Source organism: Pituophis catenifer, unplaced genomic scaffold (assembly GCF_029215685.1).
Source record: "Pituophis catenifer annectens isolate HBS135680 unplaced genomic scaffold, rPitCat1.0.hap2 SCAF_4, whole genome shotgun sequence".
Lineage (NCBI taxonomy): Eukaryota > Metazoa > Chordata > Lepidosauria > Squamata > Colubridae > Pituophis > Pituophis catenifer.
The window spans coordinates 24,335,168-24,579,577 of NW_027256884.1; the positions used below are offsets into that span (position 1 = coordinate 24,335,168).

General features: G+C 39.6%; 1 protein-coding gene across 1 annotated transcript; it reads right to left on the reverse strand.

Annotated features, from left to right (window-relative positions):
* Positions 1-29,916: 29,916 nt before the first annotated feature.
* ABCC4 (ATP binding cassette subfamily C member 4 (PEL blood group)) lies at positions 29,917-231,672 on the reverse strand. Its single transcript, XM_070942649.1, has 31 exons — positions 231,504-231,672; positions 204,110-204,220; positions 201,830-201,950; positions 200,557-200,787; positions 189,445-189,534; positions 187,987-188,150; positions 181,518-181,643; positions 179,822-180,071; positions 177,641-177,745; positions 174,259-174,348; positions 164,270-164,461; positions 162,571-162,665; positions 160,043-160,129; positions 155,043-155,139; positions 151,443-151,658; positions 150,594-150,734; positions 147,641-147,678; positions 144,851-144,951; positions 141,576-141,722; positions 108,500-108,579; positions 98,015-98,165; positions 95,853-95,972; positions 94,201-94,311; positions 91,875-91,975; positions 89,079-89,270; positions 83,963-84,118; positions 73,554-73,643; positions 72,648-72,820; positions 69,871-69,976; positions 32,868-33,002; positions 29,917-30,306 (listed from the first exon to the last, which is right to left on the reverse strand). Exons 1-31 carry the CDS (start codon positions 231,578-231,580, stop codon positions 30,199-30,201), a joined length of 4,002 nt encoding a protein of 1,333 aa, XP_070798750.1. The 5' UTR covers positions 231,581-231,672; the 3' UTR covers positions 29,917-30,198.
* Between the last annotated feature and the right edge of the window lie 12,738 nt (positions 231,673-244,410).

Genomic DNA, 244,410 nt, shown 5'->3' on the forward strand with positions numbered 1-244,410 from the left:
TTTGTTGTTATAGAAATGGATAGTCTGTATTATTATATAAAAGTAAAAAGTTAAGGTTTGATGCTATTATCTTATTCTACTGCACCAAAAGAAATCAGAAGTCAATGCTTCTGGATTTGAAGTTACTACCATTTCTTATGACAGTTGTTAAGCAAACCCAGGGGTCTTTAAGTGAATCCATTTTCCCCAATGGGTGTTTTTTTTTGCTAGAAACCAGAAGTAAAATGCCAAACTGTCAAAAAAAAAACCATTGCACTTCATGTTCACATGACCGCTACATGCTACAAATGGACAGCCATTTGCCAAAGTCCCAAAATGCAATCACATAACTTCAGGAGTTTCTCCTGAAGTGTCATAACTCTGGAAAGAGGTCTTAAATAGCTCTGGAGAGAACTGTCATAGTTTCAAATGGTTGTTAAACAAGCAGTCATAAGTAAAGGACTCCTTCATTTTGCAGATAAAAACATTTTTTTTGTGTGTGATATCAAGCTGTCATTACTAAAGTATCCCAGGGTTCTTTAGTAAAGATGGTGCACACACTTCTTTTCCAACTACCACATGATTCAGTAGGTTTGTACTTGAATGCAGATGATATCATCTGCAGTCAAATTAAGAAGCCGTCAGTCTTCCTTGGCAGACCAGACAGAAACCAGATGAGCTAATTCTACTTGATTGTAAGGCTACCTTAACAGTGTCTTGCAAGTCTACCAATCTCCTTTACAGTCTGAGAATTGGGGAAGGGTCCCTTCTGAGCCTCCTTCTCCATCCGTTATGCAGCTGCAACTATGTCCTCTCTTATCTGACGGTTCCCTAGGAAGCATCTTTCATCCCCATCTTCCAAAGTTATTCACACCTACCATTCCAGAAATCAAGCTATATTCCAACTATCCCACATGGACATGTTCTAGATCAGTGACGGAGACCTTTTCAGCACCGAATGCCCAAACTGGAATGTGTGTGCATGTGCGTGCACCAGAGCACTGGAAACCTGAAGACCAGCTGGCTGGCGCATGCATGCCTATTTTTTGGCTGTTTTCCAGGCTGTTTTTGGGGGGCATTTTTTTGGATCATTTTCAGGCCATTTTTTGGGCTGTTTTTTGGGTTGTTTTGGGGCCGTTGTCCAGCCCATTTCTAGGCTGTTTTGGGGGCCATTTTCCAGGCTGTTTCCAGGCCATTTTGGGGCCATTTTCCAGGCCATTTCCAGGCTGTTTTTTGGGCCATTTTCCAGGCCGCTTTTGGGGCCATTTTTGGGTCATTTTCCAGGCCATTTTTGGGCCATTTTCCAGGCTGTTTCCAGGCCAGTTTTTTGGGGGCATTTTTGGCCCAAAAAACAGTCCAAAAATGGCCCAAAACCAGCCCAAAACTGTCCTGAAAACAGCCCAAAAACCAGCCTGAAAACAGTCCAGAAAACAGCCTGAAAATGGCCCAAAAAACAGCCTGAAAACAGCCCAAAAACCAGCCTGAAAACAGTCCAGAAAACAGCCTGAAAATGGCCCAAAAAACAGCCTGAAAAGCGCCCCAAAATGGCCCCAAAATGGCCTGGGTTTTGGCCATTTTGGGGCCGTTTTCAGGCTGTTTTCCAGCACTCTGGGGCCCATGAAGACCAGCTGGCTAGCACACATGTGCGCACCGGAAACCAGAAGAGCAGCTGGCTACAGTGCGCGTTCCCACAGAGAGGGCTGCCATAGGTTCGCCATCATGGTCTTAGATTTTCCCCCACACACAAATACATACACACACATACAAACACATCAGCTGTTCTCCATGTACTTTTGTCCTTGTGGGGTGGTTTGATGAAATTCCTCCAAGCCACGTGGAACACACCTGCCATACAGAGAGATTCAAAGCAATATTGTACTGCAGTGCATCTGCTATGTCTTTCTTGGTAATGCTCCCTGTTTGATCAGATAACAGCTCATCAAATCTTGTAATACTCTGTGTAAAATCTGAAGTACATCAGACATCTTATCAGTGGTATCATTTTTTTTTTCAAAATCAACTGCACATTCAGATTTACATTAGGAAGTCCTTAGGAGACCAACATCAAAGCAAGGCTTATCAAGACTGAAGATAGGAACTATTTCTGCTGAAATCACTTCCTAGAAGAGATGTTGAGTCTGATTCGCCTTTGCTATCTGGGGAAACATATAGCCCTTTCCATCAATACATACATTTTTCTGAATGGGCAGTGTATAGATTGGCAAATCAAATCAAATCAAACCAGATCCCAGAGGGTTGAATGATGGTCCCAATTCATAAAACTTTCCCCACATTCCAGATATATATTATTTTTGTTTTGGGGAACGTGCAATTGTATATTTTCAAGAGACAGGTGGAAAGGAGATAAATATTTATTCCCTGTAAATGTTAGGATTGCTTGAGAATTGGTCTATATTGTTTTTAAAGAGTAACCCCACCAAGATACATTTCTGAGCGGGGGGGGGGGGGTTAAGCTAAAAGACATAGTCTTGCATATGTGTCTGTGCTTATGCTAAAATATTGCTTTTAATCTTTTGAAATTGTAATTCTACTGATATTTCATACCAATGATCTTTTTTTTTTCTTGTCGGATATTATTGTATTATTGAAGTCAAAAAGACTATGTGGAAAATAAAAGTTACTGAAATGTGATTGTATTTGCTCACCTTGAAAACATCGGCCTTATAGAAAGCCATTTATCATTGCAATAATCATTTGAATTTTATTTCCTTATTTTAAAAAGTATGTTAGTGTACAATATAAAACAATTTGTTGATATTCCAAGTATGTTCAAAATACACAAGCATCTAAATACAATTGTTGCTTTATATACAAGGTCTCAGAAATAATTTCCTTTGAATTAAGTACTTGCATGATGCAGATAAGTGAGTACATTATTGGAGCCTCAAAGAATTGATGTTAATGCCTCTTTATATTAACAATCATTACAACTTCAACTACAGTACACTTAGCTATTATAAAATCACTCAGTGTTTCAGTTCAGGTACTGTATAATATGGATTTATACTGTACTTGATTTATAACTGAAGAACAAAGTTACTTCACCTGGGATCTGAGTAAATTTGAGGGCTTATTTTCAACTACAGTACACTTAGCTATTATAAAATCACTCAGTGTTTCAGTTCAGGTACTGTATAATATGGATTTATACTGTACTTGATTTATAACTGAAGAACAAAGTTACTTCACCTGGGATCTGAGTAAATTTGAGGGCTTATTTTTATCTGAACTGACTAGAGAAATAATTCTCACATGGCTACAGGGTGTTATTTTGACAATTGACAATAATATTTGAATCAATTTAAATATAAATAAATACAATTTCAATAGGATGCACAATAGTTAAAATAATTTCCTCTTTTCTAAGCGACATAAATGCAAATGTGGGATATAAAATAATTACAGGAAAGATGTACATAATTACCATTAAAACTATATATATGGGCAGGGATATATACCCATATATATTCCCTACCCACCCACACAGACACATTCTAGATAAATAAACACGAATGCCTATAAATATTGTGCTGCCCAAATAGCTTCCTTTGTAGTAGTTTTATGGTTTGCATCTATCCATTCACAAAATATATATTTACCTATGTAAGCTACATGCATTATGAGTTGTGCTATCAGAAAAAAATAAATTATCTGAGCGGTAAATGAAACTCTTCCCTATTGTGCATTTAATGCTATCTAATAATACGGAAAGCAGCCTATTCTGTTTGAAGGAAGGTGAGCTTTTTAATCAGGTCTCCCAGCCTGCAAAGAACCTGCTTTGCTGGTGGAAGGAACAGGTTGCTGACCAATTTCTGCAAACTAATTGTCTTCTGAATTCAGAGTGCGTAGCAAATGCTGCTTAGAAAAATGGGATTTTCCTGCCAGCAATATTTGCTTCTTTGTCACTTTGATTTCATGCTTCTTTCATCAGCCTTCCTTCTTACCTATCTTCCTGCTACTTCAGTTTTGAACAGCCCCCAAATAATGTTTGATTTGTGCTTTCTGTACGCATTTGCCTATTCACCCCTTTGACTCTCCAAAGCTGAGTAGCAGAACCTCAGAGAAAAGCAAATTGGGCTGGATTCACTGGCGCATTCTCTGCCTGCCAAGCAGCGGCAAAGGCTGACCCAGAAGGTATTACGGGCCACCGTCTCCCTCAACGTGTTTTAGATGTGTAACATCTAACAAGTTGTGTTCAAATGGAATTTTCCATCCCACCATTTTCTCCACTTAAGATCTCTTTTAAAAAAAAAAAACGGTTACTTATACAGTACACAAAACGTTAAACTCAATAGAATTAAATGTTCCTAAACATAGAATTTGCACAGAGGATTTCACGGGCAGAAAAATGGCAGGATTAATGATTTCTGTATACTCGAAAAGGGTTCAAACCACTCTTGAAAATATAAACGGCACATAAAAATAAATAACAGAAATCTGCACAGAATCCCAGAAGCAATCCAGTTCAGAGACGACTTACTCACAACTAAAGTTCTTATTGTAAATTGTTAACCATTGCTTGAACCATCTGGGTGCATTTCAATGCACTAATTGGGGTAGGGCAGCGGGGGTCAAACTCGATTTCATTGAGGGTCACATCAGGGTTGCATTTGACCTTGGGGGGGCCAGGGGAGGCGTGGCCAGGGTGGATATGCCTAGCTCAACATCACTCGTGTTGGGGCATCTATGGTGGCCCGAGCACTTCGCCAGCAAAAACGGGCTCCTGAGCTCTGTTTTTGGCTACGACGAGCTTCCTGAAACATTCTCCAAGTGATGTAAACAATATTGACACAGTTATGTACTTGTAGACTTTTAGAACTGACAAACAGTCCCTACCCCAGGGGTGTCAAACTCAAAGCCCGAATCTGGCCCACAGGGTGCTTAGATCTGGCCTGTGGGACCACCCTGGAAACAGGAAAGGACTGGCCCGCAGTGCCTCTACCAGTGAAAACAGGCAGAGCCATTGCTGCAAAGCCATGTCTGCATTGTGATCTGGAAAACGGAGGTGTCTCTGCATGGCAAAACTACGCTATTGGATGTTAGTGTTTCCATCATGGAGCATCACAAAATGCAGAGCCATTGGATCTGGGCTGCAAAATTCCATATTTCTACTAGATGGAAGCAAAGAGATAAAGAAAATTCTGACATTTAGAAGCTATTAATGCTATCTGGCTGATTTCTGCAGGCTGGATCTGGTACCCCTCAAAATTAGAGATATTCTATATATGAACTATAGGCGAAGTATGACTGGAATGGGATTTGTTTAACCATAAAAAGGCAGCTGTTGGTACAGCATTTGAATGTTTAGACAACATTTACCGGTAATAAGATGACAATTAATAATAAGCTGTAGACCACCTTAGAGAATGATTTCGGCTTGAACCTTAGAGAGAATTGGCTACCTTATGACATCAACGAGGTTGCTATCTACCTGCTCAAACTCAAAGATGAATTAAAGTGCGTGCAAGTGTATCGCACCTTATATTCTTCCCATACCAAGGAGTAGCAGGGAAAGGGATTTTAACTATTCTACAGTAAACTGGAAGATAGGGAATTGAATCAGCAAAGGAAGGACCTTTGTGAGGCAGTTGTGCAAAACAGCAGAATAATTTTACTCAGTTTAGGTGCATAAAGGCCCAATTCACAGTTGTAAGGCTGGAGGTATAGTGTGATTGGGAGTGGGCTTCAAAAATTTTAGCAAGGGGTTCTCTTTCCGGTTGCTGGGTGGGCATGGCCATGGTGGGTGTGGCCTAGTCAGCCTCCTGCACCATGGTGGGGGCGGGGGCGTTTTTGCCCTCTCTGCACTTCGGAGGCTTTTGTTGAGCCTCCGGGAGGGCGAAAATGGCCTCCCCAGGCTCCAGAGGCCCTCTGGAGGCCTTCCCAAACTTCCAGTAGGCCTGTTTTTCAGCCTCCCCGAGCCTCCATGCATGCCTTGCACTTACCTGCATCCAAAACAGGCCACATGGGGACTCCTGGAAGGGGTGGGGTGGGGTAGGAGGGGTCAGCCAGGAGTGGGATTTGGAAGTTCTCCAAACTGCACAGAATCTTAGCTAGAGGTTCTCCCGAACCCCTGTGAACCCCCAGCAGCCCACCTCTGGGTGTGATGCTCCTTATGATTTTTGTTGTTGATGTGGGTTTGCGATCTTTCCTGCAGAGAAGAAGAAAATAAACATGGGCCTAATCCAGTTCCTTTGGCAACCAGCTGTAATGCTTCATTCTGCTAGTTTAACCATTGCAAAAATAGTGACTCTGGAGCAGGCATTGGGAGCCTGCTGTGCAGCAGTCAGAGTTTGGCATACATTGATATAGGTCAATATAAACATGACATTGCCATAGAGGCATGCTATAGGCCACCCAACCAAGCAGAAGAAATAGATGAACTTTTTGCTAACTGGTTAACAAATGTATGTAGGAAACACACCACAGTAGTAATGGGGGACTTTAACTACCCTGACATCAATTGGGAGATAAACTCTGCATCAAGTGGGAGATCGAACAGATTCCTGACCAATCTATCTGACAATATTACCATCCAAAAGATAAAGGAGGGAACTAGAAGGACAATTATACTGGATCTAATTTTAGTAACAGAGAAGTGATAGAGGGGGTTGAAGTTGCCAGAACTTTGGGGAAGAGTGACTGTGTCATACTGAAATTTAATATAATGCAAACACAAACAATAGAAGATAATCAAACCAGTATCTTAGGCTTTAAAAAAGCTGATTTTAACAAACTTAGAAAGAACGTGGGAAGGATTCCATGGATGAAAAACCTTAAAGGGGAAAACAATTCATGAAGCTTGGGAAACTCTGAAAAATGTGATTTGTCAGCCAGTTATAAATCCAACTGGCCACAAAGAAGAGGTGGTCAACCCATTTTCCAAAGCACCAGAAGGTAGGATAAGAAAAAATGGATGGAAACTAATCAAGGAGAGAAGCAACCTAGGAATAAAGAGTACATTCCTATTGGTGAAAACAATCAATCAGTGGAATGGCTTAGACAACCCACGATCCATTACAGTTGTGGTGGAGCAGTGGTTAGAATGCAGTACTGCAGGCTAATTCTGCTGGCTGCCGGCTGCCTGCATTTTGACAGTTTGAATTTCACCAGGCTCAAAGTTGACTCAGCCTTCCATCCTTCCAAGGTCAATAAAATGAGGACCCCGATTGTTGGGGGCAATATGCTGACTCTGTAAACCGCTTAGAGAAGGCTGTAAAGCACTGTTAAGCAGTATGTAAGTCTAAGTGCTATTGCTATTTCAGATATTTTCTTACATAACATTTACATACTTTCCCCGACCTTCACCATACTTTTCTCTCACCCTTGTGGACCTCCTCGCAACCTCCGCAATTTGCACAGTGCCTCTGTCGCATCTCTGTGCACCCCACAAACCCTCCTTAACCCAAAAGACACCTCTTATGTGCATCCTTGCAAGGCCTTGCAAACCCCAAAGCATACACCTCTTCGCACACTGCAACCCCTCTCTCATGCATCTCTGTGCAGACCCACATGTCATCCTTGATGGGGAGAGCACATTCCTGGAAAAGGCATGTGAGGAGCACCATGCAAGTCAGGGAGGGCATGCAGGGGAAGGGTGCAGGGGGGGCATGAGAAACCTGACATGAGCACAGATGTACTAGAGAGGTTGTACTAGGGATGTACTAAGATGTACCTATCTGTACACAGATGTACTAGGGATTGACTAAACTGGCAGGAAGCATGGACAATCATGAAGTTGTTAGAGAGCATTAGAAATTATGATCACATGAGCAAAAAAGTGGAGCTGCTGAAGTGGCCACTACTTCCCCAAATTTCATTCCCATGGGAGTAGTGGGTCACAGCATTTTGCAAGTTAGCACATTTGAGGTACCTCCGTTCAAAATTTATTGCCCTCTGATACAGTTTTAGTAATATATAAATCTGCACCATTATTACATAGGCTTGCCTAGTTTCAAAGCTCCATTCAGGTTTCCAGCAAAATGCAGAAATAACTCCTTACTTTGAAGAAACCTATATGGAATTTCCCAACTAAACAAACTGAATTATTCAGGAACTGGGCCATTGTGTATTTACTCTTGGGCATGCTGAAGATTAAGAACCGTGCATTTTAATTCTATTAATATATTCTTCCCCTAAAAAGCAGGCTCTCTGTTCAAAACATGGTGAAGAATTTGGAAGGCAGCCATGAATTGTGTTTCCCATTTCTTTTATTACTATAGTGTTTATTGTTGTTCTCTACCCTGTTCAAGACTAACAAGAACTTAGCTAGAGCTGATCTGCTCTGTAGGAATTTCTCAGCTGGTAGAGGTTATGCTTGGAACTTCTTGTGCCGGAGACTTAGCACCATCATTTACTAGCCCACAGTACTATTTCCTTGGAATTGAAGCATTTTGCATCAATAATCAATTTGATGCCATAATCACTGCAGAAACTGACAACTTTATGGGGACGCCATCTGGTTACAGAATCAGTGTCAGTTATTGCAGTCATAAACAGTGAACAAGATGTATATTTTAGATTGTTGCCCATTATTGGCTGCTGAAAACTAGGAGAGTGGTCTAAAATCCTAAAATAACTTAGCTTCAAATCCTTAAATATCTTCAATATTTTAGTTTGCCCATTAAGATCAGCTTGGCAGGCTCTGCTCAGAGTCCTACAGGTTTCTCTCTGATTAAGCCTCCATTTTGGAATTCTCTCTGGCCCAGTCCTGTCTTTCAGAAAACAACTATATAGGGATTCATTTTCATCCAGGTACTTACAGGATACCCTCAATCCCAGGAACTAATCAGTCTTTAAACTATTTATTAGATTAGATTTACTAGATTTATGTTTTTAAATGTGCCTTGTTTTCATGTTTTAATTTTTTACAAGGCTTTTCCAAGGCCTTTGTTTTATTATAAGACTGTAGAGATTCTCAGTCATCCAGGTTATGGTTGTCCCAAAGGTACTTTTTCAGGAAGCAACTGGACTTTCTTGTTTTTTCTTTGAAGATGTTTTGCTTCTCATCCAAGAAGCTTCTTCAGCTCTGACAGAACAGTGGGGAATGGAAGGAATTATATTCCTTTGTTTTGTTATGTTTTTCGTCAACTCTGTGAATTTTGTAAAGTACTCTATACACTGTTGTATTTATTATTCTATCCCTACTAAGGACCACCCAGATATTTTACAGAGATTTTAATCAGGTTTTAGACTCTCTGGTAGATTGCAACACTATTCTGATTAATTTTAATTCTCATGTATGGACAAGTGTTACAAACTTATATTTTGGAGTTTAAAATAGAATAGAATAGAATTCTTTATTGGCCAAGTGTGATTGGACACACAAGGAATTTGTCTCAGTGCATACTCTCTCAGTGTACATAAAAGAAAAGATACATTCATCAAGAATCATAAAGTACAACACTTAATGATAGTCATAGGGTACAAATAAGCAATCAAATCATATTAGGAAACAATCAATATAAATCGTAAGGATACAAGCAACAAGGTTACAGTCATACAGTCATAAGTGTAAGGAGATGGGTGATAGGAACCATGAGAAGATTAATAGTAGTGCAGACTTAGTAAATAGTTTGACAGTGTTGAGGGAATTATTTGTTTAGCAGAGTGATGGCGTTTGGGAAAAAACTGTTCTTGTGTCTAGTTATTCCGGTGTGCAGTGCTCTATAGCGTCGTTTTGAGGGTAGGAGTTGAAACAGTTTATGTCCAGGATGTGAGGGGTCTGTAAATATTTTCACAGTCCTCTTTTTGACAGGTCCTCAGTGGAAGGCAGGTTGGTAGTAATTGTTTTTTCTGCAGTTCTAATTATCTTCTGAAGTCTGTGTCTGTCTTTTTGGGTTGCAGAACCAAACCAGACAGTTATAGAGGTGCAGATGACAGACTCAATAATTCCTCTGTAGAACTGTATCAGCAGCTCCTTGGGCAGTTTGAGATTTCCGAGTTGGCACAGAAAGAACATTCTTTGCTGTGCTTTTTTGATGCCTTTTTTGATTTTAGGTGTCCATTTTAGATAGAACCTAGAAATATGAAGGTCTCTACTGTTGATACTGTGTTGTCTAGTATTGTAAGAGGTGATAGTATGGGAGGGTTTCTCCTAAAGTCTACCACCATTTCTACCATTTTGCGTGTGTTCAGAAACAGATTGTTCTGGTCACACCACGAGGCTAGTTGTTCAACCTCCCATCTGTATGCGGATTCATTGTTGTCTCGAATGAGACTTATCACAGTTGTGTCATCTGTGAACTTCAGTAGTTTAGCAGATGGATCATTTGAGATGCAATCATTGGTATATAGAGAGAAGTGGAGAGAGCACACAGCCTTGGGGGGCCTCTGTGCTAATTGTACAGATATCTGATGTGATTCTGCTTAGTTTCACCTGCTGCTTCCTATATAGTGTTATATATGGCAGCTTTTCGTTCCACTACAAGGCTATGTTCCATCTTCCCCCTAATTCTATATCAGACTTGATCCTGTGTTCATTATTTCTGAGTACTGTTTTTTAATACATTATTCTCATCTTGTGATAATATTTGATAAATCAGTGATTCTCAGCCATGACATGGCTGGCTGAGGAATTCTGCGAGCTGAAGTCTTAAAGTTCTTAAAGTTGTCAAGGGTGAGAAATACTGCACTAAATAAATCTGGAGTCTCATGAGTCAAAGAATGTATTAAATTATTCCTATCTTTTCATATAGTCCAAAATACGTGTAACGTTTTAAAGTGAGCAGTTTAAAGACAATGAACTCACAGGTGCAGTAGAAATACATGTGACGTTCTTGTCAATTCAGTGAAGATGATGGTTGTAGGGAAAAATGAGATGATGGGTGGATTTCAAGAAATGTAAAGGACAAGATAAGCAAATTTCTACTTTGGTTGCAGCAGAGAGCTGTTCATCCTTGCTGTTTACATCTTGATAATGTAAAGTTCCCAGGCTATCTTGTACAGTTAGAACATTGTGGAATCTCTATAGACAGGACTCAATCCATGCTTGGCTAAGAAGTAGATTTTAGGATTTTAGCAGCTGCCATGTGGTTTATTACAGCTATTATAGTACTTGGGAAAATTGTGCCAGATAGATAGATTAGAAGGTGGGAAGTGGCTAGCATTTGGGAAAAAAACATTTTAGTCAATTAGATAGATAAATGTATAGGCCCTGTTGTGGTATCCAATGATGCAACTGATGCAACTTGAACCCTGGGCCCTATCTAACAAAATGAAATTTAATGTAGAGAAAAGTAGAGTCCTACACTTAGGTAAGAAAAACCAAAAGTACACATATAAACTGGGTGAAACCAGGCTTAATAGCAGTGACTGTGAGAGGGATCTTGGAGTCGTAGTGGACAACCAGCTAAATATGAGCCAGCAGTGTACAGCACCAGCCAAAAAAGCCAATGCAATCCTTAGTTGCATTAACAGAGGGATACAATCAAGATCAAGTGAGGTACTAATACCACTCTATAAAGCCCTAGTAAGACCACACCTAGAGTACTGCACCCAGTTTTGGTCACCACGTTATAAAAAAGATGTTGAGACTCTAAAAAAAGTGCAGAGGAGAGCAACCAGGATGATGAGGGGACTGGAGGCTAAAACATATGAAGAATGGTTACAGGAACTGGGCATGGCTAGTCTAGTGAAGAGAAGGATCAGAGGAGACATGATAGCAGTGTTCCAATATTTGAAGGGCTGCCACAGAGAAGAGGGAGTCAAACTATTTTCCAGGGCACCTGAAGACCAGACAAGGAATAATGGATGGAAACTGACCAAGGAGAGATTCAACCTAGAAATGAGAAGGAACTTTCTGACAGTGAGAAAAACCAACCAATGGAACAGCTTGCCCTCGGAAGTTGTGGGAGCTTTATCACTTGAGACTTTCAAGAAAAGATTGGACTGCCATTTGTCAGAAATGGTGTAGGGTCTCCTGCTTGAGTTGGGGGGTTGGATTAGATGACCTATAGGTCCCTTCCAATTCTGTTAATCTGTTACATTTAAAGAAATTATTATAAGAATTACTCATTCTTTTTTCTCCAAGTTGGTACTTAAGTATTGTTTATTTTTAAATAATTTATTTTTGATTATAAAAAAAGAAATAAGAATTGGAAGTTGTTGTTTTTTTTTTTTGTAACAAATGTTCTATGGACTTACTGGTTATCTGGATTTTTAAAAAAACCTATGCATTGGTTGTATTCCTGTATGTGGCTTACGGAAGAACAATTCTAAGAAAGAAAATTTAGAAAATGTTAAACCGCAAAACCCTCTGGTTTTAACACATATAAGACGTCTCCCCAGCTATACGGGAATTAAGGCCGCGTAGGCAGGATTTCAAGGACACAGATCTTGAGGAGCTAGGCTAATTGCAAGAATTAGAAAATGGATTAAAGGAAAACTCAGCCAAAAGGAAAAGAGCCTTGGTGGCGCAGCAGACTAAAGCACTGTTAAGTAACACCAGCTGCCTGCAATTACTACAAGTTCAAATCTCACCAGGCTCAAGGTTGACTCAGCCTTCCATCCTTTTGAGGTAGGTAAAATGAGGACCTGGTTTGTGGGGGCAATAAGATGACTTTGTATAAAAAAGAAACCGTTGGGGGGGGGGCAAAAGCCCTACTAAGCAGGTATATACAAAAGTATGAAGGCTATTGCTTAACGTATTGTAAGCTGCCCTGAGTCTCTGGAAAAGGGCGGCATATAAATCAAACAAACAAGCAAACAAACAAACAAACAAACAAACAAATAAATAGTGAGCTAGCTGTCAGATCTGATCTTTTTTCCTGGGTACTGGGACTAGGACTTTCCCACTTTAGGATGTGTAGAAAGTTAACACCCACCCCTCTTAGAAGAATGAAATGTGTTAGGAAATATTAAAAAGGCAGAATATTATATTTTCCCTAAAGGAGAAACATGTTTCTAAAGACCGAAACTCAGAGCTTCAGCTCCCTGCCCCCAGCAGATATTTGGTGCCCATTGAGAAGGACTGGGCCAGCGTATCTACAAAACAAAAGACCTTCAGCTCCAGGATGATGGGCTTATCATTCAGGGCAAAGCCATTCAGCCACAATAGAAACAGAACAACAAAGCTCCTTCATTGCACCAGCCAAACTTCAATCAAGCTTGACACAGATAATCTACCAAATCAGCTATGACTCCTGCATAGCCCCGTGGGAGTCTGACAGCAACCAATAGAATACACGCCCTTGCCTCAGGAACAGGAAGCTCAAGGGCAAGGCCCAGCAGAAGGTATAAATAATCCTCACTCTCCCCTCCATGTGTTCAACTGCACCAAGACCATGTGGTTGATGGTTCTGCTCCATTGAACCATCTTTCCAATCAGCCTCCATGTTTCCGGTGTCTTTCTCCCCACTTGAAACTGACCAGATGGATATTTCTTCCAACAGATGGGAATGTTGTTTTCACCTGGGTCTTACTATTGTCATTAACCAGGGTTCCCAATCCCTGGACCATGGCCCAGTACCAGGCCATGGCTATTTGGAACTGTACCGCGTGAGCAGTGGGTTGGTGTGCACATGTGCATGTGTGAACACACAACTTGACTTGCACGAGAATTGGGTTCACCCAGCCTGGTTCCCCTCTCCCTCCCCCCAGTTGGGCCACCAAGCCACAAAGGTTGGGGGGCACTGTCATAGACCATCTAGTCCCACATTCTTTGCTTTCTGGCCTTACCCTAGCCACCCCACACGTACAGTAAAGCTTTTAACTTTGATAAATTGGAAAGTAACTTGTTTATATTCTTGCTACAGAATACAAGTGGTCCTTGATTTAGGACCGCATTGTAAAATCATCATTAAGCATCATGGTTATTAAGTGGAGCGTTGTCCCCTCATTTTATGACCTTTTTTGCCACAATTGTTAAGCAAATCACTGCAGCCATTAAGTAAGACCTCACATAATCACAATTTGCAGCTTTATTTGCCAGCTTCCATATTGACTTTACTTGTCAGAAGCTCGTCAATCAACATCAAGTAACCTCAGGATGCTGCAACCAACATAAATGGGAGCCGGTTGCCAAATGTCAAAATCACAATCATGTGACCATGTGATGGTTGTAACTCAGGGGTGTCAAACTGGCGGCTTGTGGACCGGATGCGTCACACGCAGGCCACGCCCATCCCAGTTCCGTGAATGGGAAAAACATCACGAAACATCGTATGACAGCAATGTGACGTGGCAAGTTTGACACCCATGTTGTAACTTTATGGATAGGTCGTAAATCATTTTTCCAGCCATCATAACTGTAAATAATCATACATCAAGGCCTACCTTTTGCATAAAGTAAAGATATTAGTGACAAGGGAAGAGATTATAAAATATTTGCTTTTCAATAGAAGTAGCAACTACAGAGTAAAGTTAATTGGACTAATTAAGTACATAATAATTTCAATTTAATAAATGAACCTTTTTAAAAATTTTAATATTCAGCCTTAAAATGCTGGGCAAAACGTTACAAGGAAAGAAACTTTTATTTTAAAACAATATAGCTCTTCCAGCAATTGCACATACCAGTAGCTAAGCTTTTTATTTACCTGTACCATTACCTGTTAGGAAACTAACAATATTAATTCCTGGTCCTAATAATGTAGCTATCTGATTGAAAGGGAGGGGGCGTTTGTTCTTATATTATTGGAGAATTATAATGATGTTTTCTGACACAAGTTTTACAACTTCTTTCAATGCAGCTTATATAATCGATCTTGAAGGATGATAAAGATTCAAGTAATTGCTCAATTCCTCATTAAATGTTGATGCTAATAATATTTTCATGCTGACTTGTATTACCTTTGTATTACTGCTGGCAGTATTATCTTTGATTGCAAATTCTGTACATTGTTGTTGCATAAAGAGACAAGAATATTGAATTCCCTATGGATACTTTAACTATACAGTCAGAAAAGGGGCAAAAGTGGCTTCACTGATTCAGAAAAAGGCCTTTGATATAGTAGAATTGACATGTTTGACACATTTTGCCAATTATAATTTCCCTTACATATTGGAATAATTATCCCAATAAAATATTCTGTATGTAGATTTAAACATTTCAAACAGTTTATTTCAGATTAATAACAATGTAAATTATTTAATATCTTCATGAGTTTATGGGAAATGAATACTAGTTCAAGATTCATATTTCTACTTAGGGGAATTCCATTTCAAGAGGATTTACCAATTATTAACAAACTTTATGAAAAGGACAAATCCCTAAATCCCTACTAAATCATGTAATTTGGTTATGTAATGACAGGGAATTTAATTTCCTGACTTTCAGTTTTATTACATTTGATTTTTATTTCTCTATGGAATCCAAGTGATCAAAACCGAACCTTGTTACAGATACAATTAAGAAATTAATATGTGACTCTTCTGACATCATGACATAGATTTATTTATTTGTCAAAATTCTACTGTATTTCCACTGTTACCTTCTACAAGAAAGATATTCAGATGACAGCATACTTTTGAACCATGATTAGACTTGATTTCAAGATACCTGGACTTACTTAGCGAATAATTATGGCTCATTACATACTATAGTTTATTGTAGGTTAAGGGTCCCCAACCTCCAGGTTGCAGCCATGGCCTATTCACAAGTGGGCCATGCGAGCAATGAGCTGGGGCATGCATGTGTGCGCGTGCAGTTTGACTTCCGCAAGCAGTGGGCTGGCATGTGTGCAGCTCAACTCGCACTGCGGGTTCCCCTCTCCCCCTCTCCGCCTGGCCACCAAGCCACAAAGGTTGGGGTCCGGTGTTGGAGATAATGTTCTAGCAGTCATTCTGCTGTATCACTATTTTGAATTCTGGGTTAATCTCACACCAAACACTCTGTACTATTAAGGCATTTTAGAACTATGTTAGTACGGGGGACCGCCTACTACCACCAATAGCCTCCCACATAGAGAGGTGCTCCTCCGGGTGCTGTCGGCCAAACAATGTCGACTGGCAGCCCCCAGGGGGAGAGCCTTCTCTGTGGGGGCACCTACTATCTGGAACGAGCTCCCCCCCGGAGATACGGAGGATCCCGGATCTACGCACCTTCCGCCGCACTCTAAAGACCTTTTTATTTCACCAGGCGGGCCTGGCCTAACTTTCTTCCTCTTTTTAAACATTTTTAATATTTTTTAGTATTTTTAATATTCAAAGTTTAAATTGTTTAAATTGATTGGGGTTTTAAATCTGTCTGGACCAAACTATTTAATTCGATTTTATCTCTGCTTTTTAAATTTTGTATGTATGTATTTTATTGTTGGCTGTTCACCGCCCTGAGTCCTTCAGGAGTAGGGCGGTATATAAATCAAATAATAGTAAAGTAAAAGTAAAGTACAATAACATAATTTACAAGAAAGTAAAGAGCATTTCTCCAGAAACTGTGCTCCTAGTGACCTCCGTGGTAGGGTTTTTATGGATTTATTTTGGCACTTTCATACATTGGGCATCTCAATATTGTTTCAGGATAATATTCCTTCCTTCCTTCATCTCTTGAATAAGAGATTCGGTTCATGGATATAGCTCTATAGGATGGGACGCGGTGGCTCAGTGGCTAAGATGCTGAGCTTGTCGATTAAAAAGTTGGCAGTTCAGTAGTTCGAATCCCTAGTACCGCATAACGGGGTGAGCTCCCGTTATTAGTCCCAGCTTCTGCCAAGCTAGCAGTTCGAAAGCACATAAAAAATGCAAGTAGAAAAATAGGGACCACCTTTGGTGGGAAGGTAACAGTGTTCCGTGCACCTTTAGCATTTAGTCATGCCAGCCACATGACCATGGAGATGTCTTACGACAGCGCTGGCTCTTCGGCTTTGAAAAGGAGATGAGCACCGCCCCCTAAAGTCAGGAACAACTAGCACATATGTGCAAGGGGAACCTTTACCTTTATAGCTCAACAATATTAATAAGCTATCTATGGTACTCTATTATTGTTTGTTTCTCCATTTTAAAATTGATATGTTCATTTGCCAATTTTGTACTTTACAAAAATAGAAAAGCCTTTTCTTTAGGGTTATGTAAATAGGTTTTCTTGGCGGGAAGTTTGAACTAACTGACCATGAGCTGATTGGCTGACCACCACAGCTGCAAGGTATATAAAGGGAGCTGTTTCCCTAGGTCAGTTGCTGAGTTCTCACCCTACAATAAAGAGCTGTTGTCACTCACTGCCTGGCTTGCTGCGTCCTCATTCACCCAACTTAACATTTAGCCAAAAGTTTTTTTAAAAAAATAATAATAATACCAGTTGCAGATTCCCATGCTGAATTACCTTTTTATATTACCCAAGTCCTTCTGCTGCTCCAGGGCTCTACTTCTAAGCCAGTTATGAAAACCTTCCCATTCTCTCCCCAAGTTATGTATTTGTGAATTGTAACTTCACTTTTAAATGCCCAGTTCTTTTGTAAATGACCCAAGCAATGGCTCCTTTGATCATTGTCAGCCTTCAACCAAGCTGATGGGTTTTCTTAGAATTGCAGCCCAACATTAATGAAAATAATGGATGAGAGGTGGAACATCTGAAAGCTTCATTCTGAAGAAGAAGAAAAAGGAACTGGTAATAGAATAGGTAAGGATTTCAGCTGTGTTTAATGCATTAGGTGATGTAATGCATAACTCCACCTAATACATTAAAGGTATTAGATAAAGCTCTTAATCAGTTACAACAAAGCATTTGCCGAATCCCACAGTTTCTTGGATGGGATGGGGATTTCCCACATCTCATATTGAACAGAGAACTTGGAGCAAGACTACATTTCTCCTTCTAGCTTTTCCAGGGTTTACTGGCCAAGTTTTCTTAAAGGAAAGGGGTTTCAAAAAGCAGTAATTGTTTTCTCCTCAACAGACTTCTATAAGTAGGCCAACCACAGTGTTACAGCTTTAGGCATAGGATGGAGGCTACTTCAGAACAGCTGGCAGTCCATTGTGAGCTTGGCACCTTTAGTGCTGGCTATGAAGAAATGAAAAGGTATACAATTTGGGGTGTTTTTCTAAACACTCAAGATGATTTGATGCCTAGTACTTTTTGAATAATAGCCCTGAAACACGTAATTCCCAACAAGAAATCCCTGGGAATTGTGCTGGCTTCACAAGTGAAATGGTCACACTTTTTTTTTAATGATTGTAGAATTCAAGTGAACAATGATCTCAAATACCCACATTAAAGATGTCTGTTGCTCTTTTCTACAGCAACTTTGGGAGAAAGACAGACCCTCCTTTAGTCCCATCTTAATGACAAGATACCACAGGCATTATTTTTTTTTTTCCTTTTATGGGAAGAACTGATCCTTTGGTGATTCTAATTGAGGTTAGCATTTTTTTAAAGTTGAATCGGGGCCCGAGGCCCCTTCATCGACTGAATGGTTTTCATAATCTAATAGCTGGAGGCTCATATATGAAATTCCTTTAGGCTTATGTCCATGTAGCCTTGTAACGCTCAACATCTTCGCTGACCTCTGAAGGTCACATCAAAAGAACTGAAGCTTGGATAACCAAGGGTTGGTTGAAAAATTACTTTGAATAATTAGGCTTATTACAGAAGCACTTCTGAGACCAACCTTCATATTTAGGATGACCATGAGCATATCTTTATACGTTGCTTATAGTGTTAAATTACCAGGAATCTCTGAACTTGGTTTGTGTCCCACTGTTGTGGCCCGTCAGTGGCCTGTGCGGATTGTAGCTGATTCTGACAGCGAGGAGGCTGGTGTTGCATTGCACAGCTGGCACCCGAATCAGAGAAGGTTGGAGAAGATGTGGTGCCAGAGGCAGGGATTCAGCCAGGGCCTTCAGAACCTCCAGAAGCTCCTTTAAGTGAAGAGGACGAAGAGGAGGAGCCTCTTCTCGATGCACAGGCGCGCAGAGTGGCCAAAAGGCAGGAGTGGCTCCTCAGGAGGAGGTCTCCTCGAGAGTAAGGCTTAGGGCTAATTGGCCACTCCCTTAGCCTATTTAAGGAGGAACACCGACTGAAGCAATTTGTAGGGAACAACTTTAGTTCACTTTACTTCGCGTCTGGATTCTCTGCAAATTGCTTCTGGGCTTTCTGCCAACCTTAGTAAGATTGTGATTACTTTATCTTCGGTTTCTTGTAGGCTGTTAAGAAAGTTTATTAACAGACTTTATTTTGAAAAAGACTGAGTTATTTTAATAAATTAAGTTTTGTACAAACTTTGTGTGTGCTGGGTTCTTTGGGATCCGTAGCTGGGACAGAATATCTACTGAACTTTTAACAATAGAGAATAACGTAGGCCAGTGATGGCTAACCTTTTCCGGACTGAGTGCCAAAGCACATGGGTGCGTACGCCAATGCGCATGTGCAAGCCCGAACCCCCAAAATGCAATGTGTGTATGGCACCTGTGCATGCGCCCCACCTCCACACATCTGCATGCATCCCCCCACACACGCCCCACTCCCGTGCATGCATGTGCACCCCTGCATGTGCCATGCCCCCGTGCATGCACCCCTGGCCCCCACACGCACCCCACCCCTCGCACATGTGCGGCAGAGACCCAAAGACCAGCTGACTGGGGGGAGGCACATGCGCATATGCAGCAGAGCTGAACTGGGGCAACGGTTCACGTGCCATCAGAGAGGGCGCTGTGTGCCACCTTTGGCAGATGTGCCATAGGTTCGCCATCATGGACATAAGCAGTCAGTTCATCTTGATAACAGGGTTTAGATATTACACAGGCCCCAAATCTTATTTATGATGCTGGTGTAACTTTTTTTACATACAACAACAATCTCTCTCAGCTTGGTCTGAATTGTGGCTAGTAAGAGTATGACTTGCTCAGTGGTCCTTCCCCACAAGGTGGAGAATTGTAACCCTAGAGAAAAACATCCCACACCATTTAGTCCAGGTGACAACTCAAATCATATGTATTTCCAGACATTTGCTAGATAAAGTAATTCTAGGAGTAAGTCATTAGGATTTCAAACTGGTTTTAAAGAAAAATAAATACTGAATTTTTAAACTTTTTTTCCCCCTGTGTATATTTTAATCTTTGTGTGTGTGTGTGTGTGTGTGTGTGTGTGCCACTGTGGACTCTAGAGAAAAAAGTATAAGGTGTATAAGGATATAACAATCGTATATGGCACACATACAGACACACATATATTCTTTTTTTATAAAATAAGGAAACATTAATGGAACCCACTCTCTATTTTAACAGAACATATTATGCCAACAAATGAGTTCACACACCTCTGACCTGAGAAGTAAAGGTAAAAAAAGACCTGTACAGCCTAAGGGCCCTTCAAATCAAAACAGATACATATCAATTTTGTCTTCCAAAATTACAGCATATTATGGTTAAACTAGTTTTCTAAACAGAGGTAAATCCCATAGTTTGAGCCACAATAAAGTAGTGAACAGTCTTCTCATTTCCAGGAGCTGATCAAGAGAAGAGGGCTTTTCCCAAATATTTCCTCATCCAAGACAGAGGGCCTACAGGAGTGAAGTCATTCTGGAATCTCCTGCTATTTTAGGAGATGTCCTTTCATAAAATGAGAAGAAATAAATCACTTAACAAAACATGTAAAAACCAAACAAGCTGCCTACAGTCATGCAAAACAGAGTTAATAACAATGACTCAAAAATTTAATATCCCCCCCCCCTCTCTCACATAAATATTTTCTCAACCATGGCTCTAGGGCAGTGATGTCTAACCTTTTTGCCATTGCCTCCCAAAAGCGGAGGTCACGCGGGGGGTCGCATGCATGCCCACACCCATAATTCAATGCCCCCTGAGCATGGGACCCCTCCCCCATTGCTCCCCCCGCTTTTGGCACATGACAGCAAAAAGATTACTGGTGGTCCCAGTAGGCCCATTTTTGCCCTCCCCAGGCTCCAGGGCGAAAACGGCCTCCCCCCCCCCGGAGGCCCTCCAGAGGCCAGAAATGGCTTGTTTCCCAACTTCTGGTGGGCCCGGAAGGCCCAAAAATCAGCTGGCTGGTGCACACATGCACGCTGGAGCTGAGGCAGGGCAACGCTCATGTGCCCACAGATATGGCTCCATGTGCCACCTGTGGTACGCGTGACATAGGTTCGCCATCACGGCTCTAGAATTACAGGGAATTACAGGTAGTCTCTACTCTTATAATAAATGGCAAGTTGCTTAAAAGATGGATCATAGAAAAATCCTAACTATGCAGTGGCAAGATTCAACTACTTCTTCCAGAGCAGGGGTGTCAAACAAGTCCTGTTGGTCGGATCTGGCCTGCAGGGTGCTTAGATCTAGCCTGCAGGGCTGCCCTGGAAACAGCAAAGGACCGGCCCGCAGTGCCTCTTCCAGCGAAAACAGAGCTTGGGAGACTGTGATGGCCTCCTGCAACCCTCTGCCAGTGTGCAGCAGTTTCAAGCTTCATTTTCACTGGCAGAAGGCTGCAGGAGGCTGTCGTGGCTGAAAACGAAGCCTTGACGAGTGACGTCGAGCTGGCCACATCCACCCTGGCCATGCCCACCCTGGCCATGCTCCCTGGTCATGCCTCCCCGGACCTCTGAGGTCAAACACAACCCTGATGTGGCCCTCAATGAAATCGAGTTTAACACCCCTGTTCTAGACTCATGATTCTTGCTCAAAGAGCAGGTGGCAGTGTACTAGGAGGGCCTTTGCAAAACTTTGAATGTACATAAATCATGCCCATTCCTAAAGCATGTGAACCTTCATTTGCGCATACGCGAAACCATCCATTCCCCCTCCCTCACTGCACCAACACTGCTGCTGCCAGACCATAGAGAGAAAGGTTGGGGATTGCTGCTTTAATGCACTCTATTACATAGGGCTGTCCTTGAAGAGTATTCCAAAGCTTCAATTGCTACTAACTATAGGGGTGTATACAGATATGTGAATACCTACCTATGTGTGCTTTACATTTCTGTTCTCAAGAACTGCCTTGGTTTCCAACTTGCTTCCAGATCCTATTCAAGGTGCTGGTGGTAATGTATGAAGACCCACATGAAATGAGCCCAGGTTATTTGAGGGACTGCCTCTCCCCAGTGACAGCTTCCTATCTCAGTAGATTCAGCAGGTTCTACCCACTAGATAGTATTACCTGATGAACCAGGAGCAAGGCCTTTTCTGCTGCTTCACCAACTCTATGGATCATGCTGGCCCCAACCTTGATGGCATTCTGGAAGGTCCTGAAGACATGCTTTACCATCTCATCTGAGGACCACAGAATGGTGTGAAGGACATAGAACAAGCTGTCAAACTGGTGGCCCGTGGGCCGGGTGCGTCACACGCAGGGCACGCCCACCCCAGTTCCGCAAAGGCAAAAAACTATTGCGATACATCACATGACTTGATTGAGTTTGACACCCGTGATGTAGAACGACTGTGCTCTCCTGGTGATTGAACTATATGGTTTTGGTTTTGGATTTTTTTGGATTTATATTATATGGTTGCTTTAATTTTGGTTGCTTTGTTTTTTGATGTTGTAAGCCATCCAAGATCACAAATGTGGGATGGGCGGCTATATAAATTGAATAAATTTCATAATGTTATGTATGGCTCTAATGATCAAAAGGCTGTTCATCTCAAACATAAACAATGCCTTTTATCCAAGTATGCAAAAAAGCAGGGTCTCATCTGGATTTTTTAAAAAGAAGCGCAGGGGATTACCGAGACAACTGCTGATAAAGTAATGCAGACATGTGACATTTCAATTATGTAATGACCAGTTCTTTGATTTTTAATTTCTGAGCAATTTGTTTAAATAAGTCTGTGGCAACAAAGGCTTCAAAATACATTCACAAAGTGCTGCTTAAAGACACATAGAGAAAATAATAGTTATTAGGTTGGTCAATATTATAGTGAGCCAACACTTTTTAAAACAATGATTGAGTGCAAAGAAGCAAGTTTAAGTGTGTGTGTGTGTGTGTGTGTGTGTGTGTGTGTGTGTCTGTGTGTAAGAGGCTTTGAAAGAAAACAACTAGGCACCATCACTATATATTTGAAAGGTAGAAACCTAAACCAAGTTTAGAAGCATAAATTTGCTACATTGGAGATAAATCAATAACTTCTCAACGTTGTAAATAATCCTTTTAAAGCAACCATATTTCATCTAATTATTGTTTAACAATGTGCCATTATTGGGTAATACAGAAAATTAATGGTGATTCTGATGTATAGTATCTTTAGTAAAACCCACTGGATTAGATTCAACCCTCTGCTTGGGACAAGCAAAATTCCACCCTTCAAGGAACTTAGGGTTACAGAATACATAATAAAGAATAGTAGAGTTGGAAGGGACCTTGGAGGTCTTCTAATCCAATCCCCTGCTCAAGCAGGAGATCCTATACCATTTCAGTCAAGCAGTTACTCTCTTCATAAAAGCCTCCAGTGATGAAGCACCCACAACTTCTGAAGGCAAGCTGTTCCACTGGTTAATTGTTCTTACTGATAGGAAGTTTCTCCTTAGTTCTAGGTTGCTTCTCTCCTTGATTAGTTTCCATCCATTGTTTCTTGACTTGCCTTCTGGTGCTTAGGAAAATAGGTTGACTCCCTCTTCTTTGTAGCAGCCCCTCAAATATTGGAACACTGCTATGATGTCACACCTAGTCCTTCTTTTCTCTAGACTAGCCATACCCAATTCCTCCAAGTGTTCTTCATATGTTTTAGTCTTTCCAAAGGCTCAAAGTCTTTTTTATAATATGGTGACCAAAACTAGATGCAGTATTCCAGGTCTTACTAAGGTTTTATCTACCATTAGTAATATTTCACATGATCTTGACTCTATCCCTCTATTTATGCAACCAAGGACTGCATTAGCTTTTTTTTTTTAGCTACTGGCTCATATTTAACTGAGTGTCAACTAGAACTCCAAGATCCCTCTCACAGTTACTGCTATTGAGCTAGGTTTCACCTAATCTGTATTTGTACATTTGGTTTTTCCTGCCTAAGTGTAAAACCTGATGTTTTTCTACATTAACTTTCATTTTGTTGGATGAAGCCCAGTGTTCAAGTCTGTCAAGCTCCATTTGGATCCTGAGCCTATCATTTGGGCTGTTGGATATTCCTGCCAGCTTAGTGCCATCTGGTAGTGATGCTGTCCATCTCTTTTTTTTTTTTTTTAGCTTACCAAGAAGTAGGTTGTGTTCTACTTTGTTGAATATCTTACTGAAATCCAAATATACTAGTGGTATGTCCACAGCATTTCGCTGGTCCATTAATTTAATAAGATTTGTTTGGCATGATCTGTTTTCAATAAACTCATATTGGCTTCTGGTTAAAACTTTGCTTGCTCCTAGATGTTCACAGATTTGTTGCTTGATATTTTTTCCAAGATCTTCCCAGATATTTTTGTCAGGCTGTTTCTGTAGTTTCCTGGATCTGTTTTCCTTTTTTGGAGATGGGAACCACATCAGCTCTTTTCCAGTCCTTAGATAGTTCCCCAACACTCCAGCATCTTTGAAAGATATGGTCCAATTCAGAGGTGAAATCCAATTTTTTTTTTACTACCAGTTCTGTGGGCGTGGCTTGGTGGACATAGCTTGGTGGGCATGGCAGGGAAGGATACTGCAAAATCTCCATTCCCACCCCACTCCAGAGGAAGGATAATGCAAAATCTCCATTCCCGCCCCACTCTAGAGGAAGGATAATGCAAAATCTCCATTCCCACCCCACTCTGGGGCCAGCCAGAGGTGGTATTTGCCAGTTCTCCGAACTACTCAAAATTTCCGCTACCGGTTCTCCAAAATGCTCAAAATTTCCGCTACCAGTTCTCCAGAACCTGTCAGAACCTGCTGGATTTCACACCTGATTCAATTGTTCTGAGATAACATCTGCCAGCTCCTTCAGAACTCTAGGATGTGATCCGTCGAGTCCTGGTGATTTGAACTCATCTAGATCAGACAAGTGTTCTCTTACCATTTTCTTGTTTACAATATTCTTATTGAAATGAGAGGTCCTTGGTGCTCTCTGAGCCTGGTTGTTTTCTTGGAGACGTTTCATTACCCAAAGGAAGCACATCAGTGCTAGATTGGGTAATGAAATGTGTGCAAGAAAACAACCAAGCTCAGGGACCATCAAGACCCCTAAAATCCACCCTGTTTGCCTGTGGACATTTGTGTTACTAATTATTTGTCTGCTCTAGATTCGCAACTGTCTTGTGAAGTTTCACAATGTCGTGAAGTTACTAGGAATATCAGCAACTTCAGTTATCAGCCAGGGGTTTGGATCTAAGCCATAGCTGTCACATTCCTTAAATAGAAAGAAGAAAAAGTAATAAAAATGGAAAATTTAAAGCACTGAGAAATGTTGTTAGCAAAAAATATCATTGTTGGTAGTCTCCATTTATCTCTCAATGTTTTTCATTTTGGTATATGTTACATTGGTATCAGTTGCATGAAGCCACAATTATCTTGTCAAAACATGTTGAAACAGCACATTCAGCATTTTCATAGATACTTTACATATTTGTTAGCATTCTATAGGCTATAATATCAAATTGAATTAAGTAAGCCAAAAACTCTAATTTTTATAACCTGATATAGCAAGTCTAGCTGCCCTGACAGAAAGGAAATCTATTGAAGATAATCACTCTGGTTTTTTTCCTTCCCAGAGTAGCAAATTTACCTTAGAATCAGTCTGAAGTACAACTGTTTATATTAAATATCAATAAACCACAACATGCACATGTCCTTATTGCTGAAAAATATTTAGGAACAACAGGGGTGAAATACACCTGGTTCGGACCGGATCGCCCGATCCGGTAGCGATGGAGGTGAGTGGTTCAGAGAACCACTATCAAAAATCCCTGGGCCCCCCCATGCCCAGCTGAGCTTTTTAAAAATGCTGATCAGGCAACTCAGCTTGGATCGTCAGAGGCATTTAAAAGAAAAAAAGTCTCTGATGATCAGGCAACTCAGCTTGGATTGTCAGAGGCATTTTATGCCTCTGACGATCCAAGCTGAGTTGCTTGATCGTCAAGCTGAGTTTGACGATCCAAGCTGATGATCCAAGCTGACGATCCAAGACGATGCCTGACTATCCAAGCTGAGTTGCCTGGTCGGCAGAGGCATTTAAAAGAAAAAAAGCCTCTGACGATCAGGCAACTCAGCTGGGATCGTCAGAGCCTTTTGAAAGCATTTTTTTACAACCTCTTCGCCGAAGAGGTTGTAGAAAAAATGGTTTTAAAAGTTTAAAAAAAAAATTGGCCATGCCCACCCAGTCACATTACCCCCCCCCCACCCCACAAGCCAGGCCCACAGAACCGGTAGTAACAAATTTTAGATTTCACTATTGGGGAACAGTCTCAAAGATAGTGCGTTATTATTTATCAATGATACACTTTTTATTAAACTATGCGGATGGAGTCATTTATAAATTCTTTAATAAATCTAATCTGAACTGAATACTTGGAAATCAAAACTTCAAAGTGTTCTGAATAAAGTAAGATAAAGACAATGCCCTTCAAAGAATCAACAATTTGCTTCCTATATTTTCTTCCAATTTTATACTAACATTTAAAATTAATAACTGTGAATATTCACATCGATATTTCAGTAAAATAAAATATTAGCCGTTATTGACTAAAATTAAGAACTCTATTGTCTCTGGCCAATTAAATTTTTATTGAAGCACACTGATGCTTAAATTTATAAGAGGAAGAGAATCAGGCAACCATTATTATTAGATATAGTTGTCATCTTCTCTAGACTATAATAATGTCTTATTATTTCTATTTGCAGCAAAATAGGTTACATGACTTAGTGCTCCTTGCTATGTTTAATTCATATCTCCACAATTTGTGATCCACTAACAATTTAAGCTGGGCTTTTGGAAGACTCACTAAATCATTTGAAAATTCATCTGAGCAAGTGAGAAAAAAAGAGCAAAAATAATAAGATGTATAGAAACATGGAGAAACAGAAGAACATTATAAAGAACATTAAGTAATAACTCTTTCATCAGAAGGGTCAGATCAAAATAAATAATTTTTCATTAACTGGAAGGTTAATTAATAGATGACATATTTCTTGGCAGGTCATAAACTCTACTGACCTGATATCTTACGCCAGTATCAATCACAGATTAAGCCACACATCCTCCAGGCAAGTAAATAAATTTGTTAATCTGATTACAGCTGCGCAATATATATCCTACCCATGGTATATTCCATTTTATTAAAGACAATATTTTATGGCTTTATAAATACACGGTACAAAATCTTATGACATCTTAAAGACTAATGTGTTTATTTTGGTGTTGGAATAAAATAGAATAGAATTGAATGAATGAGCTGGAAGAGACCTTAGAGGTCTTCTAGTCCAGCCCTCTGCTCAAGCAGGAGAACCTATACTATTTCAGATAAGTGACTGTCTAGAGCCTAGACTCTTCTTTAAAAAATCCAGTGATGGAGCACCCATGATTTCTGGAGGCAAGCTATTCCACTTGTTAATTGTTCTTACAGTTAGGAAGTTTCTCCTTAATTCCAGGTTGCTTCTCTCTTTGATTAGTTTCCATCCATTGTTTCTTGTCCTGCCCTCCAGTGCTTTGGACAATAATTCAACCTCCTCTTCTTTGTGGCAGCCCCTCAATTTGGGTTTCTATGGACTAGTTCAATTCACGAAATCCAGTCAGCCCACATATGTAGCATGATAGTTGTTCAGATACTACAATCTTTTTGATGATTAATTTTACTTGAAGCAAGATGGCCCATGCTGGTTTTCCAGCTCTTGCAAATAGCATGAAACTGTGGAGCTCTTGGGATTCTCTGCGTTTGGTTGAGATGCACCAAGAACTCCATACTTCAACCCCAAGCGACGTGTATTCTTTTCCATTGGAACTTCCATACAAAAATGCAAATCTCAGCAACAAAAAGTATTAAGAGTTAAAAAGTACACTCCAGCATCTTGTAATTTGAATAGTGACAACACAAACTATTTTGTGCTGCACTGCATTAAATTATTAGAAGTAGAATCTACAGCTGTAGCTCTATCACACAATAGGAGCATCAAAGGAGGTTTTTATAAACCCTGTAACGCCAGCCTACCTGTTCAACTGGCAGAAGTGATTAATTAAATGCTCATCTTTCTGAGTACCCAAATTGTCTTCTAATGAATGTGATCCAAAGAACAGTGTAGCAACACACCTATATTACTTCAGTACTCTTCTAGGGTACTAGATTATTAGTGTCCACTAGTCCAATTTGTAGTTCATTTGTGTACAGAATATAGAATTCACCGTAAAGAATTCTACATCTGCCCTATTCTCTATAGAATACAGAATTCATGTTACAAAAATACCACAAGGTGGTTTTTTTTGTTGAAAAACTAATTTTTGCTGTACATAGTCTCATTGTTTGCCTTCTGTGATGTGTCATCCTTCCATGATTCCAAATCAACATAGAAGGAAATGCTGGAATCTGCACCCCAACTCATTTAGAGTAGTGGTCCCCAACCTTTGCGGCTTAGTGGCCTGGCTGGGAGGGAGAGGGGAACTCTCCCTCCCAGCCATGTGAGTGGCATGTGAGTGCCATGTGAGTGGCAGGCCAGCATGCATGCGTGCAGCTCAACTCATGCGAGCGGTGAACTGGTGTGCGTATGCATGAGTGCCTACTGGCCCACCGCTCAACAAGTTGAGCTGTGCACGCACACACATACGCACACTCCAGCCAGACACTCGTGTAGCTCAATTCTAAATAGGCCTAGTAGTGGGCTGTAGCCCAGCGGTTGGGGACCCCTGATATAAAGGGTCTCAAAATGGGGAATACTGGTCTAAATAGTTCATTGGCAGTAGCTTGCAGCTGTATGTAATACACTCTAAATAAAGCAAACTCACAAAGCATCATTAAATTAATGTATTTTCAATACACTTGGTTTGAGATTCAGTAAGGCACAATAAATGCATACAGTGAACTGATGACAGTAGAATCAGAATTGAACTTTTTACCTGTATCGGTTGGCAAAATATACAAACAGAAATGCTACTGAAAGGAAATACTTGTGAAGCATTGCACAGAATAATAGCATCTTCTCTTACCCTGATTTACAGATAGATACCACTACATTTTTTCACATTTTTCTTCTACTGGGATTGATCCTCGGGAAGTATCCATGTAACCAGTAGCAGGGAACTACTGTTGACACCAGTGCTTTGTCTCTGGTAGCATTTTACTGCCTATATTAAAACTATTAAAATTTAGAAAATTTAAATCGCCAGATATAAAATAGTTTGTGGTACTGAGATTATTTCCCAATTAAAGGTAAAATATTATTTGCAAAACATTGCAGTGAAGGATGTAACTCTTTTCTTGTAACAGCCAAGTTTGAAAGTTCCAATTTAAGCATAACTGCCCATGGATTTAAGGATTTACATGTCTTAAGGTACCATGATCTTGCTCTTTCCAAACTTGTTTTTAATGTGCAAAACTAGAAAACCACAATTCCCCCACCTGAGAAAGGTGTCCTACAACTATAAGAGGTGTCCAGCACCAGGGGTTTCGATGTGTCAAGGGTAGCACAGCAGTGAATAAAAATATGTATGCCCTATTTGATCTCTAAATGAAATATGGCTCACTGGCTATTAATGCACAGTAGAGAGAGGGGATCAAAAACAGAGGATAGATATTATATGGGTCTGGGTAGTAGTGTTCGGTGTTAAAGCATCACCATTTATTCTGCTTCTCCTTTAAAGACTGAGCTTCTGGAATACAGCAGATTTGGCTTTAAGGATTCTCACACAGGAAGCTGATTCGGGTGAAAGTTTGTACTGATTGAAAAACAGAAATTAACAGCACAACTACACAAATACATTTCTCTACCTGTGAATAACAAAACTACACCATATAAAGGACATAAGTATAAATCAGACCATGGATGATGTAACAGCAGCACATTCAGGAATCTTACAGTGCAATGTCTCTCTGCTATGGCATTATTAGAGCAAATGAGGAAGTTCTGAATTCCTGAGCAAATTTATCCATCGTAGAACTGGGCTTCAGATTTTGTGGAGCAAGCTTCTTTTTTGCTAAATCCAGAAAATTAGGCACTTTCAGAAATACAATTCTTAAAAAAATTCTGAACAATATTGTATGTAAATTTAAGGAGCAAGGACTATTTAAAAATATTTTTTTCTTCTTGTGTGACAATTAACATTCCAGTGCAAAAACAGCTTGAATGAATTGTAAGATTCGTCTGTCTTTTGATAGGGTTACATTCTGTTAAAAGGACAAGAAAAGAGAACCTGCCCCCTCCCAATGATTGCATAAGATCATAGCGCAGTCTCAAAAATTATTAGTCCTTGAGATTCAGATATTGATGAACTGGTGACTGCTTGATCACTTGGAGTAAATTCAGGATAATTCTTCTTAAAATAAACCTAAGAAGGAAGATATTGTATGTTAGGTTTATATGGTAGCTTATTCTGAAGCCTGTCACTTAAGAATATATATCAAAGGTAAAAGAATACACATTTTAAATCCTTTTATTTCTTTTTTTTAAAAAGTAATAAACCTGCCTTCATTTTCAGCAAAGCATACATATTTCAACATATAGGGTCGTTATCCCACTAAAAGTGCTAATAATTCTGATCAACAGATAACTATCATTTGACATTAAACTGATAAATAAAATCCTTTTACTGGCTCAGAAATGGAGATAAAAACAGGGTGACAAAGCTGCTTCGAAATCTAGTGTCTGCGCAAGGGCTTTCCATTTTCACACATAAAAATAAGCACAATAGATTTGGATGTGAATATCAAGGTTGTAATCCCTGCATTTTACAAACTATGATTGACAAGCATTGAAAGTTCAGGATAGATGTATGAAATATCCCAGCATTTAATTTGCAATGTGGCAGAGTCACAGAGCTTTATAGAAATGTGATCTGGGGGAAAGGGTGCCACAATAATGAAAGGGAAAGGGAAAACAGGAACAATGGCTCGAGCAAGCAACTTCTCTAAAATGTAAGATGATACCAAATAATAGAATAGTTCTTGGCTGAGCTTTTGAGTTCTTGAATTCTACCAATTTCGAGCTGAACTGCCAGAGATACAGGTTTCCTGATAAATGTATAATCAGAACATAAAGGAAATGAAATCCTGTCAAGTTTCACTGTTCCACAATCATCAGTTTTCAGTAGTTGTATCATATCTCTGCTCCCTGACAGATGTGGGTAACAAAATGAAATAATGTCAAGACTTGCGTGCTCTTATCGGAAAATGTGTTTGGGTGAAAAGGGGCTTCAAAATGTATTTTTTTTCCCAGAAAGGAGAATGTCAAAAAGTTTTATTTAAAACACACAAAATGCACTATCTTCCACTGAGCCGACATATGTCATGAGTTAGGCCTAATATTTATGGTTTCTGGAAAACAGTGCAGGGAGTCTGTTTGTTTGTAATTTATATCACTGAGTGATGCTCCAGGCAAAGTTATAAATAAATTGTTCTTCTCATATAAAGAGATGAGCCACGGTCTAATAAAAATTTTACATGTATTTGACAGAGACATGTATGTTATGCGATTTCACTATTCTTAGAAGTCGCTTTTCCACATCTTTATGATAAAGGCTGCATTTAAATTCAAACCAGCTTGCCAACTTTTGTTTTGGTTTTTCCAGGATCTTATACTTGGTAGAATTATGAGAAAGGCAAAACTAGTCTTCTCATCACTAGATTTCTATGGTGCAATAATTTTCAGGAGTAAAGCTGATGATTGCCTATCCCTTGTATCTGATTTTTTTACCATGATGTCCATCATTCTCTTAAAACCAAGGCTCTTAAAAAGAGCCTTGGTAGTACAATGGTCTAAAGCACCCTGTTATTAAGACCAGCTGCCTGTAATTACTGCAGGTTCGAATCTCGCCAGGCTCAAGGTTGACTCAGCCTTCCATCCTTTCTAAGGTAGGTAAATTGAGGACCCAGTTCTGGGGGCAATAAGCTGACTTTGTATAAATATACAAAAGGATGAAGGCTATTGCTTAGCGCATTGTAAGCCGCCCTGAGTCTCCGGAGAAGGGCGGCATATAAATCAAATTTAAAAAAAATCATATGCCCCAATGACTGGAGAGTCATAAAGTTTATTTAGAGCCAGTTTCGTATAGAGGTTAAGGCATCAAGCTAGAAAGCAGGAGACTCTGAATTCTAGTACTGCCTTGGGCATGAAATCAACCAAGTGACCTTGGGCCAGTCACTTTCTCTGAGCCCTAGGAAGGAGACAATGGCAAACCATTTGTAAAGAACCTTGGCAAGAAAACTACAAGGCAGTTTTGTCCAGGCAGTCTCCAAGAATCAGGAACAACTGAACAGAAGAAAAAAATGTTACACCTAAATAGGTAGGCCTCATTCATGGCACAAATACAGTAGCATCAGAGTAGTAAGAAATTACTAAAACTAAAATTACACATATATATTATTGAATATTTACAACCAATAAGAATTTTTCCTCTAGTTTCCTCTGTCCATGCATCAAACTGCAAATTTATTCATCAAATTTGATTTCATTCATCAAATTGTCCTCCGCTCATGTACAAAACTGCAGCTTTATTTATCAAAAGCAAGGGAACTTGATGGAGCTTCACTATAATCCTGGATTTACCAAGAGGGAAAAGTAAATGAGTCCAGCACCACAACTGTGTATCATCTTCTACACAAGTACAAAAACAATCCCAATCATAGCTGTTTTCTGCGAATGGGAGCATATGATTTTCCACTCTGGGTACCTATTATTCCAAATCCCAGTAATAAAGAATGAGAAAAAAAAAAGGTGTTGTAATTGAAAAGCTACATGAGCTTTAACTATAGTGGAGAAGGTGGGATTTTCTGAAGCCCTGAATATGCTGCCTTGTGTGGAAAGTCAATCTTGAGACAAACTTAATTACAACATTTTGTAGAGGAAAAACGGGGGTGGGGAGGGGAAAATGAAGAAAGGGACGTGCCTTACCTGTTTGGCTGTTTCTAGGATGGAGAGAGCTTCAGCCTTACCCAGTTGTTGAACCATCTTGTAAAACAGGCTCTCCTTTTCTTGCAGCAAAATGTATGGCTCATCATATTCTTTCAGGCGTCCCAGATCTAAGACCTGATGAGTTGGCAAGAAACAAGTTGCTTAATAAAGGTGAATTTTGGCAACAGCCAATAGGCGTCTTCATCCCACTGGATTTGCTCCAACTCTAGCACATATTTACCTGGGCTCGGTGGATACTTAAGCTACAATTAATAGGGGAAGTTAAGGAAATAAAGATTCTCTATTTTTTAATTATATTTCTATGGCGGCCAGTATGCTTTGATTTTTGTATAAGAGTGAGGTTGCTGGAAACGAGAATGAAGGCCCAAATCTTCACAAAGTTTTGACTAGAAAACGGAGCTTAAGGAAATGAAACCAAGGTCTTTTTGGCAATACACAAATTCTCATACAACACAAAGAGACTGGACACCCAGCCAGTTGTTGAAGGGGACTCAAGTGGCAATCACATTCTAGCCTGCAATCAAATGTTCAAGCTTTCTTTTTTCAGATGTACCAAACAGTTCTAACTACCCATGTTTCCCCCAAAATAAAACTGGATCTTATATTAATTTTTGCCCCAAAAGACACATTAGGGCTTATTTTCCAGTTAAGTCTTATTTTTGGGGAAGTACGGTACTAAATGTGTCCATCTGGCTGACAATCTTAACTGGGGCCTATTTTTGGAGTAGGGCTTCTATTACGAGCATTGTGAAAAATCATGCTAGGGCTTATTTTCCAGTTGGGTCTTATTTTGGGGGAAACAGGGTATCAAGCATACAATCCAATGAACAAGGAAGTGTTGCATCTCAGATGTGTAGGATTAACTTCATCAGCCACAACTGATATGGTTAAATGCAAGAGTTGTTGAAATTATCCATAGATTCTGGGCATCTTCTCCGATAACCTTCCAGCTCTTAGGATGCCATCTAAAACTTTGGATACTTTGCAAGCGGCAAGCATCTACGTTCATTGCAGTATCCCATGGTCACATAATCACCATTTGTGTGTTTCACAACGGGCTTCCAACAAGCACAGTAAATGAAGATGCTGGCAGCCAAATCGCAACTTACGGTCACGTGATTCTCTCAAAGACCCATGATGACTTGCGTAATGACTGAATGGGAAATAACATAATAAGTCTGTGTGTTCAAGTGATGTTTCACTTACCGACCACGATGCTTAGTGATAGAGTTAGCAATTGTGGTTGCTAAGTAAAGACTTCAGTCTTATTTTCCCTGCAGCTCCTTCATGGAAAACCCTTTCACACTGAACAGAGCTTCACTGAGAAAGATTAATTTGCTGGGATAAATGTGTAGCTTTGCCCATGTGATTTAGAAAATATGCGGCACAATTTGCTTTTCCCCAAAGAAAATAAATTGCTTGCATTTTTTTTTTTTTTAAAAAAAAGGATGACTTTCTGAAGTCATATGGAGTTATGGTCATAAAAATTTAGTAGCACTTGACACTTCTTTTTCAACTGAGTTTTAAAGAGAGAAAAAACAGTCACTGAAAGACCGAAAAGTCCACTGGAAATAACACCCCCACACACACATCCTCACACACTTCACAACAATATTGTAAATTCCAAACAATCCTATGTATGCTGATCTGAAGTAACTCGCTTTGTTTCATCTGGCAAGTGTGCTTAGAATCACAGTCTAATTAAGGTTACTCATTTAGCTTTCCACTTTAATATTATATGACACTGCAAATATTCTTATAATCTCAAAGCTACTATTCTCGACACAGATTTAAATTCCTTCTCTTTATTGTTTTATTTACACATACAAGAACACATTACAAATCTTAAATTCATTGCACCCTCATTGACTATGTTTAATTATAATTAAAATCACCTTTCTGAAGGGTTTAAAGATAACTGACTTTCATCTACAGGGCATCAGCACAACAATCAAGATGTCCTATAATTTCGCAAGCCAATTTAGATGCCTTGAATGTGTAATTTAAAAAGCAAAGCCCTTTATTGAATAACCACTCCCTTAGAAATGAAAGGGGGGAAATCCAGCCTTTAAATATAGGCTTCATCCTTCCAAAGAGTGAAACGTTTTCACTTTGCATTAAATAGAGCATAACATGCTTTGTATGAAAATAAGCCTCTCTGTGGCTGCACTGGCCACCAGTTTCTATATACATCTTTCTTAAGCTGAGCTTTAAAAAAAAAAAATCCTGTCCAATTATTTTTTTGTGCGTGTTGTGCTTTCAGCAACAAAAGAGCAATGCTATTAATTTCTTAGTATCTGGCTGTACACAAGCCTTGAAAATTGCAATAAAACAGAAAGGAAAAATATTAAATACACAGTAATCATGGGATCTCCCAAAGCCTGAAGGTCATCCCAGAACATTTTAGTGACATGGCAAAGGCATGGAAGAAGAAGGTGATGTTAAACCACTCCTGTATTTTTACCAAGAAAATCACACGGATAGACAATATTAAATGATTGACAATACAGTGCCAGACAATGGGCACCTCCAGTCACATCATTCAATATGACACAGGTAATCCTCAGTTTGTCACCAATTGCTCAAAAACTGATCAAAATTATGATGGCGCAGAATGAGGGGGAGTTATGACCAGTCCTTGGAGTTCTGGCCATTAGAAGCATCTTTGTAGTTAATGACTGCAATCTGGGTGTTCAACTCATATATCTTAAAATTGCTACGGTTGAGAAGCACTGTTATAGATGCACAAGTTGAATTTTTAAAAAGCGGAATAGAAATAGTATTGATACTTTTGAGCTTTGGTGTTATAAAAAGAGAGAGTACCACAGATAGTGGGGGAAACATGGAAATGAATTATAAAATAAAAGCATCTATAACCATAAATAATAGAAAGAAAACCATGAAGAAATAATGTTTAAAAGAGATAAGATATGTATATGTTGTATGTTATGTGAATGTCATATATATGTTATAATAAAATTACAAATTAAAAAAAAATCATCAAAGTCCTCACACAAGATTCAAATGTCCAGACTCAAATAATCATATTTTGGACACTGTATACTATTATCCAGCTCCCTTGACAAGTACATAATACTAGAGAAAGTTGAAGGAGGTAGATGGAGTGATGGCAAGGTGGATGGACTGATTACATCAGCAATTAATGTACTGCTGAGAGACCTAAAAAACTATTCTGGAAAAAGTCTACCTTTGTGGTTGCTAAGAATCAATACTGACTTGATAGCATAGCATCTAATCAATCAATCAATTAATCATCCATTCGGTTTAAGTTTAGTTGTGGTTATGATGAATGTTGAGGGAATTAGGTATGTCTAGTCTAACAAAGAGAAGAACTGGGGGTGATAGTCTTCTAGTACTTAAAGGGATGTCACAGAAAAGAAGGGGCTGACCTGTTCTCCAAAGTACTTGAGGGCAGGACAAGAAGTAATGGGTGGAAGATCATTAAAGAGATATTCAATCTAGAATTAAGAAGAAATTTCCTGAGAGTGGGAACAGTTAATCAGTGGAATAGCTTGCCTTCAAAAATTGTGGATGGTCCATCCTTGGAGATTTTCAAAAAGATCCTGGACAGCCATTTGTCCAAAATGGTATAGAGTTTCCTGTTTGAGCAGGAGTAAATTCCCAATTCACCAAGTAGATATAGAGGAGAAGGTTATTCAGGAGCTGAATGTATTTGCAGAAGGAATTATGGAATGAGCCATTAAAAATGGTATTGTTTATTTGAAATTAATTAGAATATTTAACGAGCACAAAGGCACAATGTGCAGCAGACAAAATGTGCCTTTTTTTCTACATAGAGTTCTTTTTAAAATAAAAATGTGTATTTTCAGTAATATAATTTTGGCTAGCAGATTATTTTTAAGGATTAAAACATTCACAAAAACAGGTGACCACAGATAGAAAAATCAAAACAAGATGAATAGTATATTCTGCATATTTGTTCTGGCTGCCATCTTGTCAGTGAAGTAAGGCTGTCAACTCTTGAAAGTAAAATTGCTTCTATTTTATGAGCCCAGGGATTTTTAGGGTTTTGGGTAGGCAGCAATTGGTATAAAAGCTCCCCCCCACACTAAAATTCCTTTCCACACATTGCTAACTCTAAACTTCAAAATCTTATTTTAGGTATGATATATGCAAAACAACTACCATTATTAACATTTAATGTCATAATTCATGAAGGGTAAAGTAGATTTGACTTGGTGAATTACATTAGAATATTCCTTTTTACTCTTACTCTTTTTATGTATTCAAATTATGTTTATACTTTTACCTGTTAGCTTGACAACTAAAAATAAATAAATAAATAAATGTTTAGTTGGTGCAATTTGCACATAAACTGTTCAACTATAGGTATTTTTTCTTCTTATCAGCAGATGGAAATTTGAAGATTACAGACAGAACCTTAGAAAGGGCCCTCACAGCTGAAGTTAAGAGGATATCTGAACATACAAATGAAAATTTATTGATGCTTAGGTGGCCACACTGGGAGAAAGGGACCCCACCTTATGTGAGCTAAACTGATGAATATTTTTCAAGGATATACATATGCACAGAACTTAGAATAATAGGTTTGGAAAGGAGTTCTTGTTGGAGTTCTTCAAGGGAATGGAGTTCTTCAAGGGAGTTCTTGGAGGGAATTTTATATCATTTCGGACAAGTGGTTGTTCAATCTCATCTTGAAAACTTCCAGTGGTGGAGCACTCACAACTTTAGGAGGCAAGCTGTAGCACTGATTAATTGTTCCCGTTGTCAGAAAATTTCTTCTTAATTCTAGCTTGAATCTCTGTTAAGCTTCCACTTGTATCTTCTTGTCCTGCCCTCAGATGTTTTCAAGAAAAGGTTAATCCCCTCTTCTCTGTAACAACCCCTGAAATATTGGAAGACTGCTATCATGTCACTCCTAGCTCTTCTCTTCATTAGTCTTGACATACCTAGTTCCTACATCCATATATTGTACGGTTTAGCATCCAGTCCTCTAATTATCTTTGTTGTTCTTTTCTGCAAACTTTCTAGAGTCTCAACATCTTTTTTATATTGTGGTGACCAGAACTGGATGCAGTATTCCAAGAGTGGTCTGTGCAGTATAAAATACTAACATCACTTTACATGAGCTTGATATTATTTGTCTGTTGATATTATCTGTCTGTTGACTTTTTGGCAGCTGCAGCACACTGGCTCATACTTCAGTGGTTTCCCACTAGGACATCTAGATCCCTCTCACTGTTACTGCTGTTGAGCCAGGTATACCCTATTCTATATCTATGCATTTGATTTTTCTTGCCTAAGCGTAAGACCTTACTTTTTTCACCACTTAATTGTACTTTGTTAGATAAGACCGAGCATTAAAGTCTGTCAAGAGTCTTTTGAAACTTGAGTTTATCTTCTAATGCGTTGGCTATTCACCCCAACTTGGAGTCACCTGCAAATTTGATGAGTTTCCCATTTACAGCAATAAGGTCTGCCTTGTTTTGAAGATCACTATACAAATCTTAAACAAACAATAAAATAACTGTGCTACAGAGTAAGGAAATCTGTCTTGAACAATGTACAGTATTTAAATTCCCTATAGATTTGTTCATGGTGCATAGTTTATTTTGCTTCAAAAATTTAGATTCAACAATATACAGGAAATCTTGCTAAAATTTGAAATAGATAGCAGCAAACATACAAATCCATAGGTAAAGAATATGGATCCTAGAGAAAATTGCACTGTTCCTTCAAAGTGTTATCGACAAACACAATCCAAATCACTTTTGGAGCTCAGTTCTGAAGAACTGCACAGCCCGACTTAAGCAATTTGTGGTCCACCAAATGCAGCTCAGAACTACAACTCATGATTTTCCCAATGCTCATGAGACCTTCACTTCCCAACAAGAATAAAAAGCAGGATTTATCACATACAATTCCTGGCTTTTTTATTTTTTCATCATTTATAATTATGGATCAGGTTTTATTTTTTACAGCCATTCCACGTAAAGTATGAACAAAATAAAATTTGCCAATATGAACTTATACCGTGATGAGACAAGAGCCAAGGAGATCATGGGATTTTCTTCAATGTATCTACAGAAACATAAAGTTCAGCAGAAATTTCCATCCTCTGAGAATGTCTGAGACCTGTCTTTTGACAATAACTTGTTGGAATGAAACGGTTAAAGAGAAGAAGGTGGGAGCAGGCAGGCAGTATGAGCAACCTATGTGAGGTCACATCACAGATGTTGAAGAAGAGCCTTCGGCAAGGGATAGGTACTTCTATTCCAACAAATGCATATATAAATTATAATCAAAAGCTTAAACATCAGCCAAGTTTCTGACATTCTTGCTTAGTCTGAGAAAAAACTTAGTTTCAGGAACTGAAACCATGAGAATGAAGGGAACCTATACCTATAACAACTGTTGTAAAGTGAAAAAAATGGGGCAGAATCCAACCATTAACTATTTGTATTTAATTTTGTCATCAAATTACACCTAGATGGGAGGGCTCGTCATATCTTCTGCACAAGTTAATTTTTTGTTCTAGTAACTGCCACAGAATGCAAAATCTGCTACATTCATCAAACAAATGAGACAGTTCCTGAGATACAAGACGACACAAAAATAATCTGAAATGATAGGAAGGCAGTAGTATTCTAGCACAGAAGCTGAACCAGAGAACATGATTTGAGTACTGGATTTCAGATAAATAAATTGGTGTGACCTTTTCCTGAAATATCGATTAGGCTATTCACCAAATATGAACAAATGAGTCTCGAACATGAAAGTACCTCTCACATAGTTGCTACCTTGGCCCTTACTTTTGGCTTCTTGTTGCGTATACTAACAGAGCTTAATCAAAACTTAAAACAATATCATCAGAAGCTGATGATTTGGGAAGCAAGGCTGAGATATGCAGATAGTGATTCTCCTCCATATCCCTTATGTATGAAATGAAATTTCTCTTATAGTTATTATTGTACATTTGTTAAGAATTATGAACTCAATGAGAGTGAAAAAAAATCTACCACCTTGAATTTATATAAGTGCTTGTCCTGCCAAAAAGCTTAAATGGTCCAGTTGACCAAACATATCTATAATTTTACAGATAATTTTTATAGAGATAACGGCTCAGAGCAATGTTTCTCCTTCCCAATTCAGGATATGGCAATATTCAAGAAATTCTAAACTCCTTTGACGGTATAAATGGTTAAGCAGTTAAGATCAATTCTTATGACAGAAGTAGTTGGTATAATTTGATAGTCACAAGCTAAGCCAGTGATGGCTAACCTTTTTGCCATCGCGTGCCAGGAGCGGGGGGGGGGGCACATGCATGCCCACACCCATAATTCTATGCACCCTGCCCCCTCATATGCAAGCACCCCCCCACTACCCCCACTCCTGGCACACAATGGCCTGGTAGGCCCGTTTTTCTCTCTCACCAGGCTCCAGAGCCTTTCTAGGAGTCTGAGGAGGGCAAAAACGGCCTTCCCCACCCCTGGAAGTCCTCCGGAGGCCGGAAAAGGCCCATTTGCCAAATTCCAATCCCACCAAAAGTTGGCAAATGGGCCATTTCGGGCCTCCGGAGGACCTCCAGGGGTGGGGAAGGCCATTTTCGCCCTCCCCAGAGTCCTAGAAAGCCTCTGGAGCCTGGTGAGAGAGAAAAACGGGCCTTCCCCACCAACCCCCGAGGCCCTCCGGAGGCAGGAAACAGCCTGTTTTCCTACTTCTGGTGGGCCCAGAAGGCCCGAAAATCAGCTGGCAGCGTGCACATGTGCGCTGGAGCTGAGTTCGCGTGCCACCTGTGGCACGCGTGTCATAGGTTCGCCATCACGGAGGTAAGCTATACCCTGGGAGGGAGGTTTTTCTATAAATTATGGGCAATTTCTTGCTGCATTGACAAAAAAAGTAAATATTTCTTCTCAGAGGACTATTTTTTTACCACTGCAAAGTTTAATATACCTTTTTTAGAGCAATAAAATTCCCTATGTCTTTCTAGCCACATAAAAATTTTTGAAAGAATTTTTGAAAGGTGTAATTTTCTTAGGAAGTCAGTCATTCAATCTTTGTATGAAACTGGTGGGACCTCTGGTGTATTACTGTGTGAATATGATAAATTATGAAATGGAATGAAGAAAATTACATGTTTTTGTCTATTTTGTGCCAATAAGCTGTTACTCATCAGAAAACCATGAGGCTGGCTTTTTTTAAGAGGCCTGTTATTCATAAATACACAATTGATGAAAGTAATGTAGAGCCTTGATTTCAAACAATCTGAAGTTATCTATGCAAATAAATCTTTGGAATGCTCACATAAAACAGAGGAGTCTGGTTATTATACTAGAGTTTTGTGTGCATTATTTTATATTTATATTCTTCTATAAGTACATCTTTAATATCATTTTTCTACATACTTCCAAACTGTAGGTAATTTGAAATACATTTAAGAGTAGTATTTTTTTTTAAAATGCATTTCTTTGATTGGAATTGGATCTGCTACCCCTTGGGATGATCTATGATTATCAGAACAGCTTTTCGTCTTCAGTCTAAGTCATCTCCACGCTAGCCTCACAGGACACAAAAGAAACTGCTTGGAAGAATAACAACTGAACAAGATTATCAGCCTGTGGATTTTCGACCCAATTTCTAATATCTCTTCAGATATCAGAATATCTGTTTTGTTAGTATAGTTACTCCCACACAAAGGATGCTAAGGCCTTAGAGTTGGATTTTTTAAAAAAATGTATGTATATACTTTGCCTTCAATTTAAAACAAAATGCCTTTCCTATTTTAAAATTCCATTGAAATTTGTTTAATATTAGCAACTGCTATGCGGACTAAAACAAGATTGCAATTTACCTCAGTGATTGCTACAACTGCTGCAATCCTAGAGGTTTCTTTATGTTAGGTAAAATGTTTAGGAAGAAATTCTCCGCTGAGATAATCAACAAAACCCAACACAGATTTACCACACAAATTCTTTTCTTCTAGCCACAGCAACCTATCAGCCCAGCAAATAAATAATATTGATCCTTGATATGACCACCAAGCTAAAACTGTGAGGAAATCAAAGATCATCCAACCCACCAAGGCATTCCAAAAGCTTGATACCAAAAGACATGGTTCGACTTGGCATCTAAAACTATAATGAAATCTAGTTCGCTTCAGCAAAATACATTCCCAAGTGTGGCATTTCCCCACAAGGCACCTTGCTCAGAAATAGGAAGTCAAATTTGCCATGTATGCAAATGAGTCTAAACCTCTGGGCAAATGAAGGAAATTCAGATCAGAAGAGACACTCTCCAAGTATTTAACAGATATTTGAAAGAAACTGAAACTATGAGACTAGAAATCAGATTGCCAGTGCAACCGGACCAGAACTGGAACAAACCAGCTGCTAGGAATGTGTAATTGGACAGTTCAACTGGACAGCTGGTTTCCATCTATCCTAGTCTGTGAAAAGATAAATATCTTATTGGTCCCATTTGCACTACTGACTTTAATTCCATAATATTTGCTATCACTCAGATCAGCCATGTGACCAAAACCTAAACAAGTAACAAGTCTTGTCTGGAAGGTATCCCGTTCTTTTACCCAGCTGTCTATAAATCACAGTGGGTAATCAGATACTCCAATTGTTCTGCCCTCTGAAATAAGTTTCTTTTCCTCTTGCACAACTTGGCATTAGAAGGAAACCCTTATATGTATGTATGTATCTCTGGTTGTGGGCTTGGTAGATTGCAATACAGAGCAAGGGGAGGGAGCATTGCTAATAACATAAATGTACAACAACATAAAGATGATAAGAGGTCTGGAGGCTAAATCATATGATGAATGGTTGAGGGAGCTAGCTATGTCCAACTCATTGAAGAAAAGGATTAGGGGTGACATGATAACTGACTTCCAGTATTTGACAGGCTGTCACAGAGAAAAGGGGACTGATTTATTCTCCAAAACACCAGAGGGCAGGACCAGAAGTAATGTTGTTAAAGAGAGAAGTAATGGAGAAACTTCCTGACTGAGAGAACAATTAATCAATGGAATAGCTTGCTTCTTGGAGTTGGGGGTGTTCCATGGATGGAAATTTTCAAAAATAGACTGGACAATCATTTGACCAGGATAGTATAAGGTCTCCTGACTTGAACAGGGGGTTGGACTAGTAGACTTCCAAGGTTCCAGCCATACAATTCTATGTATTAGCATGGAAACAACAAATAGCGATGGCATCTTGTTGAACAGCCTTGAGCAAAAGTAAAATCACTGCTTATATAACATTGGCTTAGTATATTACAAAGGCATGGCATTGCAATGTTGTTGATAAGTGCATGTGGATGACCTTCTTATTTTTCCATTCCTTCTAGGTTGGCATGTTAGCCTGAGGCTGCACCCCTCTAGTTAATTTATAGATATTTTAATTGCAAATAGCATGCTAAAATCATGCTGGCATATTCTGGCAGGGAATGTGTAATGGAATTCTCTGGACCCTTTAAAAAAAAATTGAGGTCCTCCATGACCTGAAGAGCAAGCAATAGGATCAACAATGATATAGGAATGTCCTAAGAAAGGACACAGAAAATTAAGTTGGAGAGATCACCTTTTCTCTCAAAACATGTTAAGAACACTTTAAGATGATATAACTCAAAACAGCAATAAAGAAAAACCAATTCAATGAAAGAAAAAGATTCCAGTAATATTAAAAATGTGAATGTATTAGTTGTTTCAAATTAAATCAATAACAGAGCATGTACCGTACTTTGCAGGCATTTCTATGAAGGGGTGGAAAAGAATTGCACTGGAAACTTTTGGAAGGTGAGCTCCATGTGTCTAAATCCATATATAAAACCAAGGTTTGACTTTATATAATAGCAGCCTAAGCTGTTAAAAACATAATAGGCAAGAACAACTCCAAAAGTTTGATCATAAATATCTGGATCAAGAAATGACCCATAATAATGGGCTCTTCAAAACAATTGTCTCACTAGCAAAACAGAACACTTTTAACATCTTAATCTGACCACTTGCACATTCTAGCAGTTTGTAAACACTACTTTGAAGAGTGAACAACATGGTACCTTAATGAGGTAATGCATAATGTCAGAAAGATACATAATTTGTTCGAGGAACTTTTGGAAGATGCTGATTATATAAACCCACATCAGCAAGTGCTCAGATTAAATATCTGCGTCTGAAGTTTTTTAAAAAAAATACAAAATAACAAGAACTCTAGGCCTCTTATCAAATGTTGAAACAATCATCTACTAAATTCAGTGGAATCACGTCATGAAAGAGTGGTGGGTTATTGTTTTGCAGTTATGCCATTCTGAATAGTGGCTTGGCCTCCATGATCCTTGAGATCCAACTTTGCTCTCAATATCTTTAAATCAGATAACTGATCCGTACACTGACAATGTCTCACTAACTTGACAACTTCTTTTGCATCAAATTCAACTGAAGAGGTGGGTTAAATGAGTGCCTATGTATAGATTAAAAAGACTAATAAACAGAAGTTCATTCAGAAAAAGCAACTGTTGAAAGCGACTCTCCAGGTGCCAGAGTAGTGACATTTTCTTCTCAAAGAAAATATACTAACGGTTAGGAAATGCCGTTCAAGTTGGTATTAAGGTTCAGTGAGCATCAGCCATTAAAAAAGGTTGACATCTTTAGATAGTGAATTAACTGCCCTCCTAGAAATTTTGCATTTTTGTCTGGTCATCTTTGTAGTAGATTATAGTATGGATTCTGCAAGTCTGCTCCTGCTAATTGTTCAGACTTAAATGAAAAAAATTACATCCTCCACTATGTCAGATTCAAAATACATTTCATTAAATTGTTTTAAGCAGCCTCAAATAAAAACAAAACCCGAATATCATTGTTCTCTTCAATGCCCTGATTCTGATATGTATTAATACATTAATTCTGTGTTCCACAATCCAAGTTTTGTTGAAGTAAAATATATGAGAACTGGGAGTAGATCTTAGATGGAATCTACTTTCAAATGGAGATGTCCTTATTTCAAAAGTCCTTTGTCAAATAATTATATACTGTGGTACAGATTTTGTTTTGTTGAGATTACTATTTTGTTACTTAATAATAATAATAATAATTTAACATAAAGAAAAATGAAGGAAGAAAGGAAAAGAAAAGGAAAGGAAAAACACGTTATAGTTAGATAAATAGGAAATATGTAAGTGGCAGATAAAGTTTTTACGTATTTAATTGATTAGTTCTAAATGAGTATATATGTTATTGCTTTTAAAAACTAACAATTAGAATTAAGCGCAACAAAATATAAATATCAGAAACAAACTTATGGAAACATGGACAACTACAGTAAAATATTAACACTTTATGTAGAAAGAACCCCAAATGTTGAATGTGGTACAAATCCATATAGGAAACTGTAACTTTGAAATAGTTTCCATTCAAATTAAAATTCTTTGTCAAATTTACTTTTCATATAGAAAGTTTTCTGGATATCAAAGCATACCTACACAACTTAATCATTCTTCCAATGGCCATTCTTCTCTAGAGTGGACAAATGTCTTTTCCAATGAGAAACAGAAAATCTTTATAGCAATTCACATGTGCACATTTCATTCAGAAAACTTTGTGGGAATGTATGGCTTAGTAAATTTTAATTTAAAAAATGCTACATAATGAAAAGGAAATTCATCTTTTTACATTTGCTTCGTTCCAATATAAATCATGTTCCTGAATTGTTAAGCCTTAGAACATTGTCATCAAAATGGAAGAGTGATCTGACCCAATCATCACAGCTCCAATTATTTTTAGAAAATAGGGAATTGTAGTGAATTGTAGAACTTTTAACTGAGTAATATACAACAATAAAGCACTTATTATTTTTATGCTGCTGTTTTTCTTTCACAATGCAGTATATTCCATTCATTGTATACTGCATTTTATTATTATATTCAGTTTTTTTCCCTAGATAATTATAGAGTGTATTCCTACAATTTTACTCTTTTGAAAGGCTGATTTTAATATTTGGCAAATATTGTATTAATTAATAGATATTTTCTATCAGAAGTACTTTCAGACAGTCAACTAAAATCACCTAGATGAAATGGTTGGTGTAGAATTATGATGAATAAATAAAAGTAAAAACTAAAACAATGCAATCATTAATGTTTAGAAAGCAAGAGTTTGTTCCACAACATAAAACAATAAAAACTTAGTACACAATAAAAGCATTGTTCTTGAAGTTAACCAAAACAGCCCAAATTCTCTAGAAATTCTGCTGAGTTTGCACTTTTGCACATAGAAATTATTTTTATTTCCCAATAGAGAAAAGTAAACAAAACAAAACAAAAATTCTTAAGACAAAACCGAGGTAACTTGGTCAAAAAATCATTATGATATCTATTCATCTATATTCATCTATGGATCTATCTATCTATCAAATGGGTGTCAAATTCGCGGCATCACGTTGCTATCACGTGACGTATCGCAACATTTTTTTCCCCTTCACAGAGCTGAGGGGGCGTGGCCTGCATGTGATGCATCCGACCTGTGGGCCGCCATTTTGACACCCCTGATCTATCATAAAGTTATTAAGAGATTACTATAAAAGCATTCATAAAAGACACTAGACCTCTTAAAATTGTATTAATCTAAGTCTTTCTAGAAGTTACATCATCAAACTGCAGCCAGGCAGGTGTCAGTGGCCAATTTTGGCAGAAGCTGTGTGCAAAGTCAGACCTGAATATCCCAGGCTATAGATTAGACTGGGAAGAAGGCAGTGGTGAATTTACTTTAGAACTGCTGCCAAGAAAATTACAAGCTTGTCAAGTTCAACAGAAAAAAAAGTTTGTTTTCTATATTGCCATCTTTACTGGCATAGCCCATTTAATTACTCTGTATGAAACTTTTTCAAGAGATCGGAAAGATTACCCCCACAGCCTTCTTAACAATTAAGAGCCCTATAAGCTATCTTGTACATTTTCCTGAGAACATATGAAATAGACAACACAAAACAATTATTCAATTTTTGTGGTTAGCCACTAAATATATTCTAGCAAAACAACGGAATAATAAAATACATCTTTCTTAAGATTAAAACTGAAAAATTAACTGAACAGCAGTGCCTTGAAGAACCATTTAATCCCTAATGGTTGACTATCACAGATGATTAAAATGACATATTTATGAACCTTCTCTCACTCGTGAAGGAATACAACCACTGTTAGGAGGGGAAAATCTCTTTAGAAGATTTTTAGGCTTTTAAGCCTATCCATATTCATTTGGAAGTACTAATAGTGTGCTTATTTATGTTCAAATCCTGGAAAGTATTAGCCAACTTGTTGGCCCAAACAGTCTGTATAATAAAATATGAATATGGCTTAATTCCATTGTACAGATAGTCCTCAATTTACAACAGTTCATTTAGTGACCATTCAAAATTACAACAGCACTGAAAAAGTGACTTATGACCATTTTTCACACTTACAACCGTTGCAGCATCTCCATGGTCAAGTGATCAAAATTCAAGATGCTTGGCAACTGGTTCATATTTATGACAATTAGGAGTGTCCTGGGGTCACGCAATTCGCTTTTGCAACCTTCTGACAAGCAAAGTCAATGGGGAAGCCAGATAAGTGTGTCATTAACTTAATCAATGTAATGATTGACTTAACAACCATGGCAAGAAGAGTCGTAAAATGGGGCAAACTCACTTAACTAATGTTTCACTTAGCAACATAAATTTTGGGCTCAATTGTGATTGTAACTCAAGGACTACCTGTACTGTAAAATTTATTATTTACAATTATTTGTATGTCCCTTCTTCTCTTGCAGTATCCATAAAACATGATAAGCTGTTAAAATGACTAAATACTGATTAATAAAAACTAGTATAAATACATCACTCCCAAAGGGCTGATCTTCCCCACCCTTTTGAAAATGATTGTCTTCACCAAATGATGGGAAGACATCAAAATAGTAGCATACCTGACTACATAGTGGGGTGGGGGAGCTACCCTATTTCCCCTAAAATAAGACATCCCCTGATAATAAACCCAGTCGGGCTTTTGAGCACAGGCACTAAAATAAGCCTCCCCCCGAAAATAAGCTCTCCCTGAAAATATTTAAACGCAGAGCTGGAAATCAGGTAAGACGGCAAGAGGGGCCCCATCTTGCTTCACGCGCCCCAAAATAATAAGACCTCCCCGAAAATAAGACCAAGCGCTTATTTTGGGGTTCAAAAAATTATAAGACAGGGTCTTATTTTCGGGGAAACACAGTATTTTTATTTATTTATTAAACAAATATATATGGCCACCCAATTTACACATGGTGATTACAGAAAGTTGAGGCTGCTTCTGGGAATTTTATTTTCCAGGTCTCACCAATCAATCAATCAATCAATCAGGCTTTGATGCTGCTCAACTCCAATCAACTCTGAGTCATTTTTCTAGTGGAAACATGCATGGGGTAATGCTGGAAATTTTAGTCAATACATCTGGAAGATCTTAAAGTAGAAAAGGCAAGCCATAGCTATATGCAATTTATTTGACTGAAATTAGCATTACATTTATTGAACAGTATTTGTTAAATTGTATGCCAGACAACTGTATGTACCTCCAATTTCAACATAAATAATCTCAATGGAAATGTTTTTGTGCAAGTATATTCAGTATTAGAACTCTTTCAGTGATGTTTGCTGTCAAAGCAACTGAAGTCAACAAAAACTTCAGGTCTGCACTGTTTATATTAACCCTGATAATCAAGACTTCATCATTCATTATTGCCAAATTCTCTAGATCTACTAAAAGACTCAAAATATTTTTTCCCCCAAGTTTAGGAATGGTGATGACTTCTATAAACTGTGGAAACCCAATCTTCCATCAGAATTAGACTACTATTGACCAAATTATTTGCAGTTCATAAAGGCTAAAGTTTGGAGGGCACTTAAGTAATGGAGGCTGAAAAAAAAACAGCATTCAGGAATTACAGAAAATCCAGACCGATTTTGCTAATAACCATGGTCTAAAACAGGGGTTCCCATCTTGGGGTGTTCGCATCCCCTGGGGGTACGAAATGATATTCCAAGGGGTGTGAAAACTTGGGTTTAGAAGTTTCAAAATTATAGTGCATATGCATAATTATATGCAAATTATATGCATATGATTACTTATTTTTGTAAGGGGTGCGAGAATATATCAGAAGCGTTCTAGGGGTGCGTGGTATAGAAAAGGTTGGGAACCCTTGGTCTAAAACAATTAGAATTGCAACTTTTCATATGCAGGCTCCAATATTTTCTAGAGACACCCAGCCACCTATAGCATCTTAACTTAAGGAGTAGCCCTAATCCACCTAGAAAACAAGTTAAATCAATATTATTCCAACAGGTTTTAAGGCCCATACTCCCCTTTAGGTGCCTTCCATAGTTGGTTGAATGTCATTGTTTTAATTGTTTTGTATGTATTGTATTTTGCATGCTCCTCAGAGTCCGTGTGGACTCTGGCAGTTTAGAAATAGCTAAATACAGTAAAAAAATAATATATGATCCAGATTAATTATGTTTCTCTGTTGTAATATTCTTGCAAGAGGATTCCCTTTTCGGGGCAGCCAGTTTGGCCAGATTTCTTCTCCTAGATTTTTTTTCTTTAACTTGTTCCAATAACGTTTTTAAAAAAACAGCTGACACAAATAATCCTTTTTATATCTGCTTTCTTTTACAGTGAATTGCTAGTACCCTACATTAAGAACCTCTGAGATAAAAAAAAAAATGTAGGCTAAAATAAGTTTTTAAATAAGTATTGCTAACTTGGCATTTGCCTCTAGTTCTGCCTCAACTTGTATATCCTAAACTGTTCCCATGCTGATCCTATAACCATTTTTCTTAAATCAATTAATCCCTTTATATTACGTAACTCCAATTATTTGCAACTTTGATCGATATATTTTTTTTTAAGGTCTTTAAAATTTAAACTGCCACAGAGGAACTGTCTTCTTTTTTCTTCTCATTCCCTCCCATCCATCTTCTTTCCATTTTTGTCTTTTTCTTCAATGCTCATGTTTAAAATGAGAGGCCGCAATGGCAAGGCCCGCCTTAGGAATAACAGAGCCAATTGTGTATGAGCATGAACTATCCTTTGAATGTATTGCAAATCTTATTTTGTCTCTTTGAGTAAGTGCTATTTCAAAGACCGATTAGCCGTTTCACGCATAGCCTTTCAACATTACAAGGAGAAGGGTGTGGACCTGCCAATTAGGTGCTTTTTTCTGGTGAAGTCAGATTCATTTCAGGCGTCCCACTGAAACTCCGAGCCTGACGCTTTCTTTAGGGAAATCTTTTAGTGGTGCCAATTTGTCTACAGTACAAGGTGTGGCTTATACTTGGCAACACAAATAATCAATCCTAATCCATTTCCCAGCTGAGCTGCAATTTTAGTGCTTCCTTAGGGAATGGATGCTCTATTTCTCAGTAAGGTTGGACACTCCATGAGAGAGTTTGATGACCAGGAAAGTTTTCTGTACTTCATTTGGCTGACCTCTACCTCTCTCCGGAGCCTTGGCTGTGCCTTTTCATGGCGTTGTGTTGTAGCGGAGGAGAGCAGCTGCGCAATTGTAGGAAAAGACAAAGTTGCTTTATGGAGTCGCAGAAAGATGAACGCGCCAAAGAATTGTTGGCCTTTGAATTGTCATAGTGCTGCACCATGCAATATGGAAACATGGATAAGTCCTCCCAAAAAGCCACCCAATGTTGTTCCTCGTTTTTCCTTTTTCTCAACTACAATAGCGGCCAGAAGAGTTGGGAAGGCCAGTTCCCAGTTCATAAACTCCAATGGGTCTTGAGCATGCTTTTAAACAGCTCCATAGTTCTCCGTTAAGATGGCTTTGGAGGTGCACCTGCTTATAATAAAGCAGCTACAAATGCTATCTTTCCAGGGTTCCTCATAGTCTCAGATGTTTGCAGGAAAGGTGCAAGAGCAAGAGCAATAGAAATTAGACTTATATACCGCTTCAAGGTGTTTTACAGCACTCTCTAAGTGGTTTACAGAGTCAGCATATTGCCCCTGACAAAAGGAGGAGGCATCGAATGCAAACTCTTCCTTTTGTGTATTTGCATTTGATGTTGTGATGCAGCTAGCGGGTGGTTCGGAGAACAGGTAGCAAAAATCCCTGCCCTCCCCACATGCCCAGCTGAGCCGTGCGATCATCAGAGGCTTTTTTTTTTTTTAATGCCTCTGACGATCCAAGCTGAGTTGCCTGGTCGTCAAGCTGAGTTTGACGATCCAAGCTGACGATCCAAGCTGACGATCCAAAACGATGCCTGACGATCCAAGCTGAGTTGCCTGATCGGGAGAGGCTTTTTAAAAAAGCCTCTGCCAATCAGGCAACTCAGCTTGGATCGTCAGAGGCATTTAAAAGAAAAAAAACCTCTGATGATCAGGCAACTCAGCTTGGATCATCAGAGGCATTTAAAAGAAAAAAAGCCTCTGCCAATCAGGCAACTCAGCTTGGATCATCAAAGGCATTTATGCCTCTGACGATCCAAGCTGAGTTGCCTGGTCGTCAAGCTGAGTTTGACGATCCAAGCTGACGATCCAAGCTGACGATCCAAGACGATGCCTGACGATCCAAGCTGAGTTGCCTGATCATCAGAAGCATTTTTTAAAAAAGCCTCTGATGATCAGGCAACTCAGCTGGGATCGTCAGAGCCTTTTGAAAGCATTTTTTTACAACCTCTTCACCGAAGAGGTTGTAGAAAAAATGGTTTTAAAAGTTTTTTTTAAAAAAATTGGCCACGCCCACCCAGTCACATTACCCCCCCCACCAAACCACGCCCACAGAACCAGTAGTAACAAATTTTAGATTTCACCACTGACTTATGATTGTTTTTCACAGCTTCGCGACAGTTGCAGCACCCCCATGGTCACAAGATCAAAATTCAGATGTTCGGCAACTGGTTCATATTTATGACGGTTGCAATGTCCCAGGGTCATGTGATCCCATTTTGTGACCTTCTGACAAGTGAAGTCAGTGGGGAAACCAGATTCACTTAACAACCAAGTTACTAAATGAACGGCTGCAGTGGTTCATTTAACAACTGTGGCAAGAAAGGTCGTAAATTGGAGCAAAACTCACTTAACAAATGTTTCACTTAGCAACATAAAGTTGAGGCTCAATTGTGATCGTAAGTGGACGATTACCTGTATATAAGTCCCACTACGTCATCAACAGTTCTGTATTCTGGAAAAGCACTAGCAGCACCCGAGCATTATTAAAATAACTTTATCTTTTCTAATCCTGATTTTGATAGGTCTATCATTCTTTCCCTACCTGGCAGGGGTGTCATGGGCTTTTAATTAATTAATGTTTGTAACAAGATTTAAGATTCCCAGATGAAAGGCACAGCATGAGAGAAAAGTGTTATTAGTCATTGGTGTGATTGTCTTAGGACAGTATCACCTTACACAATACAGATCCTCTCAATGATTTCAAGTTGTTTGAAGTTTGATATGTGTATTTATAATTAAAAGAAGGATACTATGGAGATACTCTCTTCAAGGCGTGACTGGGATTGTGAAAGCTGAAGGAGGAGAGAATAAACTAGAATTAAACAGTTCCTTAGGCCAATTCTGTCTGCAGTTGTGTAAAGTGCATTCTTTTCTTTCTTTTGTTCTCAGGAGACTCCTCTCATTTAGGTAAAATAAAACCTAATTTTTTTTAAAAAAAAAAGACGGTGAATTGTCGCTCTGATTCATGTTCGCTCACCACACACTTGCAGACACATTCGCACCAGTGCTGATCCCTTTTTATACATTTGCTCATGGGTTTCTCATAAGGGAAAAAAAAAGAAGAAAGGTGAAAAGTTCCTCTCTCAGCCTAAAGAAAAGAAAAAGTAAAAGTCATTTCATCTATGTATTTACCTGGAGGTGTGCACTGATGCATTTTATTTATCAGTTTCAGTCATTTTAGCTTAATGCAAATTTGCTTTCTCTCCCTTTAACTTCTCGTTTTGACAATGTTTTAGGGAGCAAAGCTTCTTTTTCTCTGCTTATTTTTTGCAATTAAGAGTCTCTGGATTTCATAATATCACACGTTCACCATAAAGACACCTTTCTGTGATTATTAAGACAGTTAAATAGCGAATGCAATGCCTACCGTTCCTGTCCTAATATTCCTTTTTACTTACTCTTTTCTTGTATTCAAATTATGTTTATACTTCTACCTGTAATCTTATACACGCTTGACAAATAAATAAACTTAAACTTAAACATAGCCACACAATAACTGTGTCAGTCACTGACCCAAAGAAGGGTGATCAAATAAAAATGTAGCTCTTCTTGTTGCAGTTGGGACTAAGATTGCCATTGCTAAGTGATATGGTTGTAAACAGCAGTAGCACTCGTGCTTACATACCGCTTCACAGTGCTTTACAGCCGTCTCTAAGAGCTGTGGTTTACAGAATCAGCATACTACCCCCCAACAATCTGGGTTCTCATTTGACCGACCTCAGAAGAATGGAAGGCTAAGTCAACCTTGAGCCAGTCAGGATCGAACTCCTGGCTGTGGGCAGAGTTTGCCTGCAATGCTGCATTCTAACTGCTGCACCACCAGGGCTCTTGTAAAGCCATCATAACCTCAAGACCATGCAGATCTTTAAGGGGGAAGACATCCCAGCTAAGGAGTGCGAATGGATGAGAGAGAGTGCCATGGGCAGGGGCTGGGAGGCTGCTTGGGAGAAAAAGCAGAGGGAGCAACTTACAGGAGCAACTTACAAACATCTCTGCTAGCTTCCCCATTGATGTTGTTTATGAGAGGCTGGAAGATAAGGCCACAAATAGTAGCCACAGGGACACTGTGATGGCTATAATTTCACAGAAGGTCCATAAATCTGCCTTGTTCATTGTCATCAGAATTTTGAATGCTCTCTGAACAGGTGGCTATGAATCAAGTGCTAGACATATTCCAGCAGGATTGCATGTAAATTGTTTTAGCTTGCTGTATTCAGCACCATTATGACCTGGGGCTTAAAAGAAAAGCTCCAAATTGAATCCATCTCTGGGTGATGTCATTCACGCATTCATATTTTCCTTCACAAAACAATAGAAATGGTTTGTTTTTGATTTCTTCCAGAATGCTTTACAAATCCCTAGTGTAGATATCAGCTCTGGAATTCCTAAGTGGAATATCCAAAATCATATCCAAAATCAACTAAGGCTAACTGGTAGATGGTGCAACTTATCTGAGCCCTAAGAAGATTCATTTCACTGAATCAATTTCAGGAGTGGCAATTTCTTCTGTATCTGAAGGCATCTGATAAAGACCTCCTAAAATCATACCATTTCCACCCTTCTACATAAACAGTATCTACCCATAGTGAAGTTCCAGGGGGAAGGGTTCTATCATATTTTTTACGTTGCTATTCAAATTTACTTCGTAGGTTTTTCTTTTCCTCCTCTAAGAAGAGATTGCTTCTAAAGTAGCATATAGAAGGGAGAAGTTGCTATATCATGTGCCTTTCTGATAGACTTTGAATAATACAAGAGGAGATAAACTGCCTTTACTATTATTGTTCTATGGGTACACAACCACCACAAGACTCACTAGTTTGATGGTTTTCCAACTACATTTTCAGTGGACAGCATTTTGCCATACTCCCTGTACAGGTTTCTCCTCAGTGGTGTACGTCTCTCTGTACGTCTCTGCCATTTCACTTCTCCCTGTAAGGAAAGCAGCTGGATTGCCATGTGACTGGCATCGGCAAAGCTGCATTGACATTGCATTGTTCTGCATTGTTCTGCTCAAAATTCACACTGATGGAGACTTAAGTCCATCCTGTAACCCAGTGGTCCCCAACCCCCGGTCCGCGGACCGGTGCCGGGCCGTGGAGTACCTGGCACCGGGCCGCGCAGCGGCCGGGGGACATGAACGCTGCAGCGCAAAGGCTCCTGGGCCGTGCGCAATGGGCCGTGCGCAAAAGCTCCTGGGCCGTGCCCCCACCCCTGCGCGCGCTCAGCGATAAAAAGGTTGGGGACCACTGCTGTAACCGCAGGATTGTCACTTCTTAGCACTGGGCCACTTCCTCTTGCTACTCATCCCAGTTTCCTAAAATGATTTTGTTACCTTTGGTCGGCATATTTTACAATTTATGAGCAACCAATAATTAGCTACCCAATGAATGGATGGGGTTCCTATTACTGACTGGACCTCAGGAGTTGGGCCTGGCAAACTGCCAACATACCATTTTGATTTTCTGCAATTGTATTGACCAAGGGAGTTCATGCTGTAGACCAGCGGTTCTCAACCTGGGGGTCGCGACCCTTTTGGGGGTCGAACGGCCATTTCACAGGGGTCGCCAAAGCCCTCTCTCACCCCCCGCCACGCCTTCACTCACCCTCACCCTCTGCCTCTGTTGGATCGCCCGGTCGCCGTTCGCTTACCCCGCCCACTCCCAATCTATTGCTGCCTCCGGAGTCCCAGCTGGTGGCTAGAGGGAAAAAAAACTTTAAATTCTTGCCGCGGGGCTTCAAAGAGCTAGCTGCAAAGAGGTAAATTCCTGGAGCAATTTTTTTTTCCCCTACCTATGCTGAAAAGCGAAATTGAAACTAAAGAAGGGTCTTTTCTGCAACGTGACAAAATGAGGCAGAGAGATTTCTTTTTCTTTTTCCTCACCAAAAAAGGTAGGTGCAAAACTGCAAACAATGGGAAATTTAGGGCAAGATTTTAGGGCAAGATTTTAAAACACAAAAGAAAAAAAGCTCTATTTAGGGAATTGTAATAATCGAGATACTATTAATTGTATATTGTGTTGAAAGCAGAAATGGTTGTGGTTTGGAGGAATATATGGGGGAAATTATTTGGTTTATTAGTATTGGTAAATATAATTAATTGATTTGTAAGAAATTGGATTGCATGGAAATAATTGGAATATTCATGTTCATATTGATTAATATACAAAAAAGATAGTTATATAACTAATTGATTTATATTAAAATGTTGAATTTGTATTAAACAACTGTATTACATAATTAACCAATGTGAGGATGGATATAAAAATAGATGACAATGGGAAGGGGTATAATATAGAATAGAAGGGAAAAATTGAATTTGATTAAGATTAGAGATGAGGATGAAGGGTAATATTGGTTTTTTAAAAAAATAGATGAGGAATAAATATGGTAAAAAGGAAATATAGAAATTGTAAATTTAATTGAAATGACTAAATACTGTGTTGGAAGAAATATCCTCCTGGGTTCTGCTCCAAGTGGGGAAAAAGACACTGGAAACATGGAGACTGCTTGGAAAGATGGTTTAATGTTGGACAGGATCACATGGCTTGATGGGGCCCATTGTGTTAGTTTCTGTTGCTATTGTGTTGCAAATGTCCTTTGACAAAGGATTGACTTTCTGCCTCTGGCCCATTAACAAAGGGTGGGGGGCAGGAAGGTAGGAGCTGCTTTGTCTGTAAAATATGCTTCTCCATTTCTCATCCAGGGAAATATAATATTCTGCCTTTTTAATATTTCCCAAAATATTTCATTCTTCTAGGAAAGGGGTGGGTGCTAACCTCCTACGACTGTTTAAATTTGTGAACCGGCCAAATACTCTGTTCAAAGAAAATACGTTGTATGTTTGTATGTGTGCTTCTAATTATTGCTATTTATTCCTGTTTGTTCTCTTTTATTCTTTAAAGTTTAACAATTCATTCTTTATCTTAATATCTTTATATTTGTTTGGGGTTGGCTTTCTTCCCTTTCATCTTTTTTATTGTACAGCAATCTTTCTCCTCAAACCTACCACCTCTGTCTTTTCTTTCTTACTTACTTTCTCTTCCCCCCCTCTTCTTCTTCTCCCTACTTTCTCTTTCTTTCTCCTTCTCCTCCTCTCTTTCTCCCTCTCTTCACTCCTCCTCTAATTTCCCTTCCCTTCCTTCATACTTCTCTATTGCTGTATCCTTTTATGCATATGGACTACTCAGAGGGCTGAAAAAGTTATTTTTGACTGGTCCTCGCACTTTTGACCAGTCCTCGAACTTACGACTGTCCTCACAATTTATGTTTTTGCCCTATCTTGTCACCATGGTGAAGAGAAGCAGTTGTGAAATGAGTGACACAGTTGTTAAGAATGTACAATGGGCATAAATGATGACCAGTCATAACTGCGAAGACCGGTCAAAAGTGCGAGGACCTGTCAGAAATCACTTTTTTCAGCCCTCTGGGTAGTCCTTTTGTGCACAGGGACTACTCAGAGGGCTGAAAAAGTTATTTTTGACTGGTCCTCGCACTTTTGACCAGTCCTCGAATTTACGACTGTCCTCACATTTTACGTTTTTTGCCCTATCTTATACCATGTTGAAGAGAAGCAGTTGTGAAATAAGTGACATGGTTGTTAAGAATGCTGCACAGGCATAAATGTGAGGATGGTCATAAGTGTGAGGACCAGTCAAAAGTGTGAGGACCTGTCAGAAATGACTTTTTTCAGCCCTCTGAGTAGTCCCTATACACATAGCCATGGCCATCGGGTCACATGACCAGGTAGCCACGTCCACCCGGTCACATGACCTCCAAGCCACACCCATAAAATAAGCCACGCCCACAGAACCGGTAGTAAAAAAAATTTAGAACCCACCCCTGGTTGGGGGTCACCACAACATGAGGAACTGTATTAAAGGGTCGCGGCATTAGGAAGGTTGAGAACCACTGCTGTAGACCAAACCTGTGTCGTCACGTGATGTATGATGACTTTTTCCCCTTCGCTAAACTGGGGGTGGCCGTGGCCAGCATGTGACACATCTGACCTGCAGGCTGCAAGTTTAACACCCATGCTGTAGACTATCAGTATTCTCCATGTATACTAATTTATTTCCAATTCATTTACACTTTCCTACTGAGAGGAGGTGTACATGTTGCAGTGTACCAGGAGAATAACCTATGGAGGGAGAAGATCTGCAACTGTTTAATTAGCTTTAATGAGCTCTCATCCTGTTACATTCCATCCACCAATCTAAAGGTTAGCAAGGTGTAGGTCAAAACATGGATATAGTATGGTATGGATAGCGAACAGCAAACCCAACTACACGATAATTGCTATAAACACAAGGACAACTATTTGAAAGAACACAGAGAATGTAATACTTCATCTTGGTGGCAACGATAGAAAACTTGACAAATCAAGTTTATCTCTACCATATAGTTATTAAAAATCTTTCAATCTAAAAACAGACCTGCATTAACCTGAAGTGATAAAATGATTTGAGACATAGTCTTGCAAATAAGCCTATAAAACTGAGGCACTTTGCTTCTTCATGAAGCAATCAGCATAGAAATGCAGGTCTCTCTAATCAGTTGATACAAGAAATACATTTCATCAAACCAAGTGAGAGAGAAGAGAAAGAATAATTAGGACCAATTGGCTTGTCTCTCACCTCCCTTAATCTCTATTTGAAGTGCAGGGGCAACCATTTTAATCAGACTATGGCTGGAAAAGAAAGAGTAGAAACTTCTTTCCATTCCTGTGTATTAAAATCCAAAGGAACCTCCCACAGCATCTGGGATTAAATTTAAAAAACAAAACAAATTTATATGACAAAGATGCAAGCCACAAAATTAACCTCTTATGTTGTAATCCCTCAATGGCTGCTCCAAGAACGTTAAATCACGGTGCCAACATCTCAGAGAGAGTTCTCACTTGTTTTCACAGAGGAATCTTAAGATTAGATCTGCTCACACAGAGTATTCATTACATCTCAAAACAATGGCAGACATTCTGGCTTCTGTGCAACCTACTTTTCTGTTCTGATCATTAGGAAATGTATATAAATGTAATACAAGGCTGGAAGAAAAATTGGCCCGCCCATTGCTAAACATTGCTCAATTTTTGAAGACTGTCTTCTGAAAGTCAAGATGCTGGTACTTCAGGTTTTCAGACTCCATGTTTCTGGTTGATTTTAAGATAGAGCAGACTGACCAGAGGAGTGTCCTGTTGATTACAAATTCAGATTTTCCTACTATATCCCCCATTTCTCCCCCAAACCCCAATATACCTTACTTCTTTACAAAATCTTTACAAAAAGTAAATTGCAAGATCTAATCTGGGTTGGCCACCAGGACCAGAGTTTAGTCTTCTGAGCTTTTGGACTCATGCTGGAGCTCATCTTCAGGGAACTTCTCTCTACTGAAATATGTGCTTTGAGATATTCTATGCTTCGTATTTATGTGAAGAGCCTTGGTAGTACAGTGGTCTAATGCACCCTGTTATTAACACAGCTGCCTGGCAATTTCTGCAGGTTCGATTCTTACCAGGCTCAAGGTTGACTCAGCCTTCCATCCTTTCTAAGGTAGGTTAAATGAGGACCCAGTTTGTGGGGGCAATAAACTGACTTTGTATAAATATACAAAAGTATGAAGGCTATTGCTTAACGCATTGTAAGCCGCCCTGAGTCTCCGGACAAGGGCGGCATATAAATCAAATTAAAAAAAAATGTGGTGCCTTCCCATTGGCTGGTGTGTTGATGGCTGGCGATTGGCTGTTGTTTCGTTGTGCTGCCAAACCTTGGGCTCTTAAGTACCTGATAAGCTGGTGGTGAACCAGCACTCCTGTTGACTGACAAGAGGCCAACTTCCCAGGCTTCAATCATTTCCCTGTGCAGGCATCTTTGTGCCTGCACAGCCAACAATCTTAATAGCTGCAAAATTTAATGTATGTCCTTGTACATTGTAGTGTGAGGCTACCAATGAGTTTGGGTCTCCTCGTCTGACCACTCACTTGTTTTCTTTCAATCTGGTGGTTAGCCTCCTTCCTGTCTGTCCTACATAGTCACAGGGGTAATCCACTCAGGGGATCTGGTAGATTACATTAGAAGTATCTCCCACCTCCAGGTGACCTTTGCAATGCAGGATTTGTCCTCGTATGATAGTCTCTGGATGGTATGTGATACCCACTTGCATATATCAGAAGCTGTGTTCTACTGCTTCTGAAATGTTTTTGATGTATGGCAGGGTATGCCATACAGTTGGTCTCATACCTTCTTTCTTCCTTTCTCTCCTTTGCAAGCATCTTGTAATAAATGCTTGTGGGTACCAGTGGTGGGATTCAAATTTTTTTATTACCAGTTGTGTGGGCGTGGCTTGGTGGGCATGGCTTGGTTGGCATGGCAGGAGAAGGATACTGTAAAATCTCCATTCCCTCCCCACTCCAGGGGAAGGATACTGTAAAATCTCCATTCCCTCCTGATCAGCTGGGACCCGGGAGGCAGAGAATAGATGAGGGCGGGGCCAGTCAGAGGTGGTATTTACCTGTTCTCCGAACTACTCAAAATTTCCGCTACCAATTCTCCAGAACTGGTCAGAACCTGCTAAATACCACCTCTGGTGGGTATCCATTCTACCTTGTTCATGTAAGTACCTTCTGCCCAGTTGTTTAGCTTGCTAGGTACTACAGTGGATTCTCACCCTGCCAGATAGTGTTCTGATACAGCTCTTTTTCTGTGATTTTTATGCTAGGCAGGGGGTTGCAGTAGATGGTTCCCCAGGATTTCTTGCAACCCTTAAGTTACAGAGTTTGCCATGATGAAATGAAAGAAAAGCTCAGCATAAAAATTCAGTTTACATCTTACAAACAATGATGTGACTTCTTCCAAATCTCTTCTGGCTGTGTTTCACAGTTATTAAAGTATCGTGTTGGAAGGCAGTGGTAGAATTCAATTTTTTTTACTAGCGGTTCTGTGGGCATGGCTTGGTGGGCATGGTGTGGCTTGATGGGCATGGCTTGGTGGGTGTGTCTTGGTGGGCGTGGCAGGGGAAGGATATTACAAAATCCCCATTCCCTCCTCTTACAAAATCCCCATTCCCTCCTCACCCTGGGGCCAGCCAGAGGTGGTATTTGCCGGTTCTCCAAACTACTCAAAATTTCCGCTACCAGTTCTCCAGAACCTGTCAGAACCTGCTGAATAGCATCCCTGTTGGAAGGTCCAAGGAACTGGACTAAAGAATATGGATCACAAGATGAACATCAATTATGAGGGTAACATGAATTGTTCCCAGAAAAGATGAGATTAATGTTTAAAATATATTTGATGCGAAGAGTCAAATGATCTTATACATGAAGTACACTATGATTCAAAATATTTCACCAACAGAGCTATTATATAATTTATAAGGATGAAGAAGAAGAATGTTTTCAAGGATTAGGTTGTAAAACGCTTCATAAAACATTTACAGTAATCAGACAACAAATAATAAGAGATGAATGGAGAGGTCTAATTCGTCTCTATTCTGCAGTAACTGAATCAAACAAACCCAAATAATTATGTATCATTAAGACTATGCCATTTTAATGAAAATAAGAAAACACCCTTATTAGGAAAGCATTTTTGATCTTGCTTGTTTATTGCACATTGTTGCTCTTATTTTATTAATGAGTCAAAACTTGAGGGAATTCCTCTGGAACCAAAAGATTATTCATATTTCCTGACAAAGGTTCAAAAAAAATAAATTTTCTTTTGATTAGAAAACCTATTTAAATATATGATACAATTATGTCTCTTAAATAATCTCTGAAATTTGGGTGACCAAATCATATACTTGTTTCCTAATAACAAGGCACCTTTTGGGCATCTTGCCTCCCTCAGTTGCGTCCCTTTCTGGATCGGGACGCCCTGTGCACAGTCACCCACGCCCTCGTCACTTCCCATCTGGACTATTGTAATGCTCTCTACATGGGGCTCCCCTTGAGGAGCACCCGGAGGCTCCAGCTGGTCCAGAATGCAGCCGCGCGAGTAATAATGAGGGCGACTTGTCGCTCCCATGTAATACCCATCTTGCGCGAGCTGCACTGGCTCCTGATGGTCTTCCGGGTGCACTTCAAGGTGTTGGTTACCACCTTTAAAGCGCTCCATGGCTTAGGACCTGGTTACCTAAAGGACCGCATTCTGCCACCGATTGCCTCCCACCAACCAATATGCTCCCATAGAGAGGGCCTCCTCAGGGTGCCGTCAGCCAAACAGTGTAGGCTGGCGACCCCCAGGGGGAGAGCCTTCTCTGTGGGGGCCCCGGCCCTATGGAATGAACTGCCCCCGGACATACGAAGGATTCCCGACCTCCGTGCCTTCCGTCGCGCTCTGAAGACCCTATTATTCCAGCAAGCTGGTCTGACAGGATAAAGGTTTTTTAAATTGGGTTTTGATAGGGGTTTTAAAATGATTTTAGTTGGATATTTTAAATTTGGCCGAATGATTGAATTATTTTAATAAGCTTTTAACTTTTGTTGTATATTATTTTTACCATGGCTGTTCACTGCCCTGAGTCCCTCGGGAGAAGGGCGGTATATAAATATAATAAACTAATTAACTAACTAACTAACTCACATATCCTCAATTTCTGCACATTTTTTTTTAAATTAAGAACTGCACTGCAAAATTGGAAAATGTAGACATCACTTTAGAGCAGGGGTGTCAAACTTGATTTCATTAAGGGCCGCATCAGGGTTGTGTTTGACCTTGGAGGGGCTTGGGGGGGGCGTGGCCAGGGTGTGAATGGCCAGCTCGATCACTCATGTCTGGGGCTCCTGTGATGACCCGAGCGTTCTGCCAGCAAAAACGGGCTCCTGAGCTCTGTTTTTGGCTGCGACGGCCTCCTGAAATCCTCTGCCAGCATAAACAGAGCTCAGGAGGGCTGCCTATGGCCCTCGCGAGCTCCATTTTTGACTGCAGTGGCTTCCTGCAACCCTCTGCTAGTGAAAACGGACCTCGGGAAGGAAGCCTGCAGCCCTCGTAAGCTCCATTTTCGGCTGCGATGGCTTCCTGCAACCCTTTGCCAGTGAAAACAGAGCTCGGGAGGGCCGCACACAGCCCTTGCGAGCTCCATTTTCATTGGCAGAGGCCTTGAGTTTGACACCCCTGCTGTAGAGCCTCATTCTATTTCACAAATAATTGGAGGTATACTGTATATTTGGGTAAATTTGGTTTAAATTACAACCTGAACAATCTCAAATGTGATCAATAGTAACTGGTTACGTCTTCATACATTACAGAGAAAAGAAGAATCTTCAAGACACTAAGATAAAGAATCTTTAGGAAAGGCTGAAAGTCAATAGGATGCCAAAAGAGGAGCCCATATGGAACATTTGCCAGGTCCCTTGCAACAGGGATGTGGTGGCTGAGTGGCTAAGACGCTGAGCTTGTCGATCAAAAGGTCAGCAGTACAGCGGTTCGAATCTCTAGTGCCACGTAACGGGGTGAGCTCCCATTACTTGTCCCAGCTTCTGCCAACCTAGCAGTTTGAAAGCACGTAAAAAATGCAAGTAGAAAAATAAGAACCACCTTTGGTGGGAAGGTAACAGCATTCTGTGTGCCTTTGGCATTTAGTCATGCCGGCCACATGATCACGGAGACGTCTTCGGACAGCGCTGGCTCTTCGGCTTTGAAACGAAGATGAGCACCGCCCCCTAGAGTCGGGAACGACTAGCACATATGTGCCAGGGGAACCTTTACCTTTACTTTTTTAGGTCCCTTGCCCCATTTAATTTTTTTAAATAACCATTTTTTTAAAAAAATGTTTTTTTTAATATTAACAAATTGAAAGCATGAGCCTCCAAAATCATCTTCATTTCCAACACTTGGATGCCACACAAACTTCATGGTTCTTCTGAGAAGATAAAGATGGAGAACAGCTCAAGCAAAGGTTGGAGCTGACATTAATTCCAGGGGCTAGGTAACATGCATTTTGAGACTGCAGTAGCCATTTTGCAAATCATGAACAATTCCCCATAGAGATCATATCATGGATTTTCTAATTTCAAATTGACTCACTCGCCCAAAAGAGGTGAGGAATCTGTACTGCCAAATGGTGATAGAGACAAATAAGATAATTAAAGAGGGGAAAAACCCAAAACAATTTAGATTTAACAGGTCACCTGGATGAAGGAGGCTAATAAGGTATAATTGTGGCCCTCAAATTAGACATTCTGCAGTCAAGCCAACAAGGCTCCTTCAAATCAATTTACCACCAAATTACTATATGCTACATGGGATTGTGCTCCATTATAGCACAGTATCATTCACAGTGACTAGTTGTGGTTCCATGGGATGTCAGGCACAACATTCCCCCATCTTTTGTATCTTTTTAAATTAAAGGTGTCAAAATAGAACACAAAAGGTTAATTTATTAGCTATCCCAAAGCTTGTTAGAACACCTTCTCTATGAATAACCAAGTTGGACTGGACAGTTTGTATATGGATTCTCATAGAGAATAATCAGGGTCAAATTTGGGAGATAAAAAACAATATTTTGGATAAAGTTTGGGAATAAGCAACTACCAGCAGAGCAAGTTTTTGATTAGATGTGAGAAGCCTATTGAAACAGAACTCTTCTAGAGCAAGAAGTAGTAAGCCAAAAAAAAAAAAAAATAAGAATAAAAAACATATGTAGCTAAATTGGTGTGCACAAATACCCTTCCTGATTATAGTCCGTTTTTTTAATCTCTTGCCTAGGAGCCAATCTTCCTTCTCTTGCTTCCATGTATGGTTTGTATACCTCTTTCAGCTCTTCCTCTTCGTCATTCCACTAAGCATCCTTCTCCATATCTCCCATCAGTTTAACACTCTTCTATGGCATTCCATAACATCAATTCTTTTTCATGCTGTTGCAAGCAGCTGCCTTATCCTCTTTCCTTACATCTGCTTTCATTTCATTCTGTTGTGAGATTAGTCAACCTTCTAATACTTTTTCATACAGGACTCATTTTTCGCAGGCATTCTACTTTTCCTCTGGTTTCATTACATAATAATAATAATAATAATAATAATAATAATAATACGATACCTTAACAGTTCCTAGGTCCTTGGTTAGGACTCGAGCTGCTGAGCTATTAACCAGCCTCAAAGGCTGTGAATCTCACTAAAGATTAACCAATAAATAATAATAATAATAATAATAATAATAATAATAATAATAATAATAATAATAATAATAATAATTTTATTTATATACCGCCCTCCTCCCGAAGGACTCAGGGTGGTGTACAGCCAAAATTGAAAACATAAATATACAATATTTATTGTATATTTAAATTAATTAAAATCATTAAATAGTTTTGGCCGAATTTTAAAACCCAAAGTTAAAACCCAATTTAAAATCATTCAATTAGACAGCCCTGCCTGTTGGAACAGTAGGGTCTTGAGGGCACAGCGAAAGACCCGGAGATCAGAGATGTTACGAATATCTGGGGGCAATTCATTCCAAAGGGCAGGGGCTCCGACAGAGAAGGCTCTCCTTCTGGGTGTCGCCAGCCAGCATAACTTGGCCGATGGCACCCTGAGGAGTCCCTCTCTGTGGGAGCGAACTGGTCGGTGGGAGGCTGTTGGTGGCAGAAGGCAGTCCTGTAGATATCCTGATCCTATGCCATGGAGTGCTTTAAAGGTGGTATTACTTCTTTTCTTCTTTTGCTAGTTCATTTTTTTGTTCTCAAGATCCTTTCTGGACATTAAAAAATGGCCTGTCCTATGCTCATAATTTCTCATCCTTTACATCCTTCATTAATTCTGTCAATTTTCAATCACAAAATTGACATTAATTATATGTATATAGATTTATTAAATTTTTGTGCCGCCCATCCTTTCAGAGATGACTCTGGATGGCTTACAAACATTAAAACTAGTAGACGTTAATGTCCAAAACTAATGTTTTCTAAGCAAATACTCACTGGTCATCATTCTAATTCACTTTTGGGTCTAAAAAATGGTTTATTAATTTTTTCTGCCTTTCCTGAATTTTTTCTTACTCATTTATGTCATCTAATTGAAGATATTTGTTTTTGTTCTGGAGTAAATTACACAATTTCTACCCAGACTCCTTCCTAATTTTTCCATGTATACAATCTAATTCATAGGAGCATAAGATGACACTACCTTAAGGATTCCAATTTTCATACGAACCTACAAGTACCTAAATTACACACAATCATGTTTTCTGATATACATTTTAAAATTAAACCTACACCTTCCCTTCCCTGCAGGTATTCCTCAACTCTATTCACAAAATCAGTCAATTCAATCAGATTTATTTTATCTTTCATTTATCTCTCAACTTCACAAACATGTCAAGTTTTTAATTTGTTTCATTTATTAGTTCAAAGGCATCTATTCATTTGATTCACATTCAGATCCAGAATTAGCCAAAGAATCCATGACCACATTCCTCCACAGCACACTTGACTTAACCAAATACACAAAGATTAAAACACCCAGGATTATGGATCTCATAAACCTCTGCCTAACCACATACTTCCAATTTGATGCACAAATTTACCAGCAAGATAAAGGTACATTTATGGGATCACCGCTTTCAGGACTTAGAGCAGAGGTCATCATGCAACATCTTAGAAGCCATTGCACTGCCACAAATACAACTCAAAATATGGATCAGATATGAAGGCAACACCTTCACCATAATTAAAAGGTACCAAGTACAGAACTCCCACAGAACCATCGATACAAGATTTAAGGGATTCCAGTTTATTAGAGAAGAAGAAAACAACTTCTTACTCTTCCTGGACATCCTGATCAGCAGAGACCATAACGACAAACTAAAAATGCAAGTGTACAGAAAAACCAACCATACCAACAAGGGGATCCACTACCAAAGCAACAAGCCAACCTCCCTCAAGAGAAGCTGTGTAAGGACTTTATTTAGGTGAGCTTAAATTCACTGCAGCAATCCAGAACAGCAGAAAAAGGAAATGGAGCATCTATACAACACATTCCAACAAAATGGATACTCACACAACTTTATCAAAATGTCCCTGACCATTCAACCCAATACAGCACAACCAACACAAACCCTAAAGAATTACACTACCATACATTCAAGAATATCTCAGAAACCACCAACAAACTACTACAACCATATGGAATCAGCGTAGCACACAAGCCAACTAAAGCCCTTCAAAACATTCTAAGCAAACCAAAATATCCAGCAACGCCAGAAGAAAAAACAGGAGTCATCCACAACATACAATGTAATGACTGCAACAACCACTATGTAGGACAAACAGGCAGAAGACTGGCAGAACGCATCCATGAACACCAACTGTCAGTCAGAAGACATGACGGAAACTCTTTAATTTCACAACAAATAGGCAGACTTAACCATAGTGTTAATTGGGAAAATGTGACCATCCTGGACCAAACCAAGTTCCAAAATGTCAGGGAATCTCTAGAAGTCTGGTATTCTGACAAATTAGCCATCAATAGACACATAGACATTAACAACATCTATAGACTATGAAAAAGAAACAATTAAGCACCCAAAAAGGGAACAAAAAGACCCAAGCACATCTCCACCAGCAGTCAGCACCCAGATCAGGGGTGAAATCCAGCAGGTTCTGGAGAACCAGTAGTGGAAATTTTGAGTAGTTCAGAGAACCAACAAATACCACCTCTGGCTGGTCCCAGAGTGGGGTGGGAATGGAGATTTTGCAATATCCTTCCCCCAGGAGTGGGGAGGGAATGGGGATTTTGCAGTATCCTTCCCCAGAGTGAGGTGGGAATGGAGATCTTGCAGTATTCTTCCCCTGCCATGCCTACCAAGCCATGCCTACCAAGCCACACCACGCCCACCAAGCCACGCCCACAGAACTGGTAATAAAAAAAATTGGATTTCACCATTGACCCAGATAAGCATAAACTCCAGTACTAACATCAGACCAACAATCAAGTAAACAATACCCATATCAACAAACTGCCAAAGAAGCCAACAATAAACAGCTCAACCAAAGAATATCTAAGACAACCCCCACCAACACTGTCAGGGCAAGCCACTAGAATATAAACTGACAGCAAACCACACCCCTTACTAGCACTGAGGATGTTACCTAGTTTGGGTAATGAAACATCTGCAAGAAAACAAGCAAGCTCAGAGAGCACCAAGACCCCTCATTTCAACCCTGAACTACAAATATTCTCCTGTATTGGTATTTATTAGTTCAGTTATTAGTTCATACTCATTTATTCTTTGCATTCCAAGTCACAGTTTTTCTCATCCCACAGTCATCCCTATATTATATATATAGAAAGAAAAACATATATATAGAAATGTATATAGGTATGTATGTATGTATATATGTATATATTCAGTTCAACTGCCCATAAATATCCATCACACCTTCCACAATAAGCAATGCTATGCAAAAGAGAAAAAAAAAATTCAACAGATGAAATAATGTGTGAGGACCTCCATTGCCCGTGGCCCTATATATCATATAGTACTTTTTAAGAGGATAAGAAAAGCAGACTAGATTACCAGATCTAGTCATAACTATGCCACATGCAGAATTCTCTCTTCTGGTGAGTGAATAGTCACCTCTTCTCTTCTGGTCAGTAAATAAGTGTCTTTTGTTACAATTTTGCCAAAATGTCACAAATGCAACCAAAATCCACATTTACCCTTTGCATGCTTATGATATTTTATGCAAGGTCAGATTTGCAAACCTACATTCCATTACCTGCGTCCAATTAGTTATGTAGCTATGGAGAAAACAGGTTGAAGAAGCGACAAATTACAATTTACAATGTAAACTACCATAGGATATTGTTTAGTTTAAGCAGCACTTAACATTAACTCTCTTGTTCCAATGGCATATTTAGAACAGGTGTGGGAACTTTCTTCCTGGCTCCCAACTTTAGTGGGTAGGCAAGGGCCATGGTGGACCAAACCATGTCGTAAACAGGCATGGACAAACTTGTTATGTCCACCAGCAGCCAGCAGAGCTGGCAGCAGATTCAGAAAGTGAGGAGGTTGGGGAGGAACGTGGGCCAGTCCTGGAGTCTGGGGAAGGCTCGTACGAGGGCTCTGCATCAGAGGCAGAGAGGGGCCCAAGGCCATCTGGTAGTTCTTTGCTGCTCTGGAGTCTCCGGAGTCTGACATCAGCGAGGCAGAAGAACAGCGGGAGCCTGTTCCCAGTGTGTGCATGTGCAGAGCTGCCAGAAGACAGGAGCAATTAAGAAAACAGGGTCGACTTAGGAGTAAGGCTTGGAGATGATTGCCCCCTCCATAAGACATAAAAGAGAAGCGAATGGGATGTGAGCTTTTGCAGGAAGCAATTAGTTCATCTGGTCGGTAAAAGCTTTGGAAAAGTTCTGTTTGACTCTGTGCTAAGTTTGGCCTTGCTCTGTGTTTGGCAATTAGTTGTCTGGCAGCATTCCAAGGGAGATAAGGTGGGTGTTTGTAAACACTACCCTGAAAGACTGCTTAGAAGACTTTCGGACTGTGAATGGAAATAATTCACAACTGTATAAATAAAAGAGGTTTGCGGGGACTAAAATTGTGCTGTATACTTTCTAAGGAAGCCGAGGTCAGAACAAAACTTGGAATTTTATGCCAAATCTATTTTATAGTATATACTGCAATGTTTGTGTTTTTTTCTACCTCAAAATTGTGGGAAACCATGCTGTGGAGTTTTGATAATTAGATAAATCAGGAAAACAGGGGTCCCAGGGTCACTACTGGCCTCAAACTTCCATGTTTGGTTGATGACAATTGGTGCTGGATAGAAGGATTTGCATTCAACAAGACTTTTGATACCCTTTTCCTCAATTGCAAAACACCCTTCTCCAACTTAATATTCAGATGCCCTGGATTTCCATGTCCTGGATTGCCAGCCTGCATGTTAGGTTGAGGTTCAGCCAAGAGAAGATGAAATTGGGAAAGATATTTGACTTAGTTGTCCACTTGTCCTAACAACTTTTTCTTCAGTCTCTGCCTATCTCTGTCAAGGAAAAATAATTCTATCAAATTTAAGTTTTCCTTCTTAATTCATAAAGGTGTTTTGTGTCACATGCCTCAATACTCATGTGCATAACTGAAAATGCACAACTTGTGTCCGACAATGCATATTACGTATACCTATACTTATAAATGTCTTTGACCAAAGTTCTCAGTGAAAGGGAATTAATAAGGAGTGTCTGCATAAAATTTTTGCCATTTCAGCTACTCTGGGATATACTTTTCCCTTAATGCTCACCATAATCCTGTCACTGTCGATGATGGTGTTCAATCTGTGTGCAATTGTCAAAACAGTACACTGGGCAAACTTTTCACGGATTGTCTTTTGAATCAGCTCATCTGTTCTGAAATAAACAACACAAGTAATGTGAAGAGATTATGCAACAAGCAAAACAGTTTCTGCTTCTGGGCACTTTGTTTTCCTACATTCTTTGGCATAGCTCTATGTCAACATGTTTTAATAAACTGTAGCAGCAAAGTGCATGTTTGCCTTTTAGACACGTCAAAGTGTTATGTTACACTACAACACAGCATGTTATAGCCCTTTGCAGGCAGTCATTTCCTAAGTGAGGAGGAGAAGGAAAATGAGGATTGCGTTTGACAGAACCCCATATTTCCTTGACTGAATCTAAAAATAAATATGCAAAATGCATGTCACTGACAAATGGGCTTTCTAGTTCATATAACCAAATTCTATAGTGTTCAGACCAAATACTATCTGCTGACAGATATAAACATATAGTAATGTTTGATAGAAAATTTGTGTAGGATTTTGGTCTGGAATTAAGGAGAAACTTCCTAACAGTGAGAACAATTAACCAGTGGAACAGCTTGCCTTCAGAAGTTGTGAATGCTCCACATCGCTGGAGGTTTTTAAGAAGAGGCTGGACAGTCACTTGTCTGAAATGTTTGAGCTGGGGGTTGGACTAGAAGACTTCCAAGGTCCCTTCCATCTCTATTCTGATTGACTGAGCAAATTTCAGGCCAGAGTATGAGTCTGAAAGTCTCCATTCTTTTAATGAATAATATTGATTGCATGAAGAGTTAATTTGGTGGAAAGACAGTTTACATCAGATCTACACAATCCTTTGACTTCAAATTTCATTAACCCAGTGGCAAGGAAATGTAAGAATTCTTGCCCCAAACATCCCAAAAGCATCATTGCTTACCATAAGGCTAGCTAATGCAACCTGTACAATCTCTCAAATAATTCATTTCTCAATGCAATGCTTCTTTCTCTGTGGTACATTTGACCTCTTTTAAATGAAACATGGTACTCACGTTCTCACTAAAATAGCTTTGATGTGTCCCCAATTATATCAGAGATAAAGCAAATTTCAAGGAGAGTATATTCATAAAGAGTTGCTACAATTGTCATTAAGAATCTACACTAGTCTTTATATATTTTATATTCACTATTAAGTAGATATCTAGGAATTGAGCCAACTCTAGGAATAAGTTTCTTTTGCTTCTCAACACAACCATTATTAGTGATGAATGTTTCAGTTGAATTTCCTTTCCATAGGTCAACCTTAAATAATAAAAAGTTAGTGTTTTATATAAAATAACATATATATATATATATAATTATTATTTCTTTTAAATAATTACGTTTAAATGTTTTTTATTCATTTAAAAAATCAAATTAAATCACAGAGAATGGAATTTTGCCTTCTTGTTCCATAAACAATTATCAATGTATTTGGTTCTTTATATAGTACAGATAATCCTTGACTTACATCCATAATTGAGTCTGGAATTATGCTTGTAAATTGTGCTGGTTAAATGGGTCATCAGATGGCCAATCCAATTTTTTGACATTTTTTTGTGGCAGTTGCTAAGTAAAACTGCAGTTGTTGAGCAAATGCCATGATGATTAAGTGAATTTATTTTTCACAATAGTCATAGGTCAGCGTTCCAGAAAACCCCCCAACTCCAAGTAAAAACTCTGAAGCAAGCATTTTTCAAAGTTCTATTTACTAGAATAGGTAAACTGGCACATCTGGGAAAACCTGAATCTGAGAGGTCCAGGTTTTCCCTCAGTAAATCAAAACCCCCAAAACCATCCCCTCACTCCCCCTTCACCATGTCCATAGCTCTGGACACATTTTTAGTAGAAACCGGAATAAACATCGTTTTTCTGGCAGAAAAAGTCATAAATTGCAGTCATATGACTATGGGACACTGCAAACCACCATAAATGCAAGCCAACTGTTGAGTGCCCAAAAAGCAATCAAGTGACCATGTAAGCAAGAGATGGCATCAGAACTTTGAATCTGGTACTTGTTAAGTACCTTTTTTTAGGTTCGTTGTTCCTAAAACTACTAAGTGGCTGGTTTTAAGTTAAGGGCTACCTGGATTAGAAATATCATTTTTATGCATTTTCTTAAATCTAATATTGAACTGTAAGCCACCCAGTCAGTTGCTGAGATGGGTGGCTATAGAAAGAGATGATAGATAGATAGATAGATAGATAGATAGATAGATAGATAGATAGATAGATGGATGGATGGATGGATGGATGGATGGATGGATGGATGGATGGACTGACTGATGAGAAGAGCATTCAAGCAAGAAGGTCTGGAGAAGGTCCATTGATAATGAAGGCACACCAGTTGTCTTTGGCCAACGCTAAAATTAGATCCAGATTCTGCCAATTGTGCTTCCAGTTTGTCAGGTAGGTCTTCTATTGCTTCTTTCAATTGGACCTATAAGCAGTTCATAACAGTAATTCTAAGTTAAGAATTACTAATTACTAAGTTAAGTGATATTTCGCCAAAATGAACATTTGAATTTCTCTAAGAGTAATCAACTTTTCCATTTGTGTTCATCTGTAATGATCTACTTATTATGTTTATAATTATTAACATCGTTGCTTTTATAATGGATTTTTACCACTGCAGTAAGCATTTTTCTAATTATTTTTCATATCAGACACTGAGACTCTATGTAAATTATAATGACAATGGACCAACATTATAATAATACCAGAGATAAATTGTAGTTCCTGTTTACCTCGGGTCAACATTTGCAGTTGCTTCATCGATGATCAGTATTTTATTCTTCTTCAGGATAGCCCTGGCCAGGCATACCAGTTGTCTTTGGCCAACGCTAAAATTAGATCCAGATTCTGCCAATTGTGCTTCCAGTTTGTCAGGTAGGTCTTCTATTGCTTCTTTCAATTGGACCTATAAGCAGTTCATAACAGCAATTCTAAGTTAAATTTTTGTAAGAGATCATTAGACTAGATTAGACTAGACTAGACTAGACTAGACTAGACTAGACTAGACTAGACTAGACTAGACTAGACTAGACTAGAATAGAATAGAATAGAATAGAATAGAATAGAATAGAATAGAATAGGAATTTTTTATTGGCCAAGGGTGATTGGACACACAAGGAATTTGTCTTGGTGCATATGCTCTCAGAGTACATAAAAGAAAAGATACATTCATCAAGAATCATTAAAGTTCATTAAGATGCTTTGCATCTAATTTCAAAATATCCATACCATCTTATTTTTAAAAAATGCTTTAAAATAAGCAGGTCATAGTTAATTATGGGTTTATGACATTGAGGGGGGGGGGGGTAAGCCAGAACTCAGTGATTGAAATGAGTTAACAAGATATGGATATAGCTGATACGATTAGTTCAATTTGGGGTACATTACCAGATGCCCATTGTACATACTGAACTCTTCCATCAGTGGCAGTTAACATGCTCACTAATGAGGGACCAGAGCATTTATAACCCCAAATATTTAAAGGACAACAGATTTCCTGCTCAAGTTAAGAACATTCTTGTTCAGGTTATTCTAACTTACCGTGATGTTAGAACAAGGCTACCAAGAACCAATTAACAGAACAGAAGTCTTCTGTATATCATAATACATTGGAAAGCATTGTTTTCCAGAAAAATTACCTCTTCTAAAGAATTCCACAAGTCTTCATCACTATATTCATTGAAAGGATCCAAATTCTTCCTCATAGTCCCAGTAAATAAAGCTGGTTCCTGAGACACAAGAAATTTCCAGGCAAATTATTTTAATTAATTATCCTTGATGTTTTTCTATAACAAAAGTTAAAGTCTCTTAGCATGTTTAGGATAACTAAAAATAGAATATGGCAGGAAGGCATGTTCAAACAGAAATGTAATAAAGTCCCAACAACTATTTTTTTTTCCAAAGCAGAATTGTGAGATAGATAGACAGACAGAAGAATATCGTAGAGGTGTTAAAAGAAAATAGAAAGAAATCTTAATTGCTTTTCTTCCCAACAATTTTTCCATAAGCAACTTTCTCTTCCCAAACATTTCCACTCTGAAGGATTACTAAAATGTATTTGTCTTCCATATCTGTATCTAATAAGAGTTTATTTTGTGACCATTCAAAGTTACAACGGCACTGAAAAAAGTGAGTTATGACCATTTTTCACACTTACGACCATTGCAGCATCCCCATGGTCATGTGATCAAAATTCAGATCTTTGGCAAGTGGTTCCCATTTATGATGGTTGCAGGATCCCAGGATCATGTGATCACCTTTTCTGACCTGCTGACAAACAAAGTCAATGGGAAATCCAGATTCACTTAACAACCATATTACTAATTTAATAAATGTTTTTTTTTTACTTTTTACTTCGAATTTATATACCGCCCTTCTTCCTGGAAACTCAGGGCGGTGTACAGCCAGATAAAAACACATAATATAAACATTAAGAACAAATTAAAAGGAATTCACTTAACAACTGTGAAAGAAAAGTCATAAAATGTTGCAAAACTCAGTTAACAAATGTTTCACTTAGCAACATACAGTTTGGGCCCAATTGTGGTCATAACTCGAGGAATACCTGTACGGTACAGTATTTTACTATAATACAGGTAGTCCTCAACTTACGAGCACAACTGAGCCCAACATTTATGTAACTAAGTGAGAAATTTGTTAAGTGAGTTTTGCCCCATTTTATGACTTTTCTTGCCACATTTGTTGCATGAATTTCTGCAGTTGTTAAATTAGTAAACCGGTTGTTAAGTGAACCTGTTTTCCCCTTTGATTTTGCTTGTCAGAAGGTTGCAAAAAATGATCAAGTGTCCCCAGGACACTGCAACCGTCATAAATGTGAATCAGTTGTCAAGCATCTGGGGATGCTGCACTGCTCCTAAGTCTCAAAAATGGTCATAAACTGGTTCAGTGATGTCATATCGTCATCGCTAGAGAACCGGGCCGAACCGGGAGGAACCCACCACTGCATCTCAACATCTTTTTTGTATCGAGACCAGAACTGGATGCAGAAAATCCAACTGTGGTCCTACCAGCACGGTGTAGAGCAGTACTATCACTTCATTATTTTGACACTGTCCCTCTATTGATACATCCTAGGACTGCATTGGCTTTTTTGGCAGTTGCAGCACACTGCTGGCTCATATTTAAGGGATGGTCCACTAGGGACACTTAGATACCTCTCCCAGTTACTACTATTGAGCCACCTATTCTATATCCATGCATTTGGTTTTTCCTGCCTAAGTGCAGGACCTTATTTTTCTCACCACTGAACTACATCGTGTTGGATAGGGCGCACTGCTCCAGGCAAGATCCTTCTGGATCTTGAGACTATCTTCTAAAGTATTAGCTGTAATTAGAGTTTGTTATTATGATTTAATAAGAATTATTATAGAATTAAATAATTAATTATTAAAATTAGAAATATCTAATTCAGTTCAGCTACTTTTTTTTTTTTTGCCATTTCAGACACTTTCTGTATCCACGTTTCCTCCTCCTATGAGAAGCTAAATTTACTTTGTCAGAGTGTTTACAGTGTGACTTACTATTTTGAGACAACCAAGGAGCAAAATAAAGGACACAGAGGCTTGTCTTACAAACAGTGGTTTATATCAGGGGTGAAATCCAGCAGGTTCTGACAGGTTCTGGAGAACCGGTAGCGGAAAGTTTGAGTAGTTCGGAGAATCGGCAAATACCACCTCTGGCCAGCGCCAGAGTGGGGTGGGAATGGAATTTTTGCAATATCCTTCCCCCAGGAAGGGGGAGGGAATGGGTATTTTGCAGAATCCTTCCCCTGGAGTGGGGTGGGAATGGAGATTTTGCAGTATCCTTCCTCTGGAGCGGGATGGGAATGGAGATTTTGCAATATCCTTCCCCTGTCACACCCACCAAGCCACGCCCACCACACTCACCAAGCCATGCCCACAGAACCAGTAGTAAAAAAATTTGGATTTCACCACTGGTTTATATACAAGACTTCTATATACATACATACACGTGATAGGCACATACCAGGCAATCAATCAATCTTCAATTCTACACGGAGAACTACAATGCACATGAGAGATGATAGAACACAACGAGGAGAGTGATACATGAGGAGAGAGAGAGACGCCCTCTCATGGCCTCCCTTATATAGACATCTTCTTAAAGCGGCAATAACCCTGCTGATTCATCCTCAGTCCATCATCCTGGTCTACAGCCTTATAGCGACTGGTCAGCTTTAAATCTTCATTACCCTGACATACTTCTCTAAATCTCAGAGTTCACGCATAGATGAGGATACGGGCACCAAACAATGGCATCTGCAGACTTGTCAAAATGCTACATGGGCACACAATTGAAGGCATATTTATGACTTGTTTCATCAAAAGATAGACCTTTCTGATGTTTCTCACACATTACAATAATATCCCAGTCTTAAAATTCAATCAAATTTAATGCCAGCTCCCCTCCCAAAATAAACAGAATGAGGCAGGGATGGAGAGGAGAGACTGCCTGGAATAAATGCTTAAAAACCACTTATAATAATCAGCAGTAATAATTATAATAACACATTTGTAAAATTAAGCCCAAAAGGTTAAACTATGCACTTCCAAACTGCAATTTGCCCCATAGGTGACTACTATACTTGTGAAATGACTTCAGTTTCTTCTGACAGGCTCACTTAAAGATACACATTGCAGCTTAGCATAATAGTTCAACATAGCCTAGAGGTATTCAACTGTCCCAAGTGTCTTTAATCGTTTTCATAAGAAGCATATACACAGGTAAAGAAAGAGCGTAGTGCAATGATTAACTGCCAACAGATTACAACCCATGAAGCTATTTTTATTTTAATGGGATAGTAAAGTATGCCAAGTTGCAAAGCTCTTTGGATAAAATATTTTCAATGCATTTCTGCCAAGTTATAAGGTCCGTAAAATCATCACAGGCAGAAGAAATGTGCAGTATAATATGGTTTTGTATTCCCCTTTAAAATACAAGACAATGAAATAGATTTTTCATTTCAAAAATAGCAATTCCTGCCGTATAATTTTAATTACAAAAGCTTTTGATCAAATGGGCTCAATAAAGCATTAAAAATGCTGATTTTTCTTAATATAAAAAAAATCTTATTTTTTTAAAAAAATCTATCAATGGTATTAGATGTACATTTCAGATATTGTGGAGATGAATTTCCATTTCAATTTTTTAATAGTTTAGCAAAATGGAAAATTTCAATTCATAAAATCTTTATAACTGCTATAAAATAGTAGGAGAACATGAGTATTGCAGAAGAAGATAAGGATACTTTTAATTTCAACTCCGGGCAAATAGTTATATAAAAATTGCCTGCTTCATGAGAGGAAGCTCATAAGCAAAACCTATAAAAATGATAAATTACAGTCAGAGAAATAGATATTTTTGCCTCAAAGGACTGATGTTAACAGTCCTTAATAAAAGTTTCATGAAGTAGCATTTAAAGCAGCGTTCCTCAACCTTTCCGGCTTAGTGGCCCGGTCTGGAGGTGGTGGAGAGACGGGATGTTTTATGTGAGGAGCAGATGCGCGCATAGCTTGCACAAGTAGGGCTGCGAGCACCGGCCCCCGCCACTCACACGAGTCGGGCTATGTGCATGCGCACCGACCTGCCACTCACACAGCCCAGTTACAAATAGGTCATGGCCCACTGGTTGGGTACTCCTGATCTAAAGAACCAGTTAGAACAATATTTTTCAACTCTGGCAACTTTAAGACGTGTGGACTATAAATTTGATAATAAATAAATAAATAAATAAATAAATAAATAAATAAATAAATAAATAAATAAATAATAAATTCCCAGAATTCCCTAGCTGGCAAGCTGACTGGATAATTCTGGAGGTTGAAGCCTACACATTTTAACATAGTTGAATATCTCACTGAAGCTTCCCTGTGATCCAAGTAGAGTTGTCTGGAAGATGAGTCATGGCAACTGGATCCCTTTTTTGGTTTGAAACATTTCACTATACTTGGATAAGCAGCAAAATGTTTCAAACCAAAGAAGCAGAGAAGTCCAGTTGCCATGCTTCATCTTCCAGATTCCAAGGTTTAAAAAACACTAAATTAGAAGTTTTTCCAAGACACATTTTGAGTAATTCATAAAATATTTCCTATTTTTATTTATTTATTTAATTATTTAATTAAATTTTTATACCGCCCTTCTCCAAAATAGGACTCAGGGCGGTGCACAGCCAAGGTAAAAACAAGACATATATACAAACATGGTGAATCTAAAAAACTATTTAAAATAATTAAATGTTTTGGCCGAATTAAAACCATTTCCAATTTAAAATCAATTTAAAAATTAAAAAATTTGGTCAAGCCAGCCCAGCTTGTTGGAATAAATAGGTTTTTAGGGCCCGACGAAAAATCCGGAGGTCTGTTATTATGCGTAATTCTGGGGGGAGGGTGTTCCAGAGGGTAGGCGCCACCACAGAGAAGGCTCTCCCCCTGGGGGTCGCCAGCCGACATTGCCTGGCGGACGGCACCCTGAGGAGGCCCACTCTGTGTGAGCGTACTGGCCGGTGGGAGGCTATTGGTGGCAGAAGGCGGTCTCGTAAGTACCCCGGCCCTAAGCCATGGAGCGCTTTAAAGATGGTCACCAACACCTTGAAGCGCACCCGGAAGACCACCGGGAGCCAGTGCAGCTCGCGCAGGAGAGGTGTCACGTGGGAGCGCCTCGTCGCCCCCATAATCCCCCGCGCGGCCGCGTTCTGGACCAGCTGGAGCCTCCGGGTGCACCCCAGGGGGAGCCCCATGTAGAGAGCGTTGCAGTAGTCCAGGCGGGAGGTGACGAGTGCCTGAGTGACTGTGCGTAGGGAGTCCCGATCTAGAAAGGGACGCAACTGGCGTATCAGGCGAACCTGATAAAAAGCCCCCCTGGCCACGGCCGTCAAATGATCTTCCAAGGACAGCCGTGCGTCCAGGAGGACGCCCAAGTTGCGAGCCCTCTCCGTGGGGGCGAGTGATTCACCCCCAATAGTCAGCGATGGCGTCAGCTGGCTATATCGGGACGCCGGAAGCCACAGCCACTCGGTCTATAAAATCTTCACAAAAATTCACACACGCCCACATATACATGTGAGTTTTCACCCAGAGAAAAGTCAACATGCATTTTAATTGAGTGTTTTTATAGTCCCTTACAGTTGTTGAGACTCATGCGACATTTAAATCTGATTAATTAATTAATTAATTAATTTCCATATTGGACATGTTTGGGATATCCATTTTTATTATATAATTGCACTGCAAAATTTGGAGAAATGCAAAAACTTAACAATGTATCTGTTCCGGTTCATGTAATCACTCAGAAGGTCATATTAGATTGATTTATACTAAAATGCAACAAAAGGCATTATTTATCTGACTCTGAATTGAATTGGGTGGTCAGAAGCAGGTTTTATGCATAATTCTACCAGCGTATTCATACTTAGAGATGCATGAAGGAATGTGATAGCAAAATACATTAGCCTTCCCATTGCATCCACAACAGTAAAGCAGAATGTATGGAATTTTTATTGAACACTATGCATTATTTGCATTTTAAGGTTGCTTGAAATCAGCATAAGAAGCAGCTGATAGAAAAGACTTCCATAGGTTTGCTTTTCGATGGGAGAGATAAGGATAACTCAGTTTAGCAAACAATATTATATAACAATATACTGCCTTACATGAATGAAATCAACCAACTAATTAAAGCCATCTCTAGAATCAACTTCAAAATATTTTATTTCGATGCAGTAATGAATATTGAGAAATCTTATCCCAAAACCTTAAGTCTCACTTGTCAATCAAATTTAACCTGTCAAACAAATCAAATGTCTTTCAAGGCAGCACATGCACACATCAAAACCATGGTTAATGGAGGCCAAAAACAGAATTAGAAAATATATTCTGTATGGTCATATTATGCAGCTGTTTTCAATACAAACACAATAACCCAATGTAGTTTGTCATTGGTATTATCAGCATCTTCCAAGCCCAAACTTACAACTCTGAGGACTTTCATGCTCTGTTGACAATATGAAAAAAGCTTCCTTTAACGTAAAAAATAAGTAAATACTTTTAGACAACTGAAACTCTCCCTCGTGAATTTAATTAAATCTTGTTTATACTGACAAGATGATAGACAAGGCATTTTTTGTTTTATTTTGAAGTGTAAGTCTTATACAAGGAATTTAATATATCAATCATGTATGTAACAATAAATAGGATGGAAAATAAAATTAGGGTAGGAAAACATCCTCCCTTCTAAAAATGTATTTTTTTTTCCCCTGAGGGAAGGGGGAGGGGGAAAAAGCCTCCAGTATTATACAATACGGTCCCCACCTGAAATAGCTAGGAAAGCTTTCAAAACCTTGCAGCTATTGAATGAACAGTTCGTCATCTGTTTTCCGGAGAAAAGAATATTGTGCAAATACAAAGGCAGAAGAATTTAAGTCCATGTAAAGTCCTCTTAGGTACAAAAGGGTCATCAACTTCACTCAGCAGCGCTACTGTGCACTAATGAAACCTTCAGCATCCAGAAATAAAGAGGGAGCTTGCATTAGGCTGCAATCCAATTGTATTTATTTCCTAGTAATAGCATACCTACCTCTTTCTGTGCTTTCTATTTTTTGAGCAGAGGGGAGAAGGGAGGATAAGGCGAAGAGGCTTTTTAGAGAACCATGCTGCTTGCCTAACTTTTTTTTAAATCACGGTAGTTCAAAACAAAAAGTAAAAAAATAAAATAAAATCAAAGAGAAAACGGGGGTGGGGGGAGCCTCACAGAAAGCCCTACAGCCCTCATTCCAGGCGTCGTATCATATAATACGGGTTCCTTCCTCAGCCTCAGTCCAGGTCAGGTGAAACAGTACACAACTCAACAAAGGGCAACTGGCAGAAGCTCCCTGCTCCAGTTTTTGAGGGAGAATCTGGCTGTTAGGTTGCTGACTTACGTTTTGTGTTTTTTGTAATGTTTAGCCTTGACAAGGTAGACATAAGAGCCATGGCGGCGCAGTGGTTAGAATGCAGTATAGCAGGTTAACTCACTGCTCATTCCGGGAGTTCGATCCTGACCGGCTCAAGGTTGATTCAGCCTTCCATCCATCCAAGGTCAGTAAAATGAGGACCCAGATTATTGAGGGCAATATGCTGACTCTGTAAACCACTTAGAGAGGGCTGTAAACAGGGGTGGGTTCTACTTACGTTTACTACCGGTTTGCATCGTGCTCACGCTCTTCTGCACATGGACAGAAGCATCTGCGCATGCACAGATCACCTATAATGACGTCCGGGTCAGTGGGAGGAGCCTCCCGCCGGTTTTAGTACCGGTTCTTGCGAACCAGTCCGAGCTGGGGGCAACCCACCACTGCCTGTAAAGCACTGTGAAGCAGTATATAAGTCTAAGTGCTATTGCTATTACAGGGAGGAAGAATTAGAGCCCGATCTCAAAAATATATTATGAATTTCATAGTAACAATCCTGTGACAATTGCCACATATTAAATTAATATACAGGAAGTCCTACTACAGTAATTGAGCCCAAAATGTATGTTGTTAAGTGAGAAATTTGTTAAGTGAATTTTGCCCCATTTTACGACTTTTCTCACCACATTCATTAAGTGAATCTGGTTTCCCCCTTGATTTGATTTGATTTGATTTATTAGATTTCTATACCGCCCTTCTCCCGAAGGACTCAGGGCGATGTACAGCCATATAAATATACAAAATTTAAAACAATTTAAAATTGAATATATAAAAATTTGGCCCATAGATTAAAACACACATACACCCATTCTAAAATTCGTATTAGGGCAGGCCGGGTTGCTGGAACAGGAGGGTCTTCAAGGTGTGGCAAAAGGTACGCAGGTCAAGGATGAGCCGAATCTCAAGAGGCAGCTCATTCCAGAGGGCTGGTGCCCCCACAGAGAAGATTCTCCCCCGGGTGTCGCCAGTCGGCATTGTCTGGCCAACGGCACCCTGAGGAGCCCCTCTCTGTGGGAGTGTATTGGCCGGTGGGAGGCTGTTGCTGGCAGCAGGCGGTCTCGTATATAGCCCGGTCCTAAGCCATGGAGCGCTTTAAAGGTTGACCTTGACTTTGCTTGCCAGAAGGTTGTAAAAGGTCATCACATGACTCTGGGACATTGCAACCATCATAAATATGAGCCAGTTGCCAAGTGTCTGAATGTTGATTACATAACCATGGGGAAGCTGCAATGGTCACAAATGTGAAAAATGGTCATAAGTCACTTTTTCAGTGCTGTCGTAACTTCGAACAGTCACTAAATGAACTGTTGTAAGTCGAGGACTACCTGTATATCGTGAAATGGACACCCCTGTTTCATTTTTCCTTGAAACCACATGACAACCAGAATGTACAGGGATTAGAGGATCTTTTGACTTTCTCCTTCAGAGATAAGAGAGAAAACGTTAAATTTGGTTTGCCAAAATTTATGACTGACATCTATCTCCATGTCTTCCCAGAATTTAACAGATTTGGAAAAGACCTTGTAGATCATCTAGTCCAACCCCCTGCCTAAGTAGGAGACCCTACACCATTTCTGACAAATGGCAGTCCAATCTCTTCTTGAAAGCCTCTAGTGATGAAGCTCCCGCAACTTCCGAAGGCAAGCTGTTCCATTGGTTGATTGTTCTCACTGTCAGAAAAATTATCCTTATTTCTAGGTTTAATCCTTAGGTGCGTTGGAAAATAGCTTGACCCCCTCCTCTCTGTGGCAGCCCCTCAAATATTGGAACACTGCTATCTCCCCTGGTCTTTCTCTTCACTAGACTAGCCATGTCCAGTTCCTGTAACTGCTCTTCATATGTTTTAGCCTCCAGACCCCTAATCATCTTGGTTGCTTTTCGCTGCAGACTTTCTAGAGTCTCAACATCTTTTTTATAGTGTGGTGAGCAGAACTAGATGCAGTATTCTTATATAAGTGAGCATTTTGATGTTAAAGGAGCAAAAGTGATCAAGGCAATCATGAGTCTAAAAGGCCCCATGGTTCCTTTGCATGTCACTAACCGAAGTTAAATTGGCTGATCCCTCTCTCCCCCTCCCCTGCCAGTCACCATTAAGCAACCTGTTTCTTAATTTAAAAAGCAACCAGAATATAAAAACATATTTGCTCTGCTCCCATTCCTGGGGCAGCACCCCACCCCTGGGTCTTCATGGGGACTGACAGGATTGTTTTTCAATCTGAAAAACACAGTTCACAGGAAAAATGACCAGACATATTCCTTTAAAGGGGATGCACTGCAGCTTCTTTGAGGCAATGGTACTGTTCAGTGTGTTTATATTTTTACATATATAGAATGGCACAAACGAACCTGAGAGATTGGAGCCGATACCTGTTCAAAGCAGCAACTGAGTTAATTTAGCACATTTCAGAAACATATGAGCAAAAATGTTCTCGCTCCAAATAGTCATTTTGAGTCTTCCAAACCTGCTGCAAATAAAACATTCACATTCTGGAATATCTCGAAAGCCAAATAAAAATTATCCATTTTCTACTAGCTGAAATTATATTCTCAGTGAAGTCTAAAATGCCAGGAAAGGACTCTGATTCACAACACCCCTAGCCTATAAAATCTTGTTTGTTTTTGTGGCGTATATTTGAGAGGACAAAGACATTGCGGGTGCGCGCACGCCCACATGTGTGCGCGCACAATCACCATCTCTTCTATTTGTCAGAATAATTTCTGCTCTAAAATATTTTATGTCCACAAAACAGAATGCATCATTCCAGTCTTTAAACCAAATTCAATCTGTAGTCATAACTAATGGCTGAAAGAAAGCTGTTTGGGCATGACAGAAACATAGATAATGAACCTCTTAAAATAGTCATAATAATTTCACTTCATTTTCAGTCATCATTCAAGAAGAAAGGATTAACATACACAGAGACATCACGCTACTCTATAAGATTCCTGGCATATAACCAGCAGAGTGCAGAAGAAAGATAAAGAAAAATTTACAACCCTAAGGTTTCTGGAGAGCGCTGGATGGACTTCTAAAATAGGCTGATGCGCAAAGCAGACCAATACCTGAGGTATGATTGAAATTTTCTTCCTCAAGTCATGAAGTCCTAGTTCTGATGTCAAATATTTATCAACCCAAATTCTTCCTTGGGGCTCGGCCAACCGGAAAAGAGCAGCTATTAGAGAGCTTTTGCCAGCTCCTGTTCTTCCCACAATTCCAACCTGAAAGACAAAAAAATAGAAAAACATATACCGGGGGAAGAAGACATTTATAAAGCACTACTTCTAATTATCTTGTTTATTTTGCCTCTTGTAAGGCAAGATATACACGGTAGATATTAGGCAACAAAAGATGCATAAATATTGTCTTTAAAAGGAAAATTTTCCTCAGCATTTGAATGATCTAAACCTATTGTTTGATAATATAGTGATTTTAGTTCATTTTTCTCATGAAAAGTAGGAATCAAGCAAATGTTTTCCCGGCTTAGCACATGTGAAGAGACGGCTTATTAGGACTTCTACTCTCGCCCTTAAAGCATAACTATCTTATTCCAGGTGTTTAAATTGAACTCAAATTTTAATGTAATTTTATATGTTTCTGAAACTATGTGTGTCTAGCTTCAGGCCCTGGGTAGCTTATAAAACATTATTAATATTTGCTTTTGGATAGGAATAACGGTGCTTTTGACTCACAATCCTCAAGAGTAAATATTATGAGTGGTCTTTTTATAAACCTTCTGTCATAACATCAGGAGTACAGGAATAAACATATATTTCTTTTACATTAAGAAAGTGAAGCAGGCTTCTTAGATTCAAAGTCTACTTATCAATTTCTAGCTCAGCCATCAGAGGCAATAATTAATTATATTGAGTTTATTTATCAGCAAAGAGAGGGAGAACAAGAGCCTTGGTGGTGCAGCAGACTAAAGTGCTGTTAAATAGCACCAGCTGCCTGCAATTAATGCAAGTTCAAATCTCACCAGGCTCAAGGTTGACTCAGCCTTCCATCCTTTTGAGGTAGGTAAAATGAGGACCCGGATTGTGGGGGCAATAAGCTGACTTTGTATAAAAAAAACCCACCACTTATGGGGGGGGCGAAAGCCCTACTAAGCAGGTATATACAAAAGTATGAAGGCTATTGCTTAATGCATTGTAAGCCTCCCTGATTCTCCGGAGAAGGGCGGCATATAAATTGAACCTATAAATAAATACATACATACATACATACATACATACATACATACATACATACATTAATCAACTGATTAAGTGCCCTCAAGTTGGTGTCAATTTTTATTTGAGTGACAGACCAATTCTCTCCAAGATGATCTGTCTTCAAGTTGGCCTTTTAGTTTCATTCATTGCAGCTGAAAACTGAATCTATCCACCTTGCTCTCTTCTTCTTTTCTTTCTTTCAACTTTTACTAGAATTATGAGCTTCTCAAAGGAACTGCCAAAATATTACAGTTTGAGCCCAATCACTGATGTCTTGAGTGAAAATTCCGAATTGATTTTTAGGTTTTCTGTAGTTATCCATCATATTCTCAACAGTCTTCTCCAACATCAAAATTTAAAAGCATCGGATATACTTTCTATCTTACTTTTTCAAACTCCAGATTTTGTAATCCTATGGGGTCATGAAGAAAACCTGAATAATTCTAATCTTTGTAAGTACAGTCAGGCCTGGACATCTGAAGATTTTTTTCTAATATTGTCCTCTTTAAATTCAAATAACTATATTGAAACTGAATTAGGCTTCAACCATAATTAAAATATCTAAATTGTGCTTAAAATTACTCTGATTTCCTAAAATATAGGAATGCTAAAATAGATATTACATTTTAGAATTGCTATTTTAAAAAAACAGAATATTGTCCCTGATGTTTGTGCCATATCAGAAGAGAAAAAAGATCAAAAACAAGATGTGTAAATCTTAACGATTTTTTTTCAAGTGAACTGAGAAGTCAACAATGTGAATTTCACATGATGAAAACCATTTAATTCCATTTCTGCATTAACACCCAATTTTTAAAAAAAAAAATCTGCCTGAAAGTTTGTCAATAATATGAAGATACCTTTTTAATGCATTCCTCATATTACCTGCATCTTTAATTGGGAAATGCTGCTTTTTATCTCCATCAGTATGTGTGTGTGTGTGTGTGTGTGTGTGTGTGTGTGTGTGTGTGTGTGTGTATTAAAAAAGACATATACTGTGAAATCAGGAGCAGTGAGATTCTGAATTCATATTCACTAGGAGGTGCTACTTAGCATAAGATCACAGCAGCATTCAGAAATTCTTCAAACTTCCCTTTCAGCTGCCAAAGCCCACCAGCTGTTTTTCTTCACTTGGGGCAACATGATTTACCCTCCTCTTTGCATCAACAGAATAATTGGAGAATTAGTTGAGACAAACTCTCAGCAACCTCTCTTTCAGTTGTCTTAATCGCTGCAGATGGAAGCTCCTGAGGGAATTTGGCTAATCATAAAAAACACTAAACAAAGTCAGATCTATCTTTTCTTAGAAGGGAAACCTGAAGAAGATCCCAGAAATGTAGCCCAGATTGTCACAGAATATACTCCCAGAAACAACAGTGGCAAACCACTGCTAACAAAACAGCCCAGGTATGTTCATTCGGCAACATGTTCCCTCTCTTTCTAGTCATGTTCCTTTTTTGCATGGCATCTGAATCCTCATCCGCTATTAGAAGAGCGTATGGCTACTGCAAGTGTTGGCCCAAAGGCAAATAAAAGTATGAAAGTGATAAAGAGATATCCTGCATAAATCTGTAGAGGCTTCCACTTCCCCATGAAGTCATCTCTGCAAAATAAAAGCCACGTTTTTTATATAGTAGATTTACATAAATAGTAGCTTAAATAGTGGAATTATTCTTTCTGAGATTAACCGGGAATTAGGGGTTTGAAGCAGCATTTTACAAAATGGGAGGTACATCTGAGAAGGAAACTGAAGAGGCTCATAACCTAACCAGAAACCTAACGTCCCTCCCTAATTGCTCTTTCAAGCTGTTTTACAGTATTTTTAAAACCATCCTTGCAAATCCTCCAGTGCTTCAGGTAGGGCAAACAATTCTGGGCGGAATTAATCTAAGGTTTCAGATTTATTATATTTCTGTCCTGGACCAGCCTAGGATAATATTTAAAACTAGAAAATCATGAATCTTTCCAAACCTAATATCTACTGCATAATACAAACTATAAAAAGGTAATTAAAAATTAAATTTATAGCCTAGAACTAGAAAATCCATTTTATAAGACTTAAATCTACAAAGTACAACTAAGTAACATGATTTTTATTAAGCATACATACAGTAACATATCAAAATTAATGTATAAGCTAATCGTTGCAAACTATTACAGAATTAATAAAGTGTGATACAATATTATTCTACACTATCTATAAAAATAAAAATATGAAAGTAGTAAAATATTCATGCTAATAGGCAATAACACTGTTTAATACTGTTAACCAAAACGACTAGAAAACTAAAGAGAGAAATACGCTAACACAATTACATAATAATTTTATAGTCTCTATTAATAGTCAGTTCCTAAAAGATTTCACAAGCTGCTGCAGGAAGCATAACAATCTGTATGTTAGAATTATAAGCAAAAATAAGTGGAAAGACCTAAATTGATCATCATGAACAGCTTGTAAATACTGACGAAATGAGAGATTGTCAAATGTCTCTTTAAAATGGGTGCTAAAGAAAGCCAATTATTTCAGTATGCTAATATTCAAAGGGACTTAAGAGGTTGCTCTCAGCATTTAAACTCTCTCACAGTCTAAGTCTCCTGAGAAACTGGCCCCAAATCACTGAATGAGGATGAATTTGAATGTAGGTATTCCCAGTCCTAGTCTAACATCCTAAATATTATTCCAGACTATCATATTAATATATTATTAATCATTAATATAATAATACAAATCATTTAACAACATATTAAGAGCCTTGGTGGCGCAGCAGATTAAAGCACTGTTAAGTAACACCAGCTGCCTGCAATTACTGCAAGTTCAAATCTCACCAGGCTCAAGGTTGACTCAGCCTTCCATCCTTTCGAGGTAGGTAAAATGAGGACCCAGTTTGTGGGGGCAATAAGATGACTTTGTATAAAAAAAGAACACCGCTTTGGGGGGGGGCGAAAGCTCTACTAAGCAGGTATATAAAAAAGTATGAAGGCTATTGCTTAACACACTGTAAGCCCCTCTGAGTCTCCGGAAAAGGGCGGCATATAAATCGAACCAATCAATCAATCAATCAATCAATCAATCAATCAATAATAAATAAATAAATAAATAAATAAATAAATAAATAAATAAATAAATAAATAAATATTATTCCAGAATCTAATTGATTATTCTTCAGTGAAAAATCAGATTAAAGTTGAACAAAGACAGACATTTTTCAATTTCTCAGGTCAACCAAAGTTGATTTGAGTAGTAATTGCAGCACAAATAAACATTATATTTCATCTCCTCCTTAGACCCTAAAACAGCTAAAATGAGAGACCAGAATGAAAAATTTGATCTTTGCCCAAATGACAAAGAATTGGGAATGTATAGAAGAGATGTGGAATGGCAGAAAAGAAGTTCCCTGAGACTAATATTACTGATCCTCCTAAAAACAAAATACAAGTAATCCTTGACTTACAATAGTTCATTTAGTGACTGTTCAAAGTCTCACTAAATGACTTTAGTGACAACACTAGAGTGCTGTCTATAGTGCTGTAGTTATAACAGTGCTTAAAAATGTGATTTATGACTGTTTTTCACAGTTATAACCTTTGCAGCATCCCCACGATCATGTGATCAAAATTCAGATGCTTGGCAATGGGTTCATACTTACGACGGTCGCAGTGTCCCTGGGTCATGTGATCCCCTTTTTGTGACTTTCTGTCAATGGGGGAGCCAGATTCACTTAACAACCGGGTTACTAACTTATTAGCTGCAGTGATTCACCTAACAACTGTGGCAAGAAAGGTCATAAAATGGGGCAAAGCTCACTTAAACTAATATCCCACTTAACAATGGAAATTTTGGGCTCAATTGTGGTCGTAATTTGAGGACTACCTGCATGCAATGTGTGAAGTCAAGCCTATGGAACCCAACCACAATTAAGATTCTTTTTACCATTCTGACTCAAAAGTAAAATTAACACATACATACTTTTTCTTTAGATTTAATTAAAGCAGACAAATGTTTCAACACTAAAGGACCATCTGCACTGTAGGCGAAGTTCACATCATCAAATGCAATCACTCCTTCAGTTGGCCACTCCGCTGGTGGACGTTTGTGTGTATGCCATGATGCTTCCTGTTCCAATTCGGTGTATTCCATTACTCGTTCCACTGATATCATCTGAAAAAGAGAAACAAATGTTGATTCCTAGGTATTTACTGATTTACAATGCAGTAATCACTTGAGGATTGATTTTCAGGTTTTAAGTAGAATCAGATTCAATACTTGCCACAATTATTTCTACCTAAATAAGCAGACTTGTGGGAAAAAGGGGAGGAGCATAAATCAAATAAATAAGTGAGAAAAAATTTTGAAGCAATCTTATTTTCATATATCTGGAACAAACCTACAATATATCTTGGTGTTAATCTATCTCTGAAAACAACACCCCACAACTGTGGGACTTATAAACCCTAATTATATCCCTCTTCAGTGTGCACTGGAGTAAACTACAGCAATTAAAAATATAAAGTACACCTTTTTCTTTACCAGTGTGCTACCCTGCATATCTTAAATAATCCTTGTGTTAGTAGTGGACAACTGGAAGCTTGCTTTGTAGAGCTGTTCACAGTGTATTAGTTTACAAACATGAAATAGAACAGAGAACATAGAAGATAGAACAATAGTGTTAAGACGGGACTTTGGGGACCCTCTAATCCAGCTCCTTGCTCAAGCAGGAGAGTTTATACCACAGATCTCCAGTCTCTTCTTGAAAACATCCAGTGATGGAGCTCCCACAACTTCCAGCGATAAACCATTCCACTGATTAATCATCTCACTGTCAGGAAATTTCTCCCTAGTTCTAAGTTGAAGGTCTTTTAATGAACTTCCACCCTTATTTCTTGTCCTGCCTTCAGGGCTTTAGAGAATAGGTTGACCCCTTCTTCTTTGTGACAGCCTCTCAAGCACCAGAAGACTACTATCATATCATCCATACTCCTCCTTTTCGTTAGACGGGATATACCTAGTTTCTTCAATCTTTTATTGTATGGTTTAGCCTCTAGATTCCTTATCATATTTGTTGCTCTTCTGTGCACTCTTTCTAAGGTTTCAGTATCTTTTTTGTATCATGATGACTAGAACTGGATGCAGTATTCCAAGTGTGGTCTCACTAATGCAGTATAAAGTGATACTACCATAGCACTTCATGTAATCTTGAAACTATCCCTCTGTTGATGCAATCTAGGACTGCATTAGCTTTTTTGACAGCTGCAGCACACAGCTTGCTCATACCTAAATGATGGTCTACTAAAATACCTAGATCCCTCTAAAGTTGCTACTACTGAGCCAGGCACCATCTATTTAATAGCTGCACATTTGGTTTTTCTTGCCAATGTGTAGCATCTTACTTTTTTTTTTAAATCACTGAATTGCATTTTATTAAATAGGGCCCAGTATTCAAGTCTGTCAAGATCCTTCTGGATCTTGAGATTATCTTCCAAAGTGACTGCTATTGCCCTGAGCTTGATGTCATCTGCAAATTTGATGAGTTCCCCTTCTATCCCCTCATCTAGATAATTTACGAAGATGTTGAAGAGTACTGGGCCTGAGACAAAACACTGAAGTACCCCACTCCATGCTTTCCTTCATGTTGTTCCATTGAAGACCATTTGCTGAGTATGGTTGATCAGCCAGTTGCAAATCCATCTGCTGGTGGTACGGTCTATCCCACATTATACCAAGAAGTAGGCTATGATCTACTTTGTCAAATGCCTTACTGAAATCCAACTAAACTATGCCCACAGCATTTCCCTTATCAATAATGTAATAATTATATAGGAATTTTACAAAAAATCTCCCTTTTTACAACCCTGCAGTCCCTGTTCAGGGTAGAGTTGAGGCAAATGGATGGAACTGAACCTTTACTGTTGGGATGCCCTTCCTGACACCTATGCAGAGTTCAGAGCAGATATTTTCTCTTTGTGACCTTGGAGAGAAACATCTGCTGCTATTTAGGATTGAACTTTCAACCTTCCAAGTGGGAAGTGTCTTCACCACCAGGCCACCATGCAGTTCTTATTAATTATATATTAATATATATATTAATATATTCATTATATAATACTGTATAGTAAAATTAAAATTAAATATATAATGATAATAACATTATATATATAACACTCATTTAATATATATTGTAATATAACACTAATTTAATATATGTATCCACTCACTCTTTCCTCCCTTATGTATTCATCTCACCATGCTGGGCTTCCATTATGCTCTCTGTATGAAAGACTAGCATGACTGAAATTCTTCCTTCTCCCTCTAAGAAGAGGTCGCCATCTTTGTTTTCCTTCATGGTAAGTTCTTTCATAATTCTCAACTGACTTTTTTGTCACGAATGAAACAAATATATGTGTCCCAGGATAATGTGCAAAATTCAAACTGGGTCGGTCACCGGGACTGACCCAGACTGGATCTTGACTTTTTTATATTCAGAATAACTTACCTCCCCACAACACAAAAGGATGGAGACAACATCAGCTGTATTAGAGCAGGGGTATCAAACTTGCGGCCCACAAGCTGCAGGTGTCATGTACAGGACACGCCAACCCCAGCTCCGCAAAGTGGGAAAACGTCATGATATGTCACGTGATGGCAACATGATGTCGCAAGTTTGACACCCCTGTATTAGAGCAAGGGAACCAACAGGGGAAAATGTCTCTGGGCTACCAATGCAGCAGGGTTTTTATATACTTTAAAGAAATAATTGTTTATTACCAGATTTTCAACTTCTGCACTTTGCCGAACTCCCCACTGGAACATTCCTGTGAGAGTGATTGCATAGGATAAAGCAAGGCCCACCTTTCCAGCATCAAGAGCTGTGAGACAAGAAAGAAGGCAAGTGTAAAGAATTTTGAATGAACAATTTTCTTCAAGTTTAATAATCTAGTTTATGAAATTGAAAATATAAAACGTATTAAATTACACAAACTAAATACATATGCATATGGGCTCTGTATATGTATAGGGAACATGTTCTCCAGGAATATATATATTCCTATAACCCTAACCCTAACCCTTAAAACCCATCTTTTCCAGCAAGTCGGGCTGGCTTAAGAAGAAATTTTTAAATTCTTTTAATCAGTTTGTGACTTTTTAACTTTCGGGCCAAATTTATATATATATTTTAACTGTTTTTAATATTTGTATTTTATGGTCTTATCTTGGCTGTACACCGCCCTGAGTCCTCAGGGAGAAGGACGGTATATAAATTGGAAATTAAATTAAATTAAATATATATCCTGTTTCACCCAAAATAAGACATCCCCTGATAATAAGCCCAATCGGGCTTTTGAGCGCATGGCAATAAGGCCAAGCACTTATTTCAAGGTTCAAACAAATATAAGACAGGGTCTTATTTTTGGGGAAACATGATGTGTGTGTGTACATATATATATGGACGCCATCGCTGGCGCCATCGCTGGCTATTGGGGGCGAATCACTCACCCCCACGGAGAGGGCTCGCAACTTGGGCGTCCTCCTGGACGCACGGCTGTCTTTAGAAGATCATTTGACGGCCGTGGCCAGGGGGGCTTTTTATCAGGTTCGCCTGATACGCCAGCTGCGCCCCTTTCTAGATCGGGACTCTCTACACACAGTCACTCAGGCACTAGTCATTTCCCGCCTGGACTACTGCAACGCTCTCTACATGGGGCTCCCCCTGGGGTGCACCCAGAGGCTCCAGCTGGTCCAGAACGCGGCCGCGCGGGGGATTATGGGGGCGACGAGGCGCTCCCATGTGACACCTCTCCTGCGCGAGCTGCACTGGCTCCCAGTGGTCTTCCGGGTGCGCTTCAAGGTGTTGGTGACCACCTTTAAAGCGCTCCATGGCTTAGGGCCGGGGTATTTACGAGACCACCTTCTGCCACCAATAGCCTCCCACCGGCCAGTACGCTCGCACAGAGTGGGCCTCCTCAGGGTGCCGTCCGCCAGACAATGTCGGCTGGCGACCCCCAGGGGGAGAGCCTTCTCTGTGACGGCGCCCACCCTCTGGAACAACCTTCCCCCAGAGTTACGTATAATAACAGACCTCCGGATTTTTCGTCGGGCCCTGAAAACCTATTTATTTCAACAAGCTGGGCTGGCCTGAGTTAAATTTTAAATTGATTTTAAATTGGGTTATCTTAATTTCGGCCAAAATATTTAATTATTTTAATACTGTTCTTAAATTTTGTATGCTTTGTTTTTATCTTGGCTGTGCACCGCCCTGAGTCCTATTTGGAGAAGGGCGGTATAGAAATTTAATTAATAAATAAATAAATAAATAAATAAATAAATATATATATTTGTTTTCTGAGGTTTTCGCGGGTGTTTATATGTAGATCTTTGGTTATTCGGGTTTTCCCTCGTGTAAAATTGGAAGTGTCTTGGCAACGTTTCGACGAAGTCTCATTCGTCATCTTCAGGCTGGTGTTTTCGACTTCGTGCCTAGAAGCATGGAGCCGAAAACACCAGCCTGAAGATGATGAATGAGTCTTCGTCGAAACGTTGTCAAGACACTTCCAATTTTACACGGGAGAAAACCTGAATAACCAAAGATCAACATATATATATATATACATATACATACATATATGTGTGTGTGTGTGTGTGTGTGTATATATATATATATATATACGTACACACACACACATACATACATATATACACATACACACACACTTAAATAAAGGATTGTAACAAAGAGGAATCTAATATTTATTAAAAATAAAGAACATTAAAGAGGAATTATAAGTATATTCATTTGTAGCAGCACAATATTAACTGAAATTTAACTTACTGATTGATTGATTTAATTCATTAAAATTTTATAATGCCTGACTTCCAACAGCTGGGCGTTTCACCAATAAAAACAAAGAAGAAAAGATGGCACAATCGGACAACAATCAAAACAAACCACATTACCCAGAAATTATCTGGAGGAAGTACTGTCTCATTACCAGTAACTGGCTTGCTGTTGGTAGCATAGCTAGAAAAATATGAGAAGGCAAACGAGAGTAGATAATAGGATAATAGTGTAATGTTTTCCAGCAAGTAAACTTACTCTGTGCAAGTAGCAAAGAGCCAAAGGCCATCACTATGACAAAGATGGCACAGATGGCATCCAAGCGTACAGCAAACCAGCGAGACGTAGTCAGAAATAGGAACCAAGCTTCTGAAAGCAAAAAGAAGAAAGGGAGATTGTTCAGATGCAACAGATACAACATTAGCAGGGCTGAAACAATTCGGTTGTATAAATTCAGTCTTATCTTTAAAACTGATTTTGGAAATTCAGGAAGGAAACAGATTTTTCAAACAGTTCCATTTTACCTCTAAGTGATACAGGTGGTCCTCAATTTATGACTACAATTGGAACCAGCATTTATGTTGGTAAGTAAGGCAGTCGTTAAGTGAATTGCGCCCAATTTTATGATCTCTTTTGCCACAGTTGTTAAGCAAATCACTGCAGATGTTAAGTGAATCAGGCAGTCATTAAGCAAATCAGGCTTCCCCCATTGACTTTCCTTGTTGGAAGTCAACAGGGAAAGTCTTAAATGGTTATCCCGTAATCCCAAAATGCTGTAACTCTCATAAATATATGCTGGTTGCTAAGTACTCAAATATTGGTCACTTGACAGGTGGATCGGGGTGAAATGCTACTGGTTCGGACTGGTTCGCCTGAACCAGTAATAAAAAATGCTACCAGTTCAGGCGAACCGGTAGTACAAAATATGCTTCCGACAATCAGCTGGGCCGCACGATTTATATTCGCTAGGAAGCAGGAAATCCTGCTTTCTAGAGAATCTAAATCATGCAGCACAGCTGTTCCTCCCCCTCACTGTTCTACTTACCTTTGCAGACTCAGAAAAGGCTTCTTAATCCTCCTTTTTCAGCACTGCATAGTAGCGCCTGTGGTGCGCATGCACACGAAGCACACGTTTGGTGTGTACCGCACATGCGCACACAAAGTGAACCAGTAGTAAAGCGAACCGATAGCGGACTTCAGAGCATTTTACCCCTGATGTGGATTCTACAATAGTCATAAGTACAAGGATGGGTTGTAAGTCACTTTTTCCAGTGGCGTTGTAACTTCAAACAGTCACCAAACAAATGGTTGTAAGTCGAGATCTGCCTGTACAGATAGTCCTGGACTTACAACAGTTCATTTAGTGACTGTTGAAAGTTACAACGGCACTGAAAAAAGTGACTTAGGACAGTTTTTCAAAGTTACAACCTTTGCAGCTCCCCATGATCATGTGATCAAAATTCAGATGCTTGGCCACTGGTTCATACTTATGACCGCTACAGCATCCCGGGGTCATGTGATCACTTTTTGCAACCTTCTAACAAGCAAAGTCAATGGGGAAGCCAGTTAATTTAACCACCAGGTTAATAGCTTATCCACTGCAGTGATTCACTTAACAACTGTGGCAAGAAAAGTTGTAAAATAGGGCAAAACTCACTTACCAAATTCTCACTTAACAACATAAATTCCGGGTTCAATTGTGGTCGTAAGTCAAGGCTACCATAGATCTCAATGAGATTTTTGAGAAGACATTCTACATATTCCTCAAATGAAATAATGCTTCATTCTCCTGTCTCATTCCATTTCTCAAGTAGTGAATACAGTAGTTGAGGAAATAGTATACTTCAGGAAGAATCTTTCTTCTTGGTTCTGCTGAACTGGAAATTAATTACCTTGATCTTTTTACAAACCTGTGTGTAGGTCTTGGTGTGCATCAAATAATTCTTGGAATCTTTGCTGTGCTTGAAAAGCACGAATTGTCCAAAGTCCCTGAAGAGATGATGATAAATGAGAAAAAACTGGGCTTCGAGCTGCAACATAAAGATTAAAAGATGTCAGATTTCAAGAGAACTCTTTCATTATGATGACCTTTAATAGTACTATGAGATATTAACTGAATCAATGTGTAATATTTATCACTGGTATTACAAAAACAGTAAGTGTTTCTCTAAAATTATCTTAATGCTTATTTAAAAATCATTATAAAATTATTGCCACCCAGAGTCACTTGAACTGCAAGATGGGCGGCAAATAAATTTGATAAATAAACAAACCAAAAAATAAATAATGCAGAAGTTGCAGGGACTGATACTCAACTGATGTACATACAGCCATGATTAGGTTATCTTGTTTTTGAATTGTTATAGTCAGTAACAAAATATCTATATGACTTAGAATCAGTAGTGAAATCCAATTTTTTTTACTACCGGTTCTGTGGGCGTGGCTTGGTGGTTGTGGTGTGGCTTGGTGGGCGTGGCTTGGTGGGCATGGCAGGGGAAGGATACTGCAAAATCTCCATTCCCACCCCACTCCAGGGGAAGGATATTGCAAAATCTCCATCCCCACCCCACTCTGGGGCCAGCAAGAGGTGGTATTTGCCGGTTCTCCGACCTGCTCAAAATTTCCGCTACCAGTTCTCTAGAAACTGTCAGAACCTGCTGGATTTCACCCCTGCTTAGAATGAATTCTACTGACATCTTTCACAGTGAAGAACACAAAGCAGAAGTTAGAATAAAGTGGAAAAATGTTGTTTATACCTACTCAGCACCAGAAGGTCTGGCACAAAAGCTGAGCAGGCAATATTTTGAGACAGGTAGATAGAAACTAGCAGTGGAAAGGCAGAGTTGGGGGGTCGGGGGGATGGCTAATGAAAAAAATGTAGTCTTTATGCTATAGTTATTCTGTAGAATTGAGGTCATTTAGCAATCTATAATATACAGTATTTAAGTAGGTTGCAACTTCCTAGCTTGTCCTCTGTTTCTTTTGTAACAAGAGCTATGGTGGCACAGTGGTTAGAATGCAGTATTGCAGGCTAAATCACTGCTTACTGTCAGGAGTTGGATCTGACCAGCTCAAGGTTGACTCAGCCTTCCATCCTTCTGAAGTTGGCAAAAAGAGGACCCAGACTGTTGGGGGCAATAGGCTGACTCTGTGAACTACTTAGAGAGGGCTGTAAAGCACCATGAAGCAGTACATAAATGCTATTGGCTAGTGCTAACTCCAAATTTTCATATATTTTCATTATTAAGAATAAGGGATGTGTCAATTATAATTCATAGCTGAATTGCTGAAATAAAGAGAAAAGAGAAAACAGGATAATTTTTTTTTTAAACAAAATCAGAAACAGGCAACTTGTGAGGTGCAAGAGTCACATTCCTTTTCTTTCCCAGCCTCCAGTGGTCACAGGGCTCATCCACTCTTTTTGGATTTATTCATTTAAAATAAAATTGGTGTATTAAGTACTGTGAGAGCTGAAAGCATTTCCTTCACTTTTTATTTCAGCAAATTTCTCAATCATTCCTAATGTCAAATTCAGACAAAGCACATGGGAGATTGTGCTCAGCTGGTGAGAGAAAAAGGTACATATGTTGTGTCTATTACTGAGAGCAAGAAATTAAGAGTTTTTGGCATTCTTGGAAATGGAATGTTTTATATGTGCTGGAAATGGATTTTTATACGTGCCATTAAGGGCTACAAGAAGGGATGAGCCGAAGGAGTGTTCAAAATCACTACCAAAATATACATATACTCGTGTTTCCCCAAAAATAAGGTGAGGTTTTATTTTCTTTTGGGTCACAAAATAAGCACTAGGGCTTATTTTTCAGGGATATTGTGGCTGCGGCACCATGAGCATCCAGATGGAATGGGCTACGAAGGCTCTTAAGTAGGGCTTATTTTGGGGGATAGAGTTTATATTAGGTGCATGCGTAAAAACATGCTAGGGCTTATTTTTGGGATAGGTCTTATTTTCAGGAAAACAGAGGTATGTACAGGAGGAAAACCAACTTTGCATGCGAGCAATTTGCAGCAAGGAACGCAACGATTCCCAAATTGTTAAAATTAAAACACCTACTGGTAGATTCCAAACGTTTGATATCTCTTGATGTATCCAAAAAGTAGCGTCGAAGAAATATGAAAACAATAAGAAGAGGAACCAATGGGATGAGAATCCAGGGTATCACAGCAATTGCCACGCCGACCACCCCACACACCTGAAGAAAGGTCTGCCAGAAGAAAAAGTAAACAGGAATCATCATCAAACCTCTAAGTTTTCAAAAGTTCTTCTGAGAGTCCTGCTCACAACACTGTACCAAGAGATAGTGATGTTCAGAGAAGACCATCCCAAAGTCCATACAGTCATATAAACGGACATAGTATTTGGGAAACATTTTCTAATTATTTCTACTAACACCCAAAATTCATTTATGGTCCTTCCACAACATGCCCATTGTTCTGATTTCACAACAAAAATCAAAAGGACAAGATGTTTAGCAAATTGCAAGTCTCACTTGCTGTATCATTTCTGCCCACCCCAATCTGCAAGGTAATGATGTTAATGAACTAACTAAATGGCAATGGTTAAGATGGCTGAAAGGTACTTTTGGAACATAAAAAAACAGCAACTAAGTTCCAGAAGCCCACAGCTGAACGCAACATGTGAAATTGCCACCACCCCAAGATCATAGAAATCAAGCAGAGTCAGAAACACCAAAATTGATTTCTCCTAAACTAGGTTCCAAATTTTCCAAGCCTGGTCTTAGCTCCATAAAGCTCCCTAGTCTTTTGGTTTCCTTTCAACCAAGCTTTGTGATTCTGGGGCTTATCTCAACTTTTAGGCTCTCTACTATTTTCTCCTAGCTCCTTGCTTTAACATTATCTCTACCACTATTGTCTTTTTCGGGGGGGGGGGGGGTTTCTACCTTTTTAGGGTTAATTTAGGGTTAATTTAGCAATTAATTAACTGCTTAATTAATCTTTCTTTTTACCCTGCTTTTTACTGTCCCCAGAACTATAAAATGGCCTCATCAAAGCTTTATTTATACACAGGCTAAATTTACCATCATGCACTTGCTTGAAGTATGCTTGAAGTAAATGAATTAGAGAATGAATTTTCTCTTTGGTTTCAGGGTCATGTTTACTTACAACCTTAAGAAACAAAATCTCTCAGATGGGAATATTCTGGAAAACAAAACCTGCTCGTGGAAGGAAAATAAAAGAGCGGGGATATTGTTAGGATGATGAAGTTCTGACACACCATTGTCTGACACACATCCTATCTTTGGAAGGAATTTTACAGAAGCCTCATTAACATTAAACTTATGAAAGGGTGGGTCATTCTAATATCATGCATATGAAAAACTCAACTTGCATGCAAATAAACTGTTAATGAAATAGTCTCAAAAGGCAGACACCTTATTGCACAGGCAACAACCAAGCCCTGTACAGAAAGAAAAGGCATCTGATTTCCCAACTTATGCAAATTGAACAATATCCTTGGAAAACACGTGGCCATTTCATAATGAATTAAACTTTACCTCTCCCTTTTCTTTTAGAGCCGCCTTTCTTTAAACTATCATCATAAGGGCTGCAGTTTCTACACAGAGGGGGGAAGTAGGTGAATCAAGCTGCTCTAAAGGATTTGGCTTGATGTTCAGGGGGAAAAAAGGAGCTAAAACAGGAGCAGGCAGAGGGTTTGGTGAACTGGTGGAATAAGAACAGCTTGGTTCTGAATGTAAGAAAAACAAGAGAGATTGTTATCAATTTCAGAAAAGACATGCACAGCCATACACCTCTGTGCATTAATGATTTAACTGTGGAGGTAGTTAGTGGTATTGAGTTTCTGGGTTAGCTTGGCTGTTCAACAGTGAGACATTGGTGAAGCTGGCATAGCAGCACCTGCATTTCTGCATCGTGTAAGAATAGCACATCTTCCTTCCCCTGTCCTTACCACTTTCTATCGAGGGACGATTGAAAGCATCTGTCATATGGCATTGGTTTGGAAATATTACGGTTTCAGACAGGAAGGCCATGCAGAGAGTGGTGAGGACGGCAGAAAAAATATATTGGGAATTCACTTCCTTTTATCCAGGACATGGCATATAAGTGATGCTTGACCAGGGTTCGCAGTATTGTCTGGGATCCTACACATCCTTTCCATGACCGGTTTTCTTTGTTATCTCCTGGGAGGAGGCTTCGCAGCTTCCAAAGAAGAACAACTGGATTCTGTAATAGCTTTATACCATATAGTATCAACCTTGTTAACTCTCAAGACTTTTTGCTATGTATTCAAAATGGACTGTGATTAAGATATATATATATATCTGTGTGTGCACAGCATATGATTGGGGTGTGTGTATTTCTTTTGAGGGAGTGCATTAGAATTTCATTTGTAATGTGTGCCAGTGTTTATACAGAAAAAGTGATAATATCTTAAATATATTGCCCAGGTTTTAAAATGAAGTCTCCTCCAGTTGACAAGGACTGACCAGGTGAAAGAAAAGTCTCTTTCCTAGCCCCCCTTGCCCCCCCCTCACTCTACGTGGTTTCTTTTTTATCAAGAATCAGGGTGCGCTATCTTTGCAACCAGCAAGAAAAATATTTTCATACGTTAATTGGCTTGATTTATATATTGCCTTTCTACACTAGTAAAATGTTTAAGAGGACTAAGAGCATGTAAAAAGTAAAAACATAGTTTAAAATATTAAAAGAAAAAAAACAGATAACAAGATGTTATCTCAAGAATTTTTCCTGCAGATCTTAACCGCTAAGCAAGTTAACACTGCAAAGGGAATCAGATTCCTTGGACAATCACGCTCCAGAGTATTCAGGGTTTAAAGGCTGGTGTAGCAAGATCTATGTGTTGGTGAATTACACAGACGCATCCATCGGGGATCAGGGCACAATACGGATTTACCTTGCTATTATAGCTGACTTCCAGAACTTTTATTAATGTTCCAGTTTAGCCTACCGCCCTGGACTTTGTGTAGCTTTCTAGATCAATCAAGGTTGATTAGTGCTGCCACCTAGCTGAGCCACACTGAAACTTTACATTGTGCTCAGTAAGCAATATGTAACAAGAATACCTGTCTTAACACAGGGATCAAATGATCCCTAGACTTTACAGATTAACAGCCTAACTGTGACATTTCATATCAATACCCGGACATTTCTCAGGATGCTATAGAGAGCTGCTACTCTATATTACTCCTTCTACAAAAAAGCAAAGCAAATGGACAAAAAAGAACATCTTTAAATCTCACATGTGTTTAAATCTATACAAATATTTTACAAGTCTTACCCTCAGATTCATTTAGCTTACATATTTATCCCTTGAGATCCAATATTGATAATTTGCACTGGTAATTTTACTTCAAAAAAACTCCCTTTGAATCAGAAAGTAAAATCTGAGATCTATTTGTGTCAAACAGAAAAAAAAAATCCCCCATTTTGTTTATAAATACATCCATAATATATCAGTAGTTTAAGGCAATGTAAAAGATTTGTACTTATCACCATTTAAAACAGGATTGTTACACTCTATGAGTGACAGGGGAATTAAAAGATTTGTAGAAGCTAAGAAGTTGTTAGAAATGTTAATGGAATCACTTGATCTTTTCTTCCTTCTGCTACAGAAACTCTTCCTGCCAGGAAATTATGTTACAGTGTTCATAGAAATGTTTTGAAGGGATAAAATCCGCAGTCTTTTGTAAAAAGAAATTAGAAATGTAGACAAGGGAAGATGGAGCAATTTAGAAAAGCAGGAGAATGCTTGACTTTGCCTATGGGAACCCTGGGTTTAAGGCAACTCCATATTCATTGTTGGCATGAAAAGTCCAATAAATGCTGAAGAGCAAATGGCCCACAGGTACTTAAACATCACTGATGCAAGCCATGTTCCAGGATATGGATATGTGACCCAAATCTCTATAATTAAAGGCTGTCTCACCAAGGCTTCATTTAAGGATTTAAAGATAGCAAAAATGGGAGAATAAGATTATTCCCCTGATGTGGAAGACCATCATATCAAGAGAAAACAGGATCTTCTATCCCTTCCTGGCCAATACTGGTGCTACCCTCATCCTATGGCTAGTCTACAACGTCTTTTGAGGCAGTTCTCAGAATTGTATTTTGGGAGGTGACTATGACACCGCCCAACTCCTAGCTTCAGGAATTTTCTTTGATTGTAACCACCTAATTAATTAATGCTTGTGATGTGTGTGGCTATGGGGAACATAAAGCAGCCTCTTCTGAGTCTATAGATGAGACTCAATTTGCTCCCTATCCTGCCTTCCCATTTATTTTATTTACTGACAGTTGCTCCTAAGCCTTGAGGTTGTCTATCAGTAATTAATATCATTCATTATGACAGCAGTGACATAATGTACATTTCTGAAATGCAGGGGCGATTATGTCAACACCCCCTCCCCCAAGTTACAATTAAAGGGAATAATCTAAATGTGATTGATATTCAAAGGTGTTCACTCCACTAAAATGCAGACGTGCAAGCATTTAATTTAGCACATAACCAAATCCCAATTATGGTATTATGTAAATCAGTATTTGTTTGTTTTAGTGTTGCATTACCTCAACTGTGGTAAATGTTACCAGGAAAGTAGTATCACACAGCTTTAAAATGCAGTGGTGCAATTTAAAGCAAAGAGAGAAGTGAGAAGACATGAAACCTTTATCTAACTTGGTGTTTTGCCATCAGCCAAAAACCAGGGAAATAATGGCTGGTTGCCACTGCAAACAATGCAACACAACAACTGGAAAATGCAAAATGCAAGAGTGCGAGAGGAAGAAAAGAATGACTGCCAATCTTTCTTTCAGATCCAAATAGTTTATCTTAAAAAAAAAAACCCAAAAACTTTTTAGGAAAAGTCAACATTCACTACCTTCAGTGAACATCAAACCTGGGGTAGAATTTTGAATATTTTTAAACACCATGGAATGTTGTTTTTCTGCAATTTGGAAACTCCTTCTTCTGCATATTTGCATTAAAGTGCAATAAAGTTAATGTAAAGAAATTATACAGTCCATATTGTGAATTCCAGGTACTTGTAAAGGAATGCAAGATCTTTTTCGTTTTCAAAATTATTGCAAATGGTTTTTTAAAGGGTATCAGTAAAACACCAATTTCAAACACATTCTTTAACAAAGAATATATAAAATTGAAAGTGTGTAACAGTGTTCAAGGAGGTCTGGCAATACAATGGCAGTCAGGAAGAGGTACTTAACATGATTTTCAGATGCCAAAATAATTTGATCATCTTAGCTTCAACAGGGAGCATCATCTGCACTTCTGTTTTAGACAGCAAAATGTTTTGAGTCAGTCATACCTTGCCAGACTGACAAGGCAAAGAAGCCTATAGGGGTTCTTCTCTACCACCAACTTCTTCTTTCTTATCCAGCTTGTTCAAACTTTTCCTTTCCAAATGCTGAGTCAAGGGCAGCAAGATTACTTCATGAACAAAAATGGAAGGACATTTTGATTCACACAATGGACAAATGGCTGCGAAAGTTGATGGAGTTAACAGAGATGGCTAAACTGACTGCTTTGATTAAAGAAAGAAAGACAACTACTTTTGTTTCTACTTGGAAACCGCTTCTGGACTTTGTGCTTGAGATGGGAAAAAAATGAAACTTTGGTTTTGAGTTTTACCAATTGGATAGATTTGTTGTTATAGAAATGGCTAGCTTATACTACTATGTAAAAGTAAAAAGTTGAGGTTTGATGTTAATATCTTATTTTACTGCCTCAAAGGGAGTCAGAAGTCAATGCCTTTTCTTTCTTTCTTTTTTTCTTTTCTTTTCTACACTTTTCGCTTCCCTATTTTTCCTATTATTTGCTCTTGTACTTTTGTCTTTTATATTGTAAACTAATTAAAAAATACAAATGCTGGGAAGCTAGATCATATCAACAGAGGGACCCTGATCTTTGAAGACCACTGCCACCAATCTCTCTTTTTCTTACAAGCTACAACTTTGCCCTGAAATACCGTTGAGTTGTTATGGGGACATTAATCTAAATAGGTATTTCTTCCATTAGCTGAACCATCCCACATAATCATTGGAGTAGCCCATAAAAGACAGATATAGGTGAACCATCGTAAGCTGAAACAAGGCTATTCCTGTTGCTCTGAAAAAAAATACTAAGTGTATACTGGATTCTGATTTAGTTTTTAAATTAGAAACAAAACAGAGAAGTGGCAGTTAATTGTTACTGAAGATAAAATATATATATGGAAGTCTACTTTGCCAATGAATTGTGGTGAAGGAAGGAGACAGATGGGAGAGGCCCTTAAGCATCTCAAAATGACAACCACATTGAAAACTAAAAGATGCTGAAATGTCTTCCAACACACTTCCCCTGACATTTCCACACAATGAAATGTAAGGGTCAACGGTATTGAAACAAACAAGCAGTTTCACTCATTTGCACCTATGAAAAGAAGCGACCCTAGCCATTGTTGTCATTTTAGGCACTTTTTGTCCTTAATATCCAAACACAGCAGCCTTTTTTATTTTATTTTGAAAAAAATTACTGCAGCCACCTCACTTGCATTTTCCTTTTCTTTGGCATTTTCACTTCATAAAAGCTGCAGTCAATGTGTTTTTGTGTCTGGTGAGAAGGGATGACATTTCCAGTGGTGGTCTTGTCCACAGTCTACATTGGTGGCTCAAGTAGTCTCAGGATTAGGTCTTTGTGTGCAATGAAAGGATATGAAAAGTCAGTTATTTAAACTCAGTCAAGCTGTTGATTTTGGGGAGGGAAAAAGGAGCTTTTCAATTCACCAGCTTCAATAAATCACTGGCCTTTTCTTTCTCATCCAAGGGCAGCTGCAGATAGCACACAATATTCCCCCAGAAACAAAACAAAATCTTAAGATTTTTTTTTTAATGCAACATTTAGAAGGGGCAGGAACATAAATTAAAGTTAACAGATGTATATTTCCAAACATTCTACAAAACGCTCCATTCGGTCTGCTGCATTAAAGAGAATTTGAAAATGTTTTGCAAGACAATGTTAACACTTTTAGAAAGAAACATACCCATAGAGTGTTTAAGACAGGAAGTGAAAAAGAAAGAGAAAGGAAAATGTGTATATATTTAAAAAATGGAAATGGGGAAAAAAAAGATTTTGATTAGCACATTTGGCATAATTTATCAATGAATAATTTTTTTAAATGGCAGTATAGAGTCCAAAGGATTGCTGTACTCTTAAATTTCTATGACTCCAGTTCTTTAAAAATATTTAAGCTTACAGTCCTGAACAAGATTAAACGCTGTAGGATTTATCTCTGGCTAAGGATATATAGAACTGCATTGTGCATGTAGCAATTTTAATAGTATTTTGTACAGAATTAACAAAATAACTAAAAAGTAGAGCCATCAACTACAAGGAAACTTACTCTTTAGTAATCATTTTCAGTATATTATATATTATCCTGTAAGTAAATCCCACTGAAAACAAATTAGCACCCTTTCAAAGGTATTGCTAGAAGGTCACAGCAATGCTCTATTTCCTGCATAGTTGGGTGATGGGGGAAAATTTTCCTCTAGTCTACATATAGATATATTTTTGCAAAACTAAAATATTCAACTGCGAGAAAAGCAGGGGGGGGAAACCTGAAATGCTTCTGAATGACCCTACCACAACTTGGAAAATGAACCACTTCTTCAATGCAAATCGTCTCAAGAAAAGCTTCTGCACACAACGTGTGAGGAACTGGTTACAGCATTGTTTATCGAGTTTCACTTGATTCCTCCTGACAACCATTTGAACAATGACTATTGGGAAATGTCTCTCAAATTGTCAACAACAATAGCAAAGGCTCAGCGCTTTTATTCTCAGTTAATACTGATTTTTTCCCCTTTTTTAAAAAAAAGAAAGAGAAAATATTTCTTCCTGAAGGGATTAGAGGTTCTCTTATAAAAGACACCTGCAAACAAAACAAATGACAAAAGATCTTTATCATATTCAATAATAGGGATCCATTGTACAAAGCTGGGCTTCTCCAGACACAAATAAACCAGAAGCCCTTCACAATTCAACTAAAATGCTTCAACTAAATCAATGCTGCCCACAATTAAGAGAGGGAATTTTTTTAAGATGGGAATATATAAACTGAAAGCTGGTAACATCCCATTTACTTTCTCATGCATCTGAAATCATTTCAGAAGCACTATAGTTACAAAGGAGAATTATTATGTTTTTCACTGACAAAAAAAATCAGGGAGGAAACTGTGAAGAAATTCATCCTTGTCATATCTATTCAGAGCCCTTTTTAAGTGAGTAGGCTAGGCATGTAACTGTTACTGATCAGTCTATGCTTCTTAAAAAACTACCTGAAAGTGACTCCTCACTAGCATTAAATCTGGAGGGTTTTTAGTTACTTTACCTGAGGCAAATAAAATATAAGGATTTTGTGCTAGAAAAAGAAACATGGAATTCATTTTTGATCTCTTAATCTAGGAAAGTCACTTGGTCCTTAGGTTGATAGAGTGAACTGACTAAAATTAATAGGATTAAAATTAGTCTGGCACTAATTGTTCAAGCATGCACTGGATCATTAAATCAAGTACACATCAGGAAAAGTCAATTCATCGGAAGACAAAACTAATCCTTACATTGTATTTTAGAGTATAAAATGCAGAACTACTAACAGTAGGAACTCTTGGCATAAATGATTCAGGGGCAACAATGCATAATGTTTTTTTAGGATTGTTGCATCATTTTCCTAGATTGTAAATTTTGGAGGAGATACCAATATGAAATAAAATAAATTATGCTGAACATGCGTTCAGGTGGTTAAAGAGATCATTTTGCCCTATCGACTAAGGCCTTCTTACCACATAATATACTGTGCTATCATGTCTGAAGAAGTCCCATATCTGAAATGAAATAAAATGGCCACGATCCCATTCGAAGTTCGCTGCAAAGGGATGGTTTTCTTGTATGTTTCATATGAGTTTTAGAGTTCAACATAATGTGTTACGACCACTCAAAAAGAAAAAGAGCTTAAAGGGCAGATTTCTACAAAGGAATTCTTTTCTAAAATCTGTTGGACTGGAGCTTTAAAAAGCAAAGCTAAAACTTTCAGAAAATGTTGAGCTTTTCCCTCTCTTTGTTACTGTGGACACAATAAATAAATAAAGTTTATTGTCATTGTACGTGTATACACAATATATCCATACAACAAAATTTACATAACACCCAGAGACCAGACCCAACTCACATGACAATCCTCAGACCCACCCCCACCCACCAAAAATTCCCCACCCCTAAAACCACCAAAGCATCCATACAACAGACCAAGGAATGCTGTCCAACAGCTCACTGATGGTGGCCCTTTAGTTCATTGTTGAGTGCAATTATATAAACAAGACCAATTTTCTTTAAAAACAAGGAAAAGAACAGAAGTCAAGTCTCAATAAATTGCTGATAATGGCCATGAATATATAACTATTCAATGCACAGACAATTTAATCTCTCTTCTGAATCTATTGCTAAATTCAGAAGAGGTAAGTAAGTACTGGCTAACATTGGAAATAAATGTGGTAATCGAATAAGTGTTAACTTTGTCAATGCAACTACACTCACTATCAACATGGCCCACCCTTCAGATAAATATAAACATATAGGTAAAACATAGTCTGGGAACATGGTAATATCTTGATGTCACTAGTAAACTCTCCATTGAGTTAACTTAATTCCTGATAAGAATATGTCCATTTTTGTCTTATCTTGGCAGCAATATGAAAATGGTTTGCCATTGCAATCTTCAGGATTGATTTCCCATCCAAGAGTAATTAAGTTCAATCCTGCTTAGCCTTTTGAGCTCAAGCACTAGGCTGCTTTCACCAGCTGAGGGCTTAAGAACTGTGAAGGGGTTCCAAACAAGACCATATCATAACTGGGAATATCACTTCCTGTGTTGTGCTTCCTGCAAGGTTTCCAGAAAAGACATTTGAGACTGTCCTGAAACCCAAATATTTTGCCACAATTTAATCCATTACGACTTCCTTGATACAAACATTGTTCATACTTAGAACTTTTTATATTTATAATACTTCTTTCTTTTGTTTCCATTGAAGCTATTATTTTCAGAAGTATTATTACTAATCTCTTCTTTGTAAATGACCACACCTATTTCAATCCAAGCAGCTATAGTAAACATTGGCTTCTTTGAGGAAGTACATGCATAATTAGGTTAATCGGTGCTATCTTTTCATGTGAGCTGATTGTTCCTTTACTGTGGATATGTTTCATAACACTGCAGAAAGCTTGCCAAATGTCTCAAAGGCAAACCAGGTACAACTTACCAAGCATTAAACTACTACATACTGAAACCCTGACATAATGGTAAACTGTTAAGAGCCACTCCTACCAGCCACTTATTACTCATTTCTTCTTCCCAGTCACTACCACTTGTTCTACAGTTTTGGACTACACCCTTCTCAAGCAAGTACTTTCACTAAACTCATTACACACACACATATGTGTCATCAAGACCTAGGATACCCCAAACCCAAATCTGCAAAAGTCCTAGATTACCTGTACAAAGTCCAAGAATGTTAGTGGCAACAAGTCATCCAAATGGCCAATATCTTTGGAGAAACGATTTAGGATTCTTCCTATAAGAAAAGAACAAAACTGAGAGTTATTAGACCAAAAAATAATTGGGGGGAAAAGTTTGTTTTTCATCATTTTTAAAAATGGAGAAAAGAAATGTGAACCTCAACCTGAACCTCATCTTGGAAATACATGCATCTCACTGTATTTGTTCCTCTGAGAAAGATGTCTTCAAGACTAAAGATTTATAAAAGTTCAAGTCAACCTGACAATCAAGTCAAATAATAATTGTTATATTAGCCGCTTCCAACTGTTCCAAAATAAGTAGGATATACATCCAATAAATACATTTCCAGCTCAAACTAATTTATATCTGTGCAGAATAATACATTTTGTTCAATGGTCTAAATTATTCTTTAACATTGCAATAATTAATTTTTATAGTAACAAAAATTTTAGGATGATTGTGAAGTAAGAAAACAAATGATATACCTACTTTCTCTTTTGGTAGTGATAGACCTTTTAGTAAGTCTGAAGATATTTATATTTGAACATTGTATTGGCATACAGATATCTGTAGTTCTTGAAGAACTACAGATATTTTTGAAATCATTTTTAATTGTTTGATTAATGAAAATAAGTTCCAGGAATGAATAGATATCTAACCATGCAAGTCTAGCTAAACTAGACTAATGGATTTGGGCTAACTTACTATCAGTGAATGAAACACAGATTTCTTTTGTGAATGAATAACATTTCTGATGAAATTAGAAGCCCTTATTTATTAAAGCCACAATCTTATTTTTAATTGCTTAGAAATGTTCCTTTAAAAATGTTATGACAAAGTGAAACTTTGAAGAAGCCTATTAACATTTTGCAATTAACATTTTGCAAAGCTGTGGAAGTCTCTCAAAACACTGACTGGTTAATACCAAGCTTCATCTCCTTGGGTGGTGAGCTCCCCCTCATATGATGTGATCAAGCAGAGGTTAGTCAACCATCTGGTCTGGGACGTTTTAATCTGGATTCCTGCACGAGCAGGAATTCCCAGTTCAACTCCTGAGCACAGGGTTGAACTCAATGATCTAGACCTGTGATGGCGAACCTATGGCACTCATGCCCGAAGTGGCACACAGAACCATGTCACCTGGCATGCGCGGTGTCACCCATTCCTCTTCCAGGTTTCTGGCGTGCAATGATCAGCTGGCCTTCGTGTGTGTGACAGTGCCAGAAACTGGAAGAGCTGGTCTTCCATTTTCCTGCGAGATCATGCGCGCCAGCCAGCTGATCATCGCACACGCATGAATGCCAGAAACCCGGCAGACTAGCGCACCAGAAACTGGAAGTTCATTTTTGGGCACATGTATGCGCCCTGAGCAGCTCCTGTTCTGGGTTGCGGCACACATGCTCCCTTTTCAGCACTCGGTGCTGAAAAGTTTCACCAACACTGATCTAGATGGCGCTTTCTAATCAAATCTATACCAGGGAAATGCTCAGAGAAATATTGTATCAAAATTATTATGACTTAATAAGAGGACACCAAAGGAGCAGTTACCTGTGTCTGTGCTGACAGTTTCCCCCATCAGTGACATGGCTGTATACATTTGAAATGATTTTTGCAAGTTGGCCATTCTTGGAGAGATTTGTGTTGTCAGAAAACGCCACCATTTCAAGCTCTAGGAAAATCTTCGTGGTTTGTTGGTTTTTTTTGTCACTGGCGAATGATATAACTCTCTCTGATGGAGCTAACCAACCTCTGTGAGATTTATACAAGGACAGGACTGGTCCAAAACAGCCTGATTGTTTGACTAAGTATTCACACAACTGATCTTTGTTATCACTCTGAATTGAATGAAAGGAAGTCATCATGCTGACACGTAGCATATTAGATGACTTGGTTTATGAAATAAGTGAAATTCACTCAGACTCCCTTTACGTATCAGTAGAACATTCAAAGAATCTGAAAGATGACACAATATCGTTGGACTGACTAAATAATAATTATGAATGGACACAATATTGTGGAAAGGTTGGAAGAAGAGGTTGTGTTCAGGACATTTTTCACAGAAAGTACCTACAGCCTAGTCTTGCAATGTCAAGTAACTGATTGCAATGGAATATGCACATTTGCCACAAAGACATCACAAAAAGATACAAAAGACGCAAAAAAAAAATCTTAGTACATTATTTCAGATTTAGAACAGCTATTCTGATTCATTCCAGGTCTGATGAATTATTTAAATTGGAAAACTTAAATGGAGAATAGGAATTTCATGCCTTGAATTTCTTGACAAGGAATTCAAATTCAAATGTGAATTCAAATATCAATCAGCTGAAAACAATTCAGACACCCAACAAAGGCTTACTGAAACAACTAACTTAATCTCTCTTTAAGTTGCATGATGAAGAGCGCACTCTAAAAGGCAATGCTAGGACAAAGAAAAAAGCATTGCCATTTAAATTTCATTTAATTAGATTTAGCTTTAAATTTAATCAAATTAAGGATATATAACTAAGTGAATGCATTATTTGTATCTTACATTTCCAGCTTTCCTTTTCTGATACAGTTAATATAATTAGAATCCATGTATAATTCTTCTATTTTCATTTTCTTCTGTTTCATTAAAAATGACAATTTCTTGTCTTTTGCAAAGGTTCTAGGCCCACACAGATGATAAACCAGTCAGATAGTGGGAAGCTTTTTCCCTCTTACTCAAATGTTGTGCCCTCTAGATGTAGGGATTACAACAACAGGAATTCCTAGTCATCATATTTGGAAATTCCAGTTCTGTAATTTCTGTTTATGTGGTAGATATATGCCAACATTTCTACTATTTAGAAGATTACCACCTAATAGCTAATAGTATGGTATGGCAAGTTATAAGCTGATTAGTTTTCATATTAGCCTGAGGTTCTTACTTCTCATGATTTTTTTAAAAAAGCGCCCTTTTTCAAATATATGAATTTGTTAATGTCTACTAATGTTTACTGGCATGCACAAGACTTAATCTGAGTCACTTTAGGCATAAGCTCTACAACAGATAATAGTAATGATGATCGTCATCATCATCTTGAATTAATCCACTCCAACAAAAGGCCTATTTATTTTATTTATTTTATTATTTTATTTTATTTTATTTTATTTTATTTTATTTTATTTTATTTTATTTTATTTATTTTATTTTATTTTATTTTATTTTATTTTATTTTATTTTATTTTATTTATTTTATTTTATTTTATTTTATTTTATTTTATTTTATTTTATTATTTTATTTTATTTTATTTTATTAAATTAAATTTCTATACCGCCCTTCTCCCGAAGGACTCAGGGCGGTGAACAGCCAGAAGATAAAACACAGGAAATACAAAATCTAAAATAAATTAAAACAAATTAAATAATTTAGGCTGAATTTTAATATACCCCATAATTAAACAGATTAAAAATTTACATTTAAAATTTAAATTTAAAAGAGGAGATGATTTAGGCCAGGCCAGCTTGATGAAATAAAAACGTTTTAAGCGCGCGACAGAAGGTGCGAAGATCCGGGATCTTCCGTATCTCCGGGGGGAGCTCGTTCCAGATCGTAGGTGCCCCCACAGAGAAGGCTCTCCCCCTGGGGGCCGCCAGCCGACATTGTTTGGCCGACGGCACCCGGAGGAGCCCCTCTCTATGGGAGCATACTGGCCGGTGGGAGGCTATTGGTGGTAGCAGGCGGTCCCGTAGATAACCAGGTCCTAAGCCATGGAGCGCTTTAAAGGTAGTAACCAAAACCTTGAAGCGCACTCAGAAGACCACCGGGAGCCAGTGCAGCTCGTGCAGGAGAGGTGTTACATGGGAGCTCCATGTTGCTCCCATAACCACCCGCGCGGCCGCACTCTGCGCCAGTTGGAGCCTCCGAGTGCACCTCAAGGGGAGCCCCATGTAGAGAGCGTTACAATAGTCCAGACGAGAGGTGACGAGGGCATGAGTGACTGTGTGTAGGGAGTCCCGATCTAGAAAGGGACGCAACTGGCGGATCAGGCGAACCTGATGAAAAATCCGCCCGGTCACAGCCGTCAAGTGATCTTCTAAAGACAGCCGTGAATCCAGGAGGACGCCCAAGTTGCGAGCCCTTTCTGTGGGGGCCAATGATTCGCCCCCAATAGTCAGCGATGGCACCAGCTGACTATATCGGGACGTCGGAAACCACAGCCACTCTGTCTTGGATGGGTTGAGCCTGAGCCTGTTCCTCCCCATCCAGATCCATACAGCCTCCAGGCACCGGGACATCACTTCAAGGGCATCGTTGGGGTGGTCCGGGGTGGAGATGTACAGCTGGGTGTCGTCAGCGTACTGATGGTACTTCACCCCGAAACCACGGATGATCTCGCCCAGCGGCTTTACATAAATGTTGAACAAAAGGGGCGAGAGGACCGATCCCTGCGGCACCCCACATATGAGGGGCCTCGGGGTCGACTTCTGCCCCCCTGTCAACACAGACTGCGACCGGTCGGAGAGAAAGGAGGAGAACCACCGTAATACGGTGCCTCCCACCCCCAACTCTTCCAACCGGTGCAGCATGATACCATGGTCGATGGTATCAAAAGCCGCTGAGAGATCTAACAGGACCAGGACAGAGGAGCAACCCCTGTCCCAAGCCCCCCAGAGATCATCTGGAGGGAGTTATGGGCTGTCATGTACACCCAGTGCACATTGGTAGATAGACTTCCCAGTCTAGCAATGAGAGTGTATCATCATCATCAACAACAACTTTTAATGACCCCATAATCCCTTGAAGGGTAGAGTCTAGGCAACTGAAACAGAGCAGAGTGATTACTGGCTGGATGCCCTTCCTATCGCCAATGCAGAGTTATATTCAGCAGATATATTCTCATCGTGCCCAGAGAGAGAAATATTAGTCTCTACCTAGGATCGAACTCACAATCTCCTGATTGTGAGGCTGATCAAGAGCTCCACCTCTAGGCCACCACACCACCTAGTGTACGATTGGGCCCAAATTCACCCACCCAGCTTCCATGCTAAGAGAGGACTATAATCTGAATCTCACTCAGGGGTGGGCTGCTGGGAGTTTGCAGGGGTTCGGGAGAACCTCTAGCTACGATTCTGTGCAGTTCAGAGAACCCCCAAATCCCACTCCTGGATGGCCCCTCCCACCCTGCCCCTCCTCTCCCAGGAGTCTCCACAAGGCCTGTTTGGAATGCAGGTAAGTGCAGGGCATGCGCAGAGGCCCGTTTCCAGTCTCCAGAGGGCCTCCAGTGCCTGGGGAGACCATTTTTGCCCTCTCGGGGGCTTGAGGAAAATCTCCAGAGCCCAGGGAGAGCAAAAATGCTCTGCACCGCCACCGTGGTGCAGGAGGCCACGCCCACTCAGCATTCGAGCAGAGAACCCCTTGCTAAAATTTTTGAGGCCCACCTCACTGCTTCTACTCCAGCACAATAACTACTATGAGACAGAAACACACATACACATATACATAGAAACACAAAACAAATATAAGGACTAAAAAAAAAAAAAAGCAAAATAATAAACATTTATAACTTTAGAAATCTTTGTGATTGTTTCTGTTTTCTTCCTCTCTGTTATTCATGCAAGTCAGTAATATATAACTGACCGTAATACAATACACATATATATTAAATGCGTATATATTTCATATTGCTTCTTGAGATGTATGGAAAAACTGTATGTGAACCACCAGCTGGCCTGTGGAATATGGGATAAATGTCCATAATGCAAAGCGTGTCAGGCTTTGTTTCCAATTTTTTCACAAGGTCGTATTTCATTCTCCTTTCGAAGAGGATGGGATTTTTTTCTCCTTTACAAATTTATTAGCTCCTCCATAAACTTTTCAAAGCTTGCAATAGGTACAGGTTATGAGATAAACACTGTAAAACCTCTGTCTCTAATTCAAACTAGTATGGTGTAAAGTAACATCTAAAGTTATGAGAACTGCTAACGAGTGCCAGAATAATATAATTTGGCTTCAGAGCCAAGTGAGTATCAAGCCTAGCCAATAGCTGTACTAATCATTCCAAAAGGAAGATTATTTATATGCAATATTCCCATTTTAAAATGACTACTTAGTTCTCATGGGTAATCAAGTTGCTAATCAACTCCAACAAACTGTAGCTTTGATGTCGGGCTTGCAATGTTTTGTTAAGCAATGCAGTATTTTAAAAAGAATGTTTGCCAGAAATTCTAGTAGGGAAAAATAGTTTTGCTTTAAAAATCAAGGGAATGGGAGTTATTCAGCCTAGAAAAATGATCCGTTAAAAAGAAAAAAAAAGCGAACAGCCCTTTTAATCTGACTAATTCACGTGTTAATTTTTGGAACGATGAGTAGAGGCATATGATTTGGAAAGGACTGGTACATGAGCACAATTATAAATACGAATGTAGCAGGGATTCAGTGATACGTCATTCGGAAAGTTTCGCTCTAGAGCAAGATAACAATTTTGAAACTGTTTTGCTTAACAAAACAGGCCTATCTTTTGTAAACTTGCAGCATGTAATGAAAATTATACCAAGTTCTAAAGAAGACCATTTCTGGAATTGCACCCCTTAGAAGAGAGGGATGTCCAAGGCTGTATATTTATTCATTTCTCAAACATACTTGAATGTTGCTGCAATTAAAAAGAAATATTGGTGGCTCACATAAAACATTTAATACAAATCCTGTATAATTCTTTTTAAAAATTCCACAATGCTACAGTTAAAAATATCGGAACAGCACCTCAAATCAGAGGAGGGCTTTTAAAAGGTTCCATCTTTAAAGGTAAAGGTAAAGGTTCCCCTCGAACATATATGCTAGTCGTTCCCGACTCTACGGGGTGGTGCTCATCTCCGTTTCAAAGCCAAAGAGCCAGCGCTGTCCGAAGACGTCTCCGTGGTCATGTGGCCGGCGTGACTAAATGCCAAAGGCGCACGGAACGCTGTTACCTTCCCACCAAAGGTGGTCCCTATTTTTCTACTTGCATTTTTTACGTGCTTTCGAACTGATAGGTTGGCAGAAGCTGGGACAAGTAACGGGAGCTCACCCCATTACGCGGCACTAGGGATTCGAACCACTGAACTGACAACTTTTCGATCGACAAGCTCAGTGTCTTAGCCATTGAGCCACCACGTCCCTTTTGTTCCATCTTTAGAAGCTTGCAAAAAACAACAAAGAGGGAGTCAGCCTGATCTTCACAGGGAGCGTATTCCATAATATTCCTCAACTTACAACCATTCGTTCAGTGACCATTTGAAGTTACAGCAGCTTTGAAAAATTTATTATCGGTTTTCACACTTACGAGCATTGCGGCATCCCCAATTCCCCATGGTCATGTGATCAAAATTTGGTTGCTTGACAACTGGCAGTTGCACTATCCCAGGGTTATGTCATCACCATTTGTAACCTTCCCAGCTGGCTTCCGACAAGTGAAGTCAATAGGGGAAGCCAGGTTCACTTAACAACTGCAAGAACCACTTAACAGCTGCAGTGATTCGCTTAAGAACTGAGGCAAAAATGATCGTAAAATGGTGCACAACTCACTTAACAATTGAAATGTGTTTGAATATTAGTAGCTTGGGTTGGTAGTTAGGAAGGCTGTTGGGTTGAGCTTTGAGCTTTGAGCTTGGCAATTTGGTTGCAAACATTTCGTCACCATTTGAGGAGACATCAACTTGTGCTTGTCTGTCAGTGTTTAAAGACCTGTGTTCTGACAGACGAGAAAAATTCAAAACACACTGACTATGTCTCCTCGAATGGTGATGAAACATTTGCCAAGTTCGGAACTCAAACCAACAGCCTCACTTAACAATTGTCTTGCTTGGCAACAGAAATTTTGGGCTCTGTTGTGGTCTAAGACCAGGACTACCTGTAGTAACTTCTTGACTCAGGTGTTACCCACACAAATGTAAGACTTACAGCAATTTTTAGATCCAATCAGGGGGCCCAAAATAGCTGGAGGTGTTGGCCCTGGAGGTGTCTAGTTGCCAAGCCATGGCAACCAATGGAGTCCTTTGCAAAATCAACATTATGTGCTCCCAGTGACAGAAGCTCAAAAGTATGTGGGCTGCGGCATTTTGAAACTTTGGTTTCCAGGTAGAGTGCTTTATAGTAGTAGCTGCCTAGATGAACTATGGCAATGCTACTCAATCTTGACAAGATGTAGGGATTTCAATTCCCAGAATTTCCCAGCCAGCAAGGTTGAGGAATATTGGTCTCCAGCAGTGGTCACCAACCTTTTGGGCACCAAGGACCAGTTCTGTGGACAGAGGTTTTTCCACAGACCGGAGGGGGCGTGGTTTCATGTGCTGCCTGTATCCCAAGGATGAGGCTTCACTTGTTTGTGCAGCCCTGTTTCTGGCATGCCATGGACCAGTCTGTCCACGGACCATGGGTTGAGGACCCCTGATCTAGAGAACACCACAAAGAGACCTTTGATGCTTAAATATGTTATGGTTTTGAGAAAATGTAATTCACCAAGAAAATGTTTATAATTCAATGGATTAAAATAGAATATATGAAATGGCCATCAACCTTTCCATATTGCTGTAACATTTCACCCAAGGATACATTTCATCTGTACCAGGGATGAATTCCAGCAGGTTCTGACAGGTTCTGAAGAACCGGTAGCAGAAATTTTGAGCAGTTAGGAGAACCGGCAAATACTACCTCTGGCTAGCCCCAGAATGGGGTGGGAATAGAGATTTTGCAATATCCTTCCCCCAGGCGTGGGGAGGGAATGGAGATTTTGCAGTATCCTTCCCTTGGAGTGGAGTGGGAATGGAGATTTTGCAGTATCCTTCCCCTGCCATGCCCATAGTATAACATGATATACTAAAGAGACTCAAAATCCTTTTGTTCAACCCGAATCTATCCTAGTGGTCCATGAAAAATGAAAAAGGGAGATCACATTCATCACTATGACTTTACTATAAAGGATGAACAACACATAGTTTAATTATCAGAAGAAGTTCTCTCAGGATCAAAAGTTTTCACATTTCACATAGTACAGATAACAATTATGAATATGTAAAGAAAACATGTAATTCAGGGAGGGTGGACTGAGAACATCTCTTCATTTTTATAATGGAGAAATTATCATTAAAAGACATGTTTTCCCTTGACAGCACAGGACATGCATATTACTCTTTAAAACTACCCTGTTTCCCCAAAAATAAGACCTCCCTGGAAAATAAGCCCAATTGGGCTTTTGAGCACATGTGCTAAAATAAGCCCTCCCCCGAATAAAAGCCTTCCCCGAAAATAAGCCCTCCCTGAAAATATTTAACCGCACACGCAGCTGGTCCCCGCCATTTCCTCTGGTTAGGGTTAGGGAGACAGAGCTGGAAATAAGGTAAGATGGCAAGAGGAGCCCCATCTTGCTCCACACGCCCCAAAATAATAAGACCTCCTCAAAAATAAGGCCAAGCGCTTATTTCAGGGTTCAAAAAAATATAAGACAGGGTCTTATTTTCAGGGAAACAAGATATAAAACATTATTACAAAAAGAGCTCTGAAGTCAGGAGAACTGTATCCCATTATATTTCAGTGTGCTTAATCCCGGAATATATACGTTCCTAATACTTTTAGGGTATTTTCAAATTCTTGCTTTCCTTGTACAAAGAATGTTAGCTTTTACAAGGAATATATTAATTCCAGAGATCCTAATAATATTGTCAGCTTTGGAAGCCATATTAGGCCAGAAGCTTCCATGCTGCCACCTTCTCATGTGTGTGAAAGTAGGAGGGGGGTTTTAGTAGAGGGGTTGTTTATAGACATAATAGCATTCTTCCTGTCGGTCAAGGTCAGGGCGATCTGGCATCTGGAGAAGGAGTGGTCGGAGTGCTGAGTCGAGATGGGATGGATGTTGATTGGAGCATGTGATCGACTGAGGAGTGAGGGGATGGTTTTGGGGGTTTTGATTTACTGAGGGAAAACCCAGACCTCTCAGATTTGGGTTTTTCCAGATGTGCCAGTTTACCTATTCTAGTAAAGAGAACTTTGGAAAATGCTTGCTTCCGTGTCTTTACTCGGAGTTGGGGTTTTCTGGAACGCTGACAACTATCACATTAAATAATATGGCTGGAACACACACACACACACACACACACAGAGTTTTGAGATTTCTACCTAAGTAATTAAATACCTCTCCAAGGTCCATTAATCATAGTTAAATAAGGGTCTGTCAGCAAAGTTCTATGTACATATTTGGGACTATGCTACAGTCAAACACTTCGCCATATCTAAGTTAAACAATGATTCATTAAACCTCCCTCTCTATATAATAGTTAGGGCAAACTTGAAGTGAAAGGACTGAAACGCTTTTGTTCTTCATAAAGGAGACAGTATGTGATATTCTTTTCTTACAAGCTCTGTAAATTGCTTTAATTGCTGGAATCAGAATGTGCTCAGGTGGTTTCACATCCATGCCTGGCCTTTGCAGCTGTCTGTTGACACTTGAGAGTGGATGTTCAAATCTTTCCTTCCATATAGGAAGCGCACATCACGATCAAATCACCTACTTCAAAACGTTCATTCATGCTTTCTCATCAAAGGATCCAATAAAAACTATCATTCAACTCTGGAGTACTAAAGTTTAGAAGCTGAGCAAAAGACCCATCAAATTATCAGTCTGACGGGCTTATATGTGGTCCAACAAACTACACCCATTTTTACCATCTTCTTCTTCCCTATGTTCAGTTTGTCACATCATTTATCATGACTATATATGACTAAAAAGGAGGGTTTCTTTATTCCTGAAAACAGACCCCAAAAATTAGGGAGAATTTCTTCTGAGTGTCTTATTCCACTCACCATTCAGCTGTGGGCTAAACTGCCTTTAATCCGACCCCTTGATTGGTCCTTGTTACCCGGTCCCCCAAAGTCATACCCACATACCATATCACATACTTACAATAGTAAATATTGTATTTCCTTATTCTGGTGCTCCTGCCAAACTGGAATCAAAGTTCCCAGAATTCCCTTAGCCAAGTCAGCTACATTCTAGATGATTCCAAATTAGGGGAGGTTGGTTGCAGAGGAACATTTAAACAGTTTTTTATACTGTATATCCATTCTTCTCTAAGAGAAACTAGTGCGGGGGAGGGATACATCACTAAAATGTTTTTATTGCTACTTTAAGCATTTTCCAGTTTTCAAGGCAATGACAAATAATTGAATTTGTCCATATCAATTGCTGACAGAAAACACACCCCACAGCAATGCTAGTGAAGTTCAGCGCAGTACAATCATTAAATCATCAAAACCATTAAAATTGGGTTTCAAGCAATGAAAGGAACCAAGTTTCGTTTCTGAAAAAAAAAACATAGAAAACTAAAAATATGTATGTATGTATCTTGAATGGTTGACAATTACTGATCTATTCTAGTTTCCATTCCATGTTCTTATAAATAAATGCTTATAGAGGCATCTTATCTTTTTAAAAAATATGTTACTAACATTGCCTGTCCACATACACTACTATGCAGTTATTACTGGCTTCGCTACAGGGATCCTCAAAATACAAATAAGAAAAATACATGCAGATTTTCTCTGCCCCCCCCCCCCGAATATGTGCCAGAAGACAGAAAGTAACAAGAACATAATCACTCTGCTCTCTCTATAAATGGTACTGAGCAGTTTCAGGATACAACAAACCCATTTGTAGTGTTTTATATCCTCAATTAATTTATTATTTGAACAAGACTCTCAGTTACACAGGAAGCCAGTCACAGGCTGGGAAAAGAAAGGTTTGAACATTACATCATGAGGGAGAAAGTTGTCCAAAAAATCCAGTTCAATTTATGCCCCACAGTTGGCTGTAACACTAGTACTCCTATTTTTTTAGACAGTAATTTATTAACATTGATAATTGCAATAATAGAAAGCTACTACAAACAAACAAACAAACAAAAAAGGTACAGAAAAGAAAAAAGACAGAAAAAAATAAAAAATATGAATACAGGAAAAAAATATATATGAAGAAATGACTTCCCCTTTATCACAACTATAATTTTAGTAATTTATCACCTCTTAAAATATCATAAATAATCCCTTCTTCCCAGGTCTCATCTTTTATCTATAAACGAACTATAAAACATCGCCTTTTCAGTTTCGATGACCAAAATACATCCCTTCACCTCAGAGAGTAAAATTATAGTTTTCTTCCATTCTCCTTTGTTCTCACTGTGCCTTGTAATGGTTTGGGCCTCCTAGCACTGTACTCCTCCTAATCAATTTCTCCATTGGTACTCAATGCAATGCAATTTGGACACTTGGCAACTGACATGCAATGACAGTTGCAAAGTTGATCACTTTTTGCAACCTTCTGACAAGCAAAGTCAATGGGGAATGTTATTAACTTAATTGCAGAGTTTCACCTAACAACTGTGGCAAGAAAGGTCATAAAATGGGGCAAAACTCATGTAACAACTGTCTTGCTTACAGTGTAAATTTTTGGCTCAATTTTGATTGTAAATTGAAGACTACCGGTTTTCTTTATTGGATTAGCAATCTCCAGAAGAAAGCAGAAAGTTATCAATAAGATTGCAGATTACATCTTAGTCAAAAACACAAAAGAGAAATGAAATTTATGCAAAATAATTAGATGTTTGCAGGTTGGAATAATATCATTTGCTCTTTTACATAATTTATTGAGGGGCTTTCTCCCTTTGCTAGTACCAGTAATTATACAAGAATTATTCAAGAACTATTAACGGCAGCACCCATTTTTATTTTGCTTTATTTTGTAGGCTGCTTAGACAATTGCAGTTTACAAAGTAATTAATAGCATAACAAATAAACAAGTCAAAATTGCTGACATCAGACAGACGTGCACACTTTAAAAAATGAGGCATAATGAATATCTGACAAGAAGGTTATTACAAAGGGAAGCAACTGAGGAAACAATCCTGCTGAACCAGCAGTCCCAGGACAGACCAAAAACTCAGGCAGAGACAGGTACTCATTTGCCTTGAAAATAATAGTTGCCTGGGAAGAAAATGGGCTGAAGGTAGCACATACCTATGACCAGTTGTGTCTCATGAGGGGAAAAAAACTTAGCTTTTTTAGCCCAGCCAGTTCTCCCAATATACTCAAAAATAGCTATCAAATTGCCAATGTACACAGAGGTGATATCCGGGTGTCAAAAAGTTAAATTACATTTGACACACAACTGTAATCACACATTGCAGCTTAAAAACTGAAAATACAGGAAAATCTAAGGCTTATAATGCAGCAATCCTGCTGAAGCTAAGCAGGTGTAGGATTGGCCATCCTTTGTTCCATAAGAGAAGGACAGCAAAATATCAGTGAAGAAGTGTGTAAAATCATACAGGAATGCATATAGAACTGCACTGACTGTAACTGAATTGATTGTATTCACATGCTTAAAAAGCTAGCTTGCGAAGCAAAATGGAGGGAAGGGCATTCTTCTCTCTGTGGGGCCTCAAATATATTTCCAAACCAACACCTGGCTGAGGGAGATGACTGCTGAGATGCTCATGCAGAAACACTCACTCACCACTTGACAAAAACAGCTGGAGAAAGGACAAGGTCCTCCCTCTTCTTCATTCCTCCCCTCTGCTATTTTCCTCCAACTGAAACAAAATCAACAGGTTAAGTCGCACATCTAGATGTAATGAAATCCTCAGGCCTCAAGTCATTGCTAAAAAGTTTGATTTAAACACAAAAGGATATTTGAGAGAATGTGAGTATGGATAGGCAGCCACATTTGGAAGCACAAAGAAGCACACTGAGAATGAAGAGATGCACACGTGTGCATACACACACACACACAGAGAGAGAGAGAGAGAGAGAGAGAGAGAGAGAGAGAGAGAGAGAGAGAGAGAGAGAGAGAGAGAGAGAGAGAGAGAGAGAGACTATCTGTCTGGTATAACTACGTCTGTCTTACAAAACTATCAGCCTCAGGCATCGAAACACTGTTTTGCTTCATCTTCAATCCACCACAATTTTGTCATTATGAGTTTTAATATTCTTTGTTGTCTTACCTAGAATACTCAAGGAAGCATATGAGCTTTTTATAAGGCCTTTTGATTATATTCCAGCTGTTTCCTAAGTCATTTGGTTTTCCTCCAAACAATTAAAATAATGTATACTCTAAAAGGAAGTTTTACTATCAACCCTATTTCTGGGCTTATTATGAGGAGAAGGGGTGGAAAGTCTAAGCTGTGTAGTAGAAGAAGAGACTTTTGAGTATGGATGATCAACACCTCTTTCTTTGCTCTGACCCTGAGGATTAACAAGGATGAGACTCAGAGCTCATAAAGTTCATAGGGTCTAACAAACACTGGAGTATCTTCCTCAGTGAAAATATAGATCATGATATAGATTGTGTAAATATAAGGACGGAACATTCTAGCACATGTGGTGGCAATGCCCCAAAGCAAAGAAATATTGGGAACAGATAAGGAGATGATTACAGGAGATAACAGGAGAACAAATTGAATTTAAACCTGAATTATTTTTATTAGGAATAATTAATCAAAAGATAAAGAAGCAACTCCAACGTATCATTTTACATATAATAACAGCAGCATGAATTGTTTATGCCCAATGTTGGAAACTTGAAAATAAACCAGCCAACGAGAGGATTATTCATAAGATATTAGAATGTGCCGAGATGTATAAGCTCACATTAGAAATAAAAGGCAAGGAAGAAACAGAATTTTACGAGATTTGGGATAAGTGGTATAAGTGGTTAGAGCAGAGAAACAAAAATGTATAGAAATAAATATAGATAACTGTAAGAGACACATGACACAGTTCTGTTAAAAAATGTTTATTGTTATGTAAATTGGAAAAATGGAAAATAAAAATTTTAAAAAAGAAAGAAAATATAGATCATGATACTGTCAGGTCTATTCAGGTAGTCATGGGTAGTCCTTGACTTACAACCATTCATTTAACAGCTGTTTAAAGTTACAGCAGTACTGAAAACGTTGTTTATAACCAGTTATCAGTTATGATCATTGTAGCATCCCTAGAGTCAAGTGATCAAACTTTTGGTGTTTGACAACAGCCATGTATTTACAATGGTTACAGCATCCTGGGTCCTAGGATTGTCATTTGCAACCTTCTTAGGGAGCTTCTGACAAGCAAAGTCAATGGGGGAAGTCAGATTTGCTTAAAAACTGCATGATTCACTTAACAAATTTATTGGTTTGCTGAAAAGAGGTCATAAAATGGGGCACAGATCAGTTAACAGCTATCTTGCTTGGAAGAAAATTTGGACTCAATTGTAAGATGATTCCTATAAATGTTCTCTAGCAATGGCGTATCATACCATCCTTTATGAACCACAAAAGTATTTGCCAGTGAAAATCCTACTGGAAAACAATATAATGTCCTGTTTGCCAACCACATCACCAGTGAAGTTAATGTTTCTACAGAAAATTGAAAGTCCAGCTTCCCATTTTAACTATATGGATGAGCCACAGTGGCGCAGTGGTTAGAGTGCAGTACTGCAGGCTACTTCTGCTGACTGCCTGCAATTTGGCAGTTCAAATCTCACCAGGCTCAAGGTTGACTCAGTCTTCCATCCTTCCAAGGTGGGTAAAATGAGGACCCAAATTGTTGGGGGCAATAAGCTGACTCTGTAAACTGCTTAAAGAGGGCTGTAAAGCAGTATATAAGTCTATTGCTAGTGCTATTGCTTAGAAATGGCCTCTGGTCACATTCTTGCTTTTGTTGTTCTATGCTTTCAAACGGAGAGTTATCTTCACGGCTATTTGCTTTCTCCGACATGTTTAATCATGATGTTTCTTTAACCACCTGCTTTATTAAAATTCTTTATATACAAGAAGCAGTTCCAACAAATATCTAACACAGATGGACCTTTTTACTGATGATGATGATATTGCAAATAACAAGACACCAAGCTTATGTGAACTGATGGGTTAGTCATCGAAGCACTCAAAAATGACTAAAAATGGCATCCCCCAAATATCAAAAATTCTAGGAAAAGGTTTGTAAGGGCTATAAACATGAATTATACTGTATCTTGGCCATCTATTATGTCTTTATTCAAGTAAAGACTAAATAACACTTAGTGGTGAAAACTGAACCGGTTTACTACCGGTTCATTGGCCGCGCATGTGCGCTGCGCACCAAGCGTGCTCTGTGTGCGCCCGTGTGCAGTTCGCACCAAACACGCACTGCGTGCATATGCGCAGTACACACCAAAAGGAGGCTTGGGAAGGTAAGTAGAACAGCAGGGAGGGAATCAACTGTGGTGCGCAATCTTGGGAACCTTTTTAAAAACTTTTTTAAAACATTTTTTAGTAATAGTAAAAGTAAAAAAAAAGATTCCGACGATCACAGCTGTGCCACGCGATCGTCAGAACTTTTTTACTTTTTTTAAGCATTTTTTTACTACCTATTCACCCAAATTGATAGGAAAAAAAATGCTTAAAAAGTTAAAAAAAAAAAGTTCTGACGATCAGCTGAGCAACGCGCGATCGTCGAAATTTTTTTTATTTTTTTTTTTACTTTTTAAAGCATTTTTAACTACCGGTTCTGGGGAACCAGTAGTAAAAAAAATGCTTAAAAAGTAAATCAAAACTAAAACCAGCTGATCGTCGGAACTTTTTTTAAAATAATTTTTACTACCGGTTTGGTGAACCAATAACATTTTTTACTACCGGTTCGGGCGAACCAGCCTGAACCAGTAGCATTTCACTCCTGATAACACTGCATAGAATAATGTTCTCTAGTTTCTGGCCCACAGCAAGCAAGCACAAAAAAGTTCCTTCATTCCGCTGCTGGAGTTAGCAGCACATCATGTCTCCCCAGTCTCTGGCCTGCAGCAAAATCAAAGCAAGGAAACAGGAAAACTTTCGGCCTCCTCTTCCAAGCCACTTCACATTCTGAAGGAGACCCAACCACATTTACAAAGTAAATGATGATGATGCTTGCCTGGTCTTGCTTTGCTGAGCAATGTCCTTGTGTGGTTGCAAAACAGACGTCAGCTTCTGTTTGAACTGAAGGCTGACCTCTATATCAAAGGTTGAATTCAAACACCCTGTCTACCAAATGCTAGCATCTCAGCCAGTTTCTTCCCAGAGAAAGATTTGGAAAAAGAATCTTTCCCTCTTTCTTCTCTTCTTCTTTCTCAGCTCCTCCAGTTCTTCTTCAGAGAGTCTTTCTGATTGGAATGGAGGTCTTCCACTTCAAGTAGCATATCTTCATGGCTTTCTCTACAAATGCTGGTGATCACTCCACTTCACCCTTCATCCATAAAAACAGATGCAGCAGATGGTGACTGTCCTGTGCTACGTTTTTCCACATTGTATTCCACGTTGATCTCTGCAAAAGATGCTGCAATAATCTCAACTTGCAGTGCTATAGCCCCTTCAGAAATCCCTGACTGATGGAGAAGAATCTTCTATGTCAGGGATGTCAAACTCACGGCCCGCGGGCCAGATGCATCATGTGCTGGCCACGCCCACCCCTGGTTTACCAAAGGGGGAAAAAGTCACGATATGTCATGTGACAACATGATGACTTTTGACACCCTTGTTTTATGTGATCCAATATAATTTTGAAAGTGTGATGAGTGTAGTATGACTTGAAAGTTCCATCAGACTATGTTCCTTGTCTGGAGATGGTGTTGTCTAGTGAGAAACAGGCAGAAGCAGGCAGGCTGAGGAATGACCAGAGGCACTGTCAAGAAACAGGAGGGCTTTGACAGCAAATTTATTGAAGACAAGTTACCTTTGCATTTTTACAGACAGCAGCTGTTGATGCATTCAGAGAAAAGGGCTGCAGTTTACCTCCTATTGACTCTCCAGATGCATGTACATAGGTTTAATGGAATGATACTCTGGCTCCTCTATTATGAAACCAATGAGACCTTCAACCTAGAACTTCAAATTCCTGGTAAATTCTGTTTGCTCTAAGCTCCTTAACTGCTAGTATAGAAGCAGGGATGTCAATCTGCCAAATGAGAGTTTCTTTTTCTATAATGTTGTTAAAAGTATAAATGTGTCACCAGAAACTTCATCTTGCCTTAATCCCAGATGAATGCCGTTAAAGGCATTAAAAAGGAAGCACAGAAGAAAAGGTAAGATATAGGACCGAGATGGCGAACCTATGGCACGTGTGCCACAGGTGGCACACGGAGCCATCTCTGCTGACACGCGAGCTGTTGCCCTAGGTCAGCTCCACCGTGCATGTGCGTGCACCGGCCATCTGATTTTTGACTGGCCCCGACCACGCCACCTGTCCCCTCCCAGGAGTCTCCATGCAGCCCATTTTGGATGCCAGATAAATACAGGGCTCGCGTGGAGACTCTGGGAGTGAAAAACAGGCCTCCCAGAAGTCCGGAAATGGGGCATTTCTGGCCTCCGGAGGCTTCAGGGAGGCCTGCTAGGCCCAAAACAGGGCATGGGGGGGTTGTCACGCATGCATGTGCGGGGGGCAGGGGAGCACAGGGAGTCATGCGTGCATGCGCAGGGGGTACGTGGGATATGGGGGGCATTGCATTATTTGTGTGGGCACACGCACATGCTCTATCACGTACACACATACGCTTTCGGCACCTGAGGAAAAAAAGGTTAGCCATCACTGATACAGGATATAGAATTAAAGAGTTAGAAGGGATCTTGGTGGTCTTCTAGTCCATGAAGAAGATGGGGCTTGTGCAGGGGGTCTTATACCATTCCAGACAAATGGCTGTCCAATTTCCTCTTCAAAACCTCCAATGATCCTGACACCATGAATCCATATGGCATAAAATCAAAATGCTTTTGTTCCCTTAAAACAGTGGTGTCAAACTCGATTTCATTGAGGGCCGCATCAAGATTGTGTTTGACCTTGGTGGCCGTGGCCAGGGAGGGCATGGCCAGCTCAACGTCACTCATGTTGGAGGCGCCTGTGATGGCCCAAGTGCTCTGCCAATGAAAACAGGCTCCCAAGCTCCATTTTCAGTTGCAACAGCCTCCTGCAACCCTCTGCCAGTGAAAATGGAGTTCAGGAGGGCCATGGGCAACCCTCCCGAGCTCTGTTTTCACTGGCACATACACCACGGGCCAGTCCTTTGCTGTTTCCAGGGTGGCCCGACAGGCCAGATCTAAGCACCCCCCAAGCCGGATCCAGCCCCCGGGCCTTGAGTTTGACACCCCTGCCTTAAAACATCTGGCAATTATTTACAATTCATGAATCCACTCAGGATCAATTAAAGCAATCCAAAACCTATTTCAATATTATAGAGTTGAAACGGACCTTGGAGAATTCCTAGGTAAGCCTACTATACACGGCAGGAATCCCAAGACCCATCCCAGCAAAGAGTTGCCCAACCTTCAATGATGGAGCACCCATGTTTCACTTCTTCAGGTCTCACAATCCTTATTTTGAGTTTACATCTGTAAAAGTTCCATCCAGTGGATCTTGTTTTATCCTTAGACACTAAGAATAAATTCTCACTTTCTTCCTTGTGCAGCCCTTCAAATATTGGAAGACTACTCTCATGTCTTCCTTCAACCTTCTCTTCTTTAAACCAATCTTTAGGCTAAACATATCCATTTCCTTTAACTGTTCTTTAGCTACTTCTTTAGGCTAAACCAATTTCTTTAAACATTCTTCATGGATTTAGCCTCCTTTTACGTTTAAAATTGGGACAGGACATCCCTTATGGACTTCTGGCATGAAACAGAAAAAAATGAATTCATGGTTTTGCCAATAAACAGGATAGATCATTGAAAGAGGATACTCATGTTGTAACTTTATAGAAAGAGGTACATTTATAACTGTATAATTGCTGTAAAGAAGATTAGAAGTCACTTCTTTGTGTCTTCTTTCTTTTCTATTTTACTTTTTATTTCTTGCATTTTAAAGCTTTTTCTTTTCTTTTTCTTTTTTCTTCCTAACTTTATATTAATTTGCATGAGTTTTTGCCTTCGTTTTTTTTTAAAAAAAACTTTTAATATAATTAATAGATTTTAAAACTGGGACAGGACTCAGCAAATGTTTGACCTCAGAGAGTTTAGAACTGGATTCAAAACCCAGTGAAGGATTACAACTTTCTGTACCTCAAAAATATATTTGATTATCTGTTCCAAGGGAAAAAAGTAAGTCTTTAAGAAAATTAAAAATCAATAGTGATATAAAACCTACACCCTTTGTCTCAATTCCCTCCCATCGCAACCAAAAATCAACCCAATTACAACTATGTTTCTCAAAACACCAATGCTGTTTCAATATGCCATGTGGAACATATCCTATGAATTTAAGATAAGATTATCTTAAATAACGATCACAGATATTCAACAAACAAGATTTATTTTCTGACAAGCTCCATCAAAACCTCTTGGCCAACCACATTTAGCAAATGGAAAGGAACAGGCACATTATGGAATCAAATTGCTATATTGACTGCTTTTGACAGAGAAAGACGATAGCCCAGCTTTTCTATATTAATTTATTTTCTGTTCAGCATTAAGGCAGATTTTTTTCTGAAACACAACAAATGGACAAATTATGTGAATATAAACCTTAATATGCAGTACATATCTGACACCCAAAAGCTGATGTAATGCAGTCACTCATAAGTTTATAGTCTACTGAAGAACAAGTACTTACATGTTTATCCCTTTTTAAAGATAGGAAAGTTTTACTACAGTTTGATGCCATAAATGCTTTTGCATGCAGCTCATCAACCCGTAAATAATGAAGCATGAGCTAAACCAGCATGTAATAGCTTTATTTCATTTTACATAATTGGCCTCTGTGACTAGAGTTAAGTCTAACTTACAGCACTTACTTAGAGATCTGTTTAAGTGTGCAGGTCCCAATCAACCACCCTACCACTATTACCTGGTGGTGCAACTGAGTCTGGCATGGCCAAAGATTCTGTTTCGAATGCTTGAATTTGGATTTGTGCATTAAGAGAGGGATTTGACTCAATTGCTGAACAGCCCCTCGTTGCTAGGTATCCTGCAGGACAGTTTCTCAACCCGTGGATGTGAAAAATAAAGAACAACGGAAACATTGCTATATTAAGCTCTTCAGTGGTTATGCTGATTTTTTGTTGTTGGTTCTATTTTTTTGTATCACAGCTTCTGAATGTCTCTGTTGTTTTCCTAGTTAATGTCTTTTAATGATTTTTCCTACTGTTTTGTTAGCGACACAGAGTCATTAATCTGAGATACATTGTATATAGATTCAGAATATGCCTCAATTTGAGAAAATAGAGTAAACTTTGTGAGGTGAAAAAAAAAACAGTTTACACAGAGTTGTAATTTTCTAATAGCATTTTCGTCAGAATCTTTACAATGAGTGAAACGTCTCATGTCTAGCACTCCAATTTCACAATTTATTCTTCCCATTCTATATAGTCACAGTTCTTCACTCTTCTCATTTACTGAATGTGTTTGGGTTCTCTCTAAGAAGTGCTTTTGGGGAGAGAAAAAACCTACCGTCATTCAAAGATTCTCCTGAGCACAAAAACACTCCACCACTGTTACATAATCTGCCAGGTGCATGAAATCTGGCAGAAGCCTAATTAATTCATCCAGATGCTACAGCATAGATTACCCTGGATCATCTGGGAGAACGTCTTCTCTGCATCACAAAAACAACTAGCAGCTATTAATGAAGTAAGTTTTAATTGTAAGAGGCTTCAGTGCATTCCAATTCACAGCTGTTTCCAAGTTTCAGAACTGAAGACGCTGCTTTCATAAGTAGTTGTACTTCCCTCAGTTAGGAGCTAATGGAGAAATAGAAAAACCTCACGCACAGCCCAGTATGCTTCCTCAAAATTTTGCTTACCCTAGTATTATTTCAATAATTGGCTAATGGGGGAGAGTGGGGGAGAAGCAGCAAATGAAATTTCAATATGGCCCACCTTTAATATAAACTTTATCCAGGTTTAATCCCAGGGGTGAAATCCAGCAGGTACTGACAGGTTCTGGAGAACCGGTAGCGGAAATTTTGAGTAGTTCAGAGAACCGGCAAATGCCACCTCTGGCTGGCCCCAGAGTGAGGTGGGAATGGAGATTTTGCAGTATCCTTCCCCCAGGAGTGGGGAGGGAATGGGGATTTTGCAGTATTCTTCCCCTGCCACCCCACCAAGCCACGCCCACAGAACCGGTAATAAAAAAAATTGAATTCCTCCACTGTTTAAACCTCAAAACTCTGAGTACAAATTCCTGACAGACACAATTCAGACACTTGTCACCCGGGAGATCATTTCTGTGCCTGGGAAGTAGATGTACACTAAATCCGTTGGACATGGAGTCATGACACCAGGCACAAGACAAGGATGTCCCCCATTGCTATTTATATTAACATTAGAAGTGTTAAACAGGAATATTAGACAAGATTAGAAATAAAAGGTATGGAAATAAAGAAAGAAAAATATAAATTACAAACATTTGCGGACGATTTGATACTCATCCTAGAAGAACCATTGGAAACCGGTCCCAAATTAATGACAACAATAGAAGAATATGGGAAAGTAGCAGGGCTGAAAATAAATAAAGAAAAAAACTAAAATAATAGTTAAAAACCTTACTGATAAACAAAAAAAAATATTGACAAAAAAGACAGACCTTCAGATAGTAAACAAAGTTAAATATTTGGGAACATATTTAACAGCAAGATGTGTAACAATAAAAGAAAACAATTATATAAGGCTACTACATCAAACAAAATTGGATTTGGAGAAATGGAAACATTTGCAATTAATAATGGTAGAAAGAATAGTGACTATAAAAATGAATATTCTACCGAAACTACTTTTTCTGTTTCAAACACTAAACCCATTGGAGATGTAATCTTAAATGTAATGTATGTAAGAAGTTTAAAAGAGCTTGGGCCCATCAGGTCAAGGTCCACTTAGTCCTGCATATTGTTTCTCATGGGAGCAGCCAGATGTTCACCAGGAGAAAATGGGGACAACCCCTGTCTCCCTGCAGAAGTAACATTAAGCTTTCAAGACAAAGACAGGTAGTCCTTGACTTACAACAGTTCATTCAGTGACGGTTCAAAGTTTCAACAGCACTGAAAAAAGTGACTTATGACCAGTGGTGCTATTCAGCCGGTTCTATCCGGTTCGGGCAAACTGGTAGCGGCGGCTGCAGGAGGCTCCGCCCACCCACCCAGACATCATCGCATCCCATTTTTGATGCTCCCATTTGTGAAGCAATAATGAAGGTAAGTGAATACCACCCCTGCTTATGACCATTTTTCACACTTACAACTTTTGCAGCATCCCCATGGTGATTAAAATTCAGCCGCTTGGGAGCTGGCTAAAATTTATGACAGTCGCATTGTCCCAGGGAGACATGATCTAGAGGTAGTATTCAGCAGGTTCTGACCAGTTCTGGAGAACCGGCAACAGAAATTTTGAATAGTTCGGAGAACCGGTAGTAAAAATTCTGACTGGCCCTGCCCCCATCTATTCTCTGCCTCCCAAGTCCCAGCTGATTGGGAGGAAATGGGGATTTTGCAGTATCCTTCCCCTGGATTGGGGAGAGAATGAAGATTTTACAGTATCCTACCCCTGCCACGCCCACCAAGCCATGCCCACCAAGCTATACCACGCCCACCAAGCCACATCCACAGAACTGGTAGTAAAAAATTTTGAAACCCACCACTGACATGATCTTTTTTTGTGACCTTCTGACAAGCAAAGGAAACCAGATTCACGTATCAGCCAGCTTACTAACTTATCAACTGTAGTGATTCGCTTAACAATTGTGACAAGGAATGTTGTAAAATGGGGCAAAACACACTTAACAAAGTCTCACTTAACAACAAAAATTTGGGACTCAATTGTGGTCTTAAATCGAGGACTACCTGTAATTCTTAATAGACTAGTCCTCTGCGAATCTATCCAATCCCTTTGGAATCATCCAAGTTAATGGACACAGCCATGTCGTCTCGTGTGAACAAATTCCATAAGTTAATTATGCTCTGTGATGCATAACTGCTTTCTTTTGTCTATTTTGTCTTTTCACTGAAAGACCTGGTACGGATCGTCCTCGACTTACTACGGTTCATTTAGTGACCATTCAAAGTTACAATGGCACTGAAAAAAGTGACTTATGACCATTTTCCCCACTATCTTTGTAGCATTCCCCATGCTCATGTGATCAAAATTGAGACGCCTGGCAACTGACTCATACTTACGACCGTTGCTGTGTCCTAAGGTCGTGGGATCCCCTTTTGCGACCTTCTGACAAGCAAAGTCAAATGGGGAAGCACGATTCCCTTAACAACCGTGTTACTAACTTATCAATGCGGCGATTCACTTAAAAGTGTGGCAAGAAAGGTCGTAAAATGGGGCAAAACTCATTTGACAAATGTCTCACTTAATAACAGAGGTTTTGGGCTCAGATGTGGTCGTAAGTCGAGGATTACCTGTATTTTGAGAGAGGAAGGAAAAACCTCTCCTATCCACTTTTTCTATGTTAGACATTATTTTATATACCTCAGTCAACTTTTTTTCTAAGATGAAGAGTCCCAAACACAGGCTACCCACTTCTCTCAGGGAAATTGTATCAAGCCTGTGGATTATTTTGATTGCCTTCCTCCAACTCTATTACGTTCTTTTTCAAACAGAACTATACATGGTATTCCAAATGCAGAGGCCCCATAGATTTGTACCAAGACATTATAAAGTCAGTATTTTTATTTTCAGTTTCTTTTCTACTGATCCCTAGCACTGAATTTTGTTTTTTTTTAACCTAGCTGTTGTATACCAAGTCAGTATCTCCACTCTGTTATCAACCATACCGCCATGATCTTTTTCTTGGCTACTTCCTATTTCCTCACAACTCAGATCTCATCAATGTTTATGTGAAATTAGGTTATACTTTCCCCAACATTCATCACTTCACATTTAAGTAAATTTAACAGTTGGTTATCTCAATGATTACCCTATATCTACGATGGCAAACCTATGGCACATGTGCCTGAAGTGGCACATGGAGCCATGTCACCCGGTATGCGCGGCGGCACCCGTTCCACTTCCGGGTTTCTGGCGCGCATGCGCACGTGATGATCCGCTGCCCTTTGTGCATGCGGCAGTGCTGGAAACTGGAAGAGCTGGTCTTCCATTTTCCTGCGTGAGCATGCGTGCCAGACAGCTGATCGAACAAACCCGAAAGACTAGCTGGCCGGTGCACATGTGCACTCCAGAAACCAGAAGTTCATTTTTGGGCGCGCGCATACACCCTGGGCAGCTCCACTTCCGGGTTGCAGCCTAGAGGAGCGTGCACACAAAGCGTGCATGCACGCTCCCGTTTCGGCACCGAGTGCCCAAAAGGTTCACCATCACTGCCCTATATGAAGACTATTTTAATTTAATTTTTAATGAATAAGAACAAAAGCAAAATACAAAAATATTAATGAACATACATACAATATCAGAGAAGAGAAAGGCACATTAAAAGGATAGTGGTGTGAATGTATTAGAAATATATATTGTATGTACTTGAATATTTGCAATAGATAAGTATATATTATAATGACATATTGTGGCTTTTTTGTTTGTTTGTTTTATTTCTTTTGCTATAAACTGTTGAGGCCTGCCAGCAGCCAGCAGAGTTGGCAGCAGATTCGGACAGTGAGGAGGTTGGGGAGGAACGTGGGCCAGTCCTGGAATCTGGGGAAGGCTCGGACGATGGCTCTGAGTCGGAGGCAGAGAGGGGACCAAGGCCATCTGGTAGTTCTTTGCTGCCTCCGGAGTCTCTGGAGTCTGACATCAGTGAAGCAGAAGAACAGCGGGAGCCTGTTCCCAGTATGCATATGTGCAGAGCTGCCAGGAGACAGGAACAATTAAGAAAACAGGGTCAACTTGGGAGTAAGGCTTGGAGATGATTGGCCCCTCCCATAAGACATAAAAGAGAAGTGAACGGGACGTGAGCTTTTGCAGGAAGCAATTAGTTAATCTGGCCGATTCAAGATGTGAAAATGCTGTTTGTGACTCTGTGCTAAGTTTGGCCTTGCCCTGCATCTGGAAATTAGCTCTCTGGCAGCGTTCCACATGAGATAGGTGGGTGTTGATAACCTTCCCCTGAAAGACTGTTTATCAAGCCTTGCGGACGGTAAATGAAAGTAATTTACAGTCGTATAAATAAAGACGTTTGCCGGGACTAAATTTGTGCTGTTTACTTTCTAAGGAAGCCTAGGTCAGAACATAAACAAGTTAAAGACATATTTGCCACTCAAATCTTTGAAAGGCTTCAATTCTTTCCTTCTATTGAGAAGATGCTGAGAGTTCCTTCATAATAATCCTCTTCAATCAGGCCATGGGCGAGTCTTTCAATAACGGATGCGCCTTCACGATATTGCTGTCTTTTACTGCATTGGCAAAGTCCAATGGCAAGATGTGTCATTTAAAAATGACATACTGAGTCCCAAGCATCTTTTACTGGAGGCATGTCTAAATCTTCTGTGTCTTTCTTACTAGGTTACATAACTGGCACGGGGGCATATCAAATCCTGAGAGATGACAAAAGCCTCCGGTCTCAATTCTCAGAAAGAGGAAGGTAAATCTTAAAAGAAGGGAAGGTCAGTTGATCTGTTGCTTTTGTTCACCAGATTTCTTTCCAACACTTTAAGCTCCCATAACTACAAAGCTTCAAAAGGTCCTTACTGTAACATTTGAAAACTGCCACTGCTCCAAAAACAATACAGAGAGGAATGCAAGGAACATGTAGGAACATATTCTTCTTCCTTTTTTGGAGAGTTTAGATTCACAGGACCCAGAACTCCTCTAAATTTGATACCTCTCCTGAAAATCACAGTTGGTAGCCTTATTTTTCTTCCAGCTCCCGACTTCAAACTTCTATCCTGGCCAGCATGAATCATTTGAAATAGGCAACTATTCTCCTTCAGATTTTTTTTCCTCCCTTCACAGATTCCGGAGTGGAATCTGCACTGGGTCACCTGAATCTGCAGGCCAAATGCTTTTCTCCTTTTTTGGGACCGCAGGAAATCTATGCAGTCAACACAGTTCTCTGTTTGGTCTGCTAGTCTTTCTCTGGCATGGAGAGCTGGTCCGGCCACATCAGACATGCATAGCCATAGTTCAGTCTCCTTCCGGAACATCTGACATGGTTGTTGTTGTTGTTGTTGACAAAACTTTCAGAAAGAACAGAGATTTTAATGTTTGCCTGACTTGGGAAGGTTCCAAGTTTCAAGCAATAGGCACACAGAGCAAAGGGTCTCAGTCTCTTGTGTGTGGGTTTGACGCATCCCGTATTGGGTTGGTGCAGATCAGAGGTGGTATTCAGCCGGTTCGTTGGTGAAGATCAGAGGTGGTATTCAGCCGGTTCGTTGGTGCAGATCAGAGGTGGTATTCAGCCAGTTTGAACTGGTTCGCCCGAACTAGTAGTGGAAATCGCAGGTGGGCATGCTCACCCACTCCAGCTCTATTTAGGCACGTTTTTGAAGCCAGGCGCATGCGTGGAAGGCCGGGCGCATGCGTGGACATGCGCGCACACATTTGCGAACCTGTAGGGAAAGTAAGTGAGTACCACTCCTGGTGCAGATGGAACAGAAATGCACTGCTTCACACAGTCATTTTGTATCAGATGCACACAGCTCTGCATCTGATACAATCTGTAGTTCACGTCTCGGAAAACAAGTGTTTTGGCATTAAAAAAAAAGTCCGACCGTATGAATAGATAGTTAATACACACAAAGCCTGAATGCATTATTTGTCTTACTTTAGCCAACTCCTAGAGCAATCAGCGTTATAAAGGATTGCTAACAGAATCACAAGAGTTATAATCAAATAGATTTATGTGTAAGTAAGGCTATTTAAACTTGTAACAAAAGCTATTATGATACAAATAGCTGTAACAGAGCAACTCCCACAAAAATCATTCAGTATCACACCCTGATAAGGTTAAGGTACACAGAACCATTGTTATATGAAAGAAAGAAAAAAAAATATTTAAGGTATTCTTTTTGCCTTAAACATATGGCAGCCAAACAGGTTTAATTACCACACCTTATACTTAGTCTACTAACTGTTTCAAGAAAACACCCAGGAATACTATTTAGAATATTAGAACATAGAATAACAGAGTTGGAAGGAACCTTGGAGGTCATCTAGTCCAACCCCCTGCCTGAGCAGGAGAGTCTATTCCATTTCAGACGAACAGCTGTCCAGTCTCTTCTTCAAAGCCTCCAGTGATGGGGCACCCACAACTTCTGAGTCATTCCACTGAGTCTACAGTCATTTTGTAAGGTATCGCTTCTATTAGATTCCTCTTGTCTATTAATAGGAGTAAACTTTTCCTAGGCAATGAACACTAATATATAGCAAAAAGATTTTCCTACAATTAAGCTACTCAGTCAAATGAAGTAGAAATAAAACAAAAGCTATCAGTAATGTTAAATGATCTAAGTGAGAAACACGCAAACCATCAAGCCTCCAGATACACATTTTTCATTAAGATAAAGATATAATAAATACCTTCTAAAATACATCTACTTTCCAAAAAAAAAGAGAGAGAGAGAGAGAGAGACCAGTTTGGCAATTCATTCTGGACAGACATAACACAGTTATCTTTTGGCAATGTGCCTAAGAGCATATATGACTGATGAATGATATTGCCAATGGAGTATTTTAATATGAAGCTACCCCTTGTAACCTGTTCATATGATCCATCAAAAATACTAGCTGCTTTTAAAATTACATGCCTTCCAACCAGTATTTCTTGTTTAAACATGCTGTCTACTTGAGAAGTGAACAAGCAATGATTGCTAAAAACTATGGTGAGTGGTCTCACCATTCAATCTGGCCAAATTGCACCTCAAACTTCCTTCTGGTATTGTATTGTATTGAATTTATTTATTTATTTATTTATCAAATTTTTATACCGCCGTTCTCCCAAAGGGACTCAGGGCGGTGTACAGCCAAGATAAAAACCAACAATATAAAAGTTAAAAACAATTTAAAATTATTAAATAGTTTGGCCAATCATCTAAAACACAATAACCCATTAAAATAATATTTTAGGCCAGCCCTGCTTGATGGAATAATAGCGTTTTAAGGGCATGGCGGAAGGTATGGAGGTTGGAAATCCGACGAATCTCCAGGGGCAGCTCGTTCCAGAAGGCAGGTGCTCCCACAGAGAAGGCTCTCCCCCTGGGGGTCGCCAGTCGACACTGTCTAACCGACAGCACCCTGAGGAGACCCTCTCTGTGGGAGCGTACTGGTCGGTGGGAGGCTATCGGAGGCAGAAGGCGGTCTCGTAAATTGTATTCCTTTTTAGCGAGCTCAGTTAGTCTGCTCCTGCTTTTTTAATTTTGGTTGGTTTTTTTGTTGTTGTTTTTTTTTTAGAAAGAGAGAGAGAAAAAATAAGCCCATGGGTCTTGCTTCTTGATGTGCACTCACTTTTAAATACTTTTGAATTAATCCCATGGGAAGTTCTCAAGCAGGGCCCCTAAAAGGAATTCATTCCACATGACTTATGTAACAAAACTTTAGGTTTGATGAGCACTGAAAAGAGCTAATAAACAAACAATGCACCTTGCAATGGTCTTAAGTCAAATTAGAATTGTCAACATTTCATTCTAACCACTAAGAATTCATTCAGTTGCCTGTCCTATAAGATATTGGATATAAATATGAAGTTGCTTTTTCTTTGGTCTATGTAACTCAGCATTGCTTACACTAATTGGTAGTGTGTCTATAGTCCTTCAGGGCCCCGTTACATTCAAAATAATGGAGGTCAGGCTTTAGAAATTTTATCTATATCCACACATTTCACTCCTCAAAACATGACACTAAGAATAGTCAAGGCATATATTTTCCTCTTTTAAAAGGGCATTCACTGTAAAGCGAGGATATAATAAAGCAGCTAATGCTGCCCTCTTGTGGTAAAAGGTCAGAAGACATCATTATTCAAGTTACAACTAATGCAGCTGTTGTAATAGTCTTTTCTTACTGTACCGTTTTTCAAAAGCCAGATCAACTTGGTAAATTCTTACTAGCGGTTTGCCAAGAGGCACTTTGCCAAGATTAAGAATGGGTGGTGCACACTAAGCTTGCTTTGCTGCACCAGCAATTGCTTTTTCAGGAAGCCACTGGATTTTCTTGGTTTTTCTTTTGAAGACGTTTCGCTTCTCATCCAAGAAGCTTCTTCGGCTCTGACAGGATAGTGGGGTATGGAAGGATTTATATTCCTTGCAGATAGCTAGTAATTTGCATCCTTTTAGAGGGTCGCTGAAGCACTTGGAGGTTTATCTGTGTCCTTAGTAATGCTTCTAGTTCCTGTAGTCTGCAATATTTCTTCTGGAAATCCATTCCTACTCCCACACCATTCAAAGGGTGTTCATCCCAAAATGGTATAGCTAAACGTCTGTTGAGATTCTCAGTCATCCAGGTCATGGTTGTCCCAAAGGTGCTTTTTCAAGAGGCAATTGGACTTTCTTGTTTTGTTTTGGTTTTTTTGAAGATGTTTCACTTCTCATCCAAGAAGCTTCTTCAGCTCTGACAGGATAGTGTGGAATGGAAGGATTTATATTCCTTGCAGACAGCTGGTCATTTGCATCCTTTTAGAGAGTCATTGAAGCACTTGGGTTTCCAGAGGGGGAAAAAATTGCAGACTACAGGAACCAGGATCACTACTCAGGTGACTCTGAGGACACAGATAAACCTCCAAGTGTTTCAACAACCCTCTAAAAGGATGCAAATGTCCAGCTGTCTGCAAGGAATATAAATCCTTCCATTCCCCACTATCCTGTCAGAGCTGAAGGAACTTCTTGGCTGAGAAGCGAAATGTCTTCAAAGAAAAACAAGAAAGTCCAATTGCCTACTGAAAAAGCACCTTTGGGACACCTATGACCTGGATGACTGAGAATATCTGAAGACGATTGGCAGTGGTACCTTAGTTACAAGGTGCGCATCAAAAAGATCTACTTAATGCTGCTATTGCTACCATTACTGTGACCAATTAAAAAAATGTTATTTATTCACCCATTAAATCTCTCAATCTCTCTCTTTCAGGAACTTTAGGTGGAGAGCCATGTTAGTTTACAGTGACAAAAAAATCAACAGCTGCCTAGTAGCATTTTTTTTTTCTCTTCTGAAGCTCGCAACAACTTATACCTTTTAATAAAACGTATTAGCCAAAAAAAGGAGCTACCAGGATCCTTCTGATCTCTCACCCCACCCGTACCCACTCCTGGTCACATTTTCTCATTTTTACATTTGTTTATATTTGCTTTATGCTGTGTACCACTAAGCTACTGAGCATGATGGATGCTCTAAGAGTTTAAATAGAACACTGTAATTGGAAACTCAGCTCATGTCAGAAACATGCTTAAGCATGCCCAGTCAGGTTTGGCCTATAGAAAACACAGGGAGATACTAGCATGATACCTTTGTAAAAGCAAAAAGACCAGAAAAACTACTTTCACTGTGCAATGAATGAAACATCAACCAATAGTCTTGCTTAATGTCAGAAATACATTTTGGCTTGGCTTTATGGTCATTAGTAAGCCTCTAATACTTTTCTTCTCTTCCAAGTTCTTTGTCAATCACAGAACTCAAGGGAGGAAGGAGACAACTCTTGACAGTGAAAGAGGCTTTTAAGGAAGTGGAAGTTACCTTATCCACAAAGAACATGAGGAAAGATCTCAAATTTTTAAGAGCATCTCCCCTCAATGGCAGTCAGATGAGTTATCCTTACTATGTACACTCTGTGTTCAGGCAATCTAAGTTTTCTAAGCCTCCTTCATGTCATGGTTTCATGTGCTAATTTGAAATCAATCTTTAACCAGATTTAAAGCTGAATTATAATTTAAAGGAAACATATGTCAATTAAGACTGGCAAAGGAAAACTCAAGACCAGGGGGGAAATCCAGCAGGTTCTGACAAGTTCTGGAGAACCAGTAGCAGAAATTTTGAGTAGTTCAGAGAAACAGCAAATACCACCTCTAGCTGGCCCCAGAGTGGGGTGGGAGTGGAGATTTTGCAATATCTCCCCCCAGGAGTGGGGAGGAAATGGAGATTTTGCAGTATCCTTCCCCGACACGCCCACCAAGCCACACCACGCCCACAGAACCGGTAGTAAAAAAAATTGGATTTCACCACTGCTCAAGACCATATTGGTTGGAAACATGCAGAAGAGGCCATCCTGCAGTGGAAAGACAATGGCTAAATAATGATGATATTACTAACAAAGTAAACTAAACTAAACGTCTTATCCTTTTTGGCAGTAAGAAAACAAGCAGAGTTTTTACAGTAAGCGAATTTTATGTTGCTAGTAGGACCATAAATTAGAGGGTGAAAATATTATTCTGCACTTTCTCAATCAATGAACCTTTAAGCCAGGGGTGGGTTCCACTTACCTTTGCTACTGGTTTGCAACGGGAGCGCCTGTGCGTGCTTGCTTTGCTCACATGTGGCACTTCTGCGCATGCACAGAGCGTGCATGATGACATCTGGGCTGGTGGGCAGAGCCTCCCGCAGCCGTTACTACCGGTTCACCATATCCGGACCAAACCGGTAGCAACCCACTTTAAGCACATGTCATGATGTCAACTGAAGAAGACATCACTGCAAAAAAATTGCCAGCTACACTAAGTAGACATTAAAAATGTGAACATTCTGCAGATACCACTTAGTTGAAAAGTGGCATGAAGGGGAAATAATCTTTTGATCATTCATACAAGAGCCATGGTGATGCAGTGATTAGAATGGAGTATTGCAGTCTAATTCTGCCTACTGCTGACAGCTGGCAGTTCGATTCTCACCGGCTCAAGGTTGACTCAGCCTTCCATCCTTCCGAGGTTCGGTAAAATGAGGAGCCAGATTGTTGGGGGAAATATGCTGACTGTGTAAACCACTTAGAGAGGGCTGTAAAGGACTGTGAAGTGGTATATAAGTCTAAATGCTATTGCTATACATCAAAAGTGTCATCTACAACCTACCAACAATGATGTCAAAAGGATAACATGCATGCAATAATGTCACCATTCAAATAGTGTGATGACATTCCTGAATCACCTATCCTCTGCTTCTTCTTGCCCATTCCTGGAATAGTCAGCAGTATTCCACTATTGTAAAGTGATAGAAACTTACCAATAGGGTTTCTGTCAAAAAACAGCACTGGAGTTCTCAAAACCGACTGAAACATTTTGTCATGTAAAGTCCGAGCTGCGTTAACCAAAATGTGAAACATAATTAGGCTCCTCAGTATACTGAAAAGTATCGTAGCCACTGTTAAACCTGTATTTAAATGAAGGGCAGAATTACATAATGTAATCTATCAACTTCAAGAATCTATCGACAAACATTTTTTTTAAAAAAAATCATGCATCACAACGATAGTAGTTCGACAGTAATTTATTTAACATCAAATACTGTTAATTTAACAAACCTTCTGCAACAAGAAAATTAGTAATTCTGCACAAATTTCCTACAAGTTATTTGCCTCTAGCTGGGTAACTGAGGTGCATGTTGACAAAACAAGAAGCGCAAATAGCTTTTGATAAGCCCATGATCTGACTTAAATTCATCATTAAAGTAAATATTTTATTTATTTGTTGGATGTATGTGGTGCCCATCTTGTCTGGTAGTGAGTCTAGGAAACTCTTCCTTTTATTTTTCCCTACTGCTGCTATTTATCCCTGTTTGGTGGTAAGCATAAATAAAATAACTGATAGAGGTGCATTCATGGACCTACATTTGACTGACATTCAGTTAACAAAGGATCCAGCCAAACAATTCAGGCTTGTACGTTGTTCTCTGTTATTCTTTGTTTTTAAATATGTTTTAAAATGTTTTTTAAATGTTTTAACAAGTTAAATATTTTAACAATTGTAAGCTGCCCAGAGTCACTGGGAATTGGGCAGCATATAAATTTAATAAATTATCATTATATACACAAAAGTGCGAATTCACATCCGCCAGTTCTTTAGCTGGTATTGGGCTTTATTTTTCTCTTTTTTGCGTGTGACAGAGATAACAAGGCCCTGTGAGACTCTGAGCAGATAGACTGCTGCTTCTCAGTCTGCTGTGGGGCACACTTTGGGGATGGAGTTGTAAAGGAGTTAAATGAGTCTATTAAAACACAATTTCATGCAATAAATGTCTTGTTTTAGGAAAAAAATGTACAGCTAAAAATGGATGACTTGCCCCAGATTTCAACAGGGTTGCTCTGGAGTTACAAAATTACTACGGGGCCATCTGTATTCTGCAGGATGCTTATCCCTGGTATGCACAGTGGTCCCTTAAGAGTCCAATGAAAGGACAAACAGACATTCTTTATTATAGGTAAAGGTAAAGGTTTCTCTCGCTCATATGTGCTAGTCGTTCCCGACTCTAGGGGGCGGTGCTCATCTCCATTTCAAAGATGAAGAGCCAGCGCTGTCCGAAGACGTCTCCGTGGTCATGTGGCCGGCATGACTAAACACCAAGATGCCCGGAACGCTGTTACCTTCCCACCAAAGGTGATCCCTATTTTTCTACTTGCATTTTTTACATGCTTTCAAACTGCTAGATTGGCAGAAGCTGGGACAAGTAACAGGAGTTTACCCTGTTACGCAGCACTAGGAATTCAAACTGCTGAACTGCCGACCTTTCGATCGACAAGCTCAGAGTCTTAGCCACTGAGCCACCACATCCCCTATTCTTTATTATAGACACTGACTAATCAACATACTATATAAACAGCATAACACGGAGAACAATAACACATATTCTAACAATAACTCCTTAAACCCTGATTGGATTTTACAAACTATACCTCTATTTAAATAAAAAAGGTGTTTGAAGGCAAACATTTTTTAAAGTCTGTGTTCTGGAAATTTTAATATGCATTTAAAATGGCTGAATGCTATTTTATGCATTAACAACAGGCTGGTGACAGACACACAGATCCTGCTGGTCACTAGGTAGATTTAGCATGTTTAAGACAGTTAAGAATTAGCAGCAGGCTCAATTTCAAATTTCCTGTGAATCTGTTCATAATAATAAAAACATGGCTGGGATAATCCATTTGGAAAGGTAAAGTTTATGATGAGTTTTCAAATATTCAATTTTTATTTACCTTCCAGTTCAGCTATTCCTGAAGTGACTATGTTCTCCCATATGGTATAGTTTTTAATTGTTTTAATTTTCTAATGTTTGAGGGGTTCTTAGTGCTCTCTGAGCTTGATTGTTTTCTTAAAGACATTTCACTACCCAAACTAAGTAACATCATCATTGCTAATGTTTGTATGTTTCTAATGCTTGCATTATTATTTTACCTTTTGGTTTCCCGATATTGTTTGTGTTTTAACCATATAAACTGCCCAGAGTCACATATTGACGACTATATAAATTCAATCAATAAATCAATTGCTTTCAAAATTCAGACTATAAATTCTCTATCCAACTTAAGACTATTTTTAAAGAGATAATCTAATTAATACAGTCAGAGAAGAAAACAGCATCCTCTTAATCTACAATTATCTATGTATATACTTCTAAAACCCTTCAGTCTTTTTGTACTGTTCATATGGTACATCATAGGGCAGCCAGTTTTAAACCAAGGCACGTCAAATGACGTAACTTACAGAATTCCAGGAGCCATTATACTCCTGTAATGGGAGTGAAATTTGGGGAAGGTGTGGCTATCTATTTCAGTGTTACTGTGTTGCCACTGCTTCAACACAGGTACATTGTTATAGTCAGAGCAATGTGATCATCATTTATGTTCCTTAATATCTTCCCACAACTCAATGGGGAAGCCGGCAGGAAATGTAAACTTGATTGTTGATTGTCAATGCTCCCTGCCAACTTCTCAAAATCGAAGTATTTGCTTATGGGAAGCTGGCAGGGAGCATCAGCAATGGGGAAGTTGGTAGGAAAGGTTGCAAGTCTCCCCTACCCTGAAGTTCTCCAGCCTCTCTTGGGCACTCCGCACACCCTTCCTGACCAGCACCCCATGGCCACAGACCCAACATTCAAGGCACCTCTTGCACATATTCGTGTACCTTCCCAATTTCCGCAACCCACACTTGCACACCCGGGTCTGACACCCTTCCTGATCTGCACTACACTCCTGCATACCATTCCTGTCAGCTCCACAAAAAATGTACAGTGTGAAGATCAGGGAGTGTGCACAGGGCACATGAGAAATGCCACACAGGTCAGGGAGGATGCATAGAAGTTGTGGAGTTGCACACTAGGGGTTGGGAAGAATATGTGGGGGTGTATCAGCACAACTTACATGATCAGGAAATGTTGCTAGAAAAATAACCCAATGGGACACAGGTTGTCTAGTAACATTTAAAAGTTATTTAAAACCCTCATATTTTAAGATCATGGTATAGATTTTTGCAAATTATAGTTGATATTTTAAAAGTTTTTACCTGCATACATTCCTAAATACCAGGGAAGATCCAGATTTTCTGTGATATTTTGCCCACCATATTCCATTCTAGTGACATTTAGCATTACTTGCTGGTTTGCCCTGCGGACACATGGAAAGAAGGTATTTCAAACAAGCTTGCAAGCACATGAGAACATATTGCTTGGAATAAATCTCTGGTTTCTCTCTAAGTTTCAGAAAAGTTGAAACCGCTCACTTTGCAATGCATAAAACAACAGTCCTTCTTCAACTGCATTCTGTAATTTCTGAAATAATAAACCATATGTGGACTTCTGATATTATTATTTATTTGTTTGTTTGTTTGTTTGTTTGTTTGTTTGTCAACAAGTACAAGGAAATAAGTAACAGTATAGACATGGACATGGACACATTTAAAAGGAAATAAATAAGCAAAACATAAAATGAGTACACATAAATGGGAACAGTAGGACAAGGACGGTAGGCACGCTGGTGCGCTTATGCATGCCCCCTTAGGGACCTCTTAAGAAACATGAAAGGTCTACGGTAAAAATCTTAAGGTAAAAGGTATGGGGATTAGAGAGACTAACTACAGGATCAGGTAGAGTGTTCCAGACATTTACTACTCTATTGCAGAAGTCATATTTCCTACAATCAAGATTAGAGCGAATTACATTGAGTATGAATCTATTGATAGCCCTTGTCTTATTACAGTTGAATTTAAAGTACTCATTAACAGGTAGGACGTTATGGTAGATAATCTTGTGTACTAAGCTTAGGTTGGAACGTAGATGGCGTAGTTCGAGGCTATCAAGCCTGGTGGTATAGGGAAAATACGTTAAATAAGGAAGAGGAAAACCAATGTGAAGATACCGCCTGCTTTGGCAATGTTATGTTTTTCACTACATTAAGTTTTGCCCCAGAAATAAATAGTAAAAATCAGGGTTTGTTCCAAATTATGTTGTTATTTAATAAAAACTTTTGCATTACCTTTCAATAAATAACAATGTAAGGTAGCATAGAAATATAACACAATTAACAACACCATTTTAAAAACAACAACAGTAGAGTATCATGTAGAGTTTAAAATACTAAAATATTTAATTCTATTCCAATATGGGATCTAAAAGATTTTTAAACAAATGTCGAGGCTCTTCTTTACTAGGATTGTTTCAAAGGGACACCCTGTGATGGATTAGAACACATGGCCTCTAGGTACAAAATTTGTGAATGTAAGATTTCTTTTATAAACTGCATAATTCACTAACTGTAAATTCATTTAATTGAATCAATGACCTATAGTCAAAAAGAAATTAAGGTAAATGTAATCGAATCATTAAAAGATGCATGTTAAAAGGATACAAAAATCTGTAAAGATTTTATACTGGTACATAGTTTGTGAAAATTGTTGTATTTTCACAAACAATTTCATTTACTGAATTTTCCCTTACATATTCTTTATGCTTTGTTTTGTTGTTTCAACTGTGTGTTTTTTTTCAAACTTTGAAAAAAAGTTTCACTTTGAAAAAAAGTTTCACTATTTCAAAAATTTGTCTATTATATATGATACATTTTTAAATCCTGGGTTAAAAATTGTCTTCCATTAAAACTTCTCTCATTTTATTAAGAATAATATTGATATATCTATTGAAATAGAAGAATTAAGGATTTTCAGAAGTGTAAATTACACACTAGGAAAATCATAGCTAGTAAAAGAGTAGTCTCTATTTAACAGTAAGTGGACAAAGTGACTTTTTCTTATCAGACAAACTTGTTGATACAGTTTAATACTGATTGATCCGCTAGAAGTCTCATGTGTTTATTCAATACTGTGAAAAATCATGGTTTATCTGGATGATTTCACAGAATCCATCCAAGAAGTGGATTTCTGGCTTTCCTAATTGTTATTTTGTACAATGCTTTCTTTTACTTTATACTTATGAGCTGCCGATTTTTAGATTTCTGAGAGACAGAAAATTTTGGAATATTTTTAATGAAAGATGGTAAAAGCACAATGCACAAAATAAAAATGAAATAATAGTTTTGGGATGGGGTAAAGAGAAAGGGTGACTGCATTTTTCCATAAATTCAAACTATGCTTACCAAAAATACTATGAACTAATATGAAGAACTGCTGTATGGATTTCCAAAGAATAAAAGCATTTTTGTCTTGTTTTCAAAAAGAATATGGATCAAAAGCAGGGGTGAAATGCTCCCGGTTCGGACCGGATCACCCGATCCGGTAGCGATGGAGGCGGGTGGTTCGGAGAACCGGTAGCAAAAATCCCTGCCCCCGCCCCCACATGCCCAGCTGAGCCGCACAATCATCAGAGGCTTTTTTTTTACTTTTAAAAGCATTTTTTCTACAACTACGGCCGAAAAAACGCTTTTAAAAGTAAAAAAAAAAAAAGCCTCTGATGATCGCGCAGCTCGTCAAAGGCATTTAAAAGAAAAAAACCTTTGTTTTTTTTTAAATGCTCTGACGATCCCAGCTGAGTTCCCTGATCAGCAGAGGCTTTTTAAAAAAGCCTCTACCGATCAGGGAACTCAGCTGGGATCGTCAGAGCCTTTTGAAAACATTTTTTTACAACCTCTTAGCCGAAGAGGTTGTAGAAAAAATGGTTTTAAAAGTTAAAAAAAAAAATTGGCCACGCCCACCCAGTCACATTACCCCCCCCCCCACCAAGCCACGTCCACACAACCGGTAGTAAGAAATTTTAGATTTCACCCCTGATCAAAAGTCCTGATTTATTCATTTGCCACATTCTTAAAAGTGACAATTTACATGATTTATATAGAAACAATCACTCACCAATAAGAAAGCCACCAATCCTGGAGTACATAAGTAACCTAAAACAGTTAAAACAATTCTTTTAGAATTTATTTTGGATTATTTAATGCCTTGTGGTTTAAATTCAAAACATGTTTCAAGTATGATAAACTATCCTTGAGCCTTTCTTTTTAGATATACATACTATTCAAAAAAATAAATACATGCATGCACATACTTATATGCAAAAATTTTAGATTCTTCCAGTCAATTAGTATTTTTTTTAATAAGCGAACAGAAGCAAATGTTCATGGTATGAAGTTAACCACAACACCAAAGGTGCTTTTTGAAAAGGCAACTTGATTTTCTTTGTTTTTGCTTAAAGACAAAAACACTTGTCATCCAAGAAGCTTCTCCGGTTCTGAAGAGAAGAGAACTGAAGAAGCTTCTTGGATGAGAAGCTAAACATCTTCAAGCAAAAACAAAGGAAACCCAGTTGCCTTTTGAAAAAGCACCTTCGGAAGAACCATGTTCCAGATGACTAAGAATCTCCATAGTCTCCATATTTTTGTTGCCTTCAGAGCTCTTCCCTCTGTTTTAGGTTATTAGACTTAGTATTAAGAATTTTGTAGAGAGATTTTAATGTTTCACTATTATAGTTCAATATTGTGATATCAATGCTAGCTATGTGCTATTTTTATCTTTTATAAGATTCAATGTTATTATTAAAATACCTTGTGCTAATCTATGACCCAAATCAAGATTTGATGGACTGATACCTCCAAATCAATCTTGAATAAAAGTAAAGATTTGGGAATGGCTTTCACAGTCCTCACCACTTGAATATTATTAAAGATATTCAGAGAAGTCTCAAACATGCAGTAAAACAGCACAACTTTCTGAAGGCCTTTCAAACTCTTGACATGTTCCCTGTTCTTACTCTCAATCTGTGCACAACTGCACATAAACAGTAATCGTGCATTCCGATTTGTGGGAAAATGTGGCATTTAACTTTGTGTAATGTTGTAACAGCTTCCATTCATTAGGAATTAATTTAAACATAGAATTTGATTTGGATTGCCTAAAATTTTTAATATGCACCAAAAAGCATTCTGGATTCTCAGACATCCTAGACCAGGAGTGTTAAACTCAAGACCCATGGGCCGGATCTGGCCTGTGGGGTGCTTAAATCCAGCCGTGGGGCCGGACTGGAGATATCAAAGGATCAGCCGGCAGTGCCTCTGCAGTCCAAAACTGGCTGCGTCATCCCCCCTCCCCCGCAGCCCATTTTCGGCCTCCACAGCATCCTGCAGTACTCTGCTGGCTAAAAACAGGCCACACAGAGGCCTCGGGAGGCCTCTGCATGGCCCATCTTTGGCCAGCAGAGTGCTGCTGGAGGCTGGGGGGGGGGTTGAAAACAAGGCACGGGGGGGTGCGGCCACCCACACCCCATTTTGGCCGGCAAGTTGCTGCAGGAGGTGTCGATCCCATCTCCCCCCCCCCAGCCGGCAGAGAACTACAATGCTAATCCGGCCCTTGAAGAAATCCAGTTTGACACTCCTGTCCTAGACTGTCAACTTCTTCAGCTCCACTCAGAATGTTCTGAACAGTCTTTTTTTTTTCAAGAAGATCAGCCATCTTTTATGAATTAAGATTTAGCAGGATCCCACTATCTTTCTTTCAATATAGGTCAGCAGACAAGGAACCTCTCTACCCATAGCAGCCCTGAAAAGAAAATGATTATCTGCTTCTATTTTAATCTCATACAATAATGTAACGCCTTAAAGAGATTGCTCCTTGCCATGTATCTTACTCAAGAATAGAAGATTAGTTGATAATCCTCACAATTCTCAGAATCCAGGCACAGCATTTTTTTAGCAGCATTGCCTCACTCACTGTGGTTGGGACTATTCCTTTCTCAAAATGGTATTAAGCTTTTTCAAGCTTCCTCTTTCAGCTAGTGGTAGGAGTAGTACAAACAAAAAATATAAGCTACGTAACAGTAAGCCAAGCTAAGCATCTTATCTGCAATCTTACACCACAATAACCGAAAGTTATCTCATCAACTATGACTATATGGTAGATTGGACACATCAGTTACATATTGTAGGAGTTGTGACATCCAAATAAAGAAAACTCAAGAATGCCTAAAACATTCTCAGTTTGCCATCAGGCAGTTATCAGCACTATCTAAAAACTAAAATGGAATAAATTCTAAAGCAGAGATTCTCAATAGTGTTAGATCTATTATAGAGGGGAATTAGAAGTAGCCATGGTGGGACTCAGAATAAGGCTTAATTGAGTCTTAAATTTCCAGGTTGGCACCCTGAAAAGGTAATGCTACCAAGAAAATGTTGTTTTTTTCACTATTGTAGTGCAAGCATGGTAATACAATTCCTTGAATTTAGTTACATATGACTAAGTTTACTCATTGTTATTTTTAATTTGACTGTATTATTTCCAGGTCTGTGGAAGAGACTGACCAAAGTTGTGTAATGACTGAATCAATAGCTTTAGCCCCTCAATAGCTCACAAGACCTGGGGTGGAATGGAAAGCCACTAAGTCAAAGCTCATACCCCTAACATCCTACTAATATCCAGAAGTAAACAATTCATAATATTTAAACATTAATTTATGCTAACTACGTATAGTTTAAAAGGGGGTATTTCCCTATAAACAGAAAATTCTACTGCAATGTTTGAAAGACTAATTTCAATAAACGTTTTTTCTTTTTATAATCAAATTGTATGGAATGTTTTCTTTTGAAATTACGTGCGAAAAGGAACAGATAGATCACTGCTCCATCCTTCCAGTAAATAAATCTCAAGCTCATTTTACAATCTGACCACTTTATTTCAAAGAGGAAAATATCTCTTTTATGCATTAAATCTTGCTACTTCACTTCATACACACAGAATAGGAAAGTGGTATGTGCTAAACTATTAAAACCAATTATCAGTAACATTTTCCTTTTTGATCCCTAAAAAAGCTTACCTGTGCCAAAATATTGAGAACTAAAAGTATAAAAATTACAAAATAATTTGCACCAGCAGAAAAGTACTTCTTATAAATGGTAAAGCCAATTTTTCCTTCTGATCGACTTTCTTCTGGCAGTGCGGTTAGGAGTGGTCCCATCTACAATACAATGGAAGTGAAAATTAAGGAAAAGGATTTTGTTAAGACTAAGTCTACAAAAAAATAAGTTTCTAAAACAGATTTTCTAATTCTTTAGCCACCTTCCCCAATCTGAGGAAATAATGCATCTAGGTTAATTTAAAAGATCAAGCTTTGATGTGGGCTATCAATTACATAATTTAAGCGGATTCTTTTACATTACTTTTGATTATTATTTTGATTAGGTTAATAAAACACCACATATTTATACATATTACAAATTATGTATGCATATTTGCATATTACATTGCATATTATTTATGCATATTTGCATATAACAAATTCTGTGCCAGAATGTTAAATCTGATATAGTTCAGAAGATGTTCTGCTTATTATGAAAACGACAACTTGTTCTTACTTTCCATTCATTCTTCTCAATCGTTAATGTGAAGTAATTAAGCACCTGAAATTAAAATGTATACTCTTAAGAGTATAAATGTTCTTTGTTATTTATGCCAAAATGTTGCAAACATTTGCACAAACATGTGCAAGTTTAAGTATCATATTTCACAGCAAAAATGTTAATGTCAATGGAAAATATTTCACAAGATCATGGAATATGATACTTAAACTTGCACATTTTGGCATAAATACATAACAGTTTCTTATTCTACAAATAAAAACACTGTTCAACTTTCAGGCTGTTTTATACTCATGTCATTTACTCACAGCTGGTGATCCAGCAGTTCCATCTTTCTGTGACTGAACCGAAGACTCCAGGGACCACAGAGAAGACTGAGAAAATGTACGAATCCTAGTCAACTGGTGGCTGGGTGTCCCTGGAGATGGTGGTCGATCATTATCCTCATCTTTTTTCAAAAGGGAAGCAAAATCTATTCCAGATTTAAGGAAGTCTGAGAAAGTACCTTTCCCTACCTCCTTACCCTAGAAAGAAAATACATAGAGACTATAAGGTGCAGAATGGTTGTAAAATAGCCAACTACACTAGTAATTTTTCAGATAACTGCCAGCTGCAATCCAGGCTCCACTTCCACCAAAAAGAATCTTTTAGTAAATGTCCTCCTTTCTCTGAGACCGTCTGTGCTTCCCAGCAACCTGTTTTAAATGATTAAGGTACATTTCAAGGAAGTGTGGGATCTACAGAGAGATGGATGAATAAACCAAACTTATCCTTCCCGCTGACACTGAGATTTCACCAGTTACACCTTTATTCTACACACTTGTCTTTCATGGACAAGAGGCACTCTTCAGTGGATGGATATTAAAATGTGGGTCCAAACATTTTACTACTAATGATCAATAACAGAGTACCTTAGACATTTCATACCAAAAGTATCATATTTCTTAACATTTAATTAAGTCATTGGTGTATTATATTTCCCTGTATCCCCCTGATTGTAATGAATTATCGTTTATTTATTCAATTTTTTGTTAAAGTTATATCCTGTCTTTCATGCAGGAGTTTAAGATGTTCTCTCTCCTTTCTCCCCAACCCCCATAACATTATTTCTGTAAACCAGGTGGGGCTAAGGGAGAATGGTTCAACCAAGCAGCTTCTGTAGTTAAGAGGAAATCTGAATCTGGATCTCTTTGGTGCCAGAAGTCCACTAACTGCTACACAGTACTGGCTCTCTCGATTAAGTGAGCAATTGTCTAAGTAATAGTCCAGACTGAAAATCAAAAATATGATTTCTCATGCTAGGAATGAGAAATACAGCAATAACGCGTACATTCTCTTGGTATTTTTCTCCTTCTCCAGAAAACTGATGAGGAGATGGAAATGTACCCTTCTGGTTTTGATTAACCAACCACGTGGTTTGATTAACCAACAACATGGTCCATGTTGTTTCCTTAGCAATAGTATCGAAGTGTCTCAACTGTTGCTTTCTTCCAGAACATTTCTTCAATTTCCCAGTCTAGTCTACATCCTTTCTTTCAAGATCGACCCTGTTTGGCTAGATGTTGTAAATCTGAGTTGTTTGTATCATCTTAATTCTAGAACATCTTAGTTATATATTTCATAACCATGGCTTTGAAGCGAACATTTCAACAAATCATAGTTAAAATGTATCACATTTTAGAGTCTGGATGCAACTATAATTGGCAATTACAGAAATAAAACAAGATATAAAACTTTCAGGACCTTCTCTGGCTATGCTGTAAGCAGAAAGAAGAAAAGGAGTATCCTCTTTTAATAAACAAGGGTTTATTTTGATGCCCGAAGCAACTGATTAAATTGATCTCATTAAGGCAGCAATAAAAATAGATGTCCTATCAGTTACTATTAATTTCCTGACTTTTTTCCTCTAATCCCAAATGACATATAATACAAGTCAGTTGGAAAATCCTACTTGTCAATCCTCCCAACTGAAAAATTTCTTCTCCACAATCTTTTTCTAAATAATAATTAGAGAGAAGTATAACAATCTATTTTTAATTTTTTTTAAAAAAGACAGTCTTTAAGCTCAGTAAGCCAGAACTGAAGCTAGGATTTAAAATTGGGTGAATCTAAAGCTAACTTGGGCTACTTCAGACTGAGTTTGTGATCTAAAACAGTATATGACGTGTAATGGGGCCATCAGGAACTTTGTTATTCATTCTTTTACACTTTCTCCATAAAGAGAGCCCTGGTGTAGTTTTAGTACATTCAACATTTGTTCATCCATGCAATATATTAATTTAGGGCAAGGGTGAAATCCAGCAGGTTCTGACAGGTTCTGGAGAACCAGTAGCGGAAATTTTGCGTAGTTTGGAGAACCGGCAAATACCACTTCTGGCTGGCCCCAGAGTGGGGTGGGAATGGAGATTTTGCAGTATCCTTCCCCTGGCACACCCACCAAGCCATGCCCACGGAACCAGTAGTAAAAAAATTTGGATTTCACCACTGATTTAGGGAGAAAAATAAAGGTAAGTGAGAAGCCTGCCATGGAAGGTTTTGGGGACTTCTCCAAACTAAAATATTTGCTTATGCAATAATCTAATTTTATTTTATTTTATTGGTAATAAACTCTATTTTATTAAAAGCTAGGTTTCTAAATGTGTTATCTTTTAATAGTAAATTTTATGGGTAACTTGGGAATTATATCGTTTTGGAAACTGACCTATCAGAAAGCTTCATAGCATCCTAACCACATAAGTCTAGAGTGCATTTTTTTCAATGGGTCTCCCCTTCATAGATGGGATACAACATCATAAATAAATGTATAATAGAAGTGAATCTCATATGTTGGAAAGGTGGTAAAAGTCATGGGTCCACAATGTATATGTGATAGCCCAATTTTAGGATGACTTTTTTTTAAGGAAATTCCATAGTTATAATAGTGCCCTCATTAATTACCAAATTTATTTATAGATCAGAACACCTCATTGAAAAATAAAGTGTCAATAGGGCATGTGTTAATGGTAGCATAGTTGATAGTTATTAGATATTAGATATTGGAAACAGATTAATTTTTTTTTTGAAAGATGGCAAAATTTTGATTAGCAAATATTTTATAAAATTACAAAAAAAAATAATTATTAGAAGTCTTGTTAGTAATTAGAAATACATAATATCCTTTCTTATATCTGGTTTGTCTAAGGATATATGGAACAATTAAAATTTGTTAATTGGAATTTATTCTAAGATAATTATAGCGAACAGGATATCTTTCCTAGTTAATTTATTTACTTTATTTCTTTCACAGGTTTTTATACTGCTTCAGTCAACGCAAATATGTCACATTGAAAGCAACATAACAATATTTTATTTATTAGTGACATTAGAATGGAGGAAGAGGGGAGATATTAGATTATGTCTGTTCGATCTTTATTGACTTTATTTGCATTTATATTTGTAATTCATTTAATTTTGACTAAAAGAGCAAAGAATAGGCATGGAACGTAAACAGCCTAGATTCAAGATGCCTAATGTCTTATATACTTACAAATTTCAGCTTTAACATTTTATATTTACAGCTGTAAAGTCAAAATAAGAGCATATTTTCTCCATGCTATCTAGCAGGAAGTTCAGATCTCACTTCAGCTGTTGAAAACTTCAACAGATATATTTTACACTATCTTCTTTTAATTTCTAGCTAGGGGTTTTAAAAGTCCTGACTTTATCATTCAAAAATGGCATTTTAATTTATTTAGTTCTGTAAAATAAATGTATAATTTTGTACGCCATGTAGACACATTACTTGTAACACTGCAAAGTTGACCATGCTATTCTGCTTATTTATAACTCTTCAACTTTAAATATTAAGAATACGGAAAGCAAACTAATACACTGCCAACCCTCCGAAGATTATTTTTATTTTCACCAACCTCTTTTAAAATTAAGATCTGGCTTGCAGCTCGTAAATATTGCAACTGGTGAGTCACTAAAATGCACACTTTTTTATGCAAAGTCTGACAAATACACCTGCAAAAGAAATGAAACTGAATGAAATGCTGACTTCTTAAAAACAGTAGATCAAGTTGCTATAAAAGTAATTTTTAAAGGTTCCACTTTATACGATAATTAGGAAAGAACTAAACAGTACTATTCATCAGTATCTAATTTGAAACTAAATTCTGGCTCTTGTTCTACTTACTGATATTCAGTATTGGGGGTGGGGGGAAAGATGGAATGTAAAGATAGCCTCAAATAATATCTGATCACAAGAAAAAATTCCAATCTAGGAAAACCATTACAATGCTGAACAGGAGAAGAAACTGAAAGAAGGAGGGAGTCCTATATTCTAAATTATTGATATAATTTTAGCAAAGCATTTTACTGGACAGTTTATGGAATGTTCCTGCTATACCCTGTTCCTTAAACCACAGAGGAAAAGAGTAGATGAGTACTACCCCAGGCACCAGATCTTTCTAGAAAGTTCTCTTGAGGTCAATGCATGAGTCTCAAGCTCTGTTTCCTGAAACAAACCCACAAGCCTTCCATAGGACACAATTGCTTAATTTCTTTGAAGAGAAGTGCTTCATTCACATTGTCACAACTGTAGTTGTCTCACAGCTCTTGTTTTATTTATTTAGCGTATGGCCAGGGATCACCAAGGTGATTGGCTGCCTCTGTGAAAGGAATTTTTTTCGGGCGTTATCTTTACGCCTGAATGCCAGTAGGCAATTGGGGGAGGCTCCTTTCTTGTCCCTTGCGGTTTATTCGCTCACAGGAATAACCACTGAGCTGTTGACCTTAGCGACGTGTAGACCCAGCATCTTACCACGTGAGCCACCACGGCCCCTCACGGGTCTAATTTTCCATCTTGAGTTTTTTAGATTTCAGCAGTATTTACATATACTCCAATGTACATTTGCAATGGAAACTTATACAATATTAAGTGTGATGTCCATGAGAGAGTTTAACTGAACCAATTTGCCTGAAAAATTACATCTGCATTCTAGATCATAGTGGAAACTTCTTATAGCCACAGGAACATCTGATTCAAATTGAAATATATGATTGACCACTCTGAGATATTATACTACACAAAGCTATTTTTTGTGTCTTTCAGCACAAGGTAGACCCTGAATAAAAATTAATACCTGAATATTTACAGGCATTAAATTAAATTTTGCTATAAAAACTTGCTTTAAAGTGTAATAAAATAATAATAAAAATGTCACATTAATCCCTGAAAAATGAACACAAGATACTCTACATACCAAATTAAAAAGCCTGGTTTTTCAATGTTAGAAGATAACAGCTTTTTTAAAAATAAGACAGTCACAAGTATGATACAATAATGTATCATATCTATTACAGCAAATTCTTAACATGGGGACATTTATGCTTGAAGATTTCTCTTCAATCACTACCAACTTACTTTGCTTCTTAAAAAATCAAGAATATGGTCCTAAATCTAGTGACCGTAACATGTCTTGCAAATAATATAACTCAGTTTACAAAGAGCTAAATAAAAATAATTAATTTCATAATTGCTCCCCTTCTCTGGCACTGATATAATACATTTTTATTGTAAATGGTCTTGAAGCTACAATAGTTGGGAATCTTCTTCTTCTTAGCATTATTCCCGCACTATGGCAAGGTCTCCTTGTCAGCAAAGCTGACTTCTTCAGGAGTGATAATCATGCATTTCATGTCTTCCTTGATGTGATCCAACAATAGTTGGCAATATAAAATTTAATAATAAACAAAATGTATGGCGAAAGAGACCAAGAGACAGTAAAAGCAGAAATTTGGGGTTATTCTCAAGATAATATAATTTTACTTAACTTATCTAACCATTAATATTTGATCATGTTCCAGAATTGGATGATTTCAACAGCGGAAATCTAATTAAAAAGTAATCACTTCTCACAAAGAATTCTGAATCATGCCACCGGAACAACTATTGTTGCAACTGTTAATTCATAGCATACACATCTTCTTGATGATAATTTTCAGTCCTATGTAAAAAAGATTAATTTATAAACCTATGTCTCAAACATGGCATGACCACAGAACTGCAATATATATTATTCCTACAAAATACATGCACACAAATTTTGTTTGGGTAGAGAGAGGAGACAATAGAACAGAAACTATATTGCAAGATTATGTTGGGAGATCCCCTTCTGGGCTCACAGCCTGATGCACCTTCTCATTTCTGTTGGCCACTAGAGCCAACAGATATACTCAACAATACTGTAGGGCAGTGGTTCTCAACCTGTGGTCCACGGACCCTTGGGACAGCAGTGATGATATCACACTGGATCCACAAAGGCCTGAAGAAACTTTATGATTTTCTGACCTCAGACTTCTTGTCCCGATAAAATCTTCCCTTTAAAGGGAATTCCTCTCCAGCAAAGTCCCAACAGTCTTTCATGAGATTTCACAAGTATAGACCTTTATCAGGCTTGGAGAGTGGCCAGGCTGATATCTTCCAAACACCACGTTGTAGCAGCAATTACTTGGCAAGAAGTCAGGATCAGATCTTCACCCTAATGAAATGAACTAATTGTCTCCTGCAAACTCCCCTTCCCTTCGCTCCTCTTTATTCCCTGTGGGAGGGACCATTCACTGTTCACCTGTGCCTTTACTCCCGAGTCAGCCCTTGTTTCTTAGCTGTTCCCTTCTCTTGGCAACTCTGCACATGTGCACACTGGGAACAGGCTCCAGCTGTTCTTCTGCCCCACTGATATCCGACTCTGAAGGCAGCTGATAACTGTCAGATGGCCCTGGCCCCATCTCTGCCTTCAGCACAGAGCAGTCATCAGAGCCTTCCCCAGACTCTAGGACTGGCCCATGTTCCTCCCCAACCTCCTCACTGTTTGAGTCTCTCACCAGCTCCGTTGGCCGCTGGCGGGCCACAACAGAATTAAATCTTGACTTAAGTCTTGAGGGGGGTCCATGCCATGGTCTGGGGCCACAAAAAGTATTTAAAGAGGGTCAGTGATGCAGAAAAGATTAAGAACCGCTGCTGTAGGGGTTTCCTTCCTTGCACAATTCTTCTATTATTTTCATTTCTCTCAGCATGCATATTATGCTGCATAAAGCTTCTGAACTCCGAATTGACTCCTTCTGTCAGAGTACAGAATGGGAAAACTGATATAAAAATGGCACATGGAAAATTATGTATTGTTGGTATATGACACCAGAGAAATTGTCCAGAATATATAAAAGCACCTCTGATATAAGCTGGAAATGTAAACAACATGAAGGGACCATTTAGCATGCTCGGCGGACACATTAAAAAGTTGTTCTGCGAGTGAGATGGACAGTTGCTAAGTAGGATAAACAACTAACTATGCTAAAAATTTTGGATTCAAATATATGCATTGAAACTGAGGATTTTAAAGATTAATATTCAATTAAAGGCACAACTTGATATCTGAAAAGATATCAAAGTCTATGTGTAGATCAGTATTAAGAAAAGCCTTCCAGATTCTTATAAATAAAATATAAAAGCAATTATCTTTATCAGATTCTGCATGAGGTCGTGACATGAAAAACAATGTCTTGTTATTTAAACAATTTAACCTGTCCAAACAAATTAAAATCATTTAAAATCCAAATATGTCTTTTAGGAAAGGGGTCCCTAAACCCCGGTCTATGGACCAGCACCGGGCCACAGCATGCCAGAAACCGGGCCGTGCAAACAAGGAAAGCCCAATTTGTAGGATGCAGACAGTACATGAAACCACGTTCCCTCCAGTCTACAGAAAAACGTCTCTCCACAGAACCGTCCCTGGCACCCAAAAGGTTGGGGGCCACTGTTTTAGGATGTTTCACAAAGGCCATCACTATGGACTTGTGACTGATTTCCAGAGCTTTAGAAACGAAATAATTGGCCAAAGTTTGCAGTGCTTTTCTTAAGCCAGGGGTGTCAAACTCGCTGCCCACAGGCTGGATGAGTCATGTGCTGGCTACACTCACCCCCGGTTTAGCGAAGAGGGGAAAAGTAATGATACGTCACATGGTGACGACGTGACAATGCAAGCAAATCAGAATCTGTAAAATTAACATTCTGTCATCCACATAGATAAGACTGGATACTGATATATCAATTCCAGCTTTATCATATGTAAGAAGAACTATTATCTAACACTTAAGTACAAACAGTATATGGGAAGAGGATGAAGTACTATAAAGGAGCATTAAGAAATGCTACAATTTCAAGAAGAAATCACCATTAATCAATATCACAACACATCACCATAAAAGCCCCATGATTTTTTGAGATACATGGAAAGGAACAATAATCTACAGTCATAGTTATCAACTGCTACTTTAGGAATATTTCTTTCCTCTCACTCAAAAACAAAAAGGTCAAAAGCCCATAATGTGCAAATGTATGTAAGTATATATTCTAGTTAGCTAATTGCTTTAGGTACCATCTATGGTTCAGAATAACAGAGTAGGAAGGGACCTTGGAGGTCTTCTAGTCCTATCTCAAGTAGGAGACCATATACTATTTAATCAATGAATTAATCAATGAAGGATGCAGTTAGCATTGGATAATACTGAGTTCAGCAGTAGTTCCAAATAAACATAGGATTGTACTCTTTAACTGGGAAATATAACTCTTAACTCAAAAATATTATTATTCAACAAAAACATCCCTTTATAATCACGTCAGCTGTTATTCTTATGACAGAAATACTGAGCCCACTTCTCCCAATATTTTTGAAATGTTTACATAAATGATTCTGATTTTCTATCGTTAGAATAAGATATAGGAGCAATAATATATTCACCAGGCCACAAAACCCACGAAAGGTCTTTAAATGTTTCAAGTTAACCTTGTTTCCATTTACAGGATAAGAAAGGAGAACCACTGAAGAGAAATGTAAATATTTAAAAAGTTCACTGTGGAGGTACATACTTTTCAAACAAATGCCTGCTCACTTCTGCATCCACTGCACTTAATGGATCATCCAAAAGATAGATGTCGGCATCCTGGTACACAGCTCTAAAAAACAGACAAGTAAGGAACAATTAAGGTAAAGGTAAAGGTTCCCCTTGCACATATGTGCTAGTCGTTCCTGACTCTAGGGGGCAGTGCTCATCTCCGTTTCAAAGCTGAAGAGCCAGCGCTGTCTGAAGACGTCTCCGTGGTCATGTGGCCAGCATGACTAAACCCCAAAGGTGCACGGAATGCTGTTACCTTCCCGCCAAAGGTGATGACTTGCATTTTTCACGTGGTTTCTAACTCCTAGGTTGGCAGAAGCTGGGACAAGTAACGGGAGCTCACTCCGTTACGCAGCACTAGGGATTCGAACCGCTGAACTGCCGACCTTTTGATCGACAAGCTCAGCATCTTAGCCACTGAGCCACCACGTCCCTTAAGGAAAAATTAGGTTGCTTCTAAAACAAGCGTGTGTGTTTTTAGCAGCAGGATCCAAACAATGAAAGGTGGGGTCTCTCATCTAACTTTGTTTCCACTTTCCCGCCCAGTGCAGCTATTGGGTCATTACTGCTGCCCTCACATACTTTTGAGGGAGATACCTTGCCTGGCATCCTTGTCAAATAAATCAGTTAGAGCAGGGGGTCCCCAATTCCAAGGCCTGTTTGAAACCGGGCCGTGTGAAGCTCCATTTATGCGAGTGGAGGACATGCGCACACCACTCGCACAAATGGAGCTGTGTGCATGAATGTATGCCTGCCACACACATGCCCCTCCTCCCCACTCCAGGCTGGGCCACCAAGCTGGAAACGTTTGCCCCGCTGCGTTAGAGTGGCAGCATGGAAGCTTCCGGCCAGAGAATCCTACAATCAATGGCCTTATGTATGACTAAGAAAAAGATTAGAAATCAGAAATAAATGTGATAATGTCATTTCCTGATCGTTACGGCTTTAAGATGATTTTAAAATTTAAAATTAAAAAAAAAAGACAAAATGCCAATCTTCCATTTTAACTTTAGACAATCGCATTCAAAAACAAATGAGGGTAGATAAAATAAGAAATACAATATTGGTAAAATCCTGAATCCCATCAGAATTGTTGTTAAGTGGCGTGATCACGTGATCATTGTTAAGCAATGTTTGCCCCATTTTTACGACCATTCTTGCCACAGCTGTTAAGTGAATCACTATGGTTAATAAGTTAGTAACCCGGTTATTAAGTGAACCATTGACTTTGCTTGTCAAAAGGTTGCAAAATTTGTACTAGGCACTTGGATGTTTAGAAGCTGAATCCAGAAAAAATATGCCTTCTAGTTTAAAGGGTGGAACAACACTGCCAACTCATCACCCACTGTGAAACCTCTCCATTAGCTATCAATTTCTAATTCAAAGTCCTATAAACATCCAACATCTGATCACCTGAAAGATCATTTATTTCACTTTGAAGATCTTCTCTTTCACTAAAGCTATAATAGTATTTGTATTTTGTGGAGAATAAGGGAGAATAGAACTCCATACCAGTGGTGAAATCCAATTTTTTTTACTACTGGTTCTGTGGGCGTGGCTTAGTAGGCATGGTGTGGCTTGGTGGGGGTGGCTCGGTGGGGGTGGCAGAGGGAGGATACTGCAAAATCTCCATTCCCACTCCACTCCAAGGGAAGGTTACTGCAAAATCCCTATTCCTTCCCCACTCCTGGGGGAAGGATATTGCAAAACCTCCCTTCTCACCCCACTCTGGGGCCAGCCAGAGGTGGTATTTGCCGGTTCTCCAAACTACTCAAAATTTCTGTTATCGGTTCTCCAAAACCTGTCAGAACCTACTGGATTTCACCCCTGCTCCATACTAGCTACCATGCTGGCTTTTATAAAGGCATATTAAAATGTCTCTTTTTGCAAATGTCTAAATCACTACAGGTAGTCCTCGACTTACAATCACAACTGAGCCTAAAATTTCGGTTGTTAGGTGAGACATTTGTTAAGTGAGTTTTGCCCTATTTTAGGACCTTTCTTGCCACAGTTGTTAAGTGAATCGCTGCAGTTAAGAAGTTAGTGACCCGGTTGTTAAGTGAATCAGACTTCCCCACTGACTTTGCTTGTCAAAAGGCTGCAAAAGGGGATCAGCTCACATGACCTCCGGACACTGCAATGGTTATAAGTATGAACCAGTTGCCACCATCTGAATTTTGATCACATGGTCATGGGGATGCTACAAAGGTTGTAACTGTGAAAAATGTCAATTTTTTCAGTGTCGTTGTAACTTTGAATGGTCACTAAATGAACGTAAGTTGAGGACTACCTGTAATATGTAGCATTGTTTGGTGTTAGGATTTTGATTTCAACAGCTTGATTTCTGTCATTACTTTGTTATCACTAATTGATGCAATTTTAAATTTTTACAGGTGACCTTGAAATGTACATAATTTAGATTTTAGTTTCACCAAATGCATTGGGTATTTAATTGATATCTGCAGATTCATGATGGTCTCATAAAATTCAAGCCCACTTTACCTAGCAAGATTAATCCTGGCTTTTTGTCCACCGCTCAAAGTAGCTCCTCTGTCTCCAACCATTGTTAGGTCTCCATCTTCCAGCTGCTCCATATCCTATCAATAACAGAGTATTATTCAAATAAAAATGTTTGCATTTGTCATTTTAATGATTTGAGAACAGGGGTGGGTTCTAAATTTTTTTACTACCGGTTTTGTGGGTGTGGCTTATTTTGTGGGTGTGGCTTGGAGGTCATGTGACTAGATGGGCGTGGCTAGCTGGTCTGAGTCATTTCTGGAAGATCCTTGCACTTACGACCAGTCCTCGCACTTACGACCAGACTCATTTGTTTGCTTTTAACACTGATCAGCTGTAGGACGGCCCTTTGAAGCCCCGCAGCAAGAGTTTAAACAGTTTTTTTCCCTCTAGTCATCAGCTGGGACTCAGGAGGCAGCAATAGATTGGGGGTGGGACCAAATAAAAGGTAAGAATAACATTGGGGGGTGGGGGGGTGGGAGGGCGGGGGGGAGAACCGGTTCGGTGACATCATATCGTCACCACTACCGGCTCAGCCGAACCGGACCAAACCGGGAGGAACCCACCACTGTTTGAGAACCATCGTAAATATTATTACTATGCATCCGTTCTGTTCAAAAGGAGAACTCGTTAATCAGAATTGCTTGGTAAGATTTTCACTCTCCAAAGAAGTGTGTTTATACAATTTATAAACCACTACAAATTAAATATGAATTTTAGGAAATGATGGGCAGTTTTCATAAGGCAAAACAAGATTATTAAAGAAGTGACCAACTGCATTTTTAGAAAATGTGTTTTGCAAAAGGTTTTAAACTGTCTGCTTTTCATCCATCTTCAGCCTGACAGTGACATCATCAAATGCCATGTCCTGGATTTGATGCATAATATTTTTCAAGTTGCCAAACAAAATTATCTGTCTCTTGGCAATCTATTTTAATGTCCTAGATCACACCTGCCAAATCAAAGATAAAGTTGAAATGTCCTGAAGGACATTCTCTGAAACACAATGCTACCTTAAGAAGCCAATGGCATTTTTAGGAACGAAATATCCATTGCAATTTCTGTCTTCACTCTCACAAGTAGGGAATGTGAAAGATGTTCTAACCTGAATTATTTTCTTCTAGGATTTATTTTATGCCTTTTAAATGGAACATAGATAAATCTTGAAGTATTACAACAGGGAATACAACAAAAATTATCCCCGAGTTGAAAATTTTAATACGGCAATGGGGAAAAACTTAGTAAACACATATATATTATGAGTCGTTACATTTCATTAAATTCAATTAAAATTAAATTAAATTAAATCAAGTCAAATTTTGTGATGTTCTCTGTTCAGCTGCTTTAAGAGTGCTGCCCTGACCCCTCATTTAAAATTAAATGGGGCCTCATCCCAAAAAGGCCCTGTCTGCATAATTATTTATGGATCCAGCCAATTTAAATTACAATTAAACATGGAGCTATTTTGCACAATGCATGATGTCCTATATTTCACTGGCATTTTATCAATTCTTAAAACATTGTTTTATTTTGGATGTTGGGCTGGTTTTTGGGAATCCAAAGGCAATGAGGCTTCCATGAGGAACCTGTAATTTTCTATGCATAATGCTTTGCCAATTTTCATTGTCAAAAAATGAAAAACAAGATGTTCAACTCAAAATGTATTTAAAGATGTAGAACTTACTTTTTTAAGAGCACAGACTCTTAAAACCTTCTCATATTTTTCCTTTCGATATTCTTTTCCAAAGAGTATGTTATTTCTTACTGTGCCAGAAAACACCCAGGGTTGCTGAGAAACATAAGCTATTTTTCCTTGGACATCCATAAAACCTTTGATTGTAGACAGCTCACCCAGGACAGCACTCAAGAGTGAAGACTAGAAGCATAGGTTGGGGGGGGGGGGGACAGGTTAAAATTATAAATACTGATGTCCACAACACACCTAAGACTTTCCATCCTTTTTACATGTAAGCACAATTTATTAGTATAACCAGAACTAAAGGTCTCCTTGGTTTTCTCTTTGTGTCATCTTATGGACCTTTGTGCTTTCTCCTTCCATATCTGCAATAGCAATAGCACTTAGACTTATATACCACTTTACAGTGCTTTACAGCCCTCTCTAAGCGGTTTACAGAGTCAGCATATTGCCTCCAAGAATTTGGGTCCTCATTTTACCCGCCTCAGAAGGATGAAAGGCTGAGTCAACCTTGAGCCTGGTGAGATTTGAACTGCCAAATTGCAGGCAGCCAGCAGGCAGCAGTAGTAGCGTGCAGTACTGCAATCTAACCACTGCGCCACCATGGCTCAATAGATGCAATATGGGATTAATAGTAGCTAATACTAATTTCTATGTGAACCTAATTGGAGTTGGCTAATTGTTTTATTTGTATCTAGTCAGCTAACCCATTCTGGTACTTTATGCCAAAATGGGCTTTAGGATGATAAAATAAAAAAGGATATTCATTTATGGATAGTGAAAAGCATTTGATAACACAACAGCTGTAATACGGACAAATATTTGTTACAGCAAAAATTTCAAAAACATTTTTTTTAAAGAAATTGACTCATAGCTGCTTTTTAGCTACTCTGATATGGATTATGTTGCAATATTTTCAGGATCAGACTCAATAATGATAATAAGAGTTAGAGGTTTAAATATATTTCTCTTTAATTATAACAGGCATTCTATATTCACTGAATATTCACAGATAGAAGCTAGGAAAATGGTAAAGGTGGCTCCTTATATATACAAGGGGTGGAGCCAAGAATGGGAGTGGTGAATTATGAATACATTAGGAACCAAAGAATAAGTTAACCCCCGATGTCCCATATATACATTATTTATACATTAGGGAATAAGGCATTTACATCTCACAAATCCCCCTCTAAATGCCGGTTCGCTATACAACACCAATTACATTCAGATTCAGGACAATATAAGACATATAATTTTGATGTTAAATATTTGTGCTGTTTAGAAGGTAAAGGCTTCGTCAATATGTCAGCTAATTGTTCAGAGGTATCACAATGCACTGCTTTGATAAATCCATCTTGAGACAATTGTCTCACATGCTTAAATTTTATATCTATATGCCTGGACCTTTGTCCAATGGCATCGGATCTGGATATTTCAATGGCTGCTTTATTATCTTCATGCATAACAAAAGGCAAAGCAGGTTTTTTCCAAACATCTGAAATCAAATCATTAAACCATACAAGGTTATTTGCAGCTTTGGACAAACAAACATATTCCGCTTCTGTGGTCGAAGTGGCTACCAGTTCTTGTTTACCAGTGTACCAGTAAACTGGACAGTCATTTAATAGAAAAATATAACCAGAAGTGCTCTTTCTGCATGATATATCTCTAGCCCAATCCGCATCTGCGTAACATGTAAGTTTTGGTTCTTTATCATTACTAGGTTCTAATACTAAGCAAAAGTCTAATGTACTTTTCAGATATCTTAGAATTCTTTTGACTGCTTCCCAATGATACATTGTTGGTTTGCTAACATATCTTGACAATAAGTTGAGTGGTAATGCAATATCTGGCCTGGTCCAATTAGATATATAAAGAAGTGAACCTATGACTGATCTATAAAATGTATTATCCTTGAATTCAGGGGAAGATTCATCAGTGTTTCTAAGGAAATCAGTTTGCATAGAAGTGTCACAGGGTTTGGCATTGTTTAAATTGCATTTGTTCAGAAGTTCAATGATTTTATCTTTCTGAGTAAGTTTGAATCCCCTTCTAGTTTTGTTAATTTGTACACCAAGGTATTTGTTTACCTTACCTAGAGATTTCAACGAGAAATGTTCGTTTAGCTTATTTACAAAGGTTTCTCTTCTCTCCTTGTGTTTTCCTATATATAAAATATCATCTACATAAATTAATACAAATTCAATATGATCATCACTCTTTTTTACAAAGAAACAGTTATCAGCAGTGGTAGCGTTGAAATCCATGGTCTTAAGTACTTTTACCAAGCAATCGTACCATCTTTTGCCAGATTGCTTTAATCCGTATAGACTCTTGTTCAATAGCCAAATTTCATTCTTATTAGTGTATTGACTGTATGGTGCTCTTACATATATTTCCTTATCTAGTTTTGCGTGTAAATACGCAGTCTGTATGTCATATTGAAATACATCAAGATTGAGTGCAGATGCCACTACTAGAGCTGTTTTAACACTCTCTGTTCTCACTGTGGGGGAGTATGTGTCAGTGTAGTCCTCCGGATATTTTTGTGCATAACCTTGTGCAACCAATCTAGCTTTGTATAGAGTATTGCCTCCTTCTAGATTCTTAATTTTATAAATCCACCTGGTACCTATAATCGTTTTATCTTTAGGTGCAATCGCAGGTGTAAACACATTTAATCCTTGCAAACTTTCCATCTCTTTTTTCATAGCTAGTTCCCATTTTTCCTTTTCTTCACGAGGGAGTTTTAATACTTCCTCATATGTATTAGGTGTCATTTGTTCACCATCCATATGCATTATGTAATCTCTGTATTTATTTGGTACTTGATTTCTATTGTTTCTAATAGCTCTTTCGGGTTTGCTATGGTTATCATGCAAATATCTTGCTTCCTTTTTTGTTAATGTGTCTGTCTTTATTTTGTGCTGACTATTTGTCCAAGTTTTGGTTTTGTTTTTATTTTTGTTGATATTTTGATTTTCTATTGTCCCTTCCTCACAAGATTTTGTATCTTTGCATTTATTTGGAAATATTTCATTAAGATGTAATTTAGACCAATTGGCCTGTTCATGGAACACAGCTGTTCTGGAGACTATAAATTTGTTATTATTATCAATGAATCTGTACCCTTTGGTGCCAGTTTCATATCCCATAAATCTTAATCTTCTGGATACGTTTTCTCCCTTTCTTCTCAACTGCTTAGGTATGTGTACGTCTGCAGTGACTCCAAATATGTGCATGTGTGCTAATTTGGGTTTCCTATTATACATCACCTCATATGGTGTTTTATTCACAATACTGGACCAGGTTCTATTTTGAGTGTAATTTGAATAATGTAAGGCCTCTGACCAAAATTGTTTGCCTAAACCAGCATCCTCTAATGTGCACCTAATCATGGTTTGTAGTGTGGAATTCTTTCTCTCTGCAATCCCGTTTTGGAACGCAGAAAATGGACTAGACGTGAAATGTAGCATTCCTCTATCCTTTAACCATTGGGAGAATTCTTTAGACATGAATTCACATCCCCTATCTGTCATAATTTGTTTTATTCTGATATTATGTTGTGTTTCTATGCGTTTGTAGAATTCCTTAAATTTCTGAAAGGTTTCATCCTTGTGTTTTAATGTGTAAACAAAACCATAGCGACTGTAATCGTCTACTATTGTTAGGAAGTAACGTTTTCTATAAGTGATTGATGGAGTTAATGGACCAACTAGGTCCATATGTACTAAGTCAAAAATTTTGTTTGTTGATCTGTTGGATTTTTTTGGTCTGGGACTAGTTTTTAGTTTAGTGGATTTACATACTGAGCATTCCAAATAATTTTCACAATTTTTTATTTTGACACCTTCTGCGTGTTCAGTCATTTTTTGTACTACAGGAAAACTTGCATGTCCTAACTTCCTATGCAAGATGTGAGCACACTCATCATGAATTGGTTTACCTATTCTTGGTTTCTTCTCATTGTGTGTATTTGCGTGATCATGAGATATTTTACATTCATCATTGTCACTGTTACTAACATTTTCATCATCTGCCTCAATACAATCTTCCATATTTGAATCAATGTTATGTAACCATCTTTCTTTTGTTATTAGATAGGGTAGGCCTCCTTTAATCATCACAGTGCCTACATTTGTTTTGTCCTTCTCTAAAGTTGCTTTCCCCTTTGAGAAAACTATATTGATGTCAGAATCTCTGCTTAGTTTTATGGCACTTAGTATGTTATGAGGTATTTCTGGAATTAACAATACCCCCTCTATTTTTCCTAGGCCAGGCAAGGTCACATTTCCTCTGCCTAATACTTGAACCTTTTCTTGATTAGCTACCTTTATTACAAATTTATCTTCTGTAAATGAAGACAATATATTTTTGTTATTAGTGGTGTGGTTGGTTGCCCCAGAATCAATAAGCCAATTATTGTTCTCATTTTGTTGTGTTTTAGTGCTGTCTTGTTTATTTAGTCCATTCAGTGAACCAGATTTTCTCTCTTTTGAATTTTCTCTACCCCCTCTACTATCTCTGTAATTTGGTGGGCTTCTATATTTATGTCTATCTGTGGAAGACTGTCTATAATTGTATTTGCTCCTATACTCTGACCTATGTCTCTCCTTTGAGATTTTGGGACAGTCTCTTCTATTGTGTTCCCTGGACCCACAATTATGGCATTTAAAAGCTTCATTGTATTTTTCCTGGAAAGCTACCTTCCTAAAAGATTTGTGTTCTGTGTGATTGCTGGAACGATTTTTTCTTGAATTGTCTTCTGCTATCAATTTGTTAGATAGACTTTCTATGGATAAATATCCTAGATTGATGGTGTCTAAGTGTGACATAAAACTATCCCATGATGAATCAAGTGAATTGATAATAACACTTTTCATTGTTTGATCTGAAATCACTTCCCCCCTCAAATGCAGCTCAGCTCTTATTTTGTTTAGAGATATCAAATGCTCACTTATGGAAACCCCTGGTTTTACTCTGGAAGAAAAGAAATCCTTAGACATTCTTGTAGTGGTAGCTACACTATCGCTGTGAAACAGATTAAACATGCATTGAATTATTTCTGAAACAGTTAGGTTTGGTTTGATGCTATGATACATTGCAGGAGACACGCTAGATATTATTAAGAAAAATGCTCTATGATGTAAACAATCTATTTTTAAAGTCCAAGGTCTTCTTGGAGGACTAGTGATAAAGAATAGCAAATTTTCTTTCATAAAGACAACCTGGAGCTGTTGATACCATTCTTGCAAATTAATGCCATCAACTCTAAGTTTTGGGAAGTCACTGGGTAAGTTTCCCACATTATTTTGTCCATTACTTACAACCTGAGGTAGTCCGTGGTCTCGCAAGTGCAGGAAATTGCAAAACGGCATGGGGATGCTCGCAACGAGTCTGCGCGGTTCTCTGGCCAGTTCAAGTCTTTCCGGACCGTCTACGTAGTTTCGCACATGCGCGTTGCTCATTTCTTCTTTGGCGTCGTCGTGGAAGGTTCTCTCCATTGCAGCTCGCTCGCTCCGCTCCTCTTCAGACGAGTCGGTTTCTGGCTCGGTTTTAGGAGTTTTGATGGCGGCGACTGCTCTTTTCTTTCTTTTGTGTGCGTTGGTACTTGATCCGGTCTGCGGTGTAGGGCGGAATCGACATGGCTCTCTGGGCTCGGGCGTCGTCGCTCTCGAAGTCAGGATGGGAGCGTGCAGGTCTTGAGGTATCGGCTTGTTCTCTAGCTTCTTCGTTGTCGCTTTGGAAATTTTTAATTTTGGCCCAAATGCAGCAAAAAGCGTCTTCATTGCTGACTTTACTTGGGATTTCGTTAAGTCGTCTTCGCTTTCTGATTCTGGTTCTTCTGAAGAGTTTGAATCTTCCTTTTCGCTTTCGTTGTCTGATAACGTTTTTCGCGCCAGAAATTTTGAACTGAGCATTTTGATTGGCTCTGCTTCGCTCACTTTGGAGGCTTGTTGGAACCAAGATGGCTGCCATTCAAAATTTCGCGCGGGATCACATCTTTTCTTTTTCATAACGACTTTCTCTGTAGTCATATCACTCACAGTTTTTTGGTCTTTGGGTTTCTCTTTAGCAATGTTTTTCTCTCTCGCTGCTCCGCTGTTTTTCAGCATTTCTTGGAGATTCGCGATGAGGCTTTCATCATTCTTCTGGCTTTTTAATAGTTTTAATATCTCTGACCTGAGTTCGTTATTTTCTATTTCGATTTCCTCCTGGTCATTATTTTCATTTATTAGTTCTTCTTCTTCAGTGGTGTATTCTTCGGATTCTCTCGAAATCGCGTTTGTGGATTCGTTGATTATTTCTTGTTCAGTTTCTATTTCTTTGCTGTAGGCCCTGGTGTTGGGCCTATCTTTCTTAGACATCTTTAAGTATTTATTGAGTCAATTAACCATCCTCTGCTACCAGCTTGTTGCAATATTTTCAGGATCAGACTCAATAATGATAATAAGAGTTAGAGGTTTAAATATATTTCTCTTTAATTATAACAGGCATTCTATATTCACTGAATATTCACAGATAGAAGCTAGGAAAATGGTAAAGGTGGCTCCTTATATATACAAGGGGTGGAGCCAAGAATGGGAGTGGTGAATTATGAATACATTAGGAACCAAAGAATAAGTTAACCCCCGATGTCCCATATATACATTATTTATACATTAGGGAATAAGGCATTTACATCTCACAGATTATTTATTGGATTCCATTCTTGAATTAACTAGCAAATATAATGGGGATTTTTAAAACCTTAAGAGAAGGAAATGGAAGTGATTTAGTATGTATCAAATAATTCATTACTCTATACCTTTCTATTCCTGTAAACTATCTTTAGTTCTCCTGTCCTGATGTCCTTCAAGAATATTTTATCCTTTTAAATTATTCAAGTCCCTTTTTTTGACTCCATCCAACCAGAGTTTGGTTGCTCTTTCCTTTCTTAGGCCATGCACTCTCCCTTCGTATATTCAGTCTGTTTCTATTTGTTATGACCAAACCATTTCAAAATACATATATTGATCCTTCACTTTTGTATTCAATCACAACGTTCTTTCATCACCCATTCATTTTGAATCCCATGTGTTTATTGTTTAATTTAGAAGCAGTCCAACTTTCAGCTGACTCTGGGCAACTTACAACTATTTAAAAAAAAAAAAAGAATTCAAGTGTCCAGAAGAGCAAAATACAAAAACCAAATATAACCAAAGTAAAACAAATTTTAAAAACCCCTAAAAGGCACTCCAAAGTCACTCTATACTCAACACCTAGGAGAACAGGCAGGTCTTGAATAATTCACAGAACAAAATAATGTGATACTATATGGTTCTTGATTCTACTCTCGATCCTTTCTTTTCTTATATTACCCCATATACACATTTCACAGCACTTAATTTACTTTTATATTTCTTTCGCCATTCAGCTCTCATTTTCTTATAACTAAGAGGGCAGAAGCACACACTTATGCACAGCTATTTTCATTTCTTTCAAAAAACATTCATTCCTTGCAACTGATCATGCGTTACTAGTTTTGTAAGTACCACTCACTTCCACATGTTTGTATCTTAACATCCATCCCTTATAGAATCACAGAAAAACAGAGATGAAAGGGACCACGAGTATTTCTTATACATTTATTCATAGATCCTTTAAATAATCAAAGGGACATCTTTGTCTTATTTCTTCCACATTATTTGAGTTCCCTAACAATAGACTTTTGTTACCACATTCAGTTACCATTCACATGCAATAACATTTCATATTCACATAAAATATTCTATTGATCAAGCCTATTCTATATCACCTGAAGATTGGCCACTTAATGAGAAGGAAGGACTCACTGGACAAGAGCCTAATGCTGGGAAAGATTGAGGGCAAAAGAATGGGACAACAGAGAAAGAGGTGGCTGGATAGAGTTACTGAAGCAGTAGGCATGAGCCTAAATGGACTCCAGAGGATGGTACAGGAAGGCCTGGAGGAAGGTTGTCCATGGGGTCACAATGGGTCAGACATGACTTTGCAACTAACAACAACAAATTCTCTATCACATGCTTTCTCTAAATCAAAATACATTTTTCTCAGATTCATAATTTTTTTTAATGATTTGCAGGCTAGAAAAAAAATATCTGCTTTGTAGATTCACTCACTGGCAAGAAGCAGGATTTCACTTCCCAAGTTTTGTTTGCAGAAAACTTTCAAACAAAACTCTGCCAAAGCACGTAAACTAAACATTAAAGCCTCAGTAGCTTTGTACCCATTCTTGCTACATGTCTCTTTGTATCAGGAAGCAAAACCATTCATCTTCTAATTACATTACTTCCAGTTTAGCTTCTTTCTCTTCTTTGATTCCACACCCATATTTTCCCCAAATCTACTCCACACCACCAAAAATGACAGAATGTCTCATCACTATGTATTCTTCACCAATTCTTTCGTATTTTAATCATGAACAATGAGGTCCATAATGATTTTTGATTCAAAATGAATAATAATAGTAATTTATTAAGGGTACCCTGTATATGCTACTCAACTCCCAGTGACACTGGGCAATTTGCTAATTGTTAAAAACTTTTAAAAAGAAAAAAAACCCACAGAACCAAAAATGACAGAGAAACACAATCCAGATAGGAACAAAGAAAAAGAGGAAAAAGTGGCTTCAGGCATGCTTTGCCAAAAGTCTGAATGAAGATACATATCTGCTCATTGCAGATTCATGAATAGACTGATGTTTAACTCATATCAGCGGTGAAATCCAGCAGGTTCTGGAGAACTGATAGCAGAAATTTTGAGTAGTTCAGAGCACTGGCAAATACCACCTCTGGCTGGTCCCAGAATGGGGTGGGAATGGATATTTTGCAATATCCTTCCCCCAGGAGGGGGGAGGGAATGGGGATTTTGCAGTATCCTTCCCCTGCCACACCCACCAAGCCACACCACGCCCACCAAACCATGCCCACAGAACCGGTGGTAAAAAAAATTGAATTTCACCACTGCCTCATATCCATTCTTCTGAATTCATTCCTTAACTCAGCTCAATTTCACAAGAGGGGGCTAGCTTCAGTCACATCTATTACATTCTTTCCTTTTCTATTTGTTGCACAGGTATAGATACACTGTTTTTCCTTCTCCTATTTCTTTCACTAATTCATGTTCTTTACCGTTTATTTTCCTTTGTTCCAAGTTGCAACCTTACCTCACTAGGTGAGCCAACAGATTGTGACTTCCACAAGCCATCCTGAATATGTCCCTCTGCTCCATATTTATATTTTAGCAAGATAGATAAGACAGAGATGAGCCTTAACCACACCCACCCGTATTACCTGATAATGGGAAGGTCAGTATTGGTCAGTTCTGACAAAGCCCAGTGTTACCTCATCCTACTCACTCTATACAAAAAGGGGGCTGTGAAAATATTTACAGACCCCTCACATCCTGGACATAAACTGTTTCAACTCCTACCCTCAAAACAATGCTATAGAGCACTGCACACCAGAACAACTAGACACAAGAACAGTTTTTCCCGAATGCCATCACTCTGCTAAACAAATAATTCTCTCAACACTGTCAAACTATTTACTAAATCTGTACTACTATTAATCTTCTTATCGTTCTCACCACCCATCTCCTTCCACTTATGACTGTATGACTGTAATTTTGTTGCTTGTATCCTTACGATTTATATTGATATTGTTTCCTGATTGCTTATTTGTACCCTATGACTATCATTAAATGTTGTACCTTATGATTCTTGAGGAACGTATCTTTTCTTTTATGTACACTCAGAGCATATGCACCAAGACAAATTCCTTGTGTGTCCAATCACACTTGGCCAATAAAAAAATATTTTCTATTCTATCTATTCTACAAGTTTGGATCTCAACAGATTGAAACCCAGAGAGTGAACAGGAACAAAATGTCTGTTTTCAAATGCTTCAGAATGAACATCCAAGGGACAACATAATAGTAAAAAAATCAAGGCTTGCCTTTCCCGCTCCTACGGGGCCAATCACGGTGAGTAATTCTCCTGGTTTGACAGTAAATGAAATGTCTTGAAGTGTTGCCATTTCCATGGTCTATTCATTTGGGAAGAAATTAATTTGGTTTCAGTGTATTATTTATGCATTTATTTATTTGCTTTCATTAACTGAATACAAATAAAGCAATATACATGTTTATGAAAAAAAAAATAGAAGAAAACTGAAGAAAACTAAACAAAAATACATTCATTGACTCTATTCATTGTTTTATGCCTTCCGTCAATCTTGGTTCCTAGTGACTACATTTATAGGAATTCCACACAAAATTTATAACATTTTAGAAAATAATCTGATTTAAGAGTATTACTCTTTCCCCAAGTATAAGGTTTAATCACTCCCATCTATCAAGATCCAAAGAATAATTATCTGTGAAATATCACATGGGATTAAAAAATGCAGGATGGCATATACATTCCTTATAGATATAAAACTAATAATTGTTTATAAAATGAATAGGTTTTTTCCCTTATGGTCTGATTAAAATTACTTCTTGCAAGATAAATAAGACAACCTTAGACTGTCTACTGTCGACCTCACTCCATTCCTAAGAGGTCTGTAAGGGGTGTGCATAAGCGCACCAATGTGCCTACCATCCCTGTTCTAATGTCCCCTTTTATTCATATCCATTTCATGTATTAATAATCATGTTTATACTTATATGTTATCTAATACATGCTTGACAAAATAAATGAATAAATAAACAGACACGAGCCTTAACCACACACACCCATATTACCTGATAATATACTTAATTCATACCTTTCTCTTGTAAACAAGAAAACCCCAAAGAAAAATTAGAAATAATATCAATTTTATTCAGACCATAAAGTAATATAAGCAGCAAGAAATCAGCATGAGAAAATGTTATTCATGTTCAGAAATAAGAAACAATTACCATTCTATTGCCATTATATTGACTTCTCGTCATCTTTTATTTGATCCAGGTACCTTGAATGTTACTAAATGTTAAACTTGACTGGATTTAAAGCAATAATCAAGTTTCCAGTAAAGGTTCGTATTAAACATAACCCATTGTTTCTAAACCTAAAATACTGTTCCACCAGGATGACAGACAGAAATAATGGGCCACTGGCCTTCTTAAACTTTATGCTTTAATCTCCACAAGGTGGCGAAAATAGCTCACTTTATTCCTTTTTTACTGCTTCTAAGGACTTTAAACTTTCTGTTTAAAGTCAACTTTCTGATTAAAGTTATACAATCAAGGTTTTTCCTCACTTTGACCTGTCTTCAACAGAAGCAAGCCACTTTCAGCCAACTGCAATGTAACTTATATATAATTATACAATATGGAACATGGTTCAGAAAAAGAAAACAGGAAAAAAAATCTATCAACATAATATATGCTTTGTAAAAGGTATGCTTGCACCACTGGGACCTTAAAAGGAATGTCTGACTGAACCTCAGTATATAAGGTGTCAGGCCTGGAAGCCATCTTTTTCGTTGGATCTTCAGGCCTGCCACATTTACTACTGTGGGGAAACTGGGAGGTGAGGTTGTATGGAGCCAGGGTTATATATAGTCATAATAACATTCTCAGAGAGTCAAGGACATATTGCCCTGCACCTGGAAGGCTGGAACTAGGAGGCATCTCCAGTTGGGATGGTGTTTGGATTGGACCATGTGATGGACATGTGGGTGTTGGCCAGGGACTTGAACTTTCCTTTGGGTGGGAAAACCTGGAAGCTTTCAGATTTGGGTTTTCCCAGATGTGCCAATATGACATCTCTAATAAAATGGAACTTTCACGTTCCTTTCAAGCTCCCCGTTGAATTCCAGGGAAAAACCTTCCACCCTGACCTGGGGCTCTAGCTCTTCCAGGGATGTTTAGGGAAAGGAACGTGAGCAGAGAAAGAGAAAAGGATAAGCGATTGGAATTAGTGTTGCTCCTCACTCCTCTTCATTTCCATCAACAACAACAACAACAACAACAACAACAACAACAACAACAACAACAACAACAACAATAATAATAATAATAATAATAATAATAATAATAATAATAATAATAATAAATTTAAGCTCATAAATGCCAAACAAGAAACTTAAATGGAGGCTACACTTCAGAGAAGGTGTAACTCCTTTTTATACAGTCAGAAACGTCATAAAATAACATCCTGGCTTCCTAATTAGATTTGTGTCTTCCTGCAAAAAGGATAGAATACTCCTCATTAGCCTTATCAATCTAATCTCTTTCCTTTCTTTCTCTTTTTCTTTCTTTCTTTCTCTCTCCCCACCCCCCCCCCCCTTCTCTCCCCATTCGGTGTCAGGGAGGAAGGATCAGGTATAGGGAAATTTCCACCCCTCCCCTTCCTTCTCCTAACAAGCACCTGAGGCTGTTTAGCCTTGTCCTAGTAAACTCCTTCCCTTTTCTGGGAATTTTCCTCGCTGTTAGAGGCACCAAAATAACTCAGATGATATAAAGTCTCCTGCTAGAGCAGGGGGTTGGACTAGAAGACCTCCGGGGTCCCTTCCAGTCTGAATCTACGTCTAGTTATAATAACGTCTGGGAACCCCACCTGTTGGATCCCTTGCCCTCTACTGCCCCCTCCCCTTGTCTTTTGTGCCTGGATCCCTTGTCCTTTACAGCCCCCCTCCCCCACCCCGCTGCTCTCGGCAGCCTCAAGAGGCTCTGAACTGACAGGCGAGCGGCTCTTGGCCGGGGTGGGGTGGGGGGCAGAGCCCCAAGTGCTAGTAACAAAATATCTTTGCTGCCTCCCAGCCCCCTCTTCCACAGGGAGAGGCCCTGGGAACCTCTACTGCCCCCCTCCCCCCATCTTTTGTGGCTGGATCCCTCCTCCACACTGCTCTCAGCTGCCTCTAGAGGCTCCGAACTGACAGAGCCTCCCTCTGAACTGCAGCCCCTGCTCTACTCCCAAAGCCCCCGAGCCCCTGCACTTATTGGCTAGCTTCGAACTGTCCTCTGCGCCCAAAAGTCCAACGCGAACTATACTGTGATGAATGGGCCGCAGCGAAGGGGATGGAGGGGCCGTGGCCCAAAGTGCTGAGGTGTAATAACGTGGAGGCGAAACCCTGGTGGAGAAACAGGCAGCACCAAGAGTTCGAGCCGAAAAGTCCCATTCCGCCTGCTGTAGGTCATATTGGTTATGAAAGCAACATTTTTCATTGTATTACTGAATGTGTTTTATTTGGAAGTGGGGAGAAAAGCACTTTTAACAACAACCTGAGAGGGGAAACAACTGCTGCTTGTCCAGAGATAGCCATCACTATCTCCAAATTTTGCATCCTTTAGCTAGGGCTGCAAAAGTGGACCAATTCTGTATTGCCATTCAGAATAAAGGTGAGTTACCTTGTCCCAGGCGCAAGTCAAATCGTGTACGTTAAGGAAAGGACTTTCAATGTTACTTCTGAGTTGTGGTGTAAGCTGAGAAATTTCATCAAGGATTAGAAAGTTCTGCATCAATGGGGAAAAAAAGAAGATCGTATAAACACAAAACAGAAAAGACTAATTTATTTTTTGCTGAAATACGTTCACACAATCAAAGGCTTTCAATATATTCAAAGAGCATATCCATAGGGAAACTGAGTTAATTTTACAAAAAGAGTTTAATAATTTTCTGACCAAGTCAATCTTTCTTTTTAAATAAATACACTCTGATCTAGATTTATATTATTATTAATTTACGATGGTTAACTAATAGTTTAGTTTATAATTTACAATATTTCATGTATAGCAAATGAAAATCTGATTATCAACAGGAACAAAAGGTGGTTTTCTAACTTTATTCTGTGACTTCACATATCTAAGTAGCAGTTCTGATTTCACCTCACACAGCCTTCTGCAAAGATAGGCACTGAATCCTACCTACTATATCCCACCCTCAACTGGGCACACCAAAAAAGATTTAAAGAACTGCACTATAATATATAACAGAATAACAGAGTTGGAAGGGACTTTGAAGGTCTTCTAGTCCAACCCCCTGTACAAGCTGGAGACCCTATACCCATGATGGCGAATCTATGGCACGCGTGCCATGGGTGGCACGCAGAACCTTCTCTGCGGGCACGCCAGCCGTCGCCTCAGTCCAGCTCCACCGCGCATATGTGGTGCCTCCCGCCAGCCAGTTGGTCTTTGGGTCTCTGCTGTGCACTTGCGGGGGGTGGGTATATGCGCAGGGGGGGCAGGTTGGTGCAGGAGGCTTTCCAGGCCCAAAACGGGGCGTGGGGGGGCTCGCACAGCCCCCCTGCACCCCGTTTTGGGCCTGGAAAGCCTCCTGCACCAACCTGGAAGCCAAAATGGGGCACGGAGAGTGAGGCACATGCGCGGGGGTCACTCGCATGACATTTTGGGGGTTTGGCCACGCGTGTGTGCATTCGCGCACACATGCGAGCGCTTTGGGCACTCGGCACCAAAAAGGTTAACCATCATTGCCCTATATCATTCTGGACAAATGGCTGTCCAATCTCTTCTTAAAAACCTCAACTGATGGAGCACCCACAATTTCTGAAGTCAACCCCTTCCACTGGCTAATTGTTCTCACTATCAGGAAACAAGTAATGGGTGGAAGATTGTTAAAGAAAGATCCAACTTAGAACTAAGAAATTTCCTGACAGTGAGATCAATTAATCAATAAAACAACTTCCCACCAGAAGTTCTGGGTGCTCCATCACTGGATGTTTTCAAGAAGACATTGGGCAGCCATTTATCTAGAATGATATAGGGCTCCTGTTCAAGCAAGTCCTTTTCAATTCTATTATTCTATACTTCTATTCTAAGCCATTAAGGGTCAGAGTATTATAATGGTCTCATAATGCCTGATACAGTGAAATTCTCAAATGCAAGACCTTTTCTTTCTCTGGTAGCCCTGGCATTGATTTTCCAACCTGTTTTGTCAAAGGCCTGGTTCTCTTGTTAATTTTTGCAGAGGTGCTAAATGTGCAATTCCTGGGTTGAACAAAGGCTATCATCATTCTTTAGCAGGTTTCTAATGCCTTATTACAGTGTCTGGGTCAAGATATTTAGTGGGATTGTTCATAAATTTCATTACAGATCCAAATAATGGAAGTGAAGGAGACCTCAGCAATAGAATCTACTTGCTGTTTATTGATCAAGGGTGACTAAAAAAGTCTTGCACTGTTATTCTGTATTTTTTATTCTATATTATTCTACATTATTCTGTAGTTTTTTTCTGTATTTTTCCATGTATTTCAAATTATCTGATAAAACTGTACCCCTATTCTTGTCTCTAATCCATAATTATTCCCATTACCTTGAAAATCATTTATGCTCATTCAGTTAAACATCCTTAGTCAATAAAAAGCACCATAAATTCAACCTCTAAGCAGTTAATCATCCGCAACAATTAAGAATTACCCTTAGGGAATTACATAAGGCAAATATTTATGCATTCTCTTTCTCTAGCTATAAAAGACACAGGGGCTGCCTGAAAGGAAAAGCATGAGCTACCAACTTGTTAATTATTTCTAATGCTGCAACTTAATTCAACTGAATGTCCCCTTTGGATAATACCTTGATTCGTCTAATGCTGACCAATGCTTCAGATACTTTCTCAATGGCCGCCGGGAAGAATAGCGTGACTGTCAGCCTCACTGCACCATACAGAGAGACAGCGACAAACACCCGACTCGCTGAAATCAGATTGCCAAGCAACACGTAGGTCATGAATGTCATAAACACTGTGATTTTGCTGGCAATGAAGAAGGATGCCAAGTTCATTCCACGGAGGTAAGAACTCTTAAGAACCACCGAAATCTCCTTTCTGAAATTGAATTTTTTAATAATTTTGATAAAACACGTTACGCATTTATGTATTGCAAGTATTTTTAAGCCACTTCAACCAAGCACATCTGAAATATTTTAAGTGACCATAAAGCCCGCAATATTAAAGAAAATCAATTCAGCATCAGCAATGAAATGTCAAAACAATAGTAGCGTATATACCACATTATCGACTCTACAATGCCTTAAGCAGCCAGGTTCAACTCCATCTCAGCTATGGAAGCACAGCAACTTCCTGTTTGGATTACTTCAGTGCATTCCGCATGGAGCTGCCCTTGAAGACCATCCAAAAGTTACAACTGGTCCAGAATGCCGCAGTATACATAGGATTGGGCACCTCTTGGTTTGCCTATGTAATGCCCCTATTGACTGAGCACCACTGGCTTGGTTTCCTTCTGGTTGCAATTCAAGGTGCCTGTTATCACTTTTAAAGCCCTACATGGCATAGGCCCAGGTTACTCAGGACCACCTCTTCCTGAGACCCTGCCCCTCCCACTAGGTCAGGGGTCAGCAACCCAAGGCTCTGGAGCAGCTTATGGCTCTTCCATCCCGCTGCTGCAGTTCCCTGTTGCTGGTTAGCTCCACAATGATAGAGCTTTCGGTTAGGACAGGTAGAGGAAAAAGGACGTCATGCTAGGAGGAGACTTTATGGTGGGGGAACCGGACTTCCGGTCAGCTCCAGAATTGAACCGAGGGCTTCCAGTTAGGACCTTTGTGGCTCTTTGAGTGTTTAAGGCTGCTGACCCCTGCACTAGGTCATATAAAATGGCCACGCTCCAGATCCCTTCCCTGAGACAGTGCTATCTAATGGGACTTAATGGGACCTAGCAAGCATGCCTTTTCCATGGCTGTCCCTGCCTTATGGAAAACGTTCTCCTCAGGCAAGCCTTTATCCTCTTAGCTTTCCAGAAGGCCATTGAAACCCTAGCTCTTTGCCCAGGCACTAGGATAGAGTAGTGGAGACTATGAGGAGGGTGGGGGGGTTGGGGCACCCTGGGAGGTTGATTGAGGTAGCAATAGCAATAGCACTTAGACTTATGTACCTCTTCATAGTGCTTCACAGCCCTCTCTAAGCTGTTTACAGAGTCAGCCAATTGCCCCCAACAATCTGGGTCCTCATTTTACCAACCTCGGAAGGATGGAAGGCTGAGTCAACCTTGAACCGGAGAGAATCAAACCGCTGGCAGTCATCAGAATTAACCTGCAGTACTGCATTCTAACGACTGCGCCACCATAAACCTTACTTATTACAGGAAGAGATGCTGTATGATCAAGGGGAAAACAGGTTTTCTTTACCCCCATAACATTCTCAGATTCTTTTGTTGTGACTCAAAAAATCCTGCATTGCAAAATACCACCCTCTATTTTAAAATCAGATAAAACAACAACAACATGGGTATAGAATTTCTGTGAGATACAAAATCACCTTCTCATGTTGTTCACAAGTTCAGCAAATGACTTTTCCCAGGCATACATCTTTATGATCCGCATTCCAGTTATAACCTCATTCATAGTCCTGATCCTTGCATCTGTGAAGGCTGCAGTCCTACTCCTGAAATAGAAATAGGAAGCTATAAACTTTTTAAAAAAAAAAAAACACCTCTAATTCCAAATTCATAAAGACTATTATTCAGACATTTTCATTTATCTAATGTGAGAATTTCTGTGCTACATTCAATAATTAAAAAACATTCTTCCGCAGCCCCCCCCCCCAAGTAAAAATTAAGGAATACAGATATAAAGGTGTAGTGAACAAAACTGAAAAACCCATTGTGAATGAACTTAAGATGCTTATGAAAAAAAAACTTAGTGGATTCTTTCACACAGCATTAATAGCCATACTGCTTACTGAAGATAGTGAAGATATACATAAGCAAGGATTGGGACTGGCCAATCCTTATGTAATACTCCCATAGACATCTATGGGAGTATTACATCCTAGTAGAACACCGGTGTCAAACTCGTGGCATCACGTTGCCATCATGTGACGTATCGTGATCTTTTTTTCCCTTCGTGGAGCTGGGATGGGCATGGCCTGCGTGTGACGCATCTGGCCCGCAGGCTGCCAGTTTGACACCCGTGTAGTAGAAGGTGTATAAGTGTAGAATAAATAGAAACAGCTAAGAGAATCTATTGCCTCTTGCCTATTCTCAGGAGTAAAGCTGAGAAAGTGAGCAAGGGACAAAGATGACTGCTTATTCACCATCTATCCTCCTTAAAGTTAATGAGAGACTAATAATAGCAACAAGGAACTACAGTCAGCTAATAGACTGCAATAACAACCAGAAACGATTAATGGAATAAGATGTACCGTATTTTTCGGAGTATAAGACGCACCTTTTTACCCCCCCTAAAAGGGGGTGAAAATTTAGGTGCATCTTATACACCAAATGTAGCCCCGCCCACCCACTGGCCCCCACCCTTTGGCCTCTGCCTCGCAGCAGTTACCTCCTTGCAAGCAAACAGCAAGAAAAAACAGCTCCTTTCAGCTTCAGCACAGGCTAATTAGCACAAGTTGATTGGATTGGCCTCCCGACTCTCAGCTGATTTGCTCTCTCAGCTGTTTTGCGCAGGGCTCAGCTGCTTGCTGCAAAGAGGTAATTGCTGGAGCAGATTTTTTATTCCTTGTGATAATCAAGCTATGCTGAAAACGAAAATGAAAGTAAAGCAGGCTGTTTGCTGCCACGAGGCAAAATTGCTCAGAGGCAAAGGCAGATTTCTTTTTCTTCTTTTCCTCACCAAAAAAGGTAGATGCGTCTTATACTCCGAAAAATACGGTAATTTAGAATTTATGAAATTTGTATATAGATGGATAAATAAGGGTAACATAATAGAAAAGTACATAGATGGAGTTAAAAGTAGATATACCTTCAAGGATAACTTTAGAGCAGACTCCAAACTTATGAACTCTGCTCCATTTGTCCAGGATGGTATAAGGATTCCTGCCTTGGGCAGAGGGCTGGACTCCAAGGTCCATTTCAGCCCTATACTTCTATATGTTTTGTCTCTTGCTGACTAACAACAACAAAGTAATCAACTACTAGCTGCAGTGCGGAAGGTCACGGATTATTGAGAAATGTCCTTTAATAGATAAACAGAAGAGCAAGTTTAATATTTCACAGTGCTGGAATTCTGCTCATGAATATTTGCCAGATCTCAGGCTTAATACCAAATATCTTTATGTAGGCATCTAGCTAAAAACGAAAATGTAGATATATTGATTTTCTTGTTTGCTTTTTTTTGATATTTACTTTGATTACCAAAAAAGAAGATTACTGCAAAATGATAAAAGAGTGCAAAGTTGAAAAGTCTTAAATTCGATCTTAAAATGCAAGGATTATGCAGGATAACATCCATAAAACAGCAAACACACCGTCCTGAACAATTCGGCAAAATGCTGGAAATATTAATAAAATTACCTAATGCAGTAATAATCATAATAATTTGAAACTACTGAAATGAAAACATGTTATACATTTTTAAATCGCATAACTAAATGAATTGGCAAATTAACTATCATAAAGAATATGCCCTAAGAGGATGGAAATTCAATCAGGGCACTGTATAATCTGTTATCTTTAAAAACATGAAGTCTCCACTTTCTCAAAACATCCTTGTTTTACTACAGAATTTAAAACATTCCACAGCCTGGCTGACCTAAGAGTCACACAAAACTCGACCTTGAAATACTTGCAGAAGTAACAGCTAGTCCCAAGTCTACATTTCTAATCTGAAGATTTGCAATTATGGAATACAATTGTATATTATATACAATTACAAGTATAAAGTAGCCCAGAAAGACCCGAGAACCTATTTTGTAGGGGGGGAAATTGAGAAATATTTTCCACCTTCCGTTCAAATTCAGGTAATCCTTGATTTACGGCCACAATTGAGCCCAAAATTTCTTTTGCTAAGTGAGACAATTGTTAAATGAGTTTTGCCCCGTTTTACAACCACAGTTGTTAAACGAAGCACTTGCAGTTGTTAAATTAGTAACATGACTGTTAATCTGGCTTCCCAATTGACTTTGCTTGTCAGAAGGTTGCAACAGGTGATCACGTGACCTTCCAACGGTCATAAATACATGCCAGTTGCCAAGCTTTAAAGATTTTGATCACATGACCAATGGGATGCAATGGGATGCTAGAACAGTTGTATGAAAAACAGTCATAAGGCACTTTTTTCAGGGCCTTTGTAACTTCGAACGATCGCTGAATGAATGGTTCTAAGTCATTCTAATACAGGACTACCTATATTATCCATGTCTTCTCTGAGTTCTATGTTCCTCTCATTTCTAGATTTTCTTCTTCATGTCCAAGGTTTGGCATCTCACCATATCTACCATTTTTATATCACAAGGCCTTTTTCCTAAAGTCTGGCTGAACATTAAACACATAGTATCTTTAGAGGTTAGTTTAGACAAGAATCCCAGGCACAGAGAAAATGCCCCGGGTCATAGGATCACCATTTGCAAGCTTCCCTGAGGGCTTCTGAGGAGCAAACTCAATGCGGGAAGTCAGATCTGCTAAACAACTTGATTCACTTAATGACTGTTGTAAATTGGGGATGACTCTTAATGACTGCGCCCAAAGTTCTCATCCCTTTTGTGGTCATAAGTCCAGGGCTTGAAAGAAAGAATAGCACTGACTGGTCCACAGTTGAAAGGGATCTCTTAAATTGGAAGCTAGTTGCCTTCCAGATGTTTTCAACAGTGATCAGGTACAGAATACAAAATAACAGAGTTGGAAGGAACCTTGTAGGTCATCTTGTCTAACCCCCACCGAAGCAGGAGACCCTACACCAGTGATGGTTAACCTTTTTGGTGCCAAGTGCCCAAAGCACGTGCGCACACGCATGAATGCACACGCGCGTGCCACAATCCCCAAAATGCAATGTGAGTGCCCCCCACGCATGCGCCCCACACATGCATGCACGTTCCCTGCATATGTGCCCCGCACATGCATGCATGTTCCCTGTGCATGCGCCCCCCCCACGCATGCACACCGGGCCCCCGTTTTGGCTTCCAGGTTGGTCAGGAGGCTTTTCAGGCCCAAAACAGGGCACGGGGGGACTTGCGATCTCCACAGTTTCTCCCCCCATTGAATCCTAGCTGCCTCCTGCCTTCTTGTTTTCCGTGCCTTCTCCGATCTTTAGTTTCTCCCCCCATTGAATCCTAGCTGCCTCCTGCCTTCTTGCCTTCCGTGCCTTCTCCAATCTTTACAGTTTCTATCCCACTTTGAGTCCTAGCTGCCTCCTGCCTTCTTGTTTTCCGTGCCTTCTCCGATCTTTAGTTTCTCCCCACATTGAATCCTAGCTGCCTCCTGACTTCTTGCCTTCCGTGCCTTCTCCGATCTTTACAGTTTCTATCCCCCTTTGAGTCCTAGCTGCCTCCTGCCTTCTTGCCTTCCGTGCCTTCTCCGATCTTTGCAGTTTCTACCCCCATCGCGTCCTAGCTTTCTCCTGCATTCCTGCCATGGAGATGCACCTGCGGAGGGTGGAACCTGCGGAGATCAGGGATGGCCCCGCCCCCGTGCATGCGCGGCAGAGACCCAAAGACCAGCTGGCTAACGGGAGGTGTACGCATGTGCGGTGGAGCTGGGCTGGGCCGATGGCTGGCGTGTCTGCCATAGGTTCGCCATCATAGCCCTACACCATTTCTGACAGATGGCAGTCCAATCTCTTCTTGAAAGCTTCCAGCTCCCAGAACTTCGGAAGGCAAGCTGTTCCATTGGTTGATTGTTCTCCTTATTTCTAGGTTGAATCTCTCCTTGATCAGTTTGCATCCATTATTCCTTGTACATTGGAAAATAGCTTGACCCCCCCTCCTCTCTGTGGCAGCACACTCACATTTCTGGTGCTGGGCAAACCGGTTGTTACAGTATGTGATGTCCACCTCTGCACAGACTAATAGTTCTGCATCAGCTAGCCCTTCCTCTCTTGCTCTGCTTGCAGCCTCCCAGACCTGGAGGAGGCTAAAAAGCAGGGCGAGGAGGACAGAAGGACAAGGTTGTATTGCTTGGGGCCTTTTTGCTCTCTGCAGCTGTTGGGTGAGGGAATGGCCGCTTGGGGAAATGGAGCAAATGAGAGAAGCAGCAGCAAATCCAATCCACTGACAGGACTGAAGAATGCCTGTGGCCCCCAATGGCATGGCTGCCTTCTTAAGCAACCCTGACCTGCCAGCTAGGAGGAAGGGGCAGAACTGAGATGGGCACTGCAAGTTCTCTGCCAGGCCCCAGAAGCCCAGGAGCTAACTGTGGCCAACTTTTCTTTTTTTTTTACTTTTAAAAGCATTTCGGCCGAAGAGGTTGTAAAAAAATGTTTTTAAAAGGCTCTGACGATCAGGCAACTCAGCTTTTAAAAGGCTCTGACGATCCCAGCTGAGCCGTGTGATCATCAAAGGCTTTTTTTTTTTACTTTTAAAAGCATTTTTTCGGCCAAAGAAAAAATGCTTTTAAAAGTAAAAAAAAAAAAGCCTCTGATGATCGCGCAAATCAGCTGGGCATGGGGGCGGCAGGGATTTTTGCTACCAGTTCTCCGAACCACCTGCCGCCATCGCCGAATCGGGCAATCCAGTCCGAACCGGGAGCATGTCACCCCTGATTCTGCCCCTTTCTATGCTCCTTTTCCCGACTTCTGTAACTTTTTTAAAAAATTCTGCTTTGTAATTTGCCTTGGGAAGAAAAACAAACATTGGGTCTTGTGTATGTCTTTGAAGATATAATAAAGATGAAATTTAAAGAAAATCTCTACTCCAACGGTGCCAGATTTAGCAGACACCTGTTTTTGAGCCTTTATGTTCAAAATATATGTCAGGGTAATGATGATTTAAAGCTGACCAGCCTTTAAGACTGAAGATGAGTGAGCAGCAGGGGTGAAATGATCCCAGTTCGGACCAGATCGCCCGATCCGGTAGCGATGGAGGCGGGTGGTTCGGAGAACCGGTAGCAAAAATCCCTGCCCCCCACACCCACCCACCCATGCCCAGCTGAGCCGCACAATCATCAGAAACCTTTTTTTTACTTTTAAAAGCATTTTTTCTACAACCTCTTCGGACAAAAAAATGCTTTTAAAAGTAAAAAAAAAAGCCTCTGTTGATCGCGCGGCTCAACTGGGAAAAAACCCTTTTTTTCTTTTAAATGCCTCTGACAATCCAAGCTGAGTTGCCTGATCGGCAGAGGCTTTTTTAAAAAACTCAGCTTGGATCACCAGAGGCATTTAAAAGAAAAAAACCTTTTTTTCTTTTAAATGCCTCTGACGATCCCAGCTGAGTTGCCTGATCAGCAGAGGCTTTTTTTTAAAAGCCTCTGTCGATCAGGCAACTCAGCTGGGATCATCAGAGGCATTTAAAAGCATTTTTTTACAATCTCTTTGCCGAAGAGGTTGTAGAAAAGATGGTTTTAAAAGTAAAAAAAAAAATTGGCCATGCCCACCCAGTCACATTACCCCACCACCACCAAGCCATGCCCACAGAACCGGTAGTAACAAATTTTAGATTTCACCACTGGTCAGCAGGGTTATTGTCCTTTAAGAAGCTGTTTATATAAAGAAGGTCATTAGAGGGCATCACTCTCTCTCCTCATGTATCACTCATTCTCCTCGTGTATCTGCATTGCAGTTCTCCGTGTAGAGTTGAAGAAAAACGATTGCTTCTCTGGCATGTGCCTACCACTTGTTTGCCTGTATATAGAAGCCTGTATATAAACCACTGTTTGTAATGACAAAACCTCTGTGTCCTGTATTTTGCTCCTGGGTTGTCTCAAAATAGTAGTCACGCTGTAAACACTCTGACAGTATATAACCTTTAAAAAAAACACAGACTAGAAGAATTAACCATGCTGAGTTGAAAGAGGTTTTTTTTAATCATTCTGAAGGGACAGGACCCCAATCACTCTTACCTCAGATCTGAGAAGAGTCTGCCAATGCAGGTTTGCAAGGGAAGAAGAATAATCAGCACCGCCATTCCTGCAAGGCAGGACGGGCCAATCTCAAGCCACAGAAGGACAGTCACAGCTATCGCCTGAAGGGGTCCAGCCCATAAGAAATGCAAGAAAATAGTTACCTAGGCAAAAAAAGAAATACACATGACTCACGAAATGAACTGGAAGTAGAAAAATCATGACAGCTACCGGTGCAGTCCACACATTTCTTGCGTGCATGAGGGAAAGTCTTGTGGGACCCAGAAATAATCCATAACTGGATATATTAGGTTATATCAGGGGTGAAATCCAAAATTTTTCCCTACCGGTTCTGTGGGCATGGTTTGGTGGGCGTGGCAGGGGAAGGATACTGCAAAATCTCCATTCCCACCCCACTCCAGGGGGAAGATATTGCAAAATCTCCATTCCCACCCCACTCTGAAGCTAGCCAGAGGTGGTATTTGCTGGTTCTCCGAACTATTCAAAATTTCCGCTACCGGTTCTCCAGAACCTGTTAGAACCTGCTGGATTTCACCCCTGGGTTATATATATTTAAAAGTTCTTGTTTTCCTACATTTAAGAAAACCTTCACATGATACAAGTTTCATGCTGTCTGGTTTTTAAGCATTCTAACCCATATCTCGTGAAACCAGCACACATACTTTTAATCTATACAAAATCATCTACAGGCAGGGCTTAGCCAAGTGAGCTGCCCAAGGTAAAATAATGAACTTTGCACTTAGCTGACCTTGAATGATCTAAAAAAAAACCTAAGCACAGTCACACCTGGTTCATACTTTCTTGGCTACCATGAAATATCAGAACTATGCAAGATTGAATTTGGGTCAATCACCGGGACTAGAGATTTACTCTTCCAAGTTTTTGGACTCATGCTGGAGTTCACCTTCAGGGAATTTTTCTCTACTGAAATACATGCTTTGGGCTGTTCTGTGAGTTGTGTTTATGTGGTGCCTTCCTAAACACGACTCAGGATTGTTGTCGTGGGAAAAATAGGAGAAGGAAGGTGTGTTGGATATGTTTGCCACCTTGAATTATTTGTAAAAATAATAAAGGTGGGATATAAATATATAAAAAATAAAATTAATAAAAATAAACCCTCCACCTCTACTGCACCCCCAACCACAAAAAAAAAGAGAGAAGAAAAAGAACAAAATCCTCTTTAAGATTAGAGACTACTGTATAAATTATTCTTATCACAATCCTCAATTCAATTGGAAATCAAACTTCATCGCAATATAAGACACACCCCACAAAGGATTCTACACAGTCTTTTAAAAGATTTTTATCCACTGCATACACATACAAGCAAACCCAAGAACTTTCATTCTATTTTGCTATGAATAAAAAGAAAAGGCCACTACTTAAGATCACTCTTAAACTACATCATTCAAAAAGTATGTTTCCCACAGGGCTTACCTGATCAAATTTATTCACATCGTTTGATAAAAGATTTACTATCTGACCAGTTGTAGTTTTTGACATGGCTGCATTACTCAGACGAAGTGCCTAAAAGCAGAAACAAACTTATTCAAATGTCACATTCATACATTGAATCGTATATAGTCACAGCATTTTCCCAACTTAGGTACTTTTTGTATTTTTGGAAAAAATCCTTCTTTTAAAATTACATATACTACTCAAAAAAGTTTCCAAGATGCAATAATCACCTTATGTAAACAATGTAAGATGATACAAACTCCAAAAATCAGGATCAAAAGGTTCAAATTTGAATAACATATAGTGAAAAAGAGGACCATGACATGTCATACTGAGTTGCATTATGTGAATCTGCCTTTTTAGTCCATAAATCGTGGTTTATGTCTAGACTGTTGTGTGAATCTAGATAGCTACGATTTATTCAATTTACTTTTGAGTCGCATATGAACCCAACTTCTCCAGCACTAGCAGTGATCATATCATTTGCACTTCCTAACTCTTTGGATCAGAACAGCACTGTGATTTCTCTTTTCCAATGTACAGTATTTCTACATTAAGTAGAATAATATAGATTGTTATACTTAATGCTAAAGCTGTTTTTCTACCATTTGATTCTCCTTTTTTAATAGCATTTAATTTGGTCCACTTTGCAAGATTGATTTACCTCAAGAAAGAAAAGTTTAATAAATCTACTTTGCACGCCTCAATGTTTTATGGTCAAGATATGATTTCAGGACAATATATTTCTTTTACATGGTTTTTCACTTTTCCTTAGTAGCTGCCAGAAAATAAAGCAGACTGTTATTCTCATTCAAATGTCAGGATTGAGAGGAAGGCACTCCACAGAAGAAAGCGACAATGAAAGTATCCAGCTACTATTCTAAGAGGCAGAGGCAGAGTTAGGATGCAATTGTCAAGAATATTTGTGGCAGAGAGGAATAGAGCTCTCTTCCACTCTATGGGTTCCCCCAAGCAACTACAAGGTCCAGATCCTTTTCTCAGCCCCTGAATTATTGCCTCTTTTCATGCTAACAATAGCTATTCTTTTGACCCTTTGCAGCTCTCCCATCTACAAAAGAAATAACGTTTCTCTTCTATCAAAGAATCCTCAGAAACTCAGGATGCTGGGATCAGTTCTTTCTTTTACAATGCCATACTCTGTTGAACCCCATGGCCACAGCTTTTCCTGTTCTAAGGATTTGTTTAGAAATGCAGATAGTCCTTGGCTTACAACCACAATTGAGCCCAAAAATTTCTGTTGTTAAGTAAGATGTTTGTTAAGTGAACTTTTCCATTTTACGACCTTTCTTGCCACAGTCGTTAAGTGGATCACTGCAACTGATAAAAAATTAGTAACCCAGTTGTTAAATGAACCTGGCTTCCACATTGACTTTGACTTACTAATTTGCTTGTCAGAAGGTCGCAAAGGCGGATCACGTGACCTTGGGAGACAGCAACAGTCATAAATAGGAACCAGTTGCCAAGCATCTGAATTTTGAACATGTGATCATGGGGATGGGGCAAAGATCGAAACTGTGCAAAAGGGTCATAACTCACATTTTTCAGTGCCATTGTAACTTTGAAGGATCACTAAATGAACTGTTGTAAGTCAAGGACTCCCTGTATCATCTTCTGCTCTAGGAAAAAAGGCTACGTCAGAAACTGAGGAAAGTATTTTGGGGAATCTACTTCAGATATGGGAATGTAGCGGCTCAGTGGCTAAGATGCTGAGCTTGTCGATCAAAAGGTCGGCAGTTCAGCGGTTCAAATCCCTACCGCCGCATAGCAGAGTGAGCTCCCGTTACTTGTCCCAGCTTCTGCCAACCTAGCAGTTCGAAAGCACGTAAAAAATGCAAGTAGAAAAATAGGGACCACCTTTGATGGGAAGGTAACAGTGTTCTGTGTGCCTTTGGCATTTAGTCATGCCGGCCACATGACCATGGAGACGTCTTCAGACAGTGCTGGCTCTTCACCTTAGAAACAGAGATGAGCACCACTCCCTACAGTCGGAAATGACTAGTACGCATTTGCAGGGGTACCTTTACCTTTACCTTACTTCAGCTAAAAGAAAGGAGTCAATTTCTCTCTGTGCCCTTCTCGTACAACAATGCTGGCAACATTTTAAGGACATAACTCCTGCTTGTGTTTCTCCACGCTATGGTGCATTGTCTGAGAATTACAAGCCTAGCAAGAACTTTACACAGTGGAACAACTTGTATTCACTCACAGTCCTTGCTTTCCATGCTAACCATGAGAACCAATTCACAAAGTCAAATCACTCTTCAGGATCTTTGCTTTTTTAAAAATTTAACAGTAGTATGAGCATTACATAAAATAATAAATAAATGTAAGGAAGTTTTAGAAATGGAAATAATTTTGGGATATAAACACGTTTGAACTGTATTGTTAATAGTGAGGATTTAGGGTAAGAATTGTGAAATGTATTATGAGGTATTAATTGAATTAAGATTTAAGGTGGGTTAATAGAGGGTAATTATATTGATTAAGTAAATATGAGTAAACTTTTTCTAAGATGGTATTAGTTGAAATATGTGGTTTAAGATTAAGAAATAAGTATTATGGCAAAATAGAATATATAAAATTTTGTTAAAGATGACAAAAAATTGAACAAATTGATGACCAGATCAAAGCTCTGTTCCGAAAAGATATAATTTGTATGTTTGAAAAAAATAAAGATTTAACAGTAGTGTCACTCAATAGTGATATTCTGTAGAAAACCAGTTTTTCTTGTCCTGATAGAACTTTAACCCAGAGGTATGATAAATAACTACCAAGCTCAGATCTGATATCAGAAGCTTTATCCTTGTTTTAAAATGTACAAAGCATTTAAATATGTCAAAGAATTAAGTTTCTCATCAAGCAAATGGCAAGAAGGTGATGGGTCAGAGGGAGAAAGTAGAACTGCTTAATTCCTTCTTTGCATCTGCTTTTACGCAATAGGAAGAAGCAGCCCAACCTATCTAAAGCAGAAATGAGGCAAGGAATAGGCAAAATAGGCGAGGAATTAGTAAAAGAATGCCTAGCCACCCTGGATGAGTACAAATCAACTGGATCAGACGGTTTACACCCTAGTGTTTTGAAGGATCTGGTAGGTGTAATTTTAGAACCAATGAATGTAATATTTCAAAGGTCATGTAGCACAGGGGAAACAGCAGAGAACTGGAAAAGAGCTGATGTGGTTCCAGTCTACAAAAAGGAGGAAGAACTGATCCTGCAAATTGCAGGCCAATCAGCTTGACATCAATATCTGGGAAAGCCCTGGGAAAGATAATCAAATGGAGGATTTGTGACCACCTAGAGATAAACAAGGCCAACATGGGTTCGTTAAAAACCATTGCCTTCTTTGATAAAGTAGCCAAATTAGTGGATCAGCAAAATACTGTGGACATAATATACTTAGACTTCAGTAAGGCATCCAGAGTTTTTGAGGACAAAGTAGATTACAACCTACTTCTTGGTATGATAGAACAATGTAGGGTAGACAGTGCCACCATCAGATGGATTCACAATTGGCTGACCAACTGCATGTAGCAGGTAGTCCTCAATGGAACTACATCTACATGGAAGGAATCATGAAGGGAGATCTCAAGATTCAGTTTTGGAGCCAGTATTCTTCAATATCTTCATCAATGATCAAATGAGGGGACAGAAGGGAACCTCATCAAATTTGCAGATGATACCAAGCTGGGAAGAACTTTAGAATCAAGATTCAGATGGATCTTGATAGACTTGAATATTGGGTCCTAATCAACAAGATGAAGTTCAGTGGTGAGAAGCGTAAAACCCTGCACTTAGAAAGGAAAAACCAAATGCAAAGGTATAGAATAGGTGGTATCCGGCTCAACAGCAGTAACTGTGAGAAGGATCTAGCTGTCCTAGTGGAACACCACTTAAGTATGAGCCACCAGTGTGCTACAGTTGCCAAAAAAGCCAACGTAGTTCTGTGCTGAATCAACAAAGCGACACCATTAAGACAATGAGAAGTGATAGAAGTATATTATGCTGCATTGGTGAAACCACACTTAGAATACTTCATCCAGTTCTGGTCACCACAATACAAAAAAGATGATGAGACTCTGGAAAGTGTGCAGAGAAGAGCAACATACATAATAAAATATCTGGAGGCTAAATCATATGATGAACGATTGAGAGAGTTAGGTATATCTAGCCTATCTAAGAGAAGGATTGGGGGGGACACGATAATTGCCTTCTAGTACTTGAGGGGCTGCATAAAGAAGAGGAGACTGACTTATGCTCTAAGGCACCAGAAGGCAGGGCAAGAAGTAACGGGTGGAAACTTGTTAAAGAGAGATCCAACCAAGAAGTAAGGAGAAATTTTTTGACAGTGAGAACAATTAATCAATGGAATAGCTACCCTCCTGGGGATGTGAGGACTCCATCACTGGAGGTTTTCAAAACTGAACTGGACAACCATTTGACTAGGGTGATTAGAGGTGGGTTTCAGCAGGTTCTGACCAGTTCTGGAGAACCGGTAGCGGAAATTTTCAGTAGTTTGGAGAACTGGTAGTAAAAATTCTGACTGGCCCCACCCCCATCTATTCTCTGCCTCCCAAGTCCCAGCTGATTGGGAGGAAATGGGGATTTTGCAGGATCTTTCCCCTGGAGTGGGGAGGGAATGGAAATTTTACAGGTTCCTTCCCATGCCACACCCAGTAAGCCATGCTTACCAAGTCATGCCATGCCCACCAAGCCACACCCACAGAACCGGTAGTAAAAAAAATTGAAACCCACCACTGAGGGTGATATAAGGTCTCCTGGCTTGAGCAGAGAGTTGGACTAGAAGACCTCCAAGGTCCCTTCCAGCCCTAGATTTAAAGTGGTATTCGGTGATGTTTTCCTATAGTACAATCCCACAGCCTTGTGAATAATGTAAACAAGCATGTGGAGGCTAATCTCAGTATAATAAATGTGTAGAAAACGATGAATTCAAAATACATTTCCCACAATGTGATTTCCATGGCACTACAGAAAGGGCATAAAATACTGGAATAAACATCTATGGTAAACAGAATAAGTGAAACGAGCATTTCATTTTCACACACACTGAATGGTGAGTCCTTAAGGAGAAAGTTATGCAGTAAATTAATTTTCCTAAAACCAAAAAGTAAGCTTAACATAAAGAGTAGCATAATACTTGGTCATTGTTTCACAGAAATATTATCGCATACAAGCAGGAAGACTATCCTGTTGATATAACAGTGAACAGATAAACATTGCATCATTCTATCAATAAAATACAAATCTTTCGCTTAAGCAAAGAAGAAAAACCTTAAACTAAAGGTGAATTACCTAAATGTCCTCTAAAATGTCTAATTCAGGATAATACAGACAGAGAAATGCCTCTCAAATCCTCTCTATGGGTTGAAAAAAAGTTCTACTTGCAGTTGTCTACGAACAATTTAGGAACAGCCTGTTTATTTTTGAATTAAGACTTTAAAGCCTTAACACACTAACACAAACTAACACACTATTTTGATTGATCATGTTGTTGATAACTAGATATAGGGATAGGAATCCCAATATTCTGATGCCTATTGTTCGATCTAGCTAAAAGAGCGGGTGACTCTTCAAAAGAAGAGCTTACTGGAGCTAGAAGGTCAGAATTAAGTTTTGGATGGCATGGCTATTTATGGTATGATAAGGTTAAAGTAAATGTTGATTTTAATAATCACTTTGTTAGGCGTGCCATCCTAAGAGTTTGGAATAAATATAAAGTCATGGAAAGTTTGGCTGTCTCCCCAGGGAGCTATTTTTAGAAAAGAAATGCTGGCGAGGCCAGACTTGTGGACTTATCAAATAATATATTTTAATTATGGTGACTCTATCCTCAAATCTAAAGAGGAATGGAATCAGAAGGTCGTGTTTGCCATTGGTACATATTTACAATTGAAAGAAAGATTTAAACTAGACAAAAAAGCTATGGCTTTGATTTTGTAAAAAAAGAATTGGAAATCCTACTGCGTCAGTGGTTGGTTGCTACCAGTTCTTCCCGGTTCTTGTGAACCGGTAGTGGAAATTTTGAGTAGTTCGGAGAACCGGTAAATACCACCTCTGCCTGGCCCACCCCCAATCTATTCATTGCCTCCCGAGTCCCAGCTGATCGGCTAGAAGGAAAAAATCAGGACTTACTTAATAAAGAAGAGGGGAAAAAAACAGGACACTGTAGCTTTAAATTGAGAAGCCAAGAAACCTCCCAACTGATCGGCTACAACCGATCCGCTCCTTGTAAACCACTCGTGGTGGTAGATTGGCAATTGAGACCAAGCTGCCTGAAAGCTGTTTCCAATGCTCTCTGTGGTGGCAGAGCGGCAAAAAACTGTTTAAACTCTTGCCGCTACGCTTCAAAGGGCCACCCTACAGCTGATCAGAGGTAAAAGGCAGTGTAGTGGTAGACCAGTGCGCTCCAAAAACAAATGAGTAGACCGGTATGCTCCAAAAACAAATGGGTAAACCGGTACAGCTCTGCAAGCAGTTAAAAACCTGGTACACCAGTACCTTTGCTAAATTCTAAAGAATTGTTTGTCACATGACCATCAAACTACACCCACAAAATAAGCTACACCCACAGGACCGGTAGTAAAAAAACTTTAGAACCCACCCCTGTACTGTGTGGTGGTGATGAACATATTATTATTGCTAAGGTTTATAAATAGTTATTGAAACTGAACTTGGAGAATGAGTATGTAAAGCATTGTAAGATTCAGTAAACAAAAACTTTTGATATAATATAATGCTTAAACAATGGGAGAATACATGGATGAACGGTCTAAAATTCACATTAAATTATAATTTTTTTTAAAAAAAAAACTTTTATAAGATGATGTACTGCTGGTGTCCAAATTGCCAAGAATGTATAAAGGCATTTGAAATGAATGTTGGAAATGTAAGCATAAAGAAGGAATTTTTTTATCATTTATGATGGACATGTGACAAAACAAAGAAATACTGGAGAAGGATTCACATCTTAACACAGAAGATTCTTAAAGTCAATATAAAGATAAATTTTCTTGTAGGTTTAATGGATAAAGAACCTGGGTGGAAAAATTGGAACCTTGATGCTATACTGTATATGTTGGTGGCAGTAAGAATACTTTATGCACAAAAATGGAAGGATACCTTGATACCCACAATAGACAAATGGCTATAAAAGTTGAAGGGGTCAGCAGGTATGGACAAAGTAATTGCTCTGATTAAAGAAAAGAACACAATTTTGTTTCTACCTGGAAACCACTTTTGGACTTTTTGCTTGAGGTGAAAAAAAATGAAACTTTGATTTTGGGTTTTGCTGATTAGATAGATTATTTTATGATAGAAATAGCTAGTATATATTATCATATAGAAGTAAAATGGCCACACCCATTCAGGTTTTGTGGCTCCTGGTGTTTTCTTTTCTGTGGGAAATGAGTCCAAATGGCTCTTTGAGTATTTAAGGTTGCAGACCCCTGGTCTAGACAAAACATCACCCAAATAAGCATTGCTTTCTTCAACTTCTCACTGATTATGGAAGGGAAATGGATAAGGTATCAGCAATGCATACATCACTTGGACTTAGAGAATAGAATTTCCAACTAACTTTAAAAATGTTCTAATATAAACTAGTGTAGTCCAATGCCTTTTAAGCCTTTGTCTCTTAAAAGTAGAAAAAAATATGCTGACTTGCTGAATATAATGAAACTTCAATTTCAATTTTAGCAAACCAATTGCAGGAGGGACCCACATTGTTCTTGATCATTATTTAATTATGTCCTCTGCAGCAACATTATGCAAATTACGAATATAATCTACAACATGGTAACATAAACAGAATGAAAATGCCATCTATTTCATGCAAAATCAATTGCACTAAGATTCACTGTGGATCCAGTGTAATTTTGCAAAACTGAAAAAGAGTTAGGTATTTCAATGACTTCTGGAATATTGAGAGCTAAAATGGAAAAGTAATTAGAACCCTAAAATAAGGAGACAGGAGCCTAACATGAACCAATAAGCTTTTCGACGTTTCTTGTTTTTAGATGCAGTACTGGTTGAAAAGTTTCTTTCATGACTCCCAAAACTCTCGGTAGAATATTATTCAGAACGGCAAATTAATTCCCCCGAGATGACTTTATGCACAAGAAAGCATCCTACCTAATGACAACAGAGTTCCTAGGAGGTATCAGAAGGAAGACTGCAGGTTGAAAAACAACTTAGCTTTTCTACAAATGCATCATAGCAAAGACAGTACTGTGCAAAAGTCTTCGGGCGCCACCCGCTTTGTTGTTTTAGCAAAGTTATAAGGACAACATCCATAATTATTTTTCAGCCTTGAGTACTACGTCTTGAATATTCAGTTTGTTTGTTGATTTCCCTTTGAGAGTAGCCTTGCTGATGCAAAAGTATGGTTTTATGTCTGTCAAATTCTGTGATCTTTGACATTTTGACTGGAATGATGTGATTGAAACTGGCTCCCATTAGCAAGCTTCCAACGCATTACACTTACACAACATGTGACTGCACTCTATGTGATGCTCAAGCATGTCTTGAACAAATCTGGTATTATAGACCTTTTGGCATAGCAGTCATTTTTGCATAAAACAGTAGGAGACATACAGGTATTAGCAATGACAGTACTTAGGGTCCCATCCATTCAGGTTTACAGAAGACAGATATCTGCTGTTGCTCAACTGTAAATGGATAGTCACACTAAATATTGCCACTTTAGCCCCAGGGGTCCCCAAACTTTTGAGCTTGGTGGCCCAGCTTGGCACAGGGGGGAGGCGTGTGAACGGCAGGTGAATGTACGCATGCACAGCTTCATTTGTGAGAGTGGTGGATATGTGCGCCCTCTATTCGCGCAAATGGAGCTTCACATGCAAGCGGAGGGTGCTTGCACCAACACACGAAGTTCTACTCGCATGAACGGCAGACACTTGTACTCACACACAAGTGGCTCTACTCGTGCCAAAGTGGGCTGATTTCAAGCAGGCTGCGGCCCGGTACTGGGCCACGGCCTGGGGGTTGGGGACCCCTCGTTTACCTGATATGTAATATAGAAAAATATTAAAACTTTCACAGTGTAATTAAAAATAGTACTAAAATAAAGGGACGTAGTGGCTCAGTGGCTAAGACGCTGAGCTTGTCGATCGAAAGGTCAGCAGTTCAATGGTTCGAATCCCTAGTGCCACATAACGGGGTGAGCTCCTGTTACTTGTCCCAGTTTCTGCCAACCTAGCTGTTCAAAATCACGTAAAAATGCAAGTAGGGAAATAGGGACCACCTTTGGTGGGAAAGTAACAGCGCTCCATGCGCCTTTGGCGTTTAGTCATGCTGGCCACATGATAACGGAGATATCTTCGGACAGCACTGGCTCTTCGGCTTTGAAGTGGAGATGAGCACCGCCCCCTAGAGTCGGGAATGACTAGCACATATGTGTGAGGGGTACCTTTACCTTTACCTTTTACCTTACTAAAATAAAAATCATAAAAGCTCAAACTAGTAAGATAAAACTGCATAAAATACTTCAAAATAAAACAGAATTTTAAAAAAAGAGTAAGAGATGAAGAAATACCTGAGATTGGTTAAAAGTAAATAGTAAATACAGGAGTTCCATTTTTTAATATCTTTTGAAAGCCCTCAAGGATGGAGTTGGCCTGATCCAACTAACACGTGACAAATGAGTGCATTGGCCACTCTGTTCTCGGCCAATTGCAGTTTTCATGTAGTCTTCAAAGGCTGCCAACTTAGCATGCAGTGCAGTAGTCTAACTGAGTGGTAATTAAGGTACAAGTTAGTGTAAACAAGTCCTCCTGCACTAGGTAAATATATATCCAATCTATAAGCTACAAAGCAACTTATATCAGGTACCACAAAATGCAGCAGTTCCATTACAAATAGAATAGAACAGCTACCTTAAAATATGAGATATTTCTAAAGTGCATAAATAAATAACAGTAGATTTAGATAAAGTATTCCCTTCCAGACACATACAATACTGAATGCTTTTTAAAGTCGAAGGGCCAATTTCCCACAGAAGAAAAATATATTTATAAAAGGGCCCCTCAATGTACAAATACTGCAATCTTTAAAAGTATCCTAGTACAAGTAGGCCTCAACTTACAACAGTTCATTTAGTGACCATTCAAAGTTACTACGGCACTGTCAAAAAGTGACTTATGACCATTTGTCACACTTACAACCATTGCAGCATCCTCTTGGTCAAGTGATCAAAATTCAGACCTTTGTCATATTTAAGATGGTTGCAATATCCTGGGGTCATGTAATCACCTTTTGTGACCTTCTGACAAGCAAAGCCAACAGGTAAACCAGGTTCACTTCACTGCTGTGTCACTAATGTAATAACTGCTGTGAATTGCTTAACAACTATGGCAAGAAAGGTTGTAAAATCTTCCAAAATTCACTTAACAAATGTCACTTAACAAACCTTTCAAAATTCACTTCACAAATGTCTCGCTTAGCAACAGACGTTTTGGGCTCAATTACGGTCGTACGTTGAGGATTACCTGTATTGGTAACCTAGAAAGATATCTTGGACAGAAGGCAGAGACAGAAAAGTTAGTTGTGTGATGGCTGAATGACATCACACCCTTCCTTATTGTAAACGCAAGCGGATCAGTGTGGCATACCTTGAAGAATTTTGAGATAATTCTTGACTGCAACCAAAATAGAAGTAGAAGGAAGCTTAAAACTGGACAACAGTGTTAGAAAGAAGTCTTACCCAGCCTCCTTCATTCCTCCTAATTTTTCACTAGTATGGTAAATTTTTGCATTAAAAGTCATAAGAAGAACTAGCAGTTCATAACGGCAGCCAACGTCTTTCTAGCCTGCTGCTTTTTCTGGAGATTTCAGCCCTTGGCCTGTCCACCCAGGACGGAATTTACATATGGCATGTTGATGTAATCTTAACGTTCTTTTCATGGAGAGCCACGTATTTCATCGCCCTGCTAAGCTAATGATTCTAGAAACACTTGTTTGCTTCACTCACAATGCAAGACAGGCACTCACCTATGTTTGGGGTCCTGTTTATTGAGATAAAGGAAATCTATTACCTACCTTGTGATAAATCATATGGCACATGGCTACCCTCAGCTTCATGCCAGCACGTTGTACATGATAAAAATACAGATGATGAGTGATGGCCAGAATCAAAGTGCACACAGATAAGGCTGCAGCAGAGCCGTAGGCATAGGCCAAAGCATTTTCGTCAGCTTGTGAAGAACCAATCTTTTCAAAATACACAATAATCCTCCCTAGAAATACTGGCTGAATTAATATCAGAGTTTCCTTTAAAAAAAGGAAAAGAAAAGAAAATTTCAATTAAAGTGGAACAACTGAAACAAAATATTCTTATTAATATTTTTATTCTATGTAAGGTGCTAAAGTGAGGCTATGCAAAGTGTTATAAACTCAAAACACAATGTTCTAATCTTACAGGAAGGATTCCAAAACTGCAGTCACCATGAAATTATCCTGAATATTTATCAAAATATTTTGAGCTTGGAACTCTTCTGGTATATATGCGCGTATTATATTTTTATAACAGCTCGTATAAAGTTGGTACAGTGGGAGGAGTATTAGAGAGAGGTAAAACGTGCTAAAAAAGTATTGGATACATTTTCATTTTCCCTATTTTTTCTTTCGTTTTTGCTGTTGCTTAAAATTTTCTAGAAAATGTATAATATTAAGCGGGAAGTAGGCATGTTAATAGAACCACCTCGCAATTAATTAATGACAGAGAAGATTCGGATTATTACAGCGTATGGGATAAGTGGTACGGGTGGTTAGAGAAGAGGAAATTGAAATAAAAAGGAAAGAGACCAGAGCAAGTACAAGAAATAGAAAAATGAAATAGTAAGAGAAGATGTACTGTGGATGGTAGGAAATATAATAAGGCAAGGAAAGGTTACATGGGTAAGCAAAAGACATAATTTATGTATTTACTAATTTATTGTTAAAGATTATTATATATACATACACTAAAAATGATATGTGAACACAATTTTTTTTTTGTTTTTTACCATGTAACTGGTTTGCAAAGATTACCTACTTATGTATAATATGTACAATTTGTATTTATTTCTTTTTCCATACTATGTAACCGGATGGATAAAATTGTATTATTATAATTTCTTACAATAAAACATTTAAAAAAAAAAAGTATTGGATACATTTTCATTTTCCCTATTTTTTCTTTCATTTTTGCTGTTGCTTAAAATTTTCTAGAACATGTATAATATTAAGTGGGAAGTAGGCATGTTAATAGAACCACCTCGCAATTTTTGCTTGCAGGATTGTTTTAAATAGTACATCTCTTATAGTCTGTTACCTCAACTAATGTAAAACAACCCAGCACTAAATAAGATTTCCAGTAACAAAGTATAATTGCTTTTGTCAGATGTGGTGTTCTTGCTTCTTTTTCAGCCTTTTGTACTTCTTTATCCCAGTACCTATAAATATAAGAATGAAAATTAGAGGGGAGAAGTCAGAAAGAATTCAATATACCTTATCTGCAGGCATTTCTTATAGCCAATGATCAAGTCATAAAATAGTAACTTTACAGTGAGATACGACCCAACATCAATCTTGCTAAAAAACCTCTTTCCAACTTTGTATTCTTAGATACTGTATGCTGGCTAGGTCTCCCTCCTTAATGTTACTCCTAAAAAGTATCTGAAGCATGTGAAGGTAAAGAAGACTAGAGGCATACAAACTTGTACTAAGATTGTACAAAGATTTCAAGTCCATGGTGTTTATTCATTCTGATGACAGTCATAGGCAGTGACAGCTCTTAACTAACCTTGAGTGACTTTGATAAAGTCAGATAGCAGATTGCAAAAGATTATAGAGCTGATTTTGGAATATGGAAGCCATGAACAAGCTCTTAAGGGAGGACTTTGTGAAAAAATCACAGAAGAGTATGAGGTAAAAAGTTCAAAGTAACTCTGCCTTGATTTGTTCACTATAAAACATGACAAAAAGAAATCTGGACAGGTTTCTTTTCAGATCTCCTGGAATCCCTATCATGCTTGTTTCTTGATTTTGCCTACCTGAAGAGCTGGGATAGATTCATATTTGCTTAGCATTTGGAAGGGTGGCCAAAGGCTATAGACTACACTGGAAAAAAAAAATCAATGGACAGGTGTTGACAAAACACTTTTCTACTGTTGCCATTGGAAAAAATCCAGAAGCCACACTTTTCAGCCTATCCTTGTTATACTTTCCAGCCCAACAGAAGTCACCATGAGCCAAGTTCAACTCAAGAAGATTCTACCTTACCCAGAAATAAATAAGGCAAGATTTCAAGATTTCTCCTGGAGTCAGGCTTGGATCTAGAAAGGGCAACCTCTGCAAAGGCACAAAATTCACGTTGTAAAGTGATAACAAGTTAAGGAAAAAAGAGGAACCCAGCTTAAAGCAGTGGTGTCAAACTGAAGACCCGCGGCCACCGGCCATGTTTGGCCCGCAGGCTGCTTAGATCTAGCTGGAAATAGGGAAGGTTCGGCCTGCAGTGCCTCTGCCAATGAAAATGGAGCTCGGGAGGGCTGCACAGCCCTCCCGGGTTCCATTTTCAACCACGACAGCCTCCTGCAGTCCTCTGCCAGTGAAAATAGAGCTCAGGCAAGCTCTGTTTTCGCTGGCAGTGGGCTGCAGGAGGCTGTTGCAGCCGAAAACAGATGCTCAACGAGTAACATCGAGCTGACCACGTTCACCCTGGCCATGCCCATTTTGGCCATGCCCATCCCATCCCAGCCACACCCCCGGCCCCCCAGGTCAAACACAACCTTGATGTGGCTCTCAATGAAATTGAGTTTGACACCCCTGGCTTAAGGGCAGCATGATGGGTCATGTGATCAGGAAAGAGGAAGGAATGATGATTTAGAACAGCGGCGTCAATAACAATCCATGCAGTCACCTAACAGACTTACAGGGATAGGAGTGCATTGGTATCAGACCTTCAAGGTGGTCCAGATCAGAAAGTAGATTCCACAACATTACTTTGTTGAGAAAGGCTACAGTAACAGAAATGCACAACTCTTTGTTTTCCTTTCTCTTTCTTTTATAACCCAGGGAGTCAAGGGTAACCAGTCTGAGTCTCTAATAATATCCCACCACCTTGGGCTCAAAGCATACTTATGCACCTGTCATCTTAACGGTTTTTAGATGGTTCCTCCAAAATCTTTCCCTTGGTTCAAACTGGAGAAAGGTGAGTTGATTCTTTTTTTTTCTTCACATCCCCTGCCAATTTTTTTTTAACTTAGTCTTTCTTTTTCCCCACACCAGATTTGATTAGGCAGGGTTCTATTTCTCTTTAAAATATTATTTTCCAATATTCCAATGTGTTGATAAGAATAACAAGTCCTTTGTTGGTTTCTAGACCTAACTTCTTTGCTAGCAATGGCCATAACTGATTATTGTTTTTTCTTTTGGTGTACACATAGCCACGCATGCACAATTCCAGCCCCCAGAGACTAATTTTCAATCTCAGTTTTTCTTTTGCCCACTTCTTCTTTCACATGGAATTTGGTCCTGATTACCTTTATTGCCATTGGACTATAAAGAACAAAAAGACTGAATTATCTGTACTGAGACATTGGGATTTACATACCATTGCAGTCTTTCCCCGAGCACCTTAGAGGAATCTTCAGTGAGTACTTTGTACATATCATCTTCTTCTAGTTTCCGTTTATGACCAATAACGAATAAAGGGTTTAGCCAGCTGTCAAAAGAAAGATTACTCTCCATGTAATTATTGTACAAGACAAAGATAAACTAACTTTCTTTCTTTCTTTCTTTCTTTCTTTCTTTCTTTCTTTCTTTCTTTCTTTCTTTCTTTCTTTCCTCTTCTTCTTTCCCTTTCCCTCTCTCCCTCCCTCTCGGTCCGATAACACACACCTACATCTCAGTGGTGGGTTGCCCCCGGTTCGAACCAGTTCACAAGAACCGGTAGTAAAACCATCGGGAGGCCCCACCCACTGCCCCGGATATCATCATCAGTGCAAACGCACGCACATGATCCTGTTACGAAACGGTAGTAAAAGTAAGTAGAACCCACCCCTGCTACATCTCTTTAAAGAGATTTAATGTTAGTTCACACAGTCAGAAAAATAAAAGCACACATTTGGAGAGGATGCCCACAAAGCTACAATAAAATTCTAGTATTTGGAGTGGGACACGGTGGCTCAGTGGCTAAGATGCTGAGCTTGTCGATCAAAATGTTGGCAGTTCAGCGGTTCAAATCCCTAGTGCCGCGTAATGGGGTGAGCTCCCGTTACTTGTCCCAGCTTCTGCCAACCTAGCAGTTCAAAAGCACGTAAAAAATGTAAGTAGAAAAATAGGGACCACCTTTGGTGAGAAAGTAACAGCATTCCGTGTGCCTTTAGTGTTTAGTCATGCTAGCCACATGACCACGGAGACGTCTTCGGACAGCGCTGGCTTTTTGGCTTTGAAACGGAGATGAGCACCGCCCCCTAGAGTCAGGAACAACTAGCTTATACTATGTGCAAGGGGAACCTTTACCTTTAGCTTACTTGGAGTGGGGGGACTTAAGAAGTTACAAATAAATTGAGAGGAGAACGTTTTATGTGACGCCACACTATAAATATCAGAAATGTTCATCAAAACATGAAATTGTTAGCAATATATAAATAACAGTGGATAATAAACATAACAATATGTTGGCTTCCACTACCACGATTCCTAATATTATAACCTTTAGAGGATTAGTATTTTTAGAATAGCCAGAGATCATTAATAATGCTAGTTGTGTTGTAAACATTTTTTTTAATATTTGCCAAGGACACCTAACTATATATAGTTACAACAAGTTAAGAATCTCTGGGACCTGCTTGCTCTTTTTGTCCTGTTATATAATACAAGCCTCACTATTTTTTTTTTCTTTGAACAGAATTTTGAGAGTATTTCATGAAAATGGCTGCATCCGTGAGGGGTTTGCTTATTGCCAAAACCGCTTAATGAAGGTGCTCCACATGGTTTTCAGGATATTCTCAAGTGCCACAGTGGAAACTGCCTGTCAGCTTCCCAGACTTGACAGAAAACACAACCAGCCACAGTAATTCTACTTTATTGTAAAGTTACATCATTGGAATCTTACAAGTCTAAAAGTATTAATCTCCCGCACTCTTTTTTTACTGTCTGATTAATTCGGATGGATCCTTTCTAAGTTTATTTCTCTGCTGTTACTCAGTTGCTGGCTCCTCCCTGTTTTATCCTTGGCAGCTTCTCTGTTCCCTGACTTCCATTACATCTCACATGCATTACATTTTTATTTTCTGAGAAATTGAAGAGCTCATATTAAGTCGCAGATATACCTGGAAATCAAAATACCTGTTGTGATCCAGGCCCAAGTAGGTAGTAGTCGACACAAACAGTTCCAAAACAAATAGACTTTATTAGAACAGCTGAGAATTAACTCATTCTCAGCATAGTCCAAACTAAATCAAAACAAATTCTTCATAACACAAATTCTTCAGTCTAATCACCAACCTTGGTATAATTAGGCAAACTGTCAAAGGCTTCTCTTGGCAAAGGTTTAGACGCAGAAGACGCTGACAAGAGATAAGTGCAGCAAGACAAGAACAAGTCTATTAACGTTGTTTTCCGACAATGAGCCCAAGAGCCGTTGCTGGTCTTTTAAGCCTTATGGGAGGGGACAATCATCTCTTGGCCCTACTCTCACATTGCCCTCTTTGCTTTAGCTGCTCTTGCCTTCTGGCAGCTCTTCTCATATGTGCACTAGGAACAGGCTCCTCCTGTTCCTCTGCCTCTCTACTGTCAGCCTCCGGAGGCTCCGGAGTCTGCACATCACTCCCCGATGGCCCTGGCCCCATCTCTGCCTCCAACGCAGAGCCCTTATCTGGGCCTTCCCCAGCCTCCAGGACTGGCCCGTTCTTCCTCAGCCTCATCGCTGTCCGACTCCACTGCCAGCTCCGCAGGCTGCTGGCAGACCACAACAGTACCAAAGGTTAATTCTTTGCTTGAAAAACTTATTGGTTCATGTTAGGATCCTGTCTCCTTATTTTAGAGTTCTAATTACTTTTCCATTTTACCTCTCAATATTCCAGAAGTCATTGAAATCCCTAACTCTTTTTCAGTTTTGGAAAATTACATTTTTAGTGAATCTTAGTGGAATCAATTTTGCATGAAATAGATAGTATTCTCATTCTATTTTTGTTACCATGGATGATAGATAGCCAGTATATAAAGAAGTGCATTTGTGTATGTGTATACTAGACAACATGTGATCCACTGGGTCACCATTTCAGAGGTATTTCCCTACCAGATTCCTCGATGCCTTCAACAATGGCAGAGCTTCTGATGTACTGGAAGTTATTAAAAATTTGGGAAGTTATTCAGAGATGTATCTGCCTTGAAAGTAGCTCATGTTGAACTCTATAGTGCAGCCAAGCAATAGATGTTGACCACAGAAAACGTTTGACATTTTCTATTATGTCATAAAATGTTTCATGAGGGGCCCTAGGTGCCCTAAGCTTGCTTGTTTTCTTGCAGATGTTTCATCACCCAAAGTAGGTAACATCTTCACTGCTGGTAAGGGGTGTAATTTGCAATATTTTAGTGACTTGCCCTGTCAGTGTTGATGGGGGTGGTTTTAGCAGTTCTTTGTTGAGCTGTTTACTGTTGGTTTCTTTGGCAGTGTTTTTGATTGGCGTATTGTTTATTTTAATTGTTGGTTTGATGCTAATCCTGGAATTAATCTATACTGATCTGGGTGCTGATTGCTGGTAGAGAGGTGCTTGTGGTTTTTTGTTCCCTTTCTGGGTGCTTGATTGTTTCTTTTTCATGTTGTTAATGTCTATGTGTCTAATGACGGCTAATTTGTCAGAGTGCCAGGCTTCCAGAAATTCTCTGGCATTTTTGGACTTTGCTTGATCTAGGATGGTCAGAACTTTCCCAATTGACACTATGGCTAAGTCTGTCTATATGTTGTGAAATTAGTTTTCATCATGTCGTCTAACTGCTAGTTGATGTTCATTGTTTCCACTCCTACCCTCAAAACGATGCTATAGAGCACTGCACACCAAAACAACTAGACACAAGAACAGTTTTTTTCCCAAACGCCATCACTCTGCTAAACAAATAATTCCCTCAACACTGTCAAGTTACTAAGTCTGCATTACTATTAAACTTCTCATCATTCCTATCACCCATTTCTTCCCACTTATGACTGTATGACTGTAACCTTGTTGCTAGTATCCTTAAGATTTATATTGACTGTTTCCCTATGACTAAGTGTTGTACATTATGATTCTTGACGAATGTGTACTCAGAGAGCGTATGCACCAAGACAAATTCCTTGTGTGTCCAATCACACTTGGCCAATAAAGAATTCTATTCTATTCTATTCTATTCTATTCTATTCTATTCTATTCTATTCTATTCTATTCTATTCTATTCTATTCTAACATGCCAATCTTCTACCTGTCTGTCCTACATAGTGGTTGTTGCAGTTATTCCACTGTATGTTGTAGATGACTTCTATTTTCCTTCTAGGGTTGCTGGGTATTTTTCCTTTGCTTAGGAAGTTTTGAAGGGCTTTAGTTGGCTTGTGTGCTATGCTGATTCCATGTGGTTGTAGTAGTCTGTTGGTGGTTTCTGAGAAATTCTTGATGTATGGCAGTGTAATTCTTTTTAGGGTTTGTGTTGGTTGTCCTGTATTGCAGTGGTCCCCAACGTTTCCAGCTTAGTGGCCTGGGGAGGAGAAGAGGGGATGGTTCTGTGTGAGCAGTACACATGTGCATACGCAGCTCCATTTGCACATGCAGCAGGTGTGTGAGCCCACAGCTCACACAAATGGACCTTTGAGCATGAGTGTGAGCACCAGAGGTGGGTTTCAGCAGGTTCTGAACAGTTCTGGAGAACCGGTAGTGGAAATTTTGAGTAGTTCAGAGAACCGGTAGTAAAAATTCTGACTGGCTCCGCCCCCATCTATTCTCTGCCTCCCAAGTCCCAGCTGATTGGGAGGAAATGGGGATTTTGCAGTAACCTTCCCCTGGATTGGGGAGGGAATGGAGATTTTACAGTATCCTACCCCTGCCACGCCCACCAAGCCATGCCATGACACGCCCACCAAGCCACACCCACAGAAACGGTAGTAAAAAAAATTTGAAACCCACCACTGGTGAGCACCCATTGCTCACACGGCCCACCGCTCGTGCGGCCCAGTTCCAAAAAGGCCACAGCCCTGGGGGTGTACTTGCTTCCATTATAATAAAAGTATAATGATAAATTGGATGATATGAACTATTAGCTGATACAAGATTCAATACATAGACTGGTAAATGGCATTAGGTATTCAATCCTGCATCTGAACTGCTGATATCCAAAGACATTTTTCAATGTTTGACTGAATTTTCATCTAGCATCTCTCAACAACCCGGAAATCATTAAAAAAAAAAAAAGGAGCATGCACAACAAAATGAACTTTAGTGTCCTGCTAAATACACATTTTCCTTCATGGATTACTGCCTTGTCATGGCAAAGGGGCTTGCGTAGCTCAATGAAGCTATGAGCCATGCCGTGAAGGGCCACCCAAGACAGACAGGTCATAGCAGAGAGCTCTGACAAAACGTGATCCACTGGAGAAGGAAATGGCAACCCACTCCAGTATCTTTGCCATGAAAACCCCATGGACAGTACCAAAAGACAAAAAGATATGACGCCGGAACAGTGGTGGGTTCCTCCCGGTTCGGCCCGGTTCCACTGAGCCGGTAGTGGTGACAATATGACTTCAAAGGGCTGCTCTACAGCTGATCAGTGTTAAAAGAAAACAAATGAGTAGACCGGTGCCTGCAACAATAAATGGGTAGACCAGTGCCTGCAAAAATACATGAGTAGTTCAGTGCCTGCAAAAATAAATGGGTAGACCGGTATAGCTCTGCAAGCAGTTAAAAGCCTGGTAGACCAGTACCTCTACTAAATCCTAAAGAATTGTCACATGGCCATCAAGCCACGCCCACAAAATAACCCACGCCCACAGAACCGGTAGTAAAAAAATTTAGAACCCACCCCTGCGCCGGAAGATGAGCCCCTCAGGTCAGAAGGTGTCCACTATGCTACTGGGGAAGAGTAGAGGGCTAGTACTAGTAGCGCCAGAAAGAGTGAAGCAACTGGGCCAAAGCCGAAAGGACGCTCAGCTGTGGATGCATCTGGTGATGAAAGTCCGATGCTGTAAAGATCTATTCTCCATAGGAACCTGGAATGTAAATGAACTCCAGAGGATGGTAGAGGACAGGAAAGCCTGGAGGAATGTTGTCCATGGGGTCACAATGAGTCAGACACGGCTTCGCAACTAACAACAATAAAGTACTTTAACCTGACATTTCTTCTCACTACTCTTTTTTTTGTTGTTGTTGTTCTGTTTGCTGACCCAATTTTGTGGATCCAAGGGCAAGAGGAATTGACAATCATTACTCAAGCTGCATAGTTTTTCAGCTCTCTCCCTGAATTCAAAAGCCTTTCTGATGCCATGCCCTTTAGACTTTCCTTCAAACATTACAGGCAATGAACTATTTTTGTTAGCTTATTAATTAGCAGCGTTTAGTGCCTTCTCCTGAACAACCCTGAAGAGAACAACATTTTAAGCATTTACACACACACAACACACATTCCCTTCTCTTCTGTTAGTCTACTGCCTTGAGCTATGCGGACCTGGCTGGTACTTTTTCTTGTTTCCAAGAAATAGGAGTAGAGGGAAGATTTGTTATCTTCCCTCTACTCCTATTTCTTGGAAACAAGAAAAAGCACCAGACACAAAATACCTTTAAGTCTAACTCTTTCGCTTCTTGTCTGTTAGCCCTTTTTTCCCCCCTCTGTATGTTCTTTTCTTTCTAAGACAAAAGTTTTTTATTTTTTATATTCAAACAACCAAACACTACACAATCAATTATCATACATCATTTTATCCCCACCCAACCCCCCTCCCCAATCCCCCCCCCGACTTCCCAGAGCAAAAACAGAATATAGCATTTAACAAACATAAACTAAAATATGCTAGCTATTACAAAATTCAAAACTCTCACACACTTGTTAACTCCCCTTTTAAAAATTACACTTCAACCTTCCTTTTATAAATTCTCTTATCACATTTCACATTTGTAAAAAAAACCAAAAAAAACATAATCTTATTTTAAACATTTTAAAATCTCTTAGTACATTAGCAGAACATTCTCCAACAGATAAGTTTCAAAACTTTCAAAAAGTTATCCATTAAATTTTAAGTTATCCACCTTTAAACTTCAATACTTTAAAACTACCATAAAATTCAGAAGTTATCCAACTTTAATTAAATTTTTTAACATCATGAGACAATCTCCAAAATATAACCAGTCTTTCTTTCTTTCTATATTTTTTCCAGTCCTTCTTTTCTTAACTATCCTATTGTCTATTCAGTTTTGTATATTTTGGATATTTGAATACCAATTCTCTCATGCTGGTTAATGACCGCAATAAAGTTAAGTACATAAACGCAGCTAGTAAGTTATATCCTGCATTACCAGAATGTGCTCAGGCTCAGATTGAGATAATATTTATCTCTATAATCGCAAATCGAAAATAGGCTGCCTTTGGCTTGGAACCAAGCTCAGTTTTGGGAAGTCATCCAAAGCAGTTACTGTATTATAAGCAGAGTATCTGAAAGGGGTCAGGTTAACTTTACAGAAGTAGCAATTCACCTAGCTCCACTCCTAAATCCTAAATTAATAAACTGCATTAACTTGTTAAGATCAATATATAACTAATTATACCAAAAGTAAAGCCACAGGAGAGACAGTTTTACTTCTAAGAAAGCAAGGTTAGGATCAATCAGTTATGAGCTTCCAGACTCGGCCTTCATGTCTCTTCAGCCCATGAGTCATAAAAAGCAACCAAGGCTTCATTATCTTCCTGCAAGGAAATGAAAATACAACAGGGCTGCATATATAGATGCCAGGCATCTAGGAGGAAAGACATTTGCATTTTGGTGGGTCATAAATTTTATCAGCCTAGGCTTCAGAATAGGGTCGATTTTCCTGGGGTTTGCCCAAACTATTGTCAATGCCAGGATGGGATATTTCCATTCCCACATTGCTCACCCACCCACGCAAAAATCCTAAAGGTTGTAAATCCAATGATATGAGATTATCTGAACATGGAATTTCCTTTTCCCCAACTTTGAAGAAATTTTTTATTTTCTCCTAGGGAACAAAATTGGAGCTCTCCATAGAAAAGCAAAGGAGATAATAAACACCCTTCAGGTTTCCTTGATAACAAACAACAAAGAGAACAACAAAATAAAGCAACATTGTCATTCCATACGTTGCAGGAATATCGGAAGAGCTCAGGAGGATCTTCAGCCAACACAACATATGTGCACACTTCAAACCCAAGAATTCACTAAGCAGGAGCTTGTCCACCCCAAGGATAAAACACCCAGACACAAACGGAGCAACGTGGTATATGTAGTACAATGCAGTGAGCCATGTGCAGACCTGTACATTGGGGAAACAAAACAACCACTTCATAAACGCATGGCACAACACAAGAGAACAAACCCATCAGGACTAGATTCAGCAGTTCATCTGCATTTAAAAGACAAAGATCACTCTTTTGAAGACAGCAAAGTCCACATTTTGGATAGAGAGGACTACTGGTTTGAAAGAGGGGTCAAAGAGGCCACTTATGTCAAAACTGAACAGCCCTCTCTCAACAGAGGGAGAGAGATACAATATCATCTATCTCCAGTCTACACCACACTCCTTTCAACAGTTCCAAGAAGGCTTCTCATCAATTTGCACCACTCAGACACAGATAAATGTCCAAGTGGCCTCAATGACTCTCTAAAAAGAATACAAATGACCAGCTGTCTGCAAGGAGTCTAAATCCTTCCATTCTCCGCCATCCAGTCAGAGCTGAAGAAGCTTCTTGGATGAGAAGCGAAATGTCTTCGAAGAAAAATAAGGAAGTCCAGTTGCCTTTTGGAATAAAAAAAAAAGCACCTTTGGGACAACCATGACCTGGATAACCCAGCATCTCAATACACATACAACTTTATTGTTCTCTATCAAGATAACATGAATCTCCTGAGATGCTTTCTTTCTTCTGGGAACAAACAGATAAGATTTTGTGGAGAGGGAACTTATGCCTCTTGCAATGGTGCAATGACTCAAGGATAATTCCCCACTTTATCCCACCTTCCAGCCTGGCTGCATTTTCCCAATAGAAATCCAAGGATCCCCCCCCAAAAAAAAATCTGGATCCCTGTTCATACTTGGATAAAGCCATTAAGCATTTTTTTACATATTTTGCTGTGCTGTTTCTTGTACTACGTCACATTTGGTGCTCTCAATTAATATTCCCCCTTGTTACCAGATGATGGCCCAAAATGGAGATTATGCAGATCACTTTATCAAAATTTCTACTACAGTAGCTAAATTTTGCTCAGTTGCAAGTGTTAAAAAAAAAGAGTGAGGTCTAGATAACATATAGTTGCAATGTGAGCAGCCCATGGGGTTTGTAGTTAATTAATGATTGGTAGCTATAACGGGCCTAGAAAGTTGATCATTTCAAATGTTTGACATTTGAAATGTCTCCCTGGGATGTTAGTCCCTCATTTGTTTTCATTTGTTTTCATCTGTTTCGTTTTCAGTTTTATCATGTTTTCGTTTGGCCAGACTACACATTTAATAAACCACGTTCTCTGTGGTCGCACCGACCCTCTGGAATGGGTTGCCCACCGGGCTCCGGATGGCCCCCGACCTCCGCACCTTCCGCGCCGACCTAAAGACACGGCTCTTTCAGCAACTTCCCTGATCTGCCGTGAATTTTAACTTGGGGATTTGGGGATTTTAAATTGGTTTTTAATATTATTTAATTTTTATCTATGTCGGGTTGTTTTATTGTTGTGAGCCGCCCCGAGTCCTACGGGAGAAGGGCGGCATATAAATCTGACAAATAAATAAATAATACATAAACTTGATAACTGAAGCCGTTCCTGCTGTGCTCAGGAACTAAGGAAGAGCAATCTGGAGAACAGAGAGATTGCAATAGCAATAGCACTTAGACTTATATACCGCTTCACAGTGCTTTTCAGCCCTCTCTAAGCGGTTTACAGTCAGCATATTGCCCCCAACAATCTGGGTCCTCTTTTTACCCACCTTGGAAGGATGGAAGGCTAAGTCAACCTTGAGCTTGGTGAGATTTGATCTGCCAAACTGCTGGCAGCCACTGATCAGAAGAAGTAGTCTGCAGTACTGCACTCTAACCACTGCACCACCATGGCTCTTCTGGGTCCATCAGATGCTCTTCTAATGGACCCAGACAGACTAAAGCCAGTCAAATGCCCACAGCCAACCTGTCACTGTTTCCACTATTCTCTAATGATTCATTAAGGAACTACGGACAAGGGAACCCCCTACTTCAGTGACAAGATCTCAGCTACATCGCTGACTATTGTACGTTATTTCATAATGTTCTATGGTGCCATATGGGTCCTTCCCTATCTCTGACAGGCCCACAAGTCATAATTTGAACTTGCCATGACCAAATAAAGAAAAAACCCTGAATGTCCTTGTCCTTGAAAGTATTTAGGGTATCACTTAGCCAGAGTTAATAAGGTGGTTCCATGCCTCAAGATATTGTGCAAGACTTTAAACATTTTAAAGTGTTATATAAACTCTGAATACACTCTAAATAACAGCTTTTGTCCTGCCATCTCCAGTATTATTCCAATCCAAACTATGTGAGTTATTTACATTTTCAGGCTAAATCTGAGAACAATTCAGCCAGAGATCAGTTCTTGATTTGCATTTACATAGCAGACAGAATTTTGCCAGATTAAACCCTTACTACTCCCTGCTTGATGGATATACTAGGGCAGTGATGGCTAACCTTTTTGCTGTCGCGTGCCCAAAATGGGGGGAGAACAGGGGGTCATGCACATGCATGCCCACACCCATAATTCAATGCCCCCCTGTGCCCTGCCCCCCCCCACATGCACGCGCGATCCCCTCCATGCTCCCCTCACTTTTGGCACATGACGGCACAAAGGTTACCAGTGGGCCCGGTAGGCCTGTTTTTCACCCTCCTCAGGCTCCAGAGGCTTTCTTGGAGCCTGGGGAGGGCAAAAAACGGCCTTCCCACATCCTCGGAAGCCCTCCGGAGGCCAGAAACCACCCGTTTCCCGACTTCCGGTGGGCCCGGAAGGCCTGAAAATCAGCTGGCCGGTGCGTGCATGCATGCTGGAGCTGAGCTAGGGCAATGCTTGTGTGCCCACAGATATGGCTCCGGGTGCCACCTGTGGCACGCGTGCCATAGGTTCGCCATCACAGTACTAGGGAGTGGCTATCCTTACTCTCTGTATGGGATGGGACAATTTGGCAGGGCCAATTTGCTCACGACGGCCACCTTGCGATGGCCAACTCAATATGGCCACTGATGCAGATGACTCATCGTGGGACAGCTCGCCATAGAAAATTCCACGTGGGATAACTCAACATAATAAATGTTATCTGCCATTATTTCTTTGACATAATTCCCATCTTTGTGAATGGAAATACTGTCAAAGAAACAGTAGCAGATAACATGTTTTTAGTTATCCCACATGGAATTTTCTGTGGCAAATTGTCCCGCAGTGAATTGGCCATGGTGACATGGCCCTACCCATGTTGCTTCTTGTCCCCTTCCCCTTTCTAGAATGTGCTCCCTTGTTTTTGGGAAGCTCCCATTTCGCTATAGTCCATCACCCCAGCCCATCCCCCTCCATGCACACCCTCTCTCACACTCGGCAAATACAGCTCTTTAAAAAAAAAATGTAAATAAAAAGGTATAAAAGTATACATGTGTGGCAGAAGTCGGTATTGTAAATGATATGAAGTAAGTACAAAAAAGCTTTTTTCATTTGGCTCAGGACTATTCTTGAAAATACAGTCTAGGGCAGGGGTGAAATCCAAAATTTTTCTCTACCGGTTCTGTGGGCATGGCTTGGTGGGGATGGCAGAAGAAGGATATTGCAAAATCTCCATTCCCACCCCACTCCTGGGGGAAGGATACTGCAAAATCTCCATTCCTACCGCACTCTGGGGCCCGCCAGAGGTGGTATTTGCCAGTTCTCTGAACTACTCAAAATTCCCGCTACCGGTTCTCCAGAACCTGTCAGAACCTGCTGGATTTCACCCCTGGTCTAGGGTGTTTAGTTCTTAGAGGCATTGAGCCAAACAGAGACTGCACTACATTCCTGTGACTTTCATTAAAAAGCTTCAAAAATGAGGGATGGGAGGGGATTCAGCTACTTATTATTTTCAAAAGTGACATAAATTAAGGAAGTATGAAAATTTCAGTTTGCATCATTTCTAAACCGGTGTCAGTTGACAGGTCACAACTACATTGTTCTGCAATCTGCAATCATTTCAGGGGTTTTTTTTTTCCTTTAATCATCTCTGTCATAAATTACGCATGTTAACTTGGTTTATTGCCCAGACAGCTTTCCCCAATGAATTACCCAAGAATTATTCCAGCAGCCATTTCCAGAAATGTATGCATGACCACACATGCACACACACAAACACACATAAAAACCATCTCTATCACCTAAGCAGAAGATCTATGTTCCTAGCATTTTTTTCTAAGATCTGTAGAGAAGAACAACAGAAATGGAGGTCAATTTAGATGATAGCAATCTTGCAAGCTACATCATCAGCCTTTAATTAAAATTTAAGGAGGAAGATGACTTCTGAGATAGAACCCATTTTCCATTGGCTCAAAGGCTGTACTTAAAAGTGGGTTGATTTAAGACACCTCCAGCCAAAATCCTAACTTTCCGAAAATGCTTTAAGGCTGGGCCAAATTTTTGAGGACCTGCCCATCCTGGGGACCAAATATGGCTCTAGGCTCATGCCTTGGTGTGCTGAAGAGCTTTGGAAACCGTATGAAAATAGCAATAGCACTGAGACTTATATACTGCTTCATAGTGCTTTACAGCCCTCTCTAAGCCGTTTACAGAGTCAGCATATTGCCCCCAACAATCTGGGTCCTCATTTTACCCACCTCGGAAAGATGGAAGGCTGAGTCAACCTTGAGCCTGGTGAGATTCGATCTGCCAAACTGCTGGCAGCCACTGATCAGAAGAAGTAGCCTGCAGTACTGCACTCTAACCACTGCACCACCATGGCACATACCTATGGAGCAGTGCACTTCTGGTATGGTGGGCCCAACTGGCAAAGGAAAGCTCAAGACCATATTGGTTGGAAACCTGCAGAAGAGTCCTTCATCCTGCACTGGATAAACAATGGCGAGGAGGAGGAGGAGGAGGAGGAGGAGGAGGAGGAGGAGGAGGAGGAGGAGGAGGAGGAGGAGGAGGAGGTGGTGGAGGAGGAGGAGGAGGAGGAGGAGTATTGTTTTCTCTAAGTCATAGAGTCTGACATTCCAGTTCCACTGAAGCCTAAGTACTGGCTACCACACCATTCTTCCCATGCTCCCCTCCAGCCAAGGCCTTGCTCTGAGAGACTCCACAGAGGAATGGATTTAGCCCTGAGATTCTCTTCAGAGTGCAATATTGGGAATAAGGTTCCTCTTTTTTCCAGCAACATCAACAGGAAAGCAGCCTGAAGGACATGCTGGAACATTTGCCAGCTTCACTGCCTCTTCTTGGGGGATCCCTTCAATAACTCATCAAAGCTACAGCTTTTTGTACATCTGTCCACCACCACATCCTCAGGAGCATTGCATATTGACAGTGAGAGAACACGTGGTTCCATGCTCCACACAAGGACTATGTGCCAATTCTGTATATTCTACCTACCCTCTGTCCCATCCTAGGTCACTCACAACTTAATTAAAAACCCACAGATACAAAAAACAAACTACAAAGAACAACTGCCATCTTTTTGCATCAACGTCCTAGATCCATGATGGCGAACCTATGGCACACATGCAGGAAGTGGCACACAGAGCCATCTCTCTGAGCATGCCAGCCGTCGCCCGTTGCTCTTCTGGGTTCCAGCACACACATGCATGCTGACCAACTTGTCTTTGTGCACACATGTATGCTAGAAACCGGAAGACCAGGTGACTGGCGCGCATGCACATACCTGAAACCGGAAGCTCAGCTTCCCAGCATGTGCACCAGGTAACTGCTCTTCCAGTTTCCAGCACTCCCCTGCACGTGTGAGCACACTCCCGTTTCAGCACTCGGTGCCAAAAAGGTTCACCAACACTGTCCTAGATTCTTAACACTTGGACATTTATTACCAGTAGTACTTGTTTGATATGATATGGCAATTTCTGCAGGTTGGACAAACAGAATGTCTGGGGAAAAAATATTTTTTTGCAAAGCATAACCCTAGACCAGGGGTGTCAAACTGGCGGCCCGCAGGCTGGATGTGTCACATGCAGGACCCGCCCAACCCAGCTCTGAGAATGGGAAAAACGTCGCGAAACATTACGTGATGGCGACATGACGTGGCGAGTTTGACACCCATGCCCTAGACCAGTGATGGCTAACCTTTTTGCCATCGCGTGCCAAAAGCAGGGGGACTGCGAAGGATCGGGCGTGCACGTGCCCACACCCATAATTCTATGTGCCCCGGCTCCCCCGTGCATGCATGCGACCCCCCCCATGCTTCCCCCCACTTTTGGCACGCGATGGCATGGTGGGCCCAGTAGGCCCGTTTTCACCCTCCCCAGGCTCCAGAGGCTTTCTAGGAGCCTGGGGAGGACGAAAATGGCCTACCCCACCCTCCAGGTGGCCCTCCAGAGGCCAGACATGGCCCTTTTGCTGACTTCCGGTGGGACCAGAAGGCCCGTTTTTTGCTCTCTTCAGGCTCCAGAGCCTTTCTAGGAGCCTGAGGAGAGCAAAAAACGGGCCTTCCCCACTACCCGCCAGACCCTCCGGAGGCTGGAAACAGTCTGTTTCCCTACTTCCAGTGTGCCCAGGGAGCTGAGCTCGCGTGCCCACCGAAATGGCTCCGTGTGCCACCTGTGGCATGCGTGCCATAGGTTTGCCATCACAGCCCTAGACCAACAATCCATAACCTCTTCAGTACTAGGGACCAGTTCCATGGAAAGAGGTTTTTCCACAGAGCAGAGGAGGCATGGTTTTATGTGCTGCCTGCATCCCATGGATAGGGCTTCACTTGTTTGTATGGCCCAGTTTCTGGCATGCCACGGCCCGGTGCCAGACCACAGACCAGGAATTGTGAATCCCTGCTCTAGACTAACAAACAAGAAGGACAAAAGGGGCATCAGCAATCCTGGCCTTTGATACTTGATGTTACAGTTCCCTCTCCACACCTACCAGTATGAGAAACCAGTGTTGGAAACCTACATTGAGGAATCCTTAATATTTGAGTTAAATAAAATACTTTAAACTAGAAGAAATATATGAATTGCACTTCTTTGAAACAGAACAGGAAGGTGGGATAGTTTTACTCGTTCCTTAGAGATGCACTATAGTGCAGCTGTCCATGGGAACAGATGAGTATTAGTCTACTACTTTAAAGACTAAATTGATACATGGAAAATAAGAACATGAGGAAAATATCTGCTTCTTTTAAATATGTAACATTTTACTTCCCCTTTAAAGACTCCAATTCAACTTACAATGTAACACTTACAACTGAATAGCAAAATAAAACTGTCATAACATCATAAATCAGTTCAACCAAGTTTTAGGATAAAGAGTTACTTGTTTAAGAACAAATCCGTTAAAATAGGGTAAAACTTTTCAAAAGAAACACTGTCCAGCCAACCCTTATGTTCAGTTTGCAGAAAATATCATATGATATCAAACAAGATAATAATTGCCCAACAATTTAAAAAAACATAAGAGTTCAGTGACACTCATAAGAGACAACATAACAAAGAGAGATAAGCAGATATAAGAGTCAAATGGTTCAAATAACTCAAGATAAAACTTAGTCTATTATATGTTGTACAAGGTTTTCATGGCAGAATGCTCTCAACAAATCCTTCTTAAAATCTTTGTATCCACTAAAACAGCTGTTTAGATACTACTGCTAAACCTCAACCTCAAATAAGGACTTATATAATAATAGTTTATATACTCATTTCTATTTTTAAAAATCCATAAAATATAAATGAGTGTATGCTATGTAGTTCGCCCTTCTAAGCAGTTCATATATTGGGGGACAAGCAAACTTTTTTACTATCTCTTGGTATTTTCTGGACCAAATTCAGTGAGACCTGTAGATATATAGGTTTGCCTTCTGACAAAAAATATTTGGTTGACAATAATTTTTTCCTGCACTTCAATTAGTTGTTTAGCGCTACAATTTTCTTTTTGGTGCAATACCATTTTTTAAAATAAAAACCTATTCACTTAATAGTCAGATAAAAAAGTAATGTTTAAAGCCCTCTAATTAGCTATAAAGAGAGCCAGCTGTATAATTCTTGGATGAGAATTTCACAGCACAGGGGCTGGTTCTGAGATGATTCTGCATATTATGATAGGCCAGCCTCACAGATCTGAATGGCAGGCCAGAAAGTGTTTTATTTATCTGTTGACTTTGTACTTGACCTTTCCTTCAGTGTGAATTTAAAATCCATATGCAGACTATTAAAGGTCAGTTGATTTTCTTCAAAACTGTAGAAGGGCCTGGAGTTGGAGTCAGTGTTGCAAGAGGCAGGCTGTTGAACAGACCAATAAATATGGATTTCCAAGCTACCCCACCAAATTGTCCCTTACCTTTTTTACATCTCCAACATACATTTGGAGTCCCTTACTTGTGGGATTCTTTAGCATTTGATGCTCATACGCTTCCTGTTTAGCATCTATAAGAAACCTCTGAGTTAGGTCATCCATCAAGGTTCAGCATCATCAATATGCAAATGATATCCAATGATATCATTTGCACATTGATACTTATTGGTATCGATTTACATATTGGTACTTCCAATGAAGGGACGTGGTGGCTCAGTGGCTAAAATGCTGAGCTTGTTGATCAGAAGGTCGGCAGTTCAGCAGTTCAAATCCCTAGCGCTGCATAACGGAGTGAGCTTCCATTACTTGTCCCAGCTTCTGCCAACCTAGCAGTTTGAAAGCAAGTAAAAAATGCAAGTAGAAAAACGGGGACCACCTTTGGTGGGAAGGTAACAGCGCTCTGTGTGCTTTTGGCGTTTAGTCATGCTGGCCACATGACTACGGAGACATCTTCAGACAGTGCTGGCTCTTCAGCTTAGAAACTGAGATGAGCACCCCCTCTAGACCCGGAAACGACTAGCACGCATTTGCGGGAGAACCTTTTACTTCCAACAATAAGTCAATTTCCAATGAGAGAACAAAGGATTTTAGAAATGAGCCACTGGGTCAAGGGTTGGTGCCGCCAAGAGAACTTTGGATTCCTAGACCATGGTCTGTACTACCTACATGAAGGTCTTTTGGCAAGGGATGAGCTGCACATCACAAGAACAGGGGGAAATGTTTTCAGAAAACAACAGGATGGAAGGAGGGCTTTAAACTAAAAATGAGGGGGAGGGTGACCAATCTGGGTCTGGGACAATATTTAGGATCTTTGGGAGTTAATTCCAAGCACAAATCCAACACAACCAACCAACCAATGAGGTTGAGAGTGATGGCAAGGATGAAAAACCCACTGAAAAAGTAGTCAATATAGGAAATATACCCAAGATCAGCCATAAAAGAACATAGAACATAGAATAATAGAATAATGGAATAATGGAAAAGACTTTGGGGGGGTCTTCTAGTCCAACCCCCTGCTGGAGCAGGAGAGACCCTGTGCCATTTCAGATAAATGGTTGTCCAGTCTCTTTTTGAAAGCCTCCAGTGATGGAGCACTTACACATTCTGAGGGCAAGTGTTCAATTGGTTAATTGCTCTCACCATTACGAAACTTCTCCTTAGTTCTAGGTTGCTTCTCTACTTGGTTAGTTTCCATCCATTCTTTTTGGTGCTTTGGAAAATAGGTTGACCTCCACTCTTCTTTGTACGAGACCCTCAAATATTGGAACACTGCTGTCATGTCTCCCCTAGTCCTTCTTTTCATTAGAGTAGACATATCCAATTCCTGTAACAGTTCTTCAAATGTTTTATCCTCTAGTCCCCTCATCAAGTGGTGAAATCCAAAATTTTTTACTACCGGTTCTGTGGGCGTGGCTTGGTGAGCGTGGTGTGGCTTGGTGGGCGTGGCTCGGTGGGCGTGGCAGAGGAAGGATACTGCAAAATCTCCATTCCCACCCCACTCCATGGGAAGGATACTGCAAAATCCCCATTCCCGCTCCACTCTGGGGCCAGCCAGAGGTGGTATTTGCCGGTTCTCTGAACTACTCAAAATTTCCGCTACCGGTTCTCCAGAACCTGTCAAAACCTGCTGGATTTCACCCCTGCCTCTCATCATTTTGTTGCCTGGGCAAAGTGGGCAGGTTGGGGTACGCCAGGTACCATTTATTAAACAATGTCATCTAGTGGGATCCCGGAAGCATGCATTCTCTGCCTTCTGGAACATCATCCCCCCCCCAAGAGTTCCACTTGATAAAGGTTCTGCAAATATTTGAAAATTTGGCTTTTCTCCCAGGTATGGGCTAGATTGTTTTTGAGGCCCTGAATTATTTTGTAGCGCAATGGGTGGTTTTGTCTAGGCATATGTGCCCTTTTTCTATTCAATTGTTTGTTTTTTCCTTTTTTTTTCCTTTTAACTATGGAAGCCGCTTAAGGGTTATTTGTGCATCAGGCAGCCTTCCAATTCTAAATACATAAATTAACTTACTTACGTACTTTGTACTTACTTACTTTTGGTCTTTTAGCCTGTCACTAAGTTTTATTTTATTGTTTCCTTTTTTTCCCCAATTAAACAAAATGAAGATGGATAAATCCAAGGTTTATGGAGTGGAAAGCAATAACATCCCCAAAGTAAAAAGTAAAGTTAAGAAAAAATGAAAAAACAAAACAAAAAGAATTTGGAATTTCAGAGATTCGGGAGAAGAAGTGAACTTACTAGACTCTACACAGCCCCACATAAAGTATCTTCTGTAATCAAAAGATGACACAAGTGAAGCTGCTCTAGTCATTTCTACTAGCAATTAATATCCTCTGTTGGACTGGGAATCAATAGAGCTTCTTTCTTTAGAGATCCCTACTAAATATGGAGGTAAAGGAGAGGCCTCTCCCAGTCTAGCCATAGTCTTGTATCCAAGTTACTAAAAGTGTCTACAGACAGCTCAAACTCTATGTGTTTTAATTCACAATTAGCTAACTACAGTAAAATAGTTGCACTCATAATTCTGGTCTAAGAACATAACAACATACAGGTGAAACTCGAAAAATTAGAATATCATGCAAAAGTTCATTTATTTCAGTAATGCAACTTAGAAGGTGAAACTAATATATGAGATAGACTCATAACATGCAAAGCGAGATAGTTCAAGCCGTGATTTGTCATACTTTTAATGATTATGGCTTACAGCTCTAATTTTTCGAGTTTTACCTGTAAGTAGTGCTTTGTTATGTCAGACCCTTGGCCCAACTAGTCCAGCAATAGTTCTCACAGTGGTCAACACAAGGAAGCCTACTGGTGTCCTAGAAGATGGGTCTTCAAAGGCAGTCACACTGTCACCAAGGTTAGTAGCTGTTGATTCTCATGACTTCTACTAGTTGTCCCAACCTAAAACATATAGAATGGTTGCTGGAACTGGATATATCTAGTCTTATGAAAAGAAGGACTAGGGGTGACATGATAGCAGCATTCCAATATCTCAGGAGCTGCCTCAAAGAAGAGGGAGTCAAGCTATTCTCCAAAGCACCTGAGGGCAGAAGAAGGAGCAACGGGTGAAAATTAATCAAGGAGAGAAGCAACTTAGAACTAAGGAGAAATTTCCTAACAGTTAGAACAGTAGAACAACTTGCCTCCAGAAGTTGTGAATGCTCCAACACTGGAAGTTTTTAAGAAGATGTTGGATAACCATTTGTCTGAAGTGGTGTAGGGTTTCCTGCCTAAGCAGGGTGTTGGACTAGAAGACCTCCAAGGTCCCTTCCAACTCTGTTATTCTATTCTATTCTATTCTATTCTATTCTATTCTATTCTATTCTATTCTATTCTATTCTATTCTATTCTATTCTATTCTATTCTATTCTATTCTATTCTCCACACCATGCATAATTCTGTACAGCTCAATTATGCCTCCTTTCATTCATCATCTTTCTAGATCAGGGGTCCCCATACCACCCACCACCACCGATCTGTGGACTGGCACCAGTCCCTGGCATGCCAGAAACCAGCCTGCACAAACAAACAAAGCCCCATCCTTGGGATGCAGGCAGCACACGAAACCACAGCCCCTCCAGCCCGTGGAAAAGGCTCTCTCCACTGAACCAATCCCTGGTACCCAAAAAGTTTGGGGGCCGCTGTTCTAGATTCAGACAAAAGTTTTCCTCATTGGGAAGAAACTTTAGTCCTTTAATTTGAAGATTTTAGCTGCCCTCCTCTGAACATTCTGCAGCTCACCATATCCTTTTCGAGGTGAGGCACCTAGAACTCTACACAATATTCCAGATACGGTTTCACCTGTGATTTTACATCACAGTGGTTTCTACGACTGATAAATGAATAAAAATAAATAAAATTACCATATTGTATCTCTATCTGCAATACTGTTTCTGATTATGCCTTAAATACTGTTGGTCTTTTTTGTCAGCAGATGCAACTGTGTTGATACATATTCATGTATCTTTACTGTAGGGTCTCCTGCAGCTCTGATCCATCAGTTTGTATTGAGCAGTTAGAAGTTTTGGCCACAACGTACATCACTTTGCACTTGCTCACAATGAATGAGATCTGCCATTTCAACACCGGTTCCCTAATCTGCAGAGATCTCCTTGGAGCTCTTTGCAGTCCTTTATTGTTTAATCATCCTGAACAACTTAGTGTCTTAAGCAAACTTGCCTATTCCACTAGCTATGTCTGATTTCAGATCCTTTATAAATAGTTTTAAATATTCCAGTGCTAGAATAGAACATAAGGGGCTCCACTAAGAATAGAATAGAATAGAGTAGAGTAGAGTAGAATGGAATGGAATGGAGTGGAGTGGAGTGGAGTGGAGCGGAGCGGAACGGAACGGAACGGAACGGAATTCTTTATTGGCCAAGTGTGATTGGACACACAAGGAATTTGTCTTCTGTGCATAAGCTCTCATTGTACATAAAAGCTATAAGTGATAAATCATGATCATAGTCATCATGAAAATACATTCATCATGAATCATAAGATACAACACTTAGTGATAGAATCAACATAAATCATACTACATCCTTCCATTGGGCAAAATTTCCACTTATTTATGTTTTTGTTTTTGTTTTTATTCCTTAGCCTTAGCTTAGCTTATCCATAGGAGGATCTCCTCTTTTATTCCATGGATGTTAAACTTACTGAGAAGTTGTTGATGAGGGACTTTATCATAGGCTTTTTGATCTAAGCAGATTATGCCTCCTGTCCTTGCTCACCCTTAACCATACAGTTATTAACACCTTCAAATACTCTAGTAGATTAGCTAGACAGGACCACCCTTAGTGAAGACATATTAGGTATCCTTGAGCAAAGTCAGTGTTTTATGTATCTGGTAATTTTATCTTTAAAAGAAACTTTCAGTACCTTCCTGGAAAAGATGTTAATCTGACAGGCCTATAATTTCCTAGATCTCCCTGGGAACCCTTCTTAAAAATTGAAATTATATTGGCCACCTTCCATTCCTCCCTACAGAAACTGAATGCAGAGACAGGTTGCCTATTGAAGTTAGTAGGACTACAAATCTCAGCTTTAAGATCCTTAATAACTCTTGGGTAGATGCCAACAGTTGTGATATGGAATATACTTTAAAAGTAGCTGAAGCAATTTTAAAAAAGTTTTCAAAACCCCTTTTGAAGGAACAAATCACTGATAAACTCACATTCTATACAGCTAGTCCTCGACTTACAACAGTCCATTTAGTGACCGTTCAAAGTTACAACGGCACAGATAAAAATGACCATTTTTCACACTTACAACTGTTGCAGCATCTCCATGGTCATGTGATCAGAATTCAGATACTTGACAACTGGTTCATATTTATGACCGTTGCTGTGTCCCAAGGTCACATTATCACCTTTTGCAATCCTTCTGACAAGCAAAATCAATGGGGAAGCCGGATTCACTTAACAACCTGTTACTAACTTATCAACTGCAGTGACTCACTTAACTGTGCCACGAAAAGGCATACAACGGGGCAAAACTCACTTAACAAATGTTTCGCTTAGCAACAGAAATGTTGGGCTCAATTGTGGTCGTAAGTTGAGGACTACCTGTATTAGGAAGAGCAAGCTGACAGTTCCTAAGGAAGAAGTAACTCTTCCTTTTCGGAGCAGACTCTGTTATGCCCTCATAACTTGCAGATGTTCTGCTCTGCTGAAAGGAAAAGCAATGCCCGTATAACTGCAGCCGGACAGAGAAATGTTGCAGACTGCGGGTGCCCAAATAAAAGAGGGAAGGTGGTACAACAAACCAGGAGTTCTGCACTCACTCACACAGCTTCTGACATTCAGTATATTTATTTATTTATTTATTTATTTGTTTGTTTGTTTGTTTGTGTTTGTTTGTTTGTTTGTTTGTTTGTTTGTTTGTTTGTATACCGCCCTTCTCCCAGAAGGGACTCAGGGCGGTGAACAGCCAAAATTAAAAATTCATACAATACAAAAGTTAAGATAATTAAAAAGAATTAAATCATTGGCTTCCCAATTTAAAACCCCCAAGTTTATAAAATTTAAAATCCCAATTAAGAATCATTTAGGCTAGGCCGGCTTGGTGGAATAAATAAGTCTTCAGGGCCTTACGGAAGGTACGGAGGTCCAGGATCAGTTGTATTCCAGGAGGCAGCTCGTTCCACAGGGCGGGTGCCCCCACAGAGAAGGCTCTCCCCCTGGGGGCCGCCAGCCGACATTGCCTGACCGACGGCACCCTGAGGAGGCCCTCTCTGTGAGAGCGTATTGAGATAGACCTTGTTTAATGACTGCTCGTTCAGCGTTCAAAGTTAGACCAATTGTTCAGTGACCATTGCAATCATTACAGGGCCCCGAACAGGGGTGAAATCCAGCAGGTTCTAACAGGTTCTGGAGAACCGGTAGCGGAAATTTTGAGTAGTTTGGAGAACCAGCAAATACCGCCTCTAGCTGGCCGTAGCTGGAATGGGGTGGGAATGGAGATTGTGCAGTATCCTTCTTCTGGAGTGGGGTGGGGAGATTTTGCAATATCCTTCCCCTGCCACACCCACCAAGCCACTCCCACAGAACCAGTAGGGAAAAAATGTGGATTTCACCCCTGGTCCCGAAGTCATGTAATTATAATTTGGGCACACAGCAACTAACTGGCAATTACAACATTGTAATGTCCCATGGTCATGTAATCATGATTTGCAACCTTAGCTGCTGTGTCCAGCAAGAAAAGTCAATGGGAAAGCCAGGAGGAGGTCACAAATGGCTATCAATGACCAGTAGATGCTGCAACTCTGCAGGATTAGTCCAACAACAACTGGGGCTGCCAGAATTGCCATCATTAAGTTAGTGCAGTCACTTTGATATCGTTCTTTACTATCCAATCACTTAGTGATAAAATTCCCAGTCCCAATTACTTTTGATAAGCAAGGAGTACTTGTAGTTTAAACGAACTTATTGATGTAACTAAGCTACATGAGGTGCCATGGCTAGAATGGGAATGGAAATGGAAATGGAAATGGGTATGGGAAGGGAAGGGAAGGGAAGGGAAGGGAAGGGAAGGGAAGGGAAGGGAAGGGAAGGGAAGGGAAGGGTAGGGTAGGGTAGAATAGAGTAGAATTGGATAGGATAGGATAGGATAGGATAGGATAGGATAGGATAGGATAGGATAGGATAGGATAGGATAGGATAGGATAGGATAGGACAGGACAGGACAGGACAGGAAAGGACAGGACAGGACAGGACAGGACAGGACAGGACAGGACAGGACAGGACAGAATTCTTTATTGGCCAAGTGTGATCACACACACAAGGAATTTGTTTCTGGTGCAGCAGCTCACAAGTAATAGGTCACAGGTCATAATCATAGTTACATAGTTACGTGGTTTAAGAGGATTGTATTAACTTTTAGGTATTCCACTTTGTTTCTGATGATTTTTAGATTAAAAATCTACCCGATGAGATTTTATTTTGTTCCAGACCTAAACTCAGATTTGAATGGTTTGAAGTTTCAAATTCCTCCAAGATTTCTTGGAGTTGAAAAACATAACCTTGCTTAAGTGTAGGAAACTAAACACAGACAAATAATTTTCATTTCTGCAAGCATCATTCTGACTTTCAAAAATGACATGCTATTTCTAAAGGGTGCTGAAATATCTCAGCGTTGTGTAAGAAAATCAAGTAATGAATGTGAATGATTCCCAAAGAAATATTATAAACATTGATTTTCTATGTCACAGGACAATACCACCTTCAGTCATTAACTATTAACTTCAGGAAATTTCTAAGTACTTAGTCTATTAACTACATTCCTTAGTAAGACAGTGTATTTTTACTTTTATTTCTTGATCTTACTACATGAAGAGCTAAGCAGAAATACATTAATGTTCTCTTTATACGTATATAATAAAAAAACAAAGTGTCCTTCTTAACTATAATTTGGATTTAATACTGAGAAACTGTAGCTTTATTTTATCACAAATTACCCTGTTTCCCCCAAAATAAGACCCTGTCTTATATTTTTTTGAACCCTGAAATAAGCGCTTGGCCTTATTGTAATGCGCTCAAAAGCCCAATTGGGCTTATTATCAGGGGATGTCTTATTTGGGGGAAACAGGGTAATACAGTTAAATAACTACCATAAATTGTTGTCCAAGTAATGTATCAGTTATAACTTGCAAAACGTTATGTTTAAGTTCAAATAATAATTGAATAATTATCCAATTAATAATAATAGGACATCCTCTTACTGTGCTGTATTTTAGCACTGAAATTTTATGCTCTTACTAAGTAGAAATTGCTACAAAGTATAATTTTCTTCCAAATAGAAATACACACAATCAGAATGTGAGATGGCACAGTGCTTAATAAGAAGAAATGGCTGGTTGTAGACTGACCATAATACAGGTAGTCCTCGGCTTACGAACACAATTGCTAATTGCTAAGTGAGAAATTTGTTAATAGAGTTTTGCCCCCTTTTATGATTTTTCTTGTCACATTTGTTAAGTGAATCACTGCAGTTCTTAAATTAGTAATGCAGTTTTTAAGTGAATCTGGCATCCCCATTGACTTTGCTTATCAAACGGTCATAAAAAGATGGTCACATGACCCCGGGACACTGCAATCGTCATAAATATGAACCAGCTGTCAAGCATCCATGTGACCATGGGGATGTCGCAATGGTCATAAGTGTGAAAAATGGTCATAAGTCACTTTTTTTCAGGGGTGTCAAACTGGATTTTTTCGAGGGCTGGATCAACACTGTAGTTCTCTTCCATGGGCCAGTGGGGAGGGGGAGACAGGAAGGACACCTCCTGTAGCACTTTGCCGGCTAAAACGGGACGCGGGGTGCATGTGGCCCCCCTGCGGCCCATTTTTAGCTTGGACAGCCTCCTGCAGCACTTTGCCAGCCAAATTGAGGCACGTGGGGCATGAATGGCCCCAGCACCCCATTCTGGCTGCCAGAGGCACCACAGACTGGTCTTAGCTATTTCCCCCTTTTTACATGTATGACGATGGCATGGGGCTTTAATCACATGGTCACAGCTGCCATCTTCACTTTTTTGACCTCCCCTCCACAGATGCACCTGCACCCACGTGGCTGAAAAACATTTGAGAACCGCTGTGAATAAACCACTCGAAATACTAAAGCAGTAAAACTAAATAGCATATTTGGCTACCTGGAACCAAAATATTCTATCCATGGGGAGGGAAGGGGGGCTGCCATATATATCGCTGTACTACTCCAGGGTTGGAGAAATTATATGCAGGTAGTCCTTCGACCTACAACCACAATTCAGCCCAAGATTTCTGTTGTTAAGTGAGGCATTGAGTTTTGCCCCATTTTACGACCATTCTCGCCACAGTTGTTAACCAAATCACTGCAGCTGATCAGTTAGTAACCCAGTTGCTAAGCGAATCTGGCTTCCCCATTGAGTTTGCTGGTCAGAAAGTGGCAAAAGGGGGTCCCACAACTCTGCGGCGTTCATAAATATGAACCAGTTGCCAAGCATCTGGATTTTGGTCACATGATCATAGAGATGCTGCAAAGCTCGCAACTTTGCAAAATTGGTTCTAAGTCCCATTTTTCAACCCTCGTTGTAACTTTGAACGGTCACTGCTGTAAGCCTACCTTAAGAAGTATTAAGAAGCATTAAGAAGTACAGGTAGTCCTCAACTTACAGCAGTTCGTTTAGTGACCATTCAAAGTTACAACGGCACTCAAAAAAGTGACATGACCGTTTTTCACAGTTAGGACCTTTCCAGCATCCCTATGAACATCTGACCAAAATTCAGATGCTTGGCCACTGGTTCATATTGATGACTGTGGCTGTGTCCCATGGTTATATGATCCCCTTTTGCCGAGCAAAGTCAATGAGGGAAGGCAGATTCACTTAACAACCAGGTTACTAACTTATCCACTGCAGTGATTCACTTAACAAATGTGGCACAAAAAGTCATAAAATGAGGCAAAACTCACTTAACCAATGTTTCACTTAGCAACAGAAATGTTTGGCTCAATTATGGTCATACGTCAAGGGTCTACCTCAGAGATGGGTTTCAGCAGGTTCTGGAGAACCGGTAGCAGAAATTTGGAGTAGTTCGGAGAACCGGCAGTAAAAAATCTGATTGGCCCCGCCCCCATCTATTCTCTGCCTCCCGAGTCCCAGCTGATCGGGAAGAAATGGGGATTTTGCAGTAACCTTCCCCTGGAGTGGGGTGGGAATGGAGATTTTACAGTATCCTTCCCCTGCCATGCCCACCAAGCATGCCCACCAAGCCATGCCATGCCCACAGAACCGGTAGTAAAATAAATGGAAACCCACCACTGGTCTACCTGTGTGAGAATATCCAGGGAAATACCACTTATAGACCCACATTTCTGAGAGGTTGGTGCAGAGGTGAAATCCAGCAGGTTCTGACAGGTTCTGGAGAACCGGTAGAGGAAATTTTGAGCCGTTCAGAGAACCGGCAAATACCACCTCTGGCTGACCCCAGAGTGGGGTGGGAATGGAGAATTTGCAATATCCTTCCCCCAGGATTGGGGAGGGAATGGGGATTTTGCAGTATCCTTTCCCTGGAGCGGGGTGGGAATGGGGATTTTGCAGTTTCCTTCCCCTGGAGTGGGGTGGGAATGGAGATTTTGCAGTACCCTTCCCCTGCCACACCCACCAAGCCACACCCACAGAACCGGTAGTTAAAAAAAAAATTTTGGATTTCATCACTGGGTTGGTGGGATTAAAAGCAAAGTCAATGGGGAAGCCAGAATCACTTAATTCACTCACTTATCGACAACCAGCCACCGACCGCGGAAAGAAAAGTCGTAACACGGGGCAAAAAACTCACTTCACCAACGTCTCGCTTAACAACAGAAAGTTTGGGTTCGGTTGTGCTCGTAAATCGAGGACTACCTGTAGCCCCAAAGTGGTAAAAAGTGTTTGGGGAGGGTCGGGTTTTCCCACCCGCTCGTTGTCCCCCTTCTGCGCGCATTCAGACGCGCTTCTGACCGCGAGTCGATCTCAGCGACGCTCCCCGAAGCCGAGCGCCCGAGGCTCGCCTGCACCTGTCTCCGAAGCTTCGCATCTTTGTTTCTTTTTTTTTTTACCCCCGGCCGGCGAAAGCACTTTCCTTGACCCCCTCAAAATAACGGGCGGAACGAGGCTTCCTGAGTCGGGGCTGCCTCATTCATTCGCGGGAAGAGCTCGGCTGATCCGGGAGGAAAGCTGAGGCTGGCGGAAGGTTTGAGGGGGCGCGCGCGGGGCGGGGGGGGGAAAGGACTCACCAGAAGAAAAGCCGCGAGCAGAAGTTGGCATCCCGCGAGGGGTTCGCTTTCTCGTCCCGGGAGGGAAGCGCCTCCATCGACCCCCGCCGGGAGAAAAGAAGAAGAAGAAGAAAAAGAAGGAGAAGAAGAACCTGCGCGGCCTCGCCCGGCGAAGATTTCTTCCCCTCAGGCAGGCAGGCGAGCGAGCGAGCGAGCGGCGTGCAGAGCTGGAGGCGCTTCCGGGCAACCCGACACCCGGCTCACCCGCGGCGGCTGCCTCTAGAGGGAGCCGCCCGGCCCCGGCTGGAGTGAGCTGGCAGCCCGCCCGCCGCCAGAGATAAGCGTCCGCGCCTTCCTGCCTCCCCGGGAAGGCTTCTCGGCGGCGGCGACGCGTGCGCCTGGCCCGGCTCTCCTCCGCGGAAGTCGGACTTGAGGCCGCCTGGTTTCTTCTAACGCCAGCCGGGAGGCAGGTCTTAAGACTGGTGGGGAGGAGAACCACCCTCCGCTGCACCGGCGTCCCGCATCAGCGGCGGGATCGATGGCAGCCCCTCGCCTTGCTGCGCGCCTCGGACGGTTCCGAGTAAAATTAGCCGGCCACGGAAAGCTCCTATGCGAAGTTTGGCCTCAGCTCTGATTTTCCCCTGCCCCTAATGCTGAAATCAAGGAATAAAATGAAGCAGAAACTGGAATGAAGGAGAAACTTCCGAACAGTGAGGACGAATTAACCCGTGGAACGACTTGCCTCTTGAAGTTGTGGGTGCTACTACCGTCACCTGGAGGCTTTAAAGAAGAGACTGGAGCAAAGTTTGTCTGAAATGGGATAGGGTCTTCTGTTTGAGTAGAGGTTGGTCTAGAAGATCTCCAAGGTCCCTTCCAGCTCTATTTTGATTCTGATTGATTGATTGATTGATTGATTGGCACCTGAGCCTCTCCCCCGTTTTGGCTTGTTCGCTCCTGCCTGCAAAGGATTCACCCTCCAGTCCAGGGATGGCTTGGCTTATTTGAAATTGTTTTCCCATCACCTGAACAATCTTCCCTAAAAAAAGAGAGAGAGAGAGAGAAAGAGAGAGATGGGATTAGAGCCAAGGTGGCACAGTGGTTAGAATGCAGTACTGCAGGCTAATTCTGCCCAATGCCAGGAGTTCGATCCTCACAGGCGCAAGGTTTGACTCAGCCTTCCATCCTTCCGAGGTGGATAAAATGAGGATCCAGATTGTTGGGGGCAATAGGCTGACTCTGTAAACCGCTTAGAGAGGGCTGTGAAGCCCTGTGAAGTGGTATATAAGTCTAAGTGCGATTGCTATAAAAGTTGCCTTACAAAGCTGGATTCAGGGAGGGAAGAAGGGGAGCACGTTACAGTCTCAAGAAACACCCCTCCCTCGATGAGGTGTTGACTGCCTCCCAGATCCAGCTGACTGCCTCACCCCAGCTCAGGAGACACACAAGCAAGCATCTTCTCTCCATCACAGTCCATCCACAGGACAGAAGCAGTCCTAGATAACCTGGCCAGCCTTGGCCTCTGTCTCCATAACCACTGACCTCATGGACCAGAAGTGTCAAAGCTATTGGCAGAATGCAGCACAAAAGGTCACTCCCCCCCCCCCACAAAAGCAAGTGGTAACCCTAAGCAAGATAGACGCTGACACTTTGCTGATTCAGCAGCCGCAGCAGCACAGAATGTTCCCCGTAAGTTCTAGCTGCCCTTGTTGAGTTTAAGTTACACTGGCATTTGCCACTGGACGGCCTTTTGCTGTTCTCTAGAAAGCAAGTGGTCCAAGAGGGGGAAGGAGAGGCTCACAGGGAATGGGACAACTTCCCACAGCCAACTCGCCGTGGGACAATTTAACAATTCTATTTAATCATTTAAAATAGATAAAAATTAATTTAATATTTGCCATTCACCTTTCATCCTGTCCCTCCTTATGCATCCTTTCTTTAATGGTTCTGTTCCACCGTTTCTTTGATATTAGTGTAACTCTTGTCTCGCATTGAGCTGTCCCTTGGCGATTTCTCCCGTGGCAAATTGTCATAGACTCCACAGGTCTCTTTATATTTGGCAATTCTGGGATTACGTCTTCGAAGACTGATCGGCAAAGCTGCTCAGCTTCCAGGCACAACACAAGACTTGCCAGGATTAAATGGCAAATCAGCGGTAAACGAATAGGTGCACAGACCTAATAAGAGAGCTGTTCTCGTGTATTCTTGGAGTTAAACCTGTCAATAGGCTTCCCAAATGAGAGCCATCCTGCTCGCTCATACTTACTGATGTAATGAAGGGGCTTGGTTGTGCCATGTAGTGAGCTCTGCTGATAGATAATTCTATTATGTCCTGGAGGGCCATGTCTTAATCCCATCACCCTGGAGCTGAGGTCTTTTGTTTTGTAGATAGGCTGGCCCAGTCCTCAATGGGCACCAAATAACTGCTGGGGCAGGGAGTGGCAGAGAGCTGAGTTTCTGTCTCTCTTAAGATTTCTGTTTCTCTTTTAGGGGAAATATAATATTCCCTTATATACCCTTCTGTTGATCAGCAGGCAGAATTTTGTCCTCTTATAAATGGGGTGGTTTCAAGGCTCTTGAGTTTTAGTAGTCCCTCTTGCACTAAATCATGGATACTCAACCTTGGCAGCTTGAAGATGTATGGTTTTCAACTCTCAAAATGGCTGAGGAATTCTGGGAATTGAAATCCATACATCTTCAAGTTGCCTAGGTTGCAAAACACTGCATCTAAATGAAATACTACTCTGTCTGCACAATTTAGCTCTCAATACTCTCAATATCGATTCAAGGTTTAATCTTTGAAGATTTTAGTGATTTTACTTTCAATCTTTAAGTAAAGAGTGCAAACCAGCATTTGCATTTCCTGTGTCGGATGTGGAGAGCACATCTTTCTTCTTCACAATTGAGAGCGTTTTAACAAATTGCATCACTGTTTGGTTTGGTGGTAGCAGTGCCTTAGATAGAAAATCCATACAGAGAGTGGTAAGGACAGCCGAGAAGATTATAGGAAGCTCACTTCCCGTTATTCAGGATACTGCTTATAAGCGCTATGTGCTTAGAGCTCGAAGCATTGTTAGAGACACCACACATCCACTTTACGGTCAGTTTCTGTTGCTCCCCTCTGGGAGGAGATTTTGAAGTAGCTACAGCAGGACTACTAGATTCTGTAACAGTTTGTTCCTTATGCCATCCGTCTCGCCATGTGTATGTATACATTTGAATTAAACTGTGATGTTTCTTTGTGTCATATATGTGTGTGTGCGGGGGTATATGTATAATGGTTATCTTTTAAGAACTGAATGCAGTGAAATTTATTTTTAATGTATGCTGATTAGTGTACATTTAAAGTAACAATAAAGTTTTACTTTCTACTCTATTCTTATTTTTATTCCTATTTCTATTTCTATTCCTGACTGCCCAGATCAAACCTTGCTTCAACATTCTTGCAAAACTGGGATCTGTTAAAGTCATTGGAGGCTTGAGAGAATGGGAAGCAAAGTGCCTATTGTTGGAAGAAATATCCATCTGGGTTCCAAGTGGGGAGAAAGACACTGGAAACATGGAGGCTGCTTGGAAAAACGGTTTAATGGTGAAGCAGAACCACCAAGCACAAGTGATTCTGGATAGCTGACCACATGGAGTGGAGAGCGAGGGTTATTTATACCCTCTCTTGGGCTTTGAACTTGAGCTTCCTGTTCCTGTGGCAGAGGCATGTATTCTATTGGCTGTTAGACTCCCAGGGGGCTATGCAGGGGTCACAGCTGAGGTTGTCTGAATTATGGTTGGTTGAACCTTGGGCTGATGTAATGAAGGGGCTTGGTTGTGCCATGTAGTGAGCTCTGCTGATAGATAATTCTATTATGTCCTGGAGGGCCATGTCTTAATCCCATCACCCTGGAGCTGAGGTCTTTTGTTTTGTAGATAGGCTGGCCCAGTCCTCAATGGGCACCAAATAACTGCTACGGGCAGGGAGTGGCAGGGAGCTGAGTTTCTGTCTCCCTTAAGATTTCTGTTTCTCTTTTAGGGGAAATATAATATTCTGCCTTTTTAATATTTCCTAAAGTATTTCATTCTTCTAAGAGAGGTGGGTGCTAACATTCTTCACTATCTAAGCATCTTATTTTTTTATTACAGTGCCACTTTCTATGTTTCATTCCCTTTCGTTGTAGCCAAACTGCTTCTTCTGCTTCTGCTAATGAACTATTACTATAGTAATGCAATATTACTATCAAGCCACAACTCTAATAGAATGAAATACTTTTTGATGAGGGAGACCTTTCCAGAGGGAAAGGTTCGCCAACTATCTGGGCCAAGCCTCCTGGCATCTCAGAGAAAATGAAGTTTTGCTGCTCCAAAGGGACAAGGGTCATTGTTCTGAGTCCCATCTGGGGTGAAATCCAGCAGGTTCTGACAGGTTCTGGAGAACCGTTAGCGGAAATTTTGAGTAGTTTGGAGAACCGGCAAATACCACCTCTGGCTGGCCTCAGAGTGGGGTGGGAATGGAGATTTTGCTATATCCTTTCCCCAGGAATGGCGAGGGAATGGGGATTTTGCAGTATCCTTCCCCTGCCACGTCCACCAAGCCACGTCCACAGAACCAGTAGTAAAAAAAATTGGATTTCACCACTGGTCCCATCCATTTCTGGGTGGGGCTCAGAAGAATGATCCTGTGCCTTGTCCTTAGGTTAGCATGCCCTGCTCAGTTTAGTATTTTATCGAAGTTAGTGATGAAGGAATATCACACCTGTCAACCAGCATCCCAAAAAATCCAGGCATTGGAGCAATGAAGCACTTCATCCATGAAGGGAACCTCAATGGTCACTTTCATGCCAAGCCAAGTATCCCCCCAAAAAGCAGCAAATGTAAACATGTTTTGGAAAGTTTGCATTGTTAACTTGGGAGGACATACTTACTGCATTGGAACAGCTCCTCTAAAGATTTTTTTGATAGAAAGTTTAGAGGAGAATCCTTCCTTACAGTCTCTGCTGAAAGAAAGGAGATATTTCTCCTTTCTTTCAGCAGAGAGGAGACATTTCAAACATGATGGCAGTAAACCGTGGAGGGCATGTGTCAGAGCGTTTGCAGTGTGACTACTATTAGGAGACAACCCAGGAGCAAAACAGCACACAGATACTTAGACATTTAGCAGTGGTTTATGTACAAGACATACAGAAATTATACGTGGTACGCAAATACCTGACAAGCAATCAATCTTCTCCTTAACTCTACATGGAGAACTCAGCACTGAATATCAGACACAAGGAGAGAGAATACTCCCTCTCCTGGCTGAAATTTATAAACACCTCTTAAAGGGGTAAAAGAAACTTGTGTGGACCTCTTCAGAGTCTTAAATTGGCTATAGTGTACCAATGCCGATTCATTCTCATTGCATCAGCCTTACACTTCATTAGCTTTACAGTTGCATTAGCCATACAATGGCTGGTCAGCTTTAAATCATCATTACCCTGACAGCATGTACTCAAACTTTGTATGGATATTCTTCTCATAGGTCTACCTCTTATCAGACTAAAAAATAATAATAAATTTCAAATATTATGCACCAAGACAAATTCCTTGTGTGTCCAATCACACACAATTCTAGAATAAAGAATTCTACCAGTATTCTATTCTATTATAGTTCATGAACAAATTTTGAAAAATTAATCTTGAACTAGTTGAAATCCTTAGGTATCCATGGGAAGGTGATGAGGTGAGCAGTGATGAAATACAATATATGTTAAGATGTCACTACCCAAATTCTTTCTCCCTTCATACTTGGACAATAGTCTTCATGCATGTAGGAAAGGATGAAACTTGTGTCATGGTGGCATAATAAATGGTGGTGCAGTAGTTAGAATACAGTATTGCAGACTCTGCCCACTGCCAGGAGTGGCTGGCTCAAGGCTGATTCAGCCTTTCATCCTTTTGAAGTCGGTAAAATGAGGACCCAATGTCAGTTTTGGAGACAATTTTCTTTTTGCTTCTAAACTGCCACATATTTTAGCTGGGGGAGTTGGGAGGGGGTGGTTGTTGGAGCAGTAGAAAGTTAGTCATAACAACATTCCGTATTCAAGGACTTTTGCCTGCGTCTGATGGAGACTGCCTGAAGATTGTATCCGGTGGAGTGTGAAGAGTTGATTGGACAATGTGATGAATTTGTGGGTGGGGGGCAGGGCTGTGAACTCTTAGCTGGGTGGGGGAAACCTCGAACTTTCAGATTCGGGTTTTCCCAGAGGTGCCAACATGACATCTCTAATAAATTGGAACTTTGAGGAAGCTCAGGCCTCAGAGCTTTATTTTGTTGGGGGTGTTCCTTGGAACCCTGAGACCCAAATTTGGGGGGGGCAATATGCTGACCCTATAAACTGTTTAGAGTGGGCTGTAAAGTACTGTGAAGCTGTATATAAACCTAAGTGCTATTGCTATTTTACCATGCTGGCATCAGTGTAAATAGGAATGTGCACTTCTGTTGAAATCAAACCTGAATCACATCCTGTTCTCTTCAAATATCAAACCCCTTTTACCTATGTCAGTGCTAATATGCATAGGCCTAGTTACTAGAAATATTAGAATTCAAATGTGCAGCATTTTGAACAAAAGAGGAAGTTTTTACTTCCTCTTTTGTTCAAAATGCTGCACATTTGAACAATTTTTTAAAAAATTGTAAAAGTTTGCAGCAGGAAACACTTCTCTATATTAACAATAATGAGACAGCAAAACAAGATTGTTCATGGAATTGTTGAAGAAAAGCAGACAAAAATATGAAAATGTAGCCTAAAGGAAAACAGCTGGAAAAAAAATTCACTTGGCATAAAAGCTTTATGATTCACTTGCAACAAGCTGGCTCACAACAAGCTGGCTCGAGAATCAAATCAGCAGGTTCTCCATGATAATTATTTTTATATAAATTTTCTTTTGATAATATATAAAAAGTAATTCTTGTTGCATCAATTTCAGAGGTGGCTGACTGTTAATTGCTGACCTGGCATCACCTGGGCACTTGTCATGACTCTGATGTTTTCTCCAGATGCAATTCATGAACTGCCAAACAGGGAAACATAAAAGTTAATGAACATCAAGAAACACTGACACCTCCATGAAAAGTGAGTGTAATATTTCCTGTTAACAGTTAATAGAATCAATAGATAATCAGTGCCCGGTGGAGTGGATCCAAGTATGACAAATGTTTCCTAGCTCTCAAATATGAATGATCAAGAAGGGTCCCAGAAGACAAGCTCACCCTCAGTTCCATTTGTTTTCGGAAAGAAAACTGGGTCTATGCTTATTGCAGGTGGGAGATCTGTTTTCAGCCATTGTGTAGAAAAATACCAAAAATAACTTTGGCATTTTCAATGGTCTAATCCTGTTTAATCCTGCAATGATTGAAAGTGCTGGGTTATCTCAACTTTTTACATGGTGTTGTTCCTGCAATAGAGAGCTTGTTTCAGAGCTTCAGAGCAATAGGGAAACCCTGCACTGTATTGTATTGTCTATGTAAAACCTGGCAAACTGCAGAATGTGCATTTATTGTTGTTGTTGTTGTTAGTTAGTTGCGAAGTCGTGTCCGACCCATCATGACCCCATGGACAACGTTCTTCCAGGCCTTCCTGTCCTCTACTATCCTCTGGAGTCCATTTAAGCTCACCCCAACTGCTTCAGTGACTACATCCAGCCACCTCTTTCTCTGTTGTCCCCTTCTTCTTTTGCCCTCGATCTTTCCCAACATTAGGCTCTTCTCCAGTGAGTCCTTCCTTCTCATTAGGTGGCCAAAATATTTGAGTTTCATCTTCAGGACCTGGCCTTCTAAAGAGCAGTCAGGGTTGATCTCCTCTAGGACTGACTGGTATGATCGCTTTGCAGTCCAAGGGACTCGCAGGAGTCTTCTCCAGCACCATAGTTCAAAGGCCTCAATTCCTTGGCCCTCAGCCTTTTTAATGGTCCAACTTTCACAACCATACATTGCAACTGGGAAAACCATAGCCTTGACTATACACACTTTTGTTGGCAGGGTGATGTCTCTGCTTTTTAGTAAGCTATCTAGATTTGCCATAGCTTTCCTCCCCAGGAGCAAGCATCTTTTAATTTCTTGGCTGCAGTCCCCATCTGCAGTGTTCTTGGAGCCCAGGAAAATAAAATCTGTCAGTACCTTGGTGACAGAGCTTTGGTGACGCAGTGGACTAAACTACTGCTGTTAAAGTAGTACTTAGCTGCCAGCTGCCTGCAATTACTGCAAGTTCAAATTTCACCAGGCTCAAGGTTGACTCAGCCTTCCATCCTTTCGAGGTAGGTAAAATGAGGACCCGGATTGTGGGGGGGGGGCAATAAGCTGACTTTGTATAAAATAGAACACCGCTCGGGGGGGGGGGGGGGGGGCAAAAAGCCCTACTAAGCAGGTATATACAAAAGTATGAAGGCTATTGCTTAATGCATTGTAAGCCGCCCTGAGTCTGTGGAGAAGGGCGGCATATATAAATCGAACTAATAAATAAATAAATAAATACCTCCATTTCTTCCCCATCTACTTGCCAGGAATTGAGAGGGCCGGATGCCATGATCTTATTTTTCTTAATGTTAAGTTTCAAGCCCCATGGACAGTACCAAAAGGGGGGGAAATGTGCATTACTCTATAGTAAACAGGATCAGAATCAAAATAAAATGCTTCAGCCTCCTTAGTAACTTAAAGGATTAGATTCTGCCGGGGATTTATCTTTTTTTTTTTTTAATTCAAGAGGTGCTCAGCATCTTGCCAAAAACCAGCTTGGGAAACCAGTCTCCCATGCTCAGATTTAACACTTACAGTCAGTTACAGGCTTAAAGGAAGAATATTGCAAAGTCAGATGTGGGTTATAAAATAGAATGCAGAATAACAGAGTTGGAAAGGACCTTGGCGCAATGGTGAAATCTGAACCGGTTTACTACCGGTTTGCTGGCTGCGCATACGCACTGCATGTACATTGTGCACCACACATGCCAAAAGGTGGCATGGGGTAAGTAGAACAGCACGCGGGGGGGGGGGGGATCAGTGATCAGTTGTGGCACACGATTTTTTTTTACTTTTAAAAGCATTTTTAATAGGTTGTAAAAATGCTTTTAAAAGTAAAAAAAAAAAAAGCCCTGACAATCAGGCAGCTCAGCTGGGATCTTCAGAGCCTTTTTTTTTTTAACCTTTTAAAAAGCACTTTCTTTACAACCTATTCTGCTGAATAGGTTGTAAAAATGCTTTTAAAAGTAAAAAAAAAAAAAGCCCTGACAATCAGGCAGAGCTGGGATCTTCAGAGCCTTTTTTTAACCTTTTAAAAGCATTTTTTTACAACCTATTCAGTCAAATGGGTTGTAAAAAAATGCTTTTAAAAGTAAAAAAAAAAAAAAGGCTCTGGTGCACAGCTCAGCTGGGATCGTCAAGAGCTTTTTTTTACCTTTTAAAAGCACTTTTTTAAAAGAAGTGGCAAGCAGGCGAACAGACAATTGGGTCGGCATGGCGGGGGGGGCAGGGATTTTTGTTACCGGTACTCCGAACCACCTACCACCATCGCTACCGGATCAGCCAGTTCAATCCGAACCGGGAGCATTTCACCCCTGCCTTGGCAGTCTTCTAATATAACTCCCTGCTCAAGTAGGAAACTTTGTACTATTCTGGACAAATGGCTGTCCAATCTTTTCTTTAAAAAGCTCCAGTGTTGGAGCACCCACAACTTCTAAAGGCAAGTTGTTCTATTCATTAATTGTTCCCACAATCAGGAAATTTCTTCTTAGTTCTAGATTGGATCTCTCCTTGATAAGTTTACTTCTTGTCCTGCCCTCAGGTGCTTTGGAAAATAGGCTGACCTTTCTGTGAAAGCTCTTCAAATATTTGGAAGACTGTGATCATGTCACTCCTAGTCCTTCTCTTGGTTAGACTAGACATTCCCAGTTCCTGCAGCCATTTATCATATGTTTTAGCCTCTAGCTCCCTAATATCTTTGTTGCTTTTTTTTTTCCTGCACTCTTTGTAGCCTACACTTCTTGTCTAAGTATAAAATCTTACTTTTCTCACTATTGAATTGCATTTTGTTGGATAGGGCCCAATGTTCAACTCTGTCAAAATCCTTCCGGATCTTGAGCCTGTCTTTGCTGACTCATTGGAACTTCCAGGATTTACTAAAATATATAACACTTTGGTCTGGTTTGGTTACACTTTAATGAAAATTAAACTTTTCACAATAAAATTGATACAATCACAAACATTCCCGTGATTTAGCTTTTTGTACTTATTTTGCATTTAGTATCACTTCACAAAAACATTCTTTTTCTCCTCAGTCTTAACTGTTTTGCAGGAATTGATTTATACTTCATACTTTTGGGGGAAAATACTGCTTTATTTCTGTGGTTATCCTTAATTGGTGTCACTTATCATGAAGAGAATCAAAGAGAGCAGGTATATGCTTTTGTTCCCCCCCCCCCCTTCCCACCTCTCTTCCACTATTTGTCCTTACCTCCATTTTAAGGAGTTATAGATGGTCACTAGAGGGACACGGTAGCTCAGTGGCTAAGACGCTGCGCTTGTTGATTGAAAGGTTGGCAGTTCAGCAGTTCGAATCCCTCGTGCCGCGTAACGGGGTGAGCTCCTGTTACTTGTCCCAGCTTCTGCCAACCTAGCAGTTCGAAAGCATGTAAAAAATTCAAGTAGAAAAATAGGGATCACCTTTGGTGGGAAGTTAATAGCGTTTCATGCGCCTTTGGCGTTTAGTCATGCCAGCTACATGACCATGGAGATGTCTTTGGACAGTGCTGGCTGTTCAGCTTTGAAACAGAGATGAGCACCGTCCCCTAGAGTCAGTAACGACTAGCACCTATATGTGAGGGGAACCTTTACCTTTACCTTAGATGGTCATTGTTGTGGAACGGAACCAAAAAGGACAGGAATCATTCCTTTCATAGGTTCCATCACTGAAGGTATATCGAAATAAAAAGTTTGGAAAAGTACTGCAATAATTTAAAATAATTAGGAAAAAACATAAGGCACTGTCTGACTGTACAAGCTGTTATTCAGTGGAACAAGCAGCCACACAAAGTGGTGAATCATATGTCTGGTGCAGGGTTTTTCAAATGTGTCTTGCACAACCTTCAGTTTCTATAAGAACTTGATGGGATTCCATAAGAGACTATAGAGAAGAACACATTCATTGGAACTCATCCAATTTTCTATCCTTAGAATTTTGCCTCTTGAGAAGACTACTGGGATGATGATGATGATGATGATGATGATGATGATGATGATGATGACGACGAAACCACTCACACAAACGGAGTTGCACTCACACATGCGTGCTTTCTGGCCGCTTGAATGAACCATCCCTTCCCTCCCTCCCCCCCCATCTGTAAAGGCGGAAACGTTGGGGAACTCTGATTTAAGTTGCAATAATTCTGAGAAACCCTAAACTTTATCTGAACAGAGCACAAAGCAATCAATAGATGCAGATTGTGTCACTCATATTTAGATGTGGAGTACCAACCTACGTGTTTTCCCGAAAATAAGACCCTGTCTTATATTTTTTTGAACCCCGAAATAAGTGCTTGGCCTTATTTTTGGGGAGGTCTTATTATTTTGGGGCGCATGGAGCAAGATGGGACTTCTCTTGCCGTCTTACCTGATTTCCAGCTCTGCGTTTAAATATTTTCGGGGAGGGCTTATTTTCGGGGGCTTATTTTAGTGCATGCGCTCAAAAGCCCGATTGGGCTTATTATTAGGGGATGTCTTATTTTCGGGGAAACAGGGGTAATATAAATGTGAACAAATTGCCAAGTGCCTGAAATATAATCTTGTGAAAGTGTGTGTGGGGGGGGGCATACAACATTTGATGATGGCTGGAAATGCTTTACAGGTGGTTGTTAAGCAACCAGATCATAAGTTGAGGACTATCTTATGGAACTGGAAAGCCCCAAGACTGTGCATGTGAATGTTTTCTACATTGAAAGGCAAAAACAAACATACTGTCATTTTACAATGGGAGCATCAGATAGATTACAGCATTACACAGTTGGAGAAGACTTTGGAGGTTTTCTTGTCCAAGCCCTGCTAAAGGAGGAAGACCCAATATAATTCCGGACAAATGGCTGTCCAATCTCCAATGATGGAGCACTCACAATTCTGGAGACAAATCATTCCACTGATTGATTGTTCTCATTACAAGAAATGTCTCCTTAGTTCTAGGTTGGGTCTCTCTTTGATGTGTTTCCATCTGTTACTTCTTGTCCTGCCTTCAGTTGCTTTGGAGAATAGGTTGGCCCACTCCTTTCTAAGATAGTATCTCAAATATTGGAAGACAGTTATCTTTTTACTCCTAGTCCTTCTTTTTGTTACCTTCAAAGAATGTCCCTCAAATGAAAACTCTTTTCTTCATTCTTAGAAGAATTGAATATTCTAAATAGCTGCAGACAGTGAAACTTCCAGCTCCTATTAAGCAGCATTAACATTTGCAGCTGTGGTGTTTTTGTTTAGTGTATCATGTTCTGACCCAGCCTTAGCAGAAGCAAGAAACAGATGCTTTGTCACAAAAAAACTCTCTTTATTTACCTCTTGTGAATTAATTGCATTCACCCAGGCAACAGTCCTTCAAGGAGTTAACTGCAGTAACAGACCTTATCAGTTCCTTGCAATAATTTCAAGGCCGTGAGCTCCCAGCCGAAAGGCTGCAAATTAAGTTCTGGCAAGCAGTCTTTGTGGCATGAAACACAAAATCATCAGAAATACAAACTCTTGTCTCCTACGACAACCACTCCCCTTTCCTTCTATTTATTCCCCAGCCAGGGAGGGGCCATTCAGCAGCCACGTGTGCTTTGCTTCCCGAGCCAACTCCTTGTCCTCCGTTGTTCACCTCTCCTAACTGCTCTGTGCATACGTGCATCTGGAACAGGCCCCAGCTGTTCTTCCTCCTCATTCATATCAGGCTCC

Coding starts and splice junctions, on each gene's coding strand:
- ABCC4 (XM_070942649.1), bottom strand. CDS start 231,580: ATGGAGGCGCTTCCCTCCCGGGACGAGAAAGCGAACCCCTCGCGGGAT. Junction 204,221..231,503: donor TGCTCGCGGCTTTTCTTCTG/GTGAGTCCTTTC, acceptor TTCTTTTGACAG/CTGGCTAAACCCTTTATTCG. Junction 189,535..200,556: donor GCCATATGATTTATCACAAG/GTAGGTAATAGA, acceptor TTCTGCTTTTAG/GCACTTCGTCTGAGTAATGC.